This window comes from Mya arenaria, chromosome 8, assembly GCF_026914265.1.
Source record: "Mya arenaria isolate MELC-2E11 chromosome 8, ASM2691426v1".
NCBI classification, from domain to species: Eukaryota; Metazoa; Mollusca; class Bivalvia; order Myida; family Myidae; genus Mya; species Mya arenaria.
Genome location: NC_069129.1, coordinates 69,613,175 through 69,889,552, shown reverse-complemented (window position 1 = coordinate 69,889,552; position 276,378 = coordinate 69,613,175). Strand labels below are relative to the sequence as shown.

Genomic DNA, 276,378 nt, shown 5'->3' with positions numbered 1-276,378 from the left:
TCCATAAATGATGGTATCTGTATCTTTTTATTGTTTAATCTAATATTTGCCAGTATCAGAACTAAGTGGAATATCAGAAAATAGTAAGAAAAATAGTCTACAGAATTGAAACAATCTTCAATTGAAAAGAATTGAAGAATCCAGTGCTTTATTGTAGTGTCAAATTTCGCAAGGAATATAAATTGACAACAAATGCCATTGTAACCACAACACAATGGTAAACGGACTTTATTTCAATCCAAACTCCAAACATGAAATTTAAAAAAGTCTTTGTCAACAGACTTTTATCGTTTATATCACAACCTATAAAAGCTCAGGGATTTATCCCTGATATATATATATATATATATATATATATATATATATATATATATATATATATATATATATATATATATATATATATAGTATTCTAGGTAAATACGAACTCACATCATACTTAACAGAATTTTCTAAGTCTTCCGTGTTTCCAAACAAATTCGTTTGGAAAAGAATTTTCAAATCAGCCATTGATGAACATGTGACAAAATCGTGGAAAAGTAGAGTACACGATGACGAAAACCTCATACTATTCTCCCTTTTTCACTCCAATTATGAATTTTGTCTGATATGGCGATTTCTAAAAAGCTCCTCAGTCTATAAAAAAGCAACGTTTCTCAATGTTCGGTTTATTATGCAAATTATTTGCAAGGAAGTACATCATTACATGCTATCATTGTAATGCAGTAACAAATGAAATTGTTCTGCATAAGGTGTTCTTTTGTCCATACATTGTATTTTGAAAATGAACGATGCCGGCTATGGTCCAAACTTATAAACCTCTTAGGTGAAGAACAATTTAGACGCTTGATTTTATTAAATCTGAACCATCAACTTGTTGAGATGTTAAGAGGATTCACCGATCTCGATATCACTGATGAATGTCGAATCCAGTGCTTTATTGTAGTGTCAAATTTCGCAAGGAATATAAATTGACAACAAATGCCATTGTAACCACAACACAATGGTAAACGGACTTTATTTCAATCAAACGATAAGCGTCAGTTCCTGTCAAATGACAGAGCCAATGTATTGTTTGTGTATATTGTAAATAACCTTATGCTTTATATGTGTCCATAACGTTTGTGTGTTTGTTTGTTTTTTGTTGTTATTTTTCTATGTCTATACTTTGTATTGTATTGTATATATTTGTGTATGTGTATATAAACTATACTTCTCTTCACATTTGGAGGATAAACAGAATAAACTAAACTAAACTGTTAGTGATTCGCATCCCGATACTCTAGGTCGGCCAGGGTATCCCAGCGCAGAAGCATTATTGACATCTTTGTGAATCTTCGGCAGGACGTAGAAAGCAGGTACTCTATTGTTAGTACACGGGAGTAATTTGCTTTTAATTTTTTCACTGATGTTATTGATTTTTGACACTTCGTGCATAATTACCTTGGTGAACTGTTCTTGTGAGTTGTTTGAAAGTTTACAATAATGTTACAGTATATCTTTTTAAAGTTGTCTGTCTACTTCATTCATATAATCTGTCCGATTTACGACAGTATAATGACAATAGTGGCACTCTTGTCTGCCTTTTTTACTATGATATTTTTATCTTCTCGGAGATCTTTCAATGCCGAAATTTCTTCAGGTGATAATTATTTGACTGATAGTTTATATTTTTTGGTTAGAAGCAAAAGTTCATTTGTAATTGCATCAATATAAAAATCTAAGGTAGTATCTCGACCTGAATGAGGAATGAATGTATAATTATTTTGTTTCGTATTTTCCCATTTTTCAGTAGTATTCTCATAATCTGTTGAGAGCTCACTATCCTCTCGATTTCCGAAAAATTCTTTAAGCCTGTGTCTCCTCGTAAATTCAAATATGTCTAGTTTAAATTGCATTTGACTATGGGGTTTCGGAGTTACACAGTATTTCAAACCTTTTCCAAGTAAGCGGTAGTGGTTGTTATTTAAAATCTTATTTTATAGGTTTAAAACAGTTTTTTTACCCCTTTCAATTTCTTTATTTAGTTTCTTGTGGGGGTTTTTCCATTTCCATTTCCCATTATTTTTATATTTTATTCATGTCGGAATATAGCTCATTGAGATAATGTTTCTTGTAAGCATATACCCGACTTTAAATAACGATTATCGTATTTTGTATCTTGTATGACAAGAAGTAATTTCATTCTAATAGTGATGTCAAACAATTCCTTGAAACATCGCCCTTTATAATTAAGCATATACTTTTATAGTTCTTCGCTGTAACTTCTTAATTACTTGCATTATATACATATTGACAAGTATCGAAACTGATCAACTGTAGTAGGGTCATATTTCAACATTTAAACTGACAACTACAGTCGTTTCTTTCATGCTTTTCGGTCATATATCGAGTTTTATCAGTAAAATAACTACAGTGTAAAGTGTAAATTTCACTGCAAACTTAAGGAGTTAACATATCATCTTTAAGAACTACTTTTAAAATTAAGTGTCGGTACTTGATCAAAACTAAACACACCTATTTTAAACTAGAAAATGTTGCCCAAATAATTTGTTCGGAATACACATTATTATTGTATGTAGACTTTTATTTGACGGTTTATACGGGTTTAATGGTCTTAATCTTTTTTACCAATAAATACCTTATACTAGTATAAGGATTGTGAACCCAGGGTCCTGGTTCGATCCCGCGCCTCCCCATTTAAATATATTCCACGAGGAGCGTTAAATACTGTATACTGATGCACGTTACCAGTGTAGGCTTTACCAAAGTTACTTCCTGTCATCCTGCACTATGCTCCGCAACCTAAACAGACTGATTCTGTGTCCGACTTTCATGGAATGTCCGGTGGTCTGCCGTCGTAAAATAGACATACACGCGCGCACAAACACGTTTATCACAAACCTACCGTTTGAAGACTGTGGGTTCGAGTGCCAGTAGCGACCTGGCTCTTCGTGTATATGAGAGAGGTTGCATTGTCTTACGAAGGATCAAAGCCTTGTAATTCTTGGTTCGTTTCAAACAGTACAAAGTCAAAGATTTATCTATCGATCATGGTCAAACGTCAGCGTCATTTTAAACAATTCTGCATTATGGTCGGGTGGATTGTGTGAATATCCTTAAAGCGCTAAATGCATTGAATTCGAAAAAGCATAGTAAGTCGTTAATTTTGTCACTAAGCATTCATGTACACGATTCTCAGTTTTGCAAGATAACTTTTTGCAGATACAAATAATTCAACTGCTGACAAAACAGATTTGCAAACACTGTCACATTTATTGTGAGTGTTCATAATGATGACTTTGTATTCTCCCTGAGTACTTTTGAAACTAAGTTTAATGCAGCGCGAACGCAAAGCGTTCCATGATGCAAGGTGGGAAAAAACCTAACGCGAGATATTTGTACTATAGTTAGCACATTTAATTTGCTTTGGGTGTGCTTTGGGTTTACAACTAACTAACAATCTGTATTTGAAAGTCAAATTTTAAATTGTTCCAGTATAACTCACGAATTGCGAAATAATAATAATAATAATAATTATAATAATATGTGGATAAGAATATTTTATTTATATGTAATAAACGGTAAAATTATAAATATGTGTATTTTTAGGGTAGTCAAAATAATTAAATTCAGTTTTCTTTATTTTAAAGCTGTTTCAAAATATTGATGTTAGTCATGAAATACGTTAAAATGTGTTATGTTACTTTTCCTTCTTTCAATGTTAGTTTGTGTGTACACAAAAACCTAGCCACATATCACTGTTGTTAATAGCGTGTTTATTCCTAAAACAGCATATCACGTGATGTTCTGAGTGTACTTATACAATATTAAACTGTAAATTTTGCAAATAGTCTTAAAAAAGAGTAATTAAACCTGCTTAAATGAATAAAAAAATCTTCAGAATGACGCCTATCTACTTTTTTCATAAACGTAATGCATGAGAATCCATTAAATATTTGGTCTGATTGCCAACCCAACTTCTAAACATTTAACACAGATCTACTTAATCATTTATATTTCAACTTTGAGTCTTAATTCTGACACATCGCAACTGTAGATTATAATACGTATTCTCATTATTAGTTGCTATATTTTATAAATGGTGCTGAACACGCCATATTGGTTGCAATTGTCATTTAACTATATGTTGAACATTTTCAAATGATTTAAACATTCACTTTCATCATGGTCCATTGGCATACAAATCAAGCGCAGCAAAATTGCACACGGATATCTTAGAATCGCTTCGAAGTTGTTGCTATAACTAATCTCTCAGTTACATCCATATAATTGCGAGTATCATCAAAACCCGATAGTTGCATGTGTTCCTATATTTCTGAAAATTACATACATTGTGTACATGTAGCACTCTGCAAGCTTAATCTGAACTGTAATAATAATAATCATCATTGTCATAAAAATAGTTTCTGGGATAGCCTCCAACGACAACGTCATCATCAGAATCGTCATCATCAGTGCTCCAATCTCGGCTTCTGCTTTTCTCAGCATTGCGTCTTGTGTTGCGTCTTCCCTCTTTGATGCGGACACAGTGCGGACACTCCACGTGGCATTTCAGTTTTGAGCGGGGAATCGCTATTCCTTGCACTCCGCTAACTATGGAATCATCTATAGAATTACCCGGAAGGGGGATTTGTTTCCATTCGGCATCGTTTGGATTTTTCCTTCCTAACTCATCAAAAGTGTAATCCAAATGCACCTCGCTCTGTTTTCCATAAACTCTTCTAAAACGAAGCCACCTGTTTCCAGTTATTGCAAATTTATCAAACGAACGGGAACCGTCGTCGCAGATAACTGTCTCATAAACTCTCAATTTCCTTTCAATGAGAGGACCTTTACTTGAACTTATATACATAATCTTCTTTCTATTGTATATAGCGAATCCGTCCTTGTAAGGACTTACCTCGTCATTATAACTTATTTTCAGTTCCATCTTTTTCATCGTACAGGAAATTTCGTCATAAATGCAAAAGTAATTGTCATTTTCGGAAAAAAGTGCTAATAATTTTGCATCATTTACCACAACTTTCACTCCAAAACTAATGTTCAATGAAAACAGTGGTGTCAACATTGTTTGCTCACCATCTTCGCTGAGTGCTCCCGAAAAGAGGGTAGATTTTCGAACTGAGTATGTGTGTACTCCTGCTACCATACCGAGACAATCCATCATCGTAATAGGACCACCAAACATTGACATCAGACGCAATCGTTGCTCATTCGCGATTTTCATGCGGACTTGTTCCTCTTCCTTTCTCGTAAATTTCACTGAATGAACAGAGACTACATAACAATGTTTTCCAGATATAAAGATATCATCGATTTTTTGTGAAATTTCATCATGACAATTAGTGAGAAGGAGGGAAGTGCAGGAGAACTGGTCGGCTGTAAAATCATGAAGACGTATTGTACATTTGTTATATGAGGATTCCACAAGACAAAGAGTTGATTCATTGATTGTTGACGGAAACACTTTGTCGAACATTCTGTCAGCACTCGTTTCTATTCTGAACCATCTTTCCCTCCCAAGATCAAACAGCCAGAACTCGCCACAAACATGTGCTTTTTGAGTGACTAATACATTTTGCATTGTTTCTGTATTCTCATTGCCAGATACGGTTTCAAATAGACTTCGGAACGCTTCAAAGTTTTGGTCCTCTTTCGCCCTTTCTTTCATTGAGGAATTTACGTTTGTCAGTTCTATGTAGGAAAGTATGTCACCTAGCTTTGTTTTTCTATGTTCGGGGAAGTACTCTACCCACTTCATCAGGAATCCTAATGTTATATCCGCCGTGAGAAAAGACAGGGTTTCATCGGAAACTATAGTTACAAGTGTATCAGCCGTGATTGTCAGTAACTGATTGCCTTCTAACAATTCTATCAAATGCTGCCTTATGTATTCGGTCAAAGTGGCCATTTCAAAATCAAAAAGGCTTGTGAGGTGGAGCAATTTCTCTACGTTTTCTTCACTTACATTGGTCTCTTTTATCCATTTTACACATAGCGCTTTCAGGTTTGGAATCAACAGAAACTCGGCAAGATGGATCACCCCGGATACATTTTCCATAGTCAACTTGGGAGACTTTCCATACAAGAACATAATCGCCATATCGATGGATTCAGGCGACCCAAGATTCAGCTCCAAAACCCCTGAAACACAATAATACTTGTTGTACAATACAAACTAGGGGGACAAGTCCAGTAACCAAACATTAAACGACAACTTTGTTTAAAGGTTCAAGGTCAAAGCCCAACAGACATTGAACGAGAGACACATTATTTCAAAACACAGATAAACCAAGTTGTATGAAACGGTTTTATCACTCACTGAATTCCTGTCTGAGCGTTTGAACTTAAGTATTCAACATGTACATGAACATTGATGTAATACTAATAATAGAGCAATGAACTGAACAATGTAGGAGCCTAATTGTTGTGGTAAGTTATAATTCGATACGTAATACAAAATGAAGATATAAATAAAATACATAGAAAATATTAAATGAACGAGTATTCCTTCATTCAGAACGACATGTATCTAACACTTTTTCAAAAATGACTTCATCAGGGCCTGGGTTACTGACTCACTATAAGCTAATGAGGTAGACAAGTGGGTGGAGCATGGAGCTTTGCAAAAGGTACCTGAGTAGTTGCCGGAATAGACTGGAGAAATAACTAGAGAAATACTGAACATTTTCAAATGGAATTTCACATAAAGAAATTAAGCTCCTGTTTCTAAAATAATTGTGATTATCAACGCTGTTTAGTGAAAAATCGCAGATTGGTACTCGCTCATGTTTCAATGTAAAAGCCCTTTTTGTGTATGACGAAATTGAATGTGGCAAATAATTAGGAGTGTTAAAACTAAGGTAACAGAAGCTGGAACCCTTCAGCAAATGTTGATATTTTCATATAACTTTTATGCCGTACCTTTTCTCTAAAATTCAGTCTGTTATTTGCATTTCATTTTTCGAAATTATTTTTAATTCATTAACTTTGTTTTTGCGTAATATTGTCTATGACACTTCCTAATTTATTTCCAAAAAGCCTCTTAATTTTATGATTGACACTTCTTACATTTGTGACTCTAACGTATGTTACTTTGCTCTATGATAATTCAGTAAACAAAATTATTATGTCATTGTTTTGCTTGAAGGCAAAGAATTTCCCTTTAAATTGTTGATGGTCACTTCTCTCATCTTAAGCTCTCACATCTGTCGAAACTCTTACTGTAATTTAATTTTAGGACTGTGTAAAGACAAACATAGTTCTTGTTAAAAAAAGATATAAGTTGTAAGATATACATGTGAGTAAGTAATAATAAGCTTTAGAATACTTTGTATTACTTTGTGAAACAGTGTGGAGGACATTTAATTTTATCTTTAGCTCCAAATGAAACTTTGTGATATATACTTTGTGTGAACAAACATTAACTCCGAAACAAGCAACAACTTTGTGACGGCCTAAGAAACTTTATTTAGATAAATCGAATGAAAATATAATTCACTAACATAAACTTGTCACTATTAAAAGATTGTTGTTGACTTCGGAATAAAATTAGGAAAACACAATGGCGCTGCACGTTCCACTGTATCCCAACTACTTATTCTAGCGCACCGGATAGGAATTTCCGGTGAATTCAGCCGTACTGGAAAACTCTTTCTCCCACCTCAGATAAGTAGATCCATTAATTTAACCATGCTAGAAATTCTTATCTTGCCCGTATGGAACTTCTGTTTAATGGTCGCCACATTATAATTACCTCCCTTGTTGAAGACTGTCGTCTGTAGCGCATCACGGAAACCTTGTCTTGTGGCAATATTTAGAACGCTAGTTAATTATTTCTCGCTTCAAATGTCACCAGAAAACAATTTTCACGCACCTTTCAAGAATTAATGCTTCACTCTTCTTAGAACTATTTTAAGACCGATCAGACCATTTACATGACAACCACGGATTATCGCATATCCGTACGCAATTATTTTCACTAAGCACAAAAGAGTTCCAGCCAAAAAATACATTTTTACTTAATTTTGTTTAACTGAGGTGGGAGAAAAAGCATCTACCATAGTCGCTCGTGTAAGATAGGTTCATCCCGACCCTCGCGCAGGGTGTTTTGCGGAAACTCGGTAAACTTCGTTTCCGCAAAACACCCTACGCTCGGGTCGGAATGAACCTATCTTACACGAGCGGCCATGGAAGATACTTATAATCTTCCAACCCATGCTAGATGAATAACGCGCTGTGACGCAAAATATTTTATTTCTTTTATCATACACTTTATGAGAATAATTATGATATTTAAAAAAATCCATAAACATTATCTTTACAAAAATATAGCTCCAAAACCAAAGAAAATAAAGCGTTTTTCTATGTTGTTTTTTCACAAGAAAGTCATAAAAGGTATGGTAGTAAAAAATTATCAATCATGTGTGTCCGCTCCGTATAAAAAATACGAACCCGGGTGCGCTGCGTTGCCGGTAACTCGACAAGCCTCGTTTACCTGGCAACGCAGATGCACTCGTGACGGTTATTTATATCCGGACTGGAAACACATGACAGATATTATCAGTGCGGCGGACATTCAGCGCCCGAAACGCAATGCGGTTTTGCGAATGCGGGACTCATGACACCGAGCCCCCGCCACGCCGCATTAAATAAGCGTCAACGTCTTTTTGTTGCGTAATTGGTTGATTTACATTATCACATGATTTATCATATTTATTAACATGTCAAAATATCAGTTGCTTTAATGAAAGTTCTGATGGTCTAGTGGATCAGGTGTTGTTAACAATGACATTGATTTTTAGCAAAAAGTAAAATCTTTTTGACTTGACCGTCGTGGGTTCGCACCCCACTAAAACCAACATACTTGTTTATACTATAACTGTATTTTCTCTGCAATTCCGATATGATTGAGTAAAATAAGGATGAAACAAGAGATGTTTGTCAAACATTATGCCCCCTGAGCGCCAAGTTGCCAGAAATATTTGGACAATTGAATGAAATATGCATGGACTGAAATGACAGCTGATTTGTCATTGGATGCATATGAGGCAGGTCATCTACTGGTCATACCTAATCTTCATGTCAAGTTTGATGACCATAGGTCCGGGAATTGTTGAGTTATCACTCGGACAAGCTTTGGTCTTCCAACAGACCGACCGACATGTGCAAAGCAATTATATAACCCCTCTGCTTCGAAGGGGGGCATAATTAAACTAGATGTTCACTGAAAACTGATACTTCAACTCATGCATTTAGTGACATATAAATTTCTACTGTCTACTATATAAGAAAATAAAATATGGACAATCAGAAAACCTTTTTTCAGCTTACAGTCACACTGACCTTGACCTTTGACCCACTGACCTCAAAATCAATAGGGTTCATCTGCTGGTCATGACCAATAAGCCTACCTAGTATGAGGTCCCTGGGTCAAAGCGTTCTCAAGTTATTGATCGGAAACCGTTTTTCATGTTAAGGTCACACTGACCTTGACCTTTGACCCACTGACCTCAAAATCAATAGGGTTCATCTGCTGGTCATGACCAATACACCTACCAAGTATGAGGTTCCTGGGTCAAAGCGTTCTCAAGTTATTGATCGGAAACCGTTTTTCATGTAAAGGTCACACTGACCTTGACCTTTGACCCACTGACCTCAAAATCAATAGGGTTCATCTGCTGGTGATGACCAATACACATACCAAGTATGAGGTTCCTGGGTCAAAGCGTTCTCAAGTTATTGATCGGAAACCGTTTTTCATGTAAAGGTCACACTGACCTTGACCTTTGACCCACTGACCTCAAAATCAATAGGGTTCATCTGCTGGTGATGACCAATACACATACCAAGTATGAGGTCCCTCGGTGAAAGCGTTCTCAAGTTATTGATCGGAAACCATTTGGTATTCCGACCGACCGACCGACAGACAGACAGACCGACCGACCGACCGACCGACCGACATGTGCAAAACAATATACCCCACTTTTTTCAAAAGGGGGCATAATAAGTGTTCTCAGATACATAAATGGAAAATCGTTTTGTATATGTATACACTCAGTCAAAAAAAGAAACGATACCTAGAAACTTTTACACTTTATTTCTTCTCTCTGTGACACTTTTCTGAAATATTTATTAAATTTAATGTTTAACAACCATTTAAATAGAATTTTATAACATTAGTAGAAAACTATCAATACCGGCAGATTATTTACTGATGTAACGACGATCATGCGAAAACTCTATTCACAAGTAATCAGTACATGTGTCTGGTATGTCGACCATGTGCGTCTCTAACTGCAATACAGCGACATCGCATTGAGCGAATCAGGGTCTTAATCGTCTCTTGTGGTATCGCTGCCCACTCTTCCACTCTTCCACTCTTCCACTCTTCGTTCACAAAAAGTGTAAGCTCATTAGCGTTTTGAGGATTACGCCGTCGAACACGGCGTTTCAAGACGTCCCATAAATACTCGATTGGAGACAGGTCAGGTGAGAATGCAGGCCATGGAAGAACTTTGATATTTCTCTCCTGAAGGTAGGTGGTTGAAACTCGAGCGGTGTGGCACATAGCGTTGTCCTGTTGGAACATAGTGATTGGCGTTGATGAATGGTGCAACAACTTTATCAAATATCTCATTTCGATATCGCTGTCCTGTCAGCTTACCTTGCACTTCCACTAAATGGGTTCGATAATGAAAGGATATTCCACCCCACACCATAACGTTAGGCCCCCAAATCGATCTTTCTGACGTAAACATGCGTCAGAAAAACGTTCGTTGCGTCGTCTACAGCAGCGTATGCGTCCATCAGCGTGATCCAAGCAAAACCGTGATTCGTCGCTAAATAATACGGTGTTCCACTATTGTTGAGTCCAACGGTGCTGTTGGTGTACACAATCCCGACGTTTACGTCGCAGTTCTGCTGTAATGCACGGGCCGTGTTGTGGGCGTCTAGCCCTAAGTCCATGTTCGCCAAGCCTATTTCACACCGTTTGAGCACATATCCTGGCATTGGTACGTCCAGGTTTTATACATGCGGTGGTCGTTTCCGGCAAAAATCTGTTACGTAGATTTGACGTCCTTATAAAGCGATATTGCGCATGTGTCGGTACTCGCGGCCTGCCAGATCTATGGAGATCATTTACTGTGCCAAGTGTTCGATAACGACCTGCCAGACGAGATTTTGTCACACGCGACACACCAAAACGTGCAGCGACGTCACCATGACGTGCACCTGCCTGTAGCATACCAATAGCCCGATTACGTCCATCAGTAGACAAACGTGGCATACTTGTTACGAAAGAAACCGGATATTCAATGAGTTTTCTTTAACTGTACTTAAACTCTCACACAAATCATTTGACCACGCTGACTCTAATCTAACCAATCGGCATTCGCTATTTCTTTGCTCCATTTCTCGTATACACGTTGTACCATCATAGCTCCTAAAACACGATTTCATCGAGGCAAAATGGATCAGATACCACTGAATTCGCTTCTTTTCATCCCATTTTAGTTTTTATTCCAGTTTAAAATAGTTTCTCCAGTTTGAATAAAGTTAGTGCTCAACCAAAACATGCCTGTAAAGTATATTTAATGATTATTATTAGACCATGAAAGAAGGTTTCAAAAGAGGTGCCTGATCAATTATAGATTATTTTTCTTGGCCTATGAATACAGTTTCATGCTTAACTGTCCATCAAATGTGATCCATTTTACCTCGAAGAAATCGTGTTTTAGAGATTGTATAGATACTTCTGGTGGTACAACGTGTATATTAGAAATGGTGCAATGAAATAGCGAATGTCGATTGGTTGGATTAGAGAGAACGTGGTCTAAAATACATTTTTGATTTTGTTATTTTTTTATTATTATTTTTTTTTAGTGGGGGGGGGGGGGCTTAAAATATAAAAAAGGTTAAGATAAGCCTTTTGGATATACATACAAAAAAAACTCAAATCATTAAAACATATTGGGACTTTAAGCGTAAGTTATGGGAAGAATGTATCTTACAATAATTGTTTTGACGCGCTGATTACGCCCAAAACAGAATTATGCATATGGACTCGTTTGTTGTTGTAAACTGCGTTTCAATAAATCGCATAGATTCTGCTCGTTACTTAACGGGTGTACACCAGCTTTCTTAAGCAGCGTAAGATTTACAACTAATTGACATCTTATCGAAGCGGGGCCGTAGACATTGTCGCTTTTTATCTTGTCAATTTAAGTAGGGATATAGGATCTCTGATCCAAGTGAACTTAGTGATCAATTTGTCGCTGAATGAAAATGGCTGTGGGACGCAGCCAAATGTCAGAAGCTGCCATTGCAATATTTATAATTACAGTACTTACCGTTGGTCTTTTCATTAAAGTTGTGTCTAATCATAGCCTGGACGAAAGGACTAGCACACAGGACACAGGCGTGGTACCGCTTGTACTACAGTAAAAAAAACATTCCACTATTTTAGAAAAATATATTATATTTTATTTGTTAATAATAATACTGAAGTAGTCTTTATTTTCCGATTTCATGAATTAAATGTTTAAGACTATAGGTGTTAAACGGATTTGAATTACGACTGTTTTGAATTCTATGGTGAGTTCTCAGTATGGTGCATTTCCAGAGGCGTACCTAAAGCGTTTTGAATTATACGCTCAAATATAGGGGAAGATCCAGGACTTGACGTTAAAAGGGGCGTTTGCTAGGGGCGTAACCTTTTGACTTACGCCCCTCCGTCAGAAACGAAATTTATTTGGTTTAAAGTATTGTGTGTATGGGCGGATTAACTTTTAACCAAATTGGCGCATTTTGGGCGTGTAATTTTATCTTTTCATGCTTTATTTAAATAAAATGTAAACTTGAACGCTTTAAGATGGGGGGGGGGGGCGCCGGGTGCTTCCCCCACCCCCTGGAACCACGATAGGGATATGTTAGTGGGAAGTTTACATGTATAAAAGTTATGTCATTAGTAGTTAAGTCTCAAACAGAGTTGGTTGGAGTGTCCTTCCCTTCCTTTTTGAAGATATTTGAATTAAATAACCTTCAGAGAAACCACAGTGAACTTTAAGTAGTTGAACTTTAAATGTATATAAATCCATTTAGCCCTCGATTGTTAATCCTGATTTCAAGACTAGAGCCCTTTCGAGGGAATTGAAGTTAATATGTACACCAGGGTGTGATGGAGTATGCATAGGTACGCCTTTGATTTCGTAAATGAATAGAGAAATGGATACATCTAGGCTACTTGGCTTGTCCTTGTTGTTTTCATTGTAATGTATTCCTGTTAGTAAACCAAGAATTTTTTTATGGAACATTTTATTACTCACCAATTTCAAAGTTTTGGAAATTATATTATGTCAAATTCTACAAATTGTGAAATCCGCCTTACCCAGAGTCCATGTTTGACCACAAGGTCACAAAGGTCACTTTGTTCTTCCACATGTTGCCTTAACAACGCTCTCGTGGAAGCTGGTTTTACTTTCTTCTCGTCATATTCCATGTCTAAAACTCATAACAAATATCGTTTGTAAACATGCTGCGTCTCTATTTTACCTTCTCATTATAATATTAGAATGTTTGAATTTTTCTTATATACATGTGTTGAATAACTTAATGCTTCTATATCCCATCATTACTAACTGAATACATCAGGTTAACGCCAAAACGTGTGACGTTTAAGAATGTAAGTAAAACCCTAAAATGAACTTACCTTCTAGATCATTAGGTCCGACTGTCGAAATGACAATTCACTTCCAAGTGGCTACTTTCGTTTTATATTTTCAAAAAACAGACCTATTGGTCATCGATATATAATCACCACATACGTCAAATGTATTTATAGTGAATATAAGATGATCAATTAATTTACATTTTCAAAAAATATATATATCATATATACATATAACATAATCCAGCAAAGAGCTGCACAAGCTCATGTTTGATTTCACCTGAAATAAAGGGGGACATGTATATACAAATATCGACTTTACGAGTGGATATTACAGAAGTGGTAATTTATACGGAATTTATCTATCGTGTTTTCTAAAATTGATCAAAACGAAACATGCCGAGTTTTTATTATTGATTTTAGGAAACGAGTTTAATAAAATTCACAATGACCACTCATGTTATATATTACTGAAAGTCTATAAGTATATTAAACTTAAACACGAAGTGAGAGCCATCGGGCGTTCAACGACTGCGGGTTATAAATCATGTTTAAGAAAAAAAATATGTTCATGGACGATGTAACCGGCTTATATTTTCTACCGGATATTGTTTTTTTAGGCGACCGATTGGCAAGATGCTGCTGTAGGCTTGTTATTGTATCAATATAATGTATGGATAAAAACATATATATGATTATATGCATAAACAAGACAAAAGACATAGACCACCTAGTGGTTGAATTCATTTCAATTAAATATCTTCATTTCCGCATTAGAATACAACCTACATTTTCAGCCAATGGTATTGCAGATAGGAAACCATTACGTAGTAGACTTAATCATTACGAATTTCAATTTTCGCGCGTGAATAAAGGTCCGCCTACTGCCAATCATCCGATTCACAATCCTTGTGTCAGAGTTTGCGTCAGACAATGTATTAGCCAATGAGGTTGTATTCTAAGTCAGTTAGATGACCTGAAGTGAATTCTTATTGATTAAGAAGGACTCGTTCGCTGCGCTCACTCCGCCCATTCTTATTCATTAAGAAATTCACTTCATGTCATCTAACTATAACTTAAATACAACCTACTTTTACAGCCAATGAAATTGCAGATAGTCTATCATTAAGTACTAGGCTTAATCATTAAGAATTTCAACTTTCGCGGGTGTTTAAAGGTCCCTCCACTGCCACTCATCCGATACACAATCCCTGCGTCAGATTTTTGCGTTGACAATGTGTCAGCCATTGAGGTTTTAAGTCAGTTATATGACCTAATTTAAAATATTAATAATTAAGAACGGCTCGTTTGCCACGCTCACACCGCCCATTCGTAATCATTAAGATGAAGATTCATGTCATCTAACTATTACTTAAAGAATGCACTTGTATTAATATCAATTTATTGCATTTACACTAAATAAGTTAACATGATACGTCATTTTCTTTTGCATAATAATCCATATTGTACTAACAATCAGTCCCCCATGACTACGGCTATTATAATTTCCAAAACGGAGATAGTACTGTTTTATGGAAGTACAAAACAGGATAATCGACAAGAAATAAGCTGGGGCAACAACAGCAGGCAATCCTGATGTCAGTATCATTTTCGAGTAATGGAGTTAAAGGTGCACCCATGTGTTAAAGTGCAAAAATATTTTCATCTAACAATGTCCTCAGGTTTACTGGAATTGATGGCAAAGTATATTATTATCCGAATACTCGGGTACCATAATTTTTTCAACATTACACTTTACACTTTTTGAACAGTATGAATACAAATCTTAAACACACATGATGGAAATACAGTTGATTGTAGATTCTAAAATAATCAACATAGGCGTCCGTAATAACCCTATTTTCTCACATATCTGCCTCATGTGACTACACTTATTATTTAACATTTTTTATCCCATAGCGTTATTATTCCGTGTTCCGTTCCATGTTCCGTTTCAGCTGTAATTCGAGCAAACACATAACGCTTTGATAACACTGAAAATATTCATGATATTGTAGCATCGTTACCGCTAACGTTGTCTTAACGTTATGCGTAATGTTATCGCAATGTTATGAATGTAGATTTTTTTTACGTTGTGACAACATAACTTTGGCATCCAATACACAACCTCCATAGAACGTTGTTTCTTTTAGAATAAAACATTGTTGATGATGATTATAATTGCCTCAAATAATAAGTTTTTCACTGAGGTAAAAATCAACCAAAGGTCATGGTCAACAAAATATTATCCTGTGTAATATCTGAACGTTGTGGCAACTATACAACTAACGTTGTATTAACGTTATATATTACGGTGTCCTAACGTAAGGAAAGTTGAGTTTTCTTCAAGTTGGGACAACGTTATTTTGGCAACTAATACACAACCTTCATTCAACATTAATACACGTGGGTGGGTGTTGTAAACAAAACGAACAGAAAAAGTCAAATGCAAAAGTAAAAATATATGCACACACATAACGGATCATGTATTATCTTGTTCAATGAAATCAAATAATGTTTAGTTTATTCTTCACTAGCTCGAGCAAGATGCACATGTCATACACGCTCGACCAATAATTAAGTGCATGATTTAGAACGCTAAATTAAAGTATACCTTATTGGTGAGGCTATGTCTGAGATTGACCAACTTTACAAATATAATACTGAACTTAAAGACTCGATGAATTACATTACCTCCCAATCCATCAGAAACAATTTAGTTTTTAGTAATATGGCCGAACTGCCAAACGAGAGACCATCACAAACGGAAGACATATTAAGAGGATTTATTACACAAGAAATGCAAATTGAAGGAGACACAGTGAATAGCTTTAAGTTTGAGCAGCGTGTCCACCGAACTGGCCAGCCAAACAGGGGCGGCAAAAGAAATATCGTTGCGAAATTTGCATTCTTCAAGGATAGAGAAACGGTACGGAGAGCCCGGGACGCATTGAAAGGCACGCATTTTTTGTAAATGAGCAGTTCCCGAAGGAGATAAAAGATCGCCGGAAAGCACTTATGCCAAAGGTCCGGGCGGCCATCAATCAAGGAAAGAGAGCGTGGATAAGCTACGACACCCTATTCATTGACGGGAACCCGGTACGCGATAGTTCAGTTTTGGGTCACGGGGCCCAGGGGGACGGTAACCAGGGGCGTGGCGGAGCGGGACGAATAGATGGAAGGGACGGTAACCAGGGACGTGGTACAGCGGGGAGGGCTGACGGAACTGGCGGATACCAGACAGGCGGGGACAACAGGATGAATTCCAAGCAGGGGCGCGGCGGCTCAGGGAGGAACGACCAAATAAGCATTGATCCGGTGCGTAGTGGACAGGAACCAAAGGGCAACAGAAGCGGCGACCAACCTAGGAACGGCGACGAGTAGCGGGGCGGGGGGCAGGTGTGAATGTAGTGTCATGGAATATAAATGGCCTTACACGTGATAAATTAACTGATTCAGATTTTTTGAATAAGTTGTGCAATTATGATGTAATATTTTATATGAATCATGGGGCAATTTGGATTCTTGCTATGATATTAAAGGTTATAAATGTTTTAATTTTTACAGAAAGTTTCAACATAAGCGGGCTAAACGATGTAGTGGCGGTCTCGTATTATACATTAAGAACTCGATTAAAAAAGGAGTTGACATAGTTTTGAATAGACAGGATACTATTGTGTGGTTAAAGCTATCTAAAGATTTCTTTTATTTTGATAGAGATATATATTTAGCTGGGCTTTACATATGGCCAGAAAATTCACCAGCATATAATATTGTTTGTGTGTGGTAAATTTCTCAATTTTATAGATTATGAAGATTATGTGTCCGATTCTGTATTGTCCAGATGTTCTACTGATAATGTAAATAACCAGTTTGGGTTAAAATTATTAGATTCATGTAAATCCACTGCATTGCGTATAGCTAACAGTCGGTTATTTCACGAGACGGAATCATTTACTTTCATGAGTCACGTGGGATTAAGTGTTATAGATTATTTGATTATGAAAGAGCATGATTTTCATTGTATTGATAAGTTTAGTGTCGACTACTTAAGTGAATGGTCTGATCACTGTGCACTGGCATTTGTTATAAAAACAAATAGTGCTGTTAGTTTCGCGGAGCCACAATCAGAGCGTATAAAAGTACAATGGGATGAAAATTTGAAAAATGACTTTCGCCGTGGGCTGTTTGGCAAATTGACCGATTTTAATAATTTGATAAATAATATTGATGTGCAAAATGCCGAAAGTATTGAAAATATTGTTTACAATTTTATAAGTTTAATTAGAGGCATCGCAGACCCGTGATTTAGTAAAAAGTATTCGGGGTAGTAATCCAAACCGCCCACAAAATAGTCATTTTAAAAAGTCTGATTGGTTTGATTTAGAGTGCCGCGAGGCAAAATCGTTGTATAAAAATGCTTTATATGTATTCAACCGTAGCAAAAATGAAGTTAACAGGTTAAACTATAAACTAGCCTACAAGCGTATGGTTAAGAGAAAACGTAAAATGTATGAAAATAAAAAAAGATAAAAGAAATAGAAAGACTAAGACACTCTAAGCCTCGTGATTTTTGGAAATTATTTTAAAAGCCTAAAACAGCTATAGATAACAATGTTTCTATTGAGGATTTTTCAAGTATTTTTCATCATTGCAAAATGATATACCTTCTGCTGAAAACTATGAGGCGGGCGAATTTATCAACAACCATGATTTTGAAAATTTAAATTGTAGGTTTGAGGAACTAGATAACCCTATTACATATGAATAAATTTTAAAGGTCATTAAATCACTTAAGAGGGGAAAAGCTTTTGGAGGCGACCAATTATTAAATGATTATTTTATCGAGTCAGTTGATATTCTGTCGTCGCATCTTGTTGATTTATTTAATGCTATTCTCGATTCGGGTTATTTTCCCCGAGAGTGGTCTAAAGGCATTATCGTACCAATTTATAAAAAAGCGACCCTTGCAATCCAAGTAATTACCGGGGTATAACGCTTGTCAGCTGTTTTGCAAAGATTTTTACCGGTATATTGATTAAACGAATAAACACCTGGGCAGAAAATAATGACATACTGAGCGATTCTCAATTTGGATTTCGAAAGGGTCGGTCTACTACAGATGCTATTTTTGTCTTCAATGCAATTGTGCAAAAACTGTTAAATGATAAACAAAGATTGTACTGTGCCTTTATTGATATGAAACGCGCCTTTGATAGTGTTAGTTTAAATAGCCTCTGGTTGAAGTTATATAGATCAGGAGTTGATGGAAAAATGCTCAGAATTGTTAAAAATATGTATGCAAATGTCAAATCATGTGTAAAAAAATGTAGTTCGCTTTCCGAATATTTTGAGTGTGCTGTCGGCCTTAAGCAAGGGGAGATAATGTCCCCGATATTATTTGCCCTTTTCGTTGATGACCTTGAGCTATGTTTAGAAGGCGATCCGCTATGCAGACTTACGATTGACGATATTACCATTTTACTGATGTTATTTGCTAACGATATGGTAGTTTTTGGTAAAACTGTTGATGAATTACAAAATAGTCTAAATACGTTACATGAATACTGTATCAAATGGGGCCTAGAAGTTAATATAGATAAAACGAAGGTCATGGTTTTTCGTAAAAGGGGCAGAGTTCATAACAATGAAAAATGGCTATACAACAATAAGTACATTGAAACGGTTGATAATTTTAATTATCTTGGTACTGTTTTTAATTTTACTGGATCTTTTGTTTTGAACCAAGAAACTATTGCAGGAAGGGTCTTAAGGCACTAAATGTACTTATTAATAATACTAAATATTATAATTTCAAACCAAGCGTTCTTTGCCAATTATTTGACGCTTTTGTAAGTGCCACGTTGAATTATGGATGTGAAGTGTGGGGGTTTTCCAAATCAAAAAAAATTGAGCGTATTCACTTGAAGTACTTGGGGTTAAAACGAGCTCATGGAATATGGCCGTTTATGGGGAATTAGGTAGATACCCATTATATGTAAATAGATATGGTAGAATTATAAAATTTTGGTGTAAGACTATTTCTTCAGATAATATTATTATAAATAAGCTATAAAATGATATGTTAGGCAGTCTTGCTAACCGTAATAATTGGGCTAATGATGTAAAAACTTTGTTAGATAACTATGGTTTTTCTTATGTGTGGTTAAACCCAAACTCTGTTAATTTGAAAAGCTTTCATATTGTGTTTAAAAATAGAGTGCTCGATGTATTTAAACAGTCATGGTTTGAAAATGTTAACAACAGTAATACCCTATGTACTTACAAATACCTTAAGGAACACTTTGGAATTGAATTTTATCTAGATGTTTACCAAATAAGTTAAGAATGGCTTTGTCTAAGCTAAGATTGTCATCACATAAATTACATATTGAAACAGGAAGATATGGCCGTAATAGAATTGAAAGGGCTGATCGTAATTGTATTTTGTTTAACTCTAATGATATAGAAGACGAATACCACTTTGTCATAATATGCCCTGTGTATAACAATATCAGAAAGGAGTTGATAAAAACAATCTATGTTAGAAACCCAAGTATGTACAAATTTGTTGAATTAATGAAATCTCAAAATATAGTCGAAATAAGAAATCAAAGTAAATATATAAACCAAGCATTTCTTTTAAGAAATTCTGTGATCAATAATATGATCTAGCCTATATAAAAATATATGACATTAGCCTCCCAAATCCCTATTATCCTGGTATTTCATATATTAAGCATTTACATTTAGTTTAGATATTTACCATTTGTATAAAATAATAAGCAATATTATGTTTTATCCGTGTTTACTTTTTTTTCTCTTTTCGTTTTATTTTGCCATCATTTTGTATCATTGTGACCATAATAATTATTATTTGATATATCATGTTTTGTCAAGAAACTGTTATTTACATGTTTACGACAATAAACTACTCTGTCTGTCTGTCTGTCTGTCTGTCTGTCTGTCTGTCCTTATTTTTTATATCATTAATCATAATTTGAATGGTAATTAGGGGAGTATAGATAAGAATAAATTTTGGCACTAACGTTGTGACAACGTTATACAATAACCTTATCATTACACAACCTTATACAACGTATACTAATGTGTTTGCTGGTATATTTAAGGAATAAATTGCGGGGTTGATGTCATTATCGGGGTATGAGCGCAAATGGGCTGGTCAAAGTGTGTGGAGTCCGAAGCCCGCATATTCATTCCTTATATTTACAACAATAGTTCATTATTTCATTCAAGAACTGTTAAAAACATACTTTAATTCATTTAAAAAAAACTTTTCAGTAATGCTTTCTTCCCCATTCTGTAAATAGAACGACCCGACTGTAACCGGAAACATTTATTTCAAATGAAGTCACAATAACGCAGGAAAAGATCAACCACTTGAAATCACTTTTAAACGTAAAATTGAAACACTTATGGTGGTAATGCATTTAAAATATAATAAATTAACACTTTTTAAAAATGTTGATTTTTGTTTTACGGGACCTGCTGACAATATAAAAGATTCAAGATTCAACTTATTTATTAAGTAACTTGAACACAAAGTGTTCCTCATTACATGATAGATATACTACATTCAATTAAACATATATTCAACGATAACAGTATAGGTTTGAAATCTCAGACTTTAACATTAGATACTTTTACATTTCACTTACACAGTGAGGATGGACTAACAACTAATTAGTAAATATTTATATAATAATTTTCATGATGAAAGCTAGATTTTTAAAGATATATTATGGTATGCAAAAAAAGCCAAAATGTATACCTTAATAAAGATCATGAAACAATATTTACAATGTTATGACGACATTCAAATGCTTTAGAAATAAATTTGCACAAATTAAGCTGTTCGGAATAATTCGTATCTTGCATAAGAACAATAAATTTCATCATAATTGGCCTAGCGATATATTCTCTTCTTAAATACATTCTACGTAAATCATCATATACGTCACAAACACAAACAGAATGAAACTCATCTTCAATGTCACCATTATTACATATGGTGCAATAACGTTCATGATGATCAATTCTGTTATTTCCATAACGACCAGTTTCAATACGTAACAGGTGAGACGAGAGTCTCAATTTAGTTAGAGGAATTCTATACTTTGAAGAAAATTTATCCAGATACATAGATCGTTCGAAAGAAGTTTTAAAATGTTTGTAAGTACACGAGACTGGGCTGTTATGTATAGAATTATACCAAGATTGTTTAAATTGATCAATAAGGCGTTCTTTAAAAACTAAATAGAACGTATTCACATCGACACAGCTAGGGTTTATCCAAACATTTGAAAAACCAGTTGTGTAAAGCAACAGTTTTACATTACTAGCCCAATTAGCTTTCCCTTTCGCACAATCTGTTAAAAGATTATTATACAATGTACTAACGATAATATTAACGCTATTTAGTGTTTTACACCAAAATTTAATAATTCGTGTATGTCTTGTTAAATACAATGGATATTTTCCTAGTTCACCATAAATTGACACTGTCGATGTGCACTGTTTAACATGTAACAATAATTTACAAAACTTCAGATGAACCCTTTCAATTTCCTTATTTTTTCCAAATCCCCAAATTTCACAACCGTAATTAAGAACTGATGAGAAAAATGCATCAAACAGTTGGCATACTGTACTTGGTTTTAAAGGCTTATTTTTAACATTTGAAAGAAGGACATTAAGAGCCTTTAAACCTTTAGCAGCAAGTGTCGATTGATTCAATATAAAACTTCCTGTATAATTAAACACCGTTCCAAGATAATTGAAATTGTCAACAACTTCTAAGTTACAGCCATTGTACATCCATTTTTCAGCAATTTTTCCAGAGCCTCGTTTTCTAAACACAACTATTTTACTTTTATCTGGATTAACTTCTAATCCCTTTCATTTACAATATGAATTCAACAAATTTAAGCTTTTTTGCAAATCTTCCGGGGATTGTCCCATTATAACCATATCATCTGCAAATAATATAAGTATGAAAGATATTTCTTCTAAAGTAATACCGGAGTCAATACTATCAAATAAATACAACTCCAGATCTTCTAAAAATAAAGAAAACAATATCGGAAACATGACTTCACCTTGCTTTAAGCCTATAGAACATTCAAAGTAATCAGAAAATGAGCTACACTTCCTTACACTTGCTCTTACCTTAGAGTACATATCGCGTATAATTTTCAACGTTTTTCCTCGAACACCTACATTATATAACTTAACCCAAAGACCATTTATATAAATACTATCAAAGGCTTTCTTAAAATCTATAAATGCACAGGCTAAGCGTTTATTTTCATTCAAAAATTTACTTATAGCAGCATTCAGCACAAAAATTGCATCAACTGTTGAGCGACCTTTTCTAAAACCGAATTGGGCATCACTTATGATATCATTATTTTCAGCCCAATCTGAAATACGTTTATTAAGTATTCCTGTAAATATTTTAGAGAAACAACTGACAAGCGTTATACCTCTATAGTTATTTACATCAAGGTGGTCTGTTCTCTTAAACTAAGGAACTATAATACCTTCCATCCATTGGTCGGGAAAACACCCGGTATGAAGAATACCTTTAACATTTAACAATTTGTCACCGGCGACAGCTTTATTGTTCTTTAATACTTTTGTAATATTTTCAATTTCCTGCACAGTGATTGGAGTATCAAGCTCTTCAAAAATACAATCATTACTATCAAAATCATGATTATTACAGAAATTCTCTGCATTTACATTTGATGCATTTGGCATATCATCGTTCAAAGTTGAAAAATAGCGAAAGAATTCATCAGTGCTAATATCATTACTATTAGATTTCTTTTTACTGAAATGTCTCCAAATATCTTTTGGTTTACAGTGCCTTAGCTTTTCAATTGCCTTTATCTTATTAATTTCACAACGTCTTTTCTTCTTTTTAACAAGGCATTTATAAAGCTTTTTATTTTCACAAAATGATCGCCTATTAATTTCATTTTTACTACTATTATATTTATTCAGTGCATTGATATACAAACGTTTGGCATTAAAGCATTCTCATCAAACCAGTCAGCCTTTTTACATACGCCTTGATCAACAATGGGCTTATCGGTTACAATGGTAGTTTTTGAAAACAAAGGCTCTGCTACAGAATTAATTACATCTGTAAATGTTTTTATACAATCATTAACTGCAAATGCAACTGCAACACGACTATCAAATGTAACATCATTTACAATTGAGTTGAACACGGGCAATTTTGCAATAATATTGTGTCGTAAAGTGTCAAAAAGTGCATCCTTCCATCGAATACTAGATTTGACATATTCGTAAGAATTATATAATAGATCATGACCAATAGGTATGCTAAAATAAATCGGGGCATGATCTGCCCACTCGTTAAATACACCAATGGTAAAATTCTGTGCTAAATTAAAATCATGTTCACTTAACAGTAAATAGTCAATAACACTGGCACCTGTTGAACATACATATGTGAAATCCCCATTATGAAAATCGTTACCTAATCTACCATTAGCAATGCGAATTGAACATGATTTACATAAATACAATACAATAAATACAATATTCATTTATTTGTAATATAAGGCCTCCAGCCCAAAATACATTCAAACAAGATTTTTCTATAAGAGTGATGCTATACAAACTGTTAAACAATAATATACACAAAATGAGAATATTAATACAAATGCAAACATAAAAATTATTATTATATAGTTGATCAGTTGTAACATAACCTACACTCTTTTTCTATAAATGTAAAGCTATACGATAAATATATTGTTGAATAATGCATAGAATAAGGATAATAACACAAATCCAAAATTAATAACTATTATATAGTTGATCAGTTACAACATGGTACATAACTTAATGCTATTCACAAAATACAAAATGAAAATATTAATACAAGTGCAAACAATAATTCGTATATAGATCTAGATCATCAGTTGCAACATAATACATATAAACTACACTCGCAATTTAGGTAGCATTAGCTCGACACGTACGTATATGCATGCATACATTGGGATAGTAAATTAAAACTAAAAGCATTTATAACAAGATACACATAACAATGAATTAAGAATTAAGATTTGTTTCTTAATTCGAATCCCAGTTTAATAAACTTTGCTAAATTACAGATGCTCTCTTTTCTTGTGTCCGCCATTATAGTTCTAAACCTTTCACGGCTATTTACAACTGTATCAACTTCATCGAAATTCAAATAATTGTCTCTTAGTTCGCAATACTTAGGACAGTCAATTAAAAAGTGAACTTCGTTTTCAATCACGTATACGTTACGTTCGAGACAAAAAGTACAGAATCTAAATTCTCGGTCGATATTAGAATGTCTTCCAGTCTCTATTTTTAAATCGTGACTACTGCACCGAAAGTTTGCAAGGGCACGTTTACACATATATGGTAAATTTAATGACAAGTAACACTTGGGAGCCACAGTTGTTTTATAAATGCTATAACACAATGCCTTCGGTGAACTGCTAATATCTGATAGTATCTTCTGTCTGGAACAGTCTGAAACTCTAGTTTTGAACAATGTTAGGAGACCGTCGGGGTTGCCTACACCATTAGCGGTCCATGCATAACCAAAGCCAAAACGAAACAACAGGCGTTTTACATGCGTTGCCCACGTTGTACGTCCCTGCTCATCCAAGTTTCTAAGCATTGCGTAACACTGCTTCGGTAAACGTTCTTCCTACATAACTGTTAGTTTGAGCCAATAGTTTACACAGCGTGTCATGTAGCTGACGTTTAGAGGAAAAAGTCAGCTACGTTGCGATTTAAACACGATATCCTTTTACAAAATAACGTGTGCACTTTTTCAATCTGATTACATGTTTCATAGCCCCAGATTTCAGCTGAATACACGAGAATGGGTTTTACCATGGCGTCAAATAATTTGAATGCATCTGAAAGACTAAAATAGCCAAACTGCTTCTGGTACGTGTAAATCATATTAACAGCTTTAGTTGCTTGTAATGATAATACGTCTTTCGTCTTTGTCCATGATAGTTTAGGAGTAAAATAAGCTCCTAGATATTTATAACAGTTAACCACTTCGATGCCGTTACCATTGTATGTCCACTTTTCATAATGTCTTAACGGTCCACCGTTTCTGAATACAATTATTTTAGATTTGTCAAGGTTAATCCTCATACCAGTTTCAGCGCAATAATTACTGATTTCATTGATCTGTCTCTATAGCTTAATTACCGTATCAGCAAAACTCGAAACGTCGTCCGCAAACAAAAAACAATATAATTCTCCCGATTCTTGCGATACAATTATACCATTTTGACATTGTCTATTTAAATACTTGACAAGGTCGTTAATATAAAGATTAAAAATTATTGTTGAAGTCACACATCCCTGCTTAGTCCCAATTTGGCATTCAAAGGACTCAGTAAGTCCCGTTAAGGAGGTCCCGGTAACCTTAACACATGATTTGAGCTGAGAGTAAATACTCTTAAACAACGTCATGAATTTACCGTCAGCTTTTATACCCTTTCGCTGCAGGCTTTCCCACAGTTTACGGTGCACACAATTGTCAAACGCCTTAAGATAATCAACATAAAACACATATAGGCGACCTTTCCGTTTGCTAATATACTTTTGGATAATAGATTGCAAATTAAAAATATTGTCTGTCGTGGAGTAATTTCTGCGGAACCCGGCTTGACTTTCATCAATAATGTTATTTGATTCCGCCCAGTTTGTTAATCGGTTTGCAAAAATCTTCATGAAAACTTTGCTAATACTATTACCCACTGAAATCGCCCTGTAATTGTTAGGGTCAGTTTTTGTACCTTTTTTAAAAACCGGTGTTATAATACTTTCAGCCCAGACTGATGGGTATTGACCGGTGTTCAAAATGTTATTAAACAACTTGTTTAGGTAGGGTAGGGTAATATGGATTGTGCTTTTAAGCATTTCTATGCATACTCCGTCCACACCGGAAGCACAACCGCTCCGGAGAGAATTAACGCTGCTCACGATTTCGTCATCGTCATTATCAAGCATTACGTCATCAACTTCTATGTATAAGTTATTGAACATATCTGGATTGTCTCTTGTTTCCGTGTTATCAGTAAATAACTCCCTGAAATAGTGTAACCAAGTCTCTCCCTCAATGGGCACGGATTTACAAATCTTTCTAACTGAGGACTTAATACAATTCCAGAAAAAGTTAGCGTTTTTCCGATTTTGAATCAGCTCATTACGCATGTTACTTTCATACAAAAGTTGTTTTGCTCGGCAAAGGTTCTTAAAGCATCGTTTATTGGATAAATATACTTCTAAATCAGATTTAGAATGGGAATGCCTGAATTTCCGCAAACTGTTGTATTTCAGATATTTAGAACGCGTGCATTCTGAGTCCCACCACTTTGGCTGATCGTTCATTGCGCTAGTGCCGCGTGAACTGCTATTTGTACGAGCTTTCGACTTCATGTTAACACCAGCATTTTGTAGTATGTCTATGAAGCTATTAACACTTCCGGCAATGTTTTCGTCACGTATATTGTTCATAAAAGGAGTAAATGACGATGCAAATGCTTGAACAAAATTCTCGCGAAATGTTTCATTCCATTTATAAGTATGAAATGCGGTGAGATTTCCATTTGATTGGCTATCAGTTACTTGATTCTCGAAACGCGTTCCGAGGGATAATACGCAAGTTAATGGAAAATGATCCGAATAATCGCAATCTTCCACTCCGAAATCTCTGATAATATGGAATAAGTCCGTTGAGGCTATAATGTAGTCCACAACACTGGATCCCCCATTTGCCGTGCACGTAACGTTACCGACCAGGTCCCTAAACAGCCTTCCATTTAGAATGTGAATTCCTAATGTACAACACAGTGCGATGAGCGAAACCCCAAACTTATTGCATTTCTCATCGCAGTTACGGCGCTGAATATTAAACGGGTCACTAGGGTAGTCGACGTCAGCGTTGAAAACGTAATTAATGTCGTCATCGGGGATAATGTCTTGTAAACTACCGATGCGAGCGTTCATATCACCGGCCACCATGAGAGCGACGTCACCAAGATCCGAAATAATGCACGTTAATTTCTCTGACAGTATGTCGATGCCGTTAGATACGTCGTTGTCGTAAATTGGAGAGTTCTCAGGCGCGACGTAACAACAGAAAAGAACAACACTTTTTTGCAGCATGGAAATAAGTTTATCAATATAAAGCACAACGCATTCCTGGAACTCTGGGTAGATACGTTTAATAAGACCAGCAGCACACAGCTCGTTTTTCACGAAGACCGTAACTCCTCCGGATCCTCGCACACATTTGGAAGTCCTTGGACAGTCAAAGTTTGTGTACCCAGGAAGGAGATTTTCAAAACTGTCGTTTACGGTTTGCCACGTTTCGTACAAACTAATTATATCATGACGTTTGCAAAATGTGATAAACTCAAGATTTCCTGAGTATTTTCTTAATCCTTGGATATTTAAAGAACAAATGTTTAAAACGTTGTATTTACAGCATTTTGGGCCTTGACCGGAATCCTATTTACTCGCAAGAATAGGACTTTTACTGTCTTTACAGTAGGTGTACATTTTACCATCAACAACCAGTTTATCTAACTTAAAGTAAGCCAGTTTCCCGGAATCAATGCACTCTTTGAAGAAGGGAAATAAATCGGTTCTTGCTTTTGATATTCTCTGAGGGAGATCTTCTGATATGCGAAACGGTAGGTTTGTCGACTTACGTTTCGTGCGGAATTTAGACAGGACGGTTTTCCTGTCTATGAAGTTTGCAAAACGGACAAGTACTGGTCTAGGGGATTGTTTTCCGGGTAAGCGATGCATGTCTTCAAAACTCATGTTTGAATTGTCAATGCCAAGGTCGTCTCTGACGAGTTTGCGCACGTTGTCATCTAGTTCAGCTGCTGTCTCATTTGATGATTCTGCGACGTTAAAAAGTTTCAGATTATTTTTCTTTAATATACATTTTCTTAGTAAGTGTATTCACCTCAGCAGATAGCTTTATATTATGTTCTTTCAATACTAAGTTTTCTTTTTTGAGATCTGCTACAGATATTTCGAGAGTATCGAACTTCCGGTCCATGTTTTTAACATCACGCCGGATTTCAAGCAAAATTTCCGTCATAGTAAGCTCAGATCCAGGCTCCGAGTCGCTCACATCTGTGTCCCCATGCAGGTCTTCGGAAAGACCCGCTAAGGACTCCACATCACGGCTGTTTCCGGTTTGAAGCCACGTACTAACGGACGACTGAGACAGTGGTAGCTCAGACCTCCGAGTGGCGCGATCCCCTCGCGCTGACGGCTGCTGTTGGAAGTCAGGTCCTCCCATGGCCCCGGCGGTGGATACCGACGGGGGGTCCGTTGCTGAAGTGCTGGCTGCGCGTCGCTGCCTTCCACGGCCACGGGCGGTAGCTGGCCTGGGGTTAGGTTCCACACCCTCAGGCAACAAAAGGTAAAATACTAGTATACTCACACTATCCGTATGTACTCTTTGCACCTGGTTGGCAGTACTTCTTAACCAGAGTGGTGACATCCATCCTAATCCAGGCCCTGCAGATCACTCATCACGATCATCGTTAGATTTGTCCCATAATTTATCCTTGGTTCATTACAATGTCCAAAGCATATTACCAAAACTTGACATAATCAAAGCTGAACTTCTAGACTTCGATGTTTTAGCGTTTTCGGAAACTTGGTTATCACAGTCAGTTGACACCAACAATATTCTTCTTCCACATTTTCAGGCTCCTGAACGCAAAGATCGGGCAACCAACAATTATGGAGGTGTTATTTTATATGTCAAGGAAAATATATTTTATAAGAGGAGATTTGATCTAGAAGTTCTGGACACTGAATGCATTTGGATCGAGTTGGCTATTAAACCTAACTTGAAGATGCTTGTTGGATTGTTTTATCGACCCCCAAACACTTCTGCTGTCTTGGATTCACGTATTGAGGAGTCTATTGACACGGCTGTAAACACTGATATTTCTAACATTGTTTTGGTGGGTGATTTTAACTTGAATGCTACTCCATATTGTATCAGTCCTAAAATAGTGTCTTTATGTCAGCAATATGGTCTTACCCAATGCATTGATGAGCCCACTCATTTTACCGAACATTCTTCGTCTATTATTGACCTGGTATTTTTAAAAAATACTAGAAGTTTGCTTCTCTGTGAAGTTGGAGATCCCTTGTTTGATCAACAAGTTCGCTATCACTGTCCCACTTTTGTCTTCTTTAAGTTTTGTAAGCCAAAGTTAATTTCTTATCGTCGTCTTGTATGGCTGTATGACCGTGGTGATTACAATACATTTAGAGCACACCTCGAAGATTTTGATTGGGACTTGATTCGCTCCAATGATCTTAATACATGAGTTTCTCGTTTTACTTCTACTATTCTTGATGGTGCCAAGCGCTATATACCTAATCGTATGATCACAATCAGACCTCAAGAACCCAGATGGATTTCATCGGATATCAAGAGGCTCATTCGTCGTCGCAAACGCTTATATAAAGAGGCGAAGAGGTCAAACATACCATCTTCATGGAGGAAATTTAGAGAGCTACGGAATCTTATTATTTCTAAAATTAGAGAAGCCAAGGCTTTGCATATTGACTCTATCTCTAAATCTCTACTCGAAAAGAAACATTCCAAAGGCTGGTGGTCTACCATTAAACAATTCATGTCCCCTAACTCTGGTTCTCTTTCGATTCCACCTTTAGTTGTTGAATCTGGTATTATTCATAGCAATGCAGATAAGGCTGATGCTTTCAACACTTTTTTCGCCAATCAAACACATCTCACAGAGCCTAACAGTGAACCTGTACCACCGACTTACCATATATCCTCCCTACTATCAACAGTCGGTTTTAGACCCTCGGATATAGAGCCTCTCCTTCGTTCTTTGCCACTAGGGAAAGCTGTAGGTCCAGACACGATTAATAATCGTGTTCTTATTGAACTATCTGCCGTCCTCGCAAAACCACTTAGTGATATTTTCAATTATTCGATGTCTATTCCATCCTTTCCTGATTCCTGGAAGATTGCTAATGTTTGCCCTATCTTTAAGAAGGGTGAGTCTAATCTTGTCGCTAATTATCGACCTGTATCTCTACTTGACTCACTTGGCAAAGTCTTTGAACGTGCAGTCTATAAGCACTTGTTTAACCATATTGTAGACAACAATATATTGACGGATTTTCAGTCTGGCTTCCGACCATGTGATTCAACTGTGAATCAACTATCTTTTATATATAACAGCTTCTGTGAAGCACTTGACAACGGTAAGGAGGTGCGTATCGTATTTTGTGATATAAGTAAAGCCTTCGACCGTGTCTGGCATAGAGGCCTTCGTTCGAAATTGCATGCTATTGGCGTCCGAGATCATTTGCTTCACTGGCTTGGTAGTTACCTAAAACACCGCAAACAACGTGTTATACTTCAGAATTCTTCGTCTTCCCTTCGTTACATTAAAGCAGGTGTTCCTCAAGGTTCCATTTTAGGACCCTTGCTCTTTATCATTTATATTAATGACATTGTTCGCGACATCGAAGCTAACATCAGTCTTTTTGCTGATGACACTAGCCTATCTATGGTAGTCGATACCCCTAACAATACTGCTTCTGTTCTTAACTCGGACTTACAGAAGATAAGCCGTTGGGCCGATACTTGGTTAGTCTCCTTTAATCCCCAGAAAACCAACTCAATGATGATTTCCAGGAAACTCCACCGAATCCTACATCCCCCTTTGACTATGCTTAACCATAACATTTCAGAGACTTCCTCCCATAAACACCTCGGTATGTTTCTTTCTAGTGACTGCTCCTGGTCTGCCCATATTGATTATATCAAAGACAAAGCATGGTCCCGTGTTAATATTCTACGTTCGCTCAAGTTTACTCTTGATCGTCTCACCCTTGAGACAATTTATATGACCTTTATCCGACCATTGCTTGAATACGGCGATATTATATTTGACAACTGCACTGCAGGGGAAAAGCAGGAACTTGACAAAATACAACACGAGGCTGCGAGAATCGTCACAGGTGCAACAAAGCTAGTTTCTATTGATAAACTTTACAGTGACCTGAACTGGCAGCCCCTTTCAGTTCGCCGCACCAACCACAAACTTATTTTTATGTTTAAAATCAAATCCAATATTAGTCCTATATACCTTGTTAATCTCATTCCTTTACGCCCAGCCGTACCTAGGTACAATCTTCGAAACTCTTCGGATATTCCACTTATACATTGCAGATCCACACTATACTATAACTATCTTGTTCCGTCTGCCATTCGTGCTTGGAATACTCTCGATTCAAGTTTCAAGTCCGCTGACTCAATACAAAGTTTTAAAAGGCTGATTAGTAATACTCCTAAGGTTCCTCATTATTTTAACACAGGACCTAGGCGTTTACAAGTCCATCACACTAGGCTTAGGCTAGGCTGTAGTCTACTTAATTATGATCTTTACCGGAAGAATATTGTTTCCTCACAAGCTTGTCTCTGTGGTGTCTCTGAATCTGTCCGCCATTTTATGTTATTTTGTCCCCTTTATACCTCCTACAGAGAGGATATGTTCGAGTCAATAAATTTGCTCGTCCCTGGTACAGCTATCACGCTCGACTTATTGCTAAAGGGTAACGTTCGATTTACTGATCCCGTCAACTCGCAGCTTTTTTCTATTGTTTACTCATACATTGATTCTACCAAGAGGTTTCTTTGAGTACTAACTCTCTAAACAGCTTATGTGTGCGTTGAAATTCATCTAATCTGTTTACTTTGAGACACATCATTCCCACAATCTTCTACTGTTTCTAATAATTTTGTATTATGAGCGCTTAACTCATTTTATCTATATGTTTGACTTACTAAAATATTTACATTTTACTATAGCAATATTCATTTGTAGTACCGCTCAACTTAAAACTTGCTCTATGTTTGATTTATTACAATACTTAAATTTCATAATAGCATTATTCTTCTACATTTATTTTAGACATATTCATCTTCTTGGTAAATATAATAAATGATATTTTGTGCGACAACCTTTTTCTGATTCGTAAAGTATACATGCATACGAAAATGATCTATATAAGCTATGCTTTCGATCAAATTCTTTGTTTTTCATTGATGTATATATGTTGTCTTGTGTTATTTTCCTCAATAAATATGTTTAAACTAAAAGGTAAAATAATGCAATACGAAGACACAGGGATACATATTTTAGCTTTAAAGTCTTGAGTTTACACTTCGTTTTGATTGGCTGTGAAAATGTCCCAATGCGGATACGCCAGGCTTGCAGAGAAATTCCCATCGTAATTTGCTTGGAAATCACTATCTAAAAGAGTTCAGACTTCAGCAGGTAATCCAATATACTATTGCAAGTTTTCTTGTAAAATGTTTGTAAACAATACCTTGCTGTATGATCAAGATCTAGCTCACTCAAATGCCTAGTCCGTTTTCCCGCTTGACAACTGATTTCCATTGTCTTTTGATCACACTCAAAAATGTTATTAATCCCTCATTATTCACTTCCAATCTTTAGGCACAAAATTACAAATATCTTTAATGTTATTTATGGAATAATTTTATCACTTTAAACACTGACATTCCTTTATTGTTTACATTTTTGTCCGGAGCTAACTGACCAGCGTCCATTTTCAAGGGGCATCACTCTAATAATTTAATACCATGACCGTTACAAATTTGTTCTTGTGAACGACAAACAATGGGCAAATCCGGACAATACTCGCCATCATCAATACTGTGCACAAAACGATCACATTCAATGTAATCCCTTTTGTCCCCGTTTCCGACCCTCGCATTCCAATCACCTATTAACATAGTTTTACCAAGCATTTGATAATAACTAATATCATTTTGAACAATATCAAATAAATCTTTATTAATAAAATTATATGCAGGGGAACTCTCAACCCAAACATACACACCGGCAAGATATAAATCAGCATCAAGTTTAAAATACGATTTGTCCAATTTTAACCAAACAATGGTATCAAAATGGTTTTTGTCAATATTTACACCTTTTGAAATATTATTGCGGATATAAACTACAACCCCGCCACTATTTCTCTTCACTCGACGATTTTGAAATTTTCTAAATAAATTGAAACATTTATAGCCACTTAATTCAAAATTAGAATTTTTATTTCCCCAAGATTCAAAAAGAAAAATAATGTCATATTTACAAATTGTATCAATAAAGTCAGGGTCATTTAGTTTAGCACTAGTTAAACCATTAATGTTTCATGATAATATGGCAAGTCCAGCCTCGGCGCATCCCTAGTTGGTGCTTAGCGCACCTCCAGTATGCGTCTGGTAGTTGCTAGACAATGCTGGTCCGGTGTTTCCGCGCTGCTGTGATAGAGGTCCGTCTGTGGTCTCAGGACGTCCACTTCCGGTCGCACCGGAACTCGCTGTCTGGAAAGGTTGATCGTGAGAGACGGGCTTGCCGTCTATGTATTATGTGTCATAAGACAGCCAGGCGCGAGATCCCAGACGCTTGGCGGCCTTAAGAGCCGGTATTTGTGCACGCCTGTGCGCAGCGATCTCTGGCGGAAATTGCTCATGAAGAAAAAAATCAGTTTCTTTTAGTTGCTCACACTGGCGCCTGACAAACTCGCGATCCTTAAAATACACACACTTGGCGACGAGCTTTCTAGGGTGCACACTCGTTGGAGAAAAATTTCCCATTCTGTGGACCCTTTCAAATTTTATAGTACCCACAAGATCAGTGGCAATTTTAAGCTGTGCAGTCATGAATTCCCGTAATTAAGCTTCACTCTTTTCTCATGTTTCACTCCTAGGCTCTGGTATATTTCCAAACCCTGTCGTCGATTTTAGCCACTTTATCATTTACTCTCTTGTTTTGGTCATGCACAAAAACGTATAGCTTGTTGATGTCAATTTCAAGTTTACTGACCTTTTCATCGAGTTTATCAAGGGCATTCAATCGTTCGTCCATATGATTTATCTTGAGTTCGATTCTCTGTAGATAACTTATAATGGCCCCCGTCGGTTATCCCTTATCAATGGCTACTTTCGGTGCTTGTGCGAGGAGCGGTGTCAGTTCCGGTTGTTGTCTTGGAGTAGCAGCACTCTGGTGGCCGGTCGCTGGCTCAGCACCGACGGTGATGTAATCGCTTTCCGCCATGACGCCCTCCGCTGCCGGCAACGAGTCACCGGTGGTGGGGGTCACAAAAACCGAATTGTCCAAAACATGCAAGTGTATACTATTGATTAGCGTATTAAATGTATCCGATAATGCAGAATTACCGTTCCTCGGATTTTTCCCTGGCTTTTTTCACCTGTGTTAAACCTGTTTCACTACCTGTGTCACTGCTATGTTTCCTTTTCTTATCCTTTTTAGTCTTATTTTTGCCCATTAAGTACTTTTAAAATTAGTCCACAGTCTATATAAATCATTCATAAATGATATTATTGAAAAAAGATTAGCTTTAGATACTTGAATTTAGCAAAATATTATTTTTTTCTTTCCTGATCAGAAAACCGCGTCCATTCAAACCTATCTCGTGACCAAACAATAACAAGATCAATCGTTTTCATGTATATTGTTATGAGAGGAATCGCGATCCGAACATATCCGAAGATGTTGCGTGCATCGATTGATAAACGCAATTACCGAAAGCACGGTGGAGAACCCACGTGACTTATTTGGTAAAGTGCAGGGCAATAAATGTCAACAAGTCTCGATTCAGGTAAGGTTTTTAAAGATAACTTTCTTAATATTTGGAGAATTTATGTGAAATAAAGACCATAAACCCCGCATTAAAGAGCTCTATCCACGTTAATAAAGAACTTTCTCTAATATCCTAAAGTTTTCCTGAAAATCTTGACCAACTGATTTCTCAGAGTTGAAATCTAAGGCAAAGTACACGGCTTTTGACAAATCTATCGGTTTACTTCATGTTATCCGTAAATAATTCATACAAAAATCTTATTTTAAGCCAATTTTATATATTGTAAAGTTTTCAGCGTGTATTTTTGAACTTCTTATAGTTATTTCAAAGGCGAAAATGAACAATCAATTCAACACCGTTATTCCATCCACTATTTATACAAAAATAAGTAAAGTTTAATTTCTAAAGTTATAAAATGAAAGTTTGAATAGTTAAAGTTTTCACCGAGAGCTTTTTTATTTAAACATTATGTTATTTTAGGAAAAAATTATGATGTTATTCAAAACTGTAATCCATGCAAGACTAAGTTTATGATTTATGAATATAAAGTGTATATAGAAATAATATCGACGCTTATTTCTAAAACGTACAAACACCTCTTTGCATCCTGCTGATGGACGATTTACATTAACGGGCCATAGCTCAATAGCGCTTTTTATCCTGTCACTTGCATACAAATCGGTCCAATAAGAAGGTGCTGTGTAAATTTAGATTATAATGATAGTAGACCACGTGATGTTTATCCACAGTCAGGTGTTAATGTGACCACGAAAACCAGCTTCTTTTCTATTCTGAAATGTCAGAGAAAATGCTCAAATACTGCTTCAGAATCTTATGAGTAGTTCGTGAACAACCGAATTCAACAACAACTCACCAAGGAAATTCCATCACTCTGCTGAATGGAACACTGGCAAAGAAAAGCCGCCAGCAAATCAACATCATGTACAAAAGTCATGTGCGCTTACACCTGCCACAAATGCTGTAGAATGATGAGCGTTCAACGTTAGTGAATTCCATTTCTGTGGTGAACGACAAAATCTCACTTAGAACAGAAATGAATTATCTTTTTGCCGGAGCAGTTCTGACCGTCCAACACTTTATCCCTTAATATCAACATGAATTAAATCCATTGAACATGTGGCTATTGTTTGTAAAAACTGTTTTTGAACCATGACCTGTGTAGTATATGGCTTGCTGAATAATTGTTACAAGAAAAGATAATGTTTGGTGACTGGTCCATGTTTTAAAATATTTCATGTTTTAAATTGATTTTAACGTATTTAAATGCAATTACTTTTACCATCAACGTAATGAATAAAATTGAAAAGTTATTTTTGTCAAGAACTATTTTGGGGGCACATTTAAACATGGATACCGAGTGTCAACAGGGAAAAACTGTTGTTCACCTTTTTTGAGGTACTTGTTAATTTCAAGAATATTTTCCGTGTTTGAATAAACAAAGTAATAGGATAAATAGAATGTCAGGTTAATGCCGTTGACGGAGAACGTTTATCTGGCTCGGGTACGGAACTTATCGGGTTCGCCGAATCCGCCTTGCCAAATAAACATGTTCTATCCACGGCACTTACCTAGTACATTCTCTCTATATATTATCTTCATTAGAGAACTCCCCAATCCAGACAAAACATGCACAATCATCACTCGATCGTAAAAGATCATGAATTTAATCTGTATTATATTACATGTGCTTATCCATTCCATCCTAAATTATACGAATTTCGTTTGGACCGTCCATATTAGAAATATTTTTAGAAACATATTTTTCCCATTATTCCGCTCTATGATGAACAAGAATGAAAAAAAATACTAGCAAACGAAGCTTTTGTAATACTAATTAATATTTTCAAAACCCATTCAGCAGGTTAGATATTCAAACACTTTTAATACAGTTAACTTTTAATGTAATATGTATTTACAATCATAATATTATTGTTACTTTTCATTCTTTTACTGTTTGTGTATGTGTACACTAAACAGGGCTCGGTCATATAACTATTGTCAACAGCACGTATATTCGTTATACATCATATCAGATGATGTGCTGAGTGATACACAATGTAACCATAATAAACTGTAACAGTCTTCAAAAGTAGTAATTAACCTACGGTTAGGTTCATCGATAGCACAGTTGTTTGTTTAATCCTACATAAATCCTATAAATGTCCAAGACCATTATCGAATTGTTTATTTTTTTGAAGTAGACTAATCTAGTTATAACAAATATATTTCATAACGTAATACATTGGGAATTCTTGAATTCTTTGGTCTGATTGCAAAACACAACTTCTAAACATTAAACGGAGATCTACTTAATCATTTATATTTCAATCTGTAACAACGACTTGAGTTACAATCATGAATGTTTTCTTCAAACCTTTGTGTCTTAGCTCTGAAACGTTGCAACTTTATATAACACTACTTGTTATAGCATCCATAAAACAGCCATTATCATTATAACCCCAGTGTTTCATATGTGTTCCTATAATTCTAAACATTACTTTCATGCTGTAGTGCTCTGCACATTTAATCTGAACCGTCATAATAATAGCAATCATAACTGTCATAAAAATAGCTGCTGGAATAACCTCCAACGTCAACGTCATCATCAGAATCGTCATCATCAGTGCTCCAATCCCGGCTTCTGCTTTTATCAGCATTGCGTCTTGTGCTGCGTCTTTCCTCTTTGATGCGGACACAGTGCGGACACTCCACGTGGCATTTCAATTTCGAGTGGGGAATTGCTATTTCTCGCATTCCGCTAACCATAGAATGATCTATGGAATCATTCGGAAGGGGGATTTGTTTCCATTCAGCATCGTTTGGATTTTTCCTTCCTAACTCATCAAAAGTGTAATCCAAATGCACCTCGCTCTGTTGTCCATAAACACTTCTAAAACGAAGCCACCTGTTTCCAGTTATTGCAAGGTTGTCAATCGAACGGTAACCGTCGTCACAGAGAACTGTCTCATGAACTGTAAATGTCCTTTCAATGAGAGGACCTTTATTTGATGCTATATAAAGTATCCTCTTGTTACTGTATATAGCGAATCCGTCCTTGAAAGGACTAACCTCATAAGTATAATTTATTTCAAGCTCCATCTTTTTCATCATACAGGAAATTTCGTCGTAAATGCAAAAGAAGTTATCATCTTCGGAAAAAAGTGCTATTAATTTAACATCATTTACCACAACTTTCACTCCAAAATTTACATTCAACGAAAACAGTGGTGTCAATATTGTTTGCTCACCATGTTCGCTGAGTGCTCCGGAAAAGAGGGTAGGTTTCTGTACTGAGTATGTATGTTCGCCGTTTGCCATACCGAGACAATCCATCAGCGTAATAGGGCCACCCAACATTGACATCAGATGCAAATGTTGCTCATTCGCGTTTTTCAAGCGGACTTGTTCATCTTTGCACCTCGTAAATTTCACATATTGAACAGACACAACATAACAATGTTTCATAGATATAAAGATATCACCGAATAACTGTGAATTTTGATCATGACATGAAGTTAAAATGAGGGAAGTGCATGAGTGCTGGTCGGCCGTAAAATCATGAAGACGTATTGTACATTTGTTATATGAGGATTCCACGAGACAAAGAGTTGATTCATTGATTGTTGACGGAAAAACTTTGTCGAATTGTGTGTCAATACTTGCTTCTATTCTGAACCATTTTTCCCTTTCAAGATCAAACAGCCAGAATTCTTCATAATCAAATTGTTTGTGAGTGATCAATACATTTTGCATTGCTTCTGTATGTTCACTGCCAGCAACGGTTTCAAATAGGCCTCTGAATCCTTTAAAGTTTTGGTCCTCTTTTGCCTTTTCTATCAGTGAAGCATTTACTTTTATCAGTTCTATGCACGACAGTGGGTCACTGAGTTTTGATTTTCTCTTTTCGGGCAAGAGTTCTACCCACCTCATAAGGAACCCAAACGTTACATCCGCCGTGAGAAACGACAGGGTTTCATCCGACAATATAGTTACAAGTGTATCAGCCGTGATTGTCAATAACTGATTGCCTTCAAACAATTCAGTCAAATGCTGCCTTATGTATTCAGTCAAAGTGGGCATTTCAAAATCAAAAAGGCTTGTGAGATGGAGCAATTTCTCTACGTTGTCTTCACTAACATCGATCTCTTTTATCCATTTTATGCATAACGCTTTCAGATTTGGAATCAACAGAAACTCGGCCAGATTGATAACGGCGGATACATTTTCCATAGTAAACTCGGGACACTTCCCATACAAGAACATAATCGCCATATCGATGGATTCAGGCGACCCAAGATTCAGCTCCAAAAACCCTGAAACACAAGTCCAGTAGGCAAAAATTAAACGATTGCTTTGTTCAAAGGTTCAAGGTCAAGGCCCAGGAGACACCGAAGGGATACAGATAACTTCAAAACAACTACAAACCAATTGCTTTGTTTTTAAGGTTCAAGGTCAAAGCCTCAACGAAAGACACATCATTTCAAAACAACAAGTTGTATGGAACGGTTATGCTACTCACTGAATTGAATTCCTGTTTGAGCGTTTGAACTTAAGTATCTAGCATGCAATCGAAAATTAATGTTATACTAATAATAGAACAATGAATTGAAAATGTAGAAGTCAAACTGTCGTGGTAAGTTATAATTCGATAGGTTAAACATGCTGGATACTAAAATACATCGGGGATATTAAATGAACGGGTGTTCTTTCATTCCGAACGACATATATTTAATACATTTTCATAAACGTCCTGATCTTGGCCCTGTTTCAAAAAGATATCATAGTCGTATCAGTTTTTGTTGTAAACTGCGTTTCAATAAATCTGCACGTTACAGTACGGGTGTAAACAAGCACTCTTAATCGGTGTAAGGTTTAAGACTAATTGATATCTTATAGAAGCAGGGCCCTGGGCATTGTCGTTTTTATCTTATCAATTCAAGCAGGGATATAGGATCTCTGATTTAAGTGAACTCGGTGATCAATTTCTAGTTGAATGAAAATGGCTGTTGGACGCAGCCAAATGTTAGAGTCATCCGTTGCAATATCTTATAAATACAGTATTTAACAGTTTTTCACATGTTTATGGTGGCTTTTGATTCCCGACAGACATGAACTAGTCTGGGCCGTTCATTCGAAACCGAGATTGTTTGCACATTCAACCAAAGTACGATAGCTAAGTAAAGTCAAACAGCCAACCTAAGCAATTTTTACAAAAAATTCCTTGGATGTATCAGGCAATATCATTGAGAGGTTGTCATATATACAAATCCACTCGTACATACCGTTGGTCTTTTCATCAAAGTTGTTTCTAATCATAGCCTGGACAAATGGACTAGCACACAGGACACAGGCGTGGTACCGCTTGTACTGCAGTAAAAACACAAAAACAATTCAATATTAAACAAATGAATTGTTATATTTGTCTACATGATAGTAATTAATGAACAAATAATCTTATTTTCCGATTTCTCTAATTAGATTTGTTTGAGACTATAGGTGTTAAACGGATTTGAATTTGCGACTGTTTTGAATTCTTCGGTGATTTCTCAGTATGATGTATTTCCAGAGGCGAACATTAAGCGTTTTGAATTATACGTCAAAATAGAAGTGAAGATCCAAGATTCAACGTTAAAGGGTGCGTATCTTAGGGGCGTAACCTTTGCGCTCCTCCGACAGAAACGAAGATTTATTTGGTTTAGCGTGGTGGCATGGGGCATTTTGGACGTATTAATTAGTTTACCTTTTTAACCATAATTGAATTAAAAAGTTAACGTAGACGGTTTTAAGTGGTTGGGGTGGGCGTTGGGTGGAAGGGCTGTGGAATACTTAAAAAAATTGGTTCGCGTGTCCTTCCCGTGGCCAATTGTTGAAAATACATGAATGAAATAACCATTTTCAAGATTCTGAACGCCAACCTTCAGAAAAAAGTGAAACAGTGAATTTTAATTGGTTAAACATTGCATGTATATACAGCAATTGACACTTCAAATTTTAATCCTGATTTAAGGAGTTAATTTGAAATCCGCCTTACCCAGAGTCCATGTTTGACAACAAGGTCACAAAGGTCACTCTGTTCCTCCACATGTTGCCTTAACAACGCTCTCGTCGAAGCCGGTCTTACTTTCTTCTCGTCATATTCCATGTCTAAAACACATAACAAATCTTGTTTGTAAACATGTTGCGTCACTCTTTCGACGTTCTCGTTATAATATAAGAATGTGTTGATTTTTTATGTACATGTGTTGAATAACATAATGTTTCTTTATCTCACCATTACTAACTAAATACGTCAGGTTAACGCCAAAACTCTAAAATGAACTTACCTTCTAAATCATTAGGTCCGACTGTCGAAATGTTATTTCACTTCCAGGTGGCTACTTTCGTTTTATATTTTCAAAAAACAGACCTATGGATCGTCGATATATAATCACCGCATACGTCAAATGTATTTATAGTGGGTATAAGTTGATCAGTTAATTTACATTTTCAAAAAATATATATATATCATTTATAGATATAACATAATCCAGCAAGAGTTGCGCGAGCTCATGTTTGATTTCACCTAAAATAACGGGAGACATGTATATACAAATGTATAGGCGTTACGGGAGGATATTACTTACAGAAGTAGTAATTAATATGGAATTTGTCTAACATGTTTTCAAAATATTGATCAAAACGAAACGATATAAGGAAACGAGTTTAATTAATTTCACAATGACAACTCATGTTATATATATTCTACTGAAAGTCTATCAGTATATTTAACTTAAACACGAAATAAGAGCCATCGGGAGTTCAAAGACCGCGGGTCATATATTGTGTTTTAGAAAATATTATGTGTATGGACGATGTAAGCGGCTTACATTTTCTAAAGGTTTTTTGTTTTCTTTTAAATAGGCGACCGATTGGCAAGATGCTGCTGTAGGGTAGTTAATATATCAACACAATGTACAGAAACAAAATTAAGATTAAGACTCATGTCATCTAACTATTACTTAAAGATTACACGTGTATAAATATCAATTTAATGCATTTACACAAAATAAATTAACATAAAATATCTTTTTTTTGTATAATAATCATTATTGTACTAACACTTAGTCCCCCAAGACTAGGGCTATTATAATTGCCAAAACGTATACAGCACTGTGGTATGGACGTAAAAAGTAGGACATTCAACCAGAAATAAACTGAGGCAACAACAGCAGAAAACCCTAATGTTTATATCATTTTTCAGCAATGGAGTTAAAGGTGCACCCACGTGTTTAAGTGCAAAACTTAGTTTCATATAAATTGTAATTCAGATACAAAGAATAATCCAAGGTATGCACTATAACATACAAATCTTACGCTTATTTTAACCGTTGCTATAAATTCCCTCAACAAATTGACATTTTCCTCAGGTTTACAGGAATTTTTGTCAAAGTATATTACTATCTGAACTTTAACTCGGGCATCATATATTTTTCAACATAACATTGGACAGATTTTTGAGCAATAGGAACTCAAATCTTAAACACACTTGATGGGAATACAGTTGATTCTAATATAGTCAACATAGGCGTCCGTAATAACCCTATTTTTCCACATATCTGCCTCATGTGAATAAACTAATTGCTTAAAGATGCACAAATAAGATTAACCATAACTAATAATATTATTTAGATATTCCAAAAACGATGAAGAAATGTCGAAAGCAATGATTCTTAAGAAGGATATCGAGTTTGATTTGAAAGAAAAGAACATAAAACACGGTATTTCTACCTTATGAGGCTATAGTAGACAACAGTAAAAAAATAAGCAACCCGTACCAATCATTTCAATTTTTTGCGCTTTCTGCTATTAAATACACGGTTACAATCTTGTTATCAGTAATTAAAATTGTCCATAAATACATTATTTAGTAAGTAGTCAAATTTGATATTAGTTATACATTTTTATGTATAGAGTGTCACTTTAACATGACTGTTTTCTCCATAGCGTTATTATTCCGTGTTCCGTTTCATGTTACGTTTCAGTCCGCCCGGCAAGCTCAATCCGTAGAGCGTTGGACTGTGAATTGAACAACCCGGGTTAGATTCCCGGGCGGACACGGTCACTTCTGTTGTGATTGGTTATGAAATCCTTTCTACGAACATTCGCACTGTACCACTGCCATGCCTGGCATGTACAGAAGTTGTCAGTTCCTAGCAGAGGTGAAGGCACCTAGTACTGGTTAACCGCCTGATAAGTCTGCCCAGGATAGGTGTGTGGTGGTCGAACTGTCACTCTGGGATCCTTCAATGAGATCACGCCGGGACCCGGAGTATAAACTACTAACACCACCAACACCATGTTCCGTTTCAGCTGTAAATCATGCACATGCGCTGTGATAACATTAAAAATATTGTAGCATCGTTACCGCTAACGTTGTCTTTACGTTATGCATAATGTTGTCACAATGTTATTAACGTGGAGGTTTTTTAACGTTGAGACAACATAACGTTGGCATCCAATACAAACCTGCATAGAGCGTTGTTTCTTATAGAATAAAACATTGTTGATGATGATTCTTGGTTGATAATTGCCCCAGTTGAAAGAATAATTTCCCGAAGGTTTTCACTGAGGCAAAAATCAACCGAAATCCATGGTCAACAAAATCTTATATTGTGTATAATCTGAACGTTGTGACAACTTTTCCACTAACGTTGTGTTCACGTTATGTATTACGTTGTCCTAACGTTAGGAATGTGGAGTTTTCTTCAAGTTGGGACAACGTTATTTTGGCAACTAATACACACCCTTCGTACAACATTGATACAAGTGGATGAGTGTCGCAAACAAAAAGAACAGAATCGTCAAATGCAAAAGTAACAATATATGTACACATATCATGGATAATATATTATCTTGTTTAATCAAATCAAATGATGTTAAGTTAATTCTACACTAGCTCAAGCAAGATGCACATTTCCTACACGCTCGACCAATAATAAAGTGCATGATTTAGAACGCTAGATAAAAAAAAAACATAGATATATTTTTTATTAAAATCATACACTTCACGTTAAATAATATTCGTTTAAGATTAGAATCGAAAATATATAATCGTATTGATCTATTTTGCTTAGTTCCAGACTAGGTCAGCTCGACGTTGTTTTAAAAGAAAGAGTTTAGCAAAATCTACAATGCCACGTTAGTTCAACGTTAACATAACGTTGTCCCATCATTATTGTTTAGAACCTTACTAAAGTTAACATTATGAATTACGATATCGTTGTAAACTCTTCTTGAACGTAAATTATTTTACGATGTTACGATGTGCTCATATATTATATGTAAGTGAGCTTAAAAATTACGGGAAAATTGTACAGAAAACATAGTTCAATAAGCCGGTACCTGTGATACCTGCGGTTATCTCTTTTTGATAAATGCCGGAACCCCAGCTGTGGTCGGGACCTTCCTAGCTAATGACTCCCAGGATCGCTTATCAAGAAAAGCCGGAACCGCTTTGGGAAAGCCTTCGCTTATAACTGCCGGATCGCTGATCGAGAAAAGCCGGTACCGCTGTGGCCGGAACCTTTGCTTATAACCTCCGGTATCGCTAATTGGGAAAACCCGGAGCGATGCATATTCTGATAACTGTCAGGAAAACATATAAAGGGAAGCCGGGACAGTTGTGGCCACAACTTTAGCTACTGGCCACCGGTATCGCTAACTGGGAAAGCTGGTTTCAAACAGGAACATGTTGTCATCTGAAACACGTCGTGAGACTATGCATTCAAAGCGTGCATCATATGAAAGACAATAGCAGACGAGCCTCCAAATGGCGCACGGCGGCTCGTCGACCGGAATTACTCACGCGCCTACGGAAGGTCTGCCTATGGAAATAAGTGTCACTCCAAAATAAGACGCAGTGAAAACAATCAACAGGAAGACTACGGTGGGCCTTTTCGTGACTTTGACCCCAACTACGATTAAACGAAGAATACACGGGCAACGTGGAGAAATCGGAGAAACATATACTGAGCAACATTAGTTTGTTGAAAATATTGTAATATCTAACACAATTGTGAACTAACTATGTTACCAATGATTACTGTACGTTATATTTTTAAACAACTATTTTTGATGTTTAGTTTGTTAAGCTGGAATTGTCTTGGTATCATATCGTCAGCATATCCTTTGTTTGAAATTTTGACCAAACATAACATTGATATTTGCTTGATTAATAAGCTTAAGTTGTTACAACGATCTGCAACCTTTTTCGAGTTCATACACCTAGACTATAGCTCATTTCTTACTATTGATATTAGTTCAGACCAATATGGATTGATTACGTGTGGCAAATCGGGCGTAGCAATTATTTTCAAAAAATCATTAGCTAACTGTATTGAGTTGATTGAGAATATGTTTAGTGATAGAATCATAGGTATAGAAGTTAAGTGTTTAAACTCATCGCCTTAATTTATATATATTCTGTGCGTACCTACCAGCGTGTAACGATTTATATTTTTACCGATCAGTATTAAGTGATTTAGAATCATTCATTTGTGTTAAAGGCGCATGGGACATCAACCGCCAATTTCTTCAAGATGGTAGTAAATAAAGTCAGAAATTACGAAAGCTCACAAATTTCATCCGGAAAAAACAATTTACTGTTCTGTAATCCGAAAAATGCTCATACATTTGTACCAACTAAATATATATTGGATTATACATTCATCGAGCCAACATTCAGAGAGCATATAGAATCATTCAAAATAATTGAATGTGAAAAGATGTTTATGTCAGACCATCTTCCACGTAATATGACATTTCATGTTAAACTGAAAACGCAGACATTAAACATTAGGGGGGCATCCGTTGCGTGGCACAAGTGTACTAGCAAGCAGTTTGGAAATTATCAAAACTCAATACAATGTGACCTTAAATGTGTTTTAGAAACAGCAAGTAAAACATGCGAACCAAATGTTTCGAACAATGTGATCACAGAAGGGCTTGAAAGTGGTTTGCCTGTCAGTAAGTTTTACAAGAGGGCTAAAATCTAGTGCAAGGAACAATGAGGTTAGGGACGCACATACTATCGCGAGGCGCCTATGTAGAGTTTGGATGGCGGCAGGGCGCCCAAGGGGTTATGAGCATGTGTCATTCCTACAGTACAAACAAGCCAAAGCAAACTTTCGAAATATACGAAGGAAAAAGCAAGATGAGAGCGAAAATAATTACTTTGATGGGCTTAATAAAACCGCTGAACTTGAATACAAGTTATTTTGGAAAACACTAAAGCGCAAAAGTGGGAAGCGTCCTGATATTTGCAGGGATTAAATTAGTGATGACACCAAGTACAGTGACGATAAAGTTGTAGACGGATTACTTCTAAAAAAAATCAGGAATACCCGCTTTCAATCAATGATATTGATGCACTAAACTGCGTAAATAGTTTTGCCGCAAATGATAATTTAAACAACCCAAACTTGTTAGCAAACATTGAACCCAAGGAAATAGACAACGTTATTTATATTCTAAAGAACCAGAAATCGCCAAGAATAGACAATGTTCTTAACAAACATTTTATACAGGGAGGGGTGATTATTCGAGAAGCGCTTATCAAGCTTTTGATATTCTGTGTTACGTAACGAGAAAGTTCCAGATATATGGAAATCTAAAATAATTATTATAATTGATATTATTAATTATTATACTTAATTATGCAAACACCGCTTGTCTCGACCACAAAGCTGCGTTCGATTCGGTGTGGCACGGCGGCCTATTTTACAAACTTGGATAATTCTCGTTTAGAAAAAGGCTAAAAATGAATGTTCTTTCTATGTCTGCACAGGGTGTCCATCCCTTCGGAGTGAACCCGTTAGTAAGCGCTGATCTTTACAAGAAAATAATCAAGCATATAGCTCTTTATGGTTGTGAATTATGGTGTAACCTAACTGCGCATAACATGTATACTATTAACAAATTTCAGCATTTCATTGTTAAAAAACACACATGGTTTTCATATTTCGACAAGATCAGGTGTGTGAAGCAATGGTTGGACTGCAAAAGCTTACCTGCGATGTGATTATTAGGAAACTTGTGTTTTTACACAATATATTAAGCCTTGATTGTAAAAGTACATGTCGAAATATTTTTATACGCAGATATCTGTCATTTATATCTGGTAACACTACCATAAAGTACGGTTTAATTCAAGATATTTGTAAATATGATCTTCATTCTTTTATTAACAATGTTGTAGTAGACCCGACAACATTGCCGAGTAAGTATGTATGGAAAAGAAATGTCAAGCAATAAGTATATACATACGAGACAGAAACGTGGAGATACAGAACTATGACAGATTCTGACTTTGCTCGCTTCAGAATTTTACAACCAACTATTTTTCCGTCAATAGTGTACAGGACGTGCTGTCGTGTTGCTCAGAGAAACATTATGCACGAGGTTGCAAAACTATGATGTCGCAGCTGTCGACTTGACACTTTAACACGTTGTCAAAACTGTAATGTCCAAACCACGGACGGAATTGCTCACCTAGTCAGTGAATGTGTAGCAACAACTGACTTGCGGACTAAATATGTTTGTGCTATTTTCTACTTCGGCATTGAGTTTGTATCAAAAGTACTTCAACTGGACGAATCCATGTTTACTATGAAACTGATTGGTGCATCTTTAGCGCCACTAGTTGACGACAATGACAATAAGGACTTTCGCCTAATATCGTTCCAATTTATAAGTGATTGTCTGTCATGTGTATAAAATAGTTACGAAAATATTGTACTGCTGTACGACGATGAAGTCCACTAATTGGGATTATGTATGGTCCTACGTTATTTGTAATAATACTTAATATTATTATTATTATTTTATTGCTGTCATTTTTCCTTGAAATGCTTTAAAAATTAGACATATGTATATATTTATATATAATATATATATTTGTACACATGAATGCATATCTCCTTTAAGGAGGAAATAAAGCTTTGATTGATTGATTGAATATTAATTATAATAATACAGTCGAAACTCGTTATGTCGACTTTGTCGGGACCTAGGGAAAAAAGTCGAGATAAAGAACATTCGACAAAAACGAATTACAAAAAATATCACCAATCCTAACACATTTGAGTTTGATTTATGTCCGCCATACGACTTATTCAATTGAACGGTCGTGTTTCCTTGTGAAAACAGCAAACGTATTATTGAAAAAAAGAGTTATTTAAGTAATATTTATTTAATTCACGTTTATGGATTACATAAAACAGATATAAAACCACAATTACACACACACTTGTACATTGTATGAAAACAGTAGAGCAAATAGGACAACTTAAATGAGTACTTTTGTTATGACTGTTTGTTTTGTACGTGCAGTAAATTGAATTTATTAAATTTATTTCTGAAATAAATTCGTCACGTAACTTTCAATGTTGTCGAATTTTTCGATGTCATCGGCGTCCTTTTGCAGTACAATGAATAGCTTTTGCAGTACAATGAATGGCTTGAGCAAAATCAAACAACTTTAATTATTCCCATATACCAATAAATCTCCAATCATGACAGTTTGTTATTTTCACACGCACGGTCATAAAGCGACATGCCGCAACCCGTAATAAATACTTTCGCACCTACAACTAGATCTTCAATTCGACATAAGAAACATGGAAAATGTGTGAAATTCAACCACAGGGACTGAAATATTAGGTTTGACATAGCTAAAAAAAATCGAGAAATAAAAATCGACAAAAGCAGATTTCTTTTATATAGAATATGAAGGAATAAATTCGGGACCGGAGAAAAAAGTCGACATAACCGGAAAGTCGAGATATCCGACGTCGATATAGCGAGTTTGGACTGTATGAAGATAAGAATATTTTATTTGATGTAATAAACGGTAAATTATAAATATATGTATTTTTAGTATAGTACAAATAATAATAATCAGTTTTCGTTATGGATGCGAGTCATGATATACGTTAAAATGTGATATGTTACTTTTCCTTCTTTCACTGTTAGTTTGTGTGTACAGAAAACAGGGCCTAGCCATATATACATATCGTTAATAACATGCTCATTTGTAAAACATCATATCATATATTAAACTGTAATCATAGCACGTGATGTTCTGAGTGTACTTGTACTATGTCAAACTGTAATCATACCACGTGATGTTCTGTGTGTACTAGTACTTTATCAAACTGTAATCATACCGCGTGATGTTCTAAGTGTACTAGTACTATATCAAACTGTAATCATACCACGTGATGTTCTGAGTGTACTAGTACTATATTAAACTGTTATGATATCACGTGAAGTTCTGAGTGTACTAGTACTATAATTAAACTGTAAATTTGCAAATAGTCTTGAAAAGTAGTAATTAAATCTGCTAAAATGACTAAAACATCTTAAGAATTATGCCCATCTACATAGATTTTTCATAAAGGTAATGCATACGAATTCTTTAAATCTTTGGTCAGATTGCCAAACCCAACTTCTAAACATTTAACACGGATCTACTTAATCATTTATATTTCAACTTTCAGTCTAAGTTGTTATAATTTATAAATGGTGCTAAACATGCCATACTGGTTGCAATTGTTATTTAGCTATATGTTGAACATTTTCAAATGATTTTAACATTCAACTTCATCATGGTCCATTGCCATCCAAATCAAGCAGTACTAAAACTACACACGGATATCTTAGAATCGCCTTGTTGCTATCACTTATCTCTCAGTTCTTATAATTCTGCAAATTACATACATTATGTACATGTAGCACTCTGCAAGTTTAATCTGAACTGTAATAATAATCATCATCACTGTCATAAAAATAGCTGCTGGAATAACCTCCAACGTAAACATCATCATCAGAATCGTCATCATCAGTGCTCCAATCTGGCCTTTTTCTTTTCTCAGCAGATCGTCTTGTGCTGCGTTTTTCCTGTTTGATTCGGACACAGTGCGGACACTCCACGTGGCATTTCAGTTTCGAGCTGGGAATCGCTATTTCTTGCATTCCGCTTACTAAAGAATCAACAGCGGAATCATTCGGAAGGGGGATTTGTTTCCATTCGGCATCGTTTGGATTTTTCCTTCCTAACTCATCAAAAGTGTAATCCAAATGTACCTCGTGCTGTTTTCCATAAACTCTTCTATAACGAAGCCACCTGGTTCCAGTCATTGCAAGTGTGTCAAACGAATGGGAACCGTCGTCGCAGAGAACTGTCTCGTGAACTGTCAATTTCCTTTCAATGAGAGGACCTTTATTTGATCTTATATACATAATCTTCTTTGTATTGTATATAGCGAATCCGTCCTTGAAAGGACTAACCTCGTCATTATGACTTATTTTAAGTTCCATCTTTTTCATCGTACAGGAAATTTCGTCATAAATGCAAAAGTAATTGCCATTTTCGGAAAAAAGTGCTATCAATTTTGCATCATTTACAACAACTTTCACTCTAAAGTTTACGTTCAATGAAAACAGTGGTGCCAATATTGTTTGCTCACCATCTTCGCTGAGTGCTCCTGAAAAGAGGGTAGATTTTAGAACTGAGTATGTGTGTACTCCTGCTACCATATCGAGAGAATCCATCATCGTAATAGAACCACCCAACACTGACATCAGGCGCAATCGTTGCTCATTCGCGATTTTCATGCGGACTTGTTCCTCTTCGCTTATCGTAAAATTCACAGAATGAACAGAGATTACATAACAATGATTTCCAGAAATAAAGATATCATCGAATTTCTGTGAATTTTGATCATGACAAGTAGTAAGAAGGAGGGAAGTGCAGGAGAACTGGTCGGTTGTAAAATCATGAAGACGTATTGTACAATTGTTATATGTGGACTCCACAAGACAAAGAGTTGATTCATTGATTGTACATGGAAATATTTTGTCGAACCTTTTGTCAGCACTCGTTTCTATTCTGAACCATCTTTCCCTCCCAAGATCAAACAGCCAGAACTCTCCATAAGCTTGTTCTTTGTGAGTGACTAATACACTTTGCATTGTTTCTGTATTCTCATTGCAAGCTACGGTTTCAAATAGACTACTGAACGCTTCAAAGTTTTGGTCCTTTTTTGCCATTTCTTTGAGCGAGGAATTTACTTTTGTCAGTTCTATGCACGATAATATTTCACCCAGCTTTGATTTTCTCTGTTCGGGGAAGTGCTCTACCCACTTCATAAGGAATCCAAACGTTATATCCGCCGTTAGAAAAGACAGGGTTTCATCCGACAATATATGTACAAGTGTTTCAGCCGTGATTGTCAGTAACTGATTGCCTTCAAACAATTCTGTCATATGCTGCCTATGGTATTCAGTCAATTGGGGCATTTCAAAATCAAAAAGGCTTGTGAGATGGAGCAATTTCTCTACGTTGTCTTCACTTACATCGATCTCTTTTATCCATTCTATACAAAACGCCTTCAGGTTTGGAACCAACAGAAACTCGGCCAGGTTGATCAAGGCGGATACGTTATCCATAGTCAACTTGGGAGACTTTCCATACAAGAACATAATCGCCATATCGATGGACTCAGGCGACCCAAGATTCAGCTCCAAAAACCCTGAAACACAAGTGTACTTTTTATGCTCACTACGTCGTGTAGTAATCAGCAATACAATGAAAACTACGGAGACATGCAAAGTAGCCAAACATTTAACGATGACTTTGTTTAGAGGTTCAATGTCAAGCCCAGGAGACACTAAAAGGAGACACATAACTTCAAAACATCACCTACAAACCACTTGGTTTGTTTTACGGTTCAATCAAGGTCAAAGCAAATTAATTCAAAATAACACTGATAAACCAAGTTGTAAAAACGCTTTTGCTACACACTGAATTCCTGTTCGAACGTCTGAACTAAGTATCTAGCATGCAAAACGAAAATTAATGTTATACTAATATTAGAACAATGAATTGAAAATAGAAGTCAAACTGTCGTGGTTTAGTTATAATTCGATAGGTTAAACATGCTGGATACTAAAAAAACATCGGGAAATTAAATGAACGGGTGTTCTTTTATTCCGAATGACATATATTTACACATTTACATAATGGCCTGATTTTGGCCCTGTTTCAAAAAGATATGAAAGTCGTATCAGTTATTGTTATAAAATGCCTTTCAATAAATCTGCACGTTACAGTACTGGTGTAAACAAGCACTCCTAATGAGCGTAAGGTTTACGATTAATTAATATCTTAATTGATATGTTTTTAACATTCTTTGAAGTTTGTGTTGTTGAAAAGAATTTTAAAACTATTCCATAGCGACAAAAGCTTTTTGGTATTTTATAAAAGCCTGGCCCTGGGTATGGTCGTTTTAATCTTATCAATACAAGCAGGGGTATATGGTCTCTGATTTAAGTGAACTCGGTGGTCAATTTCTAGTTGAATGAAATTGGCCGTGGGACGCAGCAACTGTCAGAGTCATCCATTGCAATATCTTATAAATACAGTATTTAACAATTTTGCTGATGTTGATGGTGGCTGTTGATGATGCCCGACAGGTGGGATTTAGACAAACATGAAATAGTCTGGGCCGTTCATTCTAAACCGAGATTGTCGAAGTAAAATAGATTATTAACGCGAAACAGCAAACACAAGCAATTTTTACAAACGTTCCTTGTCATTGGATAGAATGAGACAACAAAATGGTACATTTGTATAATTTCCTTGGATGTATCCGACAATAAATTGAAAGGTGGTCATAGATACAAATCCACTGTACATACCGTTAGTCTTTTCATCAAAGTTGTTTCTAATCATAGCCTGGACGAAAGGACTAGCACACAGGACACAGGCGTGGTACCGCCTGTACTGCAGTAAAATAACACAAACACAATACAATATTTAAAAAATGAATTGTTATATTTGTCTACATAATAGTAATAAATGAGCAAGTAATTTTATTTTTCAGATTTCTCGAATTTGATTTGTTTGAGACTATAATATTATGTGTTAAACGGATTTGAATTGCGTCTGTTTTGAATTCTTCGGTGATTTCTCAGTATGATGTATTTCCAGAGAAGTACATTAAGCGTTTTGAATTATACACAAAAATAGATGGGAAGATCCAGGATTCGACGTTAGAGGGGGCGTATGTAAGGGGCCCAACTTTGATTTGCGCTCCTCCGACAGAAACGAAGATTTATTTGGTTTTACGTGTTGGCATGGGGCATTTTGGACGTATTAATTAGTTAACCTTTTTATCCATAATTGAATTAAAAAGTAAACTTAGGCGTTGAGAGAAATGGCTGTGGAATATTTGAGTGGGGAGTTGGCATGTATGAACTTTCTGCCATTAGTAGTTTTGTCTAAAAAAATGGTTGCGTATCCTTTCCGTGGCCAATTGTTGAAGATACATGAGGGAAATAACCATTTTCAAGCATTCTGAACGCCCACCTTCAGAAAAAAACAGTGAACTTTAATTGGTTAAACATTGCATGTATATACAGCCATTGACCCTTCGAATTTTAATTCTGATTTCTAGGAGTTAATTTGTCCACCCGTGCGTGCTGACGTATACATAGGTACGTATAAGAAAAGGGAAATGAATATATTTTTATTAGGAATATATTTAGGCTACTTGGCTTGTTTCCATCGTATATTTACTCTTGTAACTTTTAACTAGATTTCTTTATCGAACATCTCTATACTCAGCAATTTCAAAGTTTTGGAAATTATAATATGTCAAATTCTACAAATTGTGAAATCCGCCTTACCCAGAGTCCATGTTTGACCACAAGGTCACATAGGTCACTCTGTTCCTCCACTTGTTGCCTTAACAACGCTCTCGTCGAAGCCGGTCTTACTTCCTCATCGTCATATTCCATGTCTAAAACATGAAACAAATCTCGTTTGTAAACATGCTGCGTTACCTTTTTAACCTCCTCTTGATAATTTACGAATTTGTTGAATTTTCCATATACATTCTTTGAATAAGATAATATTTCCATACTAAGTGAATACATCAGGTTCACACCAAAATGTGTGCCGTTGGCTGGAGAATGTAAGTATAACCCTAAATTAAACTTACCTTTTAGATCATTAGGTCCGACTGTCGAAATGATATTTCACTTCCAAGAGGCTACTTTCGTTTCATATTTTCAAAAAACACACCTATTAATCGTCAATATTTTATCACCGCATACGTCAAATGTATTTAAAGTATATGTATATAATATATACACAAGACGAATGTTGATGTTAGGCATCAAAGACGCGACTGAATGGGTTTTATTAAATATTAATATATTTCTATTGATGTTGATGAAACATTTTGATTAAGTTTCATGCATATTAGACCAAACATAACGCCTTTAGTGTGTTCCACATTGGACCTTGTCACCTAGTTTTTGACCCACGTGAAAAATATAGATACCCAATTGGCTCAATAAAGTCATGTGACAATACATATTAACATTCCGAATAAACACGGACATAGCCGAACTATGACGGTTTAATCAACCGTCTAGATCGTAGTTACTCGGTCGTCTCCGGCACGGGTAAATTATTTAGAGTGGTACCTTGCATTATCACCGATAAAATTATTGGTGTCGGGTCGATTCGGCCGAGATATCATTTCGGCCTGATCCTTTTTGGCCTTCTTTTATTCATTAATGTTTGTTTTAAATCGTGTGAATTACGCTTTGAACTTCCATTTTATATCACTTAATCAGTCAATTAATGTCGTGTTAAGGCACTTATATTTGTTTAAACTAGTATTCACAATATGCCCGTAAATTCTCACATGCTTATTTACTACCACAGCGTGTATATAAATCGTTCCAGTAAATTTACATTTTACTGTCCGTTCCAAGGCGGTACCTAACAATTCTTGATAAACATACCAATTATTTATTTATATATGTATATATAGTATTTATGCACTGTGCTGTTTGTAGAGTTTTGTGCTGATCTATGTTTCTTGTTTGTGATTGTGTGTTCTATGTCTTTGGCGTTTGCCCATTGCCACTAAACAGGGTTTATGTTTAAACTTTTTGCTACTGAGCATGTTTCTGTAGCTTTTTGCATATATATTCACAGAAAGTAAATTTCTAAATTAACGAACTTGTATGACCGGCGACCAGTCAGTACAAAAACAGAGATAATAACTTTTTTTAATTTCCTGTTTTAAACATTAGACTTATTTGTTTTATATGACGTTTTGGAAGTTTTACGGTTATTGACGACAAATTTTAAGTAAAGTTGAATAAGAGTTGATATCATTAACACATCTTCTTTTTTTTCATAACTAAAATTTATCCGTATACACTTCCCCATTGACAATTGCAAACATGTATCCCTATAGACACGTCTAATAACACATAATCCAGCAAAGAGCTGCACGAGCTATGTTTGATTTGACCTGAAATAAAGGGGGTCATGTATTTACAAATATAGGCTAGAAGATATTGCTTAATCAATACGGAATTTATCTAACCTGTTATCTAAAATTGATCGAAGCGAAACATGGCGAGTTTTGATATAAGGAAACCAGTTAAATCAATTTCCCTTTTAATAACCACTCATTTTATATCCTCTGTTTAAAGATAATAAGTATATTGAACTTTAACACGAAAACATAAATGCATATCACAGTGATTAAATTAATTTCATTTCAATTAAATATATTTATATCCGCCTTAGAATAAACCTATTTTTACAGCTAATAATACTGCAGACAGGCTATCATTAAGTACTAAGCTTAATCATTCAGAATTTCAACTTTCGCAGGTGTTAAAAGGTTCGCCAACTGCCACAATCCATGCGTAATATTTTGCGCTGACAATGTGTCAGCCAATGAGGTTGTTGTTTTTTTAAGTCAGTTTGATGACCTGATTAAAAATATTAATGATTAAAAAAGGGCTCGTTCGCTAAGCGAACTCAGACCATTATTAATCACTTAGATTTTAAATCATGTCATCTCTATTTCTTAAAGAAGAATGCACGTGTAAGTGCAGATATAAATATCAATTAGATGCATTTACACTTAATAAGTTAATATAAAATGCCATGTTTTGTAAAATAATCCGTATTGTACTTACAATCGCTCCCGCTTGACTACGGTGATTGAAATTGCAAACCTTGTACTCGTACTGTGGAATGGAAGTTCAACATAGGACAATCAAACAGAATTAAACGGAAGCGACAACAGCAGAAAAACATTGTCAGTATCATTTTCGAGCAATCATTTTTCGAGTTAGAGGTGCACCCATGACATGCATGTGTAAATGTGCAAAGCAATTGGTTTCATCTAACTTGTAATTCAGATACAAAGTATATTCCAAGTTATGCTAGTCTAAAACGTATTATAACTATTGCTATAAATATCCTCAACAAATGTACGTACCTAAACTAGGGCAGATTAGTTTTGCAACATTACTCTTGACACTTCTTTTAGCAGTATGCATGAACATCTTAGTATACACATATATACACAATTGATGAGAATGCAGTTGAATGTAAGATTCTGAAACATTCCAAATATGTGTCCGTAACAACAATATTTTCTCACCTATCTGTCTCATGTGAACAAAATGCTTAACATGTTTTTTCCTTATCGTCCATTTATTATTCCGTTTTCCGTTTCATGTATCTTTTAAGCTGTTATTCCAGCAAGCACGGCACTACCGTTTTACAACGTTCTTACTTATAGAATACAACAATGCTAATGAAAGCTTTTGATTGATAATTGCCCACATAATGCATTTTTTTTTACAGAAAACATATTTCAATGAGCCGGTACTTGTGATGGCTGGGGGTCGCTTTTTGATTAACGCCGACACCCCAGCTGAGGTTGGGACCTTACTAGCTGATGACTCCCGCGATCGCTAATAAAGAAAAGCCGGGACCGATGTGGGCAGGCCTTTGCTAATAACTGCCGGGGTCGCTGATTGAGAAAAGCCGAGACCAGCTGATAACTGTCAGGATATCGTATTTAGAAAAGCCGGTACAGTTGTTGCCAGAACTTAAGCTAATGGCCGCCGGTATCGCTAATTGAGAAAACCGGGGCCGCTGTGGTTCGCACCACAACTACTAACTGTCGGTATTTCTTATTGAGAAAAGCTGGGACCAACGGGCCGGCACCTTAGCTAATAACTGTGGGGAACGCTATTGGAGAAAAGCCGGGACCGCTTTGACCAGAACCTTACCTTATGACCTTATATTGCTAATTGAGAAAAGCCGGGACCGGGACATTAGCTGATAACTGTCAGGATATCATATTTAGAAAAGCCGGTACAGTTGTTGCTTATGGCCGCCGGTATCGCTAATTGAGAAAACCGGGGCCGCTGTGGCCGTACCTTAGCTGATGACCGCCGGTTTTGCTTCTCGAGGAAATTTGGAACCCCTGTGGTCGGGACCCTAGCTGGTGACTGCCGGAATTGCTTACTGAGGAAATCCGGGACCGCTATGGCCGGGACCTAAGCTGATAACTGCCGTGATCGTTTATTGAGAAATGTTAGGACCGCTGAGACCGGGTCCTAAGCTGATAACCACCGGTATGGCCTATCGAGAAAATCCGTATGTCCATTAGCAAACGCCATTCCAATGGATGTTTTTATCCTCAAAGTAATCGAAGCTAATTGTTTTGCGGCCCGTAAAAATATCCATTTTTTTACGTTTGACGCGGAGTTCAATCCAGATGTTTTCAATATATGGAAGTTCATGGTATTTTCTAAGTACATCAGGAACACGATCAGAGACATAAACAAGGGCATCGTCTATCCTTTCTGAGAGGAGCTAAAGTTTTATATAGGAAAAATGTTCCAAAAACCATTAGTCGCCCGTGATGTGAGGATTCAGCCGAAATAATATCGTACGCATTCAGCCCTATAAACAGTGTGTCTTTCTGATTGAATAGAAACGATGTACAAAATCAAATGGCTTAACATACTTTCTTTGACATGTGAATTTACAGATACATCTGCCGAATGTATCGATCTTTACATCACCGTAGTAAAAGAATCATTAACAACCATGATTGAGAAATGCAAAACCATTGTTTTATGGAAAACCGCCGTACTTCAATATAATAAATTGTATCATATTTTTTATCAACTTTAAACAGCAGTGTAATGCAATCATACTTAACTAACAATGCCGTTCGTAGCATGAACTGATATAGGTTTAGAAATACGTTTTATGTTGTTGTTTTTTAATAATTACGGGTTAATATAACGCGTAATTTGATTTCACTGAAAAACATAAATATTTAAATATAATGTTATTAAATAAAATTTCTTTCAAGTGGTATGTCATGAAGAAAATGCATACTCCACAGGAAGTTGTACGGGTTTATATATATACATATTAATGACAAACATGGCGTTCACATGTACATAAGAGGTCATTTAAGTGTGTTCCATGTAATGCGTTATGCGCTAGATAATATCGTTTAGGAGTCTATCGGAGTCTTTTCTTTGAATAAGGCTTCCAAAATATGTATGACCAATTTAAAAGAATGCTTTGGTCAGTTAGTTTGAATATATCTTCGTGTAAATGCATGTTCATTTGAAAATATTAAAACCTTTCGAGACCATCCGATTTTGCCTAAAACACATAATTATAACAAAGCATATATGCAACCATACCTTCTCGTTTTGTTCATAGTGTTTCGACATACATGTAAAACAACACAACATGGATATCATGAAGTTGATATTGGTGTAAGTCCACTTAGCGCTTTTATAGTTGCTATATTTGAAACAAACGAACGATGCTTTTTTGACCAAGCAAATAATTGTGAATCAATTTAACACGTAAGCGTTATTCCATCCATCATATATACAAAATATTAAATGTAAATTCAAATTTTTTAATAGTTACAAAAAGTAATGTTTGAATATTTTTGATGTTTTCACCGAGCTCTTTTTTATTTAAACAATACGTTATTTCAGAAACAAATTAATAAATGTGCGCATGACAGAAACGTTATTCTGATGATATTCAAAAATGTGATTCATGCAAAACCAATATCAGGATTAATGAAACATATTAAACATAGACATACCGACGATTATATCTAAAATGGACAAAGACCTCTGTGCATCAAAATGATGGGCGCGTTATATGAACGGGCATTGGCTCTTCATATTATCCATATTAGAGAACTCTCCAATCTAGACAAAACTTGCACAAGCATCACTCGACCGTAGTTTTAATTCTTAAACAGTTTGATGTAGTCCAATTTTTAAGTTACAAATAAATTATTTCGGAAGTGGTAATCATGTGTTTTTACAAATTGAAGGGAAATATTTTAGACATGAGATAGTGTGTTTCGGACATGGGTAAGTGGCCACTCCCTGTTTTTCACCATGACTTGTGGCTTTCGTCAGGTTACCCACATTACACGCAGGTAGGAAATGGTAAATACGTTCACAAATACCTATTTCCTTTAAGTAGACTTACATCTCCTATGCACCAGGAAAAGCTACTAACAAACGAACCTCAAGAAGTCAAGAAGTAACCGTTTGTTTTAAACAGACCTCCTCTGAGTCAGGAGGTAACTGTTTAAGGTGTGTCACTTTTCAAACGGTTAAGGAATGGTAAATATGTTTGCAGATACCTATTACTCTTTCAAGTGTTACACACCAGTTCTAAGCCAGCACCCTTAATTATGATTCCCTCCCAGGCGGAAACTCTACTGAATGACGCCTTGCGAGGAGTACTGGGCCTCTCGGACAGTCAAACGGGGTCACTTTGGCTTAGTGTGTTTGAAAACTTGTAGTCTATACATATCTTAAGCACCTAGAGAAGGCTACAAGACCAGACCTCCTCTGAGTCAAGAGGTAACTGTTTTTAAACGCATCTGAGTAATGAGGATGACGCATCGTTGGCTTTAGGTTAGGACAAAAAGACGGGAAGACTTGTGGGGTTAAATCATGATCTCAAAAATTGTTTTTTTTTTAGTTTCAAATATATACTGTTTTGCGTTTTATGTCATTTACCACAAAATAACAACACGCAATGGGACAAAATTAGTTATATTTTAAGAAAAATAACTGTAACATTGTAATTATACTGTTCGTTCTGGAATTAATACTAAAGGAGGAGGGGGCGTGGGCACATATTTATAAGTTTAAATCGGAGAAAAAAAATAAATACGATTTAAATGGACCATTTCTGATTTGAATTGATAATAATTTCTCCCCCCCCCCCCTGCCAACATTCCAATACATATAAATTTCGGTTTTGATGGAGAGGCACATGCTAAAAGGTTGAACATCTAGGTTACGCCCCCTCTTACGTCAAATCCTGGACCGCCCCTGATTAATATATTTTTATTTAATTTATGAATACCATGTTTTTTTCCAGTTCTATGCATTATCCTGTCGTTATTGAAACCAATAAAAGTATGTTTAACGCTTCCAATACGTTTTCCTACATGTTATGTGTTGTTGAGTGTGGCCGACTCACGGCCTCTAAACGCCAGCTCCACCACTTTACGGTGGTGCGAAGAAAAAGAGCTGACGTCATACTCTATTACGGAGTCGATAGCGCCACCACTACTCGACAGCGTCACCACTAGGGCAACAGCGCCACCACTTTTATAAATATGTGCATTTTTCCTCTTTAAAAAGTGCTTATTAGTTTTGTTGTGTTCTGGCAAAGGTACTATACATAACAGTTATGATTGCATGCTTGTTAGAATGTTCTTACGGGGTGTGTAAGCACCGAAATGTACTTGCTATGCAATCAGATCTCAAAATATGCACAAGTCCGATTCAGGAGAAAAGCTCCTGGCACCACAGTTTGCACAATATTGAAAGGAAATAGTTACCAGCCTGTAGTAGAAGTGTTTATACACGGTACCACATTCTCCGATTTTCGAAATATGTCCGTTAAATGAAGTTATCAAATACAATATAAATCATACTCACGTTTGTTCATGTTAACATAGGGCACCGCTCCACCACGGAAGTGTCGACAGCTCTTTTTCTTTGCACCACCGTGGTGGAGCTGGCGTGCTACTGCAAACCATAATCGACGAGTTTTCAAGCAAATAGCTTTAGATGTAGTTAGGAACATTCAAATATCGATTCACCATCAATAATTGCCATGTGTAATGGTTGCAAATTTGGCAAAAGTACGTTTGCAGCCTTTTGATGCAGTGTTGTCATCCCCCCATCGAATGTCATTGTGTGCAAAAAATATACAAATTGTTTACATAAAAGTATGAGAAATCATAATGATCATAACTCCATGACATGATGTGAATTATTTGCGTTATTTGTTTATGTACATGTATGAGGGCTGTACCAGTAAATAGAATATAATTTGATATTATTGAAAAATGAACTTCAAAATTATAATATGTATTCATGCATTTTCACTACCAACAAGTAACAAAAAATACTGAAATAGTGCCAATTTTAATCATTATTTGTTATAACCGAAACACATGTATTCATTTAGGGTGTGCGGTGAATAACATTGATGCATCAACACAATGGACTGTGGATTTCTGCGTGCTGAAGATCTGCCATATATATATGCGCTAGATCTTGCACCATTAGACTTTGTTTTCAAGACAATGACAAAATCAGATCTGCAATTGGAAACCTCAACACGACTCGAGACAAACAGTGGTACTGCCAGGCGCGTAGCTGACTGTACGCAAATATGCAGTTGAGTAATGAAATTCTGACAATGAGACCAACAGTCGGGTAGATCTAATATGAGGGGTTTCTTTTTGTATCAGTACATGTATGTACATTTGTATGTTCAATTGAAATCTACTAATGGATAATTCTATTGCATATAAAGTAGAAATATAATGCAAAAAGGGTGGAACTAAACACTTTTAATGACGATAAAATCAGAATATTGGCTAAAATAAACGTGTTTTTTTTTTTTTTTCAATTATAGTCGCAAAATGCATTACACAGGGGGGGAGCCCACTCCCGAACTCTCACCAGCGGGTACCTCCAAGGCACCGATGTGCGTAATCCCAAATTGGCCCTAGCTATGCGCCTGACTGCTATGTGTGACATACATACTTACATGAGTCATAATGTTTAATTATTCTTGCAAATTTTCTCCATTTCTGCATTACCCATTCTCCAGACAGTGAATCAGAAAATAATCCGAAATTTAGAGAGAATTCTAGTTTTAAATAAAATGGTTTTAAAATTAAAACCTGTGGAAAAAAGGGAAAATGCCATGGTTATATGAAAACCCTTCCAGAAATATGGCATGTATTTTTCTCTAAATCTAAAAAAATCCCTGGGCTGAAAACCAAATACTCTGGTTTACTATATAATATCACCTTAACTGCATGTATTGCATAATCTGACTTAAAAATGCGTTGGGTGGGCAAGGGGGATGGGGTGCCTTGGCATAAGAAAACATTTTCTTAAAACAACGTAATGCAACAGTCAATAATAACCACGGTCCCTCCAGGTACGGGGAATAGCGGGGACTTTGACTTTCGGTCTAGCCAAGCCTGGGTAAAACCCCCACCCTGCGGGCACAAACTGATGGTAAAATCCCCGCCGCAGCCCAGGGACCCTAAGTAAGGCAAATTCCCCACTATATTTGGCCCGAATACAAAACCACCGCATTCACCCGGCACTGCGGGGCCACCGGGATGGTAAAAAAACGGCACATTTCCTCGGCTATCCCCGGTATACCCCCGGACCTTGAGGGGCCGTGGTTAAAATTGACTGGTGCATAGGGGGCGTATGTACGTATGTACGTATGTTAGGCGTACACTAAATATTTACTTTTAAGTTTTATCTCTACAATTTCTTCCATGTATAATGATCGTTTATGAGATAAAAGTTGGTAAATCATCGTTCTTAAGTTCTATGAAGGTTTCTAATAATTCATAACGCGCGAATTTGTGTAAATTACGTTACTGTTAAACGTAACATAAAAGGCAACGATTTTATAGAAATAATATGTTACACAGAGTGCTTATACTAATAAAGTCATGCTATGTTGCTTGATGAAAGATATATGCCATATTTTAAATACGTATTAGACGATTTTGAACACCAATAAATCCCTAAACTTTCTTATGTGTGCAGATAACGCGTGTGTAATTTACGTTACTTTTAGATATATTTTGCATAATAACGATTGATGCTGGTAAATTATGTATACCTTTTACAGAATTAATCACTTTAATTGTACACCCACTATATTCTGATCTTATTTCTAATTTGAACCACTGATAAAACATACGTAACCATGATAACGTTACTTAGACAAAATATTTGAAAGTTATTGTTAAGTTTCATGTAGAAATTTAACTGACCGTTCAAATGCGGTACCTAACAATCCTTGATAAACATACCTAGTTTTTATATAATATACATGCACTGTGTCGTTTGTAGAGTTTTGTGCTGTTGATCTATGTTTCTTGTTTGTGATTTTGTTGTGTTTGTGGTATATGTCTTTGGCGTTATACCCTGTGCCATGAAACGGGGTTTATGTTTAAACTTTCGGCTATTGAGCTTGTTTCTGTAGTTTTTCACATAAATATAAAAAATGAATCAAATGGAGTTGCAAACAATAAAATGTTAACACGCAACAATATAAAAACATATGTATTCGTTTAGCATAAATTGTAAAAAGGCATATACAATAGATGTTTAATTCATACTCAATTACAGCGTGAATTAAAATTGCAGTTTACAAAGTTTAACATAAATATAAATTGATAAATAAGTGGGAAAACTAAATTGTGTCAGATAAATTAGATTTTAACATTGTCACGCTCATGGTACGGGCCATGCAACTATGGAATAGTTCATTAACAATCCAATTCTGAAAAAAACTGCCCCTTTCCCTTGGTGAAGTTTAATGGTCCTTAGAAACTGCTGATAGAATGCTTTTTAAAACCATAGGATGATGATGCACATATATTTTCGTCAATGCAACATGAGCCTAGCATGAGTAGCTGATACATTCTGAAAGCTGGTTGATTACCCTGATTTATCCAAGTAAGTTCAATGCAACAAAAAGAACTACGCCAATATTATTGATATCTGGTCCCGAAACAAACACTCCTATACGGACTGGATGGCTTCTATGGGCAACAATGACATAACCTAAATGTAATGTGTACTTTTCGACCAGTGGAAAACTGATAACTCTGTCGAAAAGTTTTTCTAAGAAATATTATTTAAAATCTTACAGGTCTTGAAGGTGCCAATTTTTAAATAGTTCGCAATAAGGCTCTTGGTAAGTTTGAATATATACAATAAGAAAGTTCAACGTTCATTAATAGTAGCATATGTCACACTAACTCTTAGCTAGCTTTATTCAATACCATTAGAACAACCGACCTGCAAGCAGTAGAGGTAGCAAATTTCACATTTGCCCTTGGCAAGTTTGTGTTATAACCATTAGAACTATCACTGATCCTTCGATAGAAGTAACACATGCCACACTGGACCTTTGTAAGATTGAGTAATCGCCTTTAGAAAAGTACATCTGTGTATTGAATAATTCTCAATTGTTTGGGCATGTCGACCGGCAGGGGAAATACGGCGGAGCAAAATACGCCAACTGGCCAAGTATTACGTAAAATAGCTGGGAAAAACTACGCCAAATGGCGGGATTGGGCGGGGATACGTCGACGCGTATGTCACATGTTTTTTTACAGTAAAATACATTTTTTTATTATATATTTACTACTACTTACTACTATCATCGCCTACTGGCTATCGATTCAGACATTTATAAAGCGTGCAAATCTGAAGTAAAAGACGAACTGTATAAGTACTGTTAAACATTCATAGCAAAGGGAGAGCTGAGACATGTTGACACCTGGCAAAATCAACATGAATGTCACACAAGACTCGTCGTCTCCTGCTTTTCTTCGCTATCATCATCTTCTACCGAAGGCGGCGTCATTGGCAAAACGATTTTGTCAACGAGGTCTGTACTTCCAGTTTCCGGTATGGGCACGAGCAGCGCCATGGCGACCACGGCCGCCGCGCCTGAGATCCAGTACAGGCTTCCCTCAAACATTGTCTCCTACAACAGAAACAAACCGAACGCTTTATATCAAGGTGATTTTCTGGTAGTTTTAAAGGAAACAAACACACACAACATAGATGTTACGCTATTACTCCTTCGAACTCTTTAAATGTTTGCCAGCTGGTAATAAATGTTGACGCCCATTTACGTGACTGGAAATGACATTAAAGCAGTATGTACAGTTAAAATAACTATGGTAAGAAACGTAAGTTGACATTGACGAATTGCCTATAAAAATTACAGGAGCACGTTGAATTTCCCCAAGCTAGCTTTTGTCACCACACATTCCATTGAATTGCTATGGGCACGATTCATGGTCTTACATCAAAGCAGTTTCTTGTTTTTGCTCAGATAATGTCCATACAAGAAAGAAAAGATTTTCTCAACCTTTAGTCCACTGAATCAAACGCAAAGGAACAGAACTCCATATGCAAGCTTTCAACAATTAAATAAAAATCCACCGACCAGGAAAACAAGTTGTGGTCCTATTATCGCTCCGATCCTGGTCATCGTGTTCTGGGTTCCGTAACCCAAATTTCTGCAATGTAAAGCATATCTGGAAGGGCGGACCTACTTCGTACGTTCTTTAAAAGAATAGAAGGTATTTTTATCTTTTTTGGACTCATCATTCACTTGCATGTCGAAGCGGTTACAAGGAGGCGGAGTTTATCCTTTCAATATCTAGGGCGTCTTGATGAAGTATCAGGCTAGTTATTGACAACATGGTGCAAAACAGTTACTTCGCCTTATAAACTCGTGTTTGAAATTCACGCGGGCAAAGCGCTCGTATATTAGTTTATAAACACGGGTTGTGGGTGCAGCAAATGTGTTTTTGATTTGTATTAATACTGTTAAACATGGAAGTGAATTTAGACTGATACTGTACTGTTGATTGCATTCATTTTACAATTTTCTCTTGAAGGTTACAAGTTTTTAGTGATATGGTATTAAATATGAAAATCATTCAAATAGCTGCGATTTCTTCACAGAATAACGTGTTGCTGTTGTTGTTGTGTCTAGTTAACGTAAAATATCAGCCTTTTATGCAAGTGTTGTTAAAATAAGTTTGCTCTGTGTTATTAACGTTTAATTTCTTTTTCCGTGTGATACTGTCTTACCATATGTAACCAGCGTACGAATGGAAGTATGTTCTTTTTAAACGCTGTGAGTGTCATTGATCCTGGACATTTGAACAATACTGAACTATGTATAAGACCTATGAGCCATTCATCTACTATGGCTATCGGTGGAATCAGTGCTTGTGCGATCGTTTATGAACTGTTAATACCGTAAGATGAAATATCCGGCTGTTGATTCACATACACTGGGCCGAATATTCAGAACATTGTTAAAGTTGTTGACTTTGAAACGTGAAATATTGGTAAGCGTGCTCACACACGTGAAATATTGGTAAGCGTGCTCACACACGTGAAATATTGGTAAGCGTGCTCACACACGTGAAATATTGGTAAGCGTGCTCACACACGTGAAATATTGGTGAGCGTGCTCACACATGTGAAATATTGGTAAGAGTGCTCACACACGCGAAATATTGGTTAGCGTGCTCACACACGTGAAATATTGGTAAGCGTGCTCACACACGTGAAATATTGGTAAGCGTGCTCACACACGTGAAATATTGGTAAGCGTGCTCACACATGTGAAATATTGGTTAGCGTGCTCACACATGTGAACTTTTGGTTAGCGTGCTCACACACGTGAAATATTGGTAAGCGTGCTCAAACACGTGAAATATTGATAAGCGTGCTCACACACGTGAAATATTGGTTAGCGTGCTCACACATGTGAAATATTGGTTAGCGTGCTCACACATGTGAACTTTTGGTTAGCGTGCTCACACATGTGAACTATTGGTTAGCGTGCTCACACATGTGAACTATTGGTTAGCGTGCTCACACATGTGAACTTTTGGTTAGCGTGCTCACACACGTGAAATATTGGTTAGCGTGCTCACACACGTGAAATATTGGTTAGCGTGCTCACACATTTGAAATATTGGTTAGCGTGCTCACACACGTGAAATATTGGTAAGCGTGCACACACATGTGAAATATTGGTTAGCGTGCTCACACACGTGAAATATTGGTTAGCGTGCTCACACACGTTAAATATTGGTAAGCGTACACACACATGTGAAATATTGGTAAGCGTGCTCAAACATGTGAAATATTGGTTAGCGTGCTCACACATGTGAAATATTGGTTAGCGTGCTCACACATGTGAACTTTTGGTTAGCGTGCTCACATATGTGAACTATTGGTTAGCGTGCTCACACATGTGAAATATTGGTAAGCGTCTTCACACATGTGAACTATTGGTAAGCGTGCTCACACATGTGAAATATTGGTAAGCGTTCTTACACATTTAAAAATAAACATGTACAGCTAAAAAGCTGGCTCAAATCTTGTAAGAAATTCAGCCGATCTCAAGTGTATTAATTTAACTTGCAGATCAGTGACGATTTGAAAATTAACAGCGATGACTTTAACAACGTTGTGAACTTTTACAAAGTTCTGGACAACCGATCCATTTTGCGGCTTTGTTTATATAACTTGAAGATTAGATAATGAATATTTTCAATAATAATAATATAAAATAGAAAACATACAAACTTGCAAATGAAGCGATAAATTAAATGTAAACAAGCAGCATTATGCCTGTAGCGATTATAGCGATAATACCTGATCACGGTAGGGTAGGTTTCTATTGTGAGAGTCTGGATTGGCGACCAGGCGGCATTCACCAAAGTCAATGCCGTAATTGCGAAACAGTTTGTGGCCAAGTCTTGACCCTGGCTATCTGCAAATTTGAAACAACTTATATACTACCCGTGTGTATAATCCTTTTCAATGAACTATTGCATTTTAGCTGAAAACCAAACACGTTGACACAATAATGATATGAAGAATGTTCATTTTACGTAAAGCAAAACTAAATCATTAAAACATTGCCAATGTTCATTGTCTACATGCTATATGACTCTCAATTAAATATATGTTCAGAGTGGCGTTATCGAAAAATACCGAGTTTTAATACTGGTGGCTGCAAACAGATGAAATGTCGTCAATTGTTCTTGGTTATGTTTATATCTTTAGGACTCATTTAATGGACCATCTTAGCTTTAAGTTTTTTTCAAGATTGTGTTTTAGAAATAGTTCACACTGTTTAGAATGATGCCTCTGCCAGAGGCTCTAGCTTTGAAGTCTATGACATTCACAACACATATTTCACCATTTCCATCATGACTATTATGTATGCATATATACTAACTGTGTTTATTAAAGCGTAATATACATGGGTTTTATAAATAGTTACAAATAAAGGCCACATAATCCCGGAATAAAAATTACTCTTTCGACCGATTAATAACCACTAAATATTGTTTGTAAGCATACCGATATACGGGAACATGGTGGCAGACCTGGAGAAAGGTATAATGATATCAACGGTGAAAGATTTGAAAGGCTCGATACCTATTAATACCTTTATCTCCAGCCCAAACAGGTTTAAATAGCCAGCTCCTGCGTGTCCTCAGAAAAAATGTTTGTGATGGAAATATTACCTGGGAGTCTTGCTGTTACAGCCACTGCGAACGCCGCCGCTGCACCCAGACCATAAAACAGCCAGGCCGTTTTCTTTCGGCCCAGTCTGACAGGCAAGAATAAAAGTATAAAAGCTAACACACAAGAAAACTCAAAGCAAAAAAACATCTTATTCATTTTTATAAAAATAATTATTCTTTGACCATTTCTCTTTTGAAGACAAAACGACACACTTATAAAATCTTAAACACGCACACGCACACGCACACACACACACACACACACGTTTTTCACACGCAGCAATTAGAAGATATTCTAAGTAAACATAGTTCAAGCCGTACCTGTTCTGAAGCCAGATGCTGATAAATTGTATTGGGCTTGAAGCGAGGCCTAAAATAAACATGTTCATGAACAGATTTCCGGACAGCCTAGGTACACCAAACTGGATCCCGTAAGCAGTAAGCCCCAGGGTCATCCTGCAAATGAAGGTTATTGTCGCAGTGAATGAAGGTCATATTGGGTGTTAATGTCAGTGGTCAAAGTGGGTGAATGTCAAAGACCATATCCAGGCAACCCAAAGGTCATGATGCAAGTGAAGGTCAATGCAACAGCGATATAATGCCATTGTTGGTCAATATCATCAAAGTGTAGGACAATTTCACACGTTTTGATAACATTTATAGGTCATATGTTGTGAATAAAAATATAGACGAACGGGAATGATGGAACAGGACATGTGTGAATGTTTGATTTAAGTACATTATGAAAGCACATCATTTTAGACTATTGCGACGATGTAACGAGACACGAGCTTACCAAACTATCGTAAATAGGCACGTATACAGTCGCAGTTTTTTTCTTTAAACAAGTCGCTAAAGAAATATTTCTGGTCCCCGCCTTCTGCGTTTCCTTTCCCTATATAGTCCAAGCTCTTGGGGACAGGCTTCCTGTTAAATTGCGCCATCTTTTTTACTATTTGTTTGGCATCCTCAATTCTGTCATGACCGATATACCAACGGAAGCTCTCAGGAACAAACCTGAAAACAATGGAAATACATATAAGGTCAACTAGCCCATTTATGGTACATACAAAATCCATTTCGTTTTTAGAAGTCCTTGTTATTAAGATTATGGTTCAGTAACAAAAATGGATTCTGTGTGAATACAATTACGTCGCAGTACCTTGGCAAAGGTCAACAGAAACGTACGGAGCCATCCAGAATCTGCTGACAAAAACAATTAATGGCACCAAGTTACCAGTATGTGAACAGAAGAGGGAGTCCAGTGGCGGCGGTGGCAATGTGGATCCACACCCAGTCGTTCAGGGTCCAGCAGACGAGGGCAAACAGCGAAGTTTCTATGGCCCAAGAAGGGATAGCCACAACCCACGTTCCCCAACGAGCCTGACGAAACAATCACAAATATGTACTAACACAGTAAGTCATATGGTTTACATCGGTCTACCTTCGCCACCGAGATTACCAATTATATGGATTGTAAATCAGTGGTTTGTACATAATACATTTGACCTCACGCTCAACTTTTAGTATGGGATGTGGACACTATTTTCGGATGCATTAAAGTCAATCCAATTCGAGTTTCGTTATGGGTTGAACAAAATGAATTATATTTATACCTGTGTAAATTCTGCGGCTAGGCTGTACTGAACAGTGAGTTCGAATCCCACGGAAACCCCGATTAGGAATCGGGAGACGGCGAACATTACCCAGGAAACAGAAAACGCGGTGCCAATGTTGAGGAGGACAAGCGCCAGTATGGAGGCAAAGAAAGGCTTCCTTCGCCCAATAAGGTCGGCGACCTGGCCACATGCGATGTTTCCCACGAAGACGCCGGCCATCTAGATGGAGGTTATAGTTGAGGAGATCCACTCGCGGTCACAAACCAGGGAAAACTTAAATTTGGAAATTTAAAATCACGCATTTGTTTGGTAATTATGTGTGCGAGTTGGCCCTTTCTTCGACATCTACTAGTAATTAATTTCATTCAACGGAGGTAAACGAACATTGATTGTTATTCTCTATTTTAATGCTGGTGGGATGTGCATACCCGAGACACTATAGTATTCATCTCATCGTTGAACGTAAGCTTTTCGCACGGTTTGGAAACACCATTCATATGGATTATGCAGACCTCCCACCGGGAATCATTGACCGCCGCTCCACTCGTGATGTTTCCGAGCTCTATTCCCTCAGAGCACCACCAGTCCGGGGCCGCCGCGCCGTACACCATGAACAGCATTGAGAAGCAGACGATACACTTGCAGCTGTGGATAATGGCACTAAGGAGCACCTGGTATCGCCCACAGCCGCCGGTCTCCTCGATCAACTCCTCGATACCAACACCTTCTGGCCCTTGCGTCATTGCGTCTTGTTATCAAGTGCCGGAAGTGCGAGTTTCTTAGGAGGGAAAATATATTTGATAGTATACCGGCATGTGTGTAAACGGACACTGTCAATACAAACCGTCTATACTCGAATATAATGATTATAAAAATTTATTCTATTCTTGCTTTCGTATGATATAAAACAAACGACATCAAGAAATGAATGTTACTATGGTCATCATCTTCATCATCATCATCATCATCATCATCATCATCATCATCATCATCATCCTTTCTGTCTTATGTTGTGTCTTATGCCAAACATTTGCCAATGGGGAAAATCTGCCACCGCTCATCAACTTAATAAGTTGACATGACTGTGACAGCATGTATTAATATGATTAGTCGACATTAAACAAGTAGGCACGAGCACTTGATCACATCATCAGTATATGCTTCCAAACATTTGAATAACATATATTTGCGATAAATCCATACACTGATTATAATCGATTATTCCAAGCGTTGCAACCATTGTTGGAGGTTTAAACGTCTGATTTTGACAGAAATAATGATAGTTTTTCACCTACCTGAGTGTTTGGATAGAAGTGCAGAAGAAACATTGAAGGCGATTGGTAAACTTGGAAATAACAAGACATGTTCCATTGATAATATTTTGTATGAGCACTTTAAAGCCAGTGTCCCGATTTTGATTAAGCCCTTACATTTATTTTTCAATACCATTCTTGAAAGGAAACATTCCCCAGGTCCTGGACTAACGGTGCAATAATCTCTGTATAAAAAAAAAGGCGATCAGTCGGATCCCAATAATTATAGGGGCATTACGTTGATCAGTTGCTTTGCGAAATTATTTACCTTTTTTTAAACGGGAGGCTGACAGAATGGACTAAGGTTTATGATGTTCTCACTGATGCTCAATTTGGCTTTAAGAATAATTATTGTACCGTTGATCCTAACTTTATTCTACATTCGCTGATTCAAAGGCAGCTAAATTCTAAGCAAAAGTTCTACTGTTGTTTTGTTGACTTTTAAAAAAAAGCATATGAATGCATTGATAGGAGTAATATGTGGTATAAAATCAAGTATCGATGGCTAATAATTGATAGTATTTTTTGGCTCTGTTACGTTCAATGAACGAAGAAGTGAAGCTTTATTGTTAAACATGTAGGTACATTGCCTGATTTCTTTGACAGTAATGTAGGATTATTTCAAGGGGAGATAACTTCACTGATCTGTTTTTCCCTATTATTAAATGCCATTGAGTTACATATGCGGCAAGGAACCAAAGCCGGGCTCACCATTGATGAATTTAATATTTACCTATTGTTGTTTGCTGACGTCGATGCCGCTGTACTAAGAAGACCTTCCGAAATCACTTGATCACTTGGAAACTTATTGTAATAGTTGGAAACTCAAGAGTAAATGTTGAGAAAACTTAAATTGTTGTCTTCAAAAAAGGTGGTAGACTTTTGCGAACTGATAAATAGAAATATGCCGGTGTCGATGTTGAAATAGTTAACTCTTTAAATTACCTAGGTGTAGTACTTATGTCTGGTGGTTCTTTTGCTGAAGCAGCTAAAACTTTCGCTGGAAAAGCTCTTCCATCAATGAATGGCTTGATTTATTTTATAAAAGATACAACTGTTCCAGTTAAAATTATGTTTAATCTGTTTGATTCATAAGTTTTGTTTGTACTTAATAATGGGTCGGAGGTTTGGGGAATTGGGAAATATGAGTGCTTTGAAAGAGTGCAAAAACGATTTTGTAAATGTATACTTACAGTAAAACGGTCTACAAATACATTGTCTTTAAACAGTGCACTAGGTCGGTTTCCGCTGTATATCGAACGGCATATTCGGATTATTAAATATTTTATCGAACTATTCACTAGCAAAACTGATAATTGGTTTTTAAGGACAACTATCGGTAAAGAATTAAGAGAGATAAATGCAAACCATGCTGTTAGAAATTGGGTCTCAAATGTTCGAGATGTTTTGCAGCATTTGGAATTTCATGACGTGTGGCTTTTTTCAGAAACAGTAAATATGACTGCCTTTGTACCTTTGATTAGAAATAGGCTCCGAGATATATTTCAGACTGTAGAGTGGGTATGGAAAGTTGTTGCTCATTATTTAAATATAAAGAACTCGAAGATACATTCGAAGTTTCATGTTATATTTATAAATTAGATAACATTAAGTAGAGACAAGTACTTGCAAAATGAAAACTATCATCCCATAGATTAAATATTGAAGTTGGCAGACATACTACCATTGTAAGAAATGATAGGAAGTGTACATTTTGTAACTTAAATGATTTGGAAGACGAGTACCATTTTGTCTTAAAATATCTAGTGTATGCTGATGTTCGTAGAAATTATATACCAAGATACTTTTCAAACATCCTAGTATGGCCAAGTTTATTTTTCTACTGCAAACTGATACTAAATCACTTCTTGTTAAATTAGTATTTTTTTTGTTTTAAAGCCTTTGAAATAAGAAAGAACAATGCCTAATTGTTATATTAATGAATTGACACCAAAAACAAGACGAGTTGTATATGTCTTTGTATTACCTTTTTGCATGCCTTTTGTTTTGTTTTTCTGTTGCTGTTTATTCACAAATGATTTATCTCTGATCTATTTGTATTAGGTTCCTTTATAAACGGCAATGTCGCCGCTATTTTTATGTCTCATTTTATTTCTTTCCGCGATTTCCAAGGTTTATGTGTTAAATGATATATTTAACATTATCACTTTCATATCAACCATGATGCACGCTGATGTGTATGTAACTTGGTTGATGTTTTCTTTTTTTCTTTTGTTCTTTTCATTTTTGTGTAATTTCTAAAAAAATATGTTTATGATACAAAAGTCATTTAAAGCGCATTGTAATGTAACTGTGTTTGTTTTGATTGATTGTGTGTGTGGGTGTGTATTCTATATTTCTGTTTAATATTTGTGTAATGATACGATGAGCTGTGTATGCTGAAGTCAATAATACATTTTCTGTTCTGTGCTCTGTTCTGTTCAAAACATCGGTAAAATGAAATAAGTAAAGAATTACTTATAAATACTTACAGCGATGGAATCACTCAATGGATAATATTGTTATCCCAAAAAGCAAAATTTATTGTTGAAAAAATATAACTCCAAACAAAATGGAAATAACGAATGGAGGCTTTTATAACAGTTCGGTCACACGGACTTACTTTTCTGACATTCTTTCGACTTAATGTGGCGTAAATTATTTCAATAATACTGACATTCATTTTATGGTCTCAATTTTAATGGCGAGATTTATTTCCTTGCGTATTTCATTTACAAAGCGCTCGTTCACGCATCCATTTTTATCATCAATCATAGGTTCTATTAAACAGATGATAATTGAAAATCCTGAAGAATAGCCGGGGTCTGTTTGAGTATAGGGATTCATGCCCAAAGCATGGTAATGTGGCTAAGTCACCTATTTCTTTCCAAATCCTTATTATTCATTTGAATGTAGTTCCCACTGATTTGAATTCAAATATCCCAGCAAAAGAAATCAATCTGATTTCAGTATTACTCCTGAACTTTACAACCCCTGACCAATACTTGACATTCACAGTCTTAAAAGTATGTCCTCAATCGAAAAGAAATTGTTCTTTAAGTTTATACTTACAATTTGCTGATCTATACTCCAGGTTTCTAACATAAGAATACTGGTATTGTATCTGTTTTGTGCGTGCTTTGCAGTGTTGGCGGGTTTGTAATGCCCTTTTTCAAATGATTTTGTAAGGCGATGCAAAATAGTCTTGTGTTTCTGAAAGTCCGTTAATCGAATCCTACGACTGCCTTTCTAAAACTGCAAAACACGGCAGCAATACACGGAGTTGAATAATATGACCAGTTAATGTGTTTTCATTTATTGCTAATATAAAGATCTATATAGAACACCGATACAAGTTAATTAAAAGTTAGTTTAATTTTCCGCCATAAAGAATTTTATTTCGGAAACAAGACGTATGCATTAGTATTAGTACAAGCTAATGACATGCATCAAGATGGAAAAAAATCCGTAGGAGCAACTCGACTGAATCTACCTCTTTGAACCAATTTACTGCTTTACCGAATACTAAGACTACCATAAAAAGATCAAGTTGCACTCGGACTATTTTTTGTAAAGATATTCAAATGTAATAGTTCTAGATTTTTGTTACAATTAACATGAATAAATCGGGCGCCTAATTAGGTCGAATCATCACTGGGTACAGTAACTGGTACAGTAGCTGAGTAAGATACATGTACATACGTCTTAGGCCTTTTTAAAAAATAAATTGGTTAACGGATCCGCCGCCCAATTATTTCGAAAACGTGTTGCCCACATGAAATGATGTAAAACCTGTTGCCTGTTCCTTTGCAACATAAGGATGCAGTTTTCAAAATGGCGGCATCAATTGAGCTGAGATCATACAAAAAAAAAATAAACTTAAATTTTGTTAAAGCTGCAGAGAAATATCCTAACTTCAAAGAATTCATTACTGAATATAAAGTCATTTTTATTATTTACATTTACATATTCCATTTAATAAATTTAATAAATAAATGAGTCAGTGAAATTTGTTGCATTGTGCTTTTTTCTGTTTAGAAGAAGTAGTGCCCAGCAATAAGGAGACACAGGCATATTCATTGTAATGTTAATTTGTGGAAATAGTGTTGAAAATAGGATACTCTTGCAGTCAGGATGTGCTTCAAAAAACATCAACAAAAAGTGACAGTAAAACTGAAAGTTTGTAATAATATTGACTTAAAGCTGCACTCTCACAGATATACCATTTTTACAACTTTTTTATTTTTTGTCTTGGAAAAAGCAAATTTTTGCATAAATATCTGCAAACCAATGATATATGATTGCTGACAAAAAAAGGTCGTAGATATTCATATTTCCGTTCCAAAAATAATGTTTTATGGCTTAAACCGTTACTAACGGTTTAGAAAAAATGCATAAAACATCAGTTTTTGAACAGAAATATAAAATCTGCGATCTAATTTTTTGTCAGCAGTCTTATATAACTGGTTTCCACAGGTTTTCGCAAAAACTGGCTCGTTCCGAGACAAAAAATAAAAAAAGTTGTCAAAACATTCAATCTGTGAGAGTGCAGCTTTAAAATGTGACATTATTTTAAGGTGGAAGTGTATAAAATGCTTATTTAATGATCACATTCATTTGAATTTGAAATTGGTAGGATAGAAAATTGGACTGTAAAGCCAAACATATGTGTATGACAAAGTGAGCATTTGAACATATCAATATTCATTATAATATTGAAGCATTGAATACATTGTGTTGCATAGAAATCAAAACATACTTAAGCATTTCAAATGTCATTCATATGTATCTATGAACATGTCTTTCCTGTTTGTTGTTATTTTTATCTTTTGTTTTGGATTTCGCCACAAGCGCTATGAAAAATACATGTACGTACATGTATTGTAAAAAAATAGAATGAGTATGAAATCCTTTTTTTTTTCTTTTTTTTTCGTACCACCCGTCCAACATTTTTCCAAAAAAATCCGTTAAAAGAGGTAAAAGACGAACTGTATAAGTACTGTTAAACATTCAAAGCAAAGGAAGAGCTAAGACATGTTGGCTCCTGGCAAAATCAACATGAATGTGACACAAGACTCGTCGTCTCCTGCTTTTCTTCGCTATCATCATCTTCTACCGAAGGCGGCGTCATTGGCAAAACGATTTTGTCAACGAGGTCTGTACTTCCAGTTTCCGGTATGGGCACGAGCAGCGCCATGGCGACCACAAGCGCCGTGCCTGAGATCCAATACAGGCTTCCCTCAAACATTGTCTCCTACAACAGAAACAAACCGAACGCTTTATATCAAGGTGATTTTCTGGTAGTTGTAAAGGAAATAAACACACACAACATAGATGTTACGCTATTACTCCTTCGAACTCTTTAAATGTTTACCAGCTGGTAATAAATGTTGACGCCCATTTACGTGACTGAAAATGACATTAAAGCAGCATGTACAGTTAAAATAACTATGTTAAGAAACGTAAGTTGACATTGACGAATTGCCTATAAAAAATACAGGAGCACGTTGAATTTCCCCAAGCTAGCTTTTGTCACCACACATTCCATTGAATTGCCATGGGCACGATGCATGGTCTTACATCAAAGCAGTTTCTTGTTTTTGCTCAGATAATGTTCATACAAGAAAGAAAAGATTTTCACGACCTTTAGTCCACAGAATCAAACGCAAAGAAACAGAACTCCATATGCAAGCTTTCAACAATTAAGAAAAAATCCACCGACCAGGAAGACAAGTTGTGGTCCTATTATCGCTCCGATCCTGGTCATCGTGTTCTGGGTTCCGTAACCCAAATTTCTGCAATGTAAAGCATATCTGGAAGGGCGGATCTACTTTAAAAAAAATAGAAGGTATTTTTACCTTTTTTTGACTCACCATTCACTCGCATGTCGAAGCGGTTACAAGGAGGCGGAGTTTATCCTTTCAATATCTAGGGCGTCTTGATGAAGTATTAGGCGATTTATTGACAACATGGTGCAAAACAGTTACTTCGTCCAATAACCTCGTGTTTGAAATTCACGCGGGCAAAGCGCTCGTATATAATGGCGTTTTTGTTGATACAAAACTAGTTTGAGTTATGGTTTCATGGGTTTCGACGGTTTGGCAACCTGTTCCAAAAGGTTTGCTTGAAATAACAAATGCATGGTTTTGTGTACAAAATGTTTACACTCGTGGAGCTTTTGCATGTTGCCCTTAGTTATGAATGTCTTCAAAACAATGATATAGCAGATGATCGTTTGCCTGTTGTGTTTCAACACAGGTGTTGAATCACAGCCCGCCATGGGTTATTTTTTTCAAAGTCAACTAGTTTTTGAATGGTAGGAACCGACGAAACCGCCTCCGGATGGGGTCTTGATATTTCTAAAAACCAGTTTTGGTTTTCGTAAAACAAACGATAAAACTGGTCTCATTTTATTTGAAACTGTTAAAACAAATACACACGTCGTGAAACCGATATTAAACCGAAACTAGTTTATTACCAACAAAAACGCCCTTAGTTTATAAATTCGGGTTGTGCAGCAAGTGTGTTCTTGATCTGTATTAATAATGTTAAACATGGAAGTGAATTTAGACTGATACTGTACTGTTGATTGCATTCATTTTACAATTTTCTCTTGAAGGTTACAAGTTTTTAGTGATATGGTAATATGAAATTCATTCTACTATCAAGTAGCTGCGATTTCTTTACAAAATAACGTATTGTTGTTGTTGATGTTGTTTTGTTGTTGTTGTTGTTGCTTTTAGTTAACGTAAAATATCAGCCTTTTATGCAAGTGTTGTTAAAATAATTTTGTTCTGTGATATTAACGTTTAATTTCTTTTTCCATGTGATACTGTCTTACCATATGTAACCAGTGTACGAATGGAAATATGTTCTTTTTAAGGCTGTGTCATTGATTCCGGACATTTGAACAATACTGAACTATGTATAAGACCTATGAGCCATTCATCTACTATTGCTATCGCAATCGGAACTCCTCGGCTAATATCAAGATATGTCTATCTCGAAGCTTGCCGGAGATAGCCGAGTTGTTACGATTGTGGCTATCGGTGGAATCAGTGCTTGTGCGATCGTTTATGAACTGTTAATTCCGTAAGATGAAATATCCGTCTGTTGATTCACTGGGCCGAATATTCAGAACATTGTTAAAGTTAACGACAACATTGTTAACTATGAAACGTGAAATATTGGTTAGCATGCTCACACATGTGAAATATTGGTTAGCGTGCTCACACATGTGAAATATTGGTTAGCGTGCTCACACATGTGAAATATTGGTTAGCGTGCTCACATATGTGAAATATTGGTTAGCGTGCTCACACATGTGAAATATTGGTTAGCGTTATCACACATGTGAAATATTGGTAAGCGTGCTCACACATGTGAAATATTGGTTAGCGTGCTCACACATGTGAAATATTGGTTAGCGTGCTCACACATGTGAAATATTGGTTAGCGTGCTCACATATGTGAAACATTGGTAAGCGTGCTCACACAAGTGAAATATTGGTTAGCGTGCTCACACATGTGAAATATTGGTTAGCGCTATTACACATGTGAAATATTGGTTAGCGTTCAAACACATGTGAACTATTGGTAAGCGTGCTCACACATGTGAAATATTGTTAAGCGTGCTCATGTTTGTGAGCTATTGGTTAACGTGCTCACACATGTGAAATATTGGTAAGCGTGCTCACACATGTGAAATATTGGTAAGCGTGCTCACACATGTGAAATATTGGTAAGCGTGCTCACACAGGTGAAATATTGGAAAGCGTTCTCACACATTTAAAAATAAACATTTACAGCTAAAATGCTGGCTCAAATCTTGTAAGAAATTCAGCCGATCTCAAGTGTATTCATTTAACTTGCAGATCGGTGACGATTTGAAAATTAACAACGAGGACTTTAACAATGTTGTGAACTTTTACAGAGTTCTGAACAACTGATCCATTTTGCGGCTTTGTTTATATAACTTGAAGGTTAGATAATGAATATTTTAAATAATAATATAAAATAGAAAACATACAAACTTGCAAATGACGCGATAAATTAAATGTAAACAAGCAGCATTATGCCTGTAGCGATTATAGCGATTATACCTGATCACGGTAGGGTAGGTTTCTATTGTGAGAGTCTGGATTGGCGACCAGGCGGCATTCACCAAAGTCAATGCCGTAATTGCGAAACAGTTTGTGGCCAAGTCTTGACCCTGGCTATCTGCAAATTTGAAACAACTTATATACTACCCGTGTGTATAATCCTTTTCAATGAACTATTGCATTTTAGCTGAAAACCAAACACGTTGACACAATAATGATATGAAGAATGTTCATTTTACGTAAAGCAAAACTAAATCATTAAAACATTGCCAATGATCATTCTCTACATGCTATATGACTCTCAATTAAATATATGTTCGAAGTGGCGTTATCGAAAAGTACCGAGTTCAATACTGGTGGCTGCAAACAGATGAAATGTCGTCAATTGTTCTTGGTTATGTTTATATCTCTAGGACTCATTTAATGGACCATCTTAGCTTTAAGTTTTGTTTCAAGATTGTGTTTTAGAAATAGTTCACACTGTTTAGAATGATGCCTCTGCCAGAGGCTCTAGCTTTGAAGTCTATGACATTCACAACACATGTTTCACCATTTCCATGATGACTATTACGTATGCATATACTAAATGCGTTTATTATAAATAGTTACAAATAAAGACCACATATTCCCGGAACAAAAATTACTCTTTCGGCCGATTAATAACCACTAAATATTGTTTGTAAGCATACCGATATACGGGAACATGGTGACAGACCTGGGGAAAGGTTTAATGATATCAACGGTGAATGATTTGAACGGCTCGATACCTATTAATACCTTTTTATCACATGTTTACCCTTGTTTTCCGTGTAATATACCCATTACGAATATTTTTATCTTACACATGTGTAAGATAACCTATCAGACATTTCGATTGGCCAGACTAATCACCCGCAACCTAGATATCCCTCCGCATTGTTTGTAAACAAAATGGTTTAAATGCTAACAAATACTTACCGTAATAATGAAGCTGTAAGACTTTCGGGAGAGAAATGGCTAACGAATCATAGTGCCAGAAAGCATCTAGTACAAAAACTTTCTGATAACAATGTTCCGCCAACCAGATAATGCAGATTACTAGTCACAGAAATATCCAGTCAGTCAACAAATACAGCCACAATAGTGACAAACACCACAAGAACATTTTAAACATCTCCATCTTGACCAACACAAGCAATGTGCAATCAATGCCATTTGCTTGCCAGTTTAATCAGCTGTCGGTTACCGAAAACACAAATACGAATTCCGCAGCACAGACATCACATTACACATCCCATGGCGGCTAGAACATCATGTTGTCTGGAAACATTCCTGGTGGAAATTAACTTTTTCAACAGCAACATCCATGCAGTACAGAGTAAGGCTTCGCCGTTATCATCTGCATGTTGTGAAACACCATGTACACCAAGAAAACGCTGCAAAACCATTGTAGAGAGCGACAGCGAATAACTTTTAAATCCGTGCACATAGAAAACTTGACAGACCGATGTAGGTCACATAAACCGCGTAAATGCATGTACTCTGAGTGTGACGTCATCAAATTGTGTACTTATTGGGTTTTTTGGTTAAAATCGTTCGTTATTCATGTTGTTGGATATTTTACTACACATTTTTGTATTTGTGACTTGTTAAGCTCTTTATCAGCTTTTAAAACTTGATAACTGCTAGTTACTTTTTGTCATTTTAATTTGGAACTATTTATATGGCGCATCGTTGACATTCTACTCTGAGTACTTTGGCTGTCAAACAATCGGTTCAAAAAGTGGAACTTAATTGGTAATAAAAACACCGTTTTAAGCATGTGATAAAAAAGATCTGACACTCGTTGTCATTTAATTGAAGAATTTTATTAAACTCGTCCATGAAAGTTGTTAGTAAGCTCGCCAGAGGCTCTCTTACTAACAAATTTCATGAACTCGTTTAATAAAATCTTGTATTAAATGACAACTCGTGTCAGATCCTATATATCTCCAGCCCAAACAGGTTTAAATAACCAGCTCCTGCGTGTCCCCAGAAAAAATGTTTGTGATACAAATATTACCTGGGAGTCTTGCTGTTACAGCCACTGCGAACGCCGCCGCTGCACCCAGACCATAAAACAGCCAGGCAGTTTTCTTTCGGCCCAGTCTGACAGGCAAGAATAAAAGTAATAAAGCTAACACACAAGAAAACTCAAAGCAAAAAAAACAACATCTTATTTATTTTATAAAAATAATTATTCTTTGACTGTTTCTCTTTTAAAGACAAAACGACACACATATAAAATCTTAAACACACACACGCACACGCACGCGCACACGCACGCGCACACGCACACGCACACACACACACACACACACACGTTTTTTACACGCAGCAATTAGAAGATATTCTAAGCAAACATAGTTCAAGCCGTACCTGTTCTGAAGCCAGATGCTGATAAATTGTATTGGGCTTGAAGCGAGGCCTAAAATAAACATGTTCATGAACAGATTTCCGGACAGCCTAGGTACACCAAACTGGATCCCGTAAGAAGTAATCCCCAAGGTCATCCTGCAAATGAAGGTTAATGTCACAGTGAATGAAGGTCATATTGGATGTTATCCTCAGTGGTCAAAGTGGGTCAATGTCAAAGACCATATCCAGGCAACCCAAAGGTTCACACGTTTTGATAACATTTATAGGTCATATGTTGTGAATAAAAATATAGACGAACGGGAATGATGGAACAGGACATGTTTGAATGTTTGATTTAAATACATTCACAAAAGCACACCATTTTAGACTACTGTATTGCGACGATGTAACGAAGACACGAACTTACCAAACTATCATAAATAGGCACGTATACAGTCGCAGTTTTTTTTCTTTAAACAAGTCGCTAAAGAAATATTTCTGGTCCCCGCTTTCTGCGTTTTCCTTCCTTATATAGTCCAAGCTCTTGGGGACAGGCTTCCTGTTAAATTGCGCCATCTTTTGTACTATTCTTTTGGCATCCTCGATTCTGTCATGACCGATATACCAACGGAAGCTCTCAGGAACAAACCTAAAATCAATGGAAATATATGTAAGGTCAACTAGCCCAACTAAGCCCATTTATGGTACATACACTATCCATTTAGTTTTAGAAATTCTTGTTTAAGGATAATAAGATTGTGGTTCACTAAACAAAAAAGATTTTGTGGGAATACAACTACGTCGCAGAACCTTGGCGAAGATCTACAGAAACGTACGGAGCCATCTAGAATCTGCTGACAAAAGCAACTAATGGCACCAATTTACCAGTATGTGAACAGAAGAGGGAGTCCAGTGGCGGCGGTGGCAATGTGGATCCACAACCAGTCGTTCAGGGCCCAGCAGACGAGGGCAAACAGCGAAGTTTCTATGGCCCAGGAAGGGATAGCCACAACCCACGTCCTCCAACGAGCCTGACGAAACAATCACAAATATGTACTAACACAGTAAGCCATATGGTTTACATCGGTCTACCTTCGCCACCGAGATTACCAATTATATGGACAGTAAATCAGTGGTTTGTACATAATACATTTGACCTCACGCTCAACTTTTAGTATGGGATGTGGACACTATTTTCGGATGCATTAAAGTCAATCCAATTCGAGTTTCGTTATCAGTTGAACAAAATGTATTATATTTATACCTGTGTAAATTCTGCGGCTAGGCTGTACTGAACAGTGAGTTCGAATCCCGCGGAAACCCCGATAAGGAATCGGAAGACGGCGAACATTACCCAGGAAACAGAAAACGCGGTGCCAATGTTGAGGAGGACAAGCGCCAGTATGGAGGCAAAGAAAGGCTTCCTTCGGCCAATAAGGTCGGCGACCTGGCCACATGCGAGGTTTCCCACGAAGACGCCGGCCATCTGGATGGAGGTTATAGTTGAGGAGATCCACTCGCGGTCACAAACCAGGGAAAACTTAAATTTGGAAAATTAAAATCACGCATTTGTTTGGTAATTATGTGTACGAGTTGGCCCTTTCTTCGACATATACTAGTAATTAATTTCATTCAACGGAAGTAAACGAACATTGATTGTTATTCTGTATTTTAATGCTGGTGGGACGTGCATACCCGAGACACTACAGTATTCATCTCATCGTTGAACGTAAACTTTTCACACGGTTTGGAAACACCATTCAGGTGGATTGTGCAGACCTCCCACCGGGAATCATTGACCGCCGCTCCACTCGTGATGTTTCCGAGCTCTATTCCCTCAGAGCACCACCAGTCCGGGGCCGCCGCGCCGTACACCATGAACAGCATTGAGAAGCAGACGATACACTTGCAGCTGTGGATAATGGCACTAAGGAGCACCTGGTATCGCCCACAGCCGCCTGTCTCCTCGATCAACTCCTCGATACCAACACCTTCTGGCCCTTGCGTCTTGTTATCAAGTGCCGGAAGTGCGAGTTTCTTAGGAGGGAAAATATATTTGATAGTATACCGGCATGTGTGTAAACGGACACTGTCAATACAAACCGTCTATACTCGAATAGAATGATTATAAATTATATTCTATTCTTACTTTCGAATGATATAAAACAAACGACATCAAGAAATGAATGTTACTATGGTAATCATCATCATCATCATCATCATCATCATCATCATCATCATCATTTCTGTCTTATGTTGTGTCTTATGCCAAACATTTGCCAATGGGGAAAATCTGCCACCGCTCATCCACTTAATAAGTTGACGTGACTGTGACAGCATGTATTAATATGATTAGTCGACATTAAACAAGTCGGCACGAGCACTTGATCACATCATCAGTATATGCTTCCAAACATTTGAATAACATATATTTGCGATAAATCCATACACTGATTATAATCGTATTCCAAGCGTTGCAACCATTGTTGGAGGTTTAAACGTCTGATTTTGACAGAAATAATGATAGTTTTTCACCTACCTGAGTGTTTGGATAGAAGTGCAGAAGAAACATTGAAGGCGATTGGTAAACTTGGAAGTAACAAGACATGTTCCATTGATAATATTTTGTATGAGCACTTTAAAGCCAGTGTCCCGATTTTGATTAAGCCCTTACATTTATTTTTCAATACCATTCTTGAAAGGAAACATTCCCCAGGTACTGGACTAACGGTGCAATAATCTCTGTATATAAGAAAGGAGATCAGTCGGATCCCAATAATTATAGCGGCATTACGTTTATCAGTTGCTTTGCGAAATTATTTACATTTTTTTAAACGGGAGGCTTACAGAATGGGCTAAGGCGTATGATGTTCTCACTGATGCTCAATTTGGCTTTAAGAATAATTATTGTACCGTTGATCCTAACTTTATTCTACATTCGCTGATTCAAAGGCAGCTAAATTCTAAGCAGAAGTTCTAGTGTTGTTTTGTTGACTTTTAAAAAAGCATATGAATGCATTGATAATAGTAGGATGTGGTATAAAATCAAGTATCGATGGCTAATAATTGATACTAGTATTTTTTGGCTCTGTTACGTTCAATGAACGAAGAAGTGAAGCTTTATGTTAAACATGTAGGTAGTACCCCAGTGGCGTACCTAGGTCAAACTCTAAGATACGCACAGTCTAGGGGGTGCGGGGGCATGCCCCCCTCCGGAAAATTTTGAAATCCAACATCGCATTTGGTGCTATCTAGGAGCCTTTTGGCACGTATAAAAGCATACAAATAGATGAATATTTACCTTAATTAACATTGTTAGTCCCGATATTTTTTGTATTTTTTTTTCCAAAAATCAATACTTGTATTTGATTTAATAAACAGATCTGGGGTGATGGGTGGCGTCTCTATTTAACATCCAATCCGCTGAATAATTGAGATATTGCGTTGACCAGAAAGGCTTGCGCACCTCACCGGTATATTTAACCACATGCGGAGACGGAAACTGTCTCCATGCTATGCTTAACAGTATCTAGATAAGTTAATAAAATATTGTAACTTAACACAAATAGATCTATACTTAATTATTTTACTTTTAAAATGTATGCGAAAATATCTGTTCTTTCACGGGACTAAAATGATGATAACAATCAGAATATCATCGAACCATTCATGCACACCTGACGATTTGTAAACATGATAATTAAACGCACCATTTAATGTGCTTTGCTGTGGCTTTTAAATGAAATTTATTTCTCAGGCATACAACTATCGTAATCGGATCAGTTATTTCTTACTCTTCTCACGGTGGAGAACCCACGTGACTTATTTGGTAAAGTGCATGGCAACAAATGTGAACAAGTCTCGATTCAGGTAAGGTTTTTAAAGATAACTTTCTTAATATTTGGAGATTTTTTTGTGAAATAAAGACCATAAACCCCGCATTTAAGAGCTCTATCCACGGTAATAAAGAACTTTCTTTAATATTCTAAAGTTTTCCTGAAAATCTTGACCAACTGATTTCTAAGAGTTGAAATCTAAGGCAAAGTACACGGCATTTGACAAATCTATCGCTTTACTTCATGTTAGCCGTAATTAGTTCATAAACAAATCTTATTTTAAGCAAATTGTATGTATTTTAAAGTTTTCAGCGTGTATTGTTGAACTTCTTATAGTTATTTCAAAGGCGAAAATGAACTAAAACCAAATTGATAAAGTACATGGACATTTTAGGTTTGATAAAGTACACGGTCATTTTATGTTTGATAAAGTACACGGTCGTTTACAACCTTCAGTGTATATACTCATTATTTCACTGACTGGTGCTAAAACGATTTATTATAAATTTATTTATTATTTCTATTCTTCAAATTCATTATTGAACATTGCTCCATGTTTGAAAAGACGCATTGTAATGGAGTGTCAATGGAAGATTGAACGCGTTTTAATTGTTAGACCGACGGAGTCGCCTAAATGATGGGCTCATTTTCATGAATCATGGAAACATGTATTATCACACTAAAATTCAGTCCCGTATTTTAACAATATATTCGCAATTGACATATAAAGGGTTTGAAGTTTTTGTAAAGGGTGTTCCACTTCTTTTTCGTATCGTATATGTAAAACGTGTTTGAATTTATGGTAAACAGTAACACATAACTGCTTAATAACTCTTCATTTTGTCAATTTGGAGAAAGAAAAGTGTTCTTGTACTTTTAATGTCTTCGATTGCTAGCTGATTTGATAGACTTATGATTTTGTGACATTTGTTTCATTTCAGAATATGAAGACTCCGACTTCATGCAAAAAATGCGGAATGGCATTTCAAAAAACAAAACAAAAAAAAAAAAAAAAAAAAAAAACAACATCTAGTAGACCACGTTAGAAGGCGTTCTGGTCAATTGCCATCGTTTTTGCGGGAAAGTGTTTTCACAGACACGGGATAGTTTTTAGCTTTATTTTTTCGCAGAGAAATAAATATATACTAACAGTTATACTTTTAATATGAGTGCCCTCGTGTAGAGGTTAAGATTTGCCGTCGTCTGACTGAGTTTTCAACGTTTTTTAGGGGTTGCGTTTTTCACATAATAATGTGGTCCGTGTTTCAGCGGACAGGGTCGTTTAGTTTTATGCTGCTGATTACACGATCAAACACTCATTGCGTGGCAGTAATATAGTGTGTTTTTTATAAATTATATTCAAGTATTGACATTGCCAGCATATCTCGCTAACTTGTGACAGTACATGTCTTTTTTATAGGTGCAGCAATCATGGCGAGACAAATTGCACGTTTGCAAATATTGTGGCAAAACTGCTCTTGTTAGACTTGAAGATACACGAAAGACGCGAAAGCGGCCAATTGAAGCTAACCTGTGATGTGTGTGGGTTCAAATTGGGTGACACGACTAATCTCAGTGACCAGATTTCTACTAGACACAGGGGAATGACACGTCACAATCACAATGGTCTAGTTAGAGGTGCATTCCAGTATGTTGCCGAGTTAAAATAACGATTTTATGAGTTTAACATTTTATTAAGATAAATAGCAAAACGTATTGTTACCAAATGGTACTCTTTAAAAATGTTCGTTTGTCTTACAGTACTGAAAAAATGCAGTGTAAAATTAGTATGAAAACGGTTTGAGCATTAAACATTTTAACAAGGTTTAGAGATGCATTGTTGTCATTTTCCCATTGATGTCCTACAAACAATTAACTGCATGTATCTTATATAATTCAGAAAGCTTTGAAACACAATTATTTTGTAATCACATTTCAGCCTTAAGTCTAGAACATTCTAATGTTCCGTGCTCAGCTCTTATCTAGATGTTCAAGTCTTAGTCCTAGCCTGTAAGTTGGTAATAAAGTGTGCTCTCATTCCTCCTTGCTGTTTCCCATATAACTCCGAGCCTCCATCTTTACAATGAGTTCCTGTCTGTATTGTTAGAACGACCGCAGTTTTACTGATTTAGATCAGATAATATTTTTTCAGACTGAACCTAATAAAAGATTCAGCATTACCTGAATGTATGAACAATATGCTTTGAATGTGGAAATATATATAAACTAATTGTGATGTGCCTATTTTATTGTTTTATATCACATCAAAATAGGAACATTCGTGAAATTTATAATCACTACAAACGGGCCGCTAACTACAGAGATGTTTTATTCGCCGTCAGTCCAGATTATAATTTATAAGTAATACTATCTGATTTTTGAAGAAGTGTATGTATGATTCTGTATTGATCTGAATATTTAAAAGTAATCGAACTTATAATGGCAGACTTTCTCTTTAATGATCCCATAGACTATCTTTCAACTCCTCATTAAATATGATTGCTAAATATTTAGTTATTTAGGTGTGCGTTGTAATGCAAAATTTATTGAATAACTTAAATAAAAACTAAACACTATACATTCTGACGAATAGAAAATACTTATATAACTATTAGTTTGTAAACCGCACTCTACTTTCAAACATAAACTAAAATGACCGTTCAGTTTTAGTTCATTTTTACCTTTGAAATAACTAGCAGTTAAATAATACACGCTGAAAACTTTAAAATACATACAATTTGCTTAAAATAAGATTTGTGTATGAATTATTTACGGCTTACATGAAGTAAAGCGATAGATTTGTCAAAAGCCGTGTACTTTGCCTTAGATTTCAACTCTGAGAAATCAGTTGGTCAAGATTTTCAGGAAAACTTTAGAATATAAGAGAAAGTTCTTTATTACCGTGGATAGAGCTCTTAAATGCGTGGTTTTATCTTACAAAAATTCTCCAAATATTAAGAAAGTTATCTTTAAAAACCTTACCTGAATCGAGACTTGTTGACATTTGTTGCCATGCACTTTACCAAATAAGTCACGTGGGTTCTCCACCGTGTTTCTGATAAGCTCATATTCCAGTAGCTTCTTAAGATTATGTTTTTTCTTAATTGTTAAGTATGAGTGTTTTGATTGGACTAAATTTAAAAGTAAAAAAGTTTAAAAAAATCTTAAACTGAAGAAGCGAATGCAATATATTACCTAGTCTTCAACAACATGTTACATACTGTAATAGTTATCGGTAGGATATTAGGAAGAAATACAGTCAAACCAGTTTTAAGCGACCAGTCAAAACCAAAAACTAGGACAGTGTGGTCTTTGAAAAAGGTGTTCAATTAATGCAGAACGCTTTTATAAGAGCGTTCAAGAATAGTTTCTTTTGGCATTAAGCCACCAGCTGTCATTAATAATCTTCAATACTGTTTGTTGATGACCGTCTAAGAATAAGATACAGTCAACCTGTCTTTAGGGGATCTATTCCCTAAATATGGCACTGTGCATAATAATGGTTATTAAATTCTGAATAAAAGAGCCAGGCGACGATCCTTTTTTCTTGCAAATATGTCAACGACATGTTCGGCGTTGATATTGCGTTCGCTGTAAATGTTCATCAAAACCAGGCCTGACTTTCGCTCAGTTGTCATGGTACTCCTCAAATACGTTTTGACTCGACGCATTGTCGAAAATGAGCGCTCAGCCGTGGCCGTTGCTACTGGCATACACAACAGAACCATGAGGCAGATCCTTATGTTAGGATACGATGCCTCAGTAGCTACGTCCCATGCTTTTTCCAAGGTTGAGTAGGGAGCAAGTGAAGTTACAGTCCACTTCGCTGTCCAACGTTGACAATATCGCTCGAAAGTCGGCTCGTCATCTGGCAGGTCTAACTTGAACTCCTGGAATATTTCTATCGTTACGGCATGGATGAGACCGTCGACCTGCAAATAAATCTTTGTTGTATTTTCGCACTTATGCCATTTAAATATATGCGGCCAATGATCCGGTGCTTATTAGATTAAAGGGTTTCATTTGTTTCATTAGGATTTTCTTATTATTGTGGAAACGATCAATAATTATTTAATTTTAATATCTTTAATGCATGCGCATGTAAATGTATTCAGATATTAACCCGTTCACTGGCAGGCAAGTCGTGTACATGCGCGATATTTTTTCAACTTCCGATTTTGTTTTCTCACACTACCTCGACCTTTTGGTAATATCATTGTGAAAATGTCAAACAACTTGGATCCAAATGAGACGCCGAGCTACTCGGCGTCTCATTTGAATCTAAGTTGTTTGAATATATAACGATACTCGGGATAAGGCAGTGAACGGGTTAAAACCTACATGGTATTACCAATGTAGTTTTATAATTGGTGCATTGCAGCACAAACTATTCGTTTTATTCATTGATTACACTACCTTTGGAGGCAGCAGATACTGTGCCTTGTACCGTCAATTGCCTTTCAACAGCCGTACGTCTAGATCAACAAGCAAATGGTCTACGAACGGCAGGTACATGTTTGTCTTACAGTTCTGGGAAGGGGTCTCTGCTGGGGCGTGCGGTCTGTGAACTTGACGTCCAAATCGCCGTGGGACCGACGGCTCTACATCGACGTCGTGTGCAGTTGATACTGACTTGTCGTAAAGCGCATCCCATACGTCGGCATCGTTACGTTCAGCCTAAACAGGAATATATACAGGATGTACTACACAAAAACAACCGTAAACGCATATTTAATAGCTGTAGAAAATGGCAGCTCTGAATATCTACTAGATGAACAAAATGACACCTTGTGTCAGAAGCTGTGTAAATGCTTATCAAAACTATTTGAGAAATATACGATCCGTCATGGGTTTTCTTTGGAGATCAACATTTCTTAAATGGGTCTAGAAATTAACAGCTATTAACCGAGACAATTTGCGAGGTTAATAAATGTCTTTCTCGAGACGGACTTAAGAAATCTGGATCTCAAAAGAAAATGAGTGACGGATTATTGTTATTACCTAAACAGTTTTGTGTATGAATTCACTTCGTTTTTTGTTATCACACATTTTCCGTGAATTGTTCTCAAATCGAAGATAAGAGTATTTATGTGATAAAAGGGCATATAAAAAGTAGATTGAAGGTCTTGCAGGGCACACCACATGCAAAACAAACAGCCACCCAATCAGATCAAGACCAGACGGCACAGAAAGGCGGTGCAACGATGACTCTGCGATGACGAATCTACTCCTCGAGCCGAGATAGTAAACAAACGGTTGTGGATAAGCTAAGAGAAGAATTTCGATAAGGATGTTTTAATTGACCAGGCAAGATATATCATAACATTATATAGTACTGACCTGGAAGGGAACTTATACTGGTGAACGTTGTTCCAAGTTGCGGTTAATAGCTCTCTCTTCTCACTGTCGTCTAGTTTTTACCCGAAAATATCACCGTAAGGCGGATTAAATGTCTGTTCAGTCATTTTTTAAAAGTCCCGCCTTGTAAACATCATTCGGATCATTTACCAGGAGGTCAACAGGATCTACACCGATTTGGCAGGTTATGGGAAAATAACGCGTGTATAACTGAAGTTGAGATCTACATCGTGATCATCTTTTTTGCGGAATTTAGGTATTACACTATAAAAACCAAAAAACGATAAAATTTTGACGTAATTATTTCTTATACCCCCCAGCCTTTACTTTTTATTGCATTTTTATTTTTTCGCTTTTAACTGACGAAGTGGTGTACGCATTGGCGTACTGGCGTATGCCCCGGTACGCGCCTGGGTACATTGTCTGATTTCTTTGACAGTAATGTCGGATTATTTTAAGGGGAGATAACTTCGCTGATCAGTTTTTCCCTATTATTAAATGACATTGAGTTACATATGCGGCAAGGAACCAAAAGCCGGGCTCACCATTGATGAATTTAATATTTACTTATTGTTGTTTGCTGACGTCGATGCCACTGTACTAAGAAGACCTACAGAAATCACTTGATCACTTGGAAACTTATTGTAATAGTTGGAAACTCAGAGTAAATGTTGAGAAAACTAAAATTGTTGTCTTCAAAAAAGGTGGTAGACTTTTGCGAACTGATAAATAGAAATATGCCGGTGTCGATGTTGAAATAGTTAACTCTTTAAATTGCCTAGGTGTAGTACTAACGTCTGGTGGTTCTTTTGCTGAAGCAGCTAAAACTTTCGCTGGAAAAGCTCTTCCATCAATGAATGGTTTGCTTTATTTTATAAAAGATACAACTGTTCCAGTTAAAATTATGTTTAATCTGTTTGATTCATAAGTTTTGTCTGTACTTAATAATGGGTCGGAGGTTTGGGGAATTGGGAAATATGAGTGCTTTGAAAGAGTGCAAAAACGATTTTGTAAATGTATACTTACAGTAAAACGGTCTACAAATATATTGTCTTTAAACAGTGCACTAGGTCGGTTTCCGCTGTATATCAAACGATGTATTCAGATCATTAAATATTTTATCGAACTATTCACTAGCAAAACTGATAATTGGTTTTTAAGGACAACTATCGGTAAAGAATTAAGAGAGATAAATGCAAACCATGCTGTTAGAAATTGGGTCTCAAATGTTCGAGATGTTTTACAGCATTTGGAATTTCATGACGTGTGGCTTTTTTCAGAAACAGTAAATATGACTGCCTTTGTACCTTTGATTAGAAATAGGCTCCGAGATATATTTCAGATTGTAGAGTGGGTATGGAAAGTTGTAGCTCATTATTTAAATATAAAGAACTCGAAGATACATTCGAAGTTTCAAGGTATATTTATAAATTAGATAACATTAAGTAGAGACAAGTACTTGCAAAATGAAAACTATCATCCCATAGATTAAATATTGTAGTTGGCAGACATACTACCATTGTAAGAAATGATAGGAAGTGTACATTTTGTAACTTAAATGATTTGGAAGACGAGTACCATTTTGTCTTAAAATATCAAGTGTATGCTGATGTTCGTAGAAATTATATACCAAGATACTTTTCAAACATCCTAGTTTATTTTTCTACTGCAAACTGATACTAAATCACTTCTTGTTAAATTAGTATTTTTGATTTGTTTTAAAGCCTTTGAAATAAGAAAGAACAATGCCTAATTGTTATATTAATGAATTGACACCAAAAACAAGACGAGTTGTATATGTCTTTGTGTTAACTTTTTGCATGCCTTTTGTTTTGTTTTTCTGTTGCTGTTTATTCACAAATGATTTATCTCTGATCTATTTGTATTAGGTTCCTTTATAAACGGCAATGTCGCCGCTATTTTTATGTGTCATTCTATTTCCTTCCGCGATTTCCAAGGTTTATGTGTAAAATGATATATTTAACATTCTCACTTTCATATCAACCATGATGCACGATGATGTGTATCTAACTTGGTTGATGTTTTCTTTTTTTCTTTTCATTTTTGTGTAATTTCTAAAAAAATATGTTTATGATACAAAAATAATCTAAACCGCATTGTAATGTAACTATGTTTGTTTTGATTGATTGTGTGTGTGGGTGTGTATTCTATATTTCTGTTTTATATTTGTGTAATGTGACGATGAGCTGTGTATGCTGAAGTCAATAATACATTTTCTGTTCTGTTCCCTGTTCTGTTCAAAACATCGGTAAAATGAAATAAGTAAAGAATGACTTAAAAATACAGCGATGGAATCACTCAATGGATAATATTGTTATCCCAAAAAGCAAAATTTATTGTTGCAAAAATATAACTCCAAACAAAATGGAAATAACGAATGGAGGCTTTTATAACAGTTCGGTCACACGGACTTACTTTTCTGACATTCTCTCGACTTAATGTGGCGTAAATTATTTCAATAATATTGACATTCATTTTATGGTCTCAATTTTAATGGCGAGATTTATTTCCTTGCGTATTTCATTTACAAAGCACTCGTTCAGCATCAGTTTTTATCATCAATCATAGGTTCTATTAAACCGATGATAATTGACAATCCTGAAGAATAGCCGGAGTCTGTTTAAGTATAGGGATTCATGCCGAAAGCATGGTAATGGGGCTAAGTCACCTATTTCTTTCCAAATCCTTATTATTCATTTGAATGTAGTTCCCACTGATTTGAATTCAAATATCCCAGCAAAAGAAATCAATCTGATTTCAGTTTTACTACATTTATTGCTAATATAAAGATTTATATAGAACACCGATACAAGTTAATTAAAAGTGAGTGTAATTTTCCGCCATAAAGAATTTTATTTCGGAAACAAGAGGTATGCATTAGTATTAGTACAAGCTAATGACATGCATCAAGATGGAAAAAAAATCCGTAGGAGCAACTCGACTGAATCTACCTCTTTGAACCCATTTACTGCTTTACTGAATACTAAGACTACCATAAAAAGATCAAGTTGCACTCGGACTATTTTTTGTAAAGATATTCAAATGTAATAGTTCTAGATTTTTGTTACAATTAACATGAATAAATCGGGCACCTAATTAGGTCGAATCATCACTGGGTACAGTAACTGGTACAGCAGCTGAGTAAGATACATGTACATACGTCTTAGGCCTTTTTTAATAAATTGGTTAAAGGATCCGCCGCCCAATTATTTCGAAAACGTGTGTGTTGCCCACATGAAATGATGTAAAACCTGTTGCATGTTCCTGTGCAACATAAGGATGCAGTTTTTAAAATGACGGCCTCAATTGAGCTGAGATCCTACAAAAAAAAATCTTAAATTTTGTTAAAGCTGCAGAGAAAAATCCTAACTTCAAAGAATTCATTACTGAATATAAAGTCATTTTTTTATTATTTACATTTCCATATTCCAGTTAATAAATAAATGAGTCAGTGAAATTTGTTACATTGTGCTTTTTCTGTTGAGAAGAAGTAGTGCCCAGCGATAAGGAGACACAGGCATATTCATTGTCATGTTGATTTGTGAAATATTGTTGAAAATAGGATACTCTTGCAGTCAGGATGTGCTTCAAAAAACATCAACAAAAAGTGACAGTAAAACTGAAAGTTTGTAATAATATTGACTTAAAGCTGCACTCTCACAGATATACCATTTTTACAACTTTTTTTATTTTTTGGCTTGGAAAAAGCAAATTTTTGCATAAATATCTGCAAACCAATGATATATGATTGCTGACAAAAAAAATATCGTAGATATTCATATTTCCGTTCCAAAAATAATACTAACGATTTAGAAAAAATGCATAAAACATCAGTTTTTGAACAGAAATATAAAAATCTGCGATCTAATTTTTTGTCAGCAGTCTTATATAAATGGTTTCCATAAGTTTTCGCAAAAACTGGCTCGTTCCAAGACAAAAAATAAAAAAGTTGTCAAAACATTCAATCTGTGAGAGTGCAGTTTTAAAATGTGACATTATTTTAAGGTGGAAGTGTATAAATGCTTATTTAATGATTACATTAATTTGAATTTGAAATTGGTAGGATAGAAAATTGGACTGTAAAGCCAAACATATGTGTATGACAAAGTGAGCATTTGAACATATCAATATTCATTATAATATTAAATACATTGTGTTGCATAGAAATCAAAACATACTTAAGCATTTAAAATGTCATTCATATGTATCTATGAACATGTCTTTCCTGTTTGTTGTTATTTTTATCTTTTGTTTTGGATTTCGCCACAAGCGCTATGAAAAATACATGTACGTACATGTATTGTAAAAAAATAGAATGAGTATGAAATTCTTTTTTTTTTTTTTTTTTTTTCGCACCACCAGTCCAACATTTTAAAAAAAAAAACGTTAAAAGAGGTAAAAGACGAACTGTATAAGTACTGTTAAACATTTAAAGCAAAGGAAGAGCTAAGACATGTTGACACCTGGAAAAATCAACATGAATGTCACACAAGACTCGTGGTCTCCTGCTTTTCTTCGCTATCATCATCTTCTACCAAAGGCGGCGTCATTGGCAAAACGATTTTGTCAACGAGGTCTGTACTTCCAGTTTCTGGTATGGGCACCAGCAGCGCCATAGCGACCACAAGCGCCGTGACTGAGATCCAATACAGGCTTACCTCAAACATTGTCTCCTACAACAGAAACAAACCGAACGCTTTATATCAAGGTGATTTTCTGGTAGTTATAAAGGATATAAACATACACAACATAGATGTTACGCTATTACTCCTTCGAACTCTTTAAATGTTTGCCAGCTGGTAATAAATGTTGACGCTCATTTACGTGACTGAAAATGACATTAAAGCAGCATGTACAGTTAAAATAACTATGTTAAGAAACGTTAGTTGACATTGACGAATTGCCTATAAAAATACAGGAGCACGTTGAATTTCCCCAAGCTAGCTTTTGTCACCACACATTCCATTGAATTGCCATGGGCACGATGCATGGTCTTACATCAAAGCAGTTTTTTGTTTTTGCTCAGATAATGTTCATACAAGAAAGAAAAGATTTTCACGACCTTTTGTCCACTGAATCGAACGCAAAGAAACAGAACTCCATATGCAAGCTTTCAACAATTAAGAAAAAATCCACCGACCAGGAAGACAAGTTGTGGTCCTATTATCGCTCCGATCCTGGTCATCGTGTTCTGGGTTCCGTAACCCAAATTTCTGCAATGTAAAGCATATCTGGAAGGGCGGATCTACTTTAAAAAAAATAGAAGGTATTTTTACCTTTTTTGGACTCACCATTCACTCGCATGTCGAAGCGGTTACAAGGAGGCGGAGTTTATCCTTTCAATATCTAGGGTGTCTTGATGAAGTATTAGGCTAGTTATTGACAACATGGTGCAAAACAGTTACTTCGTCCAATAACCTCGTGTTTGAAATTCACACAGGCAAAGCGCTCGTATATAATGGCGTTTTTGTTGATACAAAACTAGTTTGAGTTATGGTTTCATGGGTTTCGACGGTTTGGCAACCTGTTCCAAAAGGTTTGCTTGAAATAACAAATGCATGGTTTTGTGTACAAAATGTTTACACTCGTGGAGCTTTTGCATGTTGCCCTTAGTTATGAATGTCTTCAAAACAATGATATAGCAGATGGTCGTTTGCCTGTTGTGTTTCAACACAGGTGTTGAATCACAGCCCGCCATGGGTTATTTTTTTTCAAAGTCAACTAGTTTTTGAATGGTAGGAACCGACGAAACCGCCTCCGGATGGGGCCTTGATATTTCCAAAAACCAGTTTTGGTTTTCGTAAAACAAACGATAAAACTGGTCTCATTTTATTTGAAACTGTTAAAACAAATACACACGTCGTGAAACCGATATTAAACCGAAACTAGTTTATTACCACCAAAAACGCCCTTAGTTTATAAACTCGGGTTGTGGGTGCAGCAAGTGTGTTTTTGATCTGTATTAATAATGTTAAACATGGAAGTGAATTTAGACCGATAGTGTACTGTTGATTGCATGAATTTTTCAATTTCCTCTTGAAGGTTACAAGTTTTTAGTGATATGGTAATATGAAATTCATTCTACTATCAAGTAGCTGCGATTTCTTTATTAAATAACGTATTGTTGTTGTTGTTGTTGATGTTGTTTTGTTGTTGTTGTTGTTGTTGCTTTTAGTTAACGTAAAATATCAGCCTTTTATGCAAGTGTTGTTAAAATAATTTTGTTCTGTGATATTAACGTTTAATTTCTTTTTCCGTGTGATACTGTCTTACCATATGTAACCGGCGTACGAATGGAAATATGTTCTTTTAAGGCTGTGTCATTGATTCCGGACATTTGAACAATACTGAACTATGTATAAGACCTATGAGCCTTTCATCTACTATTGCTATCGCAATCGGAACTCCTCGGCTAATATCAAGATATGTCTATCTCGAAGCTTGCCGGAGATAGCCGAGTTGTTACGATTGTGGCTATCGGTGGAATCAGTGCTTGTGCGATCGTTTATGAACTGTTAATTCCGTAAGATGAAATATCCGTCTGTTGATTCATATACACTGGGCCGAATATTCAGAACATTGTTAAAGTTAACGACAACATTGTTAACTATGAAACGTGAAATATTAGTTAGCGTGCTCACACATGTGAAATATTGGTTAGCGTTCTCACATATGTGAAACATTGGTTAGCGTGCTCACACATGTGAAATATTGGTTAGCGTGCTCACATATGTGAAATATTGGTTAGCGTGCTCACACATGTGAAATATTGGTTAGCGCTATTACACATGTGAAATATTGGTTAGCGTTCAAACACATGTGAACTATTGGTAAGCGTGCTCACACATGTGAAATATTGTTAAGCGTGCTCATACATGTGAGCTATTGGTTAACGTGCTCACACATGTGAAATATTGGTAAGCGTGCTCACACATGTGAAATATTGGTAAGCGTGCTCACACATGTGAAATATTGGTAAGCGTGCTCACACAGGTGAAATATTGGAAAGCGTTCTCACACATTTAAAAATAAACATTTACAGCTAAAATACTGGCTCAAATCTTGTAAGAAATTCAGCCGATCTCAAGTGTATTCATTTAACTTGCAGATCGGTGACGATTTGAAAATTAACAACGAGGACTTTAACAAGGTTGTGAACTTTTACAGAGTTCTGAACAACTGATCCATTTTGCGGCTTTGTTTATATAACTTGAAGGTTAGATAATGAATATTTTAAATAATAATATAAAATAGAAAACATACAAACTTGCAAATGACGCGATAAATTAAATGTAAACAAGCAGCATTATGCCTGTAGCGATTATAGCGATTATACCTGATCACGGTAGGGTAGGTTTCTATTGTGAGAGTCTGGATTGGCGACCAGGCGGCATTCACCAAAGTCAATGCCGTAATTGCGAAACAGTTTGTGGCCAAGTCTTGACCCTGGCTATCTGCAAATTTGAAACAACTTATATACTACCCGTGTGTATAATCCTTTTCAATGAACTATTGCATTTTAGCTGAAAACCAAACACGTTGACACAATAATGATATGAAGAATGTTCATTTTACGTAAAGCAAAACTAAATCATTAAAACATTGCCAATGATCATTCTCTACATGCTATATGACTCTCAATTAAATATATGTTCACAGTGGCGTTATCGAAAAGTACCGAGTTCAATACTGGTGGCTGCAAACAGATGAAATGTCGTCAATTGTTCTTGGTTATGTTTATATCTCTAGGACTCATTTAATGGACCATCTTAGCTTTAAGGGTTTTTTTCAAGATTGTGTTTTAGAAATAGTTCACACTGTTTAGAATGATGCCTCTGCCAGAGGCTCTAGCTTTGAAGTCTATGACATTCACAACACATATTTCACCATTTCCATGATGACTATTACGTATGCATACTAGTATACTAAATGCGTTTATTAAAGCGTAATATACATGGGTTTTATAAATAGTTACAAATAAAGACCACATATTCCCGGAACAAAAATTACTCTTTCGGCCGATTAATAACCATTAAATATTGTTTGTAAGCATACCGATATACGGGAACATGGTGACAGACCTGGGGAAAGGTTTAATGATATCAACGGTGAATGATTTGAAAGGCTCGATACCTATTAATACCTTTTTATCACATGCTTACCCTTGTTTTCCGTGTAATATACCCATTACGAATATTTTTATCTTACACATGTGTAAGATAACCTATCAGACATTTCGATTGGCCAGACTAATCACACGCAACCTAGATATCCCTCCGCATTGTTTGTAAACAAAATGGTTTAAATGCCAACAAATACTTACCGTAATAATGAAGCTGTAAGACTTTCGGGAGAGAAATGGCTAACGAATCATAGTGCCAGAAAGCATCTAGTACAAAAACTTTCTGATAACAATGTTCCGCCAACCAGATAATGCAGATTACTAGTCACAGAAATATCCAGTCAGTCAACAAATACAGCCACAATAGTGACAAACACCACAAGAACATTTTAAACATCTCCATCTTGACCAACACAAGCAATGTGCAATCAATGCCATTTGCTTGCAAGTTTAATCAGCTGTCGGTTACCGAAAACACAAATACGAATTCCGCAGCACAGACATCACATTACACATCCCATGGCGGCTAGAACATCATGTTGTCTGGAAACATTCCTGGTGGAAATTAACTTTTTCAACAGCAACATCCATGCAGTACAGAGTAAGGCTTCGCCGTTATCATCTGCATGTTGTGAAACACCATGTACACCAAGAAAACGCTGCAAAACCATTGTAGAAAGCGACAGCGAATAACTTTTAAATCCGTGCACACAGAAAACTTGACAGACCGATGTAGGTCACATAAACCGCGTAAATGCATGTACTCTGAGTGTGACGTCATCAAATTGTGTACTTATTGGGTTTTTTGGTTAAAATCGTTCGTTATTCATGTTGTTGGATATTTTACTACACATTTTTGTATTTGTGACTTGTTAAGCTCTTTATCAGCTTTTAAAACTTGATAACTGCTAGTTACTTTTTGTCATTTTAATTTGGAACTATTTATATGGCGCATCGTTGACATTCTACTCTGAGTACTTTGGCTGTCAAACAATCGGTTCAAAAAGTGGAACTTAATTGGTAATAAAAACACCGTTTTAAGCATGTGATAAAAAAGATCTGACACTCGTTGTCATTTAATTGAAGAATTTTATTAAACTCGTCCATGAAAGTTGTTAGTAAGCTCGCCAGAGGCTCGCTTACTAACAAATTTCATGAACTCGTTTAATAAAATCTTGTATTAAATGGCAACTCGTGTCAGATCCTATATATCTCCAGCCCAAACAGGTTTAAATAACCAGCTCCTGCGTGTCCCCAGAAAAAATGTTTGTGATACAAATATTACCTGGGAGTCTTGCTGTTACAGCCACTGCGAACGCCGCCGCTGCACCCAGACCATAAAACAGCCAGGCAGTTTTCTTTCGGCCCAGTCTGACAGGCAAGAATAAAAGTAATAAAGCTAACACACAAGAAAACTCAAAGCAAAAAAAATAACATCTTATTTATTTTATAAAAATAATTATTCTTTGACTGTTTCTCTTTTAAAGACAAAACGACACACTTATAAAATCTTAAACACACACACACGCACACGCACGCGCACACGCACGCGCACGCGCACACGTACACGCACACGCACACGCACACACACACACACACACACACACACGTTTTTTACACGCAGCAATTAGAAGATATTCTAAGCAAACATAGTTCAAGCCGTACCTGTTCTGAAGCCAGATGCTGATAAATTGTATTGGGCTTGAAGCGAGGCCTAAAATAAACATGTTCATGAACAGATTTCCGGACAGCCTAGGTACACCAAACTGGATCCCGTAAGAAGTAATCCCCAAGGTCATCCTGCAAATGAAGGTTAATGTCACAGTGAATGAAGGTCATATTGGATGTTATCCTCAGTGGTCAAAGTGGGTGAATGTCAAAGACCATATCCAGGCAACCCAAAGGTCATGATGCAAGTGAAGGTCAATGCAATAGCGATATAATGCCATTGTTGGTCAATATCATCAAAGTGTAGGACAATTTCACACGTTTTGATAACATTTATAGGTCATATTTTGTGAATAAAAATATAGACGAACGGGAATGATGGAACAGGACATGCTTGAATGTTTGATTTAAATACATTATGAAAGCACATCATTTTAGACTATTGCGACGATGTAACGAGACACGAGCTTACCAAACTATCATAAATAGGCACGTATACAGTCGCAGTTTTTTTTCTTTAAACAAGTCGCTAAAGAAATATTTCTGGTCCCCGCCTTCTGCGTTTCCTTTCCCTATATAGTCCAAGCTCTTGGGGACAGGCTTCCTGTTAAATTGCGCCATTTTTTGTACTACTTTTTTGGCATCCTCGATTCTGTCATGACCGATATACCAACGGAAGCTCTCAGGAACAAACCTGAAAACAATGGAAAAACATATAAGGTCAACTAGCCCATTTATGGTACATACAATATCCATTTCGTTTTTAGAAGTCCTTGTTATTAAGATTATGGTTCAATAAACAAAAATGGATTCTGTGTGAATACAATTACGTCGCAATACCTTGGCAAAGGTCAACAGAAACGTACGGAGCCATCCAGAATCTGCTGACAAAAACAATTAATGGTACCAAGTTACCAGTATGTGAACAGAAGAGGGATTCCAGTGGCGGCGGTGGCAATGTGGATCCACAACCAGTCGTTCAGGGTCCAGCAGACGAGGGCAAACAGCGAAGTTTCTATGGCCCAAGAAGGGATAGCCACAACCCACGTCCTCCAACGAGCCTGACGAAACAATCACAAATATGTACTAACATAGTAAGTCATGTGGTTTACATCGGTCTACCTTCGCCACCGATATTACCAATTATATGGATAGTAAATCAGTGGTTTGTACATAATACATTTGACCTCACGCTCAACTTTTAGTATGGGATGTGGACACTATTTTCGGATGCATTAAAGTCAATCCAATTCGAGTTTCGTTATGGGTTGAACAAAATGAATTATATTTATACCTGTGTAAATTCTGCGGCTAGGCTGTACTGAACAGTGAGTTCGAATCCCACGGAAACCCCGATTAGAAATCGGGAGACGGCGAACATTACCCAGGAAACAGAAAACGCGGTGCCAATGTTGAGGAGGACAAGCGCCAGTATGGAGGCAAAGAAAGGCTTCCTTCGCCCAATAAGGTCGGCGACCTGGCCACATGCGATGTTTCCCACGAAGATGCCGGCCATCTGGATTGAGGTTATAGTTGAGGAGATCCACTCGCGGTCGCAAACCAGGGAAAACTTAAATTTGGAAAATCAAAATCACGCATTTGTTTGGTAATTATGTGTGCGAGTTGGCCCTTTCTTCGACATCTACTAGTAATTAATTTCATTCAACGGAGGTAAACGAACATTGATTGTTATTCTGTATTTTAATGCTGGTGGGATGTGCATACCCGAGACACTATAGTATTCATCTCATCGTTGAACGTAAACTTTTCGCACGGTTTGGAAACACCATTCATATGGATTATGCAGACCTCCCACCGGGAATCATTGCCGCCGCTCCACTCGTGATGTTTTCGAGCTCTATTCCCTCAGAGCACCACCAGTCCGGGGCCGCCGCGCCGTACACCATGAACAGCATTGAGAAGCAGACGATACACTTGCAGCTGTGGATAATGGCACTAAGGAGCACCTGGTATCGCCCACAGCCGCCTGTCTCCTCGATCAACTCCTCGATACCAACACCTTCTGGCCCTTGCGTCATTGCGTCTTGTTATCAAGTGCCGGAAGTGCGAGTTTCTTAGGAGGGCAAATATATTTGATAGTATACCGGCATGTGTGTAAACGGACACTGTCAATACAAACCGTCTATACTCGAATATAATGATTATAAAAAATTATTCTATTCTTGCTTTCGTATGATATAAAACAAACGACATCAAGAAATGAATGTTACTATGATCATCATCATCATCATCATCATCATCATCATCATCATCATCATCCCTTACATTTATTTTTCAATACCATTCTTGAAAGGAAACATTCCCCTGGTCCTGGGCTAACGGTGCAATAATCTCTGTATTTAAAAAAGGAGATCAGTCGGATCCCAATAATTATAGGGGCATTACGTTGATCAGTTGCTTTGCGAAATTATTTACATTTTTTTTTAAACGGGAGGCTTACAGAATGGACTAAAGCGTATGATGTTCTCACTGATGCTCAATTTGGCTTTAAGAATAATTATTGTACCGTTGATCCTAACTTTATTCTACATTCGCTGATTCAAAGGCAGCTAAATTCTAAGCAGAAGTTCTACTGTTGTTTTGTTGACTTTTAAAAAAAGCATATGAATGCATTGATAGGAGTAGGATGTGGTATAAAATCAAGTATCGATGGCTAATAATTGATTTGTATTTTTTGGCTCTGTTACGTTCAATGAACGAAGAAGTGAAGCTTTATGTTAAACATGTAGGTACATTGTCTGATTTCTTTGAAAGTAATGTCGGATTATTTCAAGGGGAGATAACTTCACTGATCAGTTTTTCCCTATTATTAAATGACATTGAGCTACATATGCGGCAAGGAACCAAAGCCGGGCTCACCATTGATGAATTTAATATTTACCTATTGTTGTTTGCTGACGTCGATGCCGTTGTATTAAGAAGACCTACAGAAATCACTTGATCACTTGGAAACTTATTGTAATAGTTGGAAACTCAGAGTAAATGTTAAGAAAACTAAAACTGTTGTCTTCAAAAAAGGTGGTAGACTTTTGCGAACTGATAAATAGAAATATGCCGGTGTCGATGTTGAAATAGTTAACTCTTTAAATTACCTATGTGTAGTACTAACGTCTGGTGGTTCTTTTGCTGAAGCAGCTAAAACTTTCGCTGAAAAAGCTTTTCCATCAATGAATGGCTTGCTTTATTTTATAAAAGATACAACTGTTAAAATTATGTTTAATCTGTTTGATTCATAAGTTTTGTCTGTACTTAATAATGGGTCGGAGGTTTGGGGAATTGGGAAATATGAGTGCTTTGAAAGAGTGCAAAAACGATTTTGTAAATGTATACTTACAGTAAAACGGTCTACAAATATATTGTCTTTAAACAGTGCACTAGGTCGGTTTCCGCTGTATATCAAACGATATATTCAGATCATTAAATATTTTATCGAACTATTCACTAGCAAAACTGATAATTGGTTTTTAAGGACAACTATCGGTAAAGAATTAAGAGAGATAAATGCAAACCATGCTGTTAGAAATTGAGTCTCAAATGTTCGAGATGTTTTACAGCATTTGGAATTTCATGACGTGTGGCTTTTTTTCAGAAACAGTAAATATGACTGCCTTTGTACCGTTGATTAGAAATAGGCTCCGAGATATATTTCAGACTGTAGAGGTATGGAAAGTTGTAGCTCATTATTTAAATATGAAGAACTCGAAGATACATTCGAATTTCAAGGTATATTTATAAATTAGATAACATTAAGTAGAGACAAGTACTTGCAAAATTAAAACTATCATCCCATAGATTAAATATTGAAGTTGGCAGACATACTACCATTGTAAGAAATGATAGGAAGTGTACATTTTGTAACTTAAATGATTTGGAAGACGAGTACCATTTTGTCTTAAAATATCAAGTGTATGCTGATGTTCGTAGAAATTATATACCAAGATACTTTTCAAATATCCTAGTATGGCCAAGTTTATTTTTCTACTGCAAACTGATACTAAATCACTTCTTGTTAAATTAGTATTTTTTTTGTTTTAAAGCCTTTGAAATAAGAAAGAACAATGCCTAATTGTTATATTAATGAATTGACACCAAAAACAAGACGAGTTGTATATGTCTTTGTATTACCTTTTTGCATGCCTTTTGTTTTGTTTTTCTGTTGCTGTTTATTCACAAATGATTTATCTCTGATCTATTTGTATTAGGTTCCTTTATAAACGGCAATGTCGCCGCTATTTTTATGTCTCATTTTATTTCTTTCCGCGATTTCCAAGGTTTATGTGTTAAATGATATATTTAACATTATCACTTTCATATCAACCATCATGCACGCTGATGTGTATGTAACTTGGTTGATGTTTTCTTTTTTCTTTTGTTCTTTTCATTTTTGTGTAATTTCTAAAAAAAAAATATGTTTATGATACAAAAATCATTTAAAGCGCATTGTAATGTAACTGTGTTTGTTTTGATTGATTGTGTGTGTGGGTGTGTATTCTATATTTCTGTTTAATATTTGTGTAATGTGACGATGAGCTGTGTATGCTGAAGTCAATAATACATTTTCTGTTCTGTGCTCTGTTCTGTTCAAAACATCGGTAAAATGAAATAAGTAAAGAATGACTTAAAAATACTTACAGCGATGGAATCACTCAATGGATAATATTGTTATCCCAAAAAGCAAAATTTATTGTTGAAAAAATATAACTCCAAACAAAATGGAAATAACGAATGGAGGCTTTTATAACAGTTCGGTCACACGGACTTACTTTTCTGACATTCTTTCGACTTAATGTGGCGTAAATTATTTCAATAATACTGACATTCATTTTATGGTCTCAATTTTAATGGCGAGATTTATTTCCTTGCGTATTTCATTTACAAAGCACTCGTTCACGCATCCATTTTTATCATCAATCATAGGTTCTATTAAACAGATGATAATTGAAAATCCTGAAGAATAGCCGGGGTCTGTTTGAGTATAGGGATTCATGCCCAAAGCATGGTAATGTGGCTAAGTCACCTATTTCTTTCCAAATCCTTATTATTCATTTGAATGTAGTTCCCCTGATTTGAATTCAAATATCCCAGCAAAAGAAATCAATCTGATTTCAGTATTACTCCTGAACTTTACAACCCCTGACCAATACTTGACATTCACAGTCTTAAAAGTATGTCCTCAATCGAAAAGAAATTGTTCTTTAAGTTTATACTTACAATTTGCTGATCTATACTCCAGGTTTCTAACATAAGAATACTGGTATTGTATCTGTTTTGTGCGTGCTTTGCAGTGTTGGCGGGTTTGTAAGGCCCTTTTTCAAATGATCTTGTAAGGCGATGCAAAATAGTCTTGTGTTTCTGAAAGTCCGTTAATCGAATCCTACGACTGCCTTTCTAAAACTGCAAAACACGGCAGCAATACACGGAGTTGAATAATATGACCAGTTAATGTGTTTTCATTTATTGCTAATATAAAGATCTATATAGAACACCGATACAAGTTAATTAAAAGTTAGTTTAATTTTCCGCCATAAAGAATTTTATTTCGGAAACAAGACGTATGCATTAGTATTAGTACAAGCTAATGACATGCATCAAGATGGAAAAAAATCCGTAGGAGCAACTCGACTGAATCTACCTCTTTGAACCAATTTACTGCTTTACCGAATACTAAGACTACCATAAAAAGATCAAGTTGCACTCGGACTATTTTTTGTAAAGATATTCAAATGTAATAGTTCTAGATTTTTGTTACAATTAACATGAATAAATCGGGCACCTAATTAGGTCGAATCATCACTGGGTACAGTAACTGGTACAGTAGCTGAGTAAGATACATGTACATACGTCTTAGGCCTTTTTAAAAAATAAATTGGTTAACGGATCCGCCGCCCAATTATTTCGAAAACGTGTTGCCCACATGAAATGATGTAAAACCTGTTGCCTGTTCCTTTGCAACATAAGGATGCAGTTTTCAAAATGGCGGCATCAATTGAGCTGAGATCATACAAAAAAAAAATAAACTTAAATTTTGTTAAAGCTGCAGAGAAATATCCTAACTTCAAAGAATTCATTACTGAATATAAAGTCATTTTTATTATTTACATTTCCATATTCCATTTAATTTAATAAATAAATGAGTCAGTGAAATTTGTTACATTGTGCTTTTTCTGTTTAGAAGAAGTAGTGCCCAGCAATAAGGAGACACAGGCATATTCATTGTAATGTTAATTTGTGGAAATAGTGTTGAAAATAGGATACTCTTGCAGTCAGGATGTGCTTCAAAAAACATCAACAAAAAGTGACAGTAAAACTGAAAGTTTGTAATAATATTGACTTAAAGCTGCACTCTCACAGATATACCATTTTTACAACTTTTTTATTTTTTGTCTTGGAAAAAGCAAATTTTTGCATAAATATCTGCAAACCAATGATATATGATTGCTGACAAAAAAAGGTCGTAGATATTCATATTTCCGTTCCAAAAATAATGTTTTATGGCTTATACCGTTACTAACGGTTTAGAAAAAATGCATAAAACATCAGTTTTTGAACAGAAATATAAAATCTGCGATCTAATTTTTTGTCAGCAGTCTTATATAACTGGTTTCCACAGGTTTTCGCAAAAACTGGCTCGTTCCGAGACAAAAAATAAAAAAAAGTTGTCAAAACATTCAATCTGTGAGAGTGCAGCTTTAAAATGTGACATTATTTTAAGGTGGAAGTGTATAAAATGCTTATTTAATGATCACATTCATTTGAATTTGAAATTGGTAGGATAGAAAATTGGACTGTAAAGCCAAACATATGTGTATGACAAAGTGAGCATTTGAACATATCAATATTCATTATAATATTGAAGCATTGAATACATTGTGTTGCATAGAAATCAAAACATACTTAAGCATTTCAAATGTCATTCATATGTATCTATGAACATGTCTTTCCTGTTTGTTGTTATTTTTATCTTTTGTTTTGGATTTCGCCACAAGCGCTATGAAAAATACATGTACGTACATGTATTGTAAAAAAAATAGAATGAGTATGAAATCCTTTTTTTTTCTTTTTTTTTTCGTACCACCCGTCCAACATTTTTCCAAAAAAAATCCGTTAAAAGAGGTAAAAGACGAACTGTATAAGTACTGTTAAACATTCAAAGCAAAGGAAGAGCTAAGACATGTTGGCTCCTAGCAAAATCAACATGAATGTGACACAAGACTCGTCGTCTCCTGCTTTTCTTCGCTATCATCATCTTCTACCGAAGGCGGCGTCATTGGCAAAACGATTTTGTCAACGAGGTCTGTACTTCCAGTTTCCGGTATGGGCACGAGCAGCGCCATGGCGACCACAAGCGCCGTGCCTGAGATCCAATACAGGCTTCCCTCAAACATTGTCTCCTACAACAGAAACAAACCGAACGCTTTATATCAAGGTGATTTTCTGGTAGTTGTAAAGGAAATAAACACACACAACATAGATGTTACGCTATTACTCCTTCGAACTCTTTAAATGTTTACCAGCTGGTAATAAATGTTGACGCCCATTTACGTGACTGAAAATGACATTAAAGCAGCATGTACAGTTAAAATAACTATGTTAAGAAACGTAAGTTGACATTGACGAATTGCCTATAAAAATACAGGAGCACGTTGAATTTCCCCAAGCTAGCTTTTGTCACCACACATTCCATTGAATTGCCATGGGCACGATGCATGGTCTTACATCAAAGCAATTTCTTGTTTTTGCTCAGATAATGTTCATACAAGAAAGAAAAGATTTTCACGACCTTTAGTCCACAGAATCAAACGCAAAGAAACAGAACTCCATATGCAAGCTTTCAACAATTAAGAAAAAATCCACCGACCAGGAAGACAAGTTGTGGTCCTATTATCGCTCCGATCCTGGTCATCGTGTTCTGGGTTCCGTAACCCAAATTTCTGCAATGTAAAGCATATCTGGAAGGGCGGATCTACTTTAAAAAAAATAGAAGGTATTTTTACCTTTTTTTGACTCACCATTCACTCGCATGTCGAAGCGGTTACAAGGAGGCGGAGTTTATCCTTTCAATATCTAGGGCGTCTTGATGAAGTATTAGGCTAGTTATTGACAACATGGTGCAAAACAGTTACTTCGTCCAATAACCTCGTGTTTGAAATTCACGCGGGCAAAGCGCTCGTATATAATGGCGTTTTTGTTGATACAAAACTAGTTTGAGTTATGGTTTCATGGGTTTCGACGGTTTGGCAACCTGTTCCAAAAGGTTTGCTTGAAATAACAAATGCATGGTTTTGTGTACAAAATGTTTACACTCGTGGAGCTTTTGCATTTTGCCCTTAGTTATGAATGTCTTCAAAACAATGATATAGCAGATGATCGTTTGCCTGTTGTGTTTCAACACAGGTGTTGAATCACAGCCCGCCATGGGTTATTTTTTTTCAAAGTCAACTAGTTTTTGAATGGTAGGAACCGACGAAACCGCCTCCGGATGGGGCCTTGATATTTCCAAAAACCAGTTTTGGTTTTCGTAAAACAAACGATAAAACTGGTCTCATTTTATTTGAAACTGTTAAAACAAATACACACGTCGTGAAACCGATATTAAACCGAAACTAGTTTATTACCACCAAAAACGCCCTTAGTTTATAAACTCGGGTTGTGGGTGCAGCAAGTGTGTTTTTGATCTGTATTGATAATGTTAAACATGGAAGTGAATTTAGACTGATAGTGTACTGTTGATTGCATGAATTTTACAATTTCCTCTTGAAGGTTACAAGTTTTTAGTGATATGGTAATATGAAATTCATTCTACTATCAAGTAGCTGCGATTTCTTTACAAAATAACGTATTGTTGTTGTTGTTGTTGATGTTGTTTTGTTGTTGTTGTTGTTGTTGCTTTTAGTTAACGTAAAATATCAGCCATTTATGCAAGTGTTGTTAAAATAATTTTGTTCTGTGATATTAACGTTTAATTTCTTTTTCCGTGTGATACTGTCTTACCATATGTAACCGGCGTACGAATGAAAATATGTTCTTTTTAAGGCTGTGTCATTGATTCCGGACATTTGAACAATACTGAACTATGTATAAGACCTATGAGCCTTTCATCTACTATTGCTATCGCAATCGGAACTCCTCGGCTAATATCAAGATATGTCTATCTCGAAGCTTGCCGGAGATAGCCGAGTTGTTACGATTGTGGCTATCGGTGGAATCAGTGCTTGTGCGATCGTTTATGAACTGTTAATTCCGTAAGATGAAATATCCGTCTGTTGATTCACATACACTGGGCCGAATATTCAGAACATTGTTAAAGTTAACGACAACATTGTTAACTATGAAACGTGAAATATTAGTTAGCGTGCTCAAATATGTGAAATATTGGTTAGCGTGCTCACACATGTGAAATATTGGTTAGCGTGCTCACATATGTGAAATATTGGTTAACGTGCTCACACATGTGAAATATTGGTTAGCGTGCTCACATATGTGAAATATTGGTTAGCGTGCTCACATATGTGAAACATTGGTTAGCGTGCTCACACATCTGAGATATTGGTTAGCGTGCTCACATATGTGAAATATTGGTTAGCGTGCTCACACATGTGAAATATTGGTTAGCGTGCTCACATATGTGAAATATTGGTTAGCGTGCTCACATATGTGAAACATTGGTAAGCGTGCTCACACAAGTGAAATATTGGTAAGCGTGCTCACACAAGTGAAATATTGGTTAGCGTGCTCACACATCTGAGATATTGGTTAGCGTTATCACACATGTGCAATATTGGTTAGCGTTCAAACACATGTGAACTATTGGTAAGCGTGCTCACACATGTGAAATATTGTTAAGCGTGCTCACATATGTGAGCTATTGGTTAACGTGCTCACACATGTGAAATATTTGTTAGCGTGCGTACACACGTGAAATATTGGAAAGCGTGCTCACAAATGTGAAATATTGGTAAGCGTGCTCACAAATATGAAATATTGGTAAGCGTGCTCACAAATGTGAAATATTGTTAAGCGTGCTCACAAATGTGAAATATTAGTAAGCGTGCTCACACATTTGAAATATTGGTAAGCGTGCTCACAAATGTGAAATATTGGTAAGCGTGCTCACACATTTGGAATATTGGTAAGCGTGCTCACACAGGTGAAATATTGGAAAGCGATCTCACACATTTAAAAATAAACATTTACAGCTAAAATGCTGGCTCAAATCTTGTAAGAAATTCAGCCGATCTCAAGTGTATTCATTTAACTTGCAGATCGGTGACGATTTGAAAATTAACAACGAGGACTTTAACAATGTTGTGAACTTTTACAGAGTTCTGAACAACTGATCCATTTTGCGGCTTTGTTTATATAACTAGAAGGTTAGATAATGAATATTTTAAATAATAATATAAAATAGAAAACATACAAACTTGCAAATGACGCGATAAATTAAATGTAAACAAGCAGCATTATGCCTGTAGCGATTATAGCGATTATACCTGATCACGGTAGGGTAGGTTTCTATTGTGAGAGTCTGGATTGGCGACCAGGCGGCATACACCAAAGTCAATGCCGTAATTGCGAAACAGTTTGTGGCCAAGTCTTGACCCTGGCTATCTGCAAATTTGAAACAACTTATATACTACCCGTGTGTATAATCCTTTTCAATGAACTATTGCATTTTAGCTGAAAACCAAACACGTTGACACAATAATGATATGATGAATGTTCATTTTACGTAAAGCAAAACTAAATCATTAAAACATTGCCAATGATCATTCTTTACATGCTATATGACTCTCAATTAAATGTATGTTCACAGTGGCGTTATCGAAAAGTACCGAGTTCAATACTGGTGGCTGCAAACAGATGAAATGTCGTCAATTATTCTTGGTTATGTTTATATCTCTAGGACTCATTTAATGGACCATCTTAGCTTTAAGGGTTTTTTTCAAGATTGTGTTTTAGAAGTAGTTCACACTGTTTAGAATGATGCCTCTGCCAGAGGCTCTAGCTTTGAAGTGTTTGACATTCACAACACATATTTCACCATTTCCATCATGACTATTACGTATGCATATACTAAATGCGTTTATTAAAGCGTAATATACATGGGTTTTATAAATAGTTACAAATAAAGACCACATATTCCCGGAACAAAAATTACTCTTTCGGCCGATTAATAACCACTAAATATTGTTTGTAAGCATACCGATATACGGGAACGTGGTGGCAGACCTGGGGAAAGGTTTAATAATATCAACGGTGAATGATTTGAAAGGCTCGATACCTTTATCTCCAGCCCAGACAGGTTTAAATAACCAGCTCCTGCGTGTCCTCAGAAAAAATGTTTGTGATGGAAATATTACCTGGGAGTCTTGCTGTTACAGCCACTGCGAACGCCGCCGCTGCACCCAGACCATAAAACAGCCAGGCCGTTTTCTTTCGGCCCAGTCTGACAGGCAAGAATAAAAGTATAGAAGCTAACACACAAGAAAACTCAAAGCAAAAAAACACATCTTATTTACTTTTTAAAAATAATTATTCTTTGACTGTTTCTCTTTTAAAGACAAAACGACACACATATAAAATCTTAAACACAAACACTAACACACACACGAACACGCACGCGCACACGCACGCGCACGCGCACACGCACACACACACACACACGTTTTTCACACGCAGCAATTAGAAGATATTCTAAGCAAACATAGTTCAAGCCGTACCTGTTCTGAAGCCAGATGCTGATAAATTGTATTGGGCTTGAAGCGAGGCCTAAAATAAACATGTTCATGAACAGATTTCCGGACAGCCTAGGTACACCAAACTGGATCCCGTAAGAAGTAATCCCCAAGGTCATCCTGCAAATGAAGGTTAATGTCACAGTGAATGAAGGTCATATTGGGTGTTATTCTCAGTGGTCAAAGTGGGTCAATGTCAAAGACCATATCCAGGCAACCCAAAGGTTCACACGTTTTGATAACATTTATAGGTCATATGTTGTGAATAAAAATATAGACGAACGGGAATGATGGAACAGGACATGTTTGAATGTTTGATTTAAATATATTCACAAAAGCACACCATTTTAGACTACTGTATTGTGACGATGTAACGAAGACACGAACTTACCAAACTATCATAAATAGGCACGTATACAGTCGCAGTTTTTTTTTCTTTAAACAAGTCGCTTAAGAAATATTTCTGGTCCCCGCTTTCTGCGTTTTCCTTCCTTATATAGTCCAAGCTCTTGGGGACAGGCTTCCTGTTAAATTGCGCCATCTTTTTTACTATTTTTTTTTGGCATCCTCGATTCTGTCATGACCGATATACCAACGAAAACTCTCAGGAACAAACCTAAAAACAATGGAAATACATGTAAGGTCAACTAGCCCAACTAAGCCCATTTATGGTACATACACTATCCATTTAGTTTTAGAAATTTTTGTTTAAGGATATTAATATATGTGGTTCACTAAACAAAAAAAGATTCTGTGGGAATACAACTACGTCGCAGAACCTTGGCGAAGGTCTACAGAAACGTACGGAGCCATCTAGAATCTGCTGACAAAAGCAACTAATAGCACCAATTTACCAGTATGTGAACAGAAGAGGGATTCCAGTGGCGGCGGTGGCAATGTGGATCCACAACCAGTCGTTCAGGGCCCAGCAGACGAGGGCAAACAGCGAAGTTTCTATGGCCCAGGAAGGGATAGCCACAACCCACGTCCTCCAACGAGCCTGACGAAACAATCACAAATATGTACTAACACAGTAAGTCATATGGTTTACATCGGTCTACCTTCGCCACCGAGATTACCAATTATATGGATAGTAAAACAGTGGTTTGTACATAATACATTTGACCTCACGCTCAACTTTTAGTATGGGATGTGGACACTATTTTCTGCGGCTAGGCTGTACTGAACAGTGAGTTCGAATCCCGCGGAAACCCCGATTAGGAATCGGAAGACGGCGAACATTACCCAGGAAACAGAAAACGCGGTGCCAATGTTGAGGAGGACAAGCGCCAATATGGATGCAAAGAAAGGCTTCCTTCGGCCAATAAGGTCGGCGACCTGGCCATATGCGATGTTTCCCACGAAGACGCCGGCCATCTGGATGGAGGTTATAGTTGAGGAGATCCACTCGCGGTCATAAACGGAAAACTTAAATTTGGAAAATTAAAATCACGCATTTGTTTGGTAATTATGTGTACGAGTTGGCCCTTTCTTCGACATATACTAGTAATTAATTTCATTCAACGGAAGTAAACGAACATTGATTGTTATTCTGTATTTTAATGCTAGTGGGACGTGCATACCCGAGACACTATAGTATTCATCTCATCGTTGAACGTAAACTTTTCGCACGGTTTGGAAACACCATTCAGATGGATTGTGCAGACCTCCCACCGGGAATCATTGACCGCCGCTCCACTCGTGATGTTTCCGGGCTCTATTCCCTCAGAGCACCAGAATGATAGATAGAATGATTATAAATTATATTCTATTCTTGATTTCGTATGATATAAAACAAACGACATCAAGAAATGAATGTTACTATGGTAATCATCATCATCATCATCATCATCATCATCATCATCATCATCATCATTTCTGTCTTATGTTGTATCTTATGCCAAACATTTGCCAATGGGGAAAATCTGCCCCGCTCATCCACTTAATAAGTTGACATGACTGTGACAGCATGTATTAATATGATTAGTCGACATTAAACAAGTCGGCACGAGCACTTGATCACATCATCAGTTTATGCTTCCAAACATTTGAATAACATATATTTGCGATAAATCCATACACTGATTATAACCGATTATTCCAAGCGTTGCAACCATTGTTGGAGGTTTAAACGTCTGATTTTGACAGAAATAATGATAGTTTTTCACCTACCTGAGTGTTTGGATAGAAGTGCAGAAGAAACATTGAAGGCGATTGGTAAACTTGGAAGTAACAAGACATGTTCCATTGATAATATTTTGTATGAGCACTTTAAAGCCAGTGTCCCGATTTTGATTAAGCCCTTACATTTATTTTTCAATACCATTCTTGAAAGGAAACATTCCCCTGGTCCTGGGCTAACGGTGCAATAATCTCTGTATTTAAAAAAGGAGATCAGTCGGATCCCAATAATTATAGGGGCATTACGTTGATCAGTTGCTTTGAAAAATTATTTACATTTTTTAAACGGGAGGCTTACAGAATGGACTAAGGCGTATGATGTTCTCACTGATGCTCAATTTGGCTTTAAGAATAATTATTGTACCGTTGATCCTAACTTTATTCTACGTTCTCTGATTCAAAGGCAGCTAAATTCTAAGCAGAAGTTCTACTGTTGTTTTGTTGACTTTTAAAAAAAGCATATGAATGCATTGATAGGAGTAATATGTGGTATAAAATCAAGTATCGATGGCTAATAATTGATAGTATTTTTTGGCTCTGTTACGTTCAATGAACGAAGAAGTGAAGCTTTATTGTTAAACATGTAGGTACATTGCCTGATTTCTTTGACAGTAATGTCGGATTATTTCAAGGGGAGATAACTTCACTGATCTGTTTTTCCCTATTATTAAATGCCATTGAGTTACATATGCGGCAAGGAACCAAAGCCGGGCTCACCATTGATGAATTTAATATTTACCTATTGTTGTTTGCTGACGTCGATGCCGCTGTACTAAGAAGACCTTCAGAAATCACTTGATCGGTTAGAAACTTATTGTAATAGTTGGAAACTCAAGAGTAAATGTTGAGAAAACTAAAATTGTTGTCTTCAAAAAAGGTGGTAGACTTTTGCGAACTGATAAATAGAAATATGCCGGTGTCGATGTTGAAATAGTTAACTCTTTAAATTACCTAGGTGTAGTACTAACGTCTGGTGGTTCTTTTGCTGAAGCAGCTAAAACTTTCGCTGGAAAAGGTCTTCCATCAATGAATGGCTTGCTTTATTTTATAAAAGATACAACTGTTCCAGTTAAAATTATGTTTAATCTGTTTGATTCATAAGTTTTGTCTGTACTTAATAATGGGTCGGAGGTTTGGGGAATTGGGAAATATGAGTGCTTTGAAAGAGTGCAAAAACGATTTTGTAAATGTATACTTACAGTAAAACGGTCTACAAATACATTGTCTTTAAACAGTGCACTAGGTCGGTTTCCGCTGTATATCGAACGATATATTCGGATTATTAAATATTTTATCGAACTATTCACTAGCAAAACTGATAATTGGTTTTTAAGGACAACTATCGGTAAAGAATTAAGAGAGATAAATGCAAACCATGCTGTTAGAAATTGGGTCTCAAATGTTCGAGATGTTTTGCAGCATTTGGAATTTCATGACGTGTGGCTTTTTTCAGAAACAGTAAATATGACTGCCTTTGTACCTTTGATTAGAAATAGGCTCCGAGATATATTTCAGACTGTAGAGTGGGTATGGAAAGTTGTTGCTCATTATTTAAATATAAAGAACTCGAAGATACATTCGAAGTTTCAAGTTATATTTATAAATTAGATAACATTAAGTAGAGACAAGTACTTGCAAAATTAAAACTATCATCCCATAGATTAAATATTGAAGTTGGCAGACATACTACCATTGTAAGAAATGATAGGAAGTGTACATTTTGTAACTTAAATGATTTGGAAGACGAGTACCATTTTGTCTTAAAATATCTAGTGTATGCTGATGTTCGTAGAAATTATATACCAAGATACTTTTCAAACATCCTAGTATGGCCAAGTTTATTTTTCTACTGCAAACTGATACTAAATCACTTCTTGTTAAATTAGTATTTTTGTTTTGTTTTAAAGCCTTTGAAATAAGAAAGAACAATGCCTAATTGTTATATTAATGAATTGACACCAAAAAGACGAGTTGTATATGTCTTTGTATTAACTTTTTGCATGCCTTTTGTTTTGTTTTTCTGTTGCTGTTTATTCACAAATGATTTATCTCTGATCTATTTGTATTAGGTTCCTTTATAAACGGCAATGTCGCCGCTATTTTTATGTGTCATTCTATTTCTTTCCGCGATTTCCAAGGTTTATGTGTAAAATGATATATTTAACATTCTCACTTTCATATCAACCATCATGCACGATGATGTGTATGTAACTTGGTTGATGTTTTCTTTTTTTCTTTTCATTTTTGTGTAATTTCTAAAAAAATATGTTTATGATACAAAAATAATCTAAACCGCATTGTAATGTAACTATGTTTGTTTTGATTGATTGTGTGTGTGGATGTGTATTCTATATTTCTGTTTTATATTTGTGTAATGTGACGATGAGCTGTGTATGCTGAAGTCAATAATACATTTTCTGTTCTGTTCCCTGTTCTGTTCAAAACATCGGTAAAATGAAATAAGTAAAGAATGACTTAAAAATACTTACAGCGATGGAATCACTCAATGGATAATATTGTTATCCCAAAAAGCAAGATTTATTGTTGAAAAAATATAACTCCAAACAAAATGGAAATAACGAATGGAGGCTTAAATTATAACAGTTCGGTCACACGGACTTACTTTTCTGACATTCTCTCGACTTAATGTGGCGTAAATTATTTCAATAATATTGACATTCATTTTATGGTCTCAATTTTAATGGCGAGATTTATTTCCTTGCGTATTTCATTTACAAAGCACTCGTTCAGCATCAGTTTTTATCATCAATCATAGGTTCTATTAAACCGATGATAATTGACAATCCTGAAGAATAGCTGGGGTCTGTTTAAGTATAGGGATTCATGCCGAAAGCATGGTAATGGGGCTAAGTCACCTATTTCTTTCCAAATCCTTATTATTCATTTGAATGTAGTTCCCACTGATTTGAATTCAAATATCCCAGCAAAAGAAATCAATCTGATTTCAGTTTTACTCCATTTATTGCTAATATAAAGATTTATATAGAACACCGATACAAGTTAATTAAAAGTGAGTTTAATTTTCCGCCATAAAGAATTTTATTTCGGAAACAAGAGGTATGCATTAGTATTAGTACAAGCTAATGACATGCATCAAGATGGAAAAAAAATCCGTAGGAGCAACTCGACTGAATCTACCTCTTTGAACCAATTTACTGCTTAACCGAATATTAAGACTACCATAAAAAGATCAAGTTGCACTCGGACTATTTTTTGTAAAGATATTCAAATGTAACAGTTCTAGATTTTTGTTACAATTAACATGAATAAATCGGGCACCTAATTAGGTCGAATCATCACTGGGTACAGTAACTGGTACAGTAGCTGAGTAAGATACATGTACATACGTCTTAGGCCTCTTTTTTAATAAATTGGTTAAAGGATCCGCCGCTCAATTATTTCGAAAACGTGTGTGTTGCCCACATGAAATGATGTAAAACCTGTTGCCTGTTCCTGTGCAACATAAGGATGCAGTTTTCAAAATGGCGGCCTCAATTGAGCTGAGATCATACAAAAAAATAAATAAACTTAAATTTTGTTAAAGCTGCAGAGAAATATCCTAACTTCAAAGAATTCATTACTGAATATAAAGTCATTTTTATTATTTACATTTCCATATTCCATTTAATAAATAAATGAGTCAGTGAAATTTGTTACATTGTGCTTTTTCTGTTGAGAAGAAGTAGTGGCCAGCAATAAGGAGACACAGGCATATTCATTGTAATGTTGATTTGTGGAAATAGTGTTGAAAATAGGATACTGCACTCTCACACACAGATATACCATTTTTACAACTTTTTTATTTTTTGTCTTGGAAAAAGCAAATTTTTGCATAAATATCTGCAAACCAATGATATATGATTGCTGACAAAAAAAAGGTCGTAGATATTCATATTTCCGTTCCAAAAATAATGTTTTATGGCTTAAACCGTTACTAACGGTTTAGAATAAATGCATAAAACATCAGTTTTTGAACAGAAATATAAAATCTGCGATCTAATTTTTTGTCAGCAGTCTTATATAACTGGTTTCCATAGGTTTTCGCAAAAACTGGCTCGTTCCGAGACAAAAAATAAAAAAGTTGTCAAAACATTCAATCTGTGAGAGTGCAGCTTTAAAATGTGACATTATTTTAAGGTGGAAGTGTATAAAATGCTTATTTAATGATTACATTAATTTTAATTTGAAATTGGTAGGAGAGAAAATTTGACAGACTCAGTAAAGCCAAACATATGTGTATGACAAAGTGAGCATTTGAACATATCAATATTCATTATAATATTGAGGCATTGAATACATTGTGTTGCATAGAAATCAAAACATACTTAAGCATTTCAAATGTCATTCATATGTATCTATGAACATGTCTTTCCTGTTTGTTGTTATTTTGATCTTTTGGTTTTGGGTTTCGCCACAAGCGCTATGAAAAATACATGTACGTACATGTATTGTTAAAAAATTAGAATGAGTATGAAATCCTTTTTTTTCGCACCACCCGTCCAACATTTTTCCAAAAACATCCGTTAACCAATTAATAAAAAAATGGCCTTATGTGTTATTAAACATAATCTAAAATGTATGCAACTGCGCTTCGATAATTGTATACAGATTGTTACATTCCAAAAGATCTCACATGGACAAGTCTTGCCCGAGACGAAACTCTTGGAGTGATGTACGATGGCATCTAACGTAATTGATTTCAGCTGGTTTATCACCTACCATGTAATTTTACGACCCATAATTAAAAAAATAAGCAACTGTTTTTAAGCTCTCGATCTGTTTCGATGTCAAAATAATCACTAAACAAATATGTGGTAAAAGATCTAGGTCGATAAAGTCTTGGTTTCACGTATACGTGTTATGAGATGTTAAATTAGTATAAACAATTATCTATTCAGATAAAATAAATTCAATAAAAGGATGAATTACAAAACTGCTTGTTCTTATTGTACGAGCTTAAGTGTAAGTTAGTTTAAAGAAACGGTATGATTACTACATAAACCTTTGCAATTTTAAATAAGAAAACAAACACAGAATATGTTGTGTGACTGAAACAAAAGCACTGCAAGCGAATGACAACACTCACCTGGGGACGACGCTCACAGCCACACTGAGGCTATCACACTCACTGACAGCGACACCGAGGCTTTCACAATCGCTGACAACGACACCGAGGCTATCACACTCACCGACAACAACACCGAGGCTATCACACTCGCTGACGAACACAAAGGTCATCACACTCACCGACAACGACACCAAGGCTATCACACTCACCGACAACGACACCAAGGACATCACAATCACCTACAACGACACCGAGGCTATCACACTCGCCGACGACGACACTGAGGCTATCACACTCACCGACAACGACAACAAGGCTATCACACTCACTGACAACGACACCGAGGCTATCACACTCACCGACAACGACACCGAGGCTATCACAATCGCTGACCACGACACCGAGGCTATCACACTCACCGACAACGACACCAAAGGCTATCACACTCGCTGACAACGACACCAAGGCAATCACAGTCGCTGACAACGACACCAAGGCTATCACACTCGCTGACAAAGACACCAAGGCTATCACACTCACCGACAACGACACCAAAGGCTATCACACTCGCTGACAACGACACCAAGGCTATCACAGTCGCTGACAACGACAACAAGGCTATCACACTCGCTGACAACGACACCAAGTCTATCACACTCACCGACAACGACACCAAGGCTATCACACGTACTCGCTGACGACACCGATGCTATCACACTCGCCGACAACGACACCAAGGCTATCACACGTACTCGCTGACGACGCCGATGCTATCACACTCGCTGACAACGACACCAAGGCTATCACACACACCGACAACGACACCTATGCTATCACACTCGCCGACAACGACACCAAGGCTATCACACTCACCGACAACGACACCAAGGCTATCACACGTACTCGCTTACGACATCCAGGCTATCACACTCGCCGACAACGACACCAATGCTATCACACTCGCTGACAACGACACCGAGGCTATCACACTCACCGACAACGACATCAAGGCTATCACACTCGCCGACAACAACACAAAAGCTATCACACACACCGACAACGACACCGAGGCTATCACACTCGCCGACAACGACACCAAGGCTATCACTCGCTGACAACGACACTAAAGCTATAAGAGTCGCTTACCACGACACCAAAGCTACCACACTCGCTGACAACGACACCAAGGCTATCACACTCACCGACAACGACACCTATGCTATCACACTCACCGACAACGACAACGAGGCTATCACACTCACCGACAACGACAACGAGGCTATCAGAGTCCCTTGGCAAGTTCAAGTTATTACCATTACTGTCACTGATCCTTCCATAGAATGTACACATGCCATACTGGACCAGTGTAAGTTTGAGTAAGCTCCCTTAGAACAGTACATCAGTGTATTGAAGAACTGTGGACCAGAACTTTCATACTTCTTATGGAATTTCTCCATACCTCGAGGAAGTGACAAGCGTTATTAATAGTTTTACACAAAACATTTTCCTTTGACGTCTACCTTAAGTGTACGAAATTAGAATGTTCCATCTCTAAATACATATAATATCAGTTTAATATAACATACTGGTAACCGCTTTGTGGAACTAGTTTTTTTAATCAGAACGATTTCATTCCGAATGATCTAGGTTGAACAGATTAGTATGGGATGGTGGCTGATTTCTACCATTTCGTATTTTCGTGCCGCGGAAATTATGACAAAACGAAAATACCCCAAATGGCCAAATAAAAAGTAAACTTGGATGATTTATTTTTTTTGGCGGGGGGGGGGGGGTGCCCCCAATGGATCCGCTAGTGTCTTCCTCCTACTCGTCATTCAATTTTTAAAACCACGTTGCTTCGGTTTCTTAAAGGTATTTTAGCCATGCACTAACACATATATATTAACTTAAAAATAAAACTGTGTTGCTTATTATAGTAAAACTTATATTTAAACTTTCATATTATCTTACATTTTATGAATTACTTATAAATATAACGGACGTGGAAAGATGTACACACATAAATCTATGTATTGACATAGATTAAAAAAACATTTTCTGGAATGTGTCAAACTTGAAAGAATTGATCATTTTAACCACCGACCTATTAACCACTAAGTCTCCTTTAACACCTTTCTCGAGGTCCCATGTGTGGTGGTCCCAGCATATAGCACTTTATTACGGCCGACTGCCGGGATCGTTATTAAATGCCATTTGTATTAAGCAGTGCCACATTTTGGTCCCAACCCTGAATCGATTTTAAAAGTCCCGGCTTTTCCAATAACCGGTTCCGGGACCCGGCAGATATAACCGACATGTTTTTGTACTTCCGCACAATCGTAACAACTCGGCCATCTCCGGCAAGCTTCGCCATATCTTGATACTAGCCGAGGAGTTCCGATTGACTTCCGCATTGAAAATGGCAACGGAGTTTACAGAAAATTCAGTGAAAGAATTTATTCTGCGCAAAGGAGGACGGGTTAAAAATCATGAACTTGTAACACATTTTAAAAACTTCCTAAATGACTCAGCCAGAAAAGGTGACCATAATGCAGTTTTATATTTTATTCAAAATTGTTAGAATTGCAGTCATTGAAATTAAACTTTTGCAGTTTTGGATGAACAAGCAAGAAATTTATATTCTATTGCATGGCATATTTTTTTTAACAAGCCCTATTATATAAAATTCAAAATTTGAGCAAGCCCGGTGAACATTTTACCATTGCCGGGCTTGTGGGCTTGTGTTATTTTTGACCGCTGGAGTTGGTCTGAAACTGAGCAGTTATGGCCTAATGACACTGGAAGAGTGAGACACTTTTTTCTGTGGAGCAATATTTAAGTGTTTTAGATTCTTAGTCCCGATCACATTGTCAGTATTGTTATAATGACTTTAAATATCATATCTAACTTGATGTTATGCAGGCCATGCCCTTGCGCCATGGCCGCGGAAACATCTGAATGGCTCAAGGAAATTGGTGAAGATGGGCCAACTGGCATACTCATTTTTCTGTAGCTGATTTGATTAAAAGCGCTAGTTCGATTAGTAATATACAAATCGTGATCATTTTAACACTGATATAATGCACCAGTCAATTGTAACCACTGCCCCCTCAGGTCCGGAGAATAGCGGGGACTTTGACTTTCGGTCCAGCCAACCCCGGCTAAAATCCCCATCCTGCGGGGACGAACAGATGGTAAAATCCCCGCCAAATGCCCCTGCACCCCAGGAACCCTAGGTAAGGCCCATTCCCCGCTATATTAAAGCGAAGAAAAAACCATGGCATTCACCCGGCACTGCGGGGCCACCTGAAAGGTAAAAACACGGCCCATTTCCCCGGCTATCCCCGGTATTCCCCCGGACCTGGGGGGGGCCGTGGTTACAATTGACTGGTGCATAACAGGGATTCTCATTGGTCTGCACATCATTAGAAGGTTATATGCAGCCAAATGTAATGTGGTTGCTTTCATTTCATCTTTTAATGATCACAATTACAGACTGGAAAAAATGGCATTAATGTCAAGTTAAATTCTTGTACTCCGGCAAAAAAGAGATGGCAATAATTAATAACTCCCCTATTGTACACCCCCATCTACTTAAAAAACTTGCCACGGTCATGTTCCTACATCATTTACTTGACAAATTGGTGTCTTGTAAATGCTCAGTATGCAAATGATCTATTAAAACTTCAAAAAAAACAACACAGTGGTATGTGCTGATATTGTCAGGACAGTGGCCTGGCAAAGATTTGGATGGTTGCCTGTAGGTTGGGATAGACAAATCATAGGAGCGACCATATCTTCCAAGAAACGTGACATGAATGTTTATAAAGTTAAAGTGGCGTGTTGCATACAAGTCCCAGGTCTGTACCTCGAATGTTAAAGTCACACTTAGAAGTTAAATGTCAAAATGAGTTCTGTTAACAGGACTAGTCTGGACTAAACCTTGTCCGTGCTGTATCTTGACCATGCTTTATAGGATTTTCAAAAAAATTGCCATGGAGGTTCACCATAATGAAATGGAGTGTTGCAGTTTCCACATATTGTTGAACTCCATTTTATTTTGTGTTGCAATAACATGGAAAAGCATTATGTGATATCTGTGTCTTAACACTCTTTCAAGGGGCTGGACAAGTAGCCATTTGGCATCTAATTAAATTATATCTCCTGCATGTGTAAATCGTGATCTTATAATATTTGGACATACATGCACCTTCATGGATATGATGGCCCCTAGGTAAATGTAAATATATGAATGTGTATAAGTCGAGTTCCTTGCAACTATCCATCACAGTATCCCAGTAATTTTTGAAGTGTTTCAGCCTCTGCCTCTGTCATTTTGTACTTATTATTTGTGAGTTATTTACAGTGCAATTTATCATGAATAAATTGTATTATATTATTATAATGAAATACTAGTATGTCTGAACTTGATTGGTCAGAACAAAATAATTATATTCTCTTCATCTTTTCAGAGGAAATGAGAGAAAAATTTAAGAACTATGTCAACACCCTTGCTACAATTAAGCTGGATGAGGTAATAATCAACTTCGGTTTATACAGTTAATTACTTCAGTTTGACCTATAAACAAAGAGAATGTTTGTGTAATCAGCCTTAAAATTGCTGATAGATGTTATATTACTTTTAAAACTGTTTTGCTGGAAGCATTATATGAGGTGGCAGTATCAGATATTGATGGTGATTTTGTTTTTGGATATGATTATTATACATGTATAAAATTAAATCCAAATATTTGTTTTCACTGATTTTGAATGAATCTCGTTACCACCACCTTACCTATGAATTAATGTTTTATAAAGTGGTTAGTGTAGGGTCAAACCCCAAAACCTGATTTCATATCTGTATATACATGCTGTAAGTATCAATTAGCACTAAAAACATTGTAGACAACATGACATGAATAAGACATAGTTATGTTTCTTAAAATGTTTTTCATGTGCCCAGAACAAGGAGAAAGTTTTGATGTTGAAGAAGAGGTACATGTATGACACAGGGGGTGGGGCAGAGCCTGACCAAGGGGCCAGGGCACAGTCAGAACCACCTGGCAACACCATGGCAGGAGGAGGTATTTATCAAGGAGTTTAGTATGTTGGGTTGATACATGGCTATATGCATTGATACAGGCTAATAATGCTTGACATGCTGCTGGTTCAATTTTAGAGAGCATAGGGACAAAATGACTACAGTACAATGTATATTAATAGTGATGATTTCATTGTCCGATAGACAGAAGAACATAATTTTTATGTATAATTCTCTTTGCAATTCATTAGAGAAAACTGTAACATAAGATTCTGATGATAATATGGGTTTTGTTTCGGTGTTCTTTTCCAGAAGACAGGGTTGATGGTCGCCTGAGGTCACGTGTCCAGAGTGACAAGATGTTTGCCTCCTCAGACACTGTCTCGTCCAATCCTGACACCCAGAGTCTCACCTCGCCAATGTCCTCATCTTCACTGGTATGGTAGAAAAAGAACATGGACACTATCATGTTTCTCCTGTTGTCTAGGCCTTTTCTGATATACAATATGTCATGTTTTGTTTAGAAGTTGTTGTTGTACTATCATTAGAAATTGCTCATACAGCATTTCATGATGTATGATTTTCCCTGACCCTTCACAAATGAGGGTTGATCAAGACTTAATTAATTAAGAGAGAATTAATCAATGATGGACATGTTTTGTCATGGCTATCATTATGCTTTTGATTTGTTGTTTTTTAACAATGAATAGGATGCTAACAGTCTGGTTATTTTTTTCTAGCAAGCCATATTTAGGAAAAGAAAGTAATATTTTTAACTGGCTGTCATAACAAAAACTGGTGAAAAGCAGCACTGTCCATGTGCTCATCCAGGGTATAAAACAATTTTGAGTCATCATCAGCTAGTATGTCTAGATTATTTTAGGGGTTACAGTAAAATCATCCAGGAACAAATCCCCGTCTTGTTGCAACCCAGCCTGTCATAAAACCTTACCATTAAATCAATTCCAGTCATCGGCAACCTTTGAGGAGGATAGTGATGCAAGCGTTTTGAGTGTTCGGGAGCGAGCCCTGCACCTAAACAGGATGGAGTCTGAGTCTGATATCCAGCGGACCTCCGGCTCCAACCTCGGGGCTGTCCGCGGCAAAAACCAGATGAAGAAGGTGCAGGATTAAATCAATAGTCCAGCAGTTGCAATTAACTACTGCTAAGAATAACATGACACTGTATAAATTCAAACTGATCATATCTACTCGGGACTTTTACATTGGTACATAATTTACTGGGGACTTGACATTGGTACATTTTCTTATTGGTACATTATTTACTGGGGACTTTACACTGGCACATTATCTACTTTACTGGGGACTTTACACTGGCGCATTATCTTCTTTACTGGGGACTTTACACTGGCGCATTATCTACTTTACTGGGGACTTTACACTGGCGCATTATCTACTTTACTGGGGACTTTACACTGGCGCATTATCTACTTTACTGGGGACTTTACACTGGCGCATTATCTACTTTACTGGGGACTTTACACTGGCGCATTATCTACTTTACTGGGGTCTTTACATTGATACATTATCTACACTAGACTGGTACATTATTTACTCGGGACTTTACATTGGTACATTAATTACTAGAGACTTTACACTAGCGCATTATCTACTCAGGACTTTACATTGGTACATTAATTACTAGAGACTTTACACTAGCACATAATCTAGTCGCGACATTACATTGGTGCATTAATTACTAGAGACTTTACACTAGCGCATTATCTAGTCGCGACTTTACATTGGTGCATTAATTACTAGAGACTTTACACTAGCGCATTATCTAGTCGCGACTTTACATTGGTGCATTAATTACTAGAGACTTTACACTAGCGCATTATCTACTCGCGACTTTACATTGGTACATTAATTACTAGAGACTACACTAGCGCATTATCTAGTCGCGACTTTACATTGGTGCATTAATTACTCGGGACTTTACACTAGCGCATTATCTAGTCGCGACTTTACATTGGTGCATTAGTTACTCGGAACTTGACACTGGTACATCATATACAATGGACTTTACTCTGGTGCATTAATTACTCGGGACTTGACACTGGTACATTATTTACCATGGACTTTACTCTGGTGCATTAATTACTCGGGACTTGACACTGGTACATTATTTATTGAGGACTTTACTCTGGTGCATTAATTACTCGGGACTTGACACTGGTACATTATACACCATTGACTTTACATTGGTACATCATATATTGTGCATCATGAGATGGATGGAGTAATGTTATGTACCTGTACATTGTTTGATTTCTTCTGCTTGGCTGTGTCACTGACTGATATGATGTATGTGTTTCTGTCCATTTTTAGCAATCTAAATATCATGTCAAAGAGTGGTGTTTTAGGTATTGCAAATTGATCTGGGTTGTTATATTTCACTCAGTGGTTTTTTGCAGATAATGATTTCACAAGAAATGCACTAGAGTCAAATATAACATCTGAGATCAAAATGCAGGTTAATTAACCTTTTTTATGCCCCCTTTTGAAAAAAGTGGGGTATATTGTTTTGCACATGTCGGTCGGTCGGTCGGTCTGTCTGTCTGTCGGTCGGTCGGAATACCAAATGGTTTCCGATCAATAACTTGAGAACGCTTTGACCGAGGGACCTCATACTTGGTATGTGTATTGGTCATCACCAGCAGATGAACCCTATTGATTTTGAGGTCAGTGGGTCAAAGGTCAAGGTCAGTGTGACCTTTACATGAAAAACGGTTTCCGATCAATAACTTGAGAACGCTTTGACCCAGGAACCTCATACTTGTTTAAGATACATGTACTAAGCTGATAAGAATTGTTCAAAAGGCATGTTAAAACATATTATATTACAGTTAAATACTGCTTTATTTATGTTAGTATCCTCCTTTAATCATGGCGCAATGATATGATTGATGAATTTGCATCACTGAAGTCGAATTTGATAATAGTGAAATATAGGAGTGTTCATTGACAGGAGATTTATGATGGGTACACAATAGAATGTATGCTTGTTAACTGAACAAAACTGTTAAAACTTGCATGTTTCAGGGTCGAGATTTGGATGGTGATGACTCATCAACGAGTTCTGTAGGATATTCCCCGGTATGTTGGCAAGAGGCTGTAGTTGACTTTTATCAATACTTAACTGAGAATGAAGTTAAACAAATATCAGAATACTTAAAATGGAAACCAGTATTGGTTTCTACCCAGGAATCCGACTGAAGAGTGATTTTGTAAGCTATAAGCTTTTGTCACAATCAAGCTTAAACAAATTAGTATAAACTACAATACTTTGCGCTTGTATTTGTTGCATTTTTGTGTATTATTTCTCATAATACCTTGTCTGTAAGTTTGTATATGCTTTTATTTTGCTTGGAAAATATCCAGTTTTATTCTATTTCCAACCTCAGCTGTCAGAACTGTCTCCCTGTGATGTGCTATCACTTTACATATAAGATGTACATTTTCCAGCTTGTCCCTATAGAGAAGGAATGGCTAGTTAAGAGTTCCTCATCGGAATATCACCTGATGAACGAGCTACTCTCCAAGAACCCAGGACTAGCCAGAGTCAGGGACTTCACATCTGGTGTGAGTATAACCCTGAAGAAGGGGTTTTGAACTGCTGCAATACTGGTACTAAAACAGATTACCTGTTATATTGGCATGGGCTTTATCAACTCTGATATCTGGTGTGGTACTACTTTTCTGATAGTTGTTTTTAAAAGTGTGCAGTCTTTAAGCTTAAAGTGCTACTTCTGGTATGGATTAAAATGATTGCTCGAACAAAAAACATTAAAGATTTCAAAGAAAATATTCATAATAAGTTATGATTGTATGTTTGTATATTCTCTTTCATGTTACTCCACAACTTGTATGTGTCATCACATTGGATATAACAGTATGTAAGTATCAGGGCATGTTGTTGTATTTATTGGTTGTCATTATTTTTTTAAGAAAAAAAGCTGTAGTATTGTGATAGTCAAGGTGGCGTCAGCAGTGTTGTTGTCAGCAGTGTTGTCGTCAGCTGTGTTGGCGTCAGCAATGTCTGCGCTGTCGTGTCAACATTGTCTGCGCTGTTGTGTCAACATTATCTGTGTTGTCGTGTCAACATTGTCTCCTCTGTCGTGTCAACATTGTCTGTGTTGTCATGTCAACATTGTCTGTGTTGTCATGTCAACATTGTCTGCGCTGTCGTGTCAACATTGTCTGTGTGGTCATGTCAAAATTGTCTGCGCTGTCGTGTCAACATTGTCAACTTTGTGCAAGAACTTTAACCTTGGCCATAACAAAACATTCAAGATATTCAATTGAAACATAATACACATTTCCAATATGCACAAGTCTAGTAAGTCCCTCAACATGGGGTGAAATAATTGTTTACTTAGGCATATGTTTTACTGAAAAGACAGACAAGTGTTTGCATTCGTTCCTCAGCGCTCTTGCTAAAAGTTAAGATTCATTTCAGACTATGATATGAAATCCCTTTTGAAGACTTACCATGCATAATTTTCATTTGGTGAATAATTCATTAATGAATTAGAATTTCAGTTTCACAACATGATTTAATTTGATTGTTAATATAGAACACAAACTGTCTTTGATTTTTTATTAGGAATAGTCGTCCATAGTGGGCTGAAATAGTCTGACTGTAGAAAGGTATTTTGTGTTGTGTATGTCCTTACTGTATTATACAGAGGATTCATGTTCATTCAAAAAATGATTCCTTGTAAACTGAGAGCATTTCTGGTTTCAGACTGCCTTACACTGGGCTTGCCTTCACGGACGAACCCAGGTGATCAAAATGTTGATGGGAAAACAAGGTGTTAACGTCAACCAGAAAACTGTGAGTAGATACATCACTTAACCATGCAACCTGTAATTTCATGTGATTTGTAGATATAGATTTTTTATTTTGTAACTCTTTAGAAGATGAATTTCACTTTATTTTCGAATGTGAATGTTTCATAGAACTAAGACAAACACTAATAAACAGGTATTACCATACCAATGCTAATGTTATTAAGTTAAGATTTATCACAATCAGAAAGTTGTTGTTTTGAAAAAAAAATAGCAACATTTTGTCATAAAGCATTTGCTGCAAGAAACTTAATATTTTACAATTAGTAATATATGAGCATATATATATATATATATATATATATATATATATATATATATATATGTGTGTGTGCCTTCCTAAAACTTAAACATTGAGTTCTGCCTGAAATAATTATTTATTGTATTGCAATTTACATTGTACTCTCCTTTCGCTATATCTTACTACATGTACATAATACTCATCGCCAACCATATGAATGTATTAACCATTGTATTTGTATACTGTACTCATGGGCTTATGCCTGTATATGTTTTTCCACAATAACAATATAAATAATTAATACATTAATCCCTGGTGTTACTGTCTATCTATTGTTATTGAGAATGAACAGAAATAAGTAAATATTGCATGATAGATTTTATCCGTGAAGACAAAATGTAAACCATATTTTCTTTTTTTCTTTTCATGCTGGATGCAGAATGTGAGTATCATAGACTGTATATCAGTCTACCATGCTTTAAGTTGTATTTTTTAAAGATAATCTTCATAATTTTATTTATAAACGTTTTAATACTTGTACAGAACATTAATTATTAATGCATTTTGAGATATAATGACAATTATATTTTTCACTTTGATATTTGTTAGATATCACAAAAAAAGATACATGTTTTACATTGTGTTTACTCAATAACATACAATACACTGATGTTTTGACCTTCCATGCATTGTTGCTGCGCTGATTTGGACTTATTCAGGGGGTGAGTCCATATTGTATTATATTCTGTCAAGTAAATTTGTTACATTTGCAAAAATGATACAAACAATCAATTAAATGCACAAACAGTTATATTGGTATTTATGCAAATCCTTCAAACATGTTTCATAATTGTAAATTGATAATAATATTGATATTTCTGTCTTTATCAGAAGAATATGCTGAATACACACTACTTAAATATTTCAGGGTTACACAACTTCAACATTTCAGGGTTACAACCAACTTGAATGTTTCAGGGTTACACACCACTACATTTAGCAGCCCAACAAGGACATGAAGAAGTGATAGAACTCCTCATTCAGGGACTCAGTAGGTTGAATTTTCCCTAGCATGAACCAGATTATTCAAATCTATACACTACCCTTTTTGACCTTCGACCGTAAATATGAGTTGGTCTTTTAACTACATGCATCAGCTTATTATTTTTGCTGCTTACAAACGATGTATATGGTCATCATGGCCTTTTTATTGTGGCACCTGCAAACCATGGCAGCCACATGGGAATTACTTTGTCTGGCATCAGCCTCACACTCATTTCCGATCAATAACTTTTGAATGAATTGTTGTAGAGATTTCAAACTTGGTATTAGCACATTGGTCATGGGCAGATGATGAGCCCTATGTTATGTTATGTTGTATATCTGTTTTTTGAAATGCATTGCATACACATATTTTCCACTCAACTCAACTCAACTTTATTCAGTACATAATGGCATCAGAACCAAAATACATAAGTATACTATTATAAATTCATCATTTATTACAATACAGTGGTGTCATTGCTTAATACAAATTGTATACAAATTTCAATATTAATCCGCCATTTTTAACAAGTAAAATATAAATATTGCCACTTGTATAATAACAAAACTATTATCTGACTGTAGGAGTCTGTGAAAGGCATGTAGGTCAGATCGACCCATGTACTAGCTATATAAAAACTGATTTCTTACAGTAGAGAACCTTAGGCATATGAAACACGCATGAAATTCATCTTCTAGCAATAGCCTGTTCTCATTGATTAAGCACATGTTCTGTCATTTTTTTGTATGATAAGACCTTGTGTGTACCTTGTAAGTACTCAAAATAGCTCATCAACATTTTCTGTATACTTTAAGTCATTAGATAATAACTCTTTATATTATTCTTCATTTTGCAGAGGCAGACCCAAATATCCGAGATTACAGCGGGAAGAAAGCAAAGCAGTACCTGCCAAACTCTGCCTCTAGTCGCACACAACGTAAGTCTCACCACAGCCATCTCGCAGACTCTGTTGATAGCACTGTAGCCACCAGTATAAGCCTACGCAAAACAACCCCCGGGGAAAACCCAGTCATACTGAGACATAAGGCAAACAAAACTATAAGTCAGCCCTCAGATTTTAGACGAGTAAAGAGCGAGTTGATTAGCGCCCCGACTGATTTCCGTCATGTTCAGAGCGCAGGTTCCAGTAGCGAGATAGGAGGTTTTGGTGGTGGGTCACTTAGGGCATCCGTTAAAATTGAAAGGTTGTCATTACACGAACATCTTGATGATTCTTCTGATATATAGCTGTGTTACATTCATGAACTTGTAATAATATGTATTTTTCAGAATACATGTAGAATCATAGGTAACCAAATTTATGTAGCGCAATTATCTGATAATAGCTTATCGGTCTTGAGTGAATATAAAAGAAGTGTTAACATTTCTACACTAACTGAATGAGGTTCATGAATTGACTCCAATATAAGTAGTCTGAAGGTCTTCAAATTTGTAATTTTTATTTGATATATTGTAATTTTTAAATATCGAGCTTAAGGACTTTGTGATTTTAGTTAGCTTTATTTAGATTTTATTGTTTTTCTTTGTGTGCAATACATTCCTGCTGTTTTAATGCTCATGACAACTTTGTTAATGATTTTTAGTATTTTAATGTTTGATAGCTTTACTTTTATTTGCATTATACTCTATAACACGGTGGTTGTATTTCTGTGATAGTATTTTATTTCCGTGGGGAGTTGTGGTGAACACTCGGACTACACACTTACATTTTGCTGCTTTTTTTATAACAGTTAACTTAATAAATACAATAACTTTTTGCATGCAACTTTACAGTAGAAAGAAACTTAGTTGTTGCAATGATTTCAAAATCTTGATTTTGACAGTGACTGTTGTCATGTTAACACTAAAGTTAAGTGTTACTGTAATAGATGAAATTCCTTGCTTTCAGTATAAAATGCACCTTAAAATGCTTACACTTGATTTTGAGCTAAAATGTAAGATTGCAGTTATAGCATAAAATGTATTTGTCCTAGTTGCACATGTCCTAATAGACATGTACGGTGTGTGGGTCTTTCATTTTGTATATTGTATTTTGACTGATTTAGGGACTTGATCAATGTTTAACTGATAACTTGTAAAAACCTCTGCTTCTGTTGTAAACATCATATCAGCTGCCATTTTGTTTCCTGTGCGCCTTCTGATACCTTTCATATAACACACTACCCTAAAGTACTATGATAGGTTACACAGAACAAATATTAAAAACAAGGATGGGTATGGGGTCAAATGGGACATTAGGACAAATACGCTATAACTTATATCTTGCAGTATTGTAAGTAATAATTACCCATGGAATGTGTGAAAACTCCAATACTACATGTTTGTATACATGTATATGGTTTGTGAAGAGGCGTGCTGATGTATATTTGTAGGCACTAGGTACCTATCATCTAGGTGCAGCATCCCCGGCACAGAACAGTTTGACCCCCAAAACAAACCTGGTATTCTCTAGGCTCCACTGTTCCTCCCTCTCTCTCTCTCATCAGAAATCATTCAGTTGAGCTGGGATGTCATGTATACGGTTGATTGTTGAAATTTCACAAAAAGTTATATTCAGTGTTGTTTGCTAATCAACCTAGCAAGATCTTTGTTCATCAATGATTGCCAATTATTAAATAATTGTGATCTGGCAAAATTGGCAAAAAAAACGCACAAAAATTAATTTCATTTCCTGGATGATAAAATAGGCTTTTTATTTAAAAAAATAAATACATGGACACCCTTTTACTTTATGGTTTCTATTATGTACAGTCATGCGTAATATTTTAATTATTAAGGAACTTGAAAAGATGAACATATTTTTTTTAATGTATCACTGTTGAAGCATTCATTATAAACTACCGGTATATGATATGTGTAAATGTATGACTGTATTGTCTCATGGTTTACATGCCATCTTATTCCAATGCCTGTAGAGAATCATACATGTATTTATAGGGCTTAGGTCTTGAATGTGCATTTCATATATGTTATATATTAGGACTGCGTTTGTCTGTAGTCATTGCATGATGGTGTGTTGGGGTTTGAGCTATTTGCCTTAGCTGCAAAATATTCTATTATATTTATTATGGGCATTATCATGGCATATTTGTCAGTTCAAATTGAATTTTGTTGGCTTAATACAGAACCATTTCAAGAATAGAGTTCAATTTCTATATACTTACATTGTTCATTCATCTTTTCAGGCGTTGGTGTTGAAATAAAATCAAGCTCATACTGTAAATACTCGCCATTGTCTCAGCTTTATTTCAATATATCTTTTGATAACATCTGTCAATGTTATTGTGTATGTATTACTTGTTACACTTGTTAAGAGTATTTACATGAACGTTGTTCATAAGAAATGATGAAATGTAGGGAAAAAACATAAATACATGTGCTTGGAAACTTTCATAAATTAAATTCAAGGTGTACACTGCTAGCATGAGGGCATGCACTAGAGCAATGGTGAAATATGTCGGGAAAGCTCAACAGCTAGCATTATGTCTGCTGAACACATCTTGCCAGAAATCAGTGTTGTATGTTCCGCAGTAATTGACTAATTATTAAACTAAATGTTAAAAAAATAGTAATCAATTTCTTTTGAATACTTATTTGATCATACAATGTTAACATCGCCATATTAAAATATTTATTATTGTGTTTTGTATTTATACTATAGTATTGTTAAGAAAATATTTTACATTAGATTACAATATATAAAGTACATGTACTACAAAATAAAACAATTAATGCATGTAAGTATTTGTTTTTATTCATTACTTACTGTTACACAGTACTTTGAGCAGACATTTCCTCCCTTGTAATGAGAACTTGCATCTTGTGTACCACAGACATGCGTAGGTGTGATTGTTTCCAATCAAATTTGTTTTGACCAGTTATAAATTTTCAAACTTTGTACTCACAGTGGTCTTGGTCATGACATGACCACTGTTGATTTTGCGGCGATATGTCATGGTCAGGGTGAGAGTTACTAGAAAAGCTATGGGCGCTAACTACAGTCGACACATTCGGATTCACAGAATTTTTGATAATGTCATAGTGCTGATGTTGTCCGTGTTGGTATCAAGCAAAACTTCAATGCTTTGCCATAACTCTTAAATAAGTCATCCAAGATATACACATGAAACTAAGGACATGAACCTACCGGGTATGTTTGCCTAGGCCCATTATCTATTGCTTTAACAATATATGAGCTTCAATAAAATGCCCAAACGCCTGTTGAAAAGCAGATATTTAATGGACTTTTTACACGAATTACATTAATAATTTTAGGAATTGTGGTTTTGTGACAATATAGGGATAAAAGTGACCTACCAGGCATCATTCTACAGAAATGATTGACATGGTCACATGTTAGAAGTTAGGTTTATGGGACTAAGACAAGTGTTTAGAATATAACCTGCTGTCATTAATTTGAATGAAATGCATTTTGCTGTGAACACTCAGTATAATCACAATATATTTGTATTTTTATTGCACACTTCACGGAATGGGGTAAAAAGCCGGTCCGATTGGACTGAGATAAATGGTGAGTACTTCCTGTAGCTACTGGTGCCCAGTAGGCAGCTTGGCTAGAGCACATAGGGGCAGCTTGGAACCAGACATCGCATGACTTCTGCATGATTTAGCCATCATTTGCTAGAAAATATCAGTTTTAGCCCCCATTTGTTTTGTATATGTAAATCTAAGGATAAATATATAAAGCATACCGGGGGTATATAAGAAAAATATTATAATATTATTTTTTTATGTAATTTTGTTCTGATAATTTGCCTTTTAAGGATAATGATATATTGTGTATGAAATGTTTGTCATAAACCTGGTTAATCACACTGCATTTGTGTTACAATTCGTTTTTCAACGGTAAATCTATGATGATTATACACTTAATAATAATGAAATTACAATTTGAAGAACATAAGCATGTAAGGTATAATGAAATTCCAATAATATTATAAGGTCACAAGTGTCCTTATGATTAATATAATGTATCAATATATCTTTTGTGGCCTGAAACCCTTAAGAAACAAACCAAGTTGTCTTACCAGTCAGACATAAACAGCAAAGAAACCAATTGTAGATTAAATAAGGTTTACTGTACATGTTATTTTCTTACTATTATCTGTGTAAGGATGTTTGCTAGGTACAGAAAGTCATGTAGAAGTCTGCGGTGTGTTGGTTCTGTTATGTGTGCACCCTTGTACTCCTGCTCTCTGTATGACAGGGCTTCCAGAACAGGCTATAGAAACATACACCATGTAGTGTGAAATGTTCATGCTAACTGTGGTACCTGTCTCTCACTCTTGGACAAATATTCACAAATATTGGTTTGGCTCTTCAACTAACAGTTATTGAAACCAAACTTTTCCTTGAATATTGTGCTGAAAGTGTGCCTTTATGTTATTTCAATATTGACTTGGAGACGTTGAAACCCTGTTTATTTTGCTTCTGCTTGATTGTTTTGCTCAATTTAATCAATAGGGAGAGCTTTTCTACTTGGCTTCGTGTCTGCATTGGCATCTGTGTCCGGGAAAAGTTTTAGAGCATTTAGTTGAGGTTTTTACTTCAATCTCGACTACCGTTTGATCCATTATCTTGTTATTTCAAATAGGTGTCACGGCCATCCGACAACTAAGATAGAAAACTCTATATGACTCAACCTGATCCTTAATACAAATCATAGCCCCCAATTTACATCAGAAATTTAATGAAAGCGTTTCAGCATGTATAAACAAGCAGGGCCATCAGTAAGTACGGTATATGACTCTATAAGGTCTTAAATGCAATTTATGGGCCCTGATTGACTTAGATTTTTTTTTTTGAACATTGGGGCTTTTGATTATATCTTGAAAATCAGGCAGGGCTAAAGTCTCACAATAGCTTAATATTCAAGGCAGCAAGATGATTACGTTATTACGTTAGTTTACTCTGTATGATCCTCAAAACAAGTTATAGCCCCTGTTTTTGACATGCACAAATTTCATTAATAGTGCATATTATTCATTTTTATATCTCATAGACAAATCAATGTATAGTCGAGTGTGCTGTCTTATGACAGCGCTTGTTAATTTATGGAGTCCATTCAATATTTGTGAATAATGGTTACTTTATTAATTGAGGGTTCTGTTGTATTCACTTGACTCACTTACTTTGCAGGTCCTGATATTGTTAATATTATTTGTGTTTTTTTTAGACATCATGTCATTTTAATGTGGATCGAATGAGTGTGTTTTGTGACAAAGATGAAAATTAAAGTGACACTCATATTCAAAATCAATACATACACATGTATTTATAACAAAGATCAATTTTGACCGATAAACCTTTAACTATTTACTAAATACTGCATTTATGGTAAATATTAATTACTGATAACATGATAGTAACCGTGTATATAAATAGCAGAAAGCGCAAAAATATTAAATGAGTGGTGAATGCTAAAAGAATTACTGTGGTCAGATACTATCGTCTCATAAGGAAGAAATACCACGTTTTATGCTTATTTCTTTCAAAATTAACTCGGTATCCTTCATAAGAACCATTTTTTTCAACCTTTATTCATCCTTTTTGGAATATTAAAACAATATTGTTAATTGTGGTCAATCTTATTTAGGAGTAAGAGTGCATCTTTAATTATACATTAACAGTTAAGTTCTGTATATTCCTGAATTGTGCACTGTAAATCTTTAATTGAATATGTATGCATGCTTGTCTTATAAGTTACCGTATGATATCCCACTGAAATAGGTTGCTGCACATTTAGTTGACATAATCACCCCATACTTCTGACCCATACAAGTCCTGTAGCATGAGAATGTCCTACTGTACCATACTTACCTCTTCTTTATCTCAGTTTAGAATGTGAAAGCAAGAATGGGAATATTATATGTTACGGGCTTGAAGAAGCAGTCAATAACCTAAAAGCTTATTTAAAATATTTCATTAAACCTTTCTTTTTTACAAATTTTGCTCTTTTTAATATATATCATACTTGACATGAGCATAGTCATCATTTACAGTGCCAAGTGATGCTATACTCTAGATAGACTATGCTAACAGCTCTTCTTCCTCATGCCCAAGATATGTACTGTTTTATCTGATGTATAATTATTTGACTGTAGTATTGACATAATAGTTGCATTTTATGAATGAATTACCAACATGCATGTAGATGTAAAATTTGCTGCCAAATTGTTATGATTGCAATTTTATTAAACCAAAAACTGAACAATATAATTAAATAGATTGAGCATGATTGATCTGTGTCAGTATAAACACATTTGAAAGTTGTGAACATTTAAAATGTCTATAACTAATAATAGAAGGATTTTTGTTTTAATATAATTTATGATTAGACCTAGACTTAATGATTTTATATCACAAAGTATTAATTTTGTCTTCCATTTCAGAGTTGCTAGTTTCAAGTAGGCTGGGATCAAAAACCAGCACTGGTAAAGTTTAAGTTCGTCTACAGCTGTTTATTTGAGAAAAGGAATTGTTGGTGTCATTTTGTTTTGAAAATAGATTCATCAACAAATATTGAAATTTAGAATACTTGTCGTTTTAACAGCGATTATTATATATCATATTAAGTGCTTGCTCTTTTATGTGGTCATGTTGTCAAACAAATTCTTTAAAAAATACATGAACAATTTGAGACGATATAACATGTATATTCATAGGTCAAAGTCAGGATGGGGCATTCATGAGGAATGCGGGGAATCGCCGCAGTAACCGTGAAAGCGCGATCCGCTCCCTAATACGGGCATCTACGGGTGCTGTGCAGCGAACCGTGAGGCGGGGAAACTGGGGCTCAACAGAGGATGTGAACAGTGATGGCTCTACGCCACGGTCATCCCCACGCAACAGTGCCGAGCCCTCACCAAATCTCTACAGAAAGTCTGTAAGTTTACAAAGCCTTTGTTTGCAGTTCAGAATAACAGAAGTACATGTTTTGGAGTGAATATCTGTAGTACCCAGGTAAGGGTCGCTTCTGCATACTTCTCTTTATCAGGATATACATCAAGAGCTTGGCACAAGACAATTGTCTCTCAATGTAAAAATAGAATGAGTGACCTGGGTCTTGTACTGAGCCATTGTAACCTAAATCAGTTTTAAAAAACAGCTGTTTGAAAGATGTTAAGCAACCCCCTTAAATTTGTAAATTTTGTTTGATTCTTTTAAGCAAGGAAGTTGGTCTTTTCTCAGTGCGTAACATTAATAATTATAATAATACAGGTACCAAAAGACCGTGACCTGATGCCACCTCCCACAGCCCCTTCCAGAAACAAGGGTCGTAAACCTGTCCACTCCATCAGCAAGGAGAGTCTACACTCTGAGGAGAGAAAATCATCGTAAGCATTGATCAGAAACTAGTTGTTTTTCTTGGGTAAAAATATACAGAAAGTTTCATATACATGAAAATATATTCTTATATCAGAGAATCTAGGCCCCAATTTCTCGAAACTTCTTAAGCTTAAAAGCTTAAAAGGCTTAAGTACCTTATTTCAATTAGCCAAAATACATACTTTAATTGAATTTTGATAAATGAAAAATGGTTTATAGTGACAATCAGAACGATAATTCCTATCCATAGTATAAAAACTCTTAAAGAAGTGAATATTAAGCAAAATATTGAAAAAACAAAAATAATGAGCTTAGCTTAATCCTGTTAAAAGGGACTTAAGAAGTTTCGAGAAATTGGGGCCAGAGGAGATATGCTTATTGTGGAAATGAAAAGATAACACACATATAATGTGAAGGTACAATTGTGTAAATAAAGTGAAATAATTCAACTCAGTGAATGTTTACCAGTCTGACCCCAAAGTCTTGCTTCTTATAATAGAAACATTATGTTCAAACTATCAAGAGATTGAGTTCCATTAACAAAAGATTGTATTCCAGTGTGGTGCGGCAGGTGTCCCGGTCCGAGTCTGAACCAAATCTGGGGGATGTCACCCAGCCCAGTAAAACCACCTTCATCTGATGACCTCTTACAGATGATCACATTATTCAAGGGGCAACAAGCATCATTGATGGGCAGACCAGCTCATCACATCATAATTGGCAACAAAACCTGATCACATCATTCAAGGGAAGACCGCCTGATCACATCATTCAAGGGGAGACTGCCTGATCACATCATTCAAGGGGAGACCGCCTGATCACATCATTCAAGGGGAGACCGCCTGATCACATCATTCAAGGGGAGATCACCTGATCAGATCATTGATAGGGAGACCAGCTCATCACATCATTATTGGCAACAACACCTGATTACATCGTTCAAGGGGAGACCACCTGAATACATCATTTAAATGGAAACCAACGCAATTCATCTATTGTTTTCCTCATACAGAGAATCATCCTTTTAAGTTGCAAAACAGCTCCCATTATAGACTCATTGGCATTGATAAGACATCTGTGTTCTGACATTATTCATCTGATGTTTAAGTGTTCCTAGAAAACTGAGACAAGTGCTAACCCAGCCTCTTTATATTGGCATTAGTTTTGAGAAATGAATATATGTTATTTGTGTTTCATAAATACATCATTCAGGTAACAATGATTTTTATGGCTATCTTGTTATATATATTCTTGTGCATATATATATATATATTTCTTGTTTAAATCTCAAATGAATAAGAAATGCTCCAAAAATACTCCCAACACATTTACATTGTTTTAGCATTAATGTCATGAGTCACATGCTATTTTTATCACATTACCAGTATTTAGAAGTGTTTTCAAAAAGATAATTTTTGATCACTATAGTTTTTGTCAAAATCGGAAGAAACCATGATGTACATGTATGTTGGCAAACCAGGGATAAGATGCAGAACATCTTTTTTGATCGGAAAAAGAAATTTATTAAATTTCATTAAATACAGAAGATATGAACCTGGCACCATTCCCTCAAAAATTATCCAGGATTTACTTTATAACTTACACAGCTTATTTAATAAGGATATTTCAGCCTGGCATGGCTTGAAACCAGAGTAGTTTTTTCTCTATAACATGCATATTCTCTGTTAATTATGTTGATTTAAATCAATAAATAAATTGTCAATATTTTATGAATTTTATTTTTAAGGCTAAAAATGTGAGTAATTACTTAAAATCTACAAGTTAATAGTTTTACTATTAATAGAAGATGACCTTAAGATAGAAAACAGCTTTTCTGAGTTCTTAAATGGTAATAAATGCAAAACAAATCAGAAATTAAGAAAAAGATATAAAATACATTTCCTTTTACGCATGATTTAAAAAGTGAAAGAAACGAGTTAAGAATTGTTGTCAGAGAAACTTGGGCCTAGACTTGAAACTGCCAATACTTCATATCACTTAACACACAGATTCATGTACTGTAAATGACTGGTTATAAGATAATATGGGGTTATAAGACGCAGGCAAAATAAATCCGTGAAAAAACTTTAAATCTATGTTTTGGGTTTTAGGACAAGTGTTTGTATTCCTACTTAGTTTAAACATATTTATTGAGGAAAATAACACAAGACAACATATATACATCAATGAAAAACAAAGAATTTGATCGAAAGCATAGCTTATATAGATCATTTTCGTATGCATGTATACTTTACGAATCAGAAAAAGGTTGTCGCACAAAATATCATTTATTATATTTACCAAGAAGATGAATATGTCTAAAATAAATGTAGAAGAATAATGCTATTATGAAATTTAAGTATTGTAATAAATCAAACATAGAGCAAGTTTTAAGTTGAGCGGTACTTCAAATGAATATTGCTATAGTAAAATGTAAATATTTTAGTAAGTCAAACATATAGATAAAATGAGTTAAGCGCTCATAATACAAAATCATTAGAAACAGTAGAAGATTGTGGGAATGATGTGTCTCAAAGTAAACAGATTAGATGAATTTCAACGCACACATAAGCTGTTTAGAGAGTTAGTACTCAAAGAAACCTCTTGGTAGAATCAATGTATGAGTAAACAATAGAAAAAAGCTGCGAGTTGACGGGATCAGTAAATCGAACGTTACCCTTTAGCAATAAGTCGAGCGTGATAGCTGTACCAGGGACGAGCAAATTTATTGACTCGAACATATCCTCTCTGTAGGAGGTATAAAGGGGACAAAATAACATAAAATGGCGGACAGATTCAGAGACACCACAGAGACAAGCTTGTGAGGAAACAATATTCTTCCGGTAAAGATCATAATTAAGTAGACTACAGCCTAGCCTAAGCCTAGTGTGATGGACTTGTAAACACCTAGGTCCTGTGTTAAAATAATGAGGAACCTTAGGAGTATTACTAATCAGCCTTTTAAAACTTTGTATTGAGTCAGCGGACTTGAATCGAGAGTATTCCAAGCACGAATGGCAGACGGAACAAGAGAGTTATAGTATAGTGTGGATCTGCAATGTATAAGTGGAATATCCGAAGAGTTTCGAAGATTGTACCTAGGATCGGCTGGGCGTAAAGGAATGAGATTAACAAGGTATATAGGACTAATATTGGATTTGATTTTAAACATAAAAATAAGTTTGTGGTTGGTGCGGCGAACTGAAAGGGGCTGCCAGTTCAGGTCACTGTAAAGTTTATCAATAGAAACTAGCTTTGTTGCACCTGTGACGATTCTCGCAGCCTCGTGTTGTATTTTGTCAAGTTCCTGCTTTTCCCCTGCAGTGCAGTTGTCAAATATAATATCGCCGTATTCAAGCAATGGTCGGATAAAGGTCATATAAATTGTCTCAAGGGTGAGACGATCAAGAGTAAACTTGAGCGAACGTAGAATATTAACACGGGACCATGCTTTGTCTTTGATATAATCAATATGGGCAGACCAGGAGCAGTCACTAGAAAGAAACATACCGAGGTGTTTATGGGAGGAAGTCTCTGAGATGTTATGGTTAAGCATAGTCAAAGGGGGATGTAGGGTTCGGTGGAGTTTCCTGGAAATCATCATTGAGTTGGTTTTCTGGGGATTAAAGGAGACTAACCAAGTATCGGCCCAACGGCTTATCTTCTGTAAGTCCGAGTTAAGAACAGAAGCAGTATTGTTAGGGGTATCGACTACCATAGATAGGCTAGTGTCATCAGCAAAAAGACTGATGTTAGCTTCGATGTCGCGAACAATGTCATTAATATAAATGATAAAGAGCAAGGGTCCTAAAATGGAACCTTGAGGAACACCTGCTTTAATGTAACGAAGGGAAGACGAAGAATTCTGAAGTATAACACGTTGTTTGCGGTGTTGTAGGTAACTACCAAGCCAGTGAAGCAAATGATCTCGGACGCCAATAGCATGCAATTTCGAACGAAGGCCTCTATGCCAGACACGGTCGAAGGCTTTACTTATATCACAAAATATGATACGCAACTCCTTACCGTTGTCAAGTGCTTCACAGAAGCTGTTATATATAAAAGATAGTTGATTCACAGTTGAATCACATGGTCGGAAGCCAGACTGAAAATCCGTCAATATATTGTTGTCTACAATATGGTTAAACAAGTGCTTATAGACTGCACGTTCAAATACTTTGCCAAGTGAGTCAAGTAGAGATACAGGTCGATAATTAGCGACAAGATTAGACTCACCCTTCTTAAAGATAGGGCAAACATTAGCAATCTTCCAGGAATCAGGAAAGGATGGAATAGACATCGAATAATTGAAAATATCACTAAGTGGTTTTGCGAGGACGGCAGATAGTTCAATAAGAACACGATTATTAATCGTGTCTGGACCTACAGCTTTCCCTAATGGCAAAGAACGAAGGAGAGGCTCTATATCCGAGGGTCTAAAACCGACTGTTGATAGTAGGGAGGATATATGGTAAGTCGGTGGTACAGGTTCACTGTTAGGCTCTGTGAGATGTGTTTGATTGGCGAAAAAAGTGTTGAAAGCATCAGCCTTATCTGCATTGCTATGAATAATACCAGATTCAACAACTAAAGGTGGAATCGAAAGAGAACCAGAGTTAGGGGACATGAATTGTTTAATGGTAGACCACCAGCCTTTGGAATGTTTCTTTTCGAGTAGAGATTTAGAGATAGAGTCAATATGCAAAGCCTTGGCTTCTCTAATTTTAGAAATAATAAGATTCCGTAGCTCTCTAAATTTCCTCCATGTAGATGGTATGTTTGACCTCTTCGCCTCTTTATATAAGCGTTTGCGACGACGAATGAGCCTCTTGATATCCGATGAAATCCATCTGGGTTCTTGAGGTCTGATAGTGATCATACGATTAGGTATATAGCGCTTGGCACCATCAAGAATAGTAGAAGTAAAACGAGAAACCCATGTATTAAGATCATTGGAGCGAATCAAGTCCCAATCAAAATCTTCGAGGTGTGCTCTAAATGTATTGTAATCACCACGGTCATACAGCCATACAAGACGACGATAAGAAATTAACTTTGGCTTACAAAACTTAAAGAAGACAAAAGTGGGACAGTGATAGCGAACTTGTTGATCAAACAAGGGATCTCCAACTTCACAGAGAAGCAAACTTCTAGTATTTTTTAAAAATACCAGGTCAATAATAGACGAAGAATGTTCGGTAAAATGAGTGGGCTCATCAATGCATTGGGTAAGACCATATTGCTGACATAAAGACACTATTTTAGGACTGATACAATATGGAGTAGCATTCAAGTTAAAATCACCCACCAAAACAATGTTAGAAATATCAGTGTTTACAGCCGTGTCAATAGACTCCTCAATACGTGAATCCAAGACAGCAGAAGTGTTTGGGGGTCGATAAAACAATCCAACAAGCATCTTCAAGTTAGGTTTAATAGCCAACTTGCATGTACATATACAAGTGTATACACAAAACTGCTGTCATTTCAATAGCCTGCTTGTAATATTTACAACTGGAAATGTTTTGTTGGACATGTATTATTTAGTATTTTTCCAGGAATCTGATAGTGTATAATGTCAGTCAGTATTTTGGTGCTTTTTGATGTATAACAAATGTTGACTTAAATGTACACAGACTATTCATGCCATCTATGAAGACTCAAACTAAGTTTGTTGATGTATTCCGTTTGCTATTATTAACTTTTGTATGTGCATTGCAAGAATGATTATTGGAAATAAACCAAAAATGTATTCTTCTCCAGTTTTCAACTGAACACAAAATTAAAGTTACCACGCCGATATACAGCAATTTGTATGAATATGTAATGATGACTAGAACAAATGGTTTTCTGCTATTTTGTCAAGCCCACTTGAGTCGAGGTCACCACTGCATTTGATGACTTCTATGGGCTGTAACTTGGCCTTCTATTCAAGGGATTTTAAAATAGATTTGTAGAAATGTTCACTATGAGAAGAAGGTGTGAAGACTAATGTCTTATAGGTCAAAGTCCCACTAAAGTGTCAATGGTCAAAATTTCTTGTATTTTGGCATAACCAGGCAAGACCCTTGTCTGTAAGTCAAAGGTCATGCTCAAGGTTCATTGGTCAAAATTCTTTATTTTGGCTTGTCTGGGCTGTTACTAACTTGGCGATTAAAATAAGGTTGGCTAAAATAATGTTTAGTTTAATCATATTTTATTGCTCTTTTGTAAAGAATTATTTTGCATACAATTTACATGTACATTTACAATCAAATAAAACAAAAAGAACAAATGGGTTGGGCCACAAGTTATTACAACATTAGTTCCAGCCCTTCCCAGGCGTCAATATAGCGTCAATGTCGTTTAAATCTATGATTAAACGTAACTAGAAAAAAGAGATAACGTTAATTACTTTAGAAAAAAAGAAGAAATTAATTGGTTGCCACCAAAAGAAAATACAATGTAATAACATCCCAGACCGTTTATATCGTGATTGAGGGTGATATCAAAAGAAACGTTTCGTTAATTTTATGTACTTTAGAACTTCAATAAAAAGCACACTATTTTCATCGACTGTGTTATCTTCTATCCCAAATAATAATTTAGATGTACTTAAAGGATGAAATATTCGAGTATTTCGAAAAAATAACACGCGTTCTTCGCCGTATCTACTACATTTAAAGAAATAATGTTCTGCGTCTTCTGTGCCTTGTCCACAGTCACAAATAGGAGTATCACGAAGAAAGTTTATGTGGAGATGTGCATTAAGGTTGTTACAAGCATTTCGGATTCTTGTATGGTGTATATTTGAAATTCTGTCCCCGACAAGATAATATTTCGGAACAACTGTGCTTTTGTAAGTATCTTTTAAACGTGCCTTAAATTCGTTAAGCGTGTTACTGTTACGAAGGTGAACATCAAGCCGGTTCCACAAATCTATGGAAGATGGGATTGGTGATTTCGAGTAAATACTTAAACGTCTAGGTATGGTGACATAATTATGTCTGTTTCGAAGCGGATAATTGGTTGTTTGTTCAATTGTCTGTGGTATTTGTTCGCGAAGATACTGTGGCAAGATACCGAACTTTTGACGATACATGAAAATTAACTTTTGCATTTCCCTGCGCTCACTTAGTGGAATCCAACCAATTTCAATTAAAAGTCTATGATTAGAAACTGATCGGGTTAACCCAGTTACTACTCTAGCCGCTTTGTATTGCATTTTTCTCATAGACGGCACAATTATCCCAAACTAAAGATGAATATTCAAGCAAAGGTCGCATAAACGAGATGTATATTTGATTAAGCGTTTTTCTACCAAGTTTATATTTTAACAACCTCATTGACCCAAGCACTTTAGAGACTGATTTAATAATTTGGCTTATATGTTCGTGCCATGTTCCATTGGCTGTAAACCAAAGCCCTAAGTGTTTATGGTTTTGAACAAAGTTCAACAAGTTGCCCTCGAACACGATATTTGGTAGAATCTGATTGCACACCGTAAAAAACATAACTTCTGTCTTAAGGGGATTGAACTGTACAAGCCATTGTTTTGCCCAATTTGAAATCTTTTTTAAGATCGCTATTTAATGTAGATTCAATATGGATGGTATCTGACGAAGAAACGGCTAGAGAGCTATCGTCTGCAAAGAGTCGCGTTGTACTTACAAGGGAGTCGGCAATATCGTTAACATAAATAAGAAAAAGCAGCGGACCAAGTACAGACCCTTGAGGTACACCAGCATTGACATTGCAAACTTCAGAAAACGTTTGTCCAACAATAACTCTTTGTGACCTTCTTGACAAATAATGATAAATCCAATCTTGAACATTGTGTTCAATGCCATACTCTTGTATTTTAAAAATAAGACCTGTATGCCAGACTCTGTCAAAAGCTTTGGAAATGTCACAGAAGACCATGCATGTAGATTTCTTTTCATCAAATGCCTTACATATTTGATTGTATATGTCAATCAACTGAAAAACCGTTGAGTGACCAGGTAAAAACCCAGATTGTAATTTATAAATAAGATTATTGGCATGTAAATGATTGTAAACATATTTGAAGACAATACGTTCCATTGTCTTGCCTACACAGCTTATTAACGAAATTGGTCGGTAATTGGACGGAAGAGATCAATCACCCTTTTTAAAAAGAGGAATAACATTGGCCAACTTCCAAGAAGCAGGATACACGCAGTCACGAAGCGATTTGTTAAACAGTAATTGTAACGGATATGACACGGTGGAAACCGTTTCCTTTAACATTTTATGACTTATCAGATCCGGTCCACATGCTTTATTTATCACCAGATTATTTAATATGTCTTTTACGTCATTTTCAGTTACAGTAATGTCTTCAAGGGAAATATTGCATTTGCGTATATATTTATGCAAATGTGTTGTTCATTTTGGATACAATTTATAATTGTTACATATAATTTACAATAATTCTTGAAAATACATGTATGTCTTTTATCAAGTACCAGGTGCTTTACTATACTTATGAGAAATTATTTATATCTATTTATTTTATATCTGATGTATTGTAATCATGCAGTGTGACATGATATGTTTCTGTTTCATAAATGTGCTTATATAGTATACACAATGAATACAATCTTTATTTCATCCAATTGCAAAGTTTTCATAAACTTTTTGTTTCCTTCAAGCTATTAAACCAATTTTAATGATTTCATATAAGGTTCTTTTCCCTATTCAAACAAAACAAGAAGTTTGAAAAACAAATCAATTATGTTTTTAGTTTTAAAAGCAAAATTCAAAAATAAAGTGAATAAGCTATTTTTCACTTGACTAACCTCATAAACATACTAATTTATTGATTTAAACAATTATATTTCAATGTCAATATTTTTGTTCATATTCTATATTGTATGCGTTTCTCAACATCCTTCTTTGTATATGTTGTATGCAAATGTGAAAACCCTTCTTTGCCTATGTTGTATGCATTACTCTATTTCTTTGTTGTATGCATTTCATACTGCGCCTGATTGGGGTAAAACGACCCCAGTTTCATCAATATTAGATACGGAGGGAAAGAAATCATTTAGTAAATTCGCTTTATCGCAATCTGTGGAAATAAGTGTATTTGTTGATGTATTCAAAAGTGGTGGAATACCGTTTGTATTATTGTTTTCCTTCTTTGTCAACATTTTAACTACTTTCCAATATTGTCGCGGGTTTGTTTGGCTTGCATCACTTAAATTATCTCCAATATTATTAAAGAATATTTCTTTAGCGTGTTTCTTCATATTATTAGCAGAATTCCGCATTTGTTTATATTTGTTCCCGTCAGCGACCTTGCAGGAATTTATCGCAATACGTTTCTGTCTGTCGCGTTTACGAAAGATTCCACGAATTTCTGAAGTAAACCAAGGTTTATCATTAGGTCGAATTGTTACAAATGGAATACACACCCTTGCCAATTCTATAAATTTAGAAGTAAAAGTTTCGCATGCATAATCAACAGACGAATTTGTAATAAAGGACCAATCAGTTGTCAAAACAAGGTGATTAAATAGTTGATAATCTCCTCTTTTATAATTCCAAACAGTTCGAGTGTAAGTGTTTTCATGAGTAAAACTACTTTTAACGAAAAGGTACGCTCCAAAATGATCACTTATCTCGATAGGGGTATTTAAAATACCGACGTCTAATGGGTATATTGTTTCAGAAATGGCAATTGGGTCTAAGAGCGTAGAGGTTGTAGCCGTCACCCTAGTTGGTGTAGAGATTATATTTCGCATATTACTAATTGCTAAAATGTCGCTAAATTTGTGATTCCTTGAATTAAGTTGATCTTCATTTATATCACCAAGGAGAATAATTTTATCGTATTTATCGCTCATGTGGTCTACTGCTACGCTTAACCTGTCCCAAAATAATCCCTGCTAAAATAATGATAACCATGGTCAGTCTGCCTGTCATATATATTACCCATAAGCGTATGCTATGTAACTGAACAACCTTGTACAAATATATATAAGTATGGTGTGCTGGTGCATGCTAAATAAACGGGATCAGGTCAGTAACACAAGACAAAGTGCTTTAATTATTGAAATGTTTTATTAAGTGTCTTGACTGAGCCATTATTTTTTTACTACATGTACTTGACACATTTTAATAAAACATGTGACATGTGTATTATTATCTTGTTATGCATCCCCAGCTCCCCAGCATATTCATATATCCTATATGTTCTGAATACGTTGGGGTGCCGAGGATGATTGTGATAATACAGATGCAATATTTGTCCGGATTGGTCAAGTGACAAGAGTTTTGGCCCTTTAATTCATAAAAAAGCCAAAATGACCTTTGGTAAGGTTTTGCTCAAATTGTCTTTAAAAGTTGGTTTCTTCAACAATGATTCGTTGGGTGGGGGATATCAGTTGTCAAATTGCTTGACTCTCATGCCTAGCCATAAACTTTCCACCAATAACATTCTATGTGAAAGGACAATGCCAATAAAATATATAATATATAGCTTTATTCATGGAAACGCTTTGATAGGCATTTCAACAGGTTTCCTCAGAACTAGTGCGTATGTTCTTTTTCACATCAGCAGTCTCGACATTGTTGTCACCTTGCAAAGCTGTGGTTGTGACGGTCAACACTTGGCAGGTTTAACTCTTTAATCACCTAGCCAATTGAACATTGCAATTTGGCTGTTTTGACCAGAAGACCACTTTGTCCTTCCTTTACCATAGAGCTCAGTACTAGTTATGCATAACAATTCTTCTGTGTCATTACGCAAATTTGTTGTTTAAAATCCTAAAACAAAGTTGTGGCCAAGACATAAATTAATGCAACTTATATTGGTTGTCTGGTACCCAGCGTACTCTGCACAACCCAGGCTATGCAACTTGGCAGCATAGAGTAATACCAGTAAGTGTCTTGGGTGTCGTCTTCTTGTGATCATCTGCAATTTCAATAAGTTTGAAACCCTTGGTAGTAATTATGCTGAGACAGTGTTCGCTGACGGACAAACTAATGAGATAGCATGTTAAATATCTCGTTCCAGGGGCATGAATATGCCGATTGTTTTTTTCCCTCTTATATTGTTAAATTGAATGATTGTTTAGCTTAATTCATTTTAAGCCAGTGGTTGCAGAGAAATACTATTGACAAGAAGGACAAGAGGACAAAGCACCGATATAATTGTGCAATCTCTGAAATGTGTTAAGAAAACAACATTGACTGCATAAAATTGTATCACTCATAAAAGTCTTGTAAACAAAACATGAAGTAAAGTTTTAAGGATACCAGTTAATGAGCATTGGATCATGTGCAGCAGTTCTGCTTAAAATGTCATGCCTCGGAGATAGGGTTGTAAGAGTTACGACCCTTGAGTAGGAAAATACTCCCATGTTGTTAACAGACACATGTACAATCAAACCATATGTGACATTATCATTCAGAAATTCTGTCAAAATATTGATCTTTATAATTCAATTTATATGAAGGCTGAGCACTTTTAACTCAGAGACATGTAGATGTGAAGATTTAGGTGGTATTCATGTGGAAACTAGACTTTGGTTTTCAATTCACAGTGCATATGATCAGATTCTACACAAGAATATGCGATCAGGAAATGATACCTCACACGAGGGCAGGATGTTCATTGAAAATATAACAAATTAAAGAACTTCTCAGGTTGTCCGGTTAGGGCAGTGGTTAGCGCACTTGTTTCTCAGAAAAGCGACCCGGGTTTCGGTTACCGGCCTAGGTGCATGTGTTTGGTTTGTGGTCACCAAACTGGACCAGTGGGTTTCCCCCGGGTTCTCCGGTTTCCCCAACAACACAAGACCACACTCTCACGCAACATCGTGCTAACAATAGTAACTTAGTATAAATTAATATAACTTTCTTCACAATCGTAAGATAAATTAAGTTTAAACTAAGTGAATGACTTCTCATACATATAACTTGGGTTAAAAGAAAGAAAATAAAATAACTTTTGTTCTTTTTTTTTTATTGCTATTCTTTATAATCAACAAAGGCTTTATGATACATAAACAAATAACAAAATATAAAACAACAGTAAGTAATTAAAATATATTTACTCATGCAATAATAATCACAGATTAAGGCAATGGCAGCTTCCAGCATTTGATAATTAGCAGTGGTTTAGTTTGGGAATGTAAATAAAAGCATGACATAGGAAACAAGCTGTATAAAAATAAGCATGCAGCTGTCCTGCAGAATATTCCTGCTAACATGACACATTTGATGACCTATTCACAACGTCTGATGCAGACTTCAAGTACATTTCAATAGGCTAACATATAGATTTTTGAAGAAAAATACTCGAGTTCTTTACTCTACTGTGACTCGATTCATGAAGCATCATAGTGAAAATGTTCAACAAAGTCAAAAAATCCTTTATACAGAGGAGAATGGTGCCAATAGTATATCCAATTTTTATATGAAATACATTTTTCATATATCTAAGCCAATCAGTGGCTGGATTAAACTCCTTTCTACTTTTCTACGGTCTTCCCGGAAGCTTCCATGAATCCTTTATAAACTGAAAAAGAAATACCGGTAAGTCAAAATGTAGTTTGACTTTAAGACCTCGGGTCCACATTCAAATCATTTGTACAACAAACAAAAAATTAGTGACAAACATAACTGATAATAACAAAAACATGTATTTATACAGTTTATTATGTTTTGTCTTGTCAATAATGGAATAAAATAGTTCATTTTAAGATGCACCTTTTCTATTTTTAATTTCTATTATAGACTTTTTTCACCATGATCCCAACTGTGACCCGCCCCCCCCCTCAACCTAAACAGTTTCTTTAATAAGTTCCCTTTTATAAAATGTAAAAACTATCAGATTAAGTGTATGATTTTCTGGCCTAGTTTTACTACTCTGTCAACAGTGACATTGACCTGAACCTCAGGCGTTTGAGAGCATGCCCAGCTAGGTTACAGCAGATTTCATTTTGGATCAGCCTACCTACATGCTGAGCGTGTTTATACTTTACATTGTTAATATGACTCATCAATATTGGCAGGATATAGCCGCCATATATCCCTCTACCCACCTTCTCGACCCTGCGGCGGTATCTATCCACTGCCTCGTTCTTCCCAAGTGGGGGCATCTGCTTCTCCATGCGTTCTATGAGTACCTTCATCTGGTCCACGGTCATGGTCTCCAAGGGATCTATACCATGCTTGTTGATTAGGCCTACCAGGTACTCCTTGTAGTGACCCCTGTGAGTAGGTGTAAACCATTAACAGTAACAATATTTAAATATCAGACAGTTACAGTATTACGACCCTGGACTCAATTTTAATAAAGATCATAAGGCTTAAGACCGTAAAATTCCAGTGGTAACCAAGTTTTTGGTGTAAACTGCACTCAAATATGGTAAAAACATTTATCATATTGATTCTGCCCATAATTTTTACAGGTGTCTGGAGCACTCTGAATTGAGAAGCGAAAAGACTAAGATATCTTATTGAAATGGGCCCCAGATGTTTGCTTTAAGTTGAAGCTAAAATTAATGCATTAAACATGCCAAGCTAATTGACAGTTGCCAAAGCAACTATTGCAAAATGTTGAGCATACTTCTTCCTCCAGCTAATCCCAACCAATCTCTATATCCCATACTCACATCATAACCATTGAGCATTGGATAATGCGACCATGAGCTATTATTTATGAAATTTATATAATCCTATTATTGGTCACCTTACCTGTACTGTTTGATTGACAACAAGCAACATTACAGTTCACAAGGAGCAGATATACAATGTTCTGAATAAGATTCTCATTTCACACTCATCTCCTGCTCACATGCATTGTTTACTCCCACCTCAGCCTCCTTACCACATGCATCATCCCTTTTGTCTACCCCATACTTCTTCCTCCAGCTAATCCCAACCAATCTCTATATCCCATACTCACATCATAACCATGCATAGCCTGACAGTCCCTGACTCCATTTCCTTGCCACATGACACATAGGTCTTGTCCAACCCATTATTCCTCATCTAGCCAACCCCACCCCATATCCCAAATCCTAACTCCCATGCAGAGTATGGCTTTGCCCATCTTATCTCATGCCAAGGTCTGTCTGTCCACCCTATTCAACCCCACCCCATCTCCCCAATCCTAACTCGTATGCAAAGTAAACATGCCATATCCCTCCTTTCCACTCCATACATCCCCACCATATCTTCGAAAGTCTTACTCACATGCACGGCACAGTTTATGGCTTTGCAGACCCCCTCTTCGCATGACTTGTATCTCATGTCCATCCCATACTTCCCCATCCTATCCCCCCAAATTCTAACTCACATGCAGAGTATGCCCGTGCCCTACACTTCCTGGCATGCCTTGTTCCTCCTATCCACCCCATACATCCCCACCATATCTTCCCAACCCTTACTTACATGCATAGCCCAGCTGTGCCCTCCTCTGTGTCCTTTCCACAGGCTTCATCCTTTTTGTCCCTTCCATACTCCTTCTGTTCCATCACTTGGCAATGCTTTTGGTCAGGGCCTGTAGCCTGTGACTCTGTGTTGTACACCACTTCGTGGTTCTAGAGAAGAAAGAGTGCAGAGTTTTGCAACATATGGTAATCTCCATTTTCATAACTGGGCCGAGTGTTTTGCAAGCCTGCCTGGTTGCAGCCTCGATGTTGTGCTCTACTCAGTCGTTCTGTACAGGGGATCAAGCAGAGGTCTATGTCCCGTATTGAGCATAAAGATGACTATGTACTACAATCCTAATCGCCGGATTTAAAACCATACATAAAGGCCTATTTTCTATAGTTTATATGATTTAACTTTAACAAAGAGTACCTTAAGTAGTTTCTGGAGTTCAGAAGGTTCGTAGTCACGGAGATAGTAGTAGCAGTTCCTGGGATGGTGACAATGAAGGCCCTTCCCCCCACACGAACGCAGCTGCTTGCATTGCTGTAAAATAATTTTAATGTTTTAAACCAAGCTGGAAATGAAAAGCACAAATGCATAACATGGTATTATTATAGATCAAGGTGTTTTCAGGTACAAATAAGCTTGCCATTTTATCCAGTCATTGGCAATTATGTTTGATTTTAATGCCTCGTGACCCCATATAATTTTGGTTTTATTTCTTTTAACTGAAATCAGACATGTCTTCCTATAAACCAACAAAGCTTGTTTTAATTTCAAATGTTAATGATGTCATTTCGGTTCACTTGTAACTTATATCTTCTCTACACATCAAACTCTTTCAAATCCTACCAAATAAACATAAGGACAACAGACATAAAAAGTATTGGATACCTTTAAATATTCACATAACTGTCATACACATTGTCAAGGTCTTTGAATAAGTTAACCACAGGATTAAAGAGATCATTGTTCACTTTTAAACATGAAATATTTTAATGATGTGCACATCTTTTTGGAAAAAAATAAGTACAGATGAAACTATTGTCTCATATCTTGTTAGAAATACTGCAGAAATCAAATGAATGAAAGATTTATAATTAAACAGAGATGATGTTGGCAATGTTGTTTACTTTAAAAAAATCACTACTGGCACATTGTGCAATAAAGGTATTAAGCTTTACATCCTACAAGTTCCATTAACAATCTTACACCATTTCAGCATGGGATTCATTTTAACTAGGGATGCAAACGAATGGCAAAATTGATATTCGAATATTCGTTAATTCTTTCGAATGAATATTCGATTACCAAAATACGTCTTTTAAAAGTTGTAGTAAACTATAATAGTATTCGCTAAAGTAATAGCCGGGGCATTTTAGCCCTACTTTGTCGTAGCCACTACGTGTGGCGGACCCTGAATTTCACAAAATGAGCCTCTGAAATTCCTCATTTCAGAAAGACAAAAAGTAATACATTATAAACAATGTAAAAAAACTATTTTTTTTTATTTATATTCATGTGCCGTCATATTTGTAAACAGCGTGAACTTAGATAGAATTCTTGTCAAATGGCGTTATACGCCAATGGAGGGTCTTTCCGTAGGACGAGCAGTTTTGGGATTGACCTCTAGTAAATAAAACTATGGAAACAAACAAACCAACTCGGGGAACTAGTTTATTTCTTAATTGGCTTATAACCGATAAAAAATAATTGTGTGTCACTTGTCTTATGGCCAGTTATTGTAAAAGTATGGGGACTTCTTATAGTACCCGCCAATATGTCCCTAATTGACATAATACGCTGTTTAGTGTATTGTCATCACATTCACACCTCTGGCAATATAGGCCAATCATTGTAAAAACAAGACAAACAAACTCAAAACACAACAACCGGGTTGCAGGCAAAAGGTTTATTGTTATATTTATTCAACAACAAAATATCAAAATTCGAATACCGATTTTGACATTCGAATACCAAACGTTCGATCAAATATTCGAATATTTGTTTGCATCCCTAATTTTAACAAATCATGCTCTCGACATGAGTATATAAAAGTGATCCCCAAAGCAAGCATTGGTTCAAATAAACTGCAATGATATTTAATTTCAATACAATTTTATCATATAATTATAACTGAGCTAAAGTATGATTTGTAGTGTTGGCAATCAGTTCCAGTTTTACTATCAATAATCTGTTCTACTTATGTAACCGATTATTGATAGTACAATCGGTTTTTGACAATACCTTAATTGTAGTTTCTCGTACAATAACTTGTAATCTTTAACTATGCTTATGTTATGCGTATGTTTGAAGTGATTTAGTGTTGTTGTTGCTTTCGGCCATATTGTTAATGATAACAACTGAACACTTCTGAATGAATAAACGAACTCAAAGGAGCAAATTTGCGGAAATTAACCGAACGCAAATAATGAGACGAAAGAAGAAAAACAATGGATCATCGATAATGACCAAATAAAATTGATTGTCGCCAATTTATAGGCCCAACCAATCAAATTTTGATTATAATCGATCATCGGAAATCACTAATGATTTGAACATCATGCTTGTTTGTAAAGGATCATACCTCTTGTTTGAGGAAGGCCTGTGAGCACCCACTACAGAACTGGTATCCACACTGGGGACACGTGAAATGCATACATCCACCCTTCGCTAGGCTGTAACGCATCTTGCATGATGGGCAATCTGTCAAAATACAGCAATATTGTTGAGTCAAAATATGTAGGCTTCATAGACATTTGGAAAAGAGGTTTACCATACAGGGTGCATATATATGAACTACCAGACATTGAGGTCATAAACAAAAATATCCCAATAACATGCAATTCTTTCAATACCAAAATTTGTCAAAAATTCTTTCAAAGCCACTGTTTGTCCAATCCAAAATATTTAAAAACAAGAGGGCCATGATGGCCCTAAATCGCTCACCTGAGTAAAAGAATTTAACCTTTGTTATTAATATAGCTTGTTTCTCAAAGAATATTGAACAAGAGCTGTCTCAGTATGTTGTCGACAAATGCCCCCCAATGTGACATTGATCTATGAACAAGTACATAAAAAGTTGATCTTGCCTTTATGTGTCAAATACATATTGCAAGTTATATTAAATTGCCTCTGAGCATAGAAAAAAAAACAATCATACTAAATGACAGCCAACACTCTTTATGTCCTCATATTCAGCATTCCATTGTGAATAAACACTTAGTGTATCTTTCACCTTAGAGGTAGGGACATGGGTCTTGCACACGACACGGTGTCTTGGTATGTCGAAAACATATGGCAAGTCATTTTAAAATCTGTCCATATAAGAGTAAGTCACAGCACGGACACGACAGCCTATATTTTCCTTCAGGTTGCCATGGCAACCAGAGTTCTGCATGGAATTAATTTTTTTGCACAATTTTGAAAAAGCACCAACCAAGATTCCTATGAAGTTTCATCAAAATTGTCCAAGCGGTTTAGGAGAAGAAGATGATTGTAACCAATTGTTGACACTTTTCCTTTAGGTTGCCATGTCAACCAGAGTTCTTACATGGAATTAATTTCTTTGAACAATTTTGAAAAAGCACCAACCAAGGATCATTCCTATGAAGTTTCATCAAAATTGTCAAAGCGGTTTAGGAGAAGAAGATGATTATAACCAATTGTTGACATTTTCCTTTAGGTTGCCATGGCAACCGGGCCAAACAAAATTATGTGAACAAATTTAAGAGAGGTCCATGCAAGGACACTTCAAACCAAATTTGCTGAAGATCTATCAAGGGGTTCATGCGAAGAAAATGTTAAGTTTTTTTTACTAATTTTAGCTCTGGTGGCCCTTAAAAGGGGCCAAACAAAATTATTTGAAAAGACCTGACAGAGGCCCATGCTAGGATGCTTCAGACTTGAAGATCCATCAAGCAGTTAATAAGATCAAGTTGTTTAAAGGTTTTTCTATTTTTTGCTCTGGTGACCCCTAAAAGGGGCCAAACAAAACCATTTGAACAAAGTTGAGAGAGGACCATGTAAGGATGCTACATATCAAGTATGGAGTCATTCTGACCTTTACTTTAGAGGAAAAGATGTTTAAGTGACAAGACAATGTAAAAACAAATGACCCCTGAGCAAGGCACATTTGACACCGGGACAATAATTTGAATACCTTTGGTGTAGGTCCACTAGGTAACACTATATACCAAATATGAAAGCTCTAGGTCTTATATTTTGGAGAAGAGGATTTTTAAAGTTTTATTATATAAGACTATATAAAAATATTGAAAACCTAAGCCTATGAACACGGGGCGTGGCCAATTTTGACCCCAGGGCTAAAGTTTGAACAATCTTAATAGTGGTCCGATAAACAATGCTTCATACCAAATATCTAAGGCCTTCGCCTTTTGGTTTGGAGAAGAAGATTTTATAAGTTTTCATCATATACATATATAAGGAAACCCATGACCGCCCGGGTGGGGCCATTTTTTGACCCCAGGGCCAAAGATTGAACAATATTGGTACAAGTCAACTAGATGATATATCATGCCAAATATCTAAGCTCTTGTCACTACTTGATTTTACGTGTGTATCTATATATGTATATTTGTTATTAATTGTTGTATGTGGCCCATATTGAAAATTGGTATGTGTACTAAATATGTTATCCAGTTTAAATTAAGACGTTACTTGTCTTTGTGAGTTCGGAGAAGATTTTTTAAGTTTTCACTATGACACATATAGAGAAAACCCATCAGCCCCGGGGTGTGGCCAATTTTGACCCCAGGGCCATAATTCGAACAAACTTTGTAGAGGTCCACTAGACGATGAATCATGCCAAATATCTAAGCTCTAAGCCACGTAAGTTCAGAGGAGATGATTTTTGAAGTTTTCACTATAAACATATAGAGAAAACCCATGACCCCCGAAGGGGGTGGGGCCAATTTTGACCCCAAGGCCATAATTTGAACAATCTTTGTAGAGGTCCACTAGACGATAAATCATGCCAAATATCTAAGCTCTAGTCCAAGTAAGTTCAGAGGAGAAGATTTTTGAAGTATTAACTATAAACATATAGAGAATACCCGAACCCTCCTGGGCGGGGCCAATTTTGACCCCAAGGCCATAGTTTGAACAATCTTTGTAGAGGTCCACTAGACGATGAATCAAGCCAAATATCTAAGCTCTAAGCAACGTAAGTTCAGAGGAGATTTTTGAATTTTTTTTAATATAAACATATAGAGAAAACCCATGACCACCCAGGGGCGGGGCCAATTTTGACCACAAGGCCATAATTTGAACAATCTTTGTAGAGGTCCACTAGACGATGAATCATGCCAAATATCTAAGCTCTAGTCCAATTAAGTTAAGAGGAGAAGATTTTTGAAGTTTTAACAATAAACATATCAAGTATACCCATGACCCCCCGGGGCGGGGCCAATTTTGACCCCAAGGCCATAATTTGAACAATCTTTGTAGAGGTCCACTTGACGATGAATCATGCCAAATATCTAAGCTCTAGTCCAAGTAAGTTCAAAGGAGAAGATCTTTGAAGTTTTCACTATAAACATATAGAGAATACCCATGACCCCCCGGGGCGGGGCCAATTTTGACCCCAAGGCCATAATTTGAACAATCTTTGTTGAGGTCCACTAGACGATGAATCATGCCAAATATCTAAGCTCTAGTCCAAGTAAGTTAAGAGGAGAAGATTTTTGAAGTTTTAACTATAAACATATCAAGTACACCCATGACCCCCCGGGGCGGGGCCAATTTTGACCCCAAGGCCATAATTTGAACAATCTTTGTAGAGGTCCACTAGACGATGAATCATGCCAAATATCTAAGCTCTAGTCCAAGTAAGTTCAAAGGAGAAGATTTTTGAAGTTTTCACTACAAACATATCAAGTATACCCATGACCCCCCGGGGCGGAGCCAATTTTGACCCCAAGGCCATAATTTGAACAATCTTTGTAAAGGTCCACTAGACGATGAATCATGCCAAATATCTAAGCTCTAGTCCAAGTAAGTTCAGAGGAGAAGATTTTTGAAGTTTTAACTATAAACATATAGAGCATACCCATGACCCCCCAGGGCGGGCCAATTTTGACCCCAGGGCCATAATTTGAACAAACTTTGTAGAGGTCCACTAGACGATGAATCATGCCAAATATCTAAGCTCTAGGCCAAGTAAGTTCAGAGGAGAAGATTTTTTAAGTTTTCACTATAAACATATAGAGAAAACCCATGACCCCCCGGGGCGGGGCCAATTTTGACCCAAGGGCCATAATTTGAACAATCTTGGTAGAGGACCATTTGGTGATCCTACCTACCATATATCAACGGCCTAAGCCTTGTGGTTTGGTAGAAGAAGATTTTTAAAGTTTTTCCTTTCCATTGCTATGGCAACCAGAGTTCTGCATGGAATTCAATTCTTTGAACAATTTTCAAAGGGGACCACCCAAGGAACATTCCTGTGAAGTTTGGATGAAATTGGCTAAGCGGTTTATGAGGAGATGTCGTTTAAAGTAAAAGTTTACGGACGGACGACGGACGGACGCCGGACAAATTGTGATCACAAAAGCTCACCTGTCACATAGTGACAAGGTGAGCTTTTGTGATCACAATTTGTCCGGCGTCCGGCGTCCGTCCGTCCGTAAATAAAATGATTCAAGTGAGATTCTTAGGGTTTTACACTTCTATGAGGTTGCTTAATCAGCCCAATCGACAACGCTATCCCCCTTACCGATGCCATTTTCCTCAAGGTATAGTTGAACGCCCTTGGCCTGTTTATCCGGGTCATTGTCTATCTTCCACTGGGTGAACTGCTCACACGTCAGACCTTCATGCGCCCTCTCCCACTGGATACACATGAAGGGGAAGATAAAGAAGGTGTACACTATTTCAATATTACAGTGACAATCTATGGATTATAGGGTAGAAGGTGGTCACAACAGTAGCAATGCTTTATACAAAAATGATCATCAGAGCATGTATTAAAGTACCAACAAAGGAACTTTGCACTTTTAAGGAACAAGAACACTTCAACCAAGTACTTTTATATTTGATATAGTTGAACAACTTTGTCATGCACAATTTTGTGAAAGTGAACACTGCTTTTCTAGTTTAATGTTGTTAAAAGATAATATTTCAACTGTAAAGTTCCAAGTTTTATTGCAACACAGAAATGATAATCAAGCAAATAAGATCTTATTTCTTTGATCACCATAATGATACAAATCCTACTAATTTGCCCTTGAAATGTATATGCATACCTTTCTCTTGCAAAGGAAGCAAGTTTTCTTCCGACAGCTAACACATGTCATCTCCAGACGATCCGGCTGGTCCCATATAAACCCAGTCACACACTATAGGCAGGGGAAAAAACAATGAAAGATATAAAGCATGTGACTTTTAAAATATACCCTTTTAGCTTTAAGATAGTGCAGTTGAAAATGTTACATGATGGCACATTGGCACATTTTTTGGTATGAAATTCTATATTGCAATCTTGTATGAGGCTACATAAGGAATCCACATCTGGTTTTATATACTTTCTCATTTCAAGTCGTTACAAGAGCTTTTTTCCTTAAAATAAGTATCAAACATAGTTGGCATGAAAGTCAAAAACAAAGAATCCTCATCGGTTCTTCGTTCACACAAAAAAGAGGCATAAATCAAGTGAACTATCAGTATTAGAATATCAAGTTTTGTTTAGGCTAAACCCACACTTTTATCAGAATCTATGCTTTGTGGTGCACAGCAGTAAATTATACCAGCATTGCATGCAAAAAAGGGTTGCCATAATTCACTGTAGGTATGGAAGCTTCAATAAAAGATTTAAATTCATCACTTATACAAATCTCTTATGGTGAGAGTGGCCTAGTGGTATATGTGTCTGCCTCTCACCCAAGAGGTTATGGTGAAATCCCCACCAGGATGAGAGTGGTCTAGTGGTATATGTGTCTGCCTCTCACCCAAGAGGTTATGGTGAAATCCCCACCAGGGTGAGAGTGGTCCAGTATTGCTTTCTACCTTGAATCTTAGATTGATTAATATCAGTCGAAAATAACCATGTTTTAATAAACCAGTACTCACATGAGCACACCATCTGAAGTTTGGGTCTTTCTGCAGGTGCCAGTCTCTCAACTTGATGTCAAAAACCATCATCACCTCTTTACAGACCATGTTGTTTAGCTGAAAATGTATACAGATGGTCACATCATAATTTAAGCATATTTGCAACTAAGATCTAACATCTTGCAAGTTTGAAACATATACTGTCATCTGTATTTTAACAACTGTTTTCATCCTGAAGCTACATGTACCATTCAGGTACAATGAACAGTGAACTTTCTTGACAATACCGCAGAAGTCAGCATATTATAAGCACCTTTCATGTGTTTTCGGTACGGATGGGAACACGAGGCATGTGCCATCACTGGTAACGATGCTTGTTGAGTCATGGGCAATAAAGCATCCCAAGGGTTAGCTTATCCCATCCAGACCAGAAACGCATGATTGACACTTTTTCTTACAAACCTTTAACTTTCAACTATTCAAATGTATGTTTCATTAAAATGAACCTGTGTCATTGTTAAATGACATCACATGATGCAGTAATTTTAAATCACAGATGACATCAAATATTCCAAAGAACACTGTATTTTTACAAAGTTTGAATGGTTTTGTAATGTTATTTATATAATGTAACTATTATATTCATTTAAGTTTTTTAAATGTCAAAAATGAAAATACTGAATATTTTCAATTGGAGCATTGTTGGCTGTGACTTAAAAAGTTAAAAATCAATCCAGGCAATTGATTTAAGTTTTCATATCAGCTTGTATCTGTGGGAAACCATTCTCTTCGCACTGTTATAAACGGCAACACCAGCAAACAGAACTCCACACTACATTTATCACATACCAGCAGGGCGAGGAACTCAAAGTATTCCGAGGCACTCTCTTCATCTTCCAGGCCTGGCAAATCACACAGGGGGCAGCACCAGTTACGGACATGCTTCTCCCTGATTACAACCTCAAAGTTCTGCTTCACACACTCATAACACATGTTACAATGACAGGTCCCCAGCTTACAGATCTGAAAACATAAAGAGGAGTTTAACACACACTTTTTCTAATATACTCTACACAGATACAAACATAACATGAGCCCTAATTTTGGTCAAAATGGATGCAGAGCACAAAATCCTTCCTTAAAGGCCATCTGCACATGAAGCCCGATCATCTGTGAAAGTTTGAAGCACTTCTGTCAAATGGTGTCAAAGAGATGGAAAAGAGCAACTATTTTTTAGGGGCATAGAATAATATTTTGCTACGTTACCTACCTTAGACATGGGATAATAAGAGAAACAGATGCCACACTCCTGTTTGAGGAAGATGAGCGAGGATCGTCGATCTCCACAGTTTCTCACGGCCTCTATGATGTCGTCCAGGGTGCACTGTAAACAGATTATATCAGGTCAGAGATCAATTGTAAACAAGTCTTACCTTTTCTTCTATAAAACATTACAATTTATGTTCTTCCTAAATGTAACAGAAAAGATATTTCCTTTATATATATAAAATTTTCTTTCTATGATTTTTTTTAAAATTTTCTTGCCAGAGAATTTATAAAAAACAAGAGCTGTCACAGTATGTGACGAATGCCCCCGAATGTGACATTGACCTACGTACAAGGTCAGTACATGAAAAGTTGATCTTGCCTTTACGTGTCAAATACATATGGCAAGTTATTTTAAATTGCCTCTGAACATAAAAAAATACCAGCCATACTTGACAACCTACACTGTTATGTCCTTATATTCAGAATTCCCTTGTGAATAAACACTTAGTGTATCTTTCACCTTAGAGGTAGGGACATGGGTCTTGCACACGACACGTTGTCTTCGTATGTGGAACACATGTAGCAAGTGATTTTAAAATCTGTCCATACAAGGGAAAGTAACAGCCCAGACACGACAACCTATACTCTATGTCCTTATATGCAGCACTCCATTGTGAATAAACACTAAGTGTGACCTTGACCTTTGAGGTAGGGACACGGGTCTTGCACGCGACACGTTGTCTTGGTATGTGGAACACATGTGTCAAGTTTTTTTTTAAAATCTGTCCATACAAGGGAAAGTTACAGCCCGGACACGACAACCTATACTCTATGTCCTTATATGCAGCACTCCATTGTGAATAAACACTATGTGTGACCTTGACCTTTGAGGCAGGGACATGGGTCTTGCACGCGACACGTCGTCTTGGTATGTGGAACACATGTGGCAAGTTATTTTAAAATCTGTCCATACAAGAGAAAGTTACAGCCCGGACACGACAACCTATACTCTATGTCCTTATATGCAGCACTCCATTGTGAATAAACACTAAGTGTGACCTTGACCTTTGAGGTAGGGACACGGGTCTTGCAGGCGACACGTCGTCTTGGTATGTGGAACACATGTGGCAAGTTATTTTAAAATCTGTCCATACAAGGGAAAGCTACAGCCCGGACACGACAACCTATACTCTATGTTGTTATATGCAGCACTCCATTGTAAATAAACTCTAAGTGTGCCCTTGACCTTTGAGGCAGGGACACGGGTTTTGCACGCGACACGTCATTTTGGTATGTGGAACACATTTGGCAAGTTATTTTAAAATCTGTCCATACAAGGGAAAGTTACAGCCCGGACACGACAACCTATACTCTATGTCCTTATATGCAGCACTCCATTGTAAATAAACACTAAGTGTGACCTTGACCTTTGAGGTAGGGACACGGGTCTTGCACGCGACACGTCGTCTTGGTATGTGGAACACATGTGGCAAGTTATTTTAAAATCTGTCCATACAAGGGAAAGTTACATAGCCGGCCGGCCGGACGGACAGACGGACGGTGCGATTTTAATATGCCCACCTTCGGGGGCATAAAAATGCTACAGTAAACAGGCAAATGTTCCAATTGGCAAAAGCTCGAAAGCAGCAGGTTGGTCAAGAAAATGGCCAGCGTTTTATTATATTCATTATTCTGATGATTATTTGAAGCTTTGTTAACCTCAAAAACAGTACCAACACTAATTATAAGGAATCACTTTTACGCATTTTGCAAAGAATATCTCCAAATAAAGGGCCAGTTGACCTGTGCTTATTGTACCCACACTTGTTTGGAATTTTTCAGTACATGGAAATGTGTAAAGTTATTGCTTTAGGTCTTTTTTTGATATTGAATAGTAACTTTTCAATGCAACTTGCCCAAGTAAGAGGCAAAATAAAATACATAGAACTCATGGACAGCTCCCGCTTAAAGGATATCACAAGGAAAAATTGGCATTTGTGGTTCAATTTTTTTGCTTTTTGGTTGTTGTTTCTAGTTTTGACACTTATTCAAGAAAATAATTTAAGCTATTTTCAGCACTCAATATTTTTACTATGTCTGCATGAAGTACTAATCTGTATTACCATATGCTTTTTATAAAATTCTTACATAGAGCAGGAAATAAAATAGATAGAAGAATATAATTTCTATGGATTACAATTCTTTAAGTTACAAAACTGAAATATCAGTCATACATTTTAGAATGATTATAGACCTTATCAATAATGTGTCAAAGCATTTTGACACTAGAACTTATAAAGCAAGTATCTATATACAAGATTAAAATCAATACTTGGGGTTACCGAAAAAATCCAGTTGCTCGAGATTTTAGGTTGAGTGACCTATAGTTATCACTATTTTACAGTATCTAACACAACTGGAGCTATCACAGATGTGACAACTACCGCTGCAACCGCCTTGAGACAGGACGGCATTGCTTCACTCAGGCAATCATTGAAATAAACATCCTAATTATTCATTTTTAAAGATTAAATATTAATATTTCTTGTTTGCCAAAAGATCAATCTACAATTTTCAATATGGCCAAAGTGTTAAACTGATATTCAAGGGCACATAACTCAAACTTGATGAAATAACTTGACCTTGAATCTTACGCCTTATTTTAAAATCTAACCATGAATGACAAAGCTATTGACCAGACGCAAACCACCTTCATCCGTTCGGCTTATACAGCAAAACTGACAAAGTGTCCTTGAAGCTAGGGACCTGCTGAACATCCTCATCTTATGATCGTCACTTTTGCTAACTATTTTAAAATCCCACCATGAATGACAATGTCATTGACAGGACAGAAAGTAGGACTGATGGACCTCACACAAACATAGTGGTGTATAACCTGGAGAGAGCCCTCGTTCCCGGCAACATCCTCATCTAGTATTCGCACCACCGTCTCCGCCCGGCCCCATGACCGCAGTTTACCCTCAACAAACACCATACGAATACGACGCTGAAACAAGAATCATCAGAGTGGATTAGAATGAAATCCTTATTGTGTGATCATAGAGGACTTGGGCTCAATACAGATTTTGCAATAAATAGATTGCTATTGACAGCAGAATCAACCATCAGGTGTCAAACAAGGCAAATGAAAAGGTGTTAAAATGCCAAAGTTTTAAAATAATGTGGAAATAATAGCATTCCAAACTATCACATCTGAAGCATTTTCACTCACATTTTTGTCAATGTTGGTGTCCTTGACAATATTCTGGAAGTCATCATTGCTGATAACGCTGTTGGAGAGGCTGTCTGTGCCGGCTGCTCTAGCTGCCAGTAACACCTCATTGCAGCCTGAGGGACAAAATAATAACAGGTGCAAAACTGATAAAAGGCTACAAAATGCTTTAAAATAATTTCCTTCACAGCCAGACATCAGCAAAATAACAATATTAAGGTAAAACCAACGCCTGAGCATTTTCATTTAAAACTTATGATTTACCCAGTGTGTTGAAATTATTTGGAGATAGAAGTAACCACATATCCTTAACTCAGGTTAAGATCTTGCGTTTGAAAGTACAGTAAAACTGCGATCGCTCGAGGTCGCCAGGGACCGAGCCTAAACCTCGAGGGAACCGATGTTTTCGAACGACCTGATTTTCAATTCTCCAGTCTGTTATGAAATATATTTCAGTGCATTTCAAGTATGAAGTAGTCTGTTTACTAAGACACCGATTGTGTGTTGCGTTGTGGAAATCGCTAATATGCTCAAAGGCTGTCATTTACTATATGTATACTATTATAATATAAAATTTAAAAGAAATATCAATAAATCAACATTTTTTTGACAAAATGTTGGATCGATATGGTAGTGTTTATTTATATTTTTATTACTCATTTACATTTCTCACAATTAACTTTTCAATTGCCTTTCAATTGTCATTGCAATTTTAACAACTTGCAAAATGTTTAATACCTAGCAATTGTTTGTTTTTTTTGGAACACGTGTTTTCGGGAAAAAGTGTGAAACTATAACCTCGACGGAGCCATAAGGTTTTGTGCATGATTTGTGTACTTGGGACCGAGAATTTTGCTTGACACCTTGACATAATTAGGTTTCGATGCAGCGTAGGTATATTTTATATGAAACTAGAAGGAAAAAAGTTTGTGACCAAGCTCCGACCTTGAAGGAACGCCGGTTCTCGACCGACTGCTTGTTCGAACGACCGCAGTTTTACTGTAGCTCCTGATAATATATTTTACCAAGAAACCAGACATTGGCATTGTACCATTTATGTAAGCTAACATATTTTATCACATATTGTTTAAGCTGCAATCTCACAGATTGACAGTATGTACCTTTGTTTTAGTTTTTGTCGCAGAATAAGCTGATTTTGGTATCAATGTCTCCATTTCAGTCATTAAAGACAACTCACAATAGAACAGATCTCAATTGTTTGGAAAACTGTTGGAAAACTTATTTTTTCTTAAAACATTTGTAATGCTTATAGCCATGAAATATCAAAATTTGAATGAAAATATGAAAAACTTCAATCTGATCTTTTGTCAGCAGTCTTGTATCACTGGTTTCCAGACATTTACAGAAAAATTGGCTCATTCCAAAACCAAAAAAGTTGTCAAAAGGATCAATCTGTGACAGTGCACCTTTAAGATACATTAGTACCATGAATTTGATGTGTTATCAGTCTGAAATTTCAAGTAAAGGTACCATGACCTTTGACCTCAAAATCATGAGTATTCTACTGACCATGATCAATGTACATGTCAAGTTTGAAGACAAGTTGTTCAAAAGTTAGTCATCAGGAACACCTGTAATTTTTATGACCTTGACCTTTAATCTAATGACCTTCAAATCAAAAGGGTTCATCTACTAAGGATGAACAATGAAAGTGTGACGCAGATGATGCCGTCCATTAAAGCAATCCCTATGTTTCAGCCCACGCAATAAACTAAACACTTACCATTTTGGTGTTCATCCCAGAGTCTTCCCTGGAATGCATGCACCAGGGCCTGGTTCAGCTGATCCACGACCTCCTCTACATCCCCGCTGTGTTGGTACAGGGCTGTCAGAACATCCTCACGTGCAAACTCTCCGCTAGCACTTACCTCTGCATACTGCAACATATTTAGGTTGCATGTTGACAAACAATACCATGACAGTTCTAGCAACACAATGTGATTAGCTTTTATTGCTGCATTTTATTTCATCATTTTGACCCGATAAATATTGTTTCCAATTTAAGTGATGTTGGTCTATCAACAATTAGATTTGACATATGAAAATCGTAAGTGGTTATACCTTTTGTTTTCTGTCCTCAACACACTGTTTGACAGCCTTCTCAATTTCTCCAGCACTCTTGAGCAGTGCTGACCTTGCCTCCTGTGTGGAGACGTCCCCAACATCATTCTGGGGGGCCTTCTTCCCATTTGCAGTGGCTGTGTTGGCAACAAGCTCAGCAAGTGAGGGCCAAACATCATGAAGCCACTCGAGGGGCTGCAGTCCCTGGGTCCCACACAGCTGGACAGCCAGCTCCACCTCCCTGAACTCGAAGCCCTCCTTCTCTGCTCCCTGCAGAATCACATTATGAAGTACAGGGTATACAGGGATGTGATTGACCTGGCAGCTGGAGGGCTGAAACCATTTCAGCCATGGGTTCTTGGGGCACTTTTGGGGTCAAAAGCACACTGCCGTAGAAGAAAAACTGGCTTTTCAGAAGCTCTTTTGAGGGTTCATTTGACTTTAAATTTGAAGCAAACTGGAATATCAACTCTAACAACCAACAGCACTCTAGTTAATTTTTAATCAGCTAAAAAAATAATTTTTTATTTCATTATTTTTTTATTTTTTTTTTGGGGGGGGGGGGGGGGCTGGGAACAAATCACATCCCTGGGTATAACTTGTCACAATTTCACACATCATTTATATCTAAACTTTTGTACTCATAACATTAAGATGCGCACATGTTTGTAAGATTTCTCATAAACTGAAGATACTTATTAATTTATGGCCCATGTTAATCAGTTATCAACATTTAAATATTTCAGTTCTTTAAAAGCAAATTCTGAAATCATGCATATAGCAGATTTAAACACAATTTCATGCCTAGCTTGGTGAGATCATGCCATCAATTTAACCACCCAACATGATGGGAGAACATGAATCAAGCCTCCACCTACCCTGATTAGCAAGAGCAGCTCCTTGCCATCCTGGTACATCTGCTCCTGTTCCTTCCTCTGGTTTATCTTCTGTATCGCCTCTTCAAAGTTCAGATCAGGCTTCTTCCCTCTCCCCTCATGCACTCTACCACCTGGTTCCTGCATCCTTGGAGAATCAACTCTGCCTGTCTGATGAGGATCAGCTTGGTCCAAGGTGGGGTCAAGGCTGCTGGGTGCTGAGGTGTATATTTCATCACTGCTGTGGTCACTGGACTTGTCCTGATCAGACTTTTGTCTTATTCTGGTGAGATTCTCTGCAGGGAAAAGTAAATTACATGAGTGCTGTTACACAGTAAATAGGAATTCACTCTCTAAAATTCAGGAAAGCCCTGACTGTATAAAACATTAATGTATAAAGGAATTCAAGAGGTTGTCTGATCCCGCTCTCGATTCTCACCAATGCGACACAGGTTCGATCTACAGCCTTGAACTTGTGAGTTTGGTTGGTTGTCACCAAGCTAGGGAGGTAATTTTTCCCCCCGAATTCTTTATTTCCCCCAACAAAGTAAGAATACACTCTCACGCAACATTGTGCCAACGAGAGTGACTAAATATAAGTTAATATAACTTTCTTTACAATTGTTGAAAATAAAATAAAGAATCAACTAAATCAACCTACTGTTAGGCACAGTCAGTTTATGTGGGGTGGTTGTAGCTTGACCGGGGATTCTCTCCTCACCCGATATGTTCATCTTTGCATTCCCTGCACCCCCTGTGACTGCCGCACCTGACACCCCTGGATACCTCCCTCTCTCTTGGCATCCAGCCCTGGTCTCCGGCTCTCTGATATTCATTCTGCTCATGGAGGCAGACATCTCCTCCCGCTGTTTCCTCTCATAATCCTCCTGGGCCTTCTTCTTCTCAAAATATATCTGAAATAGCAAGAAGCTTTATACAAAATTGTACTTGTCGTATGTCAAAGTAATACTTACCGGTAGTATAATCATACAGTTGCAATGAAGGAGATTAATACAATGTTTTACTACAAAAACCAGTAACTTGTAGAAGATCATAATGTTTATTAGATGACATCAAAAATTGTTGTCATCTTAGAACTTTATCAGTCCAAATATTTGATCAAGCTGTAGAATTGAAAGGAACAGAAATGCAAGCCAGTAAAGCTTAACATACCCTGTCCTGCTCATCGTTTATAAGTTTGCCCACATTTGGCTGGCCTGGGGAAGCTGGCTCCCCCTTAAATGATGAATCAACAATCTCGTACGGTGACATGGGCTGCTCTCCTTCTCCTGACATCTGGGGCTTCACCTTACATTGTTGATGTGGTTTCTGCTGCTTCTGTTGCTGAATTAGGATCTGCTGTTGTTGTTGTAGAACCTGCTGTTGTTGTTGCTGTAGGGTCAGTATGGGCTCCAATTTCTGATACTTGTCCTGAGACCTGTTGCAGACCTGGCACACCTTTGTGCCCCGAGGGTTATCCACAGTACAATGTTCACATCGTTCCATTTCCTCAGATGCCTTCTGAACACTAGGTTGATCAAGTACAGGTACCTCAGCTCCGCCACTCTGATAGACAATCTTCTTCTGGTCAGATGTCCTGTAGCAGACCCCACACACCTTCTCTGACAGTTCATTAAGGTAGGTACAGTGGTCACACTGCCATCTGGCCCCCTCCATGTCAGCACCCAGCCCCTCCTGAACCCCTGACTTTCTCACCTGCCCCTGGGAAACCTTGGACTCGATCTCTTCAATACTTGGAGGAAAGGCCACCTGTTCTGCTCTCTGCTCCTGAGCTGGCACCATGGCGATGTTGGTTCTTGGTGCATGAGGATTCTGATCAAGAACTAGCATCCGCTTGATTTCTTCAATGTTGCCATCATTCATGCTTTCTATGGCCAGAGCAGGTGGGGATTCCTCAGGGTTCCCATACTTTTGAGGATTGTAGGCTGAATGATATGGCCCAGACGATGTAACAATGTGTCCTGGGGCGGAACTCATCACTGACTGATGGACTGTTGACACCATGACATAAGAAGAGCTGACCTGTGGCACGTTAGGAGGTATTATGCCATATGGTGGTTGACGGCTGCTCCCTGGGGGACCCTGGGGCTGGAAGTCAGCATACAGCGGGTAACCCTGCTGGGAATTATCTGACACTGTTGTATTCTGTGCATGACCAGCTTGCTTACCTTGTATCTGCTGAAATCTATCTCTCAACATTCTTGCCTCATCCTCTTTACCCCTCTGCTCTTCTAGTTCATGTATCTCTCTCTCAAGCTCTGTTTTGTATTTATCCAGCTCTGTTATTTCCTGCAAGTGCTTTCTCTTCCTTCTTGTAAGGGTCTGGTAATTGTCATTATTAAAGAAGTTTGGGTCTTCCAGCATAATCTCATTCAGTGTTTTATCCCATGCGTGCAAGTCTTCGTTCAAATCCATTATTAATATTTCCAGTTTACTATGCCTCTTGTGATGATCAGATATGTCCAAAATCTTCGGCAGCAAGCTTGAGCAGGGTGTAAAAACTAAAGCTGACCCAAATGAGGGAGTGCTTCTGCCTGTTGATGGTGTTTCAACATTCTCTATGACCTTAGGCGAAGATGTTGAGTGCTTCATATGTTGAGGCTTCTCAGAGATTGACCTCTGTGGCAGCGGACCGACACTAGGGGACCGTGAGATTGCAGACTCTGACTGAGAGTGTTGCATCCCCATCTCCCCAACCCCAGACCCCTGTGGGCCGACATAGCTGCCCTGTATGGACATGTGGGAGGGTAGGCCAGACTGCATGGGATACATGGGGGCATAGAAGAACTGTTGGCCCATGTGTCCCGGCTGCTGCACCATTCCGGCAGGGTAGCCCATGTAGCTGACCATGGGCGGCTGTTGGGATCCGTACACGTACCCTCCAGACATATTTGATCCATTCGAAGAATGGCCAACCATGTTTCCATGTTGTTGCGCATGGAAAGTGGGGTTATATTGCATGTTGCTGGGATAATGGGGCATCTTCTCAGGGGTTTCCGGCGTGCTCAGGCGCTGCTGAGTCAGTCTTTGTTGGGACCTACAAAAAAAGGCCAATATGCTATTTAAGTATAACTTTATGATAAGCATATTTAAGTAACAAAGGCATGCATCATTTTTTTTTTAAAACTCGAAATGTCCCCATTATTCCACACATAGTGAACAAGAGTTGTCACAGAGACAGCACACTTGACTATCCTGCCGCTTTAATTTTAAGGATTGCAAAGTTTTGTTAACTCATGCAGAGTAACTGTTAATTTAGATTACATGCAAAACCTGAACCAAAGTTTCTAAGTCGAATAATAAAGAGCCATAATTTACATTTTATGCCAAATAGAGAAATCTAACTTGATTATTTAGGTATTTAAGTATGTTTGATGGTGATACATTAAGTCCTTGTTGAGAAATTAACCTATGAGTTCTTACATGCAAAAACCGAAACCAGAATTTCTAATTTGAATAATATATCCTTGCATTATAGCAAGATTGAGTTATCTAATTTGATTAATTAAGTTGGTTTGATTGGCAGGAAGACGTGTCTGAAGTTTCAAAACAATACATGATATATTTGCAGAGGTATTGACTTAAATGTGATTACATGCAAAACCATATAACCAAGATGTGATGCGGACGCGTAAACCGACGTCAACACCAGGGTGAGTAGTATAGCTCTCCTTATTCTTCGAATAGTCAAGCTATGAAGGCAAAAAAGCAACATCAAACTTTCTACTATGAGATATACCTACATACCATGTTTAAACACTTCAGTTTAATTTGAATTAAAGATATGAAGCAAAAACTTTTTTTTCTATTTCAGTAACAGTGACCACGACCCTGAACCCAGATGCACAACTTTCCCATGCAGACTCATATCTTTGTGAAGGATTTTACTATAACAGAAATACTTAGGTGTAACACTAAATACTGTATTCCATGCCTTTCATGCTTAATTTTAATCCTAAGCTGAGCTGGACACAGCCACAAGCAAAACTCATTGATAATCAATATTCCTCTTTAGTTTCATGACTCTGTTTCATATACATGTTTTATTCATGTTTTAACTAAGTCAAGGGAAATAAATCTCCTCTTCCTGGTAGCAGCCATATGCTTAACCCCAGGTGCACAACTGCACATCTACTTTACATCCATGTAAACTTCATCACACTGCTAAATTCACTTCTGGGGATATGCGTGAAACAAGATTGCATACTCTATGGGCTATTCCTGTAAAGTTTCATCCCTCTGGCTGATATACTTTTGAAATGCGCAAAAAAATCTTTTGACTGACATAAACACTATAGAGGTATTAACACTATATCGCAAATATCATTATTTGGTAACATTTCCTACAACTGCTTTGAAATTGAGCAAAGATCCTTCGAACATTTCATTCCCCCAGTATAACATCCTTAAGTGAAACAGAGATACAATACACTCTTCAATCAAAGTCGTACCCAAAAAGTAAGATTACTGTTAACAGCCACTCACATGTAGTTATCATGTGCTTGGTGCTGTGGGAAGCCGTAGCCTGAAATCCTCTGTGGTTCTCCGGAGGCTTGTTGATCTGGAGGTCGTCTCAAAACCACAGGCACTGTCTCCTCTGAAAAAACGAAGGTGTAGATTGTAAAATAAGTTCTGCCTGTCACCTTTGTGACGGTATGTTTAGCATAATCTCATTTGCCCAACTAATGTACATCTAACATCAGCTTTTCACTGGATAAAAAATAACAAAATGCCAATTTGCTAAAATGGTGGCATTAATTAAACAAACAAGAGGCCCAAAAGGGCCTATGCTCTACTGGCATGGCTTTTGTGGTCATATCAATCCAGAGCATGTATGTATGGGTAAAAGGCAACAGACATATAGTTTATGTTTTGTGTTTGGGTTACCTGAAAACGTAGCACGTTCAACATCTGAGCCCAGAAAGTATTGTAAGCAGATTAGTTGCATGAACTATTTTAATATGTGCCAAGTAAAAGTCATCTGACAATAAAAAATGCTTTCAAAACTGTACTCATAGTAAAATTTTCTGTAGTTTTAAAAGTTAAAAACAGTTGGTCAAAAGGTCAAAGTCAAGGGCATCCTAGGACAACATTGATCAATTTGAACAAACATTCACAATCAATTGTGCTGAGATGGATGCACGAACACACAAAAAGGTTTTCAAACCTTTCCAGATTTATGTTTACCAAACCTGTGAACCCTGGGTGTGGCCAGTAATGACACCAGGTGCATAACTTAAACATTCACAATCAATTTTGTTAAGATGAATGCGCAAACTACAAAACTTAAAGCTAAAAAATGGCCTTTGGGCTTTCAACAAGAACAAGGCAGAGTAATTCACAAAATCAACTGCAGAAGCAAAAAGCAAATTGTCTCTCAAAATCCTAGACTTGCAAATTGTCTCCCTTAACTCTAGACTTGAATTAACATATACATGTAAACTTGGCTAAAAATAGAATTCGCTCATGCAGACCTGGCTAAAAACAGAAAGCATTTCTTTAAAACTTTCATGGCCCATAATCTAGGCATTCATGGGCGGATCTTGCTGGTTTTCGAAAGGAACCAAGCTCTAATTGATATCTAGATACTGTACAAGTTTCATCGAGATATAATCAAAACTGAAGACTGTATCGTGTTCACAACCAATTGTTTACACAATAGCATTTTTTTATACTATCAAGGGCCATAATCTAGGCATGCATGGGCGGATCTGGCTGGTTTTCGATAGGAACCGAGCTCTAATGGATATCTAGATACTGTACAAGTTTCATCGAGATACAATCAAAACTGAAGACTGTATCGTGTTCACAAGTAATTGTTTACAGACACACGACCGCACAGACGCACGGATGCACATACTACGTACACATTACCATCGCATAAGCTCTTCTGGCCTTTGGCCAGTAGAGCTAAAAACAGCATTTCTGATGTGTTGCAACAAATAATTAACTACTTTATTGTTAATTATTCATTTATTTTGTATTTCATATAACAATAGATGGTTAGTTATAGACTCAGAAAAGATCCAAGAGACCATATTCTTACCTGACCCTAATGGTGCCCTATGACCTAAACCAGCTCCTTCAGGATCACCTGGCTTTACAGAAACTGGGACCCCAGACTGGACAGAGGGCCGACGGAGCATCTCCAAGCTATGGTTCTGGCGTTTGGGGTGGCTATGCCACTTGAAATCACACTCGCGACACAGCTGCTTACTCCCGCACATCTGACAGAGCACGTCTGCTGTGTGCTTACCACAGATCTCACACACTGAAACAGTACACAATATTCATTTGCACTCCATGTAAAATATATCGACATCCCGTTATCGTTTTCCACTTCAATCAATTCAATTATTATTATGTAAGAAAAGTCAGTTTTTTAGATAAAATTAAAAAAAATCCCAACATTGTCTTAATGACATATGGAAAAAAAAGTGACTATATTTTTGTGTATGTGTCACTTTCACTATCTTATCAGGATTTTAATATTACATTCCATACACTGTTCACAGTTCAATTGAATAAGGGAATAGTAAATACCTAAACTTCCAGCCTTATTTTCCTCTGGTGATGATATATCGTCAGCCTGAAAAATGAAATGTTCAGTACCAACCAGCTTTTGTTCTGTATAGTGTTAAAAAGAAAATGTATTTAATTTTTTACAGAAAACTCTACCATATTAAAAAACATGCATCAACTAGTAAGCAAGATATAAGTTTAAGAATTATGGAAAAGCTGACTATTTTTGTATCAATTAAAAGTATTTTAAACAAATATTTCAAAACTTGTTTCCATGTACCTGTTTATCTGGTACAGGGCTGTATTTTGGCCTGGCCCCCTGGTATTCTTGTGCATGCTGTTGAGTTTGCAACTGCTGTACACCAGGGGTTTGCCACACTGGACTGTGTCCAGGCAAAGCAGGCAGGTTGCTGGGCTCATCATGTGGCTCTCTTGTTGACTGGCTGCCTTGTAATGGCTGGTTATGAAAGCTTGGATCCAATTGGCTGGCAATCTGCTGCTGTTGTCTCAACCATGCTTGTTGAGCAGTAACTGATGGATTATACTGTTGAGGAAAATTACGTTGTAGAGCCAACGAAGATGCAGGCTGGCCAGGTGTAAACCTGGACTGGCCAGGCATTTGATTTCCCATTCCATTATATCCCACACCTTGTAGCTGTAAGCCTCCATAGCCTGGTGTCATACTCTGAGCTCCAGTATTCATAACATCTAACCTTTGATGACCAGTGCCAACCTGCATACTCTGTGGTTCCCTTGGCTGTTCCTCCATCTCCTGTCTATACTGTGACTGCAAGGCCTGGGCAGGTGACGAGTTGGGAATCCCAACTGGCTGTGACTCCATTATGACTGGTTGCTTGTGAGCTGGCCCATGGGCTTCTTGATGAGAGGCAGACCCTGTGGAGGATTGAACCTCAAGTCCAGTCAAAGGTTGAGGTATACCAGTCTCCCCAGCCACCTGTAGATGGTCACCACCTTCCAGCAGCTGCCTGAAGCAGAGAGAATGATTCATGTGTAATATATACATGAGGGATGTACCAGAATGGCATTTTATCAATTTTTCAATATATACCACACAGTTCTGACACTTTCTAAAGAGAATCAATATTCATATAAGTGATCTTCAGTTAATAATAACTGCTGTCATGTTCCAATGCTAAAAGTGTGATTTTTCTAAAGGTATTTGAAGCCTACCTGTCCACATGATAAATAGTCATTATTTACCCTTTTACACCTCTGCTTTAACCTTGTTAATGTGCTGTCACCTTTTGTAATGTGACATAGTGACATTTACAAAAAAGGGCCTTGACGCAACCAAAAATATCTTTCAAATGTCTACCAAAAGAATAATTTTATATATATATACAGACTTTATCTGCAAGATATCCATTTAAGTATGTATTAAAAATAACAATTACACCCTATTTTGTGATTCACCTGAAATGACAATGGAATATGCCTACATTTACGAACAATGGTATATGCCTACATTCAGGAACAATGGTAAATGCCTACATTTACGAACAATGGAATATGCCTACATTCAGGAACAATGGAATATGGCTAATGGAATATGCCTACATTCAGGAACAATGATATATGCCTACATTCAATGGAAAATGCCTACATTCAGGAACAAAAGTATATGCCTACATTCAGGAACAATGGAAAATGCCTACATTCAGGAACAAAAGTATATGCCTACATTCAGGAACAATGGAAAATGCCTACATTCAGGAACATTGGTATATGCCTACATTCAGGAACAATGGAATATACCTACATTCAGGAACAAAAGTATATGCCTACATTCAGGAACAATGGAAAATGCCTACATTCAGGAGCAATGGTATATGCCTACATTCAGGAACAATGGAATATACCTACATTCAAGAACAAAAGTATATGCCTACAATCAGGAACAATGGAAAATGCCTACATTCAGGAGCAATGGTATATGCCTACAATCAGGAACAATGGGAAATGCCTACATTCAGGAACATTGGTATATGCCTACATTCAGGAACAATGGAATATGCCTACATTCAGGAACAATGGAATATACCTACATTCAGGAACAAAAGTATATGCCTACAATCAGGAACAATGGAAAATGCCTACATTCAGGAGCAATGGTATATGCCTACAATCAGGAACAATGGGAAATGCCTACATTCAGGAACAATGGGAAATGCCTACATTCAGGAACATTGGTATATGCCTACAATCAGGAACAATGGGAAATGCCTACATTCAGGAACATTGGTATATGCCTACATTCAGGAACAATGGTATATGCCTACAATCAGGAACAATGGGAAATGCCTACATTCAGGAGCAATGGTATATGCCTACAATCAGGAACAATGGAAAATGCCTACATTCAGGAGCAATGGTATATGCCTACATTCAGGAACAATGGAATATACCTACATTCAGGAACAAAAGTATATGCCTACATTCAGGAACAATGGAAAATGCCTACATTCAGGAACATTGGTATATGCCTACATTCAGGAACAATGGAATATACCTACATTCAGGAACAAAAGTATATGCCTACATTCAGGAACAATGGAAAATGCCTACATTCAGGAGCAATGGTATATGCCTACAATCAGGAACAATGGGAAATGCCTACATTCAGGAACATTGGTATATGCCTACAATCAGGAACATTGGTATATGCCTACATTCAGGAACAATGGAATATACCTACATTCAGGAACAAAAGTATATGCCTACAATCAGGAACAATGGAAAATGCCTACATTCAGGAGCAATGGTATATGCCTACAATCAGGAACAATGGGAAATGCCTACATTCAGGAACAATGGGAAATGCCTACATTCAGGAACATTGGTATATGCCTACAATCAGGAACAATGGGAAATGCCTACATTCAGGAACAAAAGTATATGCCTACATTCAGGAACAATGGAAAATGCCTACATTCAGGAGCAATGGTATATGCCTACAATCAGGAACAATGGGAAATGCCTACATTCAGGAACATTGGTATATGCCTACATTCAGGAACAATGGAAAATGCCTACATTCAGGAACAATAGAATATGCCTACATTCAGGAACATTGGTATATGCCTACATTCAGGAACAATGGAATATGCCTACATTCAGGTACAATAGATTATGCCTACATTCAGGAACAATGGTATATGCCTACATTCAGGAACAATGGTATATGCCTACATTCAGGAACAATGGTATATGCCTACATTCAGGAACAATGGAATTTGCCTACATTCAGGAACAATGGAATATGCCTACATTCAGGAACAATGGTATATGCCTACATTCAGGAACAATGGAATATGCCTACATTCAGGAACAATGGAATATACCTACATTCAGGAACAATGGAATATGCCTACATTCAGGAACAATGGAATTTGCCTACATTCAGGAACAATGGAATTTGCCTACATTCAGGAACAATGGAATTTGCCTACATTCAGGAACAATGGAATATACCTACATTCAGGAACAATGGAATTTGCCTACATTCAGGAACAATGGTATATGTCTACATTCAGGAACAATGTGAAATGCCTACAATCAGGAACAATGGAATATGCCTACATTCAGGAACAATGGGAAATGCCTTCATTCAGGAACAATGGAATATGCCTACATTATTGAACAATGGAATATGCCTACATTCAGGAACAATGGAATATGCCAACATTCAGGAAGAGCTAACAAAATATAAGCATGTCTTATGCAGTCCTGACCCATAATTACTGACTTGAAGAGTGGGGGAGCAAAGAATGAAGAGGTTAATGTGCTTGACACTTGTGCCATGTTTTTTCAAAATTCCCCCATGGATGACAAAGTAAGAATCCAGACACGACCTATACTCTACATGTATGTGACTATATCAAGCATTCGATAATCATTAACCATGACATTTGAGGTAGTATTACGTGCAACACGTTATCTTTATGTGCAAAACACCTGTGCCAGATTATTTCAAAATACTGTTGTTTATGAAAAAGTGACAGCCCAGATATGACCGCCTATTCGCATGTGCATATATGCAGAACTCCATAATGATTAACCTCTAAGTGACCTTGACTTTCAAGGAAGGATGGGGTCATGTACAAGATACTTCCTATTTTTCTTCCTTAGACCTATTTTTTTTCAAAATCACATAATGCATTACAAAATAACAGACTGGACAAGAAAAACATTGATGCACAGACTGTGCAATTTTAATATGCCTATTAGTAGAGCTGCACTCTCACAGATTGACAGAACTGATGTGACAACTCTTTTTTATTTTTTGTCTTGGATTGAGCCAACTTTTGTGCAATGGTCTGGAAAACGGTGATATATAACGGTAACTGACAACGTAGGATCAGATCTCAGTTTATGTCTAAAAGCGTTACTAGCTCAGTAATAAAAATGTAATTTTCCACAATTTCAAGATAATTAAGATCTGTTCTATTGTGAATTACCATATATATCTAGATTGAAAGCACTGATGCAAAAATCAGCTGTTTTGTCAAAAATTGAATCAAATGCCAAAACTGTCAATCTGTGCGAGTGAAGCTTTAAGGACATAAAATGACTTAAAAATTTCTTTCAAGAGTTTGAGCTTTAATGATTATTAATAATACCTGAAACCTGGGGCGAGGCAATCCTCTAGGCTGCTAGGTTGGGGGTGCTGGTTCTCCAGGTAATGTTCCAGCTCTTTGCGCCCGATCATCAGATCCAGCACCACGTTCAGCACCTGGCTATGGTCTGGCTCCGCCCCCTCAGGGAAGGCAACTCCATCCAGACGGGTCTCTGTGTAGCCCATTTTTTGCAGAATTTCCCTTGCTCCCTATTGGGCAAACAATCAGGTTGTTCATTTGTGTTTAAATAACAAATTTGGCTTAAGTGCAACTTTATGTAGTCCTGTATGTACACAATTCAATATGATGTGTATTTATTATCTAATCATGTAGGGCTGTCATTTCACATAAATGACATAATGTATACAATGAAGAGTGTGACGAAAGAAATACTACAAGATTATACAAATGTTACCAACCATTAAACCAACTATGAAATGAGATCCCGAAGTCTATAGTGTAAAAATCAAATACTTGAATACATTTTGCAAACTTCTTTGCCTTAGATATAAAAAAAAATAATTGAAAAGATAAAAGTGTAACCTTTCATAGACAACATTGACCAATCATTTTCACCTTTACTGGTTCCACTCTTTCCCTGAAGATGGTGTTACTGAACTTGATCTGTCTCCACATATTGGAACGGTGTTCCGGGGGCTTGAGCAGGTGGCGGCCATACTTCTCCAGGATGCTCACACCTTGAGTCAGGCTTCTCACCGCATTCCTTGACTGCAATAGGGACAGTAAGAGGGTTATTCCTTGACTGATCATCATCATTACCTGGAGCCATAATTACTAACAGCTTCATATTTGAATTTACAATCAAGTGACAAAACCGCAAATTCCCGTTTCATTGTGACTATCCTTCTAGTCAAGTATTGTTTAATCAATTCAATGAATTTTATAACTATTTGAAATTGTACATTTCTTTATTTTTGTAAAACAAACAGAATAAATGATTCTTTGTAAGTTTATAAGAGTTTTTTTTGAGTCTAGACTTGGACTTGAGACTGTTCGCAATCATGGGCCAAAGGCTTAAGCTTGAATCAAAATCAACTACGGTAATTGGTATTAACTTTATTAACTAGTTTGTAAACATGCATTTTATATTCAGATTCAGTGCACACAGTTTTACGCTGATACAAAACATATGATATATAATTATGCATACTTTATTCACCCCAAAGGCTCATACTAATAGAAACATATTCTCTAAATTATGAAAGATCAGAAGATAGAAAATCTCAAAGGGGACAATTTACCACTTACATGGCAATGAATTTATTACAAGACAAAAGTCAACTCAAATAAATGACATCACTATCGACATATCAATAGAAATTCTGTATTGAATACATGTTGTATGTGATATAAATGCACAAAGTTACAAAACCTGAGAGTTGTTCCTTAACAGAGTGCCAAAATCCACACATCTGAACTTCTGACGGAAGGGAGTTTCAGCATACAGAATCTGTATCATCGGTCCTTTTGTCTCCGATCCATCAAAGATGGCTGCCGCAAGCTGCTGCCGGAATTCATCCATCTCCTCCATACTGAGATTGACTGGCTAATCAAACATTTTCGATGCTGTTAACTGAAAATACATTAAAAGTATATGAAAATTTTCATATAGTGATGGTTACTTTTGCCAAAATACATAGGAACTGTTTGAAAAAGTATTATAGTGATTTTCTTTTCATCGAATGTTATAAAGCATATTCGTAGTTAGGACCATACTCAGAAATGTGTATTACCAATTAAGCAAGATTAAATTGGAAATAAATAAAGAAAGATATATAAATTTGTAGCTTTTTTAAAACTTGTTATGATAAATTGCATTCGTGTAAGCATTCCAAACAAAATACATAATTTGAATAATAATTCCACATTAAAATTGTAATATATCTTATTCATAAATGTGCTATTGTCACTTGTGTCATGTATTGCTCACTTGTGTTTTCATATATTTTATTTACATGGATGAAATGCAACAGGATAATTTTAATATAAAGAAGTAATTATTAACCAAAAGAATGAAAACAATGTTTTTATTTAAAAAAAATGAAACTGGAAGATGGAACAAAAAACCAACAGTGTACTTATATTATTTTGAAGGCTTATCATTTTTTCGATTGTTCACTAACTTTTGCTTGAACTTAATATATTCTGAGATTCTAGTTTACTTGATGATTTTACCTCGGGGCTTTCATTAATTAAGAATTTGAAACTGGAAGTTTGAACTTCCTAACCATCAATATTGGAAGTTTTTCACTGATATGTGGAAGTTTGAAGTCTCTGGGATACTAATATGTTCTACTATTTTCAACTATAATAATTTTCAGCAATAACTCATTAACTTCCAACTTCACATTTTTTTAGAAATTATTTCATGTTACTTTAAGACTGATTGAAAATGTCCACATAAAAGCATACAGGTGAACTGGACCGGCAGTAGGTAAAATATACTGCTTTTGAGACCCCTCTACCGCTCTCCCGTCAAAATCTACCACTCTTGAGAAAATTGGCCTTAAAATTTTCTTTTAAAAACCTCAAAATTCTATCAACCATGCTAAAATACCTGTGTCAGTAATCTGCCACTTTAAAGAACATGGTGCAATAAACAACTTGTCAAATCACTTAACACTTCGGCCAAGATCGTTGCTAAGTTACCTGTACGGTACAAAAGACCACTTGTCAGCCTAATCTTTGTTAATTGGCATCCTACTAATCAGCATTTTTGTTAATCTCAAAGACATTATAAAACTGTCAAAACATGATAGAATAACATTCCCAAAGTGTTATTAATTATCTAGTGTGTAAAATTTTATGACATTTTTGTGCAAAAATTAATATACACAATTCTGCAGTCACTCTGACCTGTTTGGGCAGTCTGATTTGATTCATCAGCAGCTCTACTGAATATAAACTAGTTTTCACTAGTCAGAGGTAATATCCCTTCTGTTTCTCAATCAAAAACACCGACATTTGACAAGACTCTGAACCATGGCGTAATTTCCGAAACTCTAAAAATAGAAAAAAATATCAAGTTTTCGTTGACATTGTTTACATCATTATTTTTGACGGAAAAATAAAGGAATTAGAAATTCTACCATCTTTAAACCCAACTTACCGCTTTGGAGACCTAAATCTACCTTTCTGTCATTGCCAGAGGTTCACATGGATGATAAAAGTAACATTGACACCAGGTTTTGATATTTTTAACTTTCAAACCTTCAAATTTGGAAGCTTTCTAAAAAACTGTAAGAGTTTCCATGGCATCATTTTTGGAAGCCTTAGCCAATTTCTAGGTAGTAATATATTTTCAAAGTTTATTAACCAAAGCCCTGAAAACTAACAATGTCCCATATCAGAATAGGTGTCCCATTATCACCTGACCTTGAGCTTCTGGAATCCCTCCATTACATTCGGGTTCCCAGAACGCCCTTAATGTCAAACAAGTTGCAAGGGTTGACAGTAGCCCGTAAAAAAAGAACTCCAATTCATGTCAGCCCAACTGGCTCTTTTTGCTGTTTGTTGTGAACCTTAAGTAGGAGGTCACATGACTGTTAACCTCCCCCAAATCCCCTCATTTCACTTTCAGCAAGCTATTTTCAAACAAACTTAAACACCTAAGATTCCTGCATAACCTATACCGAAGTCTTTTTTAAATGTTAATCACGCAATCACGCAAACCATGGAGATAGCTAAACTGGAATCTCCACAAAAATGGATTTGACGGAACATCATGATGACTCACGGTCGGTGGAATTACCGAAAATCCGAAAATCCCCGTAAATACCGAAAATCCCTTCCATTCTCTGAGGTATATAGCGTTTTCTTTAATACGCCCGGATTTACTACTTTATTGTGTTCGAATGTTGTATGCCGTAATTGTTGGAGGTTGGAGAGGGGTGGGGAAGCCTGGGGAGGGTGGGGGTGGGGGTCGTGGTGACTAAAATCCGGGACCCCCTTTCATTTTCAAAAGTTCGTACAAAAGAAGAGTATGCGAGGAGGTTTAAAACTGTATTGTGTTTAAGTGGGTTGTATGTCGTGGTTGAGGTTGGTTGGAGAGTGGCGGGGGGAGTCGGAGGAGGGGGTGGTGGCTACGAAGAAGTCTCAAATACTACTTTCACATATCTCATTTCAAATTGTAGAGGTAAGGGAGGGTAGGGTCGTACCTTACCGTATACAAAAAAAGTATGCGAGGGTGTGTCCGCCGATATTTAATACTTCATTTTGGTCGTCCTGTATGCCAAAGTTGATGGTGGGTGGAGGGGGATGTGGAAGTCGGACGAGGGGGATGGCTAAATCCCGGGAAGTCCTTTTAATTTCATATATGTTAATGTTTTAACGACTAGTTCAATATCACATTTTATTGTGTTTGATTACTATAATTTCTAACTACAATTCATATGATACACAATACGAGTATCGGACGGTCATTCACATGAAGCCAGAAAACATTATAGTCAAATCACAATGAATAAGGTTGTATCAATAGTAGAAATATTACCTTTGAATCACTTGTACATAAGAAAAAGAATATCTAACAATTGTGTGCCTAATTTATACAATTGTTCTTATGTGTATCATAGCGATTTGTATGTGTCTCAACTGTTATGTGGAATCGCTTGGTATGTTTCATTGCACAATATCGCGAAGAAAGAAATGCAAATTGTACAATTTCACATAAATACAATCACTGTACCTAAATAAGAATCATCAACATATTTTAACATTTGTCATGACAATGATAGGAAAGTGTATTTAATGAATAAAGGCTTAATATAAGATTTAATATCATAAAGCATACTATTTAAATTCATACATGAAATATTCGTCTCAATATCGATATGGACATGTCATTGTGAGATATTGGTCCATGTCTGATACCTATCTGTAATGACACCCCGCTGTGACAGATTCTTATCGTGCGGTCAGTACTTGGAACCATGCTGTCACTGATGACTATAATACGATGTGTATTGAACCCCAATGGCGGTCAGGTTCAAAACGGGATGCTCCTGTGAACCAGAAATTAAATCTTGTATTTACACAAAGGAGTATTTGAAGATTAACTTTAAATATTGACTTATAATTATAATAGTTTTGTTCATCCTCACCTGATGTGAATATTTTTTGGAATGTATTTATGATTCTATTTCATATTATGTATAACCTATGTCATACCATGTGTTTGTTTATTTATTATTCATTTGTGGTTAAGAAGATGATGTACGTTGTACAAGTCTTAATAAAATATCTGTTCTGTTCTATTTACACGAAGGTAACAAGTAAGAGTACGCGGTGTATGAGAGAAACATCTGAAGTCGGAATATTTATTTCTTAATGCAATGCAGTTCAAGAGTACATTGCACGTCAGTGTTTCTATTTATATATATATGTATGTTTTATCAATTATATTCGTATTGTTATTGGTATAATAATAGTACAATATAGATTTAGTGAATACATTTTAGGAAAAGCGTTGTAAGCATTTGCTTTTAAAGAAAGCAAATATGGATTTTAAAATTGACTAATTAAAGTCGGAACACCTTGAGAACGTGATATGTTAAATTTCACGTGTTTGGTAAAAAGGTGTGAATTCGCAGTACCTAATGAAAGCGCTTGTTGATATATCAAAGTTAGAACCGTGTAATGAGTGTTTGGAGCAGAATTAACACCTTGGCATGGCTTGAGCACAATCGCCAGATTGTCAGTATATATAAAGGTGTGGTCAAATATATTGCATGTATGTTGTGTTCACTCTTGTTATTAAAAATGAAGAAAGTTGCAATTTTCGGGGACAGTCACGTCTGGCGACTAGGCGCATTCTGCAATGAGGACCTCAAGGTGCGTTGTTTTTTCATGTTCACTCACTATGTACAGTAAAACCTAACTTCCTATTTAGTTAGCTTACATCGGCGATTTATACGTGTTTGTTTCTAGTTGTCATATAACGACATGCCAATATACTCGTACTAAAAAGTTTTAGGATGGTCAATCTGTGAGAGTGCAGCTGTTTACAAAAAGTCTAGGGTCACGGACACTACGGACCATGGACATTACGGACCAGATTTAGGGACACTACGGACCAGATTTAGGGACATTACGGACTATCTTCAGAAACTTACGGACCATGATTTATAATGTTTTTAAACAATTTTTTTAATTTATTCACTCATTGGTCTTAAATTTGTTAATAGAAACTTGAATGCTCAGTATGACAATTATCTCTAATGTAACTGAAAAATCCCCAGAAATTGCCAGTTTTAAACATCAGTTTGCAAGAATTGCAACACACGTTTTCACACGTTGTGAACGTTGGCAACATCTACGCTGTTGTACAGGTATAACAGTTTCTTACAAGATTGGATGATGAACTTGGTAAACATATAACTAACATAGATTTCAAATTTTGACAAATTTCAGTTCCAGTAATGATTAAAACTGATTAACCAATAGCTTGTGTTTAAAACATCATTTTAACATAGTTGTTATAAATAAATAGGTCTTATACACCTTTTGGAATTTCACAAGATTTTATATTGAACCATTGATGTATTCGAATTTCACGGGATTTTTCATAGTTATATGGAAGATATAACGTCATACGGAGCACTCATATTCAAGTATTTATTAACAAATTAAAAACTAATGAGTGAATAATTAAAAAAAAAATATGTTTAAATCATGGTCCGTAAGTTTCTGAAGATGGTCCATAGTGTCCCTGAATCTGGTCCGTAATGTCTGGTCCGTAATGTCCGTGGTCCGTAGTGTCCGTAATTCCTGTCACGATTTAATGACTCAATCTAATTAAGCGTACTAAATATTAGGTCTGAATGTACAATGATATATTATGTATTCATATGTGATGTTTAAGCACTTTGCACACTGTGAAATGTTACAGTCATAAATTGTGTAGTAATTCTATAATTGAAAGGCCGCATATATATTCTGTTTTGTATATATTATGTTTTACTTCAATTGAATATATACGGATGACAATTATTAAAACAATGTTGCAATGAGGTGATAATTGAAAAGAATATTACAAAGGCAACGACTGTGAAGCCATTTACAATATTAAATGTATTCTTTTAGGTGCCTATGGAGGTGCGTTTCTTTGGTGCGGGCGGGATGAAAGCTTCCAAACCCAAACCAGGACTTTTGAAACAGGTGAAGATGTACGGGGCGGACTTGGTGGTAGTGAGTTTGGGCGGCAATGATATCACAACTGCATCCGTACCGAAGGACATAGTGGCGGCCGTACTTGACATTGCCCAGGACTTCCTTGACAGTGGTGTATCTACCATCCTGGTGTTGGAGATTGGGGAGCGTGGAGCATTCCGGGACGGGTTGGGGTACAGGTCTTTTGCAAGCCAGCGCGCACGAATTAACCAGTTGCTGGGGAAGAGAGAGCTCGTTGAAGTTTTGCGGCTTCCCCACATACGTTTTCCAGCCGAGTTCATGCGGGATAAAGTACATTTAAATGAGAAGGGACTGAAAAAGTTGTTTTATAGAATTAGGTCGGCAGTGTGCCGGTACATGTAATTGTGCTCGTTTCATTCGTCAATAATGTTAATTTGTATCTGTTCATGTGTTCAGCATAATAAACATTGCAGGAAAATTACCAAACGAAAATTTCCCATTATATGGAGTTACATCAAATTCATGCATAGGCGCATTCAATTGTTTGTTGTGGATTTACTGTGCGCCATTGTCCGGTACAAAAAAAAAAAACATTGTCATTTTAGATGTTATGTGTTTTATTGTATGTCTTTTTGTTCATATAATGTGTTTTTAAAATTATGTAACATTTTGTATCATTTTTGCTCGTGCCATGCTGTGTCTACTCTGGAAAACATGTCATACCTTTTGAAGTGCTTGCGCGTGAGTTTGTTGCTGCAGAGACCCGCCGTGAATCCCATTGTAGGGAAACTTCAGTCGCACTGAGGTGGTATATCTCTCAGCGCAACTCACGTCGCAAGTGCAACTACTCCTTTTTCCAAATTGCGTTAACCTTTTGTCGTCCTCGAAAACCATGCGCCAATAATAAGCAATAATAGCGGCTAGCTGATGTCAACATGCACTTTTATGTCAAACGATATACATGGTGCATTCAATTTTGGGGTGTACCATTTATGTCAGAGCTAGACAATCAGTGAAACCCATTTAAGCGCGTGAGTTTGTTGCTGCAGAGACCCGCCGTGAATCCCATTGTAGGGAAACTTCAGTCTCACTGAGGTGGCATATCTCTCAGCGCAACTCGCGTCGCAAGTGCAACTACTCCTTTTTCCAAATTGCGTTAACCTTTTGTCGTCGTCGAAAACCATGCGCCAATAATAAGCAATAATAGCGGCTAGCTGATGTCAACATGCACTTTTATGTCAAACGATATACATGGTAAATTCAATTTTGGGGTGTACCATTTATGTCAGAGCTAGACAATCGGTGAGACCCTTTTAAGCGCGTGAGTTTGTTGCTGCAGAGACCCGCCGTGAATCCCATTGTAGGGAAACTTCAGTCTCACTGAGGTGGCATATCTCTCAGCGCAACTCACGTCGCAAATGCAATTACTCCTTTTGTAAACGGCCAGCAATAAATACGGTTAGCTGATGTCGACTACATTTACTGGGATGGATTATTCCATAATCATCGCTTTATGATAAAATATTTCTCTATATCGCATCAACAACAAATAAATAAAAATAGTTCAGGAAAAGTTCATGAAGAGTTCGAACTTGCTCGACAACATGACATGTTACAGGCATATTTTCCTCGCGTTTCGCTTTCGAGTCTTTGAGGTACGCATGAAGTAACAACTGTACTTAAAAATGAAAAAAGGGTGCTTATGTTTTCAGTTTATGTCCCCCTTCAGCGAAAGCTGAGACATATGCATTGACGTGACATTCAACAGTACTGCCAACAATGTCACACCATTATACCTATCTTTCTAGCCATGGGTTCTTTGTATGCTTTGATTGATAATTGACAGTCATTATACAACTGTTTTGTCAACTCAGTTTTACATATTGTACATAAGTTTTATTTATTTTGTTTTATACACTGAATGTTCAGGCTATCATATGTGTATTTAACTTCTATTATTATACATGCTTTACATTTGCCACAACCCTTGCGCGTTAGTGCTACATTGCTGCTGAAGAGAGCCATTACATAGCTCTCTTACGTGGACTTAAAACATTGCATTTCTGTATGATTACTAACCCATTTAAATGCTGGTGTGCCTTTATGTGAATAGTTCTAAAACGGGATATTAAGGTTTATAGAAAAATGTTTGTGAGCTAGATAGGTCTATATAACAAACAAGGTACAGTTCACGAGTACCGTCATAGTGGCAAGATGGTTGTTAATTACCTTTAATTCGAACATATCACTTTACGGTCATTCCCGTGAATGTTTCGGCAGCCTAACTGTTTTCGCAGAATAGGATGATTATTTCAAAATAAGTATCGATTTCTTTCGGGATTAATTGATGAATATTTTTAACATTGCATAAGCAGTCCGTCTTAAAATAGTACGAAATGAAAGTCCATAAGGGAGGGTTATTTTCAATTAGACCAATTTTTTATGATTTTTTGAAGATGCTGTTGCATTTCAATGTTCTCTGAAGCTGTAGTACGTAACAAATTAGGAATGTGTTGAAACTTCTTCAACTAAATGAGGGTAGGTTTTGGGTGGGGGTGGGGGATGGGCCATGACGACAGCACCTCCTCGTGGTGTGGCCTGGATATGGCACAGTGAATGAACAATCTGTTTTTCATCTAAATTAGAAAAAAAAATATATATAATACAAATCTTTGGTCCAATTCAAGTCCACATTCATCCTGCCATAACTGAACGCTCTCATATGGTCGAAAATTAGCAATATCACTTCGCTTAAGATCATCCTCTTTCATATAATATACCACTTCGGGACATATGGCATTATAATAACCGCCTACTCAGCCCCCGAAGGTGAACAGACCTCGGCTTACGCCTCGGTCCATATACACCTTCGATGGGTAAATGGCCTGTCCTTATTATGTCATATGGCCCTCAGTGGTGTATTATATTAAATTTCTTTAATATCGTAAACACTGACGTGCAACGTACTCTTCAACTGCATTACACTAAGAAATAAATATTCAGACTTCCGATGTTTCTTTCATACACCGCGTACTCTTACTTGTTACCTCCGTGTAAATACAAGATTTAATTTCTGGTTCACAGGAGCATTCCGTTTGAACCAGAACGCCATTGATTGGGGTTCAATACACATCGTATTATAGTCATCAGTGACAGCATGGTTCCAGGTACTGACCGCACGATAAGAGTCTGTCACAGCGGGGTGTCATTACTGATAGATAACAGACATGGACCAATATCTCACAATGACATGTCCATATCGATATTGAGACGAGTATTGCATGTAAGTATCTAAACGGTATGCTTTACGATATTAAATATTAGATTATGCCTTTATTCATTAATAACACTTTCCTATCATGACCAATGTTAATATGATGTTGATGATTCGTATTTAGGTGCAGTGATGGTATTTAAGTGAAATTGTACAATTTGCATTTCTTTCTTCGCGAGATTATGCAATGAAACATACCAAGCGATTCCACATAATAGTTGAGACACATACAATTCGTTATGATACACATAAGGACAATTGTATAATCAACTCCCGCTTGATACCAGTTATTCACCTTTCTCGACACACAACTTGTTCACAATACACAATTAATTATTATTTATCGATTAACTTATACAGCACCATTTCTATATACACGTTCAAAGGCGCTTTCAACAATATAAACTGGTAACTAATTACAAGCAATATCAATACAAAAGCTATTAAACAATCAATGTACGACATATTAAAAATCAGAAAATCAATTAAAAAATATAATGTGATATCAATTGAATTACTAGTATGAAGTTAAAACATTAAATATCAATATCTACGATAACAAAATAACTCCAGCCCATGTAATGTACACAACTTCTGTTTATCTTTATTACCGTCTGCTGTCTTATAAGATCACACATTTAAATGTCTTGCTGTGCGGTGTCATCCAATACAGTACAATTTTCGTAAACGAAACTGAATGAATAAATCTTGTTATCATACTTCGTTGGTTTTGATTACGTTTAAGTCACCCCAACACCCCTCCACCGACTCCCCTTCCCCTCTCTACAACCAACTATGGCATACAAGCGATGACACTAATAATAAGTAATTACTCCCGGCGTACAAACCACCTCGCACACTCGATGTAAAATGAAAGGGGGTCCCGGGTTTTAGTCACCACGACCCCCACCCCAACCCTCCCCAGGCTTCCCCACCCCTCTCCAACCGCCAACAATTACGGCATACAACATTCGAACACAATAAAGTAGTAAATCCGGGCTGTTAAAGAAAACGCTATATACCTCAGGGAATGGAAGGGATTTTCGGTATTTACGGGGATTTTCGGATTTTCGGTAATTCCACCGACCCGATGACTCATTCTTGACAAACTGTCTATCCTGGATGTACATTGATTGATACATTGATACGGACTTCACTCTACATCATAAAAAGTAAAAGGAGAAAAATTACAACAAAAACATTATAAAGCTATTAAAAAATGTCAATATATTACTTGAAATAACTGATGATTATTGTCTCAAGTAGCGATCACAAACACAAAAGTTCAGTAGGTTGTAGTTTCTGTTTGGAAATTCCTGAAAGTAGTTTTAGACAAAACGTCCCCAAGCAAGAACAGTAACGGTAAGGTGAAACCGTTTTTAAAGCCCATCTTTTACTTAGTGTAAACGTATTTATTTAAATGAATGAGATACAGGAATGATTTCACAATGTTCAATTAACTAGCATCTATTAAGTTTCTGAGTGGATAGGAAGATAAGCATTTAGATACTTAAATTAGTTTTTTATCATGGTGGAGTTAAACCCATACCACAACGTAATGAATGTTGTGTTTTTTAACGTTTATACAATGTTACTTTGGCAACCAATACACAACCTTGTTACAAGGTTTCGTAATTACAATGATTAATTAATAAGCATCTATAAAGAATCTGAATGAATAGGTTAATCGGCATTTGGATACATTAATTAGCTCTTTACCATGGTTGAGTTTTATACATGTCACAACGTTATGAATGTTGCGTCTTTTTAACGTTTATACAACGTTACTTTGGCAAAGAATACACAACCTTGATACAACGCTGAGACGGCAATACATAATAACGTTGTTACGACGTTGCATAAATGTTGTGGATTGGTTGCCAAAAAAAACGTTGTCATAACATTAAGTCAACCTCAACATTCATAACGTTTTGGCATATCGTTGCTACAACCTTGTCACAGCATTGTCACAACGTTATGTGTTAAGCAAAAGATGGAACCATGTTTATGTGTTATAAAAATTGGCGAAATGTGACTTTATACATTAAATGTATATATATATTACCTACAATATAAGCAATCTAAGTAAGCAAATGAATCATGCTCATACTGTCGTTTTCACAGTATATTTCAAATAAAAGCTACATTGAATTGATTTGGAGTAAAGTGAGGTAATAAGCTTATGATATTTACTGATTACATCGGCCATTTTTCACTGACCAACATGAAGAATATTTAATTTGAAAATGCTTGTTTCGACTTGTTGAGTAAATGTAAAATAAATAAAAAAAGAGTCCGGAAATATGCAACTGGCAAGTTTTATATAGGATAACGTTTATTTTTTATAATGATTTTGATAAAAAAGCTCTGTTTTAATTAGAAAAATATATATTTTGAAACTAACGTTATGATTCATGCACTTTATATTTGTCGAGTTGACATGTGCAAAAAGTAGAATAAACTTAAACAATCCAGGTGCATAGTTGTGACAGTAACTTGCTCAATGTGCATTAATCAAACAAGGTTATATACATATACTTTGTCCATCAAAACGACCAGGATAACTTTGTCACAACATTAGGACAACGTTTTTGTAGTTTACGGAAACCGCGGAAAAAAGTATCCCAATGTCTTTAACACAACGTTAGTGAAACGTTAAAATAACGTTGTCCAATCACTTAAAGTTCATTGTCATTTCAATACTTGCAAATCATTATGAGATGCTTGTCTTAAATCATTTATTATATTGATTATAATTTGAATGATAATAAGTGGAAAAGTTAAAAAATAAATTTAGTCGCAACGTTGTGACAATGTTATACATGCCACAACCTTCATACAACGACATACTAAAAGAACATCTACATGTACATAAAAATATGTAACGAACAATAAAAATACAAACATCGAAAGTTTAAAATCATGAGGCAGGTACGAAATGACTTGTGTAAGAAATAACTGTAAACCCTTGGTTCACGGATATACATTATAGTTTGTACTACCAGTTATTTAAATGTCCTGAATTTACTTTAAAGATTTTATCATGTTGTAATATGTGTTTGTAACACATTTTGAAGTAATTTAAAGCCTTGTTCTTATGTTATCATTTATCTGCAGAATTATGTATTATCAAGTGTATAGTGAGTGCGTCAGTGTGACCTGAATAAACATCAACCAATCAAGTAAGGTACCACTGTTTTTAATTTGCACAAAAACAAGGCACCGTTCAAGGGCGATAATATTTACCGGTCTTTCCTGGTAAAATCCGGTCTCATAATTCCCGGTTCATAACTTATGGCTCCAGGCAACGATGTTTGTTAAACTAATTTGACATTCTTATTTGCTTTTATTTGTAACCAAATGGAATAAAATATATAAACATTATGTCTAAATTTATGCAATTTGTAAAAGGTCTAAACTTTTTATGCAATTTGTTAAAGGTGTAGAGAAAGATCGTTTTCTTATAAAATACTGAGGACGGCTAGAGTATGAAGTAACTTAGAACTGCACCTAAATTATGTTATGTCAAAGTTGGTTTATTGTTCTAGGAGCTAAGACATTAAAGATACTAGGGGAAGAGTGTTTATTTGAAGTTGCACGATTCTTAAGTAAGGAACACATTACGTCTCCATTTTTCCTTTATAACTATTGTGCTATTCGGTAACATTGAATAAATTCGAATACCTTCGTAATTATTACACAACTTTAGCAGAATATATTTTATTTGTCAACTCAAAGTTTGCAATTAATCTCTAACTGTTGAAATATGATGCTGATTTATTTATTCATTTTTTTCTGGTTATAAGTTATTATCGTATTATTTCTAAACTTTATTAGAGCCTTTGCATAACAACCATTTATTCTATAAAATTGCCTTTATAATAAACAACAGTATTTTATGCTGAAAAAGAATTTGAGAAAATAAAGGGATAGACTAAACGTACGAACCGAACAGTAGCCGTGCGTGTGTAATAAACCGAACAGTAGCCGTGCGTGTGTAATAAACCGAACAGTAGCCGTGCGTGTGTAATAAACCGAACAGTAGCCGTGCGTGTGTAATAAACCGAACAGTAGCCGTGCGTGTGTAATAAAACTGGCTAATTCGTTTATCTTGTCCTTAACGAGGAACATGCGCTAATCTCTGACTAACGTTGTACATGTATAATGCATTTACACCTTTCATGGTATGACATTATTGTTTATTGTCATAAACCTGTTATGAAGTGTTCCTTGACAAAATATAATATGTATAATACTAATAATTAATAAACTACTGAAATATTCCGAAGGCTATTTTACAAATGAAATATAACTAACAAGATACAAGATTCTTTATTTAAAGTCGTCATGATCGTTGGAACTACGATGCTACAAATTTATAGAAGTAACAAATCTCAGCTAATAGTTCCGCGAGTTCAACATCAACCAATTGGACATGGCAGTGGTGTCTTTGCAATTGCGAATGCTGTAGAATTTTGTTTTAAGAATGGCTATGTTAAAACAAATGTAATTTTCGTTGTAAGTGAAATGAGGGAACATCTAGTCAGTTGTCTAGAAAATCAAAAATTCCATCCGTTCCCTAAAGAAAATGAGTCGCGATCCCTAAGACTTTCAACATAAAAACATTATGTTCATGTGAAATGCCAGAATTCGTCGATAGTTTAGTTATTTGCGAAAATAGAACATGCAGGAAAAGATTCCACATCATAAAATGCGTCGGCATAAAAAGTAGACGATAAGTTGGCAGAAATATATATGACAACTGGTCGTGGCAGTGCATCTCCTGCAGCAAAATCAAATGTTAAACAAAACAAAAAGGTTAGAATTCCTGAAGTACTGAGTAAACTTACAAATTTGATTTACATGTATTCATGCATTGTTTCTATTTGTATTACTATTATTAATAGTATACTTATAACTGAATTTAATATGAAAACAACAATGTGATTGTTATTCATGAGATTAATTTTTTGTACACGTGCATATTTTAACGTTTTTATCTTTGCCTTAATTTATTAAATGTTTTATTGATAGAAAATATGAAATAATTATCATAAAATATGTAATGTTTTAATCAACTGTTATCTTTATAATTCTATTACCCCCCGCGGTCATACACACCTTCTCGATCACGCCCGATAGCTACTATAAAATTTTGAAAACAGAGACCGGAGGAGACCGGGACCGGGAAATAGTATCGCCCACCGTTCAAGACATACAAGACGTTTTGACTGAAAGAAAAGGAAAGGGACTATCAATTAATAAATATTTTTTGGCAAAGTGTATTGCAGTCACAGCATGTGAAATTTATATCAATAATTGCAATCATCATTATTGCAACACTTTTTATTTATTTTTATCGATTATTCATGAAGAAAAATGTTTATTATTTATTTTTATTTTTAACTGCTCCCTAACCCGGAAGTGCTCGCCTGCTTTAGTTTTAGTTTGTGGAAAGATGACTTTCTTTGAAAATGATCACCTTCGAACAGAAAGGTCCATTGTTTTTTAACCATTTGTTAAAACCCACCGAAATGGGTTTATTTCACTATAAATGTGTCTGTCAAATATTTCTATGATGAACATACGAAGTTCTGAACACCAGTTTCACTGGCACTGTGAAACACCCCTCAGAGTCAGACTCCAAAAAGTGTATCTTATGTTGCAACTTCCAAATTGGGTTCTGTACAAATTTTCAACCCAAAAATCTTGGTAGTGTTATTGTCTAACTTAAGTTTACCCATTTAAGATTTAAAGCACATGACTAACGTTACTTTTTTCTTCTAAACTGTGTTTCTTTCTTGGTCACGAGATGCAAAACACCAGTTAACATTGCAGACCAGAAAAGCTGTTTTAGCTATCAAATCCTATGAAAGACTGTTTGGGTGCTTTAATAACAAAGAACTTTTTAAACTGTTTGACTCTATGGTGGTCCCCATTCTGACATACAGAGCGGAGATCTGGGGTTGTAGCTACGCCTCTGAAATCGAACAAGCTCAAAGTTTGTTCTGTAAAAACTTTCTCAGTCTAAATTTAAGTACTAATTATTGTATGGCACTATGTGAATATGGTCGTGTTCCTCTTTGAGTGATATATTATTCAAAATGTATTAAATACTGGTGTAAAATTCTGCATAGGCAAAATCATTGCTACCCCAAACATTGTTACGTTATGTTAAAACGTCAGGAGGGTATTGGAAGAATAAAGTGGAGAAATAAAACAGTTAGAGAAATATTATTTCAGTATGGATTTGGTTATGTCTGGTTATGGAAACATAGACGACATAAATTCTTTCAGCGCGCAATTTAAACTTCGCTTAATCGACTGTATGACTCAGGGGTGGCACGACACCATTAATACATATTCAAAATGCGATATCTATAAACACGTTAAATCCACTCCATAAATTAACTACAAAATTTGTTCATGGGCTTGCGCGATTAAGGTGTTCAAGTCACCGGTTAAATATTGAAGTTGGCTGGCATCTTAAGATAGAAAGAAATGACAGAATGTGTGCATCCTGCTTTATAAACAAGAACAGGCGTTAGAAGATGAATTTCATGCGTTTTTCATATGCCTGAGGTTCTCAACTGTAAGAAATCAGTTTTTATATAGCTGGTACACGGGTTGTTTTCACCTACATGCCTTTTACAGACACCTACTGTCAGATAATGTTTTTGTTATGAGACAAAGTGACAATATTTATTTTTTACTTGTTAAAAATGGCAGATTATTATTAAAATTTGTATATAATGTATTAAGCAATGTCACCACTGTTTTGTAATTAATGATGTATATAAAATAGTTTGTACAGTAAAACTGCAATCGCTCGAGGAAGCCGGAGACCGAGCCAAACCCTCGAGGGAACCGATGTTTCAAACAACCCGAATTTCAATTTTCCAGTCTGTTAAGAAATATCTTTCAGTGTATTTTAAGTTTGAAGTCGTCAAACCAACTGTTTACTAAGACACAGATAATGTGTTGTGTTGTGGAAATTGCTCATATGTTCAAAGGCTGCCGTATACTAAATGTAAAATGTAAAAGAAATATCAATAAATGAATAAATAGAAATGTTTATTTTTACAAAATTGCCATATTGCAAAGCAAAGTGACAAGAAGGAATTATTTTCAGAGATTCCAATATCGTAGTGTTTATTCATATTTTTATTACTTGTTTACATTTCTCATTTATAATTATCTTCTCAAATGCCCTTATCAACTACTATCGGTCATGCGTAAACAGTGATAAACGTTTTTTCACACGTTATCAAATTGCCTTTCAACTGTCATTGAAATTTTTACAACTTGCGAAAATTTTAACACCTAGCAATTGTTTGTTTATTTTGGAACATGTGTTCGGTAAAAAGTGTGAAAATTATGACTTCAAGGGAGCCATAAGTTTTGTGCATGATTTGTGTACTTGGGACCGACTAAATTGCTTGACTCCTAGACATATTTAGGTTTCGATGCAGCGTAGGTATATTTTATATGAAAATTGAAAAAAAACGTTCAGGACCAAGCTCCGACCTCGAGGGACTGCAGGTTCTCGACTGACCGCTTGTTCGAACGACCACAGTTTGACTGTATTTTGAGCCGGAGGCATTAATGTACTGAATAAAGTTGAGTTGAGTTGAGCAGTTTCTTGATATTTATTTAAAAATAAACAAATAAAACTCATAAAATGAAATAACAAGTTTCTTCTGGAAAATAATTTAACTATATTAGTTCTGTCTGGCTTGTGCTGTTAAGATAAAAAATCTTACAACAAGTGAGACTGTATTCAACTGGTTATTTGTGTGTCTGGGGAATCTAGTAAACAGGAGTGAGCATGGTGACACCCAGCAGTGACTCATGATTATGTGATATTAATTTAAAGTCTGATGTAAAAGTACAATAAACGTAAGCTTTCCGAAATGGAATCATTTTTCACAAACAAATATAGGCACACAGCTTACTGTTTAAATGCTTCCTCACAATGATGTTTAACACTCTTATTCAAAATTTATACATATCCATGTTTAACAAACATACGTTTTGACTGATAAACCTTAACCTACTTACTAAATAATGCATTTATGGAAAATATTAATTACTGATAACAGGATTGTAACCGTGAATTTAATAACAGAAAGCGCTAAAATATTAAATGATTGGTGAATGCTAAAAGATTAACTGTGGTCTACTACAGTCTCATAAGGTAGAAAGACCGTGTTTTATGCTCATTTCTTTCAAATTGAACTCGGTATTCTTCATAATAACCATTTTTCTGACATTTATTCATCCTTTTTGGATTTTAAAACAATATTATTAACTGTGGTAAATCTTATTTGGGAGTTAGAGTGCATCTTTTTAAAGGAAGGTCTGTCCTTATCTGTAGATTCTAACAAATTCCAACAAAACACATGAATGTACACTGAAATACATTTCACAGTCTTGACATGAGAATGCCAAAATATTTTAGATGAAAAACCTACAATTATTAAAGTTTAGAAAAAAAAAATATAAAGAAGGTAAACATAAATATATGTATTAGTTATACGTTTAGTGCTTATATTAATAATATATACAGTATTTTATGTTTTAGGTTCAATCTTCTTCTTCTGGAGCCAGGAGAAATCTACTTTGATGACTTCAGTGTCTATTACTTTCCTGCGCAACATAGCAGAGATCATGCTGACTTTGATGAAAACATGTAAGCAAATTAATACTTGTGTGCTTGTCAAGGCCAGATTTTTTTTATGTAAAGTGTCTAAATATCATTTTCACATTTAAAAGTGGCGCAATTTTGGAGTCATCAAATGTAAACTAGAGCTCACTATAAAAACCTTGCATTAATGCATCTTTCTGAAGTGAGGCTACCAAAATGATAAGGAAACGATATACCCAAACAAATTAACATTCCAACAAAATGTCTAATGGTAATAAACAAATAGGATCTGGTTCAAAATATTAGGATCATGTACGGATTGCTATGGTCGGAAGCGTGTGCGCTAACCGAGAACTCAAACACAATGGTCTCGTTTCTGTCTTCACACTCTTCCGGTTTAAAAAGACGCGGAAGTGTATCGATTACGTAGTCAATAGGAAATGCATTGATAAATTCAGCTTTGGATCCTAGTGGGGAAGTGAGTTTGAGTCCTGTCGCTATTTCCATTGCACAGGTAAGATAGTAATTTCTACCGTTGTTACTTAACTGCCTAGACCCTAGTTCCGTTAGAGATTCTACCTGAATGTCTTTAGCGACATTATTCCCTGCATCCAACCTAGCCACGTACGAAGACAGTTCCAACGCCCATTGAAACATCTTTTTTTACTACAGAAAACAGAGAGGACACTTAAAGATTTGTTCAAAGTCAGCTGTGTTTGTACCGAAGGAGAAAGAGCATCCAATTTTGAAAGTCGGTATTAGTTTAATAAGTTGTTGTTTCTAAATAGAAGTTTGAAGATTATTTTTTCATGTTGAAGTATACTGTAGTATAAGTATATTTAAAGATTTTTTAATTAGATATTCAAATGTTGAGATGATACCAGTATAAAGTTGTTTAATTTCATACAATCTTGGTAGACATGTTAAATAATAGAAATAACATTAGACTATGTCCTATTCACCTTACAGGGATACAAAAACAACAAAAACATCTATTTCAGTTCCCACTGAAAAATGTAACATCTATTGAAGAGTTCCCAGGAAACTTAAAATCAAGGTATTCACCAAGAACTTTTCATTTTGTAGATAATGCATTTATAAGTATAAACTGTTGCTTAATGCATGTGTAGTCAGTGTTGTTTGATGGTATTTAATGGTATTTTGTGTCCCTCATTTGGTGTCTAGTGGGCCTTAACCTAATGCAGCTAAGGTACATGTACAAGGCATTATTCTGCTAAGGAACATGTATGATGCATAATTCGCTAAAGTACATGTACCATGCATTATTCCCCTAAGATACATGTGTGATGCATTGTTCTGCTAAGGTACATGTATGATGCATTATTTCGCTAAGGTACATGTGTGATGCATTATTTTGCTAAGGTACATGTACGATGCATTATTTCGCTAAGGTACATGTACCATGCATTATTCCGCTAAGGTACCTGTACGATGCATTATTCTGCTAAAGTACATGTACCATGCATTATTCCGCTTAGGTACCTGTACGATGCATTATTCCGCTTAGGTACATGTACGATGACTTATTCCGCTAAGGTACATGTACCATGCATTATTCCGCTAAAGTACATGTACAATGCTTTATTCCGCTAAAGTACATGTACCATGCATTATTCCGCTAAAGTACATGTACCATGCATTATTCCGCTAAAGTACATGTATCATGCATTATTCCGCTAAGGTACATATACCATGCATTATTCCGCTAAGGTACATGTACTATGCATTATTCCGCTAAGGTACATGTACCATGCATTATTCCGCTAAAGTACATGTATGATGCATTATTCCGCTAAGGTACATGTACCATGCATTATTCCGCTAAAGTACATGTATCATGCATTATTCCGCTAAGGTACATGTACCATGCATTATTCCGCTAAGGTACATGTACTATGCATTATTCCGCTAAGGTACATGTACAATGCTTTATTCCACTAAAGTACATGTACCATGCATTATTCCGCTAAAGTACATGTACCATGCATTATTCCGCTAAAGTACATGTACCATGCATTATTCCGCTAAAGTACATGTATCATGCATTATTCCGCTAAGGTACATGTACGATGCATTATTCCGCTAAGGTACATGTACTATGCATTATTCCGCTAAGTTACCTGTACAATGCATTATTCCGCTAAGGTACATGCATTATTCTGCTAAGGTACCTGTACGATGCATTATTCTGCTAAAGTACATGTACCATGCATTATTCTGCTAAGGTACATGTACGATGCATTATTCCGCTAAGGTACATGTACCATGCTTTATTCCCCTTAGGTACGTGTACCATGCATTATTCCGCTTAGGTACCTGTACGATGCATTATTCCGCTTAGGTACATGTACGATGACTTATTCCGCTAAGGTACATGTACCATGCATTATTCAGCTAAAGTACATGAACCATGCTTTATTCCGCTAAATTACATGTACGATGCATTATTCTGCTAAGGTACATGTACCATGCTTTATTCTGCTAAGGTACATGTACCATGCTTTATTCCTCTAAGGTACGTGTACCATGCATTATTCTGCTAAGGTACCTGTACAATGCATTATTCTGCTAAAGTACATGTACCATGCATTATTCTGCTAAGGTACGTGTACCATGCATTATTCTGCTAAGGTACATGTACCATGCATTATTCCGCTAAGGTACGTGTACCATGCATTATTCTGCTAAGGTACGTGTACCATGCATTATTCTGCTAAGGTACCTGTACGATGCATTATTCTGCTAAAGTACATGTACCATGCATTATTCTGCTAAAGTACATGTACCATGCATTATTCTGCTAAGGTACGTGTACCATGCATTATTCCGCTTAGGTACCTGTACGATGCATTATTCCGCTTAGGTACATGTACGATGACTTATTCCGCTAAGGTACATGTACCATGCATTATTCAGCTAAGGTACGTGTACCATGCATAATTCCGCTAAAGTACATGTACGATGCATTATTCTGCTAAGGTACATGTACCATGCTTTATTCTGCTAAGGTACCTGTACGATGCATTATTCCGCTAAAGTACATGTACCATGCTTTATTCCTCTAAGGTACGTGTACCATGCATTATTCTGCTAAGGTACCTGTACGATGCATTATTCTGCTAAAGTACATGTACCATGCATTATTCTGCTAAAGTACATGTACCATGCATTATTCCGCTAAAGTACATCTACCATGCATAATTCCGCTAAGGTATATGTACCATGCATTATTCTGCTAAGGTACATGTACCATGCATTATTCTGCTAAGGTACATGTACCATGCATTATTATTATGCTAAGGTACCTGTACGATGCATTATTCCTCTAAGGTACATGTACGATGCATTATTCCGCTAAGGTACGTGGACTATGCATTATTCCGCTTAGGTACATGTACAATGACTTATTCCGCTTAGGTACATGTACCATGCATTATTCCGCTAAAGTACATGTACGATGCTTTATTCCGCTAAAGTACATGTACCATGCATTATTCCGCTAAGGTACGTGTACCATGCATAATTCTGCTATGGTACGTGTACCATGCATTATTCTGCTAAGGTACATGTACCATGCTTTATTCTGCTAAGGTACATGTACCATGCATTATTCATCTAAGGTACATGTACCATGCATTACTCTGCTAATGTACATGTACCATGCATTATTCTGCTAAGGTACCTGTACGATGCATTATTCTGCTAAGGTACATGTACCATGCATTATTCTGCTAAGGTACATGTACCATGCGTTATTCCGCTAAGGTACCTGTACCATGCATTATTCCGCTAAGGTACCATGTATTATTCTGCTAAGGTACCTGTACGATGCATTATTCTGCTAAGGTACATGTCACATGCATTATTCTGCTAAGGTACATGTACCATGCATTATTCTGCTAAGGTACATGTACCATGCTTTATTCTGCTAAGGTACTTGTACCATGCATTATTCCGCTAAGGTACATGTACCATGCATTATTTCGCTAAGGTACATGTACCATGCATTATTCCGCTAAGGTACATGTACCATGCTTTATTCCCCTAAGGTACATGTACCATGCATTATTCCGCTTAGGTACCTGTACGATGCATTATTCTGCTAAAGTACATGTACCATGCATTATTCTGCTAAAGTACATGTACCATGCATTATTCCGCTAAGGTACGTGTACCATGCATTATTCCGCTAAGGTACGTGTACCATGCATTATTCCGCTAAGGTACATGTACCATGCATTTTTCTGCTAATGTACATGTACCATGAATTATTCTGCTAAGGTACATGTACCATGCATTATTCTGCTAAGGTACATGTACCATGCATTATTAACTTAAGGTACCTGTACGATGCATTATTCCCCTAAGGTACATGTACGATGCATTATTCCGCTAAGGTATGTGTACTATGCATTATTCTGCTAAGGTACATGTACGATGCATTATTCTGCTAAGGTACATGTACCATGCTTTATTCCGCTAAGGTACTTGTATGATGCATTATTCTGCTAAGGTACATGTACCATGCTTTATTCCGCTAAGGTACATGTACGATGCATTATCCTGCTAAGATACATGTGCTATGCATTATTCCTCTAAGGTACATGTACCATGCATTATTTTACTAAAGTACATGTACGATGCATTATTCCACTAAAGTACATGTACGATGCATTATTCTGCTAAGGTACATGTACTATGCATTATTCTGCTAAGGTACATGTACTATGCATTATTCCACTAAGGTACATGTACCATGCATTATTCTGCTAAGGTACCTGTACGATGCATTATTCCACTAAAGTACATGTACGATGCATTATTCAGCTAAGGTACATTTACCATGCATTATTCCACTAAGGTACATGTACCATGCATTATTCAGCTAAGGTACACATACCATGCATTATTCCACTAAAGTACATGTACCATGCATTATTCAGCTAAGGTACATTTACCATGCATTATTCCACTAAGGTACTTGTACCATGCATTATTCCACTAAAGTACATGTACCATGCATTATTCAGCTAAGGTACATTTACCATGCATTATTCCACTAAGGTACATGTACCATGCATTATTCAGCTAAGGTACATGTACCATGCATTATTCCACTAAAGTACATGTATGCTGCATTATTCCACTAAAGTACATGTACCATGCATTATTCAGCTAAAGTACATGTACCATGCATTATTCAGCTAAGGTACATGTACGTTGCATTATTCCACTAAAGTACATGTACGATGCATTATTCCACTAAAGTACATGTACCATGCATTATTCAGCTAAGGTACATTTACCATGCATTATTCCACTAAGGTACATGTACGATGCATTATTCCACTAAAGTACATGTACCATGCATTATTCAGCTAAGGTACATGTACGTTGCATTATTCCACTATGGTACATGTACCATGCATTATTCAGCTAAGGTACATGTACCATGCATTATTGCACTAAAGTACATGTACCATGCATTATTCCACTAAGGTACATGTACCATGCATTATTCCACTAAAGTACATGTACCATGCATTATTCCACTAAGGTACATGTACCATGCATTATTCCACTAAAGTACATGTATGATGCATTATTCCACTAAGGTACATGTACCATGCATTATTCAGCTAAGGTACATTTACCATGCATTATTCCACTAAGGTACTTGTACCATGCATTATTCCACTAAGGTACACGTACCATGCATTATTCCACTAAAGTACATGTACGATGCATTATTCCACTTAAGTACATGTACCATGCATTATTCAGCTAAGGTACATTTACCATGCATTATTCCACTAAAGTACTTGTACCATGCATTATTCCACTAAAGTACATGTACCATGCATTATTCAGCTAAGGTACATGTACGTTGCATTATTCCACTATGGTACATGTACCATGCATTATTCAGCTAAGGTACATGTATGATGCATTATTCCACTAAAGTACATGTATGATGCATTATTCCGCTAAAGTACATGTACCATGTATTATTCCACTAAAGTACATGTATGATGCATTATTCCACTAAAGTACATGTACCATGCATTATTCCACTAAAGTACATGTACGATGCATTATTCCACTAAGATACATGTAACATGCATTATTCCACTAAAGTACATGTACGATGCATTATTCCACTAAAGTACATTTACGATGAATTATTCCACTAAAGTACATGTACGATGCATTATTCCACTAAAGTACATGTACAATGCATTATTCCACTAAAGTACATGTACGATGCATTATTCCGCTAAAGTACATGTACCATGCATTATTCGCCTAAGGTACATGTACGATGCATTATTCGGCTAAGGTACATGTACCATGCATTATTCGCCTAAGGTACATGTACCATGCATTATTCAGCTAAGGTACATGTATGATGCATTATTCCACTAAAGTACATGTATGATGCATTATTCCGCTAAAGTACATGTACCATGTATTATTCCACTAAAGTACATGTACGATGCATTATTCCACTAAGGTACATGTACCATACATTATTCAACTAAAGTACATGTATGATGCATTATTCCACTAAAGTACATGTACGATGCATTATTCCACTAAAGTACATTTACGATGAATTATTCCACTAAAGTACATGTACGATGCATTATTCCACTAAAGTACATGTACAATGCATTATTCCACTAAAGTACATGTACCATGCATTATTTGCCTAAGGTACATGTACGATGCATTATTCGGCTAAGGTACATGTACGATGCATTATTCCGCTAAAGTACATGTACGATGCATTATTCGGCTAAGGTACATGTACGATGCATTATTCCACTAAAGTACATGTACGATGCATTATTCCACTAAAGTACATGTACGATGCATTATTCCGCTAAAGTACATGTACGATGCATTATTCCGCTAAAGTACATGTACGATGCATTATTCCGCTAAAGTACATGTACGATGCATTATTCGGCTAAGGTACATGTACGATGCATTATTCCGCTAAAGTACATGTACGATGCATTATTCCACTAAAGTACATGTACGATGCATTATTCCGCTAAAGTACATGTACGATGCATTATTCTGCTTTGGTACATGTACGATGCATTATTCCGCTAAAGTACATGTATGATGCATCATTCCGCTTTGCTACATGTACCATGCATTATTCAGCTAAGGTACATGTATGATGCATTATTCTGCTAAGGTACATGTACCATGCTTTATTCCGCTAAGGTACATGTACGATGCATTATCCTGCTAAGATACATGTACTATGCATTATTCCGCTTAGGTACATGTATGATGACTTATTCCGCTAAAGTACATGTACGATGCATTATTCCACTAAAGTACATGTACGATGCATAATTCCGCTAAAGTACATGTACGATGCATTATTCGGCTAAGGTACATGTACGATGCATTATTCGGCTAAGGTACATGTACGATGCATTATTCCGCTAAAGTACATGTACGATGCATTATTCCACTAAAGTACATGTACGATGCATTATTCTGCTAAAGTACATGTACGATGCATTATTCCACTAAAGTACATGTACGATGCATTATTCCGCTAAAGTACATGTTATGCATTATTTGGCTAAGGTACATGTACGTTGCATTATTCCACTAAAGTACATGTATGATGCATTATTCGGCTAAGGTACATGTACGATGCATTATTCTGCTAAAGTACATGTACGATGCATTATTCGGCTAAGGTACATGTACGATGCATTATTCCGCTTTGGTACATGTACGATGCATTATTCCACTAAAGTACATGTACGATGCATTATTCCGCTAAAGTACATGTACGATGCATTATTCCGCTTTGGTACATGTACGATGCATTATTCCGCTAAAGTACATGTATGATGCATTATTCCGCTTTGCAACATGTACCATGCATTATTCAGCTAAGGTACATGTATGATGCATTATTCTGCTAAGGTACATGTACCATGCTTTATTCCGCTAAGGTACATGTACGATGCATTATCCTGCTAAGATACATGTACTATGCATTATTCCGCTTAGGTACATGTACGATGACTTATTCCGCTAAGGTACATGTACCATGATTTATTCTGCTTAGGTACATGTTCCATGCATTATTCATCTAAGGTACATGTACCTTGCATTACTCTGCTAATGTACATGTACCATGCATTATTCTGCTAAGGTACCTGTACGATGCATTATTCTGCTAAGGTACATTTACCATGCATTATTCTGATAAGGTACATGTACCATGCGTTATTCCGCTAAGGTACCTGTATCATGCATTATTCCGCTAAGGTACATATACCATGCATTATTCCGCTAAGGTACATATACCATGCTTTATTCCCCTAAGGTACATGTACCATGCATTATTCCGCTTAGGTACCTGTACGATGCATTATTCTGCTAAAGTACATGTACCATGCATTATTCTGCTAAAGTACATGTACCATGCATTATTCCGCTAAGGTACGTGTACCATGCATAATTCCGCTAAGGTACGTGTACCATGCATTATTCCGCTAAGGTACATGTACCATGCATTATTCTGCTAAGGTACATGTACCATTCATTATTAACTTAAGGTACCTGTACGATGCATTATTCCCCTAAGGTACATGTACGATGCATTATTCCGCTAAGGTATGTGTACTACCGTATGCATTATTCTGCTAAGGTACATGTACGATGCATTATTCTGCTAAGGTACATGTACTATGCTTTATTCCGCTAAGGTACATGTATGATGCATTATTCTGCTAAGGTACATGTACCATGCTTTATTCCGCTAAGGTACATGTACGATGCATTATCCTGCTAAGATACATGTACTATGCATTATTCCTCTAAGGTACATGTACCATGCATTATTTTACTAAAGTACATGTATGATGCATTATTCCACTAAGGTACATGTACGATGCATTATTCTGCTTAGGTACATGTACTATGCATTATTCTGCTAAGGTACATGTACTATGCATTATTCCACTAAGGTACATGTACCATGCATTATTCAGCTAAGGTACATGTACGTTGCATTATTCCACTATGGTACATGTACCATGCATTATTCAGCTAAGGTACATGTACCATGCATTATTGCACTAAAGTACATGTACCATGCATTATTCAGCTAAGGTACATGTACGATGCATTATTCCACTAAAGTACATGTACGATGCATTATTCAGCTTTGGTACATGTACGATGCATTATTTCAATAAAGTACATGTACCATGCATTATTCAGCTAAGGTACATGTACGATGCATTATTTCAATAAAGTACATGTACCATGCATTATTCAGCTAAGGTACATGTATGATGCATTATTCCACTAAAGTACATGTACGATGCATTATTCAGCTTTGGTACATGTACCATGCATTATTCCACTAAAGTACATGTACGATGCATTATTCAGCTAAGGTACATGTACCATGCATTATTCCACTAAGGTACATGTACCATGCATTATTCAGCTAATGTACATTTACCATGCATTATTCCACTAAGGTACATGTACCATGCATTATTCAGCTAAGGTACATGTACCATGCATTATTCAGCTAAGGTACATGTACGATGCATTATTCCACTAAAGTACATGTACCATGCATTATTCAGCTAAGGTACATGTACGTTGCATTATTCCACTATGGTACATGTACCATGCATTATTCAGCTAAGGTACATGTACCATGCATTATTGCACTAAAGTACATGTACCATGCATTATTCAGCTAAGGTACATTTACCATGCATTATTCTGCTAAGGTACATGTACCATGCATTATTCTGCTAAGGTACATTTACCATGCATTATTCAGCTAAGGTACATGTACCATGCATTATTCCGCTAAGGTACATGTACCATGCATTATTCCACTAAAGTACATGTACCATGCATTATTCTGCTAAGGTACATGTACCATGCATTATTCCACTAAAGTACATGTACCATGCATTATTCAGCTAAGGTACATGTACCATGCATTATTCCACTAAGGTACATGTACCATGCATTATTCTGCTAAGGTACATGTACCATGCATTATTCCACTAAAGTACATGTACGATGCATTATTCCGCTAAAGTACATGTACCATGTAATATTCCGCTAAAGTACATGTACGATGCATTATTCCACTAAAGTACACGTACCATGCATTATTCCACTAAAGTACATGTACCATGCATTATTCCACTAAAGTACATGTACGATGCATTATTCCACTAAAGTACATGTACTATGCATTATTCCACTAAAGTACATGTACTATGCATTATTCCACTAAAGTACACGTACCATGCATTATTCCACTAAAGTACATGTACGATGCATTATTCCACTAAGGTACACGTACCATGCATTATTCCACTAAGGTACATTTACCATGCATTATTCTGCTTTGGTACATGTACCATGCATTATTCCACTAAAGTAAATGTACTATGCATTATTCCACTAAGGTACACGTACCATGCATTATTCCACTAAAGTACATGTACTATGCATTATTCCACTAAAGTACACGTACCATGCATTATTCCACTAAAGTACATGTACGATGCATTATTCCACTAAGGTACACGTACCATGCATTATTCCACTAAGGTACATTTACCATGCATTATTCTGCTAAGGTACATTTACCATGCATTATTCAGCTAAGGTACATGTACCATGCATTATTCCCCTAAGGTACATGTACCATGCATTATTCCACTAAAGTACATGTACCATGCATTATTCTGCTAAGGTACATGTACCATGCATTATTCCACTAAAGTACATGTACCATGCATTATTCAGCTAAGGTACATGTACCATGCATTATTCCACTAAAGTACATGTACCATGCATTATTCAGCTAAGGTACATGTACTATGCATTATTCCACTAAAGTACATGTACGATGCATTATTCCACTAAGGTACACGTACCATGCATTATTCCACTAAGGTACATGTACCATGCATTATTCAGCTAAGGTACATTTACCATGCATTATTCCACTAAAGTACATGTATGATGCATTATTCTGCTAAGGTACATGTACCATGCATTATTCAGCTAAGGTACATGTACCATGCATTATTCTGCTAAGGTACATGTACTATGCATTATTCAGCTAAGGTACATTTACCATGCATTATTCCACTAAGGTACATGTACCATGCATTATTCCACTAAGGTACATGTACCATGCATTATTCAACTAAAGTACATGTATGATGCATTATTCTGCTAAGGTACATGTACCATGCATTATTCAGCTAAGGTACATGTACCATGCATTATTCCGCTAAGGTACATGTACCATGCATTATTCTGCTAAGGTACATTTACCATGCATTATTCCACTAAGGTACATGTACCATGCATTACTCTGCTAAGGTACATGTACCATGCATTATTCAGCTAAGGTACATGTACCATGCATTATTCCACTAAGGTACATGTACCATGCATTATTCAGCTAAGGTACATTTACCATGCATTATTCCACTAAGGTACATGTACCATGCATTTTTCTGCTAAGGTACATGTACCATGCATTATTCAGCTAAGGTACATGTACCATGCATTATTCTGCTAAGGTACATGTACTATGCATTATTCCACTAAAGTACATGTACCATGCATTATTCTGCTAAGGTACATGTACCATGCATTATTCCACTAAGGTACATGTACCATGCATTATTCCACTAAGGTACATGTACCATGCATTATTCCACTAAAGTACATGTACCATGCATTATTCCACTAAAGTACATGTACCATGCATTATTCTGCTAAGGTACATTTACCATGCATTATTCCACTAAAGTACATGCACCATGCATTATTCAGCTAAGGTACATTTACCATGCATTATTCCACTAAGGTACATGTACCATGCATTATTCTGCTAAGGTACATGTACCATGCATTATTCAGCTAAGGTACATGTACCATGCATTATTCTGCTAAGGTACATGTACCATGCATTATTCCACTAAGGTACATGTACCATGCATTATTCCACTAAAGTACATGTACCATGCATTATTCAGCTAAGGTACATGTACCATGCATTATTCCACTAAAGTACATGTACCATGCATTATTCAGCTAAGGTACATTTACCATGCATTATTCCACTAAGGTACATGTACCATGCATTATTCAGCTAAGGTACATGTACCATGCATTATTCCACTAAGGTACATTTACCATGCATTATTCCACTAAGGTACATGTACCATGCATTATTCTGCTAAGGTACATGTACCATGCATTATTCCGCTAAGGTACATGTACCATGCATTATTCAGCTAAGGTACGTGTACCATGCATTATTCCGCTAAGGTACATGTACCATGCATTATTCCACTAAGGTACATGTACCATGCATTATTCCACTAAGGTACATGTACCATGCATTATTCCACTAAAGTACATGTACCATGCATTATTCTGCTAAGGTACATGTACCATGCATTATTCCACTAAGGTACATGTACCATGCATTATTCAGCTAAGGTACGTGTACCATGCATTATTCCGCTAAGGTACATTTACCATGCATTATTCCACTAAGGTACATGTACCATGCATTATTCTGCTAAGGTACATGTACCATGCATTATTCCACTAAGGTACATGTACCATGCATTATTCAGCTAAGGTACATTTACCATGCATTATTCCACTAAGGTACATGTACCATGCATTATTCTGCTAAGGTACATGTACCATGCATTATTCAGCTAAGGTACATGTACCATGCATTATTCTGCTAAGGTACATGTACGATGCATTATTCCACTAAGGTACATGTACCATGCATTATTCCACTAAGGTACATGTACCATGCATTATTCAGCTTTGGTACATGTACCATGCATTATTCCACTAAAGTAAATGTACCATGCATTATTCAGCTAAGGTACATTTACCATGCATTATTCCACTAAGGTACATGTACCATGCATTATTCAGCTAAGGTTCATGTACCATGCATTATTGCACTAAAGTACATGTACCATGCATTATTCAGCTTTGGTACATGTACCATGCATTATTCCACTAAAGTAAATGTACCATGCATTATTCAGCTAAGGTACATTTACCATGCATTATTCCACTAAGGTACATGTACCATGCATTATTCCACTAAGGTACATGTACCATGCATTATTCAGCTTTGGTACATGTACCATGCATTATTCCACTAAAGTAAATGTACCATGCATTATTCAGCTAAGGTACATTTACCATGCATTATTCCACTAAGGTACATGTACCATGCATTATTCAGCTAAGGTACATGTACCATGCATTATTCAGCTAAGGTACATGTACGATGCATTATTCCACTAAAGTACATGTACCATGCATTATTCAGCTAAGGTACATGTACGTTGCATTATTCCACTATGGTACATGTACCATGCATTATTCAGCTAAGGTACATGTACCATGCATTATTGCACTAAAGTACATGTACCATGCATTATTCAGCTAAGGTACATTTACCATGCATTATTCTGCTAAGGTACATGTACCATGCATTATTCAGCTAAGGTACATGTACCATGCATTATTCTGCTAAGGTACATGTACGATGCATTATTCCGCTAAGGTACATGTACGATGCATTATTCCGCTAAGGTACATGTACGATGCATTATTCAGCTAAGGTACATGTACTATGCATTATTCCACTAAGGTACATGTACCATGCATTATTCCACTAAGGTACATGTACCATGCATTATTCCACTAAAGTACATGTATGATGCATTATTCTGCTAAGGTACATGTACGATACATTATTCGGCTAAGATACATGTACGATGCATTATTCCCCTAAGGTACATGTACCATGCATTATTCAGCTAAGGTACATGTATGATGCATTATTCCACTAAAGTACATGTATGATGCATTATTCCGCTAAAGTACATGTACCATGTATTATTCCACTAAAGTACATGTATGATGCATTATTCCACTAAAGTACATGTACGATGTATTATTCCACTAAAGTACATGTACGATGCATTATTCAGCTAAGGTACCTGTACGATGCATTATTCCACTAAAGTACATGTACCATGCATTATTCGCCTAAGGTACATGTACCATGTATTATTCCACTAAGGTACATGTACGATGCATTATTCCACTAAAGTACATGTACCATGCATTATTCCACTAAAGTACATGTACCATGCATTATTCCACTAAGGTACATGTACCATGCATTATTCCACTAAGGTACATGTACCATGCATTATTCCACTAAAGTACATGTACGATGCATTATTCGCCTAAGGTACATGTACCATGTATTATTCCACTAAGGTACATGTACGATGCATTATTCCACTAAGGTACATGTACCATGTATTATTCCACTAAAGTACATGTACTATGCATTATTCCACTAAAGTACATGTATGATGCATTATTCTGCTAAGGTACATGTACGATACATTATTCGGCTAAGATACATGTACGATGCATTATTCCCCTAAGGTACATGTACCATGCATTATTCAGCTAAGGTACCTGTACGATGCATTATTCCGCTAAAGTACATGTACCATGCATTATTCCGCTAAGGTACATTTACCATGCATTATTCCACTAAGGTACATGTACCATGCATTATTCTGCTAAGGTACATGTACCATGCATTATTCCGCTAAGGTACATGTACCATGCATTATTCAGCTAAGGTACGTGTACCATGCATTATTCTGCTAAGGTACATGTACCATGCATTATTCCACTAAGGTACATGTACCATGCATTATTCCACTAAGGTACATGTACCATGCATTATTCCACTAAAGTACATGTACCATGCATTATTCTGCTAAGGTACATGTACCATGCATTATTCCACTAAGGTACATGTACCATGCATTATTCAGCTAAGGTACATGTACCATGCATTATTCCACTAAGGTACATTTACCATGCATTATTCCACTAAAGTACATGTACCATGCATTATTCTGCTAAGGTACATGTACCATGCATTATTCCACTAAAGTACATGTACCATGCATTATTCATCTAAGGTACATTTGCCATGCATTATTCCACTAAGGTACATGTACCATGCATTATTCAGCTAAGGTACATGTACCATGCATTATTCAGCTAAGGTACATGTACCATGCATTATTCTGCTAAGGTACATGTACTATGCATTATTCCACTAAGGTACATGTACCATGCATTATTCCACTAAGGTACATGTACCATGCATTATTCAGCTTTGGTACATGTACCATGCATTATTCCACTAAAGTACATGTACCATGCATTATTCAGCTAAGGTACATTTACCATGCATTATTCCACTAAGGTACATGTACCATGCATTATTCAGCTAAGGTACATGTACCATGCATTATTCCACTAAAGTACATGTACGATGCATTATTCAGCTTTGGTACATGTACCATGCATTATTCCACTAAAGTACATGTACGATGCATTATTCAGCTAAGGTACATTTACCATGCATTATTCCACTAAGGTACATGTACCATGCATTATTCCACTAAGGTACATGTACCATGCATTATTCAGCTTTGGTACATGTACCATGCATTATTCCACTAAAGTAAATGTACCATGCATTATTCAGCTAAGGTACATTTACCATGCATTATTCCACTAAGGTACATGTACCATGCATTATTCAGCTAAGGTACATGTACCATGCATTATTCAGCTAAGGTACATGTACGATGCATTATTCCACTAAGGTACATGTACCATGCATTATTCAGCTAAGGTACATGTAGGATGCATTATTCCACTATGGTACATGTACCATGCATTATTCAGCTAAGGTACATGTACCATGCATTATTGCACTAAAGTACATGTACCATGCATTATTCAGCTAAGGTACATTTACCATGCATTATTCTGCTAAGGTACATGTACCATGCATTATTCTGCTAAGGTACATTTACCATGCATTATTCAGCTAAGGTACATGTACCATGCATTATTCTGCTAAGGTACATGTACCATGCATTATTCAGCTAAGGTACATGTACCATGCATTATTCTGCTAAGGTACATGTACGATGCATTATTCCGCTAAGGTACATGTACGATGCATTATTCCGCTAAGGTACATGTACGATGCATTATTCAGCTAAGGTACATGTACTATTTATTATTCCACTAAGGTACATGTACCATGCATTATTCCACTAAGGTACATGTACCATGCATTATTCCACTAAAGTACATGTATGATGCATTATTCTGCTAAGGTACATGTACGATACATTATTCGGCTAAGATACATGTACGATGCATTATTCCCCTAAGGTACATGTACCATGCATTATTCAGCTAAGGTACCTGTACGATGCATTATTCCGCTAAAGTACATGTACCATGCATTATTCGCCTAAGGTACATGTACCATGTATTATTCCACTAAAGTACATGTATGATGCATTATTCCACTAAAGTACATGTACCATGTATTATTCCACTAAAGTACATGTACGATGCATTATTCAGCTAAGGTACCTGTACGATGCATTATTCCACTAAAGTACATGTACCATGCATTATTCGCCTAAGGTACATGTACCATGTATTATTCCCCTAAGGTACATGTACGATGCATTATTCCACTAAAGTACATGTACCATGTATTATTCCACTAAAGTACATGTACCATGCATTATTCCACTAAGGTACATGTACCATGCATTATTCCACTAAGGTACATGTACCATGCATTATTCCACTAAAGTACATGTACGATGCATTATTCGCCTAAGGTACATGTACCATGTATTATTCCACTAAGGTACATGTACCATGCATTATTCCACTAAGGTACATGTACCATGCATTATTCCACTAAAGTACATGTACGATGCATTATTCGCCTAAGGTACATGTACCATGTATTATTCCACTAAGGTACATGTACGATGCATTATTCCACTAAGGTACATGTACCATGTATTATTCCACTAAAGTACATGTACTATGCATTATTCCACTAAAGTACATGTATGATGCATTATTCTGCTAAGGTACATGTACGATACATTATTCGGCTAAGATACATGTACGATGCATTATTCCCCTAAGGTACATGTACCATGCATTATTCAGCTAAGGTACCTGTACGATGCATTATTCCGCTAAAGTACATGTACCATGCATTATTCGCCTAAGGTACATGTACCATGTATTATTCCACTAAGGTACATGTACGATGCATTATTCCACTAAAGTACATGTACCATGTATTATTCCACTAAAGTACATGTACGATGCATTATTCAGCTAAGGTACCTGTACGATGCATTATTCCACTAAAGTACATGTACCATGTATTATTCCACTAAAGTACATGTACGATGCATTATTCCACTAAGGTACATGTACGATGCATTATTCCACTAAGATACATGTAACATGCATTATTCCACTAAAGTACATGTACGATGCATTATTCCACTAAAGTACATTTACGATGAATTATTCCACTAAAGTACATGTACGATGCATTATTCCACTAAAGTACATGTACAATGCATTATTCCACTAAAGTACATGTACCATGCATTATTTGCCTAAGGTACATGTACCATGCATTACTCCGCTAAAGTACATGTACGATGCATTATTCCGCTAAAGAACATGTACGATGCATTATTCGGCTAAGGTACATGTATGATGCATTATTCCACTAAAGTACATGTACAATGCATTATTCCACTAAAGTACATGTACCATGCATTATTTGCCTAAGGTACATGTACCATGCATTACTCCGCTAAAGTACATGTACGATGCATTATTCCGCTAAAGAACATGTACGATGCATTATTCGGCTAAGGTACATGTACGATGCATTATTCCGCTAAAGTACATGTACGATGCATTATTCGGCTAAGGTACATGTACGATGCATTATTCCACTAAAGTACATGTATGATGCATTATTCGGCATTATTCCGCTAAAGTACATGTACAATGCATTATTCGGCTAAGGTACATGTACGATGCATTATTCCACTAAAGTACATGTATGATGCATTATTCCACTAAAGTACTTGTACTATGGATTATTCGACTAAGGTACATGTACGATGCATTATTCCGCTAAAGTACATGTACGATGCATTATTCCACTAAAGTACTTGTACTATGGATTATTCGACTAAGGTACATGTACGATGTATTATTCCGCTAAAGTACATGTACGATGCATTATTCCACTAAAGTACATGTACGATGTATTATTCCACTAAAGTACATGTACGATGCATTATTCCGCTAAAGTACATGTACGATGCATTATTCCGCTAAAGTACATGTACGATGCATTATTCGGCTAAGGTACATGTACGATGCATTATTCCACTAAAGTACATGTACGATGCATTATTCCACTAAAGTACATGTACGATGCATTATTCCGCTAAAGTACATGTACGATGCATTATTCCGCTAAAGTAAATGTACGATGCATTATTCCCCTAAAGTACATGTACGATGCATTATTCAGCTAAAGTACATGTACGATGCATTATTCCACTAAAGTACTTGTACTATGCATTATTCGGCTAAGGTACATGTACGATGCATTATTCCGCTAAAGTACATGTACGATGCATTATTCCACTAAAGTACATGTACGATGCATTATTCCACTAAAGTACATGTACCATGCATTATTCTGCTAAGGTACCTGTACGATGCATTATTCCACTAAAGTACATGTACCATGTATTATTCCACTAAAGTACATGTACGATGCATTATTCCACTAAGGTACATGTACCATGCATTATTCAGCTAAGGTACCTGTACGATGCATTATTCCACTAAAGTACATGTACCATGTATTATTCCACTAAAGTACATGTACGATGCATTATTCCACTAAAGTACATGTACGATGCATTATTCCACTAAGGTACATGTACCATGCATTATTCAGCTAAGGTACCTGTACGATGCATTATTCCACTAAAGTACATGTACGATGCATTATTCCACTAAGGTACATGTACCATGCATTATTCAGCTAAGGTACATGTACGATGCATTATTCCACTAAGGTACATGTACCATGCATTATTCCACTTAAGTACATGTACCATGCATTATTCCACTAAAGTACATGTACCATGCATTATTCAGCTAAGGTACCTGTAGGATGCATTATTCCACTAAAGTACATGTACCATGTATTATTCCACTAAAGTACATGTACGATGCATTATTCCACTAAGGTACATGTACCATGCATTATTCAGCTAAGGTACATGTACCATGCATTATCCTGCTAAGGTACATGTACCATGCATTATTCCACTAAAGTACATGTACCATGCATTATTCCACTAAAGTACATGTACCATGCATTATTCCACTAAGGTACATGTACGATGCATTATTCCACTAAGGTACATGTACCATGCATTATTCTGCTAAGGTACATGTACCATGCATTATTCCACTAAGGTACATGTACCATGCATTATTCTGCTAAGGTACATGTACGATGCATTATTCCACTAAGGTACATGTACCATGCATTATTCCGCTAAGGTACATGTACCATGCATTATTCTGCTAAGGTACATGTACGATGCATTATTCCACTAAGGTACATGTACCATGCATTATTCCACTAAGGTACATGTACCATGCATTATTCTGCTAAGGTACATGTACCATGCATTATTCCACTAAGGTACATGTACCATGCATTATTCTGCTAAGGTACATGTACGATGCATTATTCCGCTAAGGTACATGTACCATGCATTATTCCGCTAAGGTACATTTACCATGCATTATTCCGCTAAGGTACATTTTCCATGCATTATTCCGCTAAGGTACATTTACCATGCATTATTCCACTAAGGTACATTTACCATGCATTATTCCGCTAAGGTACATTTACCATGCATTATTCCGCTAAGGTACATTTACCATGCATTATTCCACTAAGGTACATTTACCATGCATTATTCCGCTAAGGTACATTTACCATGCATTATTCCACTAAGGTACATGTACCATGCATTATTCCGCTAAGGTACATGTACGATGCATTATTCCACTTAAGTACATGTACCATGCATTATTCCACTAAAGTACATGTACCATGCATTATTCCACTATTTTTCTCTAAGGTTCATGAACTAGGGTTATGGAAGGGTGCAGCACTCTGTTCTTTTTCACTTGAACCATTTGGCCCTCATGGAGGCCAGCATGGGTACCCTTCTGTTTTCATATAAACAAATGCTCAAGACTGTCAAATATTTTTTTTGTATTGTCTAAAACACAATTTCTAACATTTTCTGCCAATTCCATAATGATAAAGTTTTTCATAGTCTGATTCAATGTGCTCTTTTACCCTTAGCACCTGTCCCTTTTTTGCAGCAACCTTTTCTTTATAAATCCTGGCTAAAACCTTATATATGATGCATTTTTCTGCTATTAAAAGGTACACATGATGCATTTATTTTTATCAACTTTTACATTCAAGCCTTCATTTAAAACTTGCAAATCATGGTGGGAAGTCAACATGCTGTTTTCATCTGTTTGCAGATCTTTTTCAAGAGACAAGAGTTTAAAAATCACATCAAGTGCCTTTGTTGAAATGAAAAAGGATAATGTCATCTCCCCATATGGTTTTCAGAAGGTAAACACAATTACAAATGTATGCAATAAAAATAAATGATGTATTTTGTTGGGTCTGGTTATACAAGTGTTATGTAACTTTTTAGTGAAGTGGATATTAAAAATGTAAATAACAGTAAAATGTCAGGGACAAGAGATTGTACTTTTTTCTGTGCTGTGTACTTTATACTGTACTGTAAGCATTTTTAATATATGAACTAAATATGTGAAGTGAGTCAGATGTTTTTATCAGTACATTCAATTTTTTATAAGTTTTACAATACATATGGGTATGACCTTAAAAATGAGATATGTGGGTAGTGATTGTCCAGTGAGCGTAATGTTGTAAGTGCTTCAGATAACCCAGGTGTGATTTCTGCTGTACAGGGCAATCATAAAGTTGGTTATTGGTACCCCTAAAATGTGAGTGCATTTCCCCTGAGGGTACTTGTTGGCAACTGTGTCAATGAGCATAGGTTGTATAACTTTTTAGCTGGCCTATTTCCGAAGAAGAAATTACGCTTTCTGTATTGTCATTGCTTTTACGTCTAAAACAAACATGAATGATAAAGAGAGAATATGCATATGAACAAATAAACCCTATAGCTTGAGCTGTAATAATTATTGAGTTGGTCCCCCTTTTCAGACATAAAAACCCACAGCTTAGCACAATATAGGTTTTGCAGGTACATGTAAAGTGAGTCTAAGACTGTGTAGGTGTCATCATTTTTTGAAATTATATAATGAATACTATCAACTTGATATATGTCCTAAAAACATGGTGATTCATACATTTTCACTGCCATCTTCGAAAATTATAAATAAATGAGTCTGTTAAACTGCTGTAGAATCCCTTACATTTACCCCCTTCCCCCATTATTGTAAAGTATGCTTAGCATTATTAACCAAACAAATAAGTGGGTAAATATATGACTGAGGTAAGCATTTGTTCCAGGGAGAGCAAAGCCATGTTTTTTGTCTGAACTATGTGACTGTGGAGGATTGTCTGCCGCTACTGTGCCAGCTCCATCGCGCCTCCACCCTACCCCCCGCTGACCAGAACTCAATGGTATATGCATACCATACAATATCAATCTAACAACACAAAGCCAATTTCTAATAGATTGAATCTTCACTTCTTTTACTCCTTTGTGTGGACTAAGAAAAATGCTTATGATTTGAAGGAATGTTGTTAAAGGGTATTTATTATGAAGTTAAATATTAATAGGAGTCTCAAAGAATGCAAGTAAAAAAAGCCTGTGCCCAATTTCTCAAAACGTCTCAAGTCCATAATAAGAGTATCAAGCTCAGCACACTATTGTACTGTATTGTATTGTGATTTTGTATAAATTGTGTTATTATTGTTTTCTTTTTAAAGAGTTTTGAGGCTTTTAAAGGAAATATTATTTGAGATGAATAAGATAAACTCCTTTTTGTTTAATAAATTCATATATTAGTAAGTTATTTTGCTAAACTAATATAGATACTAAAGTGAATTGCGCTTAAGAGTTTTGAGAAATTGGGGCCAGTAGTAGACCTTTTTTCTCCCTATCTTGTTACAGATCACTGCCATTGTTCAATCAAGGCAGTCACGAGTGAAATTCAACACAAGCTGGTAAGTGTCTTAGAAAAATAAGTGTTTCATAACATTTATGTTGTTGGAGAATTTTATGACATATTAAATGTTTTTCTAATGTGCAAAACATGTCAAACTTAACCTTTAATTCTAAGTTTCAACAATCAATGAAATACTTTTAGAATAGATAACACAGAAACATGAGACTTTTTGTCGCCCTGTTTTGTATCAGGTTTTAGATATGTTTGACATTGGTTAACAGAAAACACTAAAAAAGTGTATTTAGAATCCTACCACAGTTTTCAGCCAGATGTATGAAAAGGTTATTTTGCTGGTGCTTTTTGATTTTTCAGTGTTTTTTTAAAATCATATTTATAAACAAATCGAATCACATGGAAACAAGTACAAAAATACTTCAATCTTTCAAGTAAAACATTCTTTAAGAATTATTGTAATGTATTGGTTGTAGTTAAAGACAGATAACTCTGCTAGCCACTAACACCGGCAGAGTTATGGTTGCTACATCACCAAACTTCTGCCGGGGTTAGTCACTAGCACAGTAACGGCTACTTTATCACAACTTTATTTTTCCAACCCTTGAACAATTGGGAAATTGAGTTTTTGATTCTATTGAACTTCAGTATCATTGAATATGATTCTTGAAAAGACAATATATCTTATGCCATGGTTGATTGTAATGTATTGGTTGTAATGAAAGACACATATTTGATCTTGTTTTTGGCACACATATAATTATTTATCAAAATGTCACATGATTGAGTTCACATGTCTGCTAGCTTGTTATAAAAATGCTCCAAAAAGCAGCTATACTAATTAATGTCCAGTGTTATAGTAACATTAAAGTGTTTGTACTATATAAATACGATGTTTACTCATCAGATAGATCACTTTTGCAAGGGCTTAATATTTATGACATTTTCCGCAAAACTGAAATGTTCACCTGATGGGGATGGTTTTGTTGGGTGATCCAGAGAAGCATGTGACAATTTTGGATACATGAAAGCTCTTTCTAAACCCAGGTTGGATGACTTGTATGAGAAAATTGAGCTTGAGTGTCAGGCAGACAAGATAACTCCGCTTGTGACCAATCCAGGCAGAGTTATGGTTACTACATCAAGGCTCTATTTCCAACCCTACAACAATGCAGAAACTGTAAGTAACTTTCTTTTGTTAAGATAGACAAGATAATTCCGCTAGTTTATGGAGCCCTTTCATGGGATTGTGTTTGCGGCCCCTGGGGTCAAGGTAAAGGTCACTGAAACTAAAAATAGAAAAATGATTGCAACTGAATAACTAAAGTTAGGGTTGACATGTCTTGACTAAACTTGTTAATTAGGCAGTGTTTATGGAAATCTTTCAATCAATTGCATTTTGGGATCCTAGGGTCAAGGTCACTGTTCCTAAAAATAGATAAATGGTTGAAATTGAATAGCTTTAGTTAGAGTTGACATAGGGCAACCAAATTTAGTGTATAGGAAGAGTTTATAAAGACCTATCTTTGAATTGCATTTGGGGCCCATAGTGTCAAGGTCACTGTTACTTAAAATAGAAAAACGTACTGAATAGCTTTAGTTAGAGTTGACATACTGTGACCAAACTTGGTATGTAGGAAGAGTTTATGGATTGCATTTGGTGCCCCTAAAATCACTGTAAAAATAGAGAGAAAAAAACACAGTTGAAACTGAATCTCACAATGAAGGCTGAAGTTTTTCTGTCAATTATTGAAAACATGGTTTTGTCTCATTGCGGGGTTTCTTGTCAAAAAATCTTCTTATGATTTTAGCTTAAATAAAGTCTGTTTATTCATGACCTTTTCACTGATAAGGATTTGAAATGTTCTCTTCAACATAATAATTGGCCTATTGCAGTAATTAAACCATCAATCGAAACTCTTTTAATAACTAGAGAGGCTCTTCAAAGAAATTTATAAGATGTCAAGATTTTTTAGCATTGAGAAAATACTTGCAATTTACCAGTATCCAATTAACATGGGTCTAAATATATTTTCTTTTGGTGATAACCTAAAACACTTATGAAAAACTCATTTTTTTATATTCAAATACTTTTGCAGTTAAATGCTATTTTTAGGCTTGCCAGTGAAGCACACATAATAAAGGTCTATAGTTTGTGGGGTTTATACCAGATGGAACTCAAACCTTTTTTGTTGAATGTCACTTGGTTGCTTCTGGCAATAGTTTGTAATATCATAAACATTGTCCTTGGTATGGAATAAAATACTGTTTTCCTTTGGTTTTGTAAACTAAGCCTTATGTCATTAATGCAGATAGAGTTATAACCACTTCAATTAGAAACATATTACTGTCTAGTTCTAGACTGTTTATAGCTCTTCAGAGTTATTCAACTTGGTGAAGTACTTATGAGATTGAGCTTAATTATAATATAATAACCTTTTTTTTTATTTCCTGTAACTTAACCAGTAATTTGATAAATGGAATAATCTGACGCCTATTTTCCAGACAACGCTAATTAAAGTGAGGCTGAAAGACATCCAGTCTATGACAAAGAGAAGGTTTCTGCTGAAACAAATTGTAAGTACCTTAAGTATAATACAACATAATGCAACATGCAAGGGTGTAGCACTGATACTTGCAAGGGTGTAGCACTGATACATGCAAGGGTGTAGCACTGATACCTGCAAGGGTGTAGCACTGTCTGATACATGCAAGGGTGTAGCACTGATACATGCAAGGGTGTAGCACTGTCTGATACTTACAAGGATGTAGCACTGATACATGCAAGGGTGTAGCACTGATACTTACAAGGGTGTAGCAATGATACATGCAAGGGTGTAGCACTGATACATGCAAGGGTGTAGCACTGTCTGATACTTGCAAGGGTGTAACACTGATACATGCATGGGTGTAGCACTGTCTGATACTTGCAAGGGTGTAACACTGATACATGCAAGGGTGTAGCACTGTCTGATACTTGCAAGGGTGTAACACTGATACATGCAAGGGTGTAGCACTGTCTGATACGTGCAAGGATGTAGCACTGATACATGCAAGGGTGTAGCACTGATACATGCAAGGGTGTAGCACTGATACTTGCAAGGATGTAACACTGATACATGCAAGGGTGTAGCACTGTCTGATACTTGCAAGGATGTAACACTGATACATGCAAGGGTGTAGCACTGTATGATACATGCAAGGGTGTAGCACTGATACATGCAAGGGTGTAGCACTGATACATGCAAGGGTGTAGCACTGATACTTGCAAGGATGTAGCACTGATACATGCAAGGGTGTAGCACTGATACTAATAAGGGTGTAGCACTGATACATGCAAGGGTGTAGCACTGTCTGATACTTGCAAGGATGTAGCACTGTCTGATACTTGCAAGGATGTAGCACTGATACTTGCAAGGATGTAGCACTGATACATGCAAGGATGTAGCACTGTCTGATACTTGCAAGGGTGTAGCACTGATACATGCAAGGGTGTAGCACTGATACATGCAAGGGTGTAGCACTGATACATGCAAGGGTGTAGCACTGATACTTGCAAGGGTGTAGCACTGATACATGCAAGGGTGTAGCACTGATACATGCAAGGGTGTAGCACTGATACATGCAAGGGTGTAGCACTGATACATGCATGGATGTAGCACTGATACATGCAAGGGTGTAGCACTGATACATGCAAGGGTGTAGCACTGATACATGCAAGGGTGTAGCACTGATACTTGCAAGGGTGTAGCACTGATACATGCAAGGGTGTAGCACTGATACATGCAAGGGTGTAGCACTGATACATGCAAGGGTGTAGCACTGATACATGCAAGGGTGTAGCACTGATACATGTAAGGGTGTAGCACTGATACATGCAAGGGTGTAGCACTGATACATGTAAGGATGTAGCACTGATACATGCAAGGATGTAGCACTGATACATGCAAGGGTGTAGCACTGATACATGCAAGGGTGTAGCACTGATACTTGCAAGGATGTAGCACTGATACATGCATGGATGTAGCACTGATACATGTAAGGGTGTAGCACTGATACATGCAAGGGTGTAGCACTGTCTGATACTTGCAAGGATGTAGCACTGATACATGCAAGGGTGTAGCACTGATACATGTAAGGGTGTAGCACTGATACATGCAAGGGTGTAGCACTGTCTGATACTTGCAAGGATGTAGCACTGATACATGCAAGGGTGTAGCACTGATACATGCAAGGGTGTAGCACTGATACATGCAAGGGTGTAGCACTGATACATGCAAGGGTGTAGCACTGATACATGCAAGGGTGTAGCACTGATATATGTAAGGGTGTAGCACTGATACATGCAAGGGTGTAGCACTGATACATGCAAGGATGTAGCACTGATACATGCAAGGGTGTAGCACTGATACATGTAAGGGTGTAGCACTGATACATGCAAGGGTGTAGCACTGATACATGCAAGGATGTAGCACTGATACATGCAAGGGTGTAGCACTGATACATGCAAGGGTGTAGCACTGATACATGCAAGGGTGTAGCACTGATACATGTAAGGGTGTAGCACTGATACATGCAAGGATGTAGCACTGATACATGCATGGATGTAGCACTGATACATGTAAGGGTGTAGCACTGATACATGCAAGGGTGTAGCACTGTCTGATACTTGCAAGGATGTAGCACTGATACATGCAAGGGTGTAGCACTGATACATGTAAGGGTGTAGCACTGATACATGCAAGGGTGTAGCACTGTCTGATACTTGCAAGGATGTAGCACTGATACATGCAAGGGTGTAGCACTGATACATGCAAGGGTGTAGCACTGATACATGCAAGGGTGTAGCACTGATACATGCAAGGGTGTAGCACTGATACATGCAAGGGTGTAGCACTGATATATGTAAGGGTGTAGCACTGATACATGCAAGGGTGTAGCACTGATACATGCAAGGATGTAGCACTGATACATGCAAGGGTGTAGCACTGATACATGTAAGGGTGTAGCACTGATACATGCAAGGGTGTAGCACTGATACATGCAAGGATGTAGCACTGATACATGCAAGGGTGTAGCACTGATACATGTAAGGGTGTAGCACTGATACATGCAAGGATGTAGCACTGATACATGCAAGGGTGTAGCACTGATACATGCAAGGATGTAGCACTGATACATGCAAGGGTGTAGCACTGATACATGCAAGGGTGTAGCACTGATACATGTAAGGGTGTAGCACTGATACATGCAAGGGTGTAGCACTGATACATGCAAGGGTGTAGCACTGATACATGTAAGGGTGTAGCACTGATACATGTAAGGGTGTAGCACTGATACATGTAAGGGTGTAGCACTGATACATGCAAGGATGTAGCACTGATACATGTAAGGATGTAGCACTGATACATGTAAGGGTGTAGCACTGATACATGTAAGGGTGTAGCACTGATACATGCAAGGGTGTAGCACTGATACATGCAAGGGTGTAGCACTGATACATGCAAGGGTGTAGCACTGATACATGCAAGGATGTAGCACTGATACATGCAAGGGTGTAGCACTGATACATGCAAGGGTGTAGCACTGATACATGTAAGGGTGTAGCACTGATACATGCAAGGGTGTAGCACTGATACATGCAAGGGTGTAGCACTGATACATGCAAGGGTGTAGCACTGATACATGCAAGGGTGTAGCACTGATACATGCAAGGATGTAGCACTGATACATGCAAGGGTGTAGCACTGATATATGCAAGGGTGTAGCACTGATACATGCAAGGATGTAGCACTGATACATGTAAGGATGTAGCACTGATACATGCAAGGGTGTAGCACTGATACATGTAAGGGTGTAGCACTGATACATGTAAGGATGTAGCACTGATACATGCAAGGGTGTAGCACTGATACATGCAAGGATGTAGCACTGATACATGCAAGGGTGTAGCACTGATACATGCAAGGGTGTAGCACTGATACATGCAAGGGTGTAGCACTGATACATGCAAGGGTGCAGCACTGATACATGCAAGGGTGTAGCACTGATACATGCAAGGGTGTAGCACTGATACATGCAAGGGTGTAGCACTGATACATGTAAGGATGTAGCACTGATACATGCAAGGGTGTAGCACTGATACATGTATGCAAGGATGTAGCACTGATACATGCAAGGGTGTAACACTGATACATGCAAGGGTGTAGCACTGATACATGCAAGGGTGTAGCACTGATACATGCAAGGATGTAGCACTGATACATGCAAGGGTGTAGCACTGATACATGTAAGGATGTAGCACTGATACATGCAAGGGTGTAGCACTGATACATGTAAGGATGTAGCACTGATACATGTAAGGGTGTAGCACTGATACATGTAAGGGTGTAGCACTGATACATGCAAGGGTGTAGCACTGATACATGTGAGGGTGTAGCACTGATACATGTAAGGGTGTAGCACTGATACATGTAAGGATGTAGCACTGATACATGTAAGGGTGTAGCACTGATACATGCAAGGGTGTAGCACTGATACATGCAAGGGTGTAGCACTGATACATGTAAGGGTGTAGCACTGATACATGTAAGGATGTAGCACTGATACATGTAAGGGTGTAGCACTGATACATGCAAGGGTGTAGCACTGTCTGATACATGCAAGGATGTAGCACTGATACATGCATGGATGTAGCACTGATACATGCAAGGGTGTAGCACTGATACATGCAAGGATGTAGCACTGATACATGCAAGGGTGTAGCACTGATACATGCAAGGGTGTAGCACTGATACATGCAAGGGTGTAGCACTGATACATGCAAGGGTGTAGCACTGATACATGCAAGGGTGTAGCACTGATACATGCAAGGGTGTAGCACTGATACATGCAAGGGTGTAGCACTGATACATGCAAGGGTGTAGCACTGATACATGCAAGGGTGTAGCACTGATACATGCAAGGGTGTAGCACTGATACATGCAAGGATGTAGCACTGATACATGCATGGATGTAGCACTGATACATGCAAGGGTGTAGCACTGATACATGCAAGGGTGTAGCACTGATACATGCAAGGGTGTAGCACTGATACTTACAAGGGTGTAGCACTGATACATGTAAGGGTGTAGCACTGATACATGCAAGGGTGTAGCACTGATACTTGCAAGGATGTAGCACTGATACATGTAAGGGTGTAGCACTGATACATGCAAGGGTGTAGCACTGATACATGCAAGGGTGTAGCACTGATACATGCAAGGGTGTAGCACTGATACATGCAAGGGTGTAGCACTGATACATGCAAGGGTGTAGCACTGATACATGCAAGGGTGTAGCACTGATACATGCAAGGGTGTAGCACTGATACATGCAAGGGTGTAGCACTGATACATGCAAGGGTGTAGCACTGATACATGTATGCAAGGATGTAGCACTGATACATGTAAGGGTGTAGCACTGATACATGCAAGGGTGTAGCACTGATACATGCAAGGGTGTAGCACTGATACATGCAAGGGTGTAGCACTGATACATGCAAGGGTGTAGCACTGTCTGATACTTGCAAGGATGTAGCACTGATACTTGCAAGGATGTAGCACTGATACATGTAAGGGTGTAGCACTGATACATGCAAGGGTGTAGCACTGATACATGCAAGGGCGTAGCACTGATACATGCAAGGGTGTAGCACTGATACATGCAAGGATGTAGCACTGATACATGCAAGGGTGTAGCACTGATACATATATGCAAGGATGTAGCACTGATACATGCAAGGGTGTAGCACTGATACATGCAAGGGTGTAGCACTGATACATGCAAGGGTATAACACTGATACATGCAAGGGTGTAGCACTGATACATGCAAGGGTGTAGCACTGATACATGCAAGGATGTAGCACTGATACATGCAAGGGTGTAGCACTGTCTGATACTTGCAAGGATGTAACACTGATACATGCAAGGGTGTAGCACTGATACATGCAAGGGTGTAGCAATGATACTTGCATGGATGTAGCACTGATACATGTAAGGATGTAGCACTGATACATGCAAGGGTTTAGCACTGATACATGCAAGGATGTAGCACTGATACATGTAAGGGTGTAGCACTGATACATGCAAGGGTGTAGAACTGATACATGCAAGGGTGTAGCACTGATACATGCAAGGGTGTAGCACTGATACTTGCAAGGGTTTAGCACTGATACATGCAAGGGTGTAGCACTGATACATGTATGCAAGGATGTAGCACTGATACATGCAAGGGTGTAGCACTGATACATGTAAGGATGTAGCGCTGATACATGCAAGGGTGTAGCACTGATACATGCAAGGGTGTAGCACTGATACATGCAAGGGTGTAGCACTGATACATGCAAGGGCGTAGCACTGATACATGCAAGGGTGTAGCACTGATACATGCAAGGATGTAGCACTGATACATGCAAGGGCGTAGCACTGATACATGCAAGGGTGTAGCACTGATACATGCAAGGATGTAGCACTGATACATGCAAGGGTGTAGCACTGATACATGCAAGGGTGTAGCACTGATACATGCAAGGGCGTAGCACTGATACATGCAAGGATGTAGCACTGATACATGCAAGGGTGTAGCACTGATACATGCAAGGGTGTAGCACTGATACATGCAAGGGTGTAGCACTGATACATGCAAGGGTGTAGCACTGATACATGCAAGGGTGTAGCACTGATACATGCAAGGGTGTAGCACTGATACATGCAAGGGTGTAGCACTGATACATGCAAGGATGTAGCACTGATACATGCAAGGGTGTAGCACTGATACATGCAAGGGTGTAGCACTGATACATGCAAGGGCGTAGCACTGATACATGCAAGGATGTAGCACTGATACATGCAAGGGTGTAGCACTGATACATGCAAGGGTGTAGCACTGATACATGCAAGGGTGTAGCACTGATACATGCAAGGGTGTAGCACTGATACATGCAAGGGCGTAGCACTGATACATGCAAGGGTGTAGCACTGATACATGCAAGGATGTAGCACTGATACATGCAAGGGCGTAGCACTGATACATGCAAGGGTGTAGCACTGATACATGCAAGGATGTAGCACTGATACATGCAAGGGTGTAGCACTGATACATGCAAGGGTGTAGCACTGATACATGCAAGGGCGTAGCACTGATACATGCAAGGATGTAGCACTGATACATGCAAGGATGTAGCACTGATACATGCAAGGGTGTAGCACTGATACATGCAAGGGTGTAGCACTGATACATGCAAGGATGTAGCACTGATACATGCAAGGATGTAGCACTGATACATGCAAGGGTGTAACACTGTCTGATACTTGCAAGGATGTAGCACTGATACTTGCAAGGGTGTAGCACTGATACTTGCAAGGGTGTAACACTGTCTGATACTTGCAAGGATGTAGCACTGATACTTGCAAGGGTGTAGCACTGATACTTGCAAGGGTGTAGCACTGATACATGCAAGGGTGTAGCACTGATACATGCAAGGGTGTAGCACTGTCTGATACTTGCAAGGATGTAGCACTGATACTTGCAAGGGTGTAGCACTGATACTTGCAAGGGTGTAGCACTGATACATGCAAGGGTGTAGCACTGATACATGCAAGAGTGTAGCACTGATACTTGCAAGGGTGTAGCACTAATGCTTGTTATGTACATTTAATATCACATACGCGCATGTGAGTTTAGTTTTTGGTCACCAAGCTGGACAAGTGGGTTTCTTCCGGGTACTTTGCTTTCCCCCTCACCACAAGACCACACTCACGCATAAGATTGTGCCAACGAGAGTGATTAATTTAATGTTTTAATAACTTCTTTCACAATCATTTTATGATAAATAAGTTGCTGCGAGAATCCTTAATATCAGTAAAACAATTATGTATATTATAATTACTTGTGGATGAGTTTAAGAATAGCCGATATTTGTTTTCAGGGTCTGGAAATTATTTGCAGGGAATCAGCCTCATGTCCACATCTGTACCTGTCCTGCAAGTCTCCAGCTGAGAGGGATAACTTGCATGACAAAATTATGGCTCAGAAAGGTAATTCTTGACTCTTAGAGGAAAGTTGTGGTTCAGAAAAGAGAATTTGTAGCTCAAACAGGAACATTATAGCCCTAATGTGAAATTATGGTTCATGGAAGTAAACATTTGCTCATAGATGTAAGTCATTTTTTAAAGGTAAATATTGACTCAAAAAGTATGGCACGAATCATGGCTCATTGGGGAAAATGATAGCGCTTACTAATGATAGGTTACTAATATAATGGTTCCATATGTAAAAACATGGGTAGGTATGGCTCAAAAAAGGTATTACAGAGATAAGTCATGACTTAAATGGTAAATTATGGTGAAAAGGGGTAATTTCATCAAAATCATTGCTGGAAATGGTAAAGTTGAACAAAATCATGGCTCAAATTGATAGACTGGCAAAATCATGGCTCAGAATGGTTTAGTTGGACAAAATCATTGCACAAAATAGTTAACTGAAAAATTATGCATAATTCTAAATTGTAAACTTTTAACCATTTCACAATATGTATGACAAACTCTTCTTTCAATTATTAGCTTATGTGGTAATGTTTAAGTTTGTAGCATTGCATTTAAACAGTTCATATCGAAATATGGTAAGATGATTGTGTATGTGGTTTCAGACGTAAGTGTGGAGAGTTCCGAGCAGCAGGACATGACATTGAAGTGGCAGAATGGTGTCATATCAAACTATGACTACCTTATGTACTTAAACAGGTACCTGACATCCTACTTACTCAAAGCTGTAGTTTTATCAATGGCAAGTTTATCATTATAATTATTTTCAAGTTTCTATACATTGGTAAGAATGTGATGGTATGGGTGACAACCTATAGTCGAAGACTCCAAGTCTCACATGTGCAACCTTTTCATGACCTCTGCATTATTGTCAGCTTCAAAAACATGTAATGTAACTTCACATTCAGGCTAAATAAATAAGCATTGACTAAGTTCCCATCTCTTTTTGTTTACAATTTTGAACTTATAGCATATATCTGTTTTGTTTTAAACAACACTTAATGTGTTTTTTACCTACAGCGCTGCTGACCGGAGTTTCTATGACCTGACCCAGTACCCTGTCATGCCCTGGGTGATACAGGACTTTACCAGCACAAGACTCGGTAAGAATATAATGGAAGAAATACCATGTCTTTTATTTCTTGGATTTGTCAAAGTAAACTCATCATAAATGAAATTCATTACCTTAAGATACTTCCCAGGGTGCAGCAATGCTATGACGGTTTCATGTAAATATTCAATGGTCTTCTATTCACACATCAGCACCTTTTTTGGTTAAACATAAATAATTGGGTTAATGCCAGAATGTACCAAAGCATTCTATACTTGAATGTTGCTTGCTTTCTACTGGTATTTACCCAACCATTTGTTGGGGATGTTTTATTCTGGGATTATATGTTTTATGCTGGGTATTATCATATACTATATGTTTTATGCTGGGTTCTAATATTTAACCTTATGTTTTATGGTGGGTATTATCATATACTAAATGCTTTATGCTGGGTTCTAATATTTAACCTTACCGGTATGTTTTATGGTGGGTATTATCTTATACTGTATGTTTTATGTTGGATATCATACTATATATGTTTTATGGTGAATATAATCTTATACTATATGTTTTATGCTTGGTATTATCATATACTAGATGTTTTATGTTGGGTATTATCATATACTATATGATTTATGCTGGGTTTTATCATATACTGTATGTTTTATGCATATATATTTATCTATATTTACAAATATTTTGATTTTGTAATCTGTCCAATGATTTTTCTCTTTATCATATATTTTTAATCCCCGCCACGGAGTCAGTCTGTCCGTCCGTCCATCTGTCCGTCCGTCCTTCAGCCCTCTGTCCGTCCGTCTGTCCTTCTGTCTGTCTGGCTGTAACATTTCGTGTCCGGGCTATAACTTACTTATGCGTTGATGGATTACCATTTTACTTGGTACAAATGTTGTCCTCATTGAGACGATGTGCAGTAACCTCGACCCGGGTCCATACCTCAAAGGTCAAGGTCACACAAGACATTTAAAGGTCAGAGTACACATGCTCGTGTCCGCGCTATAACTTACTTATGCATTGATGGATAACCATATTACTTGGTACAAATGTTGTCCTCATTGAGACGATGTGCTGTGACCTTGACCCGGGTCCATACCTCAAAGGTCATGGCCACACGAGACATTTAAAGGTCAGAGTACACATGCTCATGTCCGCAATATAACTTATTATGCATTCCGTGATCTTGACCCAGGTCCATATGACAAAGGTCAAGGTCACATGAGACATTTAATGGTCAGAGTACACATGCTGATGTCCGTGTTATAACTTACTTTTGCATTGATGGATTACCATATTACTTGGTACAAATGTTGTCCTTATTGAGACGATGTGCAGTGACCTTGACCCGGGTCCATACCTCAAGGTCAAAGTCACATCTGACATTTAAAGGTCAGAGTACACATGCTTGTGTCCGGGCTTTTTACATTGAGCAGTGTAGACATGTCAATTCTTACCGGTTTTATTGACCTTATACATTTTATGTACTTTTATCAACAATAACTGAATTTGATCCAAGAACTCGAACCAATTGCAATTTGTGCCAGTAATCCATCATGAAGTTTCGGGTCCATATTATGACAATGCTAAATAGAGGGGATATAGCCGTCCTTTGGACTGCCTTGTGATATTTTTTTTGATTTCTTGTCCACTGAATGTATACATTTTGACATATGTTTACTCATGGACATAATGTCTCTGTGTAGTGTTGATAAACTGTCTAAACTACCTATGTTTAATTGACCTAAAGAGCAAAGGCACAAATCTGATTTTCTTGACATTGCAACGAATGAATGAATACTTGTGTTGTATGTGTGCAGACCTGGAAAACCCAGAAACATTCCGAGACCTCAGCAAGCCCATAGGAGCCCTGAGTGAAGAGCGACTTGCAAGGATGAAGGTAAGACCACCTCCACGTACATTTAGCTTCAGAAAAGTACTTTTCATTAGTTGATAAAAGCTCATTTATCAAACATACTCTGCATGTTTTATTGTTTTATCTAATTTGGTTGAAACGACTTAAAAAGAAAAGAGAAAAGATGTGCTGGTTATTTTGACAAAGACGGTTTGTTCTCATTCTTTGAATTAGTTGATTAATCCTAACAAGTTTATAGTTTCATTTTTTGCCCTTTTACAAAAGGCAACCATGATATAGATTCCCAGATTTGATACCTGCTAGGAGCTTTATTGATTTTTAGTACTGGTTATTACCCAGAATTGGTTCAAGATTCCTAGTATATAAGATATCTTAAACAGCTTATATATTTGACTATGACAAAGTGTCTGAGCCAAATTTACAGTGCAGCATAAAATGATTCTGAGTTTATGACCTTTGCTTTCAGGAGCGTTACGATGACATGCCTGAGCCGAAGTTCCTGTACGGAGCCCACTACTCAACACCAGGCTACGTACTGTTCTACTTGTCTCGCCTGGCCCCAGAGTATGTCCTCTGTCTGCAGAACGGCAAGTTTGATCAGCCAGACAGAATGTTTAACAGGTAGAAGAAATTATGACAAAATATATGTTGTTTGTACCACTATTTGGTTTTAAAATTCTGGGTTTTAAGAAATTCACCCATCATTATGATACCTGTTCAAGTGTTGATGCATGTCCTTTGAAGCCTTACACACATGTCCACTAGGGCATTCATTTGTTGTGTGTCTCCTCAAAATGTCTTAAACTGCATGTGTACTGTTGTGTCACCTGTCAAACACATCGGGGTCATGTGCACTGGCATCATTCGCATCCACTTTGTCACTCTCATTTCCGCTCTTTAATTTAAACATTTCTTTTCCAATCTTTACAAAACTTGGCAGCAATTGTTACTTGCAAAGAATTGTGACTGAGATTGATTACCAGTGGGTTTACCAATGTCACTCTAGAGTTATAGCCCTTGAATTGTCAAAATGGTGGTTTCTCCATAGCAGACACATTATTTTGCAGAATTTTAGTTCAATATACAAATATTTGCATGGTACACTTGTCAAGAAATTACAAGTATGTTGCTGTATATCCTCCATCGTTTTAGCCTCCAGTTTAAAGGATAAGATAACATAACTGAAATGGTGTTGGAAAGTATGAGGCAAGAGATGTTGTATTCCAGTCTGTGGGAGTTGTGGCAGAACTGTCTACATGGAGCTGCAGACTTCAAGGAACTGATTCCAGAGTTCTATGAGAGCAATGGAAACTTCATGGTCAATACTGGAGTAAGATAATACATTTCTCTAGTATGTAAATATCTTTATATGCTTTGCTTTTACTTAAAACTAGTCAGTTTTGTTAATTTGAATCTTAGTTGTTTGAACAAAAAAGTTGAGGTGTTATAGAAAAACCTTGATTGGCCATTCCCTAATTTTAGTTCAACTTTTTGAGAAATAAGGAGAACTATACTACTCACCCTAGCATCAGCTTCGGCGTCAGCATTTGTTGGTTTAGGTTTTCCATGTAAGCTCCATTATCAGAGCAAATACATCATGTATTGCATTGAAACTTTAGATATGTGTTTCGAATTATCCAACCTACATAACTAATGAAAATTGTAGGCCTTTATTATACAAGTTGGAAAATCTGGTGAAGGTTTTGCATGTAAGCACAGAAAAGTCAATAACTCAGCAAGTACTTGATGTATTTCATATAAACTTTATACAATCAAGTATGGAAACTCTATCTTGCATATATTGCAAATTTTGCCCCTTTATTTTTTTGACTGAGAAATTCTACTTAAGGTTTTGCATGTTATCTGACTTTACAGTGATCCATGTTTTTTTCACCAAACTTAAACTTATAAACGGTGTAGTTGTCCAGGACGGTGCCTTTGTGACAGCTGTTTAATGTAAAATAAATGGATGAGGGTTCACATTCTCTCTGCAATGCTCTTGGTTTCAACATTTGAGTGTTAAAAATAGAAACATGATGATCTATGAGAATGTAATGTAAGATTAAAAAAAAAATATTATAAAACTGTTCATGCAGTTACTTTTTATAGGCACTGATAATAGGTTTACAGAAATACAGAAGATTTCCTTAATGTCAATACCCTTATGTGACTTTGTGACGCAACATACAACAAGCTTTAGGATTCAACCGCAGTCATGTAATATATTGTACAGACTTTTATGTATGCCCAGGTGTGTAACTTTGGAGTGAGGCAGGATGGAAGACCTGTAGGCAATGTTGAACTTCCTCCCTGGGCAGAGGGTAGGTCTTTTATAAGAATTTTTAGATCATGTCAGTTTCTCAGTTTTGTTTGTCTCTTTTTGGACAAACGAGAATGATGATTATTGTTGTTAAGGTAATTGTACAATTAGGGTTATTATATAGTACTGCGTTTTGATCCAGGAGGTTGTATTCGAATCCACGAGAGTCGAATACGACATTCCGGATCAAAACAGAGTACTAATAACCCTTTTATTGTATACGTTACTGGTTAGATTACTTAAAAGCCACATGTTTTCATAATAAATGTCATTTTAAAGCTGCACTCTCACAGATTGAACGTTTTGACAATTTTTTTATTTTTTGGCTTTGAATGAGCCAAGTTTTGCGAAAATCCATGGAAACCAGTGATAGAGGACAGCTGACAAAAACTAGATCGCAGTTTTTTTATATTTAAGATAAAAAACTGATGTTTTATGCATTTTTCTTAAACCGTTGGTAACAGTTTAAGCCATAAAACATTAATTTTCGAACGGAAAATGAAAATCTGATTATTTGTCAGCAATCTTTTATCATCTGTTTGCAGTTATTTATGCAAAAATTTGCTCTTTCCAAGACAAAAAAAAATGACGTCATTTTAACATTGCAAAACGATACTTGTTATGACGTGACGTCACAAAAGAGAAATACAGCCGTATTGCACTGGAGTGGAATACGGACTACCGTATTTTGCGATATGTATTGCTTGTGGATTTATGATGGGTATATAATAAAGTCTTTTTTGTATTACAAAATTTGGTTATGGATATTAACGTCCATGATGATAGAACAAGCTTGTCTGAGTTGGTATTCAATGTCTCCTAACAAATCCTAGGTGATGCCTTATTTATTTTACTCTGTATAGGACATTATTGTCACAGTACAAGATTCACTCAAGGGCTAGTAGTGTCATTAGTAACTTGTTATGATGACATTTTTTTATTTTTTTTTGTAGATTCTTATGCGTTTATTCGAAAGATGAGAGAGGCCCTTGAGTGTGATTATGTCTCTAAGCAGATACACAACTGGATTGACTTGATATTTGGCTACAAACAGAGGGGAGAGGAGGCCGAGAAGGCAGATAATGGTAGGTGTTAGCCTTGCATGGATTTCATAATGGTTGAGGTTAGCCTGGAATCTGGTCGGTAATGGTTTATGTTAGATGGCCTTGCATCTTGTTATAAATATTTTGAATTATTTAGATAAATAATGGTACTAATGAGCTTGATGAATTCATGGTACAGGAATCACCATTTGGTTATACTACCTTTGATTAATCTTTCTATTCATGAAGAAGATTGGAAGAGCCTAAAAAATAATTGTTTGTTTAAAGTAACATCCCCAAAATTACTCAGTAGGGTAGGTAGGGATATCATTTATTATTATTATTTTTTTTTTTCATATATTCTTGATGTCAAAATTATTTTCCTGCAAGTAGTGATACTTCTTGCAAATGTCACCCATATTGCAGTTTTTATGGACAGGGCTTCTAAACACCGGCAATTTGCCGGTCTGGACCGATTTTGACCAAACCAGACGCTTGCAATTGGCCCAATCACGTGTAGTGGTAGTTCACAGAAGACACAATTAAACTCATTATGTGTTAATTATGTGCTAACAGCTATCCTGACTAGGTGTTAAAATCGGTCCATATTTTCACATAGCAATCTGCTATGTCGTCGATCATTACAAACTGTTAACTTTAAATTGTAATAAAGTAGCATTGCTGGTTAAAAAAGGTTTTAAAGATAAATACAATTGTCATTGTTTATCCGCGAAAGCATTTAAATTCCGAATTAATTAACCTAGTCCTTTATGATATCAACAGCTACACGCTTGAGTTACTGCAGAGTCTATCATTTTAATACACTGTAATGAAAAATTCGTTGTCGATATCAAACTTACAGATAAAAGCCCTGATTATAAATCTAGATATAATGTTTATGATTATTCAAAATTATCAGTTGAATGTTGACCCACTGTAGTAGCATTAAGCAAATTAATCATAAAACTGTTTCACTTTTTGTCGTCTGACCGCTTCCCGCTGGCCGCAGATATTTACGTTTGCAGCGTTTCTTGTTAGAAATGCCGCAGAACTCAATGGGGGGGGGATGTCCCTGGTCCGGACCAATTTAGGTTCCAAACTTAAAGCCCTGCTTATGGAACTATATTTTGTGAAAAATATATATATATATATATATTTTTTTTTTTATGCCCCCGAAGGTGGGCATATTAAAATCGCACCGTCTGTCCGTCCGTCCGTCCGTCCGGCTCTGTAACTTTCCCTTGTATGGACAGATTTTAAAATAACTTGCCACATGTGTTCCACATACCAAGACGACGTGTGGCGTGCAAGACTCGTGTCCCTACCTCAAAGTTCAAGGTCACACTTAGTGTTTATTCACAATGGAGTGCTGCATATAAGGACATAGAGTATAGGTTGTCGTGTCCGGGCTGTAACTTTCTCTTGTATGGACAGATTTTAAAATAACTTGCCACATGTGTACCACATACCAAGACGACGTGTCGCGTGCAAGACCCGTGTCCCTACCTCAAAGGTCAAGGTCACACTTAGTGTTTATTCACAATGGAGTGCTGCATATAAGGACATAGAGTACAGGTTGTCGTGTCCGGGCTGTAACTTTCCCTTGTATGGACAGATTTTAAAATGACTTGCCACATGTGTTCCACATACCAAGACGACGTGTCGCGTGCAAGACCTGTGTCCCTACCTCAAAGGTCAAGGTCACACTTAGTGTTTATTCACAATGGAGTGCTGCATATAAGGACATAGAGTAAAGGTTGTCGTGTCCGGGCTGTAACTTTCTCTTGTATGGACAGATTTTAAAATAACTTGCCACATCTGTTCCACATACCAAGACAATGTGTCGCCTGCAAGACCCGTGTCCCTACCTCAAAGGTCAAGGTCACACTTAGTGTTTATTTACAATGGAGTGCTGCATATAAGGACATAGAGTATAGGTTGTCGTGTCCGGGCTGTAACTTTCCCTTGTATGGACAGATTTTAAAATAACTTGCCAAATGTGTTCCACATACCAAGACGACGTGTCGCGTGCAAAACCCGTGTCCCTACCTCAAAGGTCAAGGTCACACTTAGAGTTTATTTACAATGGAGTGCTGCATATAACGACATAGAGTGTAGGTTGTCGTGTCCGGGCTGTAACTTTCCCTTGTATGGACAGATTTTAAATAACTTGCCACATGTGTTCCACATACCAAGACGACGTGTCGCCTGCAAGACCCGTGTCCCTACCTCAAAGGTCAAGGTCACACTTAGTGTTTATTCACAATGGAGTGCTGCATATAAGGACATAGAATATAGGTTGTCGTGTCCGGGCTGTAACTTTCTCTTGTATGGACAGATTTTAAAATAACTTGCCACATGTGTTCCACATACCAAGACGACGTGTCGTGTGCAAGACCCGTGTCCCTGCCTCAAAGGTCAAGGTCACACATAGTGTTTATTCGCAATGGAGTGCTGCATATAAGGACATAGAGTAAAGGTTGTCGTGTCCGGGCTGTAACTTTCCCTTGTATGGACAGATTTTAAAAAAACTTGACACATGTGTTCCACATACCAAGACGACGTGTCGCCTGCAAGACCCGTGTCCCTACCTCAAAGGTCAAGGTCACACTTAGTGTTTATTCACAATGGAGTGCTGCATATAAGGACATAGAGTATAGGTTGTCGTGTCAGGGCTGTTACTTTCCCTTGTATGGACAGATTTTAAAATCACTTGCTACATGTGTTCCACATATGAAGACAACGTGTCGTGTGCAAGACCCATGTCCCTACCTCTAAGGTGAAAGATACACTAAGTGTTTATTCACAAGGGAATTCTGAATATAAGGACATAACAGTGTAGGTTGTCAAGTATGGGTGGTATTTTTTTATGTTCAGAGGCAATTTAAAATAACTTGCCATATGTATTTGACACGTAAAGGCAAGATCAACTTTTCATGTACTGACCTTGTTCGTAGGTCAATGTCACATTCGGGGGCATTCGTCACATACTGTGACAGCTCTTGTTTTATTTAAATTACTTGGGTCAGCAGCTTTTATTACAAAGGGTTGGGTTACCCCATAAAAAAATGAGCAAATGGTTCATATTAGATTAATATTCCACCAGTCCTACTGTAGTGAATGTTGTAAATAAATTGATAAAATGTAGATAAAACACTTGTATAATCTGAAATTAAGAGTATTGGTAAACCCTACAGAATTGCCTGAGTTTGAATACAATTTGATTAAATTTACTTTTTATGATAGTAATAATCTTGTTTTCAGTGTTTTACTACATGACATATGAAGGAGCAGTGGATCTAGACAGGTAATTGAATCAGAAATCAAGGTTCATGAAATCATTGTTGTGTGTGGCTACATTAAATGTGTATGTACCATATTCGAATGTTGATGTTTGTACTACATTTAAGTGTAGATGTATGTACTACATTCAAGTGTGGGTGTATGTACTGCATTAATATGTAGGTGTATGTACAACATCAAATGTATGCGTATTTACTACATTCCAATGTAGGTGTATGTACTACATTCAAATGTAGGTGTATGTATTACATTCAAATGTAGGTGTATGTACTACATTCAAATGTAGGTGTATGTATTACATTCAAATGTAGGTGTATGTACTACATTCAAATGTAGGTGTATGTACTACATTCCAATGTTGGTGTATGTACTACATTCCAATGTAGGTGTATGTACTACATTCCAATGTAAGTGTATGTACTACATTCCAATGTAGGTGTATGTACTACATTCCAATGTAGGTGTATGTACTACATTCAAATTTAGGTGTATGTACTACATTCCAATGTGGGTGTATGTACTACATTCAAATGTAGGTGTATGTACTACATTCCAATGTAGGTGTATGTACTACATTCCAATGTGGGTGTATGAACTACATTCAAATGTAGGTGTATGTACTACATTCCAATGTGGGTGTATGTACTACATTCAAATGTAGGTGTATGTACTACATTCCAATGAAGGTGTATGTACTACATTCCAATGAAGGTGTATGTACTACATTCAATTTTAGGTGTATGTACTACATTCCAATGTGGGTGTATGTACTTCATCAAAATGTAGGTGTATGTACAACATCAAAATGTAGATGTATGTACTACATTCCAATGTAGGTGTATGTATTACATCAAAATGTAGGTGTATGTACTACATCAAAATGTAGGTGTATGTATGTACATTTAAATGATGGTGTATGTACTACATTCCAATATAGGTGTAGGTGTACATTTTTAATTTTGGTGTGAGTTACATGCACATATATGCATTTTTTACATGAAAATTGTAGTTTTAGTATTAGTCATTGCTGAAAAACGTAACACAGAACGTGTTTGGATGTAATTAGCAATGTTTTTGCCACACATTCGGCTGATTATTCAAAACTTTGTAAAAGATAAAAATGTTGTTAACATAACTAGTGTCAACATTCAAATCATTACTGCTCTGGAAATTTTATGGATACACTTAAATGTCATCTTCTGTATCTCGTTCCATTTTTGAGACAACCGATTCAGTTGATTTTTTTTTTATTTACATATGTGAGCACATTATGAAATATTTCGTGTTTAAAACTAAACAAAGATGTCGTTTATCAGGTTTTTAATTTTAACAATGTTCGGGACAATCTGCCCATAGACAAATGCAAACCAAGCAAATCATGTTAAAAGTTTCTCAGTTTCAACGTGCATTTGAGAGGCAATATCTCATGACTCTAGACTTAGATTTTGAATATTATTTAATAATTGTACCTCGGCTTGATTTGTATGCATTATTAGGAGAACAACGGTAAGATAAACAAGAGAATCAAGATGGTATTACTATTCTTCCTTTACAGTGAGACATAGTATATTTGGTATATACCTTTAATAAAATTTTTTTATAACAATTGCAATATGTGAAACTTCCAAGATATTTAAATCAGAATAAATGCTTTTCATAGGAAATACTCATTGATGGTTTATGATACCAATGACCACATAGCCTTTACACTCGATGAATGTGTCCTTATACTGAATTAAATATAAAGAAAAGGACACTTAATCATTAAAGTAACCTATTAGTAACTTCTTGAAGGCGTAGTGATTAATTCATCATGTGGATTTTCCCACTTGTGTTGAACATGAAAAGTATGAGAGTAAGTGATATAAAACACATTGATGGCAATTAAAGAAAATAGTGAAGAAGTAGAATCACCATAGATGGGAATACATAAATTTATAGTTTACTACAATTGTCTTCTACTGTGTTACTTTATGAGATGTTGCCTGAACCTACTTAATATAAAGGACGTGACTTAGAGAGCATGACTCCCAGGTGACATACTGGTACAGTAAAGTATAAAGTTTATCTTTAAAGTATAACAGACCCAAATGAGAGAGCGTGCATAGAGATCCAGATAATGGAGTTTGGGCAGGTTCCCAAGCAGTTATTTACCACCCCCCACCCCGTGAGGCACGGGGCGAGGATTGAGCACCCGATCTCCGGGAGTCATAGTGTTGCCGCTGCCAACGGAACGGTCAAGGACCAGTCGTGTCTGGTAGAGAAAGATTGTGGTATGACCATTCTACCCAAACTTGTTTTGTGAATAAAGATACGAGTATCAAAGCCGTTCTGTCACGTGACATAGTGAAAACTGAGACAGTGAAGTTTAAATGTTAATCAATTATAGTTATTTTATGCTTTATAATGGCTTAAGCTGGTAAATATTGTTTGACTGTGCAGTATAAATATCATGTGCAGTAATGTTTTTTCTAAAACATAAGTTTTTCAATTTTTTGGCTTTTTGTCCATGTTAAAAACCATTAAATGTTCAAATCTATACAGTTATATTTTGTTTACCGTAAGTAGGTATTTACCACACAGAATGTGTCAACTCTCTTTTCAGATAAAGAAAACATGTCGGAGACCAATAAGGTTTTACCAAGAAAGGTTGATTTTTCATCACTGAATGAGGTTTTGCGTTTTTCCCTTCATAAACAGTAAGTGAGGCTATTTGCATTTGATATTTATGCGTGTTAGGGAAAAAAAGAAATATAATAATAGTATTAAAGAATTGGGTTATTTATAATGTGCTGTCAACATGCAGATAATGCTTAGGTGAAAGATAGGATAAGATATTGTTGTGATAGAATTTATCAGTTTCATGTTTAAACATGTTGAAACATATATGTTTTCATTTTTAGCTCACCTGAGCACGAAGTGCTCAAGCTTAGCTATTGTGATCACCCTGTGTCCGTCGTCCGTCGTAGTCGTCCGTCGTCGTCCATCGTCAACAATTTGACTGTTAACACTCCAGAGGTCACAATTTGGGCACAATCTTAATGAAACTTGGTCAGAATGTTACCCTCAATAAAATCTTGGATGAGTTCGATATTGGGTCATCTGGGGTTAAAAACTAGGTCACCAGGTCAAATTAAAGGAAAAGCTTGTTAACACTATAGAGGTCACATTTATGACTGTATCTTCAGGAAACTTGGTCAGAATGTTGAAATTGATAATCTCTAGGTCAAGTTCGAATCTGGGTCATGTGTGGTCAAAAACTAGATCACCAGGTCAAATTGAAGGAAAAGCTTGTTAACACTCTAGAGGTCACATTTATGACTGTATGTTCATGAAACTTAGTCAGAATGTATATATTGATTAACTCTAAACCAAGTTCGAATCTTGGTCGTTTGCGGTCAAAAACTAGGTCACCAGGTCAAATTTAAGGAAAAGCTTGTTAACAATCAAGAGGTCTCATTTATAAATGTTTCTTCATGAAAGTTGGTCAGAATGTTTATATTACAATCTTTAAGTCAAGTTTAAATCTGAGTCATGCGCGGTCAATAACTAGGTCACCAGGTCAAATCATAGGAAAAGCTTGTTAGCAATCTAGAGGTCACATTTATGACTGTATGTTCATGAAACTTTGTCAGCATGTTTATATTGATTAGCTCTAGGCCAAGTTCGAATCTGGGTCATGTGCGGTCAAAAACTAGGTCACCAGGTCAAATTTAAGGAAAAGCTTGTTAACACTCTTGAGGTCACATTTATTACTGTATCTTCATGAAAATTGGTCAGAATGTTTATATTAATAATCTCTAAGTCAAGTTTGAATCTTGGTCATGTGTGGTCAAAAACTAGGTCATTAGGTCAAATCATAAGAAAAGCTTGTTAGCACTCAAGAGGTCACATTTATGACTGTATGTTCATGAAACTTTTTCAGAATGTTTATATCGATTAGCTCTAGGCCAAGTTCAAATCTGGGTCATGTGCGGTCAAAAAATAGGTCACCAGGTCAAATTTAAGGATAAACTTGTTAACGCTCTAGAGGCCACATTTATGACCATATGTTCATGGAACTTGATCAGAATGTTATTCTTGATGATCTTTAGGTAGAGTTTGAAACTGGATAATCAGAGGTCAAAAACCAGGCCATTAGGTCAAATCATAGAAAAACTTTGTAAACACTGTAGAGGTTACATTCTCTCTTTGATCACCATGAAACTATGTCAGAATGTTTGTGTTTATAAAGTCTATGTCAAGTTTGAAACTGGGTAACCTGAGTTCAAAAACTAGGTCACAGAATCAAATCATAGAAAACATTATTAAAACACTGTTGAGGCCATATTTTCTACTTTATCTATATGAAACCTGATCAGAATGTACTTATTACAGCAAGGTAATTGAATTGGATCAGGTGAGCGATACAGAGCCTTCAGGGCCCTCTTGTTTTGTGTGTGTTTGATGTGACTATGGTGTAATGCAAGATGCATGCAATGCCATAAATAGTTGGTGTTTTGAATCCAATTAGGCATTAGGAGCAGTAGTTGAAATGAATAATTACCTTCTTAGCAATATATTGTCTGTTTCTCAAGGTGCTAATTAAGGTTGATACAAAATTATTTTTTATAATTTTGATGCATAATTATATTTAATATGCCTAATAAGGCTTATTATTTTTGATCCATATAATAATAATGCATTCAAGTTGCTAAATGAAGGTTGATTCTAAATTATTTTTTATAATTTTGATGCATCATTATATTTAATAAGCCTAATAAGGCAAATTATTTTTGATCTATATAATAATAATAATGCATTTAAAGGTGCACTATTACTCAAAAATAAGATTTAACACATTTAATGCAATTGTTTTAATATATCAAGAAGGATGAACAAATGTCGAAAACAATAGATCTTATGGAGGTTACCGAGTTTAATTTGAAAGAAATGTGCAGAAAACACGGTATTGCTACCTTATGGGACCATAGCAGATCGCAGTAAATCTTTAAGCATTCACCAATCATTTAATATGTTTGCGTTTTCAGCTATTAAATACACAGTTATAATACTGTTAATAGTAAAAAATTAGGGATGGAAACCGGATACCAAATCGGTATCCGGATATTCGTATCAAGTATTCGAATACTATCTGGATACTCGTATTAAATTGTTTTCATAATAAGTAAATTTCCTATTATATGTCACCAACCTTCTGTTATTTGACATAATTGGCCACTTAATTTATAATTCGTCATATGGCGATTTTACTTTTTCATTCATTCTTTCTCAGTCTTAATAATTTATAATGTTATAATCAAAGCTAAACAACTCATTTTACGTCATAAAACTCATGATGAATACCACATAAACACCTCGCGAATTTGATAGTCACGTCGGCCGAGGTGGTTGCTTGGTTACTGCCACGTGCTTTCGAGTTTGTTATTTATCAGCAGGTTTCATGTTAAATGACGCTTTGATTATTTGAGAGTCGATTGTAATTTTATTTCATTGCATTGTTTGATTTAATTGACCTACAATTTCTGCGGTGTTTTGTAATGAAGGATATTAGCATCCTCGGATTTTATGAAATACTTCCAAACACTTGAAGTCAATGTTGGAGGCATATTTCCGTAGTCATGATACAGGAATAACGATTAATAATTCAAAACACAATTACAAGATGCAAAATGATGAAATTTTTATTGAAAAGTGAAAAGATAAAGGGGGGTGAGCTAAAAAAATATTTCTTATTTACCCTCGCCATCGGGTTATACCCATTCGGCGAGCACGCTACGTTTTACAGTTTTTCTAAAGATTTAATAACATTTATAACATTTCGTCTTTAATCGTAGCGTGGGTGCTTTGGACTGTATATATATATATAAATAATCCTACACAGTATGTCCAAATCTCTGGTTAAAAATTCAATATTTAAATAATGTCTTAAGAATCACATATGCATTAAAATCAAACACTTCAAATACATCATAGAAATTAATTATACTATATTTTTTTATACAAACATTTTAGACTCAGCCTACATTTTAAAAAGATGTCTAAATTTTAAAATTCTTTACAATAGTAAGTGCTTATATATACAACGTATCCTTGGCATTATAACAACAAGCTAGTGAGAATGTTTTTTGTTTTTTGTTTTTTTTAGAGATATACAAATTTGTTTTTGTATTTATTGTTCAGATAGCAATAATGTATTCATGCATATTCATCAAAAATACGATTGGTAATAGCTTTGATTGCACGACCCTTAACTTGTGATTAGACGATCAATTCCTACGGATTAATGATCAATCTGTTTAATATCAACTAGTGCCAATTTGTGTCAATTAAGCACATCTGAGATCAAAAAACAACACTTGTCATTGTAAACAAGGTCATAGAACTTCACAGGGTGCTGCACAAGGACACAATATCACGCCTTGTGCAAACACCCAATTAGCAGACGATTTGTGACACATACCCGCTTCGCGACAGACACTATTGATAACCTGAAATATTTCATCTGAAAAGTTTTATAACAATTGCTATGTCTCTGCTAAGTTATTTCATTGAAATTTTAATTCTTAACGAATATTTGAATACCCATTTTGGTATCCAAATACTTGCGTGATATCCGGATACTCGGATATTCGCTTCCATCCCTATAAAAAATCAACCTATATTGTGTGCCTTTAATAAAAAACATCTGACACTGCCTGGGTTTGTGGGGCATTGTTAGAGTTGGGCTGAGTTGGGCATTAACAGTAAAATCAACGGTAAAAACCAGCCACAACTATATATACAATGATACATTGTACACTTGTTACTTACAATATGCAGAACACCCTCTCACTCTCTATATATATACCAATGTATGAGGCAAGTCTTATTATGCTTAATGCAATTTATGGTGGCAGTTGTTCCTTGTTTGACTCAGTTATTCCTTGTTTGACTGAGTAAAAATGGATGAGGATTGGCATCCAGCTGAACCCAACTTGGTCAAATGAGATTTTTATTCAAATGCTTTAATACAATTTTATTGTTCAAGTAGAGTTTTTTATTACAGCAAAAAAACCGATTATTTCTACAAATCCTCGTCTATTTCAGAGCCATCACAGATGTTAAGCTGTGTTTGAAAAGAAAAATGGCCTTCTCTGTCTCTCAAGGTAATCTTATAGGCAGATAATAGAATACATTTTCAGGGACATAGAACAATTTCTCCTTGGTAACAGTTTCAGTATGCAAATCTGTACATTCAAGCGCAACGTGTGATGTTGATGGTGTAAATATAGCCATAAACCATCACATTCCATGGCGTCCATAGTCCTCTTAAATAACCACATGAGGCCTTAGCAACGTTTTTTTGTCATAGCAACAAATGACCTCCTTGGCAAAGTTTGCTTCCCTAGTTTCTCCAGGTACTGAGGAGAGAATTCGAGGCCCATATTGACATTCTTGTTTATACATTTCATTGTATATTTCTTGTATGTAATGCAAATGTTGTGTGCAATAGTTGTTAACAAAATAATGGGCAATAATATATTTCTTAGCTCACCTAAGCACAAAGTGCTCAAGGTGAGCTTTTGTGATCGGTCTATGCCCGGCGTCTGTCGTCCGTCGTCAACAATTGGTTATAATCATCTTCTCCTCCTAAACCGCTTGGACAATTTTGATGAAACTTCATAGGAATGATCCTTGGTTGGTGCTTTTTCAAAATTGTTCAAAGAAATTAATTCCATGCCTAACTCTGGTTGTCATGGCAACCTAAAGGAAAATGTCAAAAATTGGTAATAATCATCTTCTTCTCCTTAACTGCTTGGACAATTTTGATCAAACTTCATAGGAATGATCCTCGGTTGGTGCTTTTTCAAAATTGTTCAAAGAAATTAATTCCATGCAGAACTCTGGTTGCCGTGGCAACCTGAAGTAAAAATTACAAAACTTTTTTGGCAAATACTATGAAGCCTAGTGCTTAAATATTTGGCGTGTAACAGTGTCGATTGGTTATCTACCATGTTTATTCAAATTATGCCCCTGGAGAAAAATTGGCCTCAGCCCGTGGGCTACAAGTTCATTATAAATACACTTTGTTAAAATCTGATAGTTAAGTAAAGTTTTTTCATGAAGCAAGGGCAGCAAGTCTTGCTATATGGTCTCCCTTTTTGTTGGAGATTCCACTACTTTCTATTTTTAGTAAGAAGGGAATATATTTTCAATTTTATTAAGTCTTCAACATAGTCACTTCTGAAGTATTTTTTTTTTTTTAGTTTCATAGATTCAGATAATTATTATCCACTTTATTTTTTAGAAGAAAATTCATTTTTACTTAATAATAAATTTAATAATCAGACTTTTCCATTGAACTTCATGTAGATTTTTGTTCATGCAGATGCTATAATCTTATCTTCTGTGTAGATAGTGTTATTCACTTATAAATTATATAAAGAATTTTGTTGTTTTTAACATTAGATGGAATGTGATGTTGTCCTAGACAGGTAATAGTGATAATATTAGTTGAAGGTTTTGCATGTGATCTGATAATTTATTTTTAGAGCTTAAGGCAGTTTGTTAATTTTATTGGGTTGTGCACCGTTTGTTATTTGCGTATCTATACTAAAGGTTCTTTCAGTGTGCAAGCAATTTAACATAGTTTTGTCAGGTGCATGCAATTGAACAAAGTTCTGTCAGTGTGCAGGCAACTGAAAAAAGTCCTGTGAGTGTGCAGGTATCTGTACCAAGTGCTGTCAGTGTGTAGTCAATTATCAAGTCCTGTCAGTGTGGTGCGCAGGGAACTGAACAAAGTCCTGTCAAATTGCAGGTGAGAATCAAATTGTGTCAGTGTGCAGTCAATCATCAAGTCCTGTCAGTGTGCAGGCAACTGAACAAAATCCTGTCAGTGTGCAGTCAATCGACAAGTCCTGTCAGTGTGCAGGAAACTGTGACAAGTCCTGTCAGTGTGCAGGCAACTGTGACAAGTCCTGTCAGTGATTATCCAGGCAACATGTTTGACCAGTATCTTTTTATGCCCCCGAAGGTGGGCATATTTAAATCGCACCTTCCGTCCATCCATCTGTCCGTCCGTCCATCTGTCTGGCTCAATAACTCGTGTCCGTGCTGTTACTTTCTCTTGTATGGACAGATATTAATATAACTTGCCACATGTGTTCGACATACCAAGACAACGTGTCGTGTGCAAGACTCGTGTCCTTACCTCTAAGGTCAAGGTCACAGTTAGTGTTTATTCACAATGGAATCCTGCCTATAAGTACATAGAGTATAGGTTTTCGTGTCCGGGCTGTAACTTTCTCTTGTATGGACATAATTTAAAATGACTTGCCGCATGTATTTGACATATCAAGACGACGTGTAGCGTGCAAGACTTGTGTCCCTACCTCTAAGGTCAAGGTCACACTAAGTGTTATTCACAATGAAATGCTGCATATATAAGGACATAGTGTATAGGTTGTCGTGTCCGGGATATAAATTTCTCTTGTATGGACAGATTTTAAAATAACTTGCCACATGTGTTCCACATACCAAAGTTTCAAAGTTTATTGTACAAAAGGCCTCCGGCCCATACACAAACACAATATAGTACATATATCAAACAATCATGATAGATAGTGACAATGACATGTTATGATATCAAACTCAAATGTCCATAAAATATTTTCTTTCTTCAAATGCATAATAAATAAACATTGCTAAATTACGTATATTCAAAGCATTTGTACTAGACATTAATTCATAAAATTTATCAATAGTAGGGTTTTCTCGCTTTTTTTAAATCTATAAAAGCAACATACACAGGCTTCCGTTTCCTTTGTAGGTATTTGGTTATAACAGCATATAATACAAATGCATTATCTGTACTACAGTAATCTTTTCTAAAACCAGCCTGACTTACTGATAATCTACTATAAGCTTCAACATAAAAAGTTACACGAGCGGTAACAATAGTAATATAAATCTTACTTACTACATCAATAAGTGAAATTCCTCTATAATTATTAGGATTAACCAAACTGCCTTTCTTATGCAATGGTACTATAATACAATGAGACCATTTTTCAGGAAATGACCCTGAAGCAAATAATTTATTAAATAGTTTACAAATAAATGGTAGTAAAATATCAATACCATAGACAATATGCACAGGAAGAATAAACCCTCCACTCGCTTTATTCAGTTTTAGTTTCTTAATAGTATCTATAATCTCTTTTTGTGATATAGGACTATTAAAAAGAATATTTTCCACCTCATCCAAGTCATAAACATTTACGTCTTGTACCCTAGCCTCCCCACAATTTACACCAATGTCAGAAGAAAACAAAGACTTAAAATGCTGGTACCAAGTATTTATATCAATTGGCGATTCCGTAGGAACAGGCTTTGACATTCTGTTTATTTCCTTCCAAAATAATTTTGAATTATTAACATTTTTTTCAATATGTGATAAATATTGCTTCTCATGTATAAATCGTTTTCGTTTACACATATTCTTGAATATATTTTTCTTATGTAAATAACTATTAAGATTAACAACATTATGAGATAAACGAAACTGCCTTAATGCAAATGTTGATTCTCTTTTTGCATTCTTGCACTCTGAATCGAACCAAACCTTATGCCCTGGCTTAACTTTCTTAGGAATAATTGTGTATACAAATTTCGCACTGCATAGTTTAATAACATGTTCTAATTTATCCACTATATCATTAACATTATCACTATTATTAAAACAAGACTCTAAAGAATGGAATATGCCATTTTCATAGCCTGCAGATAATTCTGCAATATATTCAGGTTTTGTATCAGTATTTAGGTTATATCGTTTAATAGGTGTAGCATTAATTTCTTCTATATGCTCGAATGATACACATATTGGAAAGTGTGGACTTTCTACTCTATCAATAACAGTAAAATTCTCAGCTAAATCAAAAACATTTTTTGTAGCAATACAGTAGTCAATTACACTACATCCGTTTTGATTAACAAATGTAAATTTATCATATTATGCTCTATCACAGTTATCTATAAGACGTCGTCCATTCAAAATGAAACAAGCGTACGAATTGCAAAAGTTAAGTAAAAGTCTTCCACAGTTATTTACAACAGAATCACACGACTGCCTTATGCTTGTGATATCTCCATCAAGAATATCCCTGACATCATGAAGCTCTGGAACCTCGACAAATGTTATATAATCTGGCAAATTACCGGTCCTTGCATTAAAATCACCACACAGTAGTAGTTCATATCATTTTTTATTATTGTCAGCAATCAAATCTAGCCTTTGTAAACATGAGTAATTACTATTAACATAAAAAGGAGAGTTTTCAGGAGGCGAGTACACAGATATTAACAATACATCTCTGACACAATTAAACAGTGATTTATCAAACAACACCATCACTCTAAACTCAAACTCATCACATATCCTTTTAGCTAACTTATTTAACTGACTCTTAATCATTACAACAACACCTCCCATTGATCTTCCTCCTACAATAGACACTTTAGCATTACGAGAGAACACTTCATAATCCTGAAATTTACACCTACACATATTACAGTCCTCTGTATCCCAAGTTTCTTGTAGGCATACAACGTCATAGCCAGAGAGAAAGCTAAAAATATCAAAATTACAAAGCTTAGAATTTAAGCCCTCGATGTTCCAGCATAGTATATTTAATTGATGTGTTGGGCTTTGACCATCATGCTATAATATATTCTGATCTGAGCCCGGATTTCGGGCCCATCTGTAGGAAGTGCAAAATTTGGAGCTGAAGATAAGTCCATATCCATGTGGGCACCGCCACTGACAGCGCCAGCATAACTGGGACAGACTGCGCGCTTTATCACCCTTGATTCAATACGAGACTCGTTCTTAGTGGTCATTTTATTGTATGTTACCAATTTACCGTTTTTGAAATAACCTTGTAGCCCTCTACTATTCAGATCTTTTAACTTTTGACGCTGTAGAAATGATAAGTCATTTGAAATATGTATTTCCTCAGCCCGGAGTCTGTGGCGATATTTAAAAAGTTTGAATTTATCTTGATTATTCTTAAAATCTACAATTACTAATCTTGGTCTATTTCCAGCATTCCCGACTCTTCTAGCTCTATCTATGGAGTTAATATCAATACTATCCTCTGGCAGTGTCAAGGAGAAAATACTATCAACAATATTTTTTTCCAGAGTAACATCATCATTTTCTCGCTCTTTAAGGCCAAAAATTCTAAGAGAACATTTTAACCTTTCTGATTCACAGATAATAAGTTGCTTTTCAATATCTTCTATTTTGTCATGGGTGATTTCATCGTGTATGGATAGCTCACGGAGGTCATGTTCAACACTCTCCTGCCTGTACTCAAAAGCATCTAATCGCTCTTGCATTTCAATAACAGCTGCATTAGTATTTGGTTGACACGCTTCAAGTTTTGAAACATTTAATTTAATCGATGAGAATTCAGACTTCATACACTTTATTTCAGATTTGACACTTACTTAGTCTAGTTCATTTTTCACTTGCTTAATTTCCTCCTTGACATCAGCCATAGCATTAAGTATAAGTTGAGTGTCTTCAGTTGGTCCTGGATTAAGCTCCACGTCAGCAGACAGAAGTAGCATACGGCTGGCATATAATGAATACCGGGTACAACATATTATCATGTCCACATGTAGTAGGCAATGTCCCACTCACAGGCAAAAGAGGGCTCTCAAATGCACAACTTCGTACTTCTGAAGATGCATATTTGTCCACAAGAAATGTATGACCGATAATGACTGCATGTAGGGAAAGAAAGTACCATATCATAAATATGCCGCACACAAAGCTGCGCAAATGAATGTCAGACCCTTTAGCAAAACGTTTGTATTTATCATATTTCTGTGGTCTAGACCGTTGACGACAATGCAAGTTAAAACATCCGATTTTTGCACAGTATTGAACAATTTCAATAGCCACAACTAGTTTTCATAAATTCTGCTACACAGCTTCTCCCCTGCAGTCCGTTAGCTGTACAGAGTGCACACATGTATATATGGTGTTTTGATCACTGCAGTCAGTCAATCAGTACAAACTAACTCTTATACCATACCCATTACACAATATATCCTTTGTTAAACGTTGATAGCAAACAGGTAAATCTCAGGCTATACTAATCTGTTACACTTCAATAAATCCTTTGTTGAACCTTTATATTTTGGGAAAAAACAATTATCATTTCCTTAATGATTGCAATGAACTAAAACAATAGTTAGTATTAACACTATTTCCAATGTAAAGCTCTTGTAATTATCTATTTGCAGATATAATTTTAATCTACAAAAGTCAGTATTTACTTCCAAAAACACTGTTTAAATAAGAGCCATAAAATCACGTCTTGTCACTATCACATACCAAGACGACATGTCGCCTGCAAGACCTGTGTCCCTACTTTTTAGGTCAAGGTCACAGTTAGTGTTTATTTACAATGGAATGCTGTATATAAGTACTTAGAGTATAGGTTGTCGTGTCCGGGCTGTAACTTTCTCTTGTATGGACAGATTTTAAAATAACTTGCCACATGTGTTCCACATACCAAGACGACATGTCGCCTGCAAGACCTGTGTCCCTACTTTTTAGGTCAAGGTCACACTTAGTGTTTATTCACAATGGAGTGCTGCATATAAGGACATAGAGTATAGGTTGTCGTGTCCGGGCTGTAACTTTCTCTTGTATGGACAGATTTTAAGATGACTTGCCACATGTTTTCAACATACCAAGACGACATGTCGCTTGCAAGACCTGTGTCCCTACTTTTAAGGTCAAGGTCACAGTTAGTGTTTATTTACAATGGAATGCTGAATATGAGGACATGCTCAGAGGCAATTTAAAATAACTTGCCATATGTATTTGACAAGGCAAGATCAACTTTTTATGTACTTGTTTATAGGTCAATGTCACATATGGGGCATTCGTAACATACTGTGACAGCTCTTGTTCAATATTCTTTGAGAAACAAGCTATATTAATGACAAAGGTTAAACTCTTTTACTCAGGTGAGCGATTTAGGGCCATCATGGCCCTCTTGTATTTTTTTTAGATGCAACTGATGTAATTGAAATCAGTACAGTAAGCCCTTGTCTGGTAAGTGCAGTGGTTAGCCCACTCACTTCTCACCAAGGCATGAAGTGGTCACCAAGCTGCAGGATAAGTGGGTTTCCTCCTGGTACACAAGTATCACCCACTACACAGGGCCACACTTTCGTAGAACATTGTGCCAATGAAAGTGATTATTCTCATGTTGTAATAACTTGTTTCACAATCAATTGTTGTCCTTCAGATGGGCTGTTCAAAATGTACTCCCTAGAAGAACAAAGACAGCTAAGGAGTGTTCCGCTAACCAGTATGGTGAGCTAGTTTTAAAGTTCATAATTAAAATATATCTTATAAATCATATATATCTTAAAAATATAATTATATCGCCTTTACCTAGTATTTATTCAAACCGGTATTCATGCTACGAAAGAGATAAATCTGCTTCAAAATGTGTCTAGAAATCGTACTATTTTTGCAAAAGAATAACAATGAATCAAACGCCTATTATAGGATTTCATTGTTGTCTTACTGAAGGATTGTCTTACTGTCATTCTGTGATTAATACCTTCAATAATTTCTCCTGTTCAAGGCCCTGTCCTCGTGTGTGGTTCTACCAGATAGCAATACCGTAATTGTGGGTTCCTGGGACAATAATGTGTAAGTAACTGCTCATCCCTGCTAGTAAATCCTGTGAAATTAGAGGCGTGACTGTGGTATAGGTGTCTGCCTCCTCGGGGACAATAATGTGTAAGTTACTGCTCATCCCTGATAGTAAATCCTGTGAAATTAGAGGCGTGACTGTGGTATAGGTGTCTGCCTCCTAGAACAATAATGTGTAAGTAACTGCTCATCCCTGCTAGTAAATCCTGTGAAATTAGAGGCGTGACTGTGGTATAGGTGTCTGCATCACGTACACAATATATTTGTGGTTTCAATTACAGATCTATAATAAGTATTACAAGTAGGGGAATGCAGACAAACAGAAATTGTACATTAAATTAAGGGATGATTAAAAACTTCCACTTTTCAGCTGATTTCCTCCTTTCGTGGTCACAAAACATTGACATTAAAGTTGTCGCATTTTATGTAATCTGTGCAGCAGTTGTAATTTCTTACAAATAGATAGGGGTAATTACGTTATTGTTTTACTAGTTTCTTCTCTTTACAATATTGTGGTTTGGCCTTCCTGTATAATTCAATTGGATGAGTGTTATCAATATTTTTTTGTTCTAGGTATTTTTACAGTGTTGAGTATGGACATGTACTGGACACTCTGCAGGCACACGACGATGCTATATCTTGTATTACCTGGAAGAACGACATGTTGTTTACAGCCTCATGGGACTCCTCCGTAAAAGTAAGCATGCTGCTTACCAGCACCCAATAGTTAAAAGATATTCTTTCTTTTAAATCTTTCATTATGAACCATGATAAGCAGAGGCAGGTTTTATGTTAAATATGGTATAACATAGAGGATATTACTGTACATGACTCATCATTTGTTAAACAAGTTTTCTAAAATTACTGAAACATGTTTTATTAATTTTAGTAAACAGGTTTAAAAGATTCTATAATAGAACTCATTACTGTGTACTGTCATGGCTCCACTAAGAAATAATGTACAATACATGCTTTGTTTTGCAAAATGGTTTGACACGTAGTGTTCATATTGGCCTGCTTATGGAAGAAACCTTGACTGAGAAACAGATATGTCAATAGTTGAGTTTGATGTCAGAAAGCCATTATTGAGAGAAATGCTCAGGGAAACTAAAATACGAAAGTCACGTTTAATAGATAAGTATTACAATGTAATATGATGCCAGTTATACAATAAGAATTATTTCAATTGTTAGACATTGTAGAGATGTTTGTATCACATTGCAAGTACATTACAACTAAAAAATACAAATGCAGTAGGTAAATAAAGTTCTAGTTAGTTGACAATACTTGGTTATAGAATGAAATAGTATGCCTACCTGATTATTATGCAGTAGATAAATAAAGTGTTACAGGTGCTTGCCTCTCAGCTAAGATATAAAGGGTTAGAGCCCAATGAGAGGCATGTTCCCTTTGCCTCTCAACCGAAAGGTCATGGGTTCAAGCCTCAGCAGGGGCATGTTCTATTTTCCTCTCAACCAAGAGGTTATGGGTAAGAGGCACCTAGGGGTGTGTTCTGTATGCCTCCCAACCAAGAGGTTATTTGTTAGTGGCCCCAAGGGAAGTGTTCGATTTTCCCCCAACCAAGAGGTTATGAGTACAAGCCAACCCCCCCCCCCCCCATCTTCCAGGTGCATGTTCTATTTGCCTCCCAACCAAGAGGTTGTGGGTAAGAGGCTCCCAGGGGTGTGTTCTATTTGCCTCCCAACCAAGAGGTCATGGGTTCATGTCCCTACAGTGGCATAATCTATTTGCCTCCCAAACAAGAGGTCATGGGTTCATGTCTCTACAGTGGCATAATCTATTTGCCTCCCAAACAAGAGGTCATGGGTTCATGTCTCTACAGTGGCATAATCTATTTGCCTCCCAAACAAGAGGTCATGGGTTCATGTCTCTACAGTGGCATAATCTATTTGCCTCCCAAACAAGAGGTCATGGGTTCATGTCTCTACAGTGGCATAATCTATTTGCCACTCCAAACAAGAGGTCATGGGTAAGAGACCCACAGGGGCATGTTCTAATTGCCTCCCAAACAAGAGGTCATGGGTTAGAGCCCCCCTGGGGCATGTTCTATTTGCCTCTCAACCAAGAGTTTATGGGTTAGAGGCCCCCAGGGGCATGTTCTGTTTGCCTCTCAACCAAGAGGTCATGGGTTAGAGCCCCCCAGGGGCAAGTCTATTTGTTGGTTAACCAAGAGATCATGGATAAGAGCCCTCCAGGGGCATGTTCTTTTTGCATCTCAACCAAGAGTTTATGGGTTAGAGGCCCCCAGGGGCATGTTCTGTTTGCCTGTCAACCAAAAGGTCATTGGTAAGAGCCCCAGGGGCACATTCTTTTTGCCTCCACACCAAGTAGTTATGGGTTCAAGCACCAGTCTGGGCATGTTCTAGTAGCTGCTCAACCAAGAGGTTATGGTTTAGAGTCCCCCAGGGGCACTTTCTATTTGCCTTTCACCAAGAGGCTTAGGCCCTAGTCTGGGCATGCTCTACTAGCCACTCAACCAAGCAGTCATGGGTTCAAGCACAAGCCTGTGCATGTTCTACTAGCAGCTCAATCAAGAGATAATGGGTTAGAGCCCCCTGGGGCACTTTCTATTTGCCTCTCAACCAAGAGGTCATGGGTTGGAATCTCCCAAGGGCATGTTCTCTGGTTATGGGTTAAAGGCCCCCAGGGGCATGTTCTATTTTCCTCTCAACCAAAAGGTGATGGGTTATAGTCCAACAAGGGACATGTTCCCTCTGCCTCTCAATGAAGAGGTCATTGGTTTTAGCCCAAGCAGGGGCATACCTGCCTCTCAACAAGGAGGTCATGGGTTGATTCATGTCCCTTGTCCCCCCCCCCCCCCCCCCCCCCCCCAACAGACATGCATTATCATTTGCTCTGCAAGGCTCTTGTTTAATATCTGTTTGAATAAATGAATATCATCTTGTATGAAGGCTGCACATGGGGAAATAACTCCTGTGATAGCTCTAATTACAGCCCTGATACACAAAGTTAGAAGCCGGTATATTGGTGTCACCCTTTGGTCCTCGGTCGGTTATGTTGCAATTTGCATTGTCTGAAGCTCTATTTCAGCCAATGACAGGGTTAATGCACTTCGTTACTTTTTTCTTGTCCGGAGCATAACTTGGAAAACTACTGTATGAAATTTACTTTAACTTCATACAGTGGTTAAGTACAATGAGAGGAAGTGCAGTGTACAAGGACCATGACTATCTTCAGCTAATAACAGAGTTATTACTCTTTGTTACTTTTTCTTGTCTTGAGCAAACTATTTGTTGGAATTTAATTAAATTTAATACAATGATAAAGCACAATGTAAGGAAGTGTACAAGAACCATAACTCTATCCACAGCATTGTCAATTTAACGTAGGATTTCTAAATAGTTCACTGCCATTTCCTATGAAGGCAGTGTTCAGGGGGTATTAATCTCATTCAGTGATAGCTCTAGTTAAGACTAAAGAATGAGTACAAACGCTGACATGAAAAATACATGTTTCTTTTACAGGTTTGGCAGTTTACAGTTCCTTTGTCACAGAACGACTTTTCTGCAGCAGAATTCCTGGTATAGTTTTCAATTTTGCATTAGAAATTGCTGAATTCAGCACCGGTTGCATCTTTATGTTGAAGGATTCTGTACATATTCTGTTTTGCTGGTTACTGGAAGATCAGTGAAGTGATTGACAGAAGTAACATTCAATTGCTAGGAGTTCTGTAGAAGACATGGATTTTGTTTTCTCTTTTGTTAAAAATAAAACAACTTAAAATCCTACTCTTGTTCATTAGTTGTATAGTGTAGCAGTAAAAATGTCTGACTGAAATGTTAGTGTTTCTATACAATGATTGAATGTTTGTGTCTTAATGGAAACTTTTTTATTTTAAACATTTTTTATAATAAATTTATTATACAATATATTTAAATATTTCTGTTTAAAATCTACTTAAATATCACTAAGTTGAGATTTTACTGTTTGCATTTTTTTTTTTCTAGCTGCAGCTAGACCATGACTACAGTATATCAGACGTAGCTGTGGACGACAGTTGTGCCACGATGGTGTCGGCCACCAAGGAGGGTCAGATCTATGTGTGGGACCTCCTGACATACTCACTCAACAATATGTTCCATGGTATGTCTGTGTTTATGTGCTAATCAGAACTTTTCCTGGTTAACCAAAAAAGTACATTCAACTTGTTTCCGATGGTGTCCTTTTAGTTGTTTGGTGTAGAGACAGAAGAGGTTATGAGATACAAGGGGTAGTGATTCACTAGCACTTAAAATAGAATCATTGTTTTTGAACATGATTCACGTAAAGCACTTAAGCTATAAAGACAACTATTTAGCCAGCAAACCCAAGTGTATACACAACATAAAGCATTTGCCAATGTATTAATTGGGATGCTTGTTCAGAGCATTGTAAAGTAAACAATGTTGGTGTCATTGTTATCTTTCAAATCGTTGTTTTTCTGGAAGATTAATGGATACACGTATAATCTGCTATATTTCGTACAAGATTCAAGACAACTGTTACAGCTGTACTTTTTATATATAAATATGTGACCTTCTTATCAAGCATTTCGTTTAAAAGTAAACAACAATGTCATTAATTATGTTGTTAACATTAAAAAAATTCTAAACAATTGGCCAACTTGATGGTGTGGGCCATGAAGGAGTCACCTTTTCTCAGTCATCATTCATCCTGGGTTATCAGGACAAGTCTATTTTTCTCCATAACTCCGTATGTTTTGATACTGTACAAGGGAAACATTATTTTATGCATAGTATTTAAAGAGTTATTGCCCATTGATTATATTTAGACATATTTCTAACTTGGATGCATCTCTTTTCTAAATAATTCCATATGTTTTTGAGGTGTCGACTTCAAACTTCATACAAATATGTACTGTTGAGGAGAAGTGTTGTGCAAAGGAAACATTATTTTATGTATCTCTTTGATTCTTTTTACTAGAACATGTCTACTTGTCTCCATAACTCCATATATTTTTAGGTATTGACTCTAAACTTCACACACATAGTGACTGTATTGACTGCAAACTTCACACACATATTGACTGTGTTGACTTCAAACTTCACATACATATTGACTGTGTTGACTTCAAACTTCACACACATATTGACTGTTTTGACTTCAAACATCACACACATATTGACTGTATTGACTTCAAACTTCACACACATATTGACTGTATTGACTGCAAACTTCACACACATATTGACTGTGTTGACTGCAAACTTCACACACATATTGACTGAATTGACTTCAAACGTCACACACATATTGACTGTATTGACTTTAGAATTCACACACATATTGACTGTCTTGACTTCAAACTTCACACACATATTGACTGTGTTGACTTCAAACTCCAAACACATATTGACTGTGTTGACTTCAAACTTCACACACATATTGACTGTGTTGACTTCAAACTCCAAACACATATTGACTGTGTTGACTTCAAACTTCACACACATATTGTCACTGTCTTGACTGCAAGCTTCACACACATATCGACTGTGTTAACTTCAAACTTCACACACATATTGACTGTGTTAACTTCAAACTTCACACACATATTGACTGTGTTGACTTCAAACTTCACACACATATTGACTGTGTTGACTTCAAACACACATATTGACTGTGTTGACTTACAACTTCACACACATATTGACTGTGTTGACTTCAAACTTCACACACATATTGTCACTGTCTTGACTTCAAACTTCACACACATATTGTCACTGTCTTGACTTCAAACTTCACACACATATTGACTGTGTTGACTTCAAATTTCACACACATATTGACTGTGTTGACTTTAAACTTCACACACATATTGACTGTGTTGACTTCAAACTTCACACACATATTGACTGTGTCGACTTCAAACTTCACACACATATTGTCACTGTGTTGACTTCAAACTTCACACACATATTGTCACTGTGTTGACTTCAAACTTCACACACATATTGACTGTCTTGACTGCAAACTTCACACACATATTGACTGTGTTGACTTCAAACTTCACACACATATTGACTTTGTTGACTTTAAAATTCACACACATATTGACTGTGTTGACTGCAAACTTCACACACCTATTGACTGAATTGACTTCAAACATCACACACATATTGACTGTATTGACTTTAAAATTCACACACATATTGACTGTCTTGACTTCAAACTTCACACACATATTGACTGTGTTGACTTCAAACTCCAAACACATATTGACTGTGTTGACTTCAAACTTCACACACATATTGACTGTGTTGACTTCAAACTCCAAACACATATTGACTGTGTTGACTTCAAACTTCACACACATACTTTCACTGTCTTGACTGCAAACTTCACACACATATCGACTGTGTTAACTTCAAACTTCACACACATATTGACTGTGTTGACTTCAAACTTCACACACATATTGACTGTGTTATCTTCAAACTTCACACACATATTGTCACTGTCTTGACTGCAAACTTCACACACATATTGACTGTGTTAACTTCAAACTTGACACACATATTGGCTGTGTTAACTTCAAACTTCACACACATATTGACTGTGTTGACTTCAAACTTCACACACATATTGTCACTGTCTTGACTGCAAACTTCACACACATATTGACTGTGTTGACTTCAAACTTCACACACATATTGTCACTGTCTTGACTTCAAACTTCACATACATATTGACTGTGTTAACTTTAAACTTCACACACATATTGACTGTGTTGACTTCAAACTCCAAACACATATTGACTGTGTTGACTTCAAACTTCACACACATATTGTCACTGTCTTGACTGCAAACTTCACACACATATTGACTGTGTTGACTTCAAACTTCACACACATATTGTCACTGTCTTGACTTCAAATTTCACACACATATTGACTGTGTTAACTTTAAACTTCACACACATATTGACTGTGTTGACTTCAAACTCCAAACACATATTGACTGTGTTGACTTCAAACTTCACACACATATTGTCACTGTCTTGACTGCAAACTTCACACACATATTGACTGTGTTGACTTCAAACTTCACACACATATTGACTGTGTTGACTTCAAACTTCACACACATATTGACTGTGTTAACTTCAAACTTCACACACATATTGACTGTGTTGACTTCAAATATCACACACATATTGACTGTATTGACTTCAAACTTCACACACATATTGACTGTGTTAACTTCAAACTTCACACACATATTGACTGTGTTAACTTCAAACTTCACACACATATTGACTGTATTAACTTCAAACTTCACACACATATTGATTGTATTGACTTCAAACTTCTCACACGTATTGACTGTATTGACTTCAAACTTCACACACATATTGACTGTATTGACTTCAAACTTCACACACATATTGACTGTGTTAACTTCAAACTTCATACACATATTGACTGTATTAACTTCAAACTTCATACACATATTAACTGTGTTGAGGTGAAGTTTACTGCATAAGAAACATTTTATAATTGGGACTTCTATTGTTATTTCCCTTTGATTACTTTAATGCTTAATTTTCTAACTTCATAACTTAACTAAACCATATTATGTGTTAGGTATATGTAGAATTGTTACCATTTGATTGTTTTTACGTTCATTCTTTATTTTATTTATATTCATTATATTTTTCTTCACTTGACTTGCACTGATCGAAGAAATGATATTGAAGTTTATACATAATATTGTCAATACATGACCCATAATTATCCTGCTAATAATACAGCAATGATAAACCTAACAGTCAACTCAATTGAAAACTGTGGTATGCTTTTAAAAAACAAAAAAGAAAATTTCATGCCTTATTTCATAAATGTTTTAAACCTTATTTCTATATAGTAGAACTTAGGATCAGTCACTTAGTTAATGCCTTCTTACCGACATATGGCATATAAGGAGTTTACATCACTCCGAGTGGATCGTGTGGTTATCACATCCAGCTCTAGTTAAAAAAGCCTTATTGCAATAAACTTTAGCTTAAATAGCCTGAATTGGGATTTTATATTGAAAACAAGTTTCCATTGCCTCAATAAAAAAAATGGGTAGCATAATTATTTGAGAATGTTGTCATTATTTTTTATCATGAAGTGACTCTGGATGCTATTTATTTCCAGCTCATCAAGGAAAAATCAACTCTATACAGCTTTTATCAGGTAAATCGTGATCCTTTGTCACATTCCTAAAATGCTATGTTACACTTGTAATAACATTATGATATAAATATTAGTGACATTCTTTTCTATATAAAGCTTATGGCTTATAGAATATAAAGTTGTTTTTTATTATTTTTCTGGAAGAACCTTGAATTATATGGGGGGAAACCTTTTTCAGTGATGATTTTATTTCACATCTAGTATATTAAGGGCCTTCCACAGCGCAACAAAAAGGGGATGGGTGTGCGTGTGTGTGGGGGGAATAGGCCAAAAATTGAAATGGTTCAACAGTTCGTGCTTTATTTAGTTTTGAGGAACAATCTTTTTCAAGAGTAAAGCATACATCCTTTGTTACATGTACTTATTTTGGTGTAATGATGAGTTTAGCAAATTCACAAAAGGATTTAACTGTTAAGTTTTCCAAATATACATTGTTTCCTTATGATGGTAATATGTATAACCATTCAGTTCAATAAAGTCATTTTTTTCTGAACACTGTATTTTCAAAATTGCCAATATTGCATCTTTAATCTGTGCTGATGATTTTCATTTCAACATAGTAACATTTAGAGTGTAAATGGCTTTGTCATAAAGATTAAATTTACATTTATATTACTCTTTAAGAAATACATGACGATGAGAACAAATTTATGAGTATATTATTTCATTTCTTGTCACTAAAAAAGCTAAGTATTAAAGGTGTTGTATTTGATGACTTCAATAACGCTGCTTGTTGACCTTTTGATATTTTTTTTTTTAATAAAAAGGATGAAAATTAGAAATAGAAGAGTTTTGATTGGCAGCAGGCTTTGATCCTGGATCACCTCTGGATTGCTAGACAAGGTTGTTACGGCTGGACCACTGAGGATTTGATATTGTTCCGGTGTTATGTTACACCATTAACACAATTCATGATAATACCAAAATTTGTCAACATTGCAGTTAAACTTGTTAATCTGAATGTTAATTTAACATGAATGGAAGAAGTGAACGCCTTGGTTTACACTTTCGCTATCAGGCAGAAGGTAATAATGAGCATTCATGGGGCCTAATGTATCCTGGGTAACTTCTTTTTTTATGCTTGAATTAAAAAAATATACTGAATAAAGGCAAGTGTGACTTCATCAACCCATGGCTTTCATTTTTGAACAGATCGACGCCAGATAATTTCCTGCGGAGAAGACCGGTATCTGCGTGTCCTTGACCTTGACTCTGGCACAGCGAGCTTCGTGAAGGATATGAAAGAAAACGTTCTGTAAGAAATATTTTTATCATTCAATAAAAAGAAGTTTGTCAACTTCTGTAATGTTTTCCATAGCTACTTTGATGCAAAAGTGTTTCTTTGAATGAATAGTTGTCTTCTGGATGTAAATTCTTTGCTCTCCGTCTTTCTGTTAGAGGCAGACATGTTTTAAATGTGTATTCAGGCAAATGACACAATGTATGTTGGTACTTTAATTGATTATATCATTCCTATTGTGTTGTTTTCAGTGCTGTCCAACCATGATTATATAAGTCAAAATATTGTCTGAATAATGTCATTTTTTATACGCCCGAAGGGTCGTATTATGTTATGGCCTCCATCGTCTGTCCGTCTGTCCGTCCGTCCGTTAGCAATTCCGTGTCCGGGCCATAACTTGGTAACTAATAAAGCGATTTTCAAATAACTTTATACAAATCATCACTACATTAAAAGGATGTGTCGCGTGCAATTTCCAGGTCCATACCTCAAAGACTAGAATCACCATTGGGGTGCGTTAGCAAATCCGTGTCCGGGCCACAACTTGGTCACTAATAAAGTCATTTTCAAATAACTTTATACAAAGCATCATTACATTAAAAGGATGTGTCCCGCGCAATTTCCAGGTCCATACCTCAAACACTAGAATCACCATGGGAGGGGGGGACGTTAGCAATTCCATGTCCAGGCCATAACTGGGTTACTACTAAAGCAATTTTCAAATAACTTTATACAAATCATCTCTACATTAAAAGGATTTGTCAAGCATGCTTTCCAGGTCCATACCTCAAAGGCTAATTTCACTGGGGGGCGTTAGCAATTCCGTTTCAATATTGGAAGTTTAAGCCTTTGTTGTAAACACTTCACACCTAGTAAGCAGTATACTAGCATAACCTAAATGTTTATTAAAGACCTCAAGCCGAATCTTCTTTGGGCGTATAATGCTCCGTTTCGCGGTGCTCTTGTTGTAAGTGCAACACAAATGTGCGCTGTTCTTCTCTTTTTGTTGCCTTTTGTCATAAGTATGTATAACTAGGTTGATTAGATAATTGAGATTCAGTTATGCAGACCAAAGCTTTTAGGCGATGTTGTTATGCATTGTTATAAAGCATTAATAGGTCAAAATTACAGCCTGTAAGTTACGTCTCTTGACATGGAGAGAACAAACTCCAGACTGCTGTATTATCTTGTCAGATAAATTCTGACTCTCCTTTAGGTTTGAAACTTCAAGTAAGGTAATTATAATACTTTTATAAACCACTGTAACGTATCTTCTCCAGCATAGGAAGATCTCGTTATTAGTTCCTTTTGTAAACTCTTCATGTGGTCTTGCTGATCAAGGCAAGTCCTCTCATGTCCAGGCACTCAATAATACTTGATTATTGTGAAGTTCCTGATATAGAAATTGGTAATGGCTTAATAAATGAGCGGCTGATGGTAAAAAAAAATTCAAACATCTTTTTTCTTCTTTGGTATCATCAGTTAAGATGTTTGACATTTACCATATTATTTGTGAAAGCCCACAGTGCATTAATCATATTACAGCCCCAGTTATTTGACCTTATCCATTAAATGAATCTCTCTCTTGTCAAACTTGTCCAGTTTTCACTTAAATTCAGTAGAACTTACAGCTATTAGCCCTTTCAAAGCATTTCCTTAAGTTCAGGGGCTGTATTCATTAAGCATTAGTTAGTGAAAAAAAATCTCAAAGTAAATTTAAAGAAAACTAGTAATGTTTTTGCACCAAAAGCATTAAACAGTTCCAAATAATAAAATCATATGGATACATTGAATGAAAAGTAGAGGGTACTTAAATAAGTCATTGTTAAAATATCAAATTGTTTTTCACTGAATTGATTTTTTTTACGAAGAATTTATAATAATACGGCCCCAGGCCATTGAGTCCTTACCAGATGGGAACCCAGCAATATAACTTCAAATGACTCACCATACAACTAGCTGATGATTTTTTTATCCTAGATATTTTTCTTATCTTACAGGAGCCTTGCTGTGTGTTACCAGCACGTGGTTGTCGGACTGGACGGCGGGCAGATTCAAGTCTGGGACATGGAGAGGGCCATTCTCCTCAACACATGTCAGGCTCATACAGGTAAAAATTCCAGCAATGTGTCAGTATTTTTTAGCACCAAATTACAATGTAGATTTATTAAACTTCAGAGACAATATTTAGGGTGTTGTTCTTTGCGCTTAATACATAACAGTCGTGCTTTTTGGCATACATGTTTGTTTCATTTGCATACAAGGTAAAAGAGCTGTTGGTGGTAATATAAAGGCAATGCCATTGAATCTTGACAGTAAGTGAAGCACAGTCTCGGTAATACGTCTGTAATATTAATATGTTTTTTTTTAATTTCAATTAACACCTACATGAAATGCATGGTTATTAAGATATAAATTTGCAATTTCACAAAATATGAGATTATGAATAACTGCATTTATTTATGAATAACTGCATATATATTTGAAACATATTATCTGAATTTTTCATCCAGTGGTCCATTTTTTGCTGAATACTTTTAAAGCATCAATGTGTTATAGCACACATATTTATTTTGCATGGTTAAAAAGGATACTAAAGTAGCAATGTTAAAATACAAAAGTATTTATATTAAGAGCATTTGTTACAAGATATCATTGTTTAAGTTAATTTATTGTTGCATTAAGGCAAGGCCCATTCGGCAAGTGCTCCGATAAGAGACTGTTAATTACTTTAGGTTTTTGGAGCAAAGTGCACAGACATTACCCTGATTTTTTAACGTGCACCAGTGTAAAGCTTTATCACACGGGACCACCATTTAACGTCCCTCCCAGAAGACATGGTAGTATTTTTTTAGTGGTGGGGCAGGGATTTGAAACTGCGAGCCCTGGAGTGACAGCCAAGTGTGTTACCACTAGACCACAGATCCACCACCCCTTGTATGACCATGCATTCCAAAAGTCTTATTCTAAATTTTAAGCCAAACATGAGGTATCATTACCAAAGTTTCACTATTGAAGTAACACACATAATTAACGAATCAACATAAGAACTAGCTTATAGTTTTAGTTTTTATCCTAACATCAAATCTTTATGAAACATGTGATTAAGTTATAGTTTGATGGTTCAAATTAGTATTTGAACAGATTCTATGAATGTAGAAGAAATAAGTTGGCAGGAAGGATGTTGTTTCTTTGGAAACATGAGTAAAGTAATTGTTATAAATCATCATGAAAATGATGCACCAATGAAAATCCATTAATAGAAAAAAGCTATGAAGAAATTGAAATACATTGATCAATCATTACTTTTAGCATTTTTTTTTATAGATGATTATTTCATTTGCAATATCTGAAAACCTAAATTCATATTCAAGCAGGCAGGCAGGCATACAGGCAGACAAACAGTTTATTTCGACTTGTACAATGTACCTTGTAAACAACACATATGTTTATAATGAATGATGTTAATGTGTATGCATAATAACAATGTAGTAAAAACAAGTATATGTACAAAAAAATAACACAAAAAGTTCATATGTTACAACAAATTGGTGTTTTTATAAGTATGCAAGCAATGAAGCTTATCAATATTAAAATATTCTCACCTTGTGAAAACTGTCGGTTTTGATAGGCTCTATAGATACATGTATGTTTTTGTTGCTGGACTCAAACTTGTATTTCAAATAAATTGTTTAAAAAAAATGATTACGGTTACTTTGATGGATCAGTATTGTTTTTCCTCTTCGACCTTTTTAATACACTCACTCACTGATTTTATGCTGGCAATGATGTTTTGAAACTTTTTTTTCAAACTGAGTAATTTCACCTTCTTTTATGAACACACACTAAACAAAAACTGGCAAGATCTCATTTGATCAGAATTTTATAAGTGCTTAAGTAATTCAAATTTCAAAAGCATAATTAACGCAGTTTGGCAAAATATTTTTTTCTTCACATTTTTAAGTAGATGTGAACGATTGAGCTGTTATTTTGATCATGTTATTTTGATCATGTTTTAGTTTTGTTTCAATCCTGTTGTTCACATTTTACACATTTGTTTTAGATGTCTGACCCTATAAAACGTGAACAAGTCACTTTCTAACTGTAATGTACATATTCCAGGAGGAGTGACCTGTCTGCACATATCGGACGACCACACTTTGGTGTCAGGAAGCATGGACAGGTCTGTGTGTCTATGGCGGCCAGCGTTCCGGTGACCTTGATCATGGCTGTGTTGACCAATGACCATACCACACCACATTGCCGAAATGACTGTTGATATTTGTTATTTATTTGTTAAATTCAGTAATTGTTTTATTTTTGAAGACACTCTTTTGGTTGACATCCTAGTGAAAAAGATAGCCTGAGTCTTGGCAAAGCTATAAGAACTCAGCTCTCTATGCAAAGGAATTAATAAACCTATAAAAATCATTTTTGCTTTAAACTCATGTTTGCATAACTATTGACAACATTTCATAACGACTTCTATTTGAATTGATATCATCTAGCTCTTTGTGGATGCTTTCTATTCACGACCTCTGTTATCCCTCATATCTTGTAAAACGTGTATTTCAGGTGTCAAGAATTGTTATTGCTTTACATGGGAATAACATAAACTTTTTTTTGATATCATACATTTATGATCTCATAATTACTATTGATAATGGCTTTAGGTATGCCAAATACTACATGATCGTTCAGGATATTTATATCCAACTCGGCAACATGAAACCATTTTTAGCTTCAGTGGTAATTCTTACACCAATAAAGTTAAACTCACGTTGCGAGAAGTACATTGTATTTGTGTAGGCCAGTTCTGGTCAGAATCAAGGTCGTTCTGGTAAGGTTCAAGGTCGTTCTGATTAGGTTCAAGGTCGTTCTGGTAAGGTTCAAGGTCGTTCTGATTAGGTTCAAGATCGTTCTGGTAAGGTTCAAGGTCGTTCTGGTAAGGTTCAAGTTCTGGTAAGGTTTAAGGTCTTTCTGGTAAGGTTCAAGGTCATTCTGGTAGGTTCAAGGTCGTTCTGGTTAGGTTCAAGGTCGTTCTTGTAAGGTTCAAGGTCGTTCTGATCAGGTTCAGTGCCGTTCTGGTAAGGTTCAGGGTCGTTCTGGTAAGGTTCAATACCTTTCCAAGGCCGTTCTTGTAAAGTTCAAGGTAAATTTATAATTAAGGATTCCTTAAGAGCGTTTTCTAATCATTATGGCAAATATAATTATAATCCCAAATCTAATTTGACTACAGTGCAAGCAAGAACGTCTATTGCATAATATATACGGATGTCATTACTATACGATGGCATATATTTATTCTCCAGCCATAATATCAAGAAAAACGCCAATATTGTGTGTTTTTTTTCCTCTAAAATTAGCATGATTTTGTCTATGTCCTTCCGCCAAACATGAACTTACTATCGGCCGTAACGCAAATAAATCATTTTAAGTCATTATCACCCATTTGTGGACGAATCCCTTCCTGGTCATTTAATATGACTATTGTCGAAATCACTGAAATGTGATTGCTTCAAGAACGTCTCGCTCTCAAATGCTGTTAATTTTATTTCCATTCATCCATTCAATCTCTTTCTTAATCATGTTAAGACAAACACTTTATGAATACCGCTGAAAATAGGACGGACTACGGCTTACCAAAAAGGCGAGGGGGGGGGGGGGGGGGGGGGGGGCTCTCAAAAAAAAAAAAAAGAAGCCTTAACGATAATATATTTAATTACATATTCATATTATGATCGTCCCGGATGTTGGGGCATTTTTATAAATTATTATAATAGGCGAGTTACTTTTGCAATTAGTATGTCCAATTATAAACGAGAAACACTACATTTACAAAATTGACAATCAGACTAGGAAAGAATGTCATTGCAAATCCAGTGGCTCTTTCCAACGGCGCTTTCTTGTAACCAATCCAGAATAGCACCCTCCCTACGACGAACAGACAGACAAGCACGGGAATAACCCGTGGCGTTGAATCCGTAAGATGGGTACACAATACAAGCTGACCAAAAATGCTCAGGATAAGCTGTTCAATAGTGTTCTGTAAAAATTTGGCCTCGAATTTCACAACGTCCTCGCTGTTGCCTGTAATTGGGTCCATGGCTGCAGTGCCTGCCCGCCTGCTGCCAACCCCGTGTATTCCGTAGACGAGAGTCAACATGGACAACGCCTGCCATTGTAGCGTGAATACGAGCCGTTCAACGACAGAATTCAGCTGGATGCCCCGCGTTGGTGTGAACATATATCCAAGTGGAAACACCACGATAATTACAACAATTGCGCGAATAATCCCTCGTCGAACTGTTGAAATGTCTTCCGGTCTGGCTAACTTGACACTAGAACCTTGATTCGACATATTTGGTTTTAATACTGAACTATATAAAGTTTAACAATGCTGATGTCCTATTTGTTTACCACAGGTGTATTCAATGGGCGCATTCGTTTTCATTTCCCGAGTTAACCTAAAGAGAGAGACCCGAGTTTTCTCAACACTAGAATGATTTGAGCTAACTAAGGTAAGATATTTGTTTGCACAATAGTACTTCACATTTTGCAATGAAATACTGCCCTTAAGTAGTTTTGCCACTTTGCACTGGACCAAGAAACTGCAATTACTTTCAGTAATTTAATATAATTAAGATGCATTATTATGTTCAAACACTATTTCGCAATTTATTACTCTGATATCAATGCGCAGTTTTTCTGCCGCCATGTTATTTTTAACGGAGCAGGTTAAAGAGTTAACAACAGGGTTAATATATAAAGTAATCTGCCCAAGTAACACTCGAGTACAACCCTAATACACTTGAATAAACCCGGGTTGAGAAAACGAATACGCCCGCTGTTTTAATAGACTAAGTAAACGGCTTTCTTAATTTGAAGTTATAACTTGTTTACCCTCGCACGTCATATTGACATAGAAGATAAACGTTTAAGCATTTAAAAGCAAGTAAGCTACAGTGGATCAATATTATAGTAGATGAGGATGTAACCCCCATCTTTTTGAACACTGGACTCCGAACCATTTTGGACGGTATTCCGGATGCCGAGGTTAGTATACCAGATTCCACTAAAATAGAAAATATTTGACAGTAGAAGAATGACTTTCATTTAAAATGAAACCGTCAATATGGCCACATTTTCGACGAGTTCATACTTCCACCCCGGAGATCACATTTACTCCTAAATAATTTGCATTCCAAGCCTTAAACTATTCAAATTTCAATAGCTTTATTACGCCCCCCTTCGAAGAAGAGGGGTATATTGCTTTGCACAGGCATGTCGGTATGTCGGTCCGTCGGTAGACCAAAGCTTGTCCGAGTGATAACTCAACAATTCCTGGACGTTTGGTCATCAAACTTCACATGGAGGTTGGGCCTGAACAGTAGATGACCCCTATTGATTTTGGGGGTCATCGGGTCAAAGGTCAAGGTCACAGTGACCTTTAATGGTAAAATAATTTTAAAGCTTGTCCGAGTGATAACTCAACAATGCCTGCACCCATGGCCCTCAAACTTGACATGGAGGTTGGGCCTGACCAGTAGATGACCCCTATTGTTTTTGGGGGTCCTCAGGCCAAAGGTCAAGGTCACATTGACCTTGAATGGTAAAAGGTCGTCCGAGTTATAACTTGACAATGCCTGCCCCCATGGCCCTCAAACTTGACTTGGAGGTTGGGCCTGACCAGTAGCTGACCCCTATTGTTTTTGGGGCTCATCGGGTCAAAGGTCAAGTTCACAGTGACCTTGAATGGTGAAAGGTTGTCCAAGTGATAAATCAACAATGCCGGCACCCATGGCCTCATAATTGAATTGGAGGTTGGGCCTGACCAGTAGATGACCCCTATTGTTTTTGGGGGTCATCGGCCAAAGGTCAAGGTCACAGTGACCTTGAATGGTAAAAGGTTGTCCGAGTAATAATTCGACAATGCCTGCACCTATGGCCCTCATAATTGAATTGGAGGTTGGGCCTGACCAGTAGAAGACCCCTATTGTTTTTGGGGGTCATCAGGCCAAAGGTCAAGACCGCAGTCACCTTGAATGGTTAAAGGTTTTCCGTGTGATAACTTGACAATGCCTGCACCCATGGCCCTCAAACTTGACTTGGAATTGGGCCTGACCAGTACATGACCCCTTTTTTTTTTTGGGGTCATCTGGCCAAAGGTCAAGGTCACAGTCACCTTGAATGGTAAAAGGTTGTTCGAGTGATAACTCAACAATGCCTGCACCCATGGCCCTCAAACTTGACTTGGAGAATTTGCCTGACCAGGAGATGACCCCTATCTGGCCAAAGGTCAAGGTCACAGTGACCTGGAATGGTAAAAGGTTGTCCGAGTGATAACTCGACAATGCCTGCACCCATGGCCCTCAAACTTGACTTGGAGGCTGGGCCTGGCCAGAAGATGGTCCCTATTGATTTTAGGGGTCATTGGGCTAAAGGTCAAGGTCACAGTGACCAGGAATGGTAAAAGGTTATCCGAGTGATAATTTGACAATGCTTGCACCCATGGCCCTCAAACTTGACTTGGAGGTTGGGCCTGGCCAGAAGATGGTCCCTATTGATTTTAGGGGTCATTGGGCCAAAGGTCAAGGTCACAGTGACCTTGAATGATAAAAGGTTGTCCGAGTGATAACTCAACAATGCCTGCACCCATGGCCCTCAAACTTGACATGTAGGTTGGGCCTGACCAGTAGATGACCCCTATTGATTTTAGGGGTCAAAAGTCAAGGTCACAGTGACCTTGAAAGCGAACTCGACAATTCCTGGACTTATGGTCATCAAACTTGACATGAAGGTTGGGCCTGCCCAGTAGATGACCCCTATCGACTTTGGGGGTCATCAGGCGAAGGTCAATGTCACAGTAACCTTTAACGCAAAAAAGTTAACAAATCTTCTCCCACTGATATCTCAACAATGCCTGAACCTATGATCATTAAACTTGACATGGATGTTAAGCCTGACCAGTAGATCACCCTTATTGATTTTAGGATTCATAGAGCCAAAGGTCAAGGTCACAGTGATCTTGAATGGTAAAAGGTTGTCCGAGTGATAACTCATTAATGCCTGAACCCATGGCCTTCAAACTTTACTTGGAGTTGCATCTGACTTGTAGATGACCCTTTATGATTTAAGGGGACATTGGGTCAAAGGTCAAGGTCACAGTGACCTTGAACGAAAAAACTTGTCTGTGTGATAACTTGACAATGCCTGCACCCATGGCCCTCGAACTTGACATTTAGGTTTCTGGTGACCAGCTGATGACTCTGGATTTTGAGTTCATAGAGTCAAAGGTCATGGTCATAACACACTCTATCCTCACAGTTTAATGGTCATAATCTTAAAACTGCCTTAACGGCAACAAATCAGCTTTCATTTCGGTCCATGCATATTTCATTCAATTGTCCATATAATCCTGACAACATGGCGCTCAGGGGGGGGGGGGGGGGGCATAATGTTTGACAAACATCTCTTGTTAACGCTTTTTGTCAATAGAGCATATTCTGTCGCAAGTTACAATATTAACAACAGAGCTTTAACTTGAACTTTCTTATTTACCACTAGACTGAGAAGAACGGCGGTTAACATTGTCTTTTCCTTTTCATGTTAACACCCAAATTTGGAAACATTTCATTTTCAAAATACGAATATAAAGAGCTTTCTTAAGATATGAAAATCTTACGAATCGGTCTACATATTTTTGTTTAAATATAAAATGTGTTTTCAATGTTTATAAACAATGGTAACCTTTTTGAAGCTTAGGGTTATCAGTAAGAGGTGTTTGTGACCTCATCATCAACATTGTTATTCGGTCTAATGACAAAGTTAGGCTAGGGTATTCAATGTCTTCTTTGAATGCAAATATTTTTTTAGTATCATGTACTTGATGTATTACTGACATGCATTAGCTACAGTGAAGAAAATGA

General features: G+C 36.5%; 9 protein-coding genes and 1 pseudogene across 20 annotated transcripts; 3 read left to right on the top strand and 7 right to left on the bottom strand.

The window, feature by feature from the left end:
* Positions 1-3,509: 3,509 nt before the first annotated feature.
* Positions 3,510-13,960, bottom strand: LOC128242622 (uncharacterized). 2 transcript variants are annotated; one of them, XM_052959842.1, is made up of 4 exons: positions 13,736-13,960; positions 13,415-13,533; positions 12,378-12,462; positions 3,510-6,168 (listed from the first exon to the last, which is right to left on the bottom strand). In XM_052959842.1, the coding sequence occupies exons 2-4, from the start codon at positions 13,523-13,525 to the stop codon at positions 4,382-4,384; spliced, it is 1,983 nt and encodes a 660-aa protein (XP_052815802.1). In that variant the 5' UTR covers positions 13,526-13,533; positions 13,736-13,960; the 3' UTR covers positions 3,510-4,381. The 2 variants fall into 2 exon arrangements, with proteins under 2 accessions (XP_052815802.1, XP_052815801.1); XM_052959841.1 differs by having other exon boundaries at positions 13,415-13,527.
* A 23,428-nt stretch (positions 13,961-37,388) lies between these two features.
* Positions 37,389-42,047, bottom strand: LOC128243589 (uncharacterized). Its single transcript, XM_052961449.1, has 4 exons — positions 41,818-42,047; positions 41,526-41,638; positions 40,777-40,861; positions 37,389-39,807 (listed from the first exon to the last, which is right to left on the bottom strand). The coding sequence occupies exons 2-4, from the start codon at positions 41,634-41,636 to the stop codon at positions 38,018-38,020; spliced, it is 1,986 nt and encodes a 661-aa protein (XP_052817409.1). The 5' UTR covers positions 41,637-41,638; positions 41,818-42,047; the 3' UTR covers positions 37,389-38,017.
* Positions 42,048-48,723: 6,676 nt separating this feature from the next.
* Positions 48,724-54,798, bottom strand: LOC128243902 (uncharacterized). 3 transcript variants are annotated; one of them, XM_052961906.1, is made up of 4 exons: positions 54,538-54,798; positions 54,224-54,336; positions 53,234-53,318; positions 48,724-52,065 (listed from the first exon to the last, which is right to left on the bottom strand). In XM_052961906.1, the coding sequence occupies exons 2-4, from the start codon at positions 54,332-54,334 to the stop codon at positions 50,279-50,281; spliced, it is 1,983 nt and encodes a 660-aa protein (XP_052817866.1). In that variant the 5' UTR covers positions 54,335-54,336; positions 54,538-54,798; the 3' UTR covers positions 48,724-50,278. The 3 variants fall into 3 exon arrangements, with proteins under 3 accessions (XP_052817866.1, XP_052817867.1, XP_052817868.1); XM_052961907.1 differs by having other exon boundaries at positions 53,234-53,313; positions 54,538-54,553; XM_052961908.1 differs by lacking the exon at positions 53,234-53,318 and having other exon boundaries at positions 54,538-54,559.
* Positions 54,799-65,303: 10,505 nt separating this feature from the next.
* On the bottom strand, positions 65,304-71,440 carry LOC128244521 (organic cation transporter-like protein; annotated as a pseudogene).
* Positions 71,441-76,479: 5,039 nt separating this feature from the next.
* On the bottom strand, positions 76,480-86,104 carry LOC128244612 (organic cation transporter protein-like). The gene is made up of 10 exons (XM_052962623.1): positions 85,790-86,104; positions 84,184-84,525; positions 83,753-84,028; positions 83,374-83,519; positions 82,916-83,137; positions 82,510-82,644; positions 82,154-82,239; positions 80,113-80,230; positions 77,733-77,805; positions 76,480-77,264 (listed from the first exon to the last, which is right to left on the bottom strand). The coding sequence occupies exons 1-10, from the start codon at positions 85,799-85,801 to the stop codon at positions 77,064-77,066; spliced, it is 1,611 nt and encodes a 536-aa protein (XP_052818583.1). The 5' UTR covers positions 85,802-86,104; the 3' UTR covers positions 76,480-77,063.
* Positions 86,105-90,773: 4,669 nt separating this feature from the next.
* LOC128244520 (solute carrier family 22 member 7-like) lies at positions 90,774-103,532 on the bottom strand. The gene is made up of 10 exons (XM_052962520.1): positions 103,323-103,532; positions 102,788-103,063; positions 102,409-102,554; positions 101,966-102,187; positions 101,491-101,625; positions 101,111-101,196; positions 99,040-99,157; positions 96,844-96,916; positions 96,194-96,376; positions 90,774-91,001 (listed from the first exon to the last, which is right to left on the bottom strand). Exons 1-10 carry the CDS (start codon positions 103,530-103,532, stop codon positions 90,774-90,776), a joined length of 1,677 nt encoding a protein of 558 aa, XP_052818480.1.
* A 19,380-nt stretch (positions 103,533-122,912) lies between these two features.
* Positions 122,913-139,456, top strand: LOC128242731 (uncharacterized). Of its 6 annotated transcripts, XM_052959996.1 has the most exons (14): positions 122,913-123,059; positions 124,992-125,053; positions 125,483-125,603; positions 125,873-125,997; positions 126,530-126,682; positions 128,627-128,680; positions 129,050-129,480; positions 130,332-130,421; positions 131,116-131,398; positions 131,655-131,727; positions 132,578-132,658; positions 134,115-134,183; positions 139,155-139,196; positions 139,428-139,456. In XM_052959996.1, exons 1-7 carry the CDS (start codon positions 122,939-122,941, stop codon positions 129,194-129,196), a joined length of 783 nt encoding a protein of 260 aa, XP_052815956.1. In that variant the 5' UTR covers positions 122,913-122,938; the 3' UTR covers positions 129,197-129,480; positions 130,332-130,421; positions 131,116-131,398; positions 131,655-131,727; positions 132,578-132,658; positions 134,115-134,183; positions 139,155-139,196; positions 139,428-139,456. The 6 variants fall into 6 exon arrangements, with proteins under 6 accessions (XP_052815956.1, XP_052815957.1, XP_052815959.1 ...); XM_052959997.1 differs by lacking the exons at positions 139,155-139,196; positions 139,428-139,456 and adding an exon at positions 134,928-136,163; XM_052959999.1 differs by lacking the exons at positions 134,115-134,183; positions 139,155-139,196; positions 139,428-139,456 and adding exons at positions 133,012-133,030; positions 134,928-136,163.
* LOC128244519 (uncharacterized) lies at positions 130,380-140,731 on the top strand. The gene is made up of 7 exons (XM_052962519.1): positions 130,380-130,421; positions 131,655-131,727; positions 132,578-132,892; positions 139,155-139,196; positions 139,428-139,648; positions 139,984-140,099; positions 140,650-140,731. The coding sequence occupies exons 1-7, from the start codon at positions 130,380-130,382 to the stop codon at positions 140,729-140,731; spliced, it is 891 nt and encodes a 296-aa protein (XP_052818479.1).
* Positions 140,732-152,054: 11,323 nt separating this feature from the next.
* On the bottom strand, positions 152,055-192,948 carry LOC128243102 (uncharacterized). 4 transcript variants are annotated; one of them, XM_052960630.1, is made up of 26 exons: positions 192,851-192,935; positions 184,068-184,213; positions 182,584-182,784; positions 181,767-181,919; positions 181,194-181,399; positions 176,834-177,539; positions 176,575-176,620; positions 176,078-176,302; positions 174,517-174,628; positions 171,184-173,068; positions 170,672-170,924; positions 170,014-170,306; positions 169,136-169,405; positions 168,798-168,951; positions 167,054-167,169; positions 166,697-166,828; positions 163,823-163,936; positions 163,402-163,575; positions 162,571-162,669; positions 161,748-161,840; positions 161,219-161,333; positions 157,070-157,188; positions 154,912-155,025; positions 154,501-154,649; positions 153,147-153,315; positions 152,055-152,620 (listed from the first exon to the last, which is right to left on the bottom strand). In XM_052960630.1, exons 3-26 carry the CDS (start codon positions 182,740-182,742, stop codon positions 152,582-152,584), a joined length of 5,895 nt encoding a protein of 1,964 aa, XP_052816590.1. In that variant the 5' UTR covers positions 182,743-182,784; positions 184,068-184,213; positions 192,851-192,935; the 3' UTR covers positions 152,055-152,581. The 4 variants fall into 4 exon arrangements, with proteins under 4 accessions (XP_052816590.1, XP_052816593.1, XP_052816591.1 ...); XM_052960633.1 differs by having other exon boundaries at positions 166,718-166,828; XM_052960631.1 differs by lacking the exon at positions 184,068-184,213 and having other exon boundaries at positions 192,851-192,948.
* A 4,073-nt stretch (positions 192,949-197,021) lies between these two features.
* Positions 197,022-270,880, top strand: LOC128244845 (protein FAN-like). The gene is made up of 30 exons (XM_052962948.1): positions 197,022-197,112; positions 200,201-200,308; positions 200,936-201,014; positions 201,265-201,320; positions 220,928-221,021; positions 221,955-222,068; positions 222,562-222,614; positions 223,616-223,748; positions 225,074-225,145; positions 232,537-232,645; positions 233,257-233,350; positions 233,672-233,754; positions 235,538-235,617; positions 236,060-236,214; positions 236,821-236,923; positions 237,845-237,914; positions 238,867-238,998; positions 242,221-242,263; positions 244,336-244,532; positions 244,865-244,958; positions 249,349-249,407; positions 256,575-256,642; positions 256,920-256,987; positions 257,564-257,687; positions 260,497-260,553; positions 260,980-261,115; positions 265,171-265,209; positions 266,362-266,464; positions 268,450-268,559; positions 270,572-270,880. The coding sequence occupies exons 1-30, from the start codon at positions 197,075-197,077 to the stop codon at positions 270,664-270,666; spliced, it is 2,766 nt and encodes a 921-aa protein (XP_052818908.1). The 5' UTR covers positions 197,022-197,074; the 3' UTR covers positions 270,667-270,880.
* Positions 270,881-276,378: the final 5,498 nt, after the last annotated feature.

What these genes read in the sequence shown, in the direction of transcription:
- LOC128244519 (XM_052962519.1), top strand. Translation starts at nt 130,380, where the DNA reads ATGTTGATGGGAAAACAAGGTGTTAACGTCAACCAGAAAACT. An exon ending in ACTCCTCATTCAGGGACTCA is followed by an intron (nt 131,728 to 132,577) that starts GTAGGTTGAATT and finishes TTCATTTTGCAG; the next exon opens with AGGCAGACCCAAATATCCGA. An exon ending in TCTGAGGAGAGAAAATCATC is followed by an intron (nt 140,100 to 140,649) that starts GTAAGCATTGAT and finishes ATTGTATTCCAG; the next exon opens with TGTGGTGCGGCAGGTGTCCC.
- LOC128243102 (XM_052960631.1), bottom strand. Translation starts at nt 182,742, where the DNA reads ATGGAGGAGATGGATGAATTCCGGCAGCAGCTTGCGGCAGCCATCTTT. An exon ending in CAAGCACATGATAACTACAT is followed by an intron (nt 173,069 to 174,516) that starts GTGAGTGGCTGT and finishes CTTTTTTTGTAG; the next exon opens with GTCCCAACAAAGACTGACTC. An exon ending in CTTATTATCCCATGTCTAAG is followed by an intron (nt 163,576 to 163,822) that starts GTAGGTAACGTA and finishes TTATGTTTTCAG; the next exon opens with ATCTGTAAGCTGGGGACCTG.
- LOC128244520 (XM_052962520.1), bottom strand. Translation starts at nt 103,532, where the DNA reads ATGACGCAAGGGCCAGAAGGTGTTGGTATCGAGGAGTTGATCGAGGAG. An exon ending in CCTCTTCTGTTCACATACTG is followed by an intron (nt 102,188 to 102,408) that starts GTAACTTGGTAC and finishes CATTGTTTTCAG; the next exon opens with GTTTGTTCCTGAGAGCTTCC. An exon ending in GACCACAACTTGTCTTCCTG is followed by an intron (nt 96,377 to 96,843) that starts GTCGGTGGATTT and finishes TTTCTGTTGTAG; the next exon opens with GAGACAATGTTTGAGGTAAG.
- LOC128242622 (XM_052959842.1), bottom strand. Translation starts at nt 13,525, where the DNA reads ATGGAATATGACGAGAAGAAAGTAAAACCAGCTTCCACGAGAGCGTTG. An exon ending in TGGTCAAACATGGACTCTGG is followed by an intron (nt 12,463 to 13,414) that starts GTAAGGCGGATT and finishes TTTTTACTGTAG; the next exon opens with TACAAGCGGTACCACGCCTG. An exon ending in CTTTAATGAAAAGACCAACG is followed by an intron (nt 6,169 to 12,377) that starts GTAAGTACTGTA and finishes ATTGTGTTTCAG; the next exon opens with GGGTTTTGGAGCTGAATCTT.
- LOC128244612 (XM_052962623.1), bottom strand. An exon ending in TGAATACTGTAGTGTCTCGG is followed by an intron (nt 84,029 to 84,183) that starts GTATGCACGTCC and finishes TCCAAATTTAAG; the next exon opens with TTTTCCCTGGTTTGTGACCG. An exon ending in CCTCTTCTGTTCACATACTG is followed by an intron (nt 83,138 to 83,373) that starts GTAAATTGGTGC and finishes CATTGATTTTAG; the next exon opens with GTTTGTTCCTGAGAGCTTCC.
- LOC128243589 (XM_052961449.1), bottom strand. Translation starts at nt 41,636, where the DNA reads ATGGAATATGACGAGAAGAAAGTAAGACCGGCTTCGACGAGAGCGTTG. An exon ending in TTGTCAAACATGGACTCTGG is followed by an intron (nt 40,862 to 41,525) that starts GTAAGGCGGATT and finishes TTTTTACTGCAG; the next exon opens with TACAAGCGGTACCACGCCTG. An exon ending in CTTTGATGAAAAGACCAACG is followed by an intron (nt 39,808 to 40,776) that starts GTATGTACGAGT and finishes CTTGTGTTTCAG; the next exon opens with GGTTTTTGGAGCTGAATCTT.
- LOC128243902 (XM_052961906.1), bottom strand. Translation starts at nt 54,334, where the DNA reads ATGGAATATGACGATGAGGAAGTAAGACCGGCTTCGACGAGAGCGTTG. An exon ending in TGGTCAAACATGGACTCTGG is followed by an intron (nt 53,319 to 54,223) that starts GTAAGGCGGATT and finishes ATTTTACTGCAG; the next exon opens with TACAGGCGGTACCACGCCTG. An exon ending in CTTTGATGAAAAGACTAACG is followed by an intron (nt 52,066 to 53,233) that starts GTATGTACAGTG and finishes CTTGTGTTTCAG; the next exon opens with GGTTTTTGGAGCTGAATCTT.
- LOC128244845 (XM_052962948.1), top strand. Translation starts at nt 197,075, where the DNA reads ATGACTTTCTTTGAAAATGATCACCTTCGAACAGAAAG. An exon ending in AAGAGCATCCAATTTTGAAA is followed by an intron (nt 201,015 to 201,264) that starts GTCGGTATTAGT and finishes CATCTATTTCAG; the next exon opens with TTCCCACTGAAAAATGTAAC. An exon ending in CCCCATATGGTTTTCAGAAG is followed by an intron (nt 221,022 to 221,954) that starts GTAAACACAATT and finishes CATTTGTTCCAG; the next exon opens with GGAGAGCAAAGCCATGTTTT.
- LOC128242731 (XM_052959996.1), top strand. Translation starts at nt 122,939, where the DNA reads ATGGCAACGGAGTTTACAGAAAATTCAGTGAAAGAATTTATTCTGCGC. An exon ending in CAATGTCCTCATCTTCACTG is followed by an intron (nt 125,998 to 126,529) that starts GTATGGTAGAAA and finishes AATCAATTCCAG; the next exon opens with TCATCGGCAACCTTTGAGGA. An exon ending in GCAAAAACCAGATGAAGAAG is followed by an intron (nt 126,683 to 128,626) that starts GTGCAGGATTAA and finishes TGCATGTTTCAG; the next exon opens with GGTCGAGATTTGGATGGTGA.